This window comes from Macaca mulatta, chromosome 2, assembly GCF_049350105.2.
Source record: "Macaca mulatta isolate MMU2019108-1 chromosome 2, T2T-MMU8v2.0, whole genome shotgun sequence".
NCBI lineage: Eukaryota > Metazoa > Chordata > Mammalia > Primates > Cercopithecidae > Macaca > Macaca mulatta.
This window is the reverse complement of record NC_133407.1, coordinates 24,444,069-24,732,426: the sequence shown is the minus strand read 5'-3', so window position 1 is coordinate 24,732,426 and position 288,358 is coordinate 24,444,069. Positions and strand designations below refer to the sequence as shown.

General features: G+C 42.4%; 4 protein-coding genes, 1 long non-coding RNA gene, 1 other non-coding gene and 1 pseudogene across 20 annotated transcripts; 4 read left to right on the top strand and 3 right to left on the bottom strand.

Annotated features, from left to right (window-relative positions):
- The first annotated feature begins 52,538 nt into the window (after positions 1-52,538).
- UBE2E1 (ubiquitin conjugating enzyme E2 E1) lies at positions 52,539-138,547 on the top strand. Of its 3 annotated transcripts, XM_028843645.2 has the most exons (6): positions 52,539-52,670; positions 53,829-54,013; positions 58,030-58,080; positions 134,407-134,539; positions 136,326-136,473; positions 137,754-138,547. In XM_028843645.2, exons 2-6 carry the CDS (start codon positions 53,862-53,864, stop codon positions 137,849-137,851), a joined length of 582 nt encoding a protein of 193 aa, XP_028699478.1. In that variant the 5' UTR covers positions 52,539-52,670; positions 53,829-53,861; the 3' UTR covers positions 137,852-138,547. The 3 variants fall into 3 exon arrangements, with proteins under 3 accessions (XP_028699478.1, XP_014987764.1, XP_014987765.1); XM_015132279.3 differs by lacking the exons at positions 52,539-52,670; positions 53,829-54,013 and adding an exon at positions 56,969-57,096; XM_015132278.3 differs by lacking the exons at positions 52,539-52,670; positions 53,829-54,013; positions 137,754-138,547 and adding an exon at positions 56,964-57,096 and having other exon boundaries at positions 136,326-137,120.
- On the bottom strand, positions 68,066-73,577 carry LOC144339009 (uncharacterized). Its single transcript, XR_013413539.1, has 2 exons — positions 70,535-73,577; positions 68,066-70,207 (listed from the first exon to the last, which is right to left on the bottom strand). It is a non-coding gene; the product is annotated as an uncharacterized LOC144339009 (long non-coding RNA).
- On the bottom strand, positions 124,900-127,695 carry LOC100428298 (ADP-ribosylation factor-like protein 4A; annotated as a pseudogene). The gene is made up of 2 exons (XR_013413439.1): positions 127,577-127,695; positions 124,900-127,435 (listed from the first exon to the last, which is right to left on the bottom strand). The product of XR_013413439.1 is annotated as an ADP-ribosylation factor-like protein 4A (transcript).
- A 751-nt stretch (positions 138,548-139,298) lies between the features above and the next one.
- Positions 139,299-170,412, bottom strand: NKIRAS1 (NFKB inhibitor interacting Ras like 1). 4 transcript variants are annotated; one of them, XM_077990277.1, is made up of 4 exons: positions 170,255-170,412; positions 161,120-161,230; positions 148,701-148,946; positions 139,991-140,531 (listed from the first exon to the last, which is right to left on the bottom strand). In XM_077990277.1, exons 2-4 carry the CDS (start codon positions 161,211-161,213, stop codon positions 140,293-140,295), a joined length of 579 nt encoding a protein of 192 aa, XP_077846403.1. In that variant the 5' UTR covers positions 161,214-161,230; positions 170,255-170,412; the 3' UTR covers positions 139,991-140,292.
- Positions 150,084-150,216, top strand: LOC114676603 (small nucleolar RNA SNORA76). Its single transcript, XR_003727655.1, has one exon. It is a non-coding gene; the product is annotated as a small nucleolar RNA SNORA76 (small nucleolar RNA).
- Positions 170,413-170,585: 173 nt separating the features above from the next.
- Positions 170,586-174,239, top strand: RPL15 (ribosomal protein L15). 6 transcript variants are annotated; one of them, XM_077990336.1, is made up of 5 exons: positions 170,586-170,706; positions 170,987-171,098; positions 171,283-171,464; positions 171,864-172,000; positions 172,611-174,239. In XM_077990336.1, exons 3-5 carry the CDS (start codon positions 171,293-171,295, stop codon positions 172,914-172,916), a joined length of 615 nt encoding a protein of 204 aa, XP_077846462.1. In that variant the 5' UTR covers positions 170,586-170,706; positions 170,987-171,098; positions 171,283-171,292; the 3' UTR covers positions 172,917-174,239.
- A 29,270-nt stretch (positions 174,240-203,509) lies between these two features.
- NR1D2 (nuclear receptor subfamily 1 group D member 2) lies at positions 203,510-255,289 on the top strand. Of its 4 annotated transcripts, XM_077991370.1 has the most exons (9): positions 203,510-203,815; positions 210,509-210,751; positions 213,318-213,584; positions 214,786-214,874; positions 218,423-218,567; positions 221,600-222,228; positions 224,583-224,768; positions 227,400-227,610; positions 236,772-240,174. In XM_077991370.1, the coding sequence occupies exons 3-9, from the start codon at positions 213,527-213,529 to the stop codon at positions 236,966-236,968; spliced, it is 1,515 nt and encodes a 504-aa protein (XP_077847496.1). In that variant the 5' UTR covers positions 203,510-203,815; positions 210,509-210,751; positions 213,318-213,526; the 3' UTR covers positions 236,969-240,174. The 4 variants fall into 4 exon arrangements, with proteins under 4 accessions (XP_077847496.1, XP_077847493.1, XP_077847494.1 ...); XM_077991367.1 differs by lacking the exons at positions 210,509-210,751; positions 236,772-240,174 and adding an exon at positions 254,529-255,289; XM_077991368.1 differs by lacking the exon at positions 210,509-210,751 and having other exon boundaries at positions 203,510-203,805.
- Positions 255,290-288,358: the final 33,069 nt, after the last annotated feature.

Below are 288,358 nucleotides of genomic sequence, written 5' to 3'. Positions count from 1 at the left end.
TTACAGGCATGAGCCACTGCACCCGGCTAGAACATTGTTTCGTAAGCACTATATACTCATTAGTTATTTTCATTCAACAAATATTTATTGAAAACCTACTACACACCAGTTACTGCTAGGACTGGAGATATAGCAATGAACATCGGAGAGTTGATCCCTGTCTTAATGGGCTAACCAAAGAAAAACTGCAGGCTAAAATCCAATATAAGGACCCTTTAGTAACTGACCAGGTGAGCTATTGGGCTGGAGGTAATTTTCTTTTTTTCTTTCTTTCTTTTTTTTTTTTTTTTTCGAGATGGAGTCTCTGTCACCTAGGCTAGAGTGCAGTGGCGCAATCTTGGCTCACTGCAACCTCTGCCTCCCAGGTTCAAGCAATTCTCCTGCCTCAGCCTCCTGAGTAGCTGGGATTACAGGCATGCACCACCACGCCCAGCTAATTTTTGTATTTTCAGTAGAGACGGGGTTTCACCATCTTTGTCATGCTGGTCTCAAACTCCTGACCTCATGATCCACCCACCTCGGCCTCCCAAAGTGCTGGGATTACAGGCATGAGCCACTGTGCCCGGCCTGGCTGGAGGTAATTTTCTAGCGAGTAGGCCAGTCCTAGAGAACCAGAAAAGAATTCTGGCTTAAAAGTGTTTTGCTGTGATTGTGTCTGTTGCGACAGGGCTTTTCCTGGCAGCTTCTCTGAAAGTAGAATAAGGAGGCAAGAGTTCTCAAAGGGCTTAGAGTCCAATTCTATTTCATTCAAGCAGTTACTATAGCTTTAATGCAAAGCAGCTGCTGGGCTTGTTTAAAAAGAACTAAAGGCACCTACGCCAGCTTTCTAGCATCTTGCACCTCAAGGTGCGGTCCTTGGCACAAAATGAACGTCAGTGAGCTCACCTGGGAGTTCCATAGAAATGCAGACTCTCAGGCCTCACCTCTGAATTACTGAATCAGAATCTGCAGTGAAAATAAATAAATAAATAAATAATTGATTAATTAAATTGTGGTAAAATAAAACATAAAATTTACCACCTTAACTATTTTTAAGTGTACGGTGACGTTAAGTATTTTCACATTGTGGTGCAACCATCTTCACCGTCCATCCATAAAACTCTTTTCATGTTGGCAGAGCATGGTGGCTCATGCCTCTAATCCCAGCACTTTGGGATTACCTAGGCTGAGACAGGCAGATCGCCTGAGGCCAGGAGTTCAAGATCAGCCTGGTCAACATGGTGAAACCTCATCTCTGCTAAAAGTATAAAAATTAGCCAGATGTGGTGGGGCGTGCCTGTAGTCCCTGTTACTTGGGAGGCTGAGGCAGGAGAATCGCTTGAGCCTGGGAGGCAGAGGTTGCAGCGAACTGAGATCTGCTGCTGCCACTCCGGCCTGGGCGATAGAGTAAGACCTTGTCTCAAAAAAAAAAAAAACAAAAAAACAACAAAAAAAAACCTCTTTCTATCTTGTGAAACTGAAACCCCATACCCATTAAACAATCACTCTCGTTCTCTTTTCCCTTCAGCCCCTGGCAACCACTATTTTCCTTTCTGTCTCTATGAATTTGACCATTCTAGGTACCTCATATAAGCAGAATCATACAGCATTTGTCCTTTTGTGACTGGCTTATTTCACATGATAATGTCCTCAAGTTTCATTCGTATTGTAGCAGAAGCTTCTTTTTTTTTTCTCCTGAGATGGGGTCTCATTTGTCACTCAAGCTGCAGTGCAGTGCAGTGGCACCATCTTGGCTCACTGTAGCCTTGACCTTCTGGGTTCGAGTGATTCTCCCACCTCAGCTCCCCAGCCCCCTACTCCCCTCACCCCCACTAGCTGGGACTACAGGTGCAAACCACCATACCTGGCTAATTTTTTTGTATTTTTTTGTAGAGGGTTTTCACCATGTGGCCCAGGCTAGTCTCAAACCCCTGACCTCAAGCAATCCGCCCACCTCAGCCTTCCAAAGTGCTGGGATTACAGGCATGAGCCATGACACCCAGCTAGAATCTGCATTTTAACAACACCTTCAGATTGTGTGTATGCCCACTACCGTTTGAGAAGCACAGCTCTACTAGATTACTGGGACCAATATGGGGAGATAAGAAAGTCTAATAAAACAGTCCTGGAAGAAACTCAGGTTTCCTTACTCCTAGGGACACCACTTGGGGACGATTTCCATGGTCATATTTGTGGAGCAATTTTGGTTTCCTGAGATCAACCATGTGGGCTCCAATCTGTCAAAAAATGAATGGCTAAACTGGCCTCTGAGCATCAAAAGTTTGAGGCCTACAGGGGACCTGCTTGCCAAAGTATAACTTGTAAATCACTCAATACCACTGGCAAATAGGTATCTGTAGCTGGACTATATAGAGTTAGTACCTCATTTAGGTTTCCGCTAACTTAATAATACATACACTTACATAGTGCCAGTCATGACTCCAAGTAGTTATGGAATATTAACACCTTTAACCCTCATAACAATTCCAGGAGTAGGAACATTTTTAATCCCTGGTTTACAGATGTGGAAACTAAGGCACAGGCAGGTTAAGTAACTTGCACAAGGTGATGTGGCTGGTGAATGGTGGAGCTGGGATTTGAACCCAGGAGCTACACTGTGCCTCCTCTTTGGCAATTGCTTGACCAAGTCTTCTTGTTGAAATTGAACTATAAGGAGTTATGCAGATTGTGGGTGTGTTATGGGAGGGACCTACATTTAACCATAGACATTAGTTTATATGTAAGGAAAAACAACAGAAGCTAGAATGTCAGAAAGTAAGTGGGAAACCCTTGTGACATGCTGGATTTTTTTCTCAGTAGGGCAGAAGAAAATATGGGGTCCGTGCCCACATTATTAAATACTTGGACTCAAATACTCGGACTGGTTTTCCTCCTCCCTTCCTAAACACACCTCCTCTTCCTCTTTCACAGGCTCTTTCCCCTTAGCCTTCTCCAAAGGCTTTCTTTCCTCCCTTTCTAATCTCACTTGTTTTCTTGGCTTCCAAACAGAAAAATCCCAAATCCATGTTGCTTGCTGTGATCTTTCTTCCTGGTTCAAAATCATAATTCATTGCTTCCTGATGTCTCAGCAAAAATGTCACAACAAGATCTCAAATTCTACGTCTGGGAAGATGAACCACATTGGCTGATACCCTAGAGATGAGGAGCCCAATGTCACAGTCAGACTTTTCTTATATTCAGCACACCCCAAACAGGACCCGCCACCTGCCCCTCCCAAGATCACTGCCACAGGCCCCATCTCATTCCTGACCCCTGTCATCCTCTCTATGAGGCTTGAAACCTTCATTATCTTTTCCTCCTCTCTTTCTCCATATCCGAAGGAGTCTCCCTCCTCAACTGGTCTCAAATCTGTCTTCTGCTTTACATGTTGTCATTGTCTAAGCTCCAGCCCTCCCCACCTGCCTCCAGTCTCCCTGACCCTCATCTGCCTTCCCTCCTACACCCACCCCTACACACAGCTGAAAGGCATTCTCTCAAACAGATTGGCCCACATCACTCCTTGGCACTGCCTCTCAATTCCGTCTCTGGACCTTGGGTGAATCTGCCAACTGCTCAGTGAAAATGACCTCCTTCTTTGCTCTTAAAAAAAAAAAAACCAAAAAAACTGAAACTTACAGGAAAGTTGCAAGTACAGTACAAACAATGGTTTTGTTCCCAAACCATTTGAGAGTAAGTTGCAGACCTGACCTGGTGCCCTGAAAATTCTACTATACATTTCCTACGAACAAGGACATCCTTCTATATACACAATACAACCATTTTTAAAGTTAGGAAATTAACACTGATACATTACTACAAATCCTTGGGCCCCATTCAAGTTTTGCCGGCAATCCCCATAATGTCATTTTTATAGCAAGTGGATTCAGTTCAGAATCCCATGTTGCACCCAGCTGCCATGGCTTTTTTTGAGATTGAGTCTTACTCTGTCGCTCAGGCTGGAGTGCAGTGGCACGATCTCGGCTCACTGCAACCTCCCGCTCCCGGGTTCAAGTGATTCTGCCACCTCAGCTTCCCGAGTAGCTGGAATTACAGGCGTGTGCCACCACACCCAGCTGTTTTTTTGTAATTTTTCTAAGACAGAATCTTGCTCTGTCACCCAGGCTGGAGTGCAATGGCATGATCTCAGCTCACTGCAACCTCTGCCTCCCGGGTTCAAGCCATCCTCCTGCCTCAGCCTCCTAAAGTGGCTGGGATTACAGGCACCCGCCGCCAGGCCTGGCTAATTTTTTTTTGTATTTTTAGTAGAGATGGGGTTTCGCCCTATTGGCCAGGCTGGTCTCAAACTCCTGGCCTCAAGTGATCTACCCACCTCCGCCTCCCAAAGTGCTGGGATTATAGGCATGAGCCACCACACCCAGCCTGTCTTTGACATTTTTAAAGACTATAGGCCAAACATGTAGAATGCCCTCAATTTTGGTTTCCTTTTGTTTAGATTTAGATAGGAATATTGCAGAATATGCTGGATTCTTCTTATTGTGTGGTGTACAGTTTCCATTCATCCTATTCCGGGGGATGCTCACTTAGACCCCTTGATAAAGTGGTGTCTGCCAAACTCATTGCTACAAAGTGACTCTTTTCCTTTTCTTTTCTTTTTTTTTTTTTTTTATTTTTTTTTTGAGACGGAGTCTCGCTCTTGTTGCCCAGGCTGGAGTGCAATGGCATGATCTCGGCTCACCGAAACCTCCACCTCCCGCGTTCAAGCGATTCTCCTGCCTCAGCCTCCCTAGTAGCTGGGATTACAGGCATGTGCCACCACGCCCAGCGAATTTTGTATTTTTAGTAGAGATGGAGTTTCTCCATATTGGTCAGACTGGTCTCAAACTCCCGACCTCAGGTAATCCGCCCGCCTCAGCCTCCCAAAGTGCTGGGATTATAGGCGTGAGCCACCGTGCCCAGCCCAACTCTTTTCCCTTTAATAAGTATTTTGTGGAAATACTTGAAACTATGTAAATATTTCATTCCCCATCAAACATTTAATTTTTATTTATATCAGAACGAGCTGGTGGTTTCCTTTTTTTTCTTTTCTTTTCTTTTTCTTTCTTTTTATTTTTGGGGGGGGGGACACAGTGTCACTCTGTTTCCCAGGCTGGAGTGCAGTGGCACCATCTCGGCTCACTGTAACTTCTGCCTCCCTAGTTCAAGCAATTCTCCTGCCTCAGCCTCCAGAGTAGCTGGGACTAACTACAGGTGCACACCACCACACCCGGCTAATTTTTGTATTTTTAGTAGAGACAGGGTTTCACCATGTTGGCCAGGCTGGTCTCAAACTCCTGACCTCACATGATCCTCCCACCTCAGCCTCCCAAAGTGCTGGGGTTACAGGCTTGAGCCACCACGCCTGGCCTATGGTTCCTTATTTTATTAATTGTGTTATATATAATGTGTTACTATCATTACTTTTTTGTTCTCTGGTATCTCAGCCATCCCACTGATGGAAAAGGTTTTTAACCACATTTCTATCCACAGAAATCTGTGTTTATTTAAAAAAAAAAAAAAAAGTGCTGCGTTCCTATACAGGGGATGGTTGTTATCTGAGTATTTGTTACCCAAGTGCCTACAGTTATGACTTGCTTATGAAGCAAAACTTATTATAACATGAAACTATTTGCTAAGGGACCATAACACAGGCTATACACAAAGTATCATCCTATTCCACAGCCATTCTCACCCATCTCATCGACACCTCTGTGGTTTGTAGCAACCTCCAAAATTACCATTCAAATTCAATGCAAATTGGCTCACAAAGCGAACTTGCAGATCTTGCAAAGTCTCAGGGTTTCATGGAATTCATGAAAGTAACATAGCAGGACTGCTCAAAGCCTTGAGTGAGACCAGATAACAGCTACCCAGGAGAAAACAGATCAGGGGGAGAAGACAATGTAAATGACAAGGGTTCAGAAAACTCCTTTAAAAATTGATAAGGCCGTCAAATACTTTTGTGGGGAATAAAAATTACCTCCTTTATAAATGTGATATAAAAATCAAAAATGAAGTGAAGGATACCATTCAATTTTATCAGAAAAAGAAAGTTTAGATTCTTTGTTCTAATAATTAGCACATAGCCTAAACCATAATCTAAATGTTGTTAAAAGGTGAAGTCATTTTCAAAATTTTTTGTGTCCTTTTTTTATAAAAAATTAACTTATTTATTTTGAGACAGAGTCTCACTCTGTCACCCAGGCTGGAGTGCAGTGGTGCCATCTTGACTCACAGCAACCTCCGCCTCCAGGGTTCAAGCGATTCTCCTGCCTCAGACTCCCTAGTAGCTGGGATTACAGGTGCCCGTCACCACGCCCGGCCAATTTTTTTGTATTTTTGGTTGAGACAGGGTTTCACCATGTTGGCTAGGCTGGTCTTGAACTCCTGACCTCAAGTGATCCACCCACCTCGACCTCCCAAAGTGCTGGGAATACAGTTGTGAGCCACTGCGCCTGGCCAAGGTGTCCTTTTTTTTCAAGGCAAAATGCTAATCTATTTTTTTCCCCTCTATTTACTGTAAAGTTTCAGTCCCTTCAGTAAGTAGGTTCAATGTAAATGATTTTATCTTGCTGTCAGTATCCCGCAGGTCAGGACCCCTCCCTTGCATACAGTAGGAAACTTAAAGCCACTGTGGCAAGAGGGTGGGCCTGTCCCCTTAGATGCTGCTCCTTGCTCCAGTTAGCCGTCTCCCAATCCTATGAGCCCCTCTCTCTCCGCCTCGCCTCCTCTGGCCCCATGCTCGCTTTTTACTTTCAGATCTCACTTTCCTCACTTATCAAAAGAGGAAAATATCCCGGTCCAACCAACTTCACAACAAGTCATTCTTATAGTCAAATGAGTTCATAGATAATAACAGTAGTCATGGCCAGGTGCGGTGGCTCACACCTGTAATCCCAGCACTTTGGGAGGCTGAGGTAGGTGGATCGCCCGAGGTCAGGAGTTCAAGACCAGCCTGGCCAACATGGCAAAACCCTGTCTCTACTAAAAATACAAAAATTAGCTGGGCTTGGTTGTGGGTGCCTGTAATCCCAGCTACCAGGGAGGCTGAGGTAGGAAAATCGCTTGAACCCGGGAGGCGGAGGTTTTGGTGAGCTGAGATCTTGCCACTGCACTCCAACCTGGGCACCAAGAGCAAAACTTTGCCTCAAAAAAAAAAAGTAGTCACTACCATGTATTGAAACCATCATTCTATGTCTGACCATGTGTTGAGAGCTTAACATAGACCACTGCAATTAACTCTCCCCAAACTTGTAAAGGTAGAGGCTGTTATTATCTTGCATTTTATAGAGAAGCAAACAGAGGTTCCAGAATGTTAAGTATGAAGTTTCTTAGTCTTTGGAGGAGTCAAGGTTTGAATCCAGTAGTAGTTCAAGCATTTAACTACTAAATTATCCAGGCTATAAAAGAGCATATGAGGACAGAATGTTGTTCTATAAATATAGGCATCAGTATTATTATATTTCCCTGTGTATGCTCTGAACTCCCAAAGACACTGAATGATAAAGAAGAAATTATTAACAGATCTTTTTTATGTGTATGACTGGTTGTTTGGACCCCAAAATATTCCACTAGTGGCACCCAGTGGCACCCATAGGCATTGATTAACCCCACTCAGAATCTCTAGGCCTTGGAAGACCATTTGACTGTGAGTGGTAAAATAGAAGCAGACTAATTCACCCCAAGGAACATTTTACATGGTCCCCAAGCCCTCTCCCAGCAGCTCTGGCAGAGATGAACCTAGGTCACTCTGCCCTCACTTTTGCAGGCCAAAGTGGCAGGGGCCAGGCACAAGGACCTAAAAGGAAATTTGGTTCTGATAGATTAACAGAGGAGATAGGATATTTGTGGGGTTCTGTGCTTGGCGCTAGAATTTGTGGTTGGCAAATGCAAAGAGGTTAAGTGCATATAAGATGATGAAGAATGCTTCTGCCCTGTAAGCCTATTCTCAGCACTCCCAGGGGCTCCCTTCAGCAGGAGAAGTTGGGTTTACAGGGCCAGGGTCCCTTCCTCTGCTGCAGACACCCCTGTTTAATGGTCCTCCCTCTGCTCAGGCTGAGAGGGCCTGACCCTCATGGGACAGAAGTCCGCCACTGCTGTGCTTTGCATTTTCAGGTCTTTCAGATGCATTGTGTTTGTTCCCAGGCAGCTTCTGCAGGAGCCCAGGTTGGTGAGTGGGTGCTAATTTGCCTAACAGGCAAAAGCGGGTTTGTGTGTCACCAATGTCTTTTGGGAGGGAAATTACAACCTGCTGAAGCGGGAGCTGGAGGTGATCAAATGTGACTAAATGCGGTAAAACCACCAACTTCACACATCTGAGGAGACCAGCTGGGGGCAGGGGGCCGGAGGTAGAATTATACTTGTTGGCACAAACAGTAGGAAACTGGGAGAAAAGAAAGACCCCCAAACCACAGGCCTCCTTCTAATCTGGACCTTGACTAGGAAGGAAGGGTTTTGGGAAGAGTCCCTTTATCCTACAAATGAGGAAGCTGATATCTAAAGAAGCCTCAGGACTATAGGAAGAATGCCCTCATAGTAAAACACAGAGCTGCAATCAGCCCCAGGTCTGGACTTTTCCATCTCAGTGCTCCCTCTATGGGTTAACATCACACACCCAGTTTGAGCAAACCGTTTAGTTGTAAAACGGCTAATGTACACATTCTAATGAAGAAGCCGCAGTTTAAGCATGTCAGGCAAGAAACCTGGGGGTAAGGCATCTATTTTAGAATGGTTGGGGGTGAATGTGAAGGACATATGTTGGTTTTCCTGCCCACCAGTGCCACCACTTACAGTGTTCAGATGTCTGTCACACAGCACAATGTTGTCCTGCCAAGGAGTCAAGTGGGTCAATAGCCACCTTTAGTTTTGCTCACTCAACTATCTGTCCTAGGTGTGGGTTTGCTTCTTCCCAGAGGAAGGCAGGCCAAAGGTGCCGTCTACTCCCTAAGACGTGGGGGCATAGGTCTGCATCAGCCTGGAGGGGTGCCTGTTTCCAGCTCACAAGGGTCCCACACAGGCTAGCTATGGCATCTTGCATCCATCCCTTCTTCTTTTGAAGCTGAAACACAATTTTCTTTCATGGAGTCAACCCCTACCCAACGTCAGTCCTGTGGTTTGATGGAGCAGACCCCACTGTCATCTTCAGGAATGGACCAGTGACCCAAGCCTGTAGCCAGTTTAAGGATGGGCACCTGACTTAGTGAGAATAACTATAGAATTATTGCCGGAACTGTTGATACCGAGCCAACCCTTTTCTTGGAGTTGCTAATCTTGGGAGAGGTGGAGGAAGCAGAAAAGAAGATAGCATTTCAAAAAGCCTCGGAACCAGTTGAGTCTGATAAGATTCATCCTCTTACGTTTAGTTATATGAACCAATTCTCTGTTTTACTCAGGCTGGGTTAGGTTGACTCTGTCCCTGGCAACCAAAAGAATTTTGGCCAATACAATGAGAAAGCCAAAGTTTCACTTTAAATGAAAGCTCCTCTAGCATCCTCTAGCAGATTTGTCAAGAGATCTTTCCAAATCTGAAACAATTCTAATAAGGCATCCCTATCCCCGGGCTTGTTGGAAAGATTGGGTTGTGAAGGGCCTGTCCCACAGGCATGTAAATTATGTTGAGGTTTATTTGCACACACTTGCAATATCTATTCTTTCTCTTCTCGTGGTTCTAGAAGATGCTGGAGCACTTATCCCTCAGGTCACTAACAGCACTGTCAAGCAAAAACCCACATTTAAAATTCCATTTAGTCTCTTTCTGCAGAGCTGGGTAACCAAATGAGACAGCCATGGAAAATATATGACTTTCATTATTATGACATGAAAGCAGAGCTGTCTAATTGCTTTTGTCCACTGGTGTATAAAGATTGGGACCAGATGTGTTTAAAAAAAAAAAAAAAAAAAACGGAAAAGAAAGAAAAAAAAAGGGCTTGCGTTGGCCGTTGCTTTGAACAAAGCAGTCTGATTTCCTCTCTCTTTCTCTCTCTCTCTCTGGGAAAGACGACATGAAAGTGTTTTAACTGCTTGTAATTTTTCATAGCCTCGTTGATTTTGCTTTTCACAGAAGATAAAATTGTGAAATTGGCCTTGAAAACTTTATTTTCACTTTCCTCAATTCAAAGGGACAATTGTGGAAGGAAAGAACTGAGCTGCTTGCCAGAGCCAGCACACTCCTTTTTCTCTGGACAGCTGCTGCTTTGCAGAGGGTCGTGGGAGGAGGTGAGCCCTCACGCAGATCAGACCCTCCTTCCCTCAGCCAGCCGCTGGGGAGTGGAGTCTTCGCGTGTAAATCCACAGGAAAGGATAGATGATGATCGGCTTTAAATAGAACCACCCAGCGCCCAGCTTCTGTGTTTCATTTTCCAGAAGAGCCCCTAAATCTGCTTCAACATTTTTTTAACCTCTCCAGTTATTTTTAGCACACCCAGCCAACAGAGCTCAGCAGGCCCAAGGAAGCGCTAACATGTCCCCCAGTTCATCTCCTGCTGCAAAGGTGCATTTGAAGCATGAAAAAAAAAAAAAAAACGTGCGGACCCAAAGATGTGATGATTTAGAAGCCAGGTTACATGGCCCTGCTGCTCTGTATCAAGCGAGTGCTGCCCATTGGAAATACAATTCTTTTAAAGATTACATCATTACTTTCAAAATTAATGTTTGCCTGAAAATTAAGAGTATGCATGGTGGATTGGGAAAAGAGCAGGCTCCCACAGCAGCCGTTTCCTGAGGGTCCCAGTAAGCACGGATCACGGTGTGGAGCCAAACCTGGGAAATGGGAAGCAACGGAAGCAGGATTCCTCCAGAAAACCTCAGAGGGGCTTCTGCAGCCCCGCTCCCAGTGGCCAGCAGAGTCACCTTCTCATTTACTGGAGAAGTTGGTGATTTACTGCTCCCTGTGCAGGGGTTTCCCTCCCATTCCAGGGTCTGAAGCTATGTAGTTGCATCTCAGAATATTTACAGGGATCTCATCGTTCCACAGGGGTCTTTTCTATTCTCTGCTAGACACCCCCACCCCCCGCCACAGTTCATCTCTAACTGGGGCAAAATAAATACTTTTAATTAATTTCCCGCACATGTTTATAGCCAAAAAACCCTCAGTGATACCAGAGAGAAGAAAATATTGTGCAAAAGAATATAAGATGCTAAATGCTTCTGCTGGAGTGGGTAACTTTCCCCAGCACTTGTTCCACACATCCATTTCCCTGTACTTATGTGTATTATCATTGCAAATCAGGGCTCCACAAAATCCAGGCCTCTGTTTTCTCCCAGTGGCCTTGGCTTTCAATAAATTCTGACATGATTTCCATAGGGAGTGACTAATGTGTGGCATTAATGGGAACAGCCAATACAGAGCAATTGCAGTGGAGAAGACTGGACTCATTGCTGCTGTACATAGCAACCAGGTGACCTTAGGCAAGTAATTTAGCCTCTATTAGCCCCGACTTCCTCCTCCATGGAATGGACTCCTTTGCAGCTTTGTTATAAAGATTAAAGGAGGGCCGGGCGCGGTGGCTCAACCCTGTAATCCCAGCACTTTGGGAGGCCGAGGCGGGTGGATCACGAGGTCAGGAGATCGAGACCATCCTGGCTAACATGGTGAAACCCCGTCTCTACTAAAAATACAAAAAACTAGCCGGGCGTGGTGGCGGGCGCCTGTAGTCCCAGCTACTCGGAGGCTGAGGCAGGAGAATGGCGTAAACCCGGGAGGCGGAGCTTGCAGTGAGCCGAGATCGTGCCACTGCACTCCAGCCTGGGTGACACAGCGAGACTCCATCTCAAAAAAAAAAAAAAAAAAAAAAAAAGATTAAAGGAGAAGGCCGGGTGCAGTGGCTCATGCTGGTAATGCCAGCACTTTGGGAGGCCAAAGTGGGCAGATCACCTGAGGTCAGGAGTTCCAGACCAGCATAGCCAACATGGCAAAGCCCCATCTCTACTTTAAAAAAATGCAAAACAATTAGCCAGACATGGTGGTGCAAGCCTGTAATCCCAGCTACTTGGGAGACCGAGGCAGGAGAAATGTTTGAACTCAGGAGGTGGAGGTTGCAGTGAGCTGAGATTGTGCCACTGCACTCCAGCCTGGGCGACAGAGCAAGACTCCATCTAGAAAAAAAAAAAAAAATTAAAGGAGAAAATGAAAGTGGTGCTCAATGAATAGGACTGCTACCATGATTAAATCATTGCCAGAGCCTCCTTAGAATGTGACCCCAGGATTCATGCTGTATGTCCCCTTAAAAGTGTGACTGCCTTACAGGGAGTTTGGCCACTTTGATAAGTGGAACACAGGCTTGGATACAATGTGAAACCCAGGATTCCACTGCATTCTCCTCCAAGGACCTGGGCAAGAGAGGTCTGTTCAAATATCCCCCTTCTCCACCAGCTCACTAGAGACACTGAAGGAACAGGGCTGGGAGGACAGGTTTCGAATTATGTGGCGCTACCCACCCTTCCCACCTTTCCAAGACACCAACGTATCAGATCAGGGAGAGATGCCTAATCTAATACCAGCACTTTCTCAGGCGGGCCAGCAACCTTTGAATACTTGGGAATTTGAATTGGGAAACCTGGAAAGACCTCCCCATAACAGTGGGGTCCAAAGCTGAGGGTCATGCAGTTGGGAGTAAAGAGAAATCCTGGGAAGCAAGAACGGCTAGAGGAAGAATGACAGAGCAGGCCTGTTCTCTAGTTCTCCCTTCTGTCCACCTGTCTTCTTAGCACAAATCGCCTTTCTCCTGGGGCAGAGGAAATAAGGAGCCCTTCATGCCTCACAGAGTGGCCCCAAAAAGACATGTCCACATCTTAACCCCTGAAACCTGTGAATGTGACCTTATTTGGAAAATCCATTTTTACAAATGTAATTAATTAAGGCTCTTGAAGTGAGATCATCTTGGATTATCTGGGTGGCCCCTAAATCCAATCACAAGTGTTCTCAGAGACACAGAAAAGGAGAAAACATGGAGAGACCCAGGAAAGAAGGCAGATGAAAGATGAACACTGTGTTTGGCATAAAGCAGAGGATCAGTAAAGCTTTAGCTTTCTTTTTCCTCTTCTTTTTGAGACAGTCTCACTCTGTTGCTCAGGCTAGAGTGCAGTAGCACAATCACTTGCTCACTTTAGCTTCTGTCTCCAGGCTCAAGCAATCCTCCCACCTCAGCCTCCCAAAGTAGCTGGGACTACAGGTGTGCAGCCCCACTCCTGGCTAATTTTTTTTCCTTTTTTTTTTAGTAGAGATGGGGTCTCATCATGTTGCCTAGGCTGGTCTCGAACTCTTGGGCTGAAGCTATCCTCCTGCCTTGACCCTTTAAAGTGCTGAGATTATAGGCATCCCACAGGCCAAGACTTTGTCTGAGATGAGAGAAAGACTGACCCTGAGCCTGGCAGTCCCTCCAGAAACAGTGCATTTCAGAGATCCTTGAACTAACATCCAGTCATGCAAAACGATATCTTATAGTCTCTCATCTCTCTCTCCAGGAGGTAGACTTCCCCTTTGTCTTTCTTTCTTCCTTTCCTTCCTTTCCTTCCTTTCCTTCCCTTCCTTCCCTTCCTTCCCTTCCTTTCCTTCCTTTCCTTCCTTTCCTTCCTTTCCTTCCTTTCCTTCCTTCCTTCCTTCCTTCCTTCCTTTTCTTTTCTTTTCTTTTCTTTCTGAGATGGAGTCTTGCTCTCTTGCCCAGGCTGGAGTACAATGGCATGATCTAGGCTCACTGCAACCTCCGCCTCCTCGGTTCAAGCAATTCTTCTGTCTCAGCCTCTCCAGTAGCTGGGATTACAGGGATGCGCCCCCAGGCCCAGCTAATTTTTGTACTTTTTTTTTTTTTACTAGAGACCGGGTTTCACCACGGTGGCCTGGCTGGTCTCAAACTCCTGACCTCAGGTGATCTGCTGCCTTGGCCTCCCAAAGTGCTGGGATTACAGGTGTGAGCCACCGTGCCCGGCCTCCCCCTTTGTCTTTATTTTACTTTATTTATTTATTTTTTTTAAGAGATTTTCTTCATCTGTTGCTCAGACTGGAGTGCAGTGGTGCAATCATAGCTCACTGCGGCCCCAAACTCCTGAGTTCAAAGGATCCTCCTGCCTCAGCCTCCCAAATCACTGGGATTACAGGCATGTGCCACCACACCAGGCTCCCCTTTTCCTTTAAAGCTATGCATTTGAAGTATTGCTTAACAAACTTTTCTGATCAGGAGACTCACCTGGAAAATTCACATTCCAGAGCCTCACCCTAGAGTCATTGAATTAATCTCCACTAAGGGAAGCGAGGGAACTGGAATTATTTAATAAGTAGTCCCAGCTGATTGTTATAGTTAGAAAAGTTTAGGTATCTCTGCATTAAAGCAGCATTACCCAAATTTTAATGGGCCTGCCAGTCGCCTGGGGATCTTGTTGAACTACAGATTCTGGTTCAGACTTCTAGGTTGGCCTGAGAGTCTGCATTTCTCACAAGCTCCCAGGGAGCACCAAGTGGCTGGCTGGGGGACCATATTCTCAGGAGGAAGAGGAACTAACCATGGTGTGAACTGAATGTAGAGGCCTTAGTTATAATCCTGATTCGTTGTCTATCAGTGCTTTATGACTTTGCAGAACTTTCACATTCATATCCTCTTTTAACCATCAAAACTGGCAATCAGGCAGACTTCTGTAAGGAAAATTGCAGTTTCCCATGGATGCCCATTTATAAAAGGGAGACCATGCTCACTCATGCATGTAGTCAACAAATGGATTGTGCACCCACAGAACTGCTAATGATGCCCCCAAAGGGGAAGAGAAAGGCTGGGCACATGGGTTCTCTCCACCTGCCTGGGGCTGGGTTTCTTGTTATGGAAGTGCTTTGATAGCACTTTTAAACTGTGTCATCCTTTACAAAAATTTTCACTCTGGAATCTTCCATTAAGCTGCCTATGCCAGTCATTCTAACCATCTGAGTTCACACGCAGGTCTGGCCTGTTGGATGAAGCTCACTCATCACTTCCTACTTTTGTGCACTTAGGTGTCCTTCTGCCTGAGTGTGCACACACTAGTTATTTTTTTTTTCCTACTTTGAAATAATTTCAGACTTTTAGGAGAGTCGTAAGAACAGTATAAACAGTAAAATGATGCAGCCACTTTAGAAAACAATTTGGTAGTTTCTTTAAAAGTTAAATATACCTTTACCATATGATACAGCAATTTCACTCCTAGCTACATACCCAAAGAATTAAAAACAGGTGCTCAAACAAATTCTTGTACGTGAATGTTCATAGTAGCACTGTTCATAGCAGCTAAAAAGTAGAAACAACCCAAGTGCCCATCAACAGATGAATGAAAAAACAAAATAGGTCTATTTGTACAATGAAATATTATTCAACTATAAAAAGGAATGAAGTACTGAAGCATGCTACAGTGAGGATGGAACTCAAAAACATGTTAAGTAAAAAAAGCCAGACACAAAAGGCCCCATATTGCATGATTCCATTTATATGAAATACTCAGAATAGGTACATCCATAGAGATAGAAGATAGCTTGGCGGTTGCTAGGGACTCATGGGAAGGGGAAATGGGACATGATTTTTTCTTTTTCTTTTTCTTTTTTTTTTTTTTTGAGACGGAGTCTTGCTTCGTCTCCCAGGCTGGAGTGCGGTGGCACGATCTCGGCTCACTGCAAGCTCCGCCTCCCGGGTTCACGCCATTCTCCTGCCTCAGCCTCCCAAGTAGCTGGGACTACAGGCACCTGCCACTATGCCCTGCTAGTTATTTTGTATTTTTAGTAGAGACGGGGTTTCACCGTGTTAGCCAGGATAGTCTCGATCTCCTGACCTCATGATCCGCCCGTCTCGGCCTCCCAAAGTGCTGGGATTACAGGCGTGAGCCACCGCGCCCGGCCGAGAATGTATTAAAGGTCACTGAATTGTACACTTTAAAATGGTTCATCTGACCAGGCATGGTGGCTCAAGCCTATATCCCTGTACTCTGGGAGGCTCAGGTGGGAGGGTTGTTTGGGGCCAGGAGTTTGAGTTCAACCTAGGCAACACAGCAATACTCCCTCTCTACATAAAATAAAAATATAAAAATTTGCCAGGTGTGGTGGCACGCACCTGTAGTCCCAGTTACTTAGGAGACTGAGGTAGCAGGATCACTTGAGCCCAGGAGTTTGAGGTTCACATTCATATTGTCTTTCAACCATCAAAACTATTGTATGAAATAGATCTTATCCTCTTTTTACATACAAGGGTCCCAGTCAACCATGATCATGCCACTGTACTCTAGCCTGGGCCGCAGAGCAAGACTTTGTCTCTAAAAAATAAAATAATTAATTTTTATCTTATGTGAATTTCACCTCAATTTCTTAAAACTGCACATAGGGCCAGGTATGGTGGCTCATGCCTGTAATCCCCACACTTTGGGAGGCTGAAGCGGGTGAATCACGAGGTCAGGAGTTCAAGACCAGTCCGGTCAACATAGTGAAACCTGTCTCTACCAAAAATACAAAAATTAGCCAGGCATGGTGGCGGGCACCTGTAATCCCAGCTACTTGGGAGGCTGAGACAGGAGAATCACCTGAACCCAGGAAGTGGAGATTGCAGTGAGCCAAGATCACTGCACTCTAGCTTGGGCGACAGAGCAAGACTCTATTTCAAAAAGTAAAACTGCACTTAGACTTGTGGTATTCTATGTTTGTTTGAACCATTTATGCCAACCAAATATTTCAGCATGTATACCCTAAAAACAAATACATTATCCTATATGATTCTGGGAAAATGATCAAATTCAGAAAATTTAACATTCATGCAATGCTATGATTTAAGCTACAGTCCACATTCAAATTTTGCCAGTTTCTCAATGATGTTATTTACAGCAATTTTCTGGCCAATTTAGAATCCAAGATCATAAAATACATTTAGGTGCCAAGTCTCTTTACTATTCTTTAATCTGGAAGCACCCCTCAGTGTTTAAACATTTTTTATTGATTTATCTTTTGTTCTTTCCTGACATTGCCATTTTGAAGGGTACAGGCCTGTTGCTTTGCAGACTGTCTCTTGTTTGGGGTCTGTCTACTGTTTCCTCATGAGTAGAGTCAGGTTATGCATCTTTCGTAGGAACACCCCCGAAGTGACACTGTCCTTCTTCATGCATCACATCCGTTTGTCCCACTACTGATTATGTCCACTTTAATCACTTGGATTAGGTGGTGTCTGCCAGGTTTCTCCACTGCAAAGCTATTTTTCTCTTTGTACTTAACAATACTGTATGCTATTTCTAAGGCCTAACAAAACTAATTCATAAAATCATTTTTTTGGTGCCAGCTGCTATTTTTATCATTCAGCCACTCATTCAATCTCTACTTAGTCCCGGGTGGACATAAAGCTATAGTGCATAGAATAGTCCTTGCCTTCAAAGGACTCATTGCTCTGTCAGGGAGACAGGTTCTAAAGCCCCCAAACTCTGGAGTATCAAGTCTGTTCTTTATATTAGCTATGTTTTTAAGTCAATTCTGGCCAGGCAAGGTGGCTCACACCTGTAATCCTGGCACTTTGGGAGGCCGAGGCAGAAGGATTACCCGGGGTCAGGAACTCAAGATCAGCCTGACCAACATGGAGGATCACCCGAGGTCAAGAACTCAAGATCAGCCTGGCTAACATGGCAAAACCCCCTCTCTGCCAAAAATACAAGAATTAGCCAGGTGTGGTGGTGGGTGGCTGTAATTCCAGCTACTCGGGAGGCTGAGACAGGGGAGTTTCTTGAACCCGGGAGGCAGAGGCTGCAGTGAGCCAAGATCGTGCCACTGCACTCCAGCCTGGGTGACAGAGTGAGACTCCTTCTTTAAATAAATAAATAAATAAATAAATAAATAAATTCTGTAAGCTGAATGTAAAAGACAGCTGTATGAGAACCAAGGTCACAGCATAATCATGTTGGCCATGAAAACCAAGCAGTTGTTAAACTCTTATAAACACTAGAGCTAATGAGTGTAGAATATTCCCCTGAATTGAGCAAAGGGCTGAAATAATAACACATAGGCTCATGCACCTACTTTTGTTGTAAAACCTGTTTCAATATTTTGCGCCTTTGGCATAATAATTACTGTTTCTTTTAGTTTAATATTTTTAATACACTGATTGTTTGAACTGTTGGAATAAAACTTGAATTAAAAGGGATACTGAGAGAGTAATGATAAATGATAAGTGCCCAACCTGGAGGCACAGTTAAGCTGCTGTTACGTGACTGCCAATGTACTTGTTTTCACTTATCATTTTCCCTTGTGTGATTAATCTTTATTGTTCCCAGTGTGAATTGTCAAAAGGAGGCGGGGAAGCATACCGACAAAAATATATTTCTTGTGCGACTCCTAAGTATTTATCATACTGTGTTGCTTTATTAATTTTGAGTGGTGGGAAAATGGTAAAACTACAGTGTAGAATTAAAGAATAACATACACATGTGTAAAATCTCAGATATTTGAAAAGATTATAGGCTCAGTTTCTAACAATGTTGCAGCAGTTTCTAATAAATGCACTGCACCATCATCGTTTCAGTGCCTTATCTAGAAGAGATCTGCATCCTCACCACCACGTACCTGACGAAGACACAAGAGCAGGCAGCTCAGAGGAGAGTGGTCAGTGGATATTTTAAGTCATTGCTTTTTTTTTTTTTTTTTTTGAGATGGAGTCTTGCTCTGTCATCCAGGCTGGAGTGCAGTGGCATAATCTTGGCTCATTGGAACCTCTGTCTCCCGGGTTCAAGGGATTCTCCTACCTCAGCCTCCTGAGTAGCTGGGACTATAGGCACACACCACCAAGCACGGCTAATTTTTTGTATTTTTAGGAGAGACGGGGTTTCACCAGGTTGGCCAGGCTTCTCTCGAACTCCTGGCCTCAAGTGAGCTGCCTGCCTCGGCCTCCCAAAGTGCTAAGATGACAGGTGTGAGTCACTGCGACCAGCCAAGTCGTTGCTTTTTTTTTCTTTTTTAAACACAGTTTCACTCTTATTGCCCAGGCCGGAGTGCAGTGGTGTGATCTCGGCTCACTGCAACCTCCACCTTCCAGTTTCAAGCGATTCTCCTGCCTCAGCCTCCTGAGTAGCTGGGATTACAGGTACCCACCCCAACGCCCAGCTGATTTTTGTATTTTTAGTAGAGACAGGGTTTCACTGTGTTGGCCAGGCTGGTCTTGAACTCCCGACCTCGTGATCCACCCACCTCAGCCTCCCAAAGTGCCGGGATTACAGGCGTGAGCCACCAAGCCCAGCTGTCATTGCTTTTTAAACTAAAAAAAAAAAAAAAGCTTCTTCTTTGTCTCAACCTGCCTTCTCTCAGGCCTGGTTACCTTTTTTTTTTTTTTTAGATAAAACAAAAATTTTAACACTTCATTTAAAAAAATAAGCCTTTTGCACTCCCAAGGCCTGGTTACATTTCTAGATCTGTTAGTTGTGATATTGTTTTTTTTTAAATAGTAATTATTGAGCTAGGCATGGTGGCTTGTGCCTATAATCCCAGCTACTCAGGAGGCTGAGGTGAGGGGATGGCTGGAGGCTAGGAGTTTGGGGCTGCAGTGAGCTATGATTGTGCCACTGTATTCCAGTTTGGGTGACAGAGCAAGATCTTGTCTGTCTCCAAAAAAAAAGCCATCATTTTGTTTTGCTTAAGTAATCCATGTTTATCATAGAAAATGTAGACTGCAGCACATTAAAAGAAAAAAATTACTCATAAATCCCATCCAGAAACAATTATATGTAAATAACTCTATATACAAAACGTTAAGACATGATGAGGTCCCTTTCATATGATAAAATATATGCAGATGGTCCCTGACTTACAATTGTTCCCCCTTCTTTTTTTTTTGAGAAAGGGTCTCACTCTGTCACCCAGGCTGGAGTACAATGACATGATCATGGTTCACTGTAGCCTTGACTGCCTGGGCTTAAGCAATCCTCCAACCTTAGCATCCTGTGTAGCTGGGACTACAGGCGCATATCACCATGCCTGCCTATTTTTATTTTTTGTAGAGACAGGATCTCACTATGTTGCCCAGACCAGTCTGGGCTCAAGTATTCCTTCTGCCTCAGTCTCCCGAAGTGCTGAGATTATAGGCTTGAGCCACCGGGCACGGCCCACTCACTGGATTTTTGACTTCAGGATGGTGTGAAAACAATGTGCATTCAGTAGAAACCATACTTCAAGTACCCATACAAAACCAAAAACCATTCTGTTTTTCACTTTCAGTGCACTATGCAATAAATTACATGGGGGCTGGGCACGGTGGCTCACGCCTGTAATCCCAGCACTTTGGGAGGCCGAGGTGGGCGGATTACCTGAGGTCAGGAGTTTGAGACCAGCCTGGCCAACATCATGAAACCCCATCTCTACTAAAAGTACAAAAATTAGCTGGGTGTGGTAGCATGCATCTGTAAATCCCAGCTACTCGAGAGGCTAAGGTAGGAGAATTGCTTGAACTCGGGAGGCAGATGTGGCAGTGAGCCAAGATCATACAACTGCACTCCAGCCTGGGAGACAGAGCAAGATCCCATCTCAAAATTAAAAAAAAAAAAAAATTACGTGAAATATTCAACACTACTATAAAATAGGTTTTGACCAGGCATAGTGGCTTATGCCTGTAATCCCAGCATTTGGGGAGGCTGAAGAGGGAAGATTGCTTGAGCCAAGGAGTTCAAGACTAGGCTGGGTAACACAGGGAGACCCTATCTCTACAAAAAGTAGCCAGGCATGGTAGCACATGTTTGTAGTTCTAGCTACTTTGACAGGCTAAGGCAGAAGGATCACCTGAGCACAGAAATCTGAGGCTGCAGTGAACTATGATTATAGCACTTCACTTGCCTGGGTGACAGAGCAAGACTCTGTTTCTAAAAATAAATAAATAAGTAAATAATAAAATAAAATAGGCTTTGTGTGAGATGATTTTGCCTAACAGTAGGCTAATGTAAGTGTTCTGAGCACATTTAAGGCAGGGTAGGCTAAGCTATGATGTTCAGTAAGTTTGGTGTATTAAATGCTTTTTGACTTGGGCCGGGCGCGGTGGCTCAAGCCTGTAATCCCAGCACTTTGGGGGGCCGAGACGGGCGGATCATGAGGTCAGGAGATCGAGAGCATCCTGGCTAACACGGTGAAACCCCATTTAAAAATACAAAAAAAAAAAATTAGCCAGGCACGGTGGCAGGTGCCTGTAGTCCCAGCTACTCGGGAGGCTGAGGCAGGAGAATGGCGTGAACCTGGGAGGCGGAGCTTGCAGTGAGTGGAGATGGCGCCACTGCACTCCAGCCTGGGCGACAGAGCGAGACTCCGTCTCAAAAAAAAAAAAAAAATGCATTTTGACTTGCATTTTTGGCTTACATTTTTAATTTACCATGGATTTGTCAGAACGTAACTCCATCATAAGTCAAGGAGAATCTGTATACAGTATAATACACACGTGTGTATGCACACACACATGACATTTAAGCCAAGTATTTGTAAACTCTACTGTGAAGAAACTGCGAATCCCCACGGCAAATGTAAAGTCACCTCCATCCCTCCCCTGGTCAAACCTCTTTGCAGGTTATTTGAGACACAACTACTGGTGCGCTCTCTTGTTTGCAAGCAAAAACAGCTTTTCCTACTCTTTGATTTCCCGGTGTATAAATGAGGGACTGGTCCCACTGGCCCCTAAGCAGCACCCTCTCACAACTCAACTCCTGGGCAGGTGGAAGGGTGCCAAGGCAGAAGACACATCTTGCCGGTTGCTACCCTGCATCTTTGACTTGCTGCATCTCAACTTAAAAGGTGACAGTGATATCTCAACATCCTCTGGACAAATGAAAACAAGCCACAAGCCTCTTTCTTTGGACCTATATATTTGTGCTGTAGTGCAAAAAGTCAGGAACTCCCAAGAAAATAAAAGAAATGGCAAAACTGCAAACAAAATCCTAGGGCAAAAACTGCTGAGTGGTTCCAGTAATAATAACCAACATTTAACAAGTGCTGCTACAAGCTGCTCCTTATGCTGAGGACTTAGCAGGCCATATATATATACTTTATATATATATATACACACACACACTTTATATATATATACACTTTACATATATATACTTTTTATATATATACACTTTATATATATACATATATATATATATACACCTCCCTACGAGATAAAAATTATGATGACTCTCACTTTTCAAAACAGTACATGAAGCTTCAAGAGTGTAGCAGATGCTGCCATTGTTCTGCCCACATCCCTTTACCATTTTGGTGCACCCCAGCCTGGCTCCCAATGGCCATCCCCTGCATCTCTGTGAGAGCTGCCTTTGGGCTTTGTCCATGAACATGACAGGCTAGAAGTGTCTGGGTCTTCACTGCCCTTTCAGGAAGCCCTTAACATGTGCCTGCCAGGTGTGGGAGTATATATATCCCAGTTCCCTCACCACTTGGCTGGAATGATTGTGAGCTGTGTGTTCTACTCTGTTTCCTAGAGTTTTCCTGCAGGTTTAAGCTTCAGCTGCCCATTGTGGTAGCTGAATTTAAAATGCACCCTTAATTAGCTTCCTTCCCCCCACCTTCCCTAATCCATTCCATCACCTCCCAAATAATCAACTGCACTGAATCCTCATCTTAGGGTAGGAATCTGTCAGAGGTTCAACTAAAAGAAATGTTGAGCAACTTGCAATTTGACCACACAGGCAGTAAATAGCTACGCCTAAGTTGGAACTGTGAAATCTCTTTCCAAAGCCAATTCTCATAACTTCTAAGAGGAATAACCTTCCCTGATTTGGGAGCTCCCATGGGGATCCTGAACTTTGGGCTGGCAGGGATTCAAAGAAGTCGGGGAGAAGGAAGTCACTTTCTCAGGTTCCGTTACAAAGGTTCCTCTGCTGAGCCCATAAAACTCACCACCATTTTCATGGCTACTCCAGCAAAGGAGACATTCCTCCTCAGCCCCCATGTCACACACGTGTCAGACCACACACTGTCCTTCCATCTGTCAAACTAAGTTGGCTATCCTGGCTTTTCAAACCTCACTCTGCTGTATATAAATGCCCAGGCTCGGGCATGGGGTGGTTGGAGGCTTGTACCTAGGCAGCTCACCCACAGCTTGGGACACTAGCAATGGCTGTCTTTGTTCCTGAGCGGCGTTTCTATTGCTGTAGCCTGGCAGAAGCACCTTGCCCTCCATGTGGCAGATGGGCAGAAAGTTTGGGCAGACTGTATGCCTGGCTCAAAGCCCCAGAAGGACACACAAATGTCTTTGTGGTGGACGCCAGGACTGAACTGTGCCACACAGAGCCTTGTGATATCTTTTTAAAAGGACGAGGCATCTTTCCTTTCAAAGGAAACCCATGTTTCGGAACCACGAGGGAGTAAGTAGCCAGACAACATGAAATCATTATCCTTTGTCCCTCTGGGACTGAGTGTGAGGTCGCAAATTTCCCAAGGAAAGCATGTGATTTCTTTCTGTAAGGAATGATTCATTTCAGAAAAGTCTACTTTGTTCTGCTAGTGTCAGGGAATTAGAATGAGCAGCTTGAACATATAAACCAGAGCAATGTCCCCTACTATCACACTGGAAAAAAAAAAAAAAAAAAGAGCCCATATCTTTAACAACTTTGTGAAATAGGAGGGAGTAATGATGTTCAGAGTTTCCCGATGCAGACTCTTTTAAATATTTTAATGTTGCTTAACATAATGTCAACTTGATGCTTAAAAGTCAGATTTATATTCATTCTAAAATGGCAATACATTGTTGCTGAGTTTTAACATTATTAGCTCAGATTTGGAAAGAGCCATTATTCCATTTTATATTACAGTCTCACGTTAGCCCTCATCCTGAATCCATAGGTCCTTACTTAAAATCTGTTGTGCCGAACGTGAGCCTGGTGTGAGCAGAAGGTAGCTTCATTTATTTTTCACAGTGGCTCATCTGGATTCGCAGGAAGGAGCCAGGTCAGCATAGGGCAGTTAGCTGCCCTCTACCCAAAGGCCAGGATGCCACCTGGGAAGTTCTGAGACAACAGGTCTTTAGGATAAACTTTAACCGAAGGGTACCTAGGCCCTCCTCTTGGGAAGAGGCCATGTCTTCATTACCTCGCCCCAAGTCCCACAAAGTTAGGCCACTTTCCTTTCCTCTCTCCCCCAGCACAATCCTCCCCAGCTCTTTTTTTTTTTTTTTTTTTTTTTGCAACCTGGTTTGAACACACTATCTCCAACTCTCTCTCCTCCTCTCAAGCCTAGTGCTACCTTCCCCAGCTTACCTTTCTTTATTGTCCTTGTACAAAAGCCTATGAGCCCTTTCTATGTAATATTTTTACCACTGACTGCAGACTGACTAGGAGAAAGAAAATTAACAAATATGGGAAAAAAGATTTTTAAAAATCTTAAAATTGCAGAATGATGACGATAAGAATGAAATGAGGTCATATAGAAAAAGTTTCCAACCCAAGGAAATAAAATAATTGGTAGAGCCAGGCATGGTGGCTCATGCCGGTAATCCCAGCACTTTGGGTGGCTGAGGTGGGTGGATCGCTTGAACTCATGAGTTCAAGACCAGCCTGGGCAACATGGTGAAACCCTGTCTCTACAAAAAATACAAAAACAAAAACAAAAAAAAAACTAGCCAGGTGTGGTAGTGCATGCCTGTGGTCCCAGCTACTCGGGAGGCTAAGATGGGAGGACTGCTTGAGCCCAGGAGGCAGAGGTGGCAGTGAGCCAAAATCTTGCCACTGCACTCCAGCCTGGGCAATAGAGCCAGACCTTGTCTCAAAAAAAAAAAAAAAGGGTAGAATTGCAAAAGGAAGTCCTAGTGTGGGACATACTAAGCTGAGCTGTCTCAGTAATAATGGCCACCTTACAGTGTTCACACTCCAAGTGTCTAACTCACCACTGTGCAATAGAAATACAATTCCAACCACATATGTAATAAAACTTTCGAGCAGCCACGTTTTTAAAAAGTAAAAAGACACAGGTAAAATTTATTTTAACAACATGTCTTATTTAACCAGAAATGATCATTTCAATATGTAATCAATATAAAAAGTTAATAAGATAGTTTATGCTATGGTTCGAATGTCCCCTCCAAAACTCATGTTAAAATTTAATTGCCAATGTAATGGCATTGGAAGGTGGGGATTTTAAGAGGTGACTGGGTTTCGAGGCTCTGCCCTAGGATCAATGCAGTTATTGTGGAAGTGGTTTAGTTATTTTGGAAGTGGGCTCCTGATAAAAGGATGAAGTTCAGCCCCCATTTCTCTCCCATGTGCTTGCTTTCCTTTCTGCCATGATATGATTCAGCAAGAAGAATTTCACCAGATGTGATCCCTCAATCTTGGCCTTCTCAGCCTCCAGAACTGTGAGCCAAATAAACTTCTATTGTTCATAAATTACACAAATTACCCATTCGGTGGTATTCTATTATAGCAGCAGAAAACAGACTTGCAATTTTTTTTTTTAAGAGAAGGTCTTGCTCTGTCACTCAGGCTGGCGTACAGTGGCACAATCAGAGCTTATTGCAGCCTTGAACTCCTGGGCTCAAGCAATCCTCCCGCCTGAGCCTCCCGCGTAGTTGGGACTATACTATAGGCTCAGGCCACTATGCCCAGCTGCAATCTTTTTTTCATACTAAGTCTATGAACTCTTTTTTTTTTCTTTATCTTTTTTCTTTTTATTTGTGTTTTGCTTGTTCTAGTCTATGAATACTTTTTTTTTTTTTTTTTTTTTGAGATGGAGTTTTGCTCTGTCGTCCAGGCTGGAGTGCAATGGCACTGTCTTGACTCACTGCAACCTCTGCCTCCTGTGTTCAAGCAATTCTCCTGCCTTTGCCTCCCGAGTAGCTGGGATTACAGGTGCCCACCACCATGCCCAGCTAATTTTTGCATTTTTAGTAGGGACGGGGTTTCACCATATTGGCCAGGCTGGTCTCGAACTCCTTCCTGACCTCAGGTGATCTGCCTGCCGTGGCTTCCCAAAATGCTGGGATTATAGGCGTGAGCCACCACTCCTGGCCTTATGAACTTGTAGAGCATGTCTCAATTTGGACCAGCCACACTTCAAGTGCTCTACAGCTACATATGGATAGTAGGTGTCATACCAGACAGCACAGGCCTAACATTTAATCCTCCCCACAAGATGAGAACTATTACTATTGCCATTTTATAAACAGGGAAACTGAGGCTAGGATCAGGTAAGTTACTTGTCAAAAGTGATCAGTAATGAACAGTGGTTTTATTAAACAGAGTCCTATTTGAATCCTGGTTTTACCACTTACTACTTTCTTTTTCTTTTTTTGAGATGGAGTCTCGCTCTGTCGCCCAGACTGGAGTGCAGTGACGTAATTTTGGCTCACTGCAACCTCCACCTCCCAAGTTCAAGCGATTCTCCTGCCTCATCCTCCTGAGTAACTGGGATTATAGCTGCCTGCCACCACAGCTGGCTAATTTTATATTTTTAGTAGAGATGGATTCACCATGTTGACCGGGCTGGTCTCGAACTCCTGACCTCAAGTGATCTGCCCTCCTCGGCCTCCCAAAGCGCTAGGATTACAGACATTAGCCACCGTGCCCAGCCCACTTCCTACTTTCATAACCTTAAGGAGGTTGTTTCAAGTCCCTTAACCTCAATGTCCCCCTAACTGGAGTAAATGAGATAAAATAATACCTACTGTTAGAGTGGTTGCAAGGATGAGAGATCTTGTATGTGGAGGCCTATCAAGTGGTTGGCACATAAAAAAGGCTTAATAAATGCTGGTTGTTCTCATAGAAAGGACTGGGCATCATGTCTCTGCTCAAGGTAAGTGAATAACTGCTTCCTGGGTCTATGAGCCTGAAATGGGCACTTCCTCCTCTTGTCAACAATCTTTCCTCATGCCCAGCACCCTCATGCACCCTCTTGGCTGCCCCAGACCCAAACTGTCCAGTCACCAGTTCCTGCCTCCCAGAACAGCCCCACACTCCTCCTCAGACCCAGTAATCTCCTCTACCCCTGTTCTTTTCTCTGAGAGACCTGCTTTCTACCGTTAAGCTAATGGAATGTGTCTATTCCAGTTATCTATTACTACATAAACATAACCCCCAAATTTAGTGACTTAAAACAACAACACTTACTTTGTTCACAAATCTGCAACTTGGGCATAAATTCAATGGCCAAATGTGAGAGGCAGTTTGTGTACCTATTCAGTGCCAGACACTATGCAGGTTCTGTGGACATAGAAATGAAGCAGATTTAGAATCCCAGCCTTGAGGGAAACAAGAATCTGGTAGGAATCTTCTCATGGAGTTGCCAGCTTTGCCCCCCATGTCAGCCATTCTGCTCCTCGGGAAGGTCACGCCTCAAGGATTGCTTGTGAATCCAGGTAGCATCAGTGACTATACTTCCACAGACTTGAGAACCCATGGCGAGGCCGGAAGACTGTCATGTAGACAAGGGTTTGGGTGGCACAACTGTTTGGAAAATGCCAAAAGGGATTCCTATTAAGTAATTCCATCTTATTCCTGAAGCTGGATTTTTTTTTTAACTTAAAAATTTAGCTATGGTTATACTTCCCCATAGTAGTACTTTCAAATATCCCCTATTCTACTTTAGGTAAAAACGGTTAATTAAAAAATGTCAACATTTTCTAGGGGCTTTTGGTTCCAGATGGCTGCCTAAACATGTGTGTATATCTCTTCCTTCCTTAATCTTTCTGAAATGGCAGAAGAAATATAACAATAACACTAACCAACAGTAGTGCTGGGAGCTGGGTGGAATGCCACCAAGAGGTGAGAGAACAGTGAGGAACAGAGGTGGAATGAGCAGCAAAATCTTATGAAACTGAAGGACTCAGCCTTATATAACACAGAGAAAGTGCTTCCCACAACAGTAAAATTTCCCAGCAGAACCAAGGAAAAACCCTAAGAAAGAGGAGGTAGAGCCAGGGGAAGGAGTGAGCAATGGGTAGTCGAGTAGATCATTAATGAAAGCGCAGCAAAACTAGGCCCTCCCCCTCAGAGGCTAACTCTGGAATACACCCCTTGGGAAATGCTGTGAGGACCTAGTTATAAAAAGAAAATTCCCCTCAGGAAACTCCCTGAGTGGCATTGGGTGTACTACTCCCTGTATAGTGCCTTAGGTAACCTTTACTGCCACCAGGACCCGGTAGCTCCATATTTAGGAGACACTGGAGAGGAGAGACCACTTGGTTGCATATGCTGCTTCCTGTCCCTTCACCTCTTTCTGGAGCAAAGGCTCACCTCGTAAGAACATGCATCGGCTGTCAGGGGAACAAGGAGTGTACCATTCCATCTAGACCATCATCTACAAATAGAAACAGACACCCAAACATTATCGGATACTTGAGGAAAGCCAATAGCATGGAAGAGAGTCATCTAAATTAATACAAGAAAGAAGAAAGCCTTAAATTACGTATCGTGAGTCTCCTCAGAGAAAGTCAAAGTTAAAAGACCCATAATAGACCTGGAGAACACATTCACAAGTTATATAAAGAAAGGACTATTATCCATAATGTACAAAGAGAGGCTACAAGTCAATAAATGAAAAACAAACATCCTGATAGAAAACTGAGCAAAACTGAGCAAAACTGAGTTTTCTATCAGTTTCCTGATAGATACCTGGGCAACATAGCAAGACCCCATCGCCACTAAAAACAGCAACAAAAAAAGCCAGGTATGGTGGCATGTGCTTGTAGTCCTAATTACTTGGGAGGCTGAGGTGGGAGGATTCCCTGATCCCAGAAGATTGACAGTACAGTGAGCTATAATCATGTCACTGCACTCCAGCCTGGGCAACAGAGTGAGACCCTGTCTCTCAAAAGACAAAACAAAACAAAAATAACAACAAAAACCAAGCAAAGAGTAAGAATAGGGAATTAATAGGAAAAAGAAATGCAAGCAACCTATGAAAGGAAACACTTAGTTTCACTGGCAATTAGGGAGGTACAAATTAAATGAGATAATTTTGCTCATCAAATTGGTAAGTTTAAAAGGTTGATAAAATACATTGGTAAAGATGTAGGTAAGGAGGAACTTTCATATGCTCTTGATGATATAAGGTAGCAAACTGTTTTGGGAAGCCAATTTGGCAATGCCTATCAAAATGTTAAATGTTCACATTCTCTGACCTAGCAATTCTATTTCAAGTAATCTAATTTACAGAAATAATTACACTCATGCACAAAGATACATGTAGGAGGAAATTTATTGCCTTAGTTTTTTTCAACAGTAAAAAACAAAATGTAAACAACCCAAACGTTCAATAATTCAGACATAATTAACTACATGTGGTAATACACGTGCAGTGTCTGCAACAATGCAGTCGCTTTTTAAAAGTGACAGATCTACATATTCTGACATAGAAAGACCTCTAACTGTATTTAGAGGAAAACAAAAAAGTCACATCTAGTGTGATACCACTTCTTTCATTCATTCAACAAATGTATTGACTTATGGCTATGTGGTGGACCCTGGGGTAGAGGCTGGGGACTCGGCAGTGAAGGTAATGTTCCAGTGGGAGTGCTAGACAACAAACAAATCAATGAATACATCACAAGACAACCACGGCTTGTGATCAGCTTTATGAGACAATAAAGTGGGCAAAGAAAGGGAGTGATTGGGGAAACTACTCTAGGGCTGGCTGGGAAGGCTGCTCTAAAAGGTGACATTTTTAGGAGACGTTAAAGGATTAGAATAATCCAGCTGAGTGCGGAGCTATACAGAGACCCTCTTGGGCAGAGGGAAAATAAGCACCAAGGCCTGGAAGAGGGAAAGAGCTTGGCGTGTTCAAGCAAGAGAAAGGAGCAACAGAGTGACGGCAGACATGGTGTGAGGAGGCTGCAGAGGAGAGGGGACAGCCTGACAGTAGAATGTGTGGTGAAATGGCTGGTGCAACCAAGTCAAAGTTGCAAGCACCGGAGCAGGCACTGGGGTGGGGACAAGACACTGATAGGCTGAGTACTGAAGATCCCTGATGTGGGTGTCAACATTACCAACAATGAGGACAGGACTCAAATGTAAGGAAAACAGTAAGCCGGGAGATTAAATACTCCATGAAGCAAGTGCAATGAGAAGGCAGCTGGTAGGAGGGCTGTGTGGGGCGATGCCAGCGGGTAGAGTGAGCTATCAAGCCCTTTCAAAGTTGTTTAGGTATTTGCAAGAGGAAGGAGGTGGCATGGTTTAGCAATAGCTCTGGGGATCAAAGTGGACATCAACTCTCTTCCTGTTCCTAATGCCACCCCACACCTTTTTTAATGCATAGAAAATGGCCTGAAATGATATGCACCAGTCTAGTAACCATGGATACTCTGGGTGTGGAGCTAGAAGTGGAAAGGGATTGAAGGGGGTTTTCTCTTTTGACTCTATGTTTCTGTTTGGTTGTTTTTTTTAAAAACAATGAATGGATATGCATGACTTGCGCCTTTTTAAAACAATAAAAATGGAGGATAGGATTAATGGTGGGGGAAGCCAACGTAACATTACACCACCCCTGTGAAGACTATTAACAGAATAATTTTCACAGAGAATAATGAGTTTTGGAGTATATGAGTTCTCATTACTGGGTTCCTCCAATCCTATAAAATCACCAACTAGACTCCTTTGATGGAGGAGCTACCTTCATGTTCCTGGTCCTTGTTCTAATGCCAAAAATAAACACTGGGGGCCTATTTAATAACTGATTGGGTATCAAGACATTCTCAAGTTTTTTATTTTTATTTTTATTTTTTTTGAGAAAGGTCTCACTCTGTCTCCCAGGCTGGTCTGCAGTGATCATAGCTCACTGCCTCAACCTCCCAGGCTCAAGTGATCCTTTCACCTCAGCCTCCCAAGTAGCTGGGATTACAGGTGTGCACAACTACACCCAGCTAAGTCTTCCTTGTTTTTAGAGATGGTGTACTATGTTGCCCAGGCTGGTCTGGAACTCGCGGTGTTAAGTGATCTGCCTGACTCAGCCTCCCAAAGTGTTGGGATTACAGGTGTGAGCCGCCATGACCATTCTCAAGTTTTAAAAGAAAAGTGTCACTATGAATCTATCATCCTAAAACTTAACTTGATAAAGTGAAAAAGAATTATCTTTTGAAGCTATAATCAAAAAAGGAGAATTGAAAGAATTATCTTTTCAAAGCTATAATCAAAAAAGGAGAATTGTGAGATGTTGGATGCTTCTGAATCTGTCTCTCTTAAAGTACAATATCATTGGGTGTCTCTGCAATCCTCTGTCTTCCTTTCTGGGGAGACACCTTTATTGGGCCCCAGCAGAACAGTCCAAGAGAAAGAACTGTCTTAATGATGAACATCTTTCAGAAGCCATCTCCCTGTGTAGAGCTGTCTCACCAGCAGCATTTGTGGTTTAGGTTGAGTATGGTTCCTGTCTGCAGGTGGTTTACAATCTATCAGGCTTCTCAGGAGGAGGCTGTGCCAGACACCGCCAGAATGCTAGCATTTCAATGTTGCTCTCTAGCCCCTCCCCAAAATGTTCTGAATCCAGATCACTATGCGTGGGGCTCGGGAATCTACACTTTTAACAAGATTCCCTAGGTGACTCTTCTGCACAGTGAAGTTTGAGAAATGTTGATGTAGGGGCTGGACTAAGGTTGTGAAGGGTCATTTCAGGGGCATAATTGTCAGCATTTGTGCAGTTCATAAAGTCTGCTTTCCTCCTTCCTGGGCGTGTAGTTTGACAAGTGCCATTTATTAAGTTATATACTTAAACATAAAGAAGTAAAGAAAATTTATCGGGACAAAGTTGTTGCATTGTTTTGAAGTTAGACCAAAAAAAATTAATGTAAGCTAAATTGAAACAGGATGTATCTGTTGAGTTTTATTTCAAATATTTTCTAAAAGTTAAGAAAAGTCATCTCTCAAATTCCTGAGTGCTCTGAACTCTGGTGTTTAACCTTTAGATCCTCGTACTCTGTCCCCAAATCCAGAGGCTAAACCTGAAATGACAATGCCAGATGTTCTCCCATACACACACACACACACACACACACGCACACACATGATATTTTGCTTTTCTTAAAATAAACCAGGAAATTTAGGCACACGAGGCAGAATCGGATCCCAGCTATTACATAGCCTTGTTTGTGGAGCAAATGAAAAAATCATTACATGTTTTATTACCCTTCAGAATCTATTTACAACCACATAGTCATTCTGAGTTTGGATTTTCCTTTGAAATAAAAAGCCCTGTGACAAAAAATAAAAGAGAGGGATACTGTGTTGGAAGACTGATAATGAAATGATAAGAAAATCAAAATAAATTATACCATTGTTATTGTTTAAGATTCATTCAGGCCGGGCGCGGTGGCTCACGCCTGTAATCCCAGCACTTTGGGAGGCCGAGGCGGGCGGATCACAAGGTCAGGAGATCGAGACCACGGTGAAACCCCGTCTCTACTAAAAATACAAAAAAATTAGCCGGGCGCGGTTGTGGGCGCCTGTAGTCCCAGCTACTCGGGAGGCTGAGGCAGGAGAATGGCGTGAACCCGGGAGGCGGAGCTTGCAGTGAGCCGAGATCGCGCCACTGCACTCCAGCCTGGGCAACAGAGCGAGACTCCGTCTCAAAAAAAAAAAAAAAAAAAAAAAAGATTCATTCAATATTCACTTAAGAAAATAGGATCCAGGCAACATTCTACACACTCAACAACAGCAGTGAATAAAACTAAACAACCATCCTTGTTCTTGTGGAAGTCTTACTCTAGTTGGAAAGGAGATAAATACACAAATATATATAATATCATGTGTTGAGAGATGCTGTGAAGAAAGATAAGGCAGGGTTAGGGAGAATTGAACAAGGTAGAGGGGACACTTGAACAGAAAGGTGGTTCAGTAAACCTGGGCTCGCTCTAAGCTATGCCCTTATGGAGAAATCTTTTCTAAGTCAGCTATTTTGGTGACAACCAAGAGGAAGCAAGTTCTGCTCTTTACCAGTCTTCTAAGAGAAAGTCTCCAAGTTGTAGGGTTACACTCTTCCCCATGCCAGATTATTGCATCTTTGCCAGGAGGAACAATGTCACTCATAAAGAATTTTTATTGGAAAGAGTCCATTGACTGACCTCTCTGCTCTCCATTCCCTGAGCTTTTAATGGCAAAGTCTGCTTGCTCCTGCGGAAAACACCCTTGATGGGCACACAATTGCTTTATAAATATTTAAAAGGACAGAGAACTTGGCTTAGGAAGCTGGTTTACCTAGAACAGTATTGACTATGCCAAACTGTAGGAAATCCTCTTCCTAAAATCCCAGCATCGATGTATTCGCAAAGGCTGTTTAACTGAAACAGGTAACCCCCCGAGGGATGCTTGCTTTCGGTGCCAAAAAAAAAACTGTAAAAAAGACTGCCTGGAAAAAATAATCTCATGGTGGAACTTGAGGCATGGAAAGGAGCTGTTTGAGGCCAAAGTGGGATTGGAAGAAGATGTCTAATTCACGTCAATAGGCTTCTCCACTTCATTCATTCATCCATTCACTCACTAATTCATTTATTGATTCATTCATCCATCAACTTTTTTTTTTTTGAAATGCTCTTGTTGCCCAGGCTGGAGTGCAGTGGCACAATCCCAGCTTGCCGCAACCTCCACCTCCCAGGCTCAAGTGATTCTCCTACCTCAGCCTCCCGAGTAGCTGGGATTACAGGCATGAGTCACCGCACTCGACCTTCATCCATCAACTTTATTGATACCTACTATGTGCCAGGCCAAGTTCTGAGCACTGGGGCATAGAGATGTAACAACAGCAAAAACAAACAAACAAAAAATTCCTGTTTTGAAGGAGCTTGCAGAGTTGGAATGTCACTTCTCATTCTGTGTCCCTAAGGTCAAAGCTACTGTTAAGAAAGGAGTTGCAATACCCAGAACAAACATGGGTCCTCTGCAGAGCCTTAGAACTGCTGAACCCCAAAGTCTCCTGGGTCAGCCTTCAGTCCAACCCCCATGCAGTTCTTTCTCTAAGCACGGGGTCCACCACTGAAATACTCAAACACAGGGAAGTTCCCATCTGAATTATTGTTGTCGTTGTTGTTGTTTTACTGTTGTTTCTATTTATGTATTTATTTTTTAAATTATTTTATTGAGACAGGGTCTAGCTCTGTAGCCCAGGTTGGAGTGCAGTGGTGCAATCACAGTTCACAGCAACCTGGACCTCCCAGGTTCAATGAATCCATTGCCTCAGCCTCTTGAGTATCTGAGACTACAGACATGAGCCACCATGCCCAGCTGTATTTTTTGTAGAGATGGGGTCTTGCCATGCTGCCAAAGCTGGTCTCGAACTCCTGAGCTCAAGTGATCCACCCTCCTTGGCCTTCCAAAATTCTGAGATTACAGTCATGATCCACCGTATCCGGCCCCCATCTGAATTCTAAAACTGTAGATGAAGGAATAAAAACTAGATGGAAAGAACTTTTTGATCCAGAGTCTGAGCCTTAAAAAGCAGCTTGTGTATTCATCAGTTTAACTATTTCAAAAATGCTCATCCTGAAAATATGAAGAGAAAAAATTTCAGGATGTAAATGTATACATACAAAATGATCCCCATATATATATATACACACACACACACACACACTCACACACATAGGCACATATGTGTAGAGAAAATATTGGAAGGAAACACAACTAAATGCTTCCGAGGTTATCTCAGGATGGTTTTCTCGTTTTGTTTTTTTTTAGATGGAGTCTCGCTCTGTCACCCAGGCTGGCGTGCAGTGGTGTGATCTCTGCTCACTGCAAGCTCCACCTCCCGGGTTCAAGTGATTCTCCTGCCTCAGCCTCCTGAGCAGCTGGGACTAGAGGTGTGTGCCACCACGCCCAGCTAATGTTTGTATTTTTAGTAAAGAGAGGGTTTCGTCATATTGGCCAGACTGGTCTCGAACTCCTGACCTCGTGATCCACGCGCCTTGGCCTCCCAAAGTGCTGGGATTACAGGCATGAGTCAACATCACCACACCCTGCCTTTTTTTTTTTTTTTTTTTTGAGACAGAGCCTTGCTCTGTCGCACAGGCTGGAGTGCAATGGCGCGATGTCGACTCACTGCAACCTCTGCCCCCCGGGTTCAAATGATTCTCCTGCCTCAGCCTCCTGAGTAACTGGGATTACAGGCATGCACCACCACACCCAGCTATTTTTTTGTATTTGTAGTAGAGACAGGGTTTCACCATGTTATCCAGGCTAGTCTCAAACTCCTAACCTCAACTAACCCACCTGCCTCTAGCCTCCCAAAGTGCTGGGATTACAGGCTTGAGCCACCGCATCCGGCCTTCAGGATAGTGTTTTTATAAGGGAACTTTTATGTTTTCTTCATTTTCCAAGTTTCCTGTATTAAGTGTGTATTATTTCTATTACTCTTGAAAAGGAATTTTTTTAAAGAGATGGGGTCTCACTGTTGCCCACACTGGAGTGCAGTAGCACAATCATAGCTCATTGTAACCTCGAACTCCTGGGCTCAAGCAATCCACCTGCTTCAGCTTCCCAAGCAGCTGGGACTACTGACATGTGCCACCATTCCTGACTAATTAAAAAAAAAAAAAAAATTGTAGGGTCGGGCATGGTGGCTCACACCTGTAATCCCAGCACTTTGGAAGGCTGAGTTAGGGGAATCACTTGAGCTCAGGATTCAAGACCAGCCTGGGCAACATAGGGAGGCACCGTCTTTACTAAAAATTTAAAAAATTAGCACAGCATGGTAGCACATGCCTGTAGTCCCAGCTACTAGGGAGGCTGAGGTGGGAAGATTGCTTGAGTCTGGAAGGTCGAGGCTGCAGTGAGCTGTGATTGCACCACTGCACTCCAGCCTGGGCAACAGAATGAGACTCTGTTCTTTAAAAAAAAAAAAAAAAAAATTGTTTTACATATTGCTACCGTTTACATAGGAGCCATTTACTCAAAATTTTCACCTCAGCTATGTGAAAAACAGGGCCCCAGGAGCATCAGAATAAAAACCTATGCTCAGGGCAGCCAATATACTTAGCAATCAAGAACAGCACTAGAATGTGTACACTGATTGTCTAGGGGCTTGTTAAGGTGCAGACTCTGACTCAAAAGGTCTAGGACAGGTCTTGAGATTTTGCATTTCTAACAAGCTCCAGATGCTGCTAGTGCCTGGACACACAGGAGCGGCAGGGCAGGGAGTCAGAGGGCTTGCGTTAGAATCTCAACTCTAAAACTGATCAGCTGTGATTTCAGATTCCTCACCTCTCTGCATCCCAGTTTCCTCATCTGTAAATCAGGAATGTTAGTTTCTACCTTGTGGGGTGGTTATGAAGATAAAACAAGAAGATGGTATCTGTAGAACATTTCACACAATGCCAGGTTCACATGAATATTCTATAAATGTTAGACATTTTTCACAAATCCAGTGCCTGTCCCCCAAGTTACACCATCCTTACTCTTCTTCAATACCCACAAACCTTACTGGAATATATCAATGCCTCTCTTATTCCAACTGCCCCAAGCACAGTCCCAACTCACCCACATGTAGATGTAAATATTGTCTAAGAGGCCTCTGTTTGCACGAAGGACCGGGAAAATACTAAGTCTTTCTTTACTGGAGAAATTTACTTTGCACTTTTATTTTTTTTAAGAAGGTAAGGAATCCCTGGTTGAAATGTTAGCTTGGGGGCTGAGAACTAAAAAGTACGTTCCTGAACCCACCAAAACAATCTGCTGTGAAAATGTGTTTTAAAAACTAGTGCAAAGAAACTTGGAGGAAGAAACGAAGAAACTTTTTGTTTGTTTCACAGATAATGTCAGAGAGTTTCCTCTTCCACAGAGCAGGTGGTGACTGGGAGAAAGTGGAGAGGACAAAGAAAGGGGGAAGTAAGGAAGACCCTACAGAGAGGGAGCATCCATTTACAAACTTTCTGGCTCATGATGTCTTTTCTCCAAGATCTGACTGGGGAATAGAGCTTCCTGAGCAGATGTTAATTGTCTCATTTGCTCAGGTAAATCTTAACAAGGAGGAAGAAGCAAATTAGAATGAATCAAATAAAAGTTCACCTGAGTTTTGGTCCCCATGCCCCCTGCCTTTCTCCCCACCCGCCATCAGTGGAGGAGGATGGATGGAGAGGGGAAGGTGGGCTCTGCCTTCTGATGACACGAACATGCTCACCTAGGCAGGTGCTGTGGCTCAAGCCCAGCATTTTCCTCCAGGATGACTGTCTCAAGGGCAATTGCATGGCTTAATTACACAATCAAGTTGTCAGCTGTCGGTCAGAGCCTTGACTGAAGGGTGGTTATGGCTGAGATGGAGACAAGGAAGAGCAAGATGATTTCAAAAATTTTCTGGGGCTTTTCTCAGATTTTCTTAAGGTGCAGCGCAGCTGCTGGTCTTCCTCGCTCTGTGGGCCACCTGCCGCAGCCTGGTTTCATGAAAGTCCTTCTCAGGCTATAGTTTGTTTTGTTTCGTTCCTGTGAGTGGCATCAGGGACCCCCGAATTTTTTCCACAATACTCTCCAATTTTTTTTTTTTTTTTTTTTTGAGATGGACTTTCACTCTTGTTTTCCAGGCTGGAGTGCAATGGCGCGATCTCGGCTCATCGCAAACTCCGCCTCCCAGGTTCAAGCGATTCTCCTGCCTCAGCCTCCTGAGTAGCTGGGATTACAGGCATGTGCCGCCACACCTGGCTAATTTTTTTTTTTTTTGTATTTTTAGCGGAGATGAGGTTTCTCCGTGTTGGTCAGGCTGGTCTCAAACTCCCGACGTCAGGTGATCCACCCGCCTTGGCCTCCCAAAGTGCTGGGATTACAGGCGTGAGCCACCAAGCCTGGCCTGATACTCTCCTTCAACAATGCATTTAGGCCTGCCCAACTAGATGTACAAAGACTACAAATATCAGGTGCCAATAAATGCATGATGATGACCGCATCCAAAGGCACTGTATAGTTTACAGAGAACACCTCCCACCCCCAACATGACCTGATTTGATCCTTAGTGCAGCCCGTGAGGTATAGCTTCATAGCATCATTTTATAACCAAGGAAACAAGGACCAGGGAGATGAAGTTACTCAACCCAATCACACAGAAAGTGAAGAGTTGAATACTATTGAGGAAACCAAGTTTGAAACATGAAAAAGATAACACAATATCTTGTATAGAATAAATGTTCCCCAACTTAAGATGAAGTCTGGTGGAATTTACATTCTGGTCAGGCTATTTTAGGCAACCAGCTGACTATTCATGTACCTCTGCTGACTTTTTCATCTGTGGCTAGTTTGACAGCTGTTTATTCATTCACTCATTCATTCATTTATTCATTCAACAAATATTTATTGATTTACTTCTGGGTGAAACTCAAGGGGACGGGAAAGAAGACACAATGCCTGCCAGAGCCTTGAGCGGGGAGGCGGGAAGGGCAATGGGGGTGCAGAGCAGCTGCAGACACCAGGGCAGCTGTGAGCATCTTCGTGAATAATGCCCACAGACTACCCAGGGGAGTGAGAAGGAGAGAAAACGTCTGGGAGTGGCAAGAATTATCTTCCACTGCTGATGCAGGAAATGGGAGTTTGAGTTCCAGCTTCTAAAACTGCATTTTATAACTCAATTCCTCGTGTTGTGTAGTTCTAGGTTCAGCAAAAGGCATTCTATTAGGTTTTGAGTCTGCATATTTTTTGAGTTTGAAATTCAGTTGATGAAAATTGTTTTCATTATTTATTGTCATCTCTGCACAGCTGGGAGGTTGGGCCCTGGAGTCAGGTAGTCTTGACTCTGCTGCCTAACCTCCATGTGACTCAGTTTAGCTACTTAACCTCTCTAAGCCTCGGTCTTCTCATTTGTAAATAAGGGATAATAAATGCAGCTACCTTACAGGGCTGATTAAGTGAAACCATGCAGGTGAAGTGCTCAGAACTAGTAAGAAAATAATATATATCAGCTAGTATTAACACTGTACAAACCCACACCCAAAGATAAGGTTTAGAAGCTTTTGAGTAGAGGCCGGGCGTGGTGGCTCACACCTGTAATCCCAGCCCTCAGGGGGCAGAGGCGGGAGGATAGCTTGAGCCCAGGAGTTCGAGACCTACCTGGGCAATATAGTGAGACCCCATTCTCCACAAAAAGGAAGAAAATAAAAAAGCTTTTGAGTAGAAATAAGCTATGTGAAATTTCACAAAACCATGTTTTTTCTTTTATAGTCATTTAGGCATGATAAAAGACAATTCTGATTTTTAAATTTTGTCATATCATTAATACATTTTTAAACTGACTTCAAAGGTCTTAATGTCTTTCACATAAAGTCATAATAAATATTTCCAGGATTAGGACTATTACAGCTACCAAATTAAATATTTTATATTTCTAATAGTTGAAGCAGAAGGGGAAGGCAGGAGAAAAAAACCTCCTAGTGACTTCAGTGGCAAAGAGCTTCTGGGGAATGCACACAGTGTTCACAGCTATCTTTACCGTGTGTGGGCATAAAACGTGATGGCTTTGGCTTAGGTTTCTAGGGGCTCAGATACTGTTTGCCAAGTATGATTTCACACCTTGGAGAAGACAGATGCTCATCTAAGAGGTTAGCACAGAGGATGCACTGGGCAGTGTCTCTTTAAATATCGTAAATATAACCTTTAAAAAAGAAAGTGCGGCCGGGTGTGGGGGCTCACGCCTGTAATCCCAGCACTTTGGGAGGCCAAGGTGGGTGGATCACCTGAGGTTAGGAGTTTGAAACCAGCCTGGCCAACATGGTGAAACCCTGTCTCTACTAAAAATACAAAAATTAGTGGGGCATGGTAGTGTGCCCCTGTAGTCCCAGCTACTAGGGAGGCTGAGGCAGGAGAATGGCTTGAACCTGGGAGGCGTAGGTTGCAGTGAGCTGAGATTGCACCACTGCACTCCAGCCTGGGAGACACAGCGAGACTGTGTCTCAAAAAATAATTATAAAACATTAAATAAATAAATAATAAAATAAAAATAAAAAAGAAATTGCATGGTCACCTTGTTTGGGTATAATTGACCAACCAACTATCTTGATTCAAAAATCCTTTTTTAAAAAAAAGGGGCTTTTTTTTTTTTTTTTAAACAGGAACAGCAGAATGGAGCCTTCCAGAACCACATGGTCTCTTAATGTTGTTTTAGGACCAACTAAAGCTATTATGGAAACATTTTTATGAAGTGAGCCATATGTCAAATAAAACAGGACAAAAGGAGTAAAATTGTAAAGAAGAAAATATAGAATAACTGTTTATGGTGTTAGTTCCTATGTCTATTTGCCTCTAGGCAAAGTTTTTTTTATTATTGTTGATGTGATTCCTTTTATTCTGTTGTCAGTACCACTAGAGCAGGTACTTAATAAATGATTCTGATTGTTACTTTATATTCATATTGCATGTCTCACTTTAAGTACCTATTTGTTTTATGGTTATTAAAGTAATAGAGTAGCAGCAATGGAAGTCTGAAAAATAGAGAAAAAAACAAAAGAAAAATGTCTTCTCCATCCCCTAACACAACAACTGGTATTTCTGTGTCATTGCTTTACTTTTGTATGATACGTATGATTTCCTACAGAGGCTCTGCAGCCAGGCTGGCTGGCTTTCCATCCCACCTCCCCCTCTTACCAGCTGTTTGACCTTGGCCAAGTTGCTTAAACTCTCTGTGACTCAGTTTCCTTACCTATACAATGGAGGTGATAATAGTACCCATCTCTCATGGTTATTGTGGGGATTAGCTGAAATCATGAGTGGCAAGCTCTTGCACAGGGCTTGACATACTGATTGCTCAAAAAATGATAGGTATTGCTGGTGGTGGTGTTATTATGTTGCTGTCATCGTCTCCGGTGGTTTTCATCATACCTTGTGAAGTTAGAGAGACTAGTATTAGTTTTTTGTCTCTCACAGAAAACTGATAAAAGAGGCTAAATGATGTTCACAGTTCTGGCTTCAGGTCCAGTGGTGTTAAGACAAATAAGAAATGGTAGATACTGCTCCTTCTCAAGAGCCACTTTTTAAGGGGCAAGCAGTCATCACTTCCTGATGTGATACAATGGGACGTACACAGTGTCACCTATGCTATGACTTGACTATCTTGCCAAAAATGTGTAAGTGGCATTGAATCATGCCTTACTGTGAAACCTCAAATTATAAAACATAGAAGACATAGAGTTCCTCAAAAGAGAAGATCACAGAAAAAAACAAGAAAAAAAAAACAAGAAAAAAGAAAGGGGGGGGGGTCATGTTAAATGGTACCGTGTGGAAAACAATCAAGGTAATCCAGAATGTGGGACATTCTGCAATGCAAACTGGCCATACATCTTTTCAACAAGTCAATGCTACAAATAAAAGAAAGACAGAAGAGGTGGAATAATTAGGGGATTGTTCGAGATTAAAAGAAACATAACAGGCCCAGTGTAGTGGCTCATGCCTGCAATTCCAGCACTTTGGGAGGCGGAGGTAGGTGGATTGCTTGAAGCCAGGAGTTTGAGACCAGCCTGGGCAACATGGCAAGAACCCATCTCTATAAAAAAATACAAATAATTAGCTGGGCATGGTGTAGCTGGGCTCACATGTGTAGTCCCAGCTATTTGGGAGGCTGAGGTGGAAGGATCCCTTGAGCCTGGAAGATAGAGTCTGCAATGACCATGTTTGTGCCGCTGCATTCCAGCCTGGGCAACAGAGTGAGAGAGAGACAAAACAAACAAAAGCAATGTTCATGATCTTTAATAGAATAGCGATTTGAATCTAAAAGAAAATTAGAGAATTAAATATGGACGGAATATTTATACAATACCAGGGACCTATTGCTAGTTTTGTCAAATGTGATAATAGTATGTGTCTAGCTTTTGAAAAATCATGTTGAAGAATTTAAGGGTAAATTATTATTATTATTATCATTATTATTATTATTATTATTTTGAGACAGAGTCTTGCTCTGTTGCCCGACTGGAGTGCAGTGGCACAATCTCGGCTCACCGCAACCTCCACCTCCCAGGTTCAAGCAATTCTCCTGCCTCATCCTCCTGAGTAGCTGGGATTACAGGCTCATGCCACCGTGCCTGGCTCATTTTTGTGTACGTAGTAGAGACTGGGTTTCACCATGTTGGTCAGGCTGGTCTCAAACTCCTGACCTCAGGTGATCCGCCCACCTCGGCCTCCCAAAGTGCTGGGATTACGGGCATGAGCCACTGCGCCTGGCTGGGTAAATTATCTTGATATCTATAATTCACATTAAAATGATTTAGCAAAAAAATGACTTGAAATTTTTTGATAATAAAAAGTAAACAAATTTTAAAAGTACCATTTCAGAAAGCAGAAGCTTTGTGTCAAAATTGTTCAGGACATGACCAAGCACAGTACCATATCCAAATGTCCATTCAGTGATGGTGACACACGGCACAGCTCTGCCTTCCACATCTTACACAATTAGGAGTTCATGTACATTTCATGAGGAGAGGACGCAAAAATCCTACATTTAAGGGGGAAAAATCACCCCACCTGATACTCCTAAGGAAAACTTCTTTAGCCATTCCTACAAAGGGTCAAACCTAAATTCTCCGGTTTGGGGGCCTGTGTAGCACTTAGAACTTAGATGTGCAATAAATAAATGATAGGATAAAATTAATAATATGGGTTTATAATATAAACACACTGGAACTGTAAGTACTTTTTAAAAAATAAGTCAGAGCATGGTTAATAGTTTGGGCAAAGATTGATTCACAAGCAGAGACAAAGCTAAGAAAAATCTATAGCATTTGAATTCCCAACTCTGGGATCTGCACTAAGCCACTCATTTACAAGTGAGAAAGTTTGGGGAGAGTAAATGTATCCACCTTCCCAGTTCATAAAATCTTTATTTTACTTTCAAGCCAAGTTCGAGAAAAATCACAAGTTTTCATTTTATTCTCTAGCAGTTTCCCAAAATAACATCTTAAATATATACCTCATAGACCAACCCACCACCCCAAAGATTTATTTTAAGCTAAGACGCAACTGGAAGCAAGTAAACTCTCAGCATTGGAACATAAATCTCAGTGTTAGAAAGAATTCTCATCTATCTTCCTATACTAGCCACAGATACACTGGTACCAAGGAGTGATTGAGAAATTGTGGGTAGCTGGGTTTTTTTATTATTTGAGGGTTTCTGAATAGAAATCTTAACTTTTTATAATTTTGAGAAAAAATGTTTTCAAAAAAAGTCGTGGGTCTCAAGCCCTCAATATAGTAAAAATTAAGAGCCTAAGAAGAGAGCAAATGTTTCCTCAAATTATCCAGTCTTAAGTCTCTCTTCTAGATTTAGACATAAGAACCTGAATAACTCACAGATGTTTCTGAGAATGGCCTTTTCAAACAAAAAGCGCTGATTATGACAGGTGTATTGCTTCCAAGAATAAAAGAGCAAATCTTACAGGGGGGAATTAGCCTGTTTAGAAACCTACATATTTTCACCAACATTTTCCATACTTGCCCACCTCATGATTGACAAACTTCCCAGGGAAGTTTTTTTGTGTTTTAAACTTTGAAAATCCTAACTCGCTCGCAGCCAGCTGTTTTTTTAGATCTCTCAATTTAACATTTCTAAGAGGCTGGACTGCCTTTCCATCTAAAGAGAAAGAGAATTAATTCCAGTAATGGACACAAATCATTTGAAAACATCCTTCTCTTGATAGTTTTCCAGAACAATTTAAGCAGAAGCATCACATCCGTGGGCCATTCTGATTCATTCATTTAGAGAGGAACATTTCTGGGCAAACCCCAGATGTTTTCTGACCTACCTGTTTGTTCATGCTCTTTCAGGGCTCTTGTCAGTGTAATAATCAATCAACAGGTGGTTACTCAGCTCCTGGAATGAGCTTGGCACTGGGGTGGAGCTGGAATACAGCAGGGGTCCTGGTCTCCCTTTGCTTGCGGCTTCTTGACCTGCAGGAAACAACACAAAATAGTATATAAGTGAGGTTCGGTTGCATGCATTCTTCTAGTAACTAAAGCTTTCATTCTTAGCAACTCTGGATCAGCCAAAGAAAGGTCACTAAATTGAGCATTGAAACAATACGTTAGGCCAGGAGACATGTTAGACTCGACTGATAACAGCTACTGTTTATTGGGTACTCAGGCCATGCCAAGAATAGGACTAAGCATTTTACAGATGTTTCTCATTTAACCTTCAAAAAAACCTTATGAAGTGAGTTTTATTTTCCCAATTTTACATATGCAGCAACAAAGTTTCAGGCAGATTTTACAACTTTCCAATGATGTGTAGCCAATAAGCGGCAAGGTAGGTGTGAAAACTCAGGTCTGTTCCTTCTCATAACTACCCTGAGCTGGACTCTTCACTGGGATGGAGGAGTGGAGAAAAAGGAAGCAATGGGGAAAAGGAGTAAGGATACTCCCCAGCTTTCAGCCCCTGACAATCTGTGGGGAACCCAGTGGTGATGTGTGTAGTTTCAGCCACAAAACCAAGGTGATTATGCTCACCATTTTCCTGTTTCCTACTACTTCACCAAGATCTGAAGAGACTTTTCAAGATAACTAAAGTCAGAGATGAAAAGGGGATGTAGGAATCTTTGCTTCTATCCTGTCAATCACGTTGGGAACGTATCTGTCTGGGCCTCTTTTTTTTTTTTTTTTTTTTTTTTTTGAGGCGAAATCTTGTTCTGTTGCCCAGGCTGGAGTGCAGCGGTGTGATCTCGGCTTACTGCAACCTCTGCTTCGCGGGTTCAAACCATTCTCCTGCCTCAGCCTCCCGAGTAGCTGGGACTATAGGCACGCACAACCATGCCCAGCTAATTTTTGTATTTTTAGTAGAGATGAGGTTTCACCATATTGGCCAGGCTGGTCTCGAACTCCTGAACTTGTGATCTGCTTGCCTCAACCTCCCAAAGTGCTGGGATTACAGGCGTGAGCCACCGTGCCCATCCTTAGGTTAGCTTCCAATTAAGTAATTCAGGAAACAAGGGGTGTTTTTGTGTGTGTGTGTGTGTGTGTGTGTGTGTGTGTGTGTCCAGCCCCATGCTCACTGCTGGGTGGATATCAAAGACTATGAGACAGCCCAGATCCTGAAAAGCAGTAGTAGCTGGGTAGATAGAATGAGAACATGCCTGCCTCCATGGAGGTTTCCTCTTGCTTCTGTAGTCCCTGCCCGCTGCTCCATGCTTGAGGTACAGAGATGTGGATTCCACAAATCCCCATAGTCAACTTTGATTCCGTCAAGGGAAAAGTTTCAGTTCTGCTGCTACCTACTTGCCTGACCTCAGAAAACTCATCCTTTCTCCCTGCACCTTAGTGTCTTCATCTGTCAATAGAACGGGGAACACTTGCTGGTCTCTAGAGCTCTTCCGGTTTGGAATTCTGTGACTCTGATGTCAAGGCTTGAATTCCTCACAATGCTCGGGGGGCTGGAGGGTGGCGGTCACTTTAGGCCTCCCCTTGGGGTCACTCACCCTCTTTCAGTGAACAACACCCACCCACGCATTCCTTGTCAACTGCCAACTGCTTGATGGTGTAATCATGTATGCATGAATCATGGAACATCAGAAGAGATGGGGAAAAGGGAAAGAAAGGAATAGTACTAAAAGCAAGGATGGCTTTCATTCCCTACCTTGGTTAACTTTTTCTTGCATGCCTACTAAGGGCCAAGCAGTGTTTTAAAAAACAGTTCTAAGCAGACAAATGCTCTAACATGGCACTTAGATTCCCAGAGCTTCAACATTAAACAGTGATTAATTAAAATAAGCACAGAGAATTAGGAATTAGGAGCTGCTTCCCTAAGCCTAGTCTTTCTCAATGGCGTCTTCCTTGGTTTCCTTGACTCCTTTCTGGCTTTTCTATCAAACTAATCTTCTTAAAATACCCAGAGGCTAAAATGCCTGTAATGTTTTTCCCTTGTACTTTTTATCCTGTAATGAAATCCAGGCTTCTTAGCTCACTGTTGAGCCCCTCCACAAGCTCTTAGTACCTACTTTTCATCCTTCTTCCTCTCCATTCACTTAGTTTTCTGAATCTCTCAACCAAATTAGTCTATTAATGGTCTTTCCGATTGCTTTCTGCATTTTCCTACTTCCATAGATATTTTTTGTTCTTTAAAGACTCAGTGGTTGGATCACATTTATTTTAAGAAATGATACAGAAATATGTAATGAATTAGCAATCTCTCCTTCATTCCACTCCATTTCATTTCCTCTGAGGTAACTACATATATATAGTTTTTAAGTTTCAAATTTATGGAAAAGTCACAAAAATAATACAGAAAACATCCATATACCATTTACCCAGATTTATCAATTAGTAACATTTTTCCTTAACTATTTGAAATAGTTTGCAGACATCACGTGCCTTTACACCTTCATAGCTCAGTGTCTATTTCCTAAAAGCAAAAATATTCTTCATATAGTTATCAACTTCAGGATATTTAGCACTGATACAATACTTTAATCTAACTTCCATACTCTAATTTTTTCAATTGACCCATTGTTCTTTGTAATTTTTTTGCCGTTCAGTACAGGGGCTGATCAGGATCACATATTATATTTAGTTCTTGTGCTTCTTTAGTCTCCTTTAATCTAGAGTCTCAATTTTTCCTTGTCTTTCATGCCAGTGATGCTTTTAAAGAATAAAGACCAGTTTCTTTTTGTTTCTAATAAAATATTATTTTGATAATATAATATTTTACAGTTTATAATTTATATATATGTAATTTTATATTTTAATAATAGTCTATTTCAGGTCTGATGTTTTTCCACATCATTTTCAACGTCATTTCAATACCTGAGAATGTCTCTTCATCTTCCCAAGCCCTACTTGTCCTTCTAGGCTCAGCTCTAATCCCTTTTCCTCTAGTCTTTACTGGAGGCCAGAGGGTACTTCTTGGAACTCTTTACATCTTGGGTCCAGTGTGGTAGCTCATGCCTGTAATCCCAGTGACTCCCCTGGGGAAGCCAAAGCAAGAAGATTTCTTGATCCCAGGAATTTGAGGTTACAGCGAGCTATGATTGAGCCACTTCCCTTCAGCCTGGGTGACAGAGCAAGACCCTGTCTCTAAAAAGAAAAAAAAAAAAAAAACTTTTTACATCTGCCATAGCACTTAGCACTGTACTTAGCCTACGCAGACTAATTAATAAATATTTGTTGATTAATTTATTTGAGGCACAGCCATGAGTACAATCGGTGGCAAAGACAGAACGTGTCCTGTAGGCAAGTCGAGATTGGTATCTTTGCTGCCAATTGCTTCTGGGGTTTATAATTATTGAGGTAAATTTTCGATTCAAATTGGATCCCTGACTATAGATTTGCCACACCATGGGACTGTGGAGAAGTTGATATTTTTTAAAAGTTTCACGATAGATAATTGAGAGCATGAAATAAAAATATTTATTCCCTACTATTTTATTCCTCCAAATCTCAGTAAACTGGAAGACTGTTCGATTCAGGCAAAGGTTTCAGAGACTAATGAACCAAACTGCTCAAATTATAATCCTACATATTCTAATATAATCTATTCTTGTGTGATCAATGTATAGAAAGTTGAAGAAGGCTAGTTTGTTTAAAAAATAGGTACTTTCATGTGAAAGAGTACTTCCATAATAATCACTATCCTTTTGTGGACATCAAATCAACCATTTTGCCCTTGCCTGAGACATTAGACTCTTACTAAGTCTTGATAAATTTTGAAAATCACATGGTTGTTCAATGCCTCCATGTGGTAGAAAAAATAATTTAGCTCTGTCCTACCTTCCTGTGATAGCAATATTCAGGCCAATAAAGTATAATAGTACTTAGGGTCCTTCAATGGGATCAGTGCTATTTCTTTTTTAAAGGCCTATGGAAAAATGACCCAAATTGAAGGTAAATGCCCCAGATCACATTCATCTTTATGGAATCGACCCTTCTTTTTGAACTTTCCTTATCTTTCTTACAAGGAATAGATTTTTCAGCCAAAGGAGAATTACAAAATGAAAGAAGCCGAGTGAAATCCAGTGAGTCCATTTTTCCCAGAAAGGCTTTACATAAATTCTTTATAAGTTACAAACACAAGAATTTTTTTCTTTGGACGGAAAAAGGAAATCTTTTCTTTTCTTTTTTTTTTTTTTTTGATGGAGTCTTACTCTGTCACCAAGGCTGGAGTGCAATGGCATGATCTCGGCTCACTGCAACCTCTGTCGCCTGGGTTCAAGAGATTCTCCTGCCTCAGCCTCCTGAGTAACTGGGATTACAGGCACGTACCACCATACCCAGCTAATTTTTATATTTTTAGTAGAGACAGGGTTTCACCATGTTGGCCAGGGTGGTCTCAAACTCCTGACCTCAGGTGATCCGCCCACCTCAGCCTCCCAAAGTGCTGGGATTATCAGCGTGAGCCACCAAGCCTGCCAAAGAAAATCCTTTCTATTCAGCCGTAAGGTAAGTTAAAAAACTATATTAACAAACGTTAACTTGCTTGACAATTCTTTGGACATGAAACTGGCCAAAGAGAATCTTTATGGAATACTTGAATTTCAGCGTAAGCAACAAGTCAAAAAGTTAAACCAAGTCTCCTTCTTTCAACTATAATATTTCACCTCCTAGGGATCAACTAGCACCTTGATCTTCAAGTGCTTCTACTTAAATGTACTTGATACTCTAAAGATGACTTGAAGGAGAGTTGGGTCATTCTGAAAACCAGGAATAGGTACTAATAAAAACTGGAGCCCACTTTCTCAAAGTCCACAAAACGTCACAGTGTAACTACTTGGGCTTCTGTGACTGGATGTGCTTTTTAAAACTGAGTAAATTGAGTAAAATTGATAGTAAATTGAGCATTACTATCAAAGCATTCAATGCATATGTATGCATTTGCTTACACATGCATAGACTACAACAGAAAACTGCTTTCTCCAAAGGAAATGAGGGGTGGGGGAAGGGGCAGAAAGATATTTTCATGGCATATTCTCTGGTTTCTTTAGAATAATATAGCACGAAAATGTATTATCTATTTAAAAGATAACCACACAGGCAAAATAAATAAATAATGGGACGATTCTTAGGATGAGGGTGGGGGTGGGGAACTTCAATAGCAGTCATTAGTTCAAGCAAATGTTACAAATTCAGTGATTCCCTTAGCTTGCTTCCATGTTCCCACTTTCCCAACTGTCTTGATTGTTAACATATTCTCGAAAATATTATCAGAGAATATTATATTTAATTTATTTACTTATTTTGAGACAGGGTCTCACTCCCACCACCCAGGTTGGAGTGCAGTGGCACAATCACAGCTCACTGCAGCCTCAACCTCTGGGGCTCAGGTGATTCTCCCACCTCAACCTCCCAAGTATCTGGGACCACAGGCATGAGCCACCAAGCCTGGCTAATTTTTGCATTTTTTGTGGAGACAGGTCTTCCATGTTGCCCAGGCTGGTCTCGAATTCCTGGGCTCAAGCAATCTGCCTGCCTTGGCCTCCCAAAGTGCTGGAATTACAGGCGTGAGCCACTGTACCCAGCCCTTTTATATTTAATATATTTTTCTGCAATGTAATTGAGGTTCTTCTCCCACTCCAATATTGCCAGAACTGACAAGATCATCTCTGGATAGCATGGGTCATAACAACAATTTTGCCACCAATTTACTGCATGACCTTGGATAAGACATACCAGCTTTCTGGCTTTTTTTTTTTTTGAGACGGAGTCTCACTCTGTAGTCAGGCTGGAGCGCAGTGGCGCGATCTTGGCTCACTGCAACCTCCGATCAAGACTCACTGGTTCAAGAGATTCTCTTGCTTGAGCTTCCCGAGTAGCTGGGATTCCAGGCATGCGCCATCAAGCCCAGATAATTTTTGTATTTTTAATAGAGACGGGGTTTCGCCATCTTGGCCAGGATGGTCTCGATTTCCTGACCTCGTGATCCACCTGCTTCGGCCTCTCAAAGTGCTGGGATTACAGGCATGAGCCACCGCGCCCGGCCGACATACTGGCTTTCTTTGCCTTGATTTCTTTATCTGTAACGTGAAGAGTATGAACTAGAAGATATCTTAGACCCCTTCTAGGCATAAAATCCTGTGATTCCTGTGACCCCTTCTAGGCATAAAATCCTGTGATTGACTGTATGTTTCTTCTGGAAGGTTTCTTATATTTTCACCAATTTTAGGTTATAAAAATCCCATGTCTTCTTTTCTACCCTGGTGACAAAAAAAAACAAACAAACATAAAAGCAACAACAACAACAAAAAAACCCCAAATCCATGTCCTAAGAAAATTCCACTCGAGTGGAATTATTAATAATTTACTTTGCATAACAGCTAATAAATCACCTTATTTACAGATACACATTTGACCCTGCCAGTCAGTAGAGCACAGGTATTCCTGCCTTTTATGGATGAGGGAACTGTGGCTCAGGGAGGTCAATTTAGCTTTCTAGGCCTTGTAGTTAATAACAAGGAGAGATAGAAAGTTGTGTATGAATTTTTTTCCTCTAAGACAGCTGTATACAGGTCTTAAAAATAATTTGACATAAAGATTAGTCTTCTGAGAGGACTGGATTCTTTTCTAAACATTTTAAAGTTTTTATTCCCTCTCATCAGGTCATGCCAAAACCATAAAGCACTAAACTAAGCTAGCTGGTATTGGAGATTAGAGGGAATGGTACACAAAAGAGGGCCAGAAACCTTCCATACAGGTGGTTGGGAAACCACTTTTCCATATAGGAGGAGCCGTTAGATTTCATGATTTCTTTCACAAGGAATCAGTCCAACCCAAGCATCAGTAACGCAACACAAAATATCAATATCATGTTCTGTTTCAAAAGAATTATTATTATAGCTGGTATTCAATTTATGCAAACCAATATTAAAGAAAAAATTCAGCTACTGTCTTGATCACTTCAGCAAATCAAGCCTTTTATTTTCCTGTGATCTCTGCTAGTTCTTGTCTTTATAACACATGACTTTACTGGTTGTATTCATCATGTGGATATATATTTTTAAGTATCAGAAATCCAAATTTTCATAGGAGGAAATTTCAATTTTAATAACTATTTTTAGATTATTTTCTTCATCCTGAGTTTATTTCATCTGCTTATTGTTTTCTCCTGAATTTACACCTTTTCATCAGAACAAAAATACAATCGGTTTTTCAGAAGTTTAAAAAATGTTTCAAATACACAGCAGAGACGTCATCATTTTTATATACTCTACCACGACTCCTGCAACCAAACACTTAAGAAAGGTTATGTCTGGAGACTTTTTCAAAATCTATATGCATTTCAGTGGTGGAGAAATAGTTCTGTCTGGAAGCAGGAGGCTGAAATTATGACCCTGAAGATATCGCCCAGCTTTTGAACTTCTTATTCTGTGACAACTCCTGGCAGATACAGGTTTCCTGGTAGGGATTGAGCAAGAAGCATGCACAATTACTTTATGAGTCTTGATAAAGCTGGAGTTTCAGGTTGATGGTAAGAAGCAGTTCGGCTGGGTCGTGAGAATGCTTGTTTTCCTGGTTACTGGATATGCCATGGGCATATATCTTGTGTTGTCCTGTAGTAACTGAAGCCACTGTTGCGCGGAAAATGATGGCAGTTTGAATGAGATAATTTAGAGCGAGCTATGGAAATCTGAGGCTGTCTCCTTAATGTACAAGACCTTGTATGTGTGGCACTGGTGTATCTGAATGGCACACATCTCTTCAGTTCCCTTCAACTGAAATGACAAATATGTGAGAAACTAAATCGTAATTTGACAGATTAATATTAAAAAAACAAATTTGGCAAAAATGCTACATAAGGAACAATTCAGAAGAACTGCTGATCATTTCAAAAATATTATTTGAATAGCATTTATATGTAGCTAACGAAAGCACTGCGATCCCCAGAACTTTCCATCCAATTTCCAAAAACCAAACCTTGTATCTAATGTAAAATGACACCAAAAATTCTAAATCCAGTCTAATTCAGTAGTATATAGCTTATACCCAGTGATTTCTCACATTCGCAAGCCCCGTTACACGTTGGTTTTACCTGTCACCAAAACCTTTGTATCACTCTTATAAAACCACATCACTTTCTATAAAAAGTGACTGGAAGAATCTAACATTGTAAAACTGCACGTGCCTCGCGTGACCTGAGCAGAAAATTCCTGGTTTGGGATTTTCTCACAGGCGTGCCTAAACTGACCTCTGCTCCTAGCAGGTAAATTGCTAGAAGGAGAAGCAAGTGTCAGTCCAAAGAAAACCCCTGTTGTGTGATTTTTTTATTCTCTTTAATCGCTTTTTAGGTGGAGTTCCCGCTGCATTCTCTAAAGTCTTTGCCACCACCAGATTACCATCTTTTCCACCAATTTGCCACCTCCCTACCCCTCTCCTTTCCAAAAGCCCTCACTGGAAAGAACTTTCTCTCGTGACCCCCCTATTCCATCCAGTTCCAATCACTCCCAGCGACCCCATCTCCATTGGCTTCCCCTCTCCCGCCCAGAATCCAGGTTCCCAAACCACTTAAGAGAAAATTCACACCCCTCGCCCCCTTCCCGGGCGTCCGGAGGAGGCGCTGGGGTGGGGGTGTGGGGGGGGCACGGTTTCCTGGGGTCTCCTGGGTCTTCCTCGCGCACCCCCAGGAGGTGTTGCAGGGGGAGGGGAGCGAGGGTGGGTGGGACCGGGCCGGGTGGGGGAGGGGTGAGGGCGAGGAGGAGGAGGAGGAGGAGGAGGCGGCGGCGGCGGAGGAGTGGTGTGTGTGCGAGCGTGTGTGGCTGGGGGAAGCCATTGCCTGTTTAATAGTTGCTGTTGCTGCACTTCCGCTTCTCTCCCAGCGAGAGAGACACGAGTGGCCAGGCCCAGCCGCAGCCGCAGCAGCAGCCGCCGCGGCGGCACGGAGGAGCCAGACACAAAGAGAGGTACGGGGATCCCCCCAGCGGCCCGCCGCCCCCCGGCCGCGCCGCCGGGCCTCGGGGACACCCCTCGCCGCCTCCCCCGACTCGCGCCGCCGGGGCCGCCGGGCCGCCGGGCACGGGGCTGGAGGGGGGAGCGGAGAGGGGCTGGGGAGCCCCAGGGGTCCGGGGCCCGCCCGCGGGGGATGGGCAGGGACCCCGGGCCGCTTGGGGTGCGGGGGCCGCCCGCATCGGGGGCGGGGGTCATTGTGGCTCGAACTGTCAGCGCTGCCCCAAGAGCCCCCCACTGGCCACCGAGGGGGCCGGGAGCGGGGGTGGGGGGGAGTTGGGGGAGCCCCGTTTTCCCCAGGGGCGGGGGCTCACGGGGATTAACCCCTCCGGGGCGGAAGGGCTCATTGTTATTTCTTCGCTGCGGAGGCCGACCCCCCCCCCCCACTCCCCGCCGCAGCCCCTATCCCCCTCCAGGAGTGGCGATCGGGCGTGTGCTCCGGACCCCCTCCCGGCCGCGCAGCCGTGAGCGGGGCGGCCCAGAGGCAGGCAGGCCGGGAGGGGCGTCGGGGCGCGGCGCGGGGGGGCCTCGGGCCTTGTCGCCCGTGCCCCCCGCCGGCCTCTCCCTTCCCCCACCCGGGCACCCGCTCCCCGCCTCCGTCCCCCTGTTTCGGCTTCCTCTCTTACTCCTTCCCGCCCCTCCTCTCTTCCCGACCTCGCCAAACTCCTCTCGTGGCCCCACAGTCTCTCACCCGGGCCACCGGCCCCCCACCCCACGACCCCCGGAAAGCGGACAAAAACAGCCCCGAGGCCGGCCGGCTGCCGGGACCTTCCCTCCCTGCCCCGCCGTGGCGCCCCGCGCCCCCGCCCTGCCCTCCTTCGCCTCCCGGGCTACTCCCTCCCTGCCCAGCGGAGAGCCCCGGGGGGGGCGAGGGAGGGGCCGCTCTCCTAGCTCCAGACCGTTTTCCCACAGCGTTCCCCACTTGGGGCCAAAAATAAACAAGCCGCGTCCGATTTGCAAAAGCCTTAATGGGCCTGCAGACTTTGAAAAGCGAGTGGAGGGCGGTGGGCGGCCGCGTGCGCCCCTGGTCAATGCCCTCCTGACAGCACCCGAGTTCCTTATTTACACTGGCTGCATGGTTTGTGTGTTTCTGTTTTGTTTCCCTCCCCCTGCAGGGGCTGTTTGCGGGGTGGGGTGGGGGGTTCGCTATGTCGGATGACGATTCGAGGGCCAGCACCAGCTCCTCCTCATCTTCGTCTTCCAACCAGCAAACCGAGAAAGAAACAAACACCCCCAAGAAGAAGGAGAGTAAAGTCAGCATGAGCAAAAACTCGAAACTCCTCTCCACCAGCGCCAAGAGGTACCGTACTCTTTTTTTTTTTCCATAGGCTTCCTATTTTCCGAACTGCCTCTTGCTGCATTTGGTCTGCCTCCCAATGAGGATAGCTTAAACGCTCCTCATGGTTTATGTGTTCTTAAAAATGAAAGAAGGGCCTTGGAAGCCCTAATTATTTTCTCTATTGCTGCTTCTGTTTTTTTTTTAATCATTGCTCACATGCAGCTATTGTGGCTTGCCTCTCGCATTTCTTGCTGAAGTTTGTAAGAATCTTCATTACTTTTATTAGTGACCCCCAAATCTGATTTCAGATTTCTTGTCCTACTAATGGTCGATCTGTGACCTTCCCCAAGGCCATCATCCCATTTCTTAATTACTAATACCAGCCCAGACAACTGCATCAAAATGAATTCTGTGACCATTTTACCTTCTCCTCACCTGTTGCATGGATGATCTTTTCTAAATAGAGCTTTCTTCACAAATTGCATAAGGAATAAAACTCGTATTAGCAGGTACAAAATTGAGTAGGTGAAGACGTGTTTTATGGTGGAATTTAAAGAGATTTTTCTGAGAGTTGAGGCAAATGAATGAATCAGTAAGTGATTATAAAATAGTTATTCTAGGTTATTTTTGTGGTTCTCTTTTGTTCTCTTTAAAAACTTCAGTTTACCAAATTTCAGGGAAACTTGTCTTTTTTTCATGCTATTTGCTGTCCTCATGCTGTGAAAATGTTACGTTGCTTTATTTTTTCAATTTAAGCAGTCTCTCTTTTTCTTTATTCTTTTCCTCTTAAGGCTCTGGAGGTAGCTACTTGTTACTCCTGCCATCCTTCAGTAATATCCTCTGATCGCCATGACCCTTAAAATAATCTTTAGTGGATTCCTAGGAGCCCTGAGACACCCTTTCATAAATCCTTCTGCTATCAGAGTTAGGCAGTTGTTAAAAAGGTGGCAAACCAGGAAGATAGTAAGAAGTCCAAATGATGGGTTAGATAGGGATACCCGTCTTAAAAATTTTTAAAATAAAGTGGAACATGAGACTTTAGATCTCTCCACTGAGTAGTGAGCCTGAAAGTCAGGGTTTGAGAGTTTGTTCTGTCATTTTGCCTGACTTGTAATTTGAAAACTTGGCAGTGTTTTGGTGACCTAACCATGAGCTGATGAATGAGTGACTTTTTAAAAATAGTGTGGAGGTCTTAAGTGGCAAGGTGCCTCTGCAAGATTGTTCTCATTTTTATAGGTTTGGTTTGATTGTACAGCTTCTCAGGAGGCCTAACTGACCCTCACTGATTAGCCCTGTGCGGTTTTCCTGGAACCTGGCATCTACTCTGCCCACTTGGGACAGGCCCTTCCTTAACACTGCCCCCCACCTCAATCCTCTAGGCTCTTTGATCCTCATTCACTTTTTGGCCTCACGTGCTCAAGCCGGGATACTTGCTTTTGGTAATTTGCATTTTTATATTTTGCTGGATATCCCTGGTGTACATGAATATATTTGGGGGTAAAGACCCAGTTATCAACTAGAAAATACTCTGCTTTTATTGTGAGTGAATTACAGAGAGGGGGATTTTTTTCACTAGACATACTTTGTCCTTTTATTTTAAACAAGTTAAAAATTTATCTGGAAGTTCTGGAAAAGAGATGGTAGGTGTAGAAAAATGAAAGGTGGGAAGCTACAAATAGTAATTTTACCTATAAATTAACATCAGTGCTTTTGTTTTGTTTTTGCAATGAATTTAGCTCCTTGATAATCTTGCTGAAAGAGTAGCTATTAGTGTTAAAGCAGACCTAAGGTTAATAGCAAAAGGTAAAAAAAAAAAAAAAAAAAAAAAAAAGGAGAGGGACAGTGTATCCAGGAAAGAGAATGGGGAAAATTGATGTTAGTGGGACCCTATAGAGGCTGTTCTGTGAAGTATATTGATTTGAAAGGTAGGTGTTGCCCATAGAATTGGAAGGGGCACATTCACCAGGAGAAGGAGTGAAAAAGAAGCCTGAATTGGCAGACTAACAGGCTGCTAACTGCATGTTGGAAAGTGGTTTCTAAATCGTGGGTAGAGGAAAGCCCCCCATTGCAAGTGGTCTGAACAAGAATGACTCTCTGGAAATAGGTATGAGTTAGTCCTGCAAATCTCTTGCCAGTTTTTTGGAATTGCAAATGCTGTCTGTCAAGATGAAGTTGATAAAGCTTTTTGGTATTAACACTTCTTAGGTATTAAAGAAACAACTACCTTTTTCGTGACTATTTTATAGTGGGAGTTGGGTTGGCAAGAAAGACAAGTCAATATGTATTTTTATATGCGTTGTGCTCCGGGGAGGAAATTCTTGCCTACGTGTGAAGGTCTTAAAATACAGTTATTCGAAAAGATGCAGGTAAAGAATCAGGAAACCAATGTTCCAAACTTTGAGTCTAATGTACAGTCATGAGTCAAACAGCAGGAGTATGAATGTCTCAGAAATGAAGCGCTTTTTGGTAGCAGTAGAATTTAGCAGGACACAAATACGTGTCAATTGAGATTGTAAACAAACCCCTTTCTAAAGCTGACAGATTTGTAGGGACAGGAAATGTCCTCCAGTAGGAAGGTTTATAGAACCTCCCCCAGTCGTCGTCCTTAAAACCTATTCCTCATTACATATAGCTAGCCCGTCCTCCTACCCGCAGAAAACCTTTGGAAAGGGAAACGCATCCTTTGTGAATTCGATTGCTCTGTGTATGTGTGTGTGTTTAAATTTTTTTTAACTACAGTGCTGCCTCGGTGAGATTTTTAAGTTGTAACATAGCCCCACTGAGCTTTATATGATAGGAGGAGGAAAGGTTATAAAATTAGGCACCGTTTAGAAGGTGAAGAAGCTTAGAGTCCCCAAACTTTGTCGTATTAATTGATGCTCTAAGTGCCTAGGTAAGCAAAAGACAAAGGCCAGGGCTTGGTGTGAACTGCCTGGTGGCTTCGGCCTACGAGTGGGGGATGGGGCCCTTTGTAAAGTCGAGGGTTGCTGCGGAGGGAGAAAACTGCAGGTCCCCGGTCTGTGCCCAGTGTGAGCTAGAGAGCGGACCATGGAAAAGGAAGTGGGCAGACCCCGGGAAGTTAGAGGACGCCCTGGGAAAAGCAGGTCCGGGGAGGTGGGCCGAGAGTCCGGGCGAGCGTGCGGGGCGGAGGCAGGGTCCGGTGCACCTGTGCGGCCGCGGGCCGGCCACTGGGGGTCGGTGGTGCCCGAGGGGCAGGCGGGGGTGTTTGCGCCCTGCTTTCGCGCGCGGCCTCGGGCCGAGGTTCTGGGCGCTGGGAGAGGTGAGCTGGGGCGGCATGGAACAGCCCCCGTGCGGGCACCCTGTTCCCCTCCCCCGCCCGCAACTTCACCGGCGAGGCGCGAGCCGTCGGGGGCGCGCGCGGGGTGGGGGCGGGGTGGCCGGGCGGTGGCAGCCCACCGCTAGGGAGCGACCTGCAGTCTGGGCCTCCCGGGCACCCCGCGACGGCTGGCAGGTCACTCGGGCCCGAGGGGCCTCGTGGGGAGCGGCCATGTTGGCGTCGTCACTGAGGACTCCGGGCGGGTCTGGTGTCGGGCGAGGCTTCGGACCTTTGACCTGTGGGGGGCGCCCTGCCGGGGTGGGCATGGGGGCATCTGAGGGGTGAAAGGGCCCCAAGGGGCAAGGAAGGCTGGAGGCTGGCGTCCTTCCCACGGACCGATGGCTGTGATCTCTCCGGCCTGGGGAGAGGAGGTGCAGGGGAGGGACTGAGGAAACCGGTCCGCAAGTGAGAAACTTTAAAATTAGGTCCTAAATAGAAAACACCGAGGAATAGAACTGCCCTGGTTTGCGAGGCAAGGTTGGAAGTCAAACTTCGTAGATGAGTCCAGGCCGCCTCACTGCCTCCGTGAAAAGTTTTTTCCTAAACTAGGGACCTGAAGCTCTTGATGTGTAGTTTCCTCTTTGCCCAGTAGAATCCAGTGATCGCGCTTAGGTTTCTCTGCAGACCTGCACGTTACAGGTGGGAGGCTTCCACGCCTTAATGTTTCTTGTGTTTGTCTTTCTCATTTCCCCCACTCCAGAATTCAGAAGGAGCTGGCGGACATCACTTTAGATCCTCCACCTAACTGCAGGTGAGTTGCTTTTCAGATTTTTTTCATTTTTAAATTCTTATAACCATTGTCTTGGGTTTTTCTTTTTATTATATACTTTTTCTTTTATTCTTTGGCTAATGCTTGTTATGGCACTCACATCACGTAACAGCTGAAATTTATTAATCTGAGTATAATGTTTTGATGAGCCTCTGACAAGCTCAGTACTGTTGAGGAGAAGTAATGGATTTATTTGGAATGGAGTTTTACATATATGAAACAAAACTAAAGTAAATTTAAAGGTGTATCCTTGCCTAATCATGGGTCTTTGGTATGCCATTAAGGATGATGCAAAACCTTTTAGATGTGAAGGACATTTTGGTTTGGAAAACTGCTTTGCTATAGTAATCTCTTACTCAATCTGTGCTAAGCTAAGAGAACGTAGAGTTAAACACTGGATCTTCAAACACTCCGTAGCATATAGATTTTTTATTAGACTTTTGACAGAGCAATTCAGGAAACAATTTCTAGCTTTGATAAAGGTTTTCTTTTATATTGTGAGTTTAAACTCTTTCATGGGGGTGTTTTTTTCACTTGCTTTATTCAGACTATGTACATACGTGTGTTTCAGTTTCAAAACAAATTGAAACCAGCTTTCTAAGGGTTTGTTGATTGCAACTTTATTTAGAGAAGCCATTTTGCTACTGTTGAGTCAAGCTGGAAGACTTGATGACTTTACTAGATCAACAGTGAAGTGAGGGGTGACTTACAACTATGTATTAGAGTAGAGCCATTCATTTAATGGAGGTCCTATAACTCCCATACTTTAAAAATTAAGTATAACATTTAACCTAGTTCTCAGGATCGGCGTTGGAAAGGAATGTGAGATTTCAGAAATACTCTAAACTTATTGGTAGGAGTAGAAGTTACTGACAACAAAGTATTCAGTGGCTGTACACAATTTTTAAGATGAGTGTGTGGGAATAGGTTGAAAAGCTAAATGAAATATTTTGTTTATTAACAGTGAACTTTGTAAAAAAATTAGTGGGTTAAATATAAAACTATTGCCATTTTGGTTACATTCGTTCTTAATGGTGATTAGGTGTGGGATGCTTTTCGGTGAAACTTTGTCCTGTTTTGTAAGGAAAGTCGTTTTGAGTTTGATATGGTCTTAAACTATAGTTTATAATTGAAGCACTTAATCATTCTGGGGAATTCTTTCATGGCCAATAATCTCTCAAGATGGTTGAGAAGTGGAGAAACAATAAGACTTAGGCCTAACTCGTTGTTTTGATGGTGGTGGTTCAAATGGAAGCCTGTAGCTTCCCTTGGTTGTTTGTGTGGAATCCGTGTACATTCCCCAAGGTAGATCTGTGCAGTCTAGTTATTGCTCCCGCGGTATTGTGGTCTCTTATATGTGTGTTATTGATAACATTGATTAAAACATATAATGGCTTTCTTCTGAATAAGCACAATCAAATCTAAAATTATAAACCATTTGAAGATTTTCATGGGATTAATCATTTTAAAAAACAGCATAAGTACACTTAAGTTTCACATCATTTTAACTGAGTTTATGTGTGAGAGATTTATGCTCCTGAGGCACGTGGAACTTTTTTATCTTTGGGAAACCCTCCCAATTACCTCTTTAAGTGAAATGTTTGGGCATTACCTGTGGTCAGGGGATGCTCCAAACTGGGTGCCCGTTGGGTGATTGGTGTTAGGGAGACAAAGCTCAAAATACTAAATTTTTAGAAAAATCTCTGATTTCAGAGAAAATACGAGGCATCTTCATTTTGCAAGAGAATGTCTATGACATTGTCTTTTAACAATAAAGATGACTTTATTTTCCATTGGGGCCGTTTGAGTAATGTGAATTAAAATTTTTACTTTTGGTTGGCTTACTAATGGTGCTGTCTTAATGTTATATAGTAGTCCCAGTATTTAGCTCTCTTAAATGAGTTTGGTTTTACGTTTTGTGCTGTTACCTTTTGGGATTTAATTATTTAATATTTTAATGTACTTTATTGGAGATAAAGATAGATTATTTATTTATTTTATTTTTTTTTTTCTTTTTGAGACGGAGTCTCACTCTGTAGCCCAGGCTGGAGTGCAGTGGCGTGATCTCAGCTCACTGCAACCTCCACCTCCCGGGTCCCGGTTCAAGCAATTCTCCTGCCTCAGCCTCCTGAGTAGCTAGGATTACAGGCATGTGCCACCATGCCCAGCTAGTTTTTGTATTTTGGGTAGAGACGGGGGTTTCACCATATTGGCCAGGCTGGTCTTGAACTCCCGACCTTGTCATCCACCTGCCTCTGCCTCCCAGAGTGCTGGGATTACAGGCGTGAGCCACCACGCCGGGCCTTGGTGATACTTTTTGAAGTCAGCATCCAATGAAAATCTATGAATTAAGCAATATATTAAGTGCATACATGTTTAAAATTACCCTCAGCATGAAAGCATGAGATTTGAATGGGTTACATAATTGGTTTTCATTAGTCTGTCTTATATTTCTACCCTTTGCTATACTTCCTTTCTTCAGTCAGCATTCAGTATGTAGTTTTAAACATGTTATTAAAATATGGCACTTGGCACATAGTAACTTCTCAGTAAACAGTTGATTATTGCAAATCAGAAGAACTGCACCTCTTGAAGGAAGGTGCACTGATTGTGTTCACTAATTTTAGCACTTGGCAAAAATATTTGAAGTTACTGAGCATCAAAACTTATGTGAAATGCAGTTGCTCAATATATTATAATGTGTGAAAACATAAAATTAAATTCTTAATGTTGTATATTATGTTGGGTGGATATTTTTTAGAACACAGTACAGATTGTGTTCAATGACCCGGTCGAAAGTAATTTTAAGTAAGTATTTTCAAACTGCTTTATGTTGCCGTAGAAATCAAATTCTTAATTTTAGTATCTCTGAACTTAATTTAGTATCTCTGAACTATTTGTGTGTGTGTGTGTGCGCGCACACAAAATAGTTTCCCAACTCTTCATTTTAATTAGGCTTTTATTCCCGTATCATTTGGCTCTATTCTTTTAGGGGAAAAAATATGTTAACTTTGTAATGATTCCCTAAAGTGTGCCAGATCTTAGATTGTAAAATTATGCCTTTTAGATAGCTGATGAAGTCTGGGCCACTAGAGTCAGTTTTGCAGCCGTTATTTATAACCCAGGGCTCAAACTTTGCTAAATTCACTGGTTATAACTAGCCTGTAGACATGAATGTCTGTAGACAGTATGTGTGTACAACTAAATGGCATAGTTTGCCTAAGTCCTTTAAACTTCAGATTTTATTTAATGAATACATTTGTATCATGAGTAAATGTCTCAGTGGTGACTTAACCTAAAAATTCAGATAGGGTGCTATTTTAGGATAAAATGCCTGAAAAGTCATTAAACACTTCAAGCACGGGCTCAAGCTATCCTCCTGCCTCAGGCCCCCAAGTAGCAGAAACTACAGGCGCTCGACACTACGCTTGGTTAATTCATTGTATTTTTTGTAGAGACCGGGTTTCACCTGTTGGCCAGGCTGATCTTAAACTCCTGGCCTCAAGTGGTCCACCCACTTTGCCCTTCCAAAGTGCTGGGATTACAGGCATGAGCCGTGGTGACTGGCCCTGATACTAGTTTTTCTGTATGTGACAGAATTTCCATTTAGCCTTCTTTTGATAGCTTTTTTTTTTTTTTCTAACACTGCCTATATTTTAAATAGTTTTAAGCCATTGTATTATGCAAGAATACATGTTTTTGAAAAATTCAAATACAGAGGTTTGCGGAGTAAAAAGCAAAAGATAGTCCTGATGACTTCTTCTGATCCTGCTCATTGCACCCAGATGCTCCAAGTTAGCACTTTGTATACTTCCACCTAGTTTCTGTGAATTTATATTGTATTTTTGTGACATTCCACTACCTCCTTGAATTGGTGGTAATGGTAATGAGATGTCAGTTCAGAAGTCCCAGGCTGCTCATCATGGTTCAGAATGAAAAAGAGATCCTTTTCTTGCAACGGTGGAGTGTTACATACCTTGTCCAGGTTCATCATGTTTTAAATGGTTGTTTGGGTATAAGAAATAGGTTCAGCAGAAGTCATCCTTGACAAAACCCTGTATCTTATGTGCTGAAAAGTATTCTTCCTTTTAGTATCTTTCCTTTATCTGATGTTACTAAATGCGTTAAGGATAGAAGTGTGACTTAGACATCTGAATGATGTTTAGTTTCATCATTGCACTGTGTATACCTTTATGCATGTAGAGGCAGTGTTGAAAAATTGTGACAACCAGGAGACTGGGGTTTCAGCACAATCAAAATAGCACCCATACTAGGGTCAGGCTGTTGGGAATTAGATCAACACTAGGGTCCTTTCCTATTAGAGAGGAAAGAAACCTATCTGGAAATGAATTGCCTTTCAGATGAGTAGGAAGTCTTGTGGTGGTTGTGTTTACCAAAAGACTGTATCTGGATTGTAAAACTATACTATTGTTATTCCTCAGAAAGCTAAACAGAATTACCGTATGACCCAGTAATTTTACGCCTAGCTACGTACCCTGAATAATTAAAAACAGAGGCTCAAACTTGTATGTCAGTATTCATAGCATTATTCATAGTAGGCAAAAAGTGGAAAAAACCCAAGTGTCTGTCAATAGATGAGTGGGTAAACAAAATGTGGTTAATACATAAAATGGAATATTCGTTTATAAAAAGGAATGAAGTTCTGATGCATGGATACAACATGGATGAACCTTAAAAATGTTATACTAAGTGGGCCGGGTGTGGTGGCTTGCGCCTGTAAGCCACCTCAGGTGGCCTGCCTGAGGCGGGCAGATCACAAGGTCAGGAGATCCAGACCATCCTGGCGAACACGGTGAAAGCCCGTCTCTTAAAAGAAACTCTGTATTCGTTAAGAAATAACTCCCCTGGCCGGGCGCGGTGGCTCACGCCTGTAATCCCAGCACCTTGGGAGGCTGAGGTGGGCGGATCACGAGGTCAGGAAATCGAGACCACGGTGAAACCCCGTCTCTACTAAAAATACAAAAAATTAGCCGGGCGCGGTGGCGGGCGCCTGTAGTCCCAGCTACTCGGCAAGCTGAGGCAGGAGAATGGCGTGATCCCGGGAGGCGGAGCTTGCAGTGAGCCGAGATGGCGCCACTGCACTCCAGGCAGGGGGACAGAGCAAGACTCCGTCTCAAAAAAAAAAAAAAAAAGAAATAACTCCCCATTCTCCCCTCCCCCTCAGTCCCTGAAAACCTCTAATCTACTGTCTGTCCTTACGAGTTTGCCTATTCTAGGTATTTCATATAATTGGAATCATACACGATTTGTCTTTTTGGGTCTAGTTTATTTCACTTAGTATAACCCTTTTTTTTTAAGACGGGGTCTCACTCTGTCGCCCAGGCTGGAGTGCAGTGGCACGACCTCTGCTCACTGCAAACTCCGTCTCCCAAGTTCACGCCATTCTCCCGCCTCAGCCTCCTGAGTAGCTGGGACTACAGGCGCCTGCCACCGCGCCCGGCTAATTTTTTGTATTTTTAGTAGAGACGGAGTTTCACCGTGGTCTTGATTTCCTGACCTTGTGATCCGCCCGCCTCAGCCTCCCGAAGTGCTGGGATTACAGGCGTGAGCCACCGCGCCCGGCCAGGGGAGTTATTTCTTAATGAATACAGAGTTTCTTTCTGAGGTGGTAAAAATTTTGGAAATAATGGTGATGGTTGCACAATATTGTGAATGTAATTAATGACACTAAATTGTACACTTGAAATGGTTAAATGGCAAATTTCATGTTATATATATTTTATCACAATAAACAGCTATACCACTGTTAAAATATTAATCAGTATTTTGAGAAAAATGCTTATAGCTTAGAAGGCAGCACTCACAGTTTTTGGGCATTCTTGTTAAGAACACTGATGTTAAATTTCTGTCACAAACTTTGAGGGCCTGTTACAAATGAAAAGGCACAAGCTGGGCATGGTGGCTCACGCCTGTAATCCCAGCACTTTGGGAGGCCGAGGTGGGTGGATCACCTGAGGTCAGGAGTTTGAGACCAGCCTGGCCAACGTGGTGAAACCTCGTCTCTCCCAAAAATACAAAAATTAGCCGGGCGTGGTGATGCGCGCCCGTAATCCCAGCTACTCTCGAGGCTGAGGAGGGAGAATCACTTGAGCCCTGGAGGCAGAGGTTGCAGTGAGCCGAGATCACACCACTGCACTCCGGCCTGGGTGACAGAGTGAGACCCTGTCTCAAAAAATAAAAGAAAAAAGAAAAGGCACTACCTTCAAGGAGTTCATAATCTAGTCAGGATGATAAGACATGCACACTCAGATTTTGAATGGTACTTGGAAATATAAATATTATTTGGCAAATAATAAAATGCAGATATCATGTTATAAAGTTTCAGAGGAGTGAGAGATTACTTTGACTTGAGTTTGAGGGATTGTGGCTGGAGAACTTAGTGATCTGGGAAGGCTTCATGGAGGAGGTGAGAAATGGGGTGGGGAAGAATAAGAGAGATTCCTGATGGAGGAAACAGTGTAAGCCAGGACAGCAGAGGGAAGACAGAAAAAGGACACTATTGGGCAGAAGTGAGTAAAAGCTGTGTCTGGAGAGTAAGAAACATTAATGGGAGAATAAGTAGTAATAGATAAAGCTTGTGTTCTTCAGTGTCAGGCTAAGGCTTTAAATTTTATTTTGTAAATGCTGGAGAATCATTAAAACCCTTTTGAGTAGGGGCTGTCATTCAGATAGAGTTGGCTATCTGGGTAGAGACAGAGCAAGGATTGAGTGGAGCTCAGTAGGAACCAAGAGACTTGGAGATTGCTGCAGTAGTTCAGGTGGAAGGTCAAGATGGTCTGGGGTATAAGTGGTGGCCATCAAAGTGGAGAGGAAGGAGAGGTAGAAGACAGTAGAATCCATAGGACTTAGCCACTGATTTCGATATGGAGGACTTGAAAAGGAGTCAGGTTCTTCTGGGTGTTGGGAAAGTTGGTGGTGCATTAACAGAAATAAATAAGGCAGGAGGATGAACTGGCTTGAGGGAGGCAGAGATGTATAGACCCTGTCCACAGGGTTAAGAAAAGGTTTTGTTATTTGCTTTGTTGATCACATACAATGCTTAGCATGTTGCTGCCACTTAGTAGGTCTTCAGTAAATATTTGCAGTTTGATTATATATTTGAGTTTTTTATTAAATCAGTTATTGAACTCCCAGATCTACATGGCTAACTTTTAGATTAGATTAGATTAGACAAATTAAATAGATTATAAACTTCCTAAAAGGCAAGGACAATGATTTCTGTCTTTGATTCTGACCCTACATGTTTTTCCCAGCTGCTTTAGTTTGACCATTTTCACAGCTACAGGAAAAGTTAAAAGAATGGTACACCAAACTTTCACCCTTCACCCTGATTCCTCAGCAAAATTTCACCATGTTTGCTCTGTCTCTCTCTTATCTCTATATGTTAATTTTGTGGAGCCATTTGAAAGTGAGCTGTAGGCATTATGAGTCTTCCGTGTGTTTAGCTTTGCGCACATTGAATCTGAGGTGGCCTGACAGTGGAACTGAGGCTGGAACTGGTTTTAGTAGTCCACATTAGATTTGAAAGTTTGAGTGATGGTAAAGTGCACAAGATTGCCGAGATTGGAGGAGGAAAGAATTGTGCTCTGAGGGATGTCTATGGATGGAGGATGGGAAATGAAGAGGACTTGGAGAAAGGAATAGGAGGAAAGCCACAAGGTTGCAAAAGTCCCTAGAGGGAGATCAAGGAGATTTTCTCTTGGGGCTCTAAGTATAAGAACTTCGGTGTATGTTTTGTAGGCTGAGAGGAAGAAGCAAATATAGAGACGAAAAGAGTAAAAATTGCTAGAGGCCGGGCACCGTGGCTCACGCCTGTAATCCCAGCACTTGGGGAGGAAGAGGCGGGGGGGATCACGAGGTTGGGAGACTGAGACCATCCTGGCTAACATGGTGAAACCCCATCTTTATTAAAAATACAAAAAATCAGCCAGGCGCGGTGGCACGTGCCTGTAGTCCCAGCTACTCAGGAGGCTGAGGCAGAAGAATTGCTTGAACCCGGGAGGCAGGGGTTGCTGTTAAGCCAAGATCGCGCCACTGTGCTCCAGCCTGGGCGACTGAGCGAGACTCAGTCTCAAAAAAATTAATTAATTAATTAATTAATTAAATTGCTAGAGAGGCAGATGTAATGTTTTATAACTAATTATAGAGAAAGTGATGGCCCTAGAGAATTTAGGCCATAAGTGGGAGAATGTATAGTTAGAAAGGCTGGTAGCCTGGAATTTTCTAGAGGACTGGAAGCATTTTTGGTGCTTGAATAGCACTCTAGGTACTTGTATAGAACTGAAAAGCAGCAGCATCTTTCTGGTGTTACTTGGTTTGTGTTCTTTCCCAGCAGACTTGAAGTTCCTTGAGAGCAGGGATTATTATGTCTTTATATCCCTACAGTGTCCAAGAAAGGGCAGATAAACAATACATATTTGTTAAAACACAAAACACAAAAATCTAATTTGGTCTGATGGTTTAATAGAACATCTTCATTACCCTCTTCAGAAAATAATGGAAATTGCTGGGGAAATTGCTGTCACATTTTACAGCTGTCCATTGCTGGCAGTCTTTCTGAGTTGGCTCCCAAGCAGTTTTAGCAATTTTGACCTTCCTGCAATCACAGATAAGCTCTGGACGTCAGTGTGGCAAAAAAAAGACGTGATCTCTACTGCAGGCTCGATTGAGAAAAGATGTATTGGAGAAAATATAACACCTTTGAATTGCTTGTTTTGACTTTATGTAAGGTTTATCATCTGTGTAATGTGGCGTGGACTCTTAGCCTACAGAGGTACAAATGGTAACCTTATTATAAAGTTACCATATGCTCTGCACTCCAGCCTGGGCAACAGAGCGAGACTCCGTCTCAAAAAAAATTAAAAAAAAAAAAAAAGTTACCATTTGCTAACAAGTGAGCAAGAGTCTAGGGCTGCTAAATACATTGAGTTCCTAGAGATGGTCCCCCAAGTCCTACAGTTATTCCAGATAGTTGGTTATGTTAGAGATGTTGGCACCCGCCTGAGACATCTGACACATTCCCTGTCACCAGTGAAGTGAAACTGAGTTTCATAATAAGCCCATTCTTATTCAGCCTCTTTTATGCAGCCATGCTCTAAAGTGAAACAAAAGACCTGGTAACTGGTGTCAGAATATGCTTCTAATCCTCTGGGAAACCTCCTCCTTTATAGGCTAAAAGCTCATCAAAGCCTCTGCTTGAGAACCGTAATCCAGGAACTCTGCTGTATGCTAATGGCTCTTTTCTTGAAATATATATGCACTGATTATGGATTGCTTTGTAGAGTCCATGCCACATTACATAGATGATCAACCTTTGGAAGGCCAAGTTGATGTCCCATCCCACTCAGGAAATCTTACAAAGCCAAAGGTTTTCACATACAGAACATACTTAAGTTGTCACTGGGTTTTTGCTACAGTGACAGACAGCAAACCATTGGGGCAGTGTATTGTTCACTAATACTTTTAACAGAGTAGTTAAAAACTGAATTCTGTCTGCTTTCCAAAGTACATGCTCACCCGAATATGACAAAGTGAATGCATAGCCCTCTTATATAGCATTCAAAGGCAGATTTGCCACAGGTGCCATGTCTGACTTGTCTGTAGTGATTTGAGTCATTATTAAATTTTAAATAGTAATACGACGGGGAAGTCTTAGTAGGGTCTATTAGCATTGAAATGATGATCATTATCCGTACTGCCAGTACATTGGCCATTTGTATTTATTTAAATTGATTGATGGAAAATTGATGTGGGATGGGCCTCTAGTAAATTCTACAGAAAAAGGCACTGAGGCACATTTTCAAACAGATGAGAGTAAGTAGAGTAACTTGGGATGATCTTACTTGGAGAAAAGTTTCAGATGTGATGCAGCTCAAAAAGTCAGCATTATTATGAAGCACTGTTATACATGTGACAGCAGCATGAGTAGATCAGATTGTAATCATTTAAAACATTAGCGTGTCTGCTGTGTGCTAGGCATTGTTCTGTAGGTGACTAAAACAGACCTGGCCTCTGGCTTGTGAAACCTGAATTTTAGTAGACAATACAAACAGCAACTAAGCAAAAGGATTAGTACAATTTGTAATGACTAGTAGGAAAGAAATTGACAGAGTGCAGTGATGGAGAATAATTGGGGAAGGTATGAGGGTTACCTAGAGAAGGCTTACGAAGACATGTAGTCAAAGACCTAAAAGATAGGAAAGGAAATGGCCTTGTGAAAAGTACAAGACATCTGGGAGAGAGGGAAGGTAAAAACAGGCCCTGAGGCAGGGACAAGTCAGGTGGTGCTGATTATGTAAACCGTGGTAAGTAGAGAGTTTGGATTTTTCTCAGTAATGCTTTAAAAGGCTTTTCCCACCCTCCCTGCTGCATGGAAAATAGCTGGAAGGAAGACACTAGCGGAGGAGGGGAAACCAGAAAAGAGGGTATTGCTCTGTTTCAAGCTAGCTGGTGCAGGTGGCTAGGATTAAGGTGGTGGCAGTGGAGATACGGTAGAACACAAGGACCTGTTGATGGATTGCATGTGACAGATGAGGGACAGGAACAAGAATGACTCCAAGCTTCTGTGTTTTTTTGCAGTTGGCTAGATGATGGTGATGTTTTGCTGAGAGGTAGACTCCTAGGCCTAGAGTAGGGCTGTAGGGTGTGCGTGTGGTGGGTGGCGGGGGAGATGAGGGCAGGGTGGAAATGACTCCTTTTTGGACTTGATAGGTTTGAAATTATTCCCATGAGGCATCCAAATGCAGGTGTCAAAAATAAGTGAGACATAGGTAATTGGAGCTCTGAGGAATATTGTGAACTTGAGATACATACACATTTGCAAAGGAGACCTTACTAAATAGAGGCTCTTAGGTGTCTTGGGAATGCCTTTATCTCTCTTAGAAAGGAAAGGCATCATGAGAAGAGTGCCCAGGGTGGAGACTCAGGCATCTGGCATTTATAAGTGTACAGTAGGAAAAGCCAGCAAAGGAGACAGAAGGAAAATAAGAGAGCGTGGTATTAGAAAGCAGTGAGCAGAAAGTTTTGAGGTAGAGTGATCAAGTGGGAAATGGTGCTGTGCAGTAGAAAAAGATGAAGACCAGCACGTGACCACTGGATTTTACCTCAGGTTTGTTGGTGACCTTCACATGTCAAACCTTGTTTAGAGGAGAGACAATGGAAAAGGAGGAATGATATTCAAGAATGAAAATCTGTTTGTATTACTCTTCCTAGTTAAAATATTTCATTGTATTTATCCAGAAAAGTGATGTGGTATTATCTACTTTCTACGCTTTCGGGCAGAATTTCTTAACACGGTATATATAATTTTGGGGGGAGGATGGGGAAAGGGCCTACTGCCATTTTCAGTGAATTCTCAAAGGATTTTTTTTTCTGATCTCCCCTCTTTCCTCACCAAAAAAAGTTAATTTCTACTTTACGAGATTCAAGTCCTTTGTAATCTTTAGGTTAACGTTGTACCATGGATGTTACAAGTAAATAGTGTCAGGTTCATGTAGTACATCTTGATGAATCTCTTTTAGAAGACTTGGTTTGAAACTACTGGATAAATTGGAAAATCAGTAAATTGCTGCTGCCATCCTTAAAAATGTTTTACATGCTTTGATTTGCGTTGACCTTTTGTATTCTGTTCAAGCTGGAGAATGCACTAGAATGAGTTGGGTATATGTATATACTTTTAACACAGCATAAGTTATTCATCATATTTAATGTTTTTCATCCCGCCGCCACCCCACCCCCGCCGTCACTGCCTCCCTTCCACAGACGAAGCCTTGCTCTGTCGCCCAGGCTGGAGTGCAGTAGTGCCTTGGCTCACTGTAACCTCTGCCTCCTGGGTTCTAGCGATTCTCCCGTCTCAGCCTCCTGAGTAGCTGGGGTTACAGGCATGTGCCACCATGCCCGCTTAATTTTTGTATTTTTAGTGGAGATGAGGTTTCACCATGTTGGCCAGGCTGGTCTCAAACTCCTGACCTTGTGATCCACCTGCCTTGGCCTCCCAAAGTGCTGGGATTACAGGCATGAGCCTCTGCGCCCAGCCTGTTTCTCGTCCTTTTAATATGGGCTGTTATGTTAATGCTTTACATTGAATAACCTAGAACTCTTTTTTTTTTTTTTTTTTTTTTTTTTGAGACGGAGTCTCTCGCTTTGTCACCCGGGCTGGAGTGCAGTGGCCGGATCTCAGCTCACTGCAAGCTCCGCCTCCCGGGTTTACGCCATTCTCCTGCCTCAGCCTCCCGAGTAGCTGGGACTACAGGCGCCCGCCACCTCGCCCGGCTAGTTTTTTGTATTTTTTAGTAGAGACGGGGTTTCACCAGGTTAGCCAGGATGGTCTCGATCTCCTGACCTCGTGATCCACCCGTCTCGGCCTCCCAAAGTGCTGGGATTACAGGCTTGAGCCACCGCGCCCGGCCTGAATAACCTAGAACTCTTAAAGCATCATATAAGCATTATCTTTTTAATTGTCCACTGACTGTGTCTTAATAATTTGTTTCAGATTATGCCAAATACTCTTGGTCCTGCTTAACTTGATAATTGAGGGTAGAATTAAGAAAGTTTTAGGATTATGAATCATTCTTCTAATTCAGAGAGTAATTAGTTGGAATCACAAAAGCGTTAGGTTACTGCCAGAGAAAAGCAACAAATAATATGTGGAACCACAGATGTTTTGGCTACATAGGAATTTTGCTGCACAAGTAATTTAAATTGTTCCTACTACCACTTACAGCCTTTCCTCCTCTGTGGGAGTACATCTCAATTTTTAAGGTAATTTATTAGAATTGGTGTTATAAAAATTTATTTCTTAGCAGACTTTGCTACAACACATTTATCCTAAATAAAAGGAGATTGTTGACTTAGCAGAGAAAAAGACCCTAAAAGAAAACATTTGTTTTATTACAAGCACCCAGGAGGATTTTTTGTAAACATGAAAGATACCTTTCCTCTAACCTAAGTAAATATTTCAGAACAAATGTATGTTAAGTGATTATAGTAATGTGTGTGCAGAGACTGGCAGTAAAGTTAGCAGCATCATATACTACTTGCTAGTATATGACCCTGCTTTGGCCTTTTTCTGAGTAACCCTCTCTCTGAAAGTCCTCAGAATGCCTAACTTCATCCTTCAGGGAGATTGGTAACCCCCGAAAAGACATTTATTTTTTGTAGCTTGGTATTCTGAGATGTTCTCACATCCAAAGTAAACATTGTCAAGTGATTTGGACCATTGCTAAAGTAAATCATATATTGAGGACACAGTTCTTGTTAAAACTGAAATTTGAAGTTGTTGCCATTCTCTGCATCCACACTACTGGATTCTATGTAGATGTGAGGATTTCTCCTTCTACATTTTACTGTAACTGTTTACATGTACCTGTATTGGGAAGAAATTATATGTTGTAGCAAGTTAAGACACATGATTTTGGTAAAAAAGTAAAAACTTGTTAAGATCTTGAAGCCCAAACTTATTTGTTATGATTTGGACCTAGGAAGGACTGGATGCTCCCTTCTCTGTCCCTGGGTCCTGTTTCTTCTGAGGTGTATATTGATAACGAATTTGTGAAGAAAGGCATTCTTTGATGACTTAGCAGAGAAAAAAGTGATAGTAATTTTATGCATCCTGTCTCCAGATGACTGGTACTATGTTTTACTTTCTCCTCTTTTCATTTCTCCAGAGCCACTCTTAAAATCTTTCTAGTTAATGGTTTGTTATAGTCCAATTTTTATTGCTTTCCAAGATTTGAACTTTCTATCTGAATGTAAGCCCCCCTCCAAAAGCAGTCATCTTTCAGTTCTGAAGCTCCTCTCATACCCTTCAAGCCCCTCAAGGAGCACTAGGTTTGAGGATGATAGCATTTACTCATTGTCCTTTGACCTGAATATGCCTAGAAAGAAATGCTATGTTGGATCTCAGTATACCTAATAACAATCCTGCAGGCTGAATTTGCATTTTCCTTTCTGGTTGAAATCTTGTCAGTTTACTTGTGCATTTCTGACTTCGTCCCGTTCTGGTGTGCTTCCTCCCCTTCCTGCTCCCTTAAGAAAAAGAAAAAAACGGTTAGTCAGTTCGGGGAAGTTTTCTCAGAAATTTCTGTGGACAGTGCTAACTTAAGCCAGAAAACAGTTTGTGACACTTGACTTTTCAAGGAGGAGATAAGATTTTGTGTACCCAGACTGTATGTATCAGTTATTATGGGACTGAACTTTGAAAGTATGACTAATTCCCCAACAAGTCATATGCTGAACCTCGTAGGATTAGTACTTACATTTCTTGAATTAATTTTAAAAATGTGTAACATACTACACACACATCATTTGCATCATGAGGATTGTCCATACTAATGAGATTTTTGTTTGTTCCAGTTAAATCTTACTCCTAGTTTTGCAAGTGTATTCAGACCTGGCATGGTTGTCAGTGACTCAGCTGGGGTGGGCAGGGCAGCCTCCAACCTGCCCCACCTGTGTTTCTCTGCCTGTTTACTTGTGACCTAGGCTGAGCAGTACAAATCATTGACAACACTGGCAGTGCTTTGGTCTGTGCCTGCCCTGGCTTACTCCACTTTTTGGCCCTTTGATTTAAGATGCAGTTACAACCAGTGGCTCCTCACTATGTTCAGTCATTCGTTCTAATATTTATTGGACGTTTACTGTTGTGCCAGGTACTAAAGATACAGCAGCAGAAAAGAGACTGTCTCTGCACTCATGGAAGTTTTGTTCATGTAGAGGGAGGTACAGTAAAAGAAACAAATGTACAAAAGTAATTTCAGAAAACAGTACCAAGAAATTAAAATAGAGTAAAATGGTTTAGTGAGTGACTGGGCAGGTTGGGACATTGGTTGGTGCTACATTGGGGAAATAACCCTGAATGATGACAAGGACCCAACCATGAGAAGGGCATTTTAGGCTGAAGGACAGCAGATAGAAAGGTGCTGAGTAGGGTAGGCCAGTGTGGCTGGACATAGTGAATGAGGATGAGAGTGGTAGGCAATGAGGTAGGCAGGGGTCAGATTTTATTCAAATTTCAGTAGAAAGCCATGGGAGAGCTTTAAATGGAGGAGTGAAATACTAGGTATTTGGAGAATACCTCACATGAAATTTCCTACTCATGAAAAGAGAGAAGGCGGGTGCAGTCGGGCATGCCTATATTCCCAGCTGTTAGGAGACTGAGGCTGGAGGATCACTCAAGGCTGGGAGTTTGAAGCTGTGGTGTGTACTGTGATTGCACCTGTGAGTAGCCACTGCACTCCAACCTGGGCAACATAGTGAGAGCCTCATTTAAAAAAAAAATTAGGATTCTGTTCAGTGTTTTGAAAAAATCATACTAAAAAATAGAGGTTGGCCGGGCGCGGTGGCTCATGCCTGTAATCCCAGCACTTTGGGAGGCCGAGGCGGGTGGATCACGAGGTCAGGAGATTGAGACCATCCTGGCTAACACGGTGAAACCCCGTCTCTACTAAAAATACAAAAAATTAGCTGGGCGTGGTGGCGGGCGCCTGTAGTCCCAGCTACTTGGGAGGCTGAGGCAGGAGAATGGCCTGGGAGGCGGAGCTTGCAGTGAGCCGAGATCGCGCCACTGCACTCCAGCCTGGGCGACAGAGTGAGACCCCGCCTCAAAAAAAAAAAAAAATAGAGGTTATGCAGATACTATGTAAAACTTTTTTTGGCATTATATGCAGTTTTACTGACCGTTATGTAACAGTTCTATTATATCTAGATATCTGTGTTTTTAACAAATCTAGACATTTTGCAAAAGCTGAAGACATGTTACCAAAAATTGGTGTCTCAACCAGTGAAAGGAAGTACAGCATTACTCAGCTGGTCTTGCCATAAAGGTTGGATGAAGTGTGAATGTTTGTAATGCGTACGTAGTATTTAAAGCTAACAGAAACAACTTAGTTGTCTTTGTAGCATACTTGCTTTGGTTCCTGGCTGTTCACCTGAAGTGAAGACAGCCTGAGTCTGGCAATAGGGAAGCATCGAGAGTTTGGCTTCCTCCTTCTTCAGACCAACAGCAGCAAATGACACAGCAGGGAAGCTAGGAGAGTTGGGCACCTTGGAAACAGGGAACCTCAGCAGTCTGGGAGGCAGCTGGCCAGAACTCCTCCCAGCCCTCACTTGGTTATCTGTGATATTGAAAAGATTTATCTCTACGGTGTGAAGCCCCAAACCTGTGATATGACTATGGAGGGAGAATGCTTTCCAATTGTCTTGATTTGGTAGATACTTTTGTGGAGTTGTAATTTTTTCGTAGTTTTTTGTTATGATAGCTGAAATATTTGTTCTGAAGGGGAGGTTTAAACACAGATAATAAAGCTAATGAAGAGATTGGAGTAGCAGTGTAATCATTCTTGGACATGTATTTTAAACGTTAGGTACTAAATCCCTTTTTGATATATATGCTATAAAAATGACTTATAAAATGAAATGTAATTCTAGCATATCTTAAACTGTTGCCAGGAGGTTTTTGGGTTGCACTGATAAGAAATTACATGATTTCTTGCAGAAGGGTCATTTGTCTTGCTAAAGGACCAGTTTCTCATGACTCCCCCCTCCCCGCTAATAAACAGCTAAGAAAAGGGCCCCTAGGAATTTTTTTTTCACTTATCCATTATAAAAAGTTATTCACAATTCTTAAAGGGACAAAATTTCAGTGCAGACAAAACATGGCTATTTGCCCAAAGGGAAAAACCACCAAATAATAAAAAACAAAACACAATACACACACACAAATCCTGTATTTTGTATTTGGCTTTGGGGTGAATTTTGGTAATTCTAAAATGATATGAATGCATGAATATATCCAGTATTCTGGGTGTTCTTTCACTTTATACAAAATAATGAAGGAACAGTAGAAAGCCTGATTTATGATATTCTGGACAGCTCTTCAGATTTACTATACAAATTTTAGCTTAGTTTCTTTTTGCTTCACACTGTGCTGTGGAGATTTTAAAAATAGGATAAAAGCTTTAATAATAACAGCTAACTTTATTAAGTATGTCAATATGATTGTTATTCTCATTTTATAAATGAGGAAAGAGAGCCTTAAAATACTTAAGTACCTTGCCCAAGGTCACTAGGCTCTCAAGTGGAGAAGCTGGTATTTAGGCCCTAGCCTTCAAAGCCTAACTATTATGCTCTACTGCCTCTTATAGTGGCTTTATGAATTACGGACCTTCCTTTGAGTAGTTGATGTTAAATTTTACTCATATGCAGAGCTGTATTTAAATTTAAAAAGAGGCTTATTTTATAACATTGCCGCTGATATTTTTCATTGGAATTGCCGTCTACCTCTACTTGTTCTCCAGTGTAGATTTAATTATTATATTCTTTTGTTTAAAAATCTAAGGTCCCAACTGCCCTTAGACTTAAGTGCCCAAAATCTTTATGTAGTATTCAGATCCCTTACAACCTGATCCCAGCTTTTATATTCTCATCTTATTTCCTCTCTCTGTAATTTGCTGTTTTCAGTATGCCCCCTAGGAAGTTCTCTCTCCCAACTTCTTTCCTTTTCATTTTTTAAAGCTCAGATAAAAATGACTCACTCCACACAGCTCCCATCTGTGTCCCAGGGCACTGTAAATACATACCTCTTTAAAACATGTATCACATTCAGTTACGGTCATTTGTGTTTGTCACTCTGTCAAGACTGAGTTTTTTAAAAATATGATTATTTTTGTTTCTTGTACTTAACACCAGCAGATGCCTAAAAAGTATGAATGCTTACTGAAATAAAGTACAGCATTTAGTAGTAGTTGTATAAATGTTACCAGTTAATTCATTTAGATGTTACCATCAATCACAGAAATATGTAGGCTGAAGCAATGAAATAATGAATACAGTGTGTTTTAATCTTTCATTGTGTAAAAAGATGAATTTCTATATTGTATGTAAATGTCATATTGATAACATTTTAAATATAGGCTTAATTTCTGAGAAGATACACAGTATACACAGTGATTAAAAAGTAAGATATTTAAATCTATGGGAAAATGGGATCATTGTTTGAATATTTACCAGTGCTAGTTGAAGCAATTGCTGGTAAAGGCATTGGAGTTGATGCCTATAGATAGAAGTTACTTTTGCAGTAAAACCTTAGAGTCACCATCAAAATAGAAGACTTGAAACATTTTATTTGACTCAGGCTGGGCGTGGTGGCTCGTACCTGTAATCCCAGCACTTTGGGAGGCCAAGACAGGTGGATCACAAGGTCAAGAGATCGAGACCATCCTGACCAACATGGTGAAACCCCGTCTCTACTATAAACACAAAAATTAGCTGGGCATGGTGGCTTCGTGCCTGTAATCTCAGCTACTCAGGAGGCTGAGGCAGGAGAATCGCTTGAACCCGGGAGGCGGAGGTTGCAGTAAGCCAGGATTACACCACTGCACTTCAGCCTGGCAACAGAGTGAGACTTTGTTTTGAGTCAAATAAAATTTTTCAAGTCTTCTATTCTGATGGTGACTCTAATATTTTATTGCAAAAGTAACTTCTATCTATATGTATCAACTCCAGTGCCTTTACCAGCAACTGCTTCAACTAGCACTGGTAAATATTCCAAAAATAAAGGAAAAATTTTATTTGACTCAAATTACAAGCCGAGCATTTATGTGTGTCTGTGTGTGCATAACACTGAATTAGATCATCTGGAGATACAAAAGTGTGATAGATGCTGTCAACATAAAATAAACATTACATAGCTACTGAACAAGACATTATATGAAAGTTCGTTAATGACCTAAGATGTAAATTTGTTTATAATTTTTATCATAATTCCATTTCATCTAAACCTTATGTGATTTCAGTGTTTTCCTTATATTTGTCAAACATTCTGGTGTGGTGATTTCCAGGCTTGTCCCTGTCCCAGCACACCTAAGGAAGAGGGAAAATGCCCATCAATAAGTAACAGGGGTTTACTTTCAGTAGACAGGGTGGATGGAAGGAGAGATTAGCAAATTTGGGGTGAAAAATAAAAGCCCTCCAGTGGTTCCGACAAGCTGTAGCTGGAGGGTGGTAGTTGCAGAAGGGGCAGTTTCTCCGTTTTGTATTTCTAATTTTTTTCTTTGATTCTTGAAAATAAGTTCTTATTTTTGATAAGATGGAGGATTTTTTTTTTTTTTTTTTTTTTTAGACAGGGCCTCAAAAAAAAAAAAGACAGGGCCTCGCTTTGTTGCCTAGACTGGAGTGCAGTGGCGTGATCATAGCTCACTGCAGCCTTGAACTCCTGGGGTCAAGCAGTCCTCCCACCTCAGCCTCCTAAGTAGCTGGGACAACAGGTATACTCCACAAAGTCCAGCTTTTTAAATTTCTTTAGAGACAGGATCTCACTATGTTGCCCAGGCTGGTCGGGAACTTGTAAACTCAAATGATCCTCCTGCCTCAGCCTTCCAAAGTGCTGGGATTACAGGTGTGAATCACCACACTCAGCCCCAGCTGTTTTCTAAATTTTTTGGAGAGGTGGGATCTTGCTGTGTTGCCTGGGCTGGTCTCAAACTCCTGGTCTCAAGCAGTCCTTCTCCCAAAGCACTGGGTTTACCAGTAGCCTGAGTCCCCATACCTGTCCCTCTCCCAGAAAAGTGCTGAAGTGGGAAAGTTTACAGATTTAGGGAGTCCAAGGAAAAGGCTGAGGTCGAGCTAATAAGAGAAGGAGAAGGGAAAGAGGAACTGAGAAAGGAAAGGGGTCTAGAAGAGAGGTTAGACACGGGGACTTTGGTTTTCCCCTCAGGCTTAGCTCGCTGTTTTCTATAAATAAGAGATGTCTGAAAGAGAAGCAGATAAAAGAAAAGGAGAAAGCCTTCAGCACATTTGTGAGCTGATGAGCATGGATTGATTGACTCTGTTTGGCTTGAGTTTGCTGCTATTTCAGAATTTCTGTAGAGAAGCCCTGGCATTGTCAGGATATGGGTATGCCACATATTTCCCTTCCTCCCCCTTCCCTCCACTCCTTCTTATTACCTAGCTAACTACACCTGGAATTTTGGCTCTAGAATAATTTAAAATATACTTTGTCAAGAAAATATCTTTGGAAAAATCATGCATATATTATTTTTCCTTTTTATTTTAAACTACTTCCTGATTCTTTAGGATCCTCTAATTCTTACGTGCATGTGCTTGATCTCTGGGCCATGCTTGCTTCTAGTTAAGTAGCCTTTCAGGATGGTGTTTAATTTATTCTGGCCCTTTATAATATCCCCCGACAAGACCATGGGGTAGGTAGAGGGAGTCTCAGACATTATGTATTATAAATAGATTCAGGGTTCACAAAGGTGAGCAGCCTTCATCTTTTGCCCTACCCCCATCACACACAAAAATAAAAATTACAAATAATAAAGGATTTGAAGAGTTATACCAGTCAGGAGTGGGTTGTTTTTTGTTTTTGTTTTTGTTTTTGTTTTGAGAAGCTGAAGTCATCTGTTGGACCTAAAAATGCATTAAAATCCTTAGGCTTATAAACCAACAGCATCAAAAGAAGAGCAGTGTGACTCAATATTGGGGTGGGGGCAGGTTTGGGGTTTTGGTTGTGTAGAAGCTCCTTACGAGAGAACAGTGTGATGCTTGGAGCTGTGGAGAATCCAGCACTACTTTTTGTCTCTCTCCCTTATTACTCTTCTTGATTCACCTGGATGTGGAACCTGTCCCTGTTTAAGAGTGGCCTTGTCGATGCTCTCTATGCAGTAGGGAATGTGTCAAGCCAGATGAGTGGTCTCATTGAAACATCAGCAAATCAGTATATGGTAGAATATAGATCCCCCTTGGAGGTGGTGGTGATAGCTAACTTCTGTTGCGCTCTTAACTATGGGTCAGGCTTTGTTCTGAGGACTTTGAACGTTAGAGACTCATTTAAAACTTAAACCATTCCTGTTGGTGGTCACGTATTCCCATTTCACAGATTATGAAATCAACGTTAAGGTTATATGCAGCTTAGTAATTGGAGAAGCCAGAAGCACCCACGTGGTCTGGTTTCAGGGCCTGTACTCAACCACTGTACTTTGGAAAGAATTAGTCATTCTGGTACCACTGTTTGTTATTAGCTAAGACTCTTTATGTTGCAAGTAATAGCAGTCTAATTAATTCATTTAAATAAAAAGATAATATTGTAGGGATATTTGAGTGTGTGTCTGATAATCCAAGAACTGAAATGTTCTGGATATCGGAAACAACAGAAACCAGGAATTCTTTCCAACTCACATCTCTGCTTCTCTCTGCAAGTGTGCTTTATTTTTTCTCACATTGCAGATTGCTGCTGGCTGCCCACAGCCTGCCTGAAGAACATGACCACAGGCACCCAGAGAGAAACTTACTTTTGGCCAGTTGTAGAACTCTTGGGTGAGGGACCGGTTAGTCAGACTTGATTGAGTTCTGGATCAGTCAGCTATTTTGTTAATCAAAGTGAAAGATTCCAGATGACACTAATTGGGAGCGAGTTTAACAAAATATTTAACAAAATGAATACTTCTTTTTTCTTTTCTTTTCTTTTTTTTTTTTTTTTTTTGAGACAGGGTCTCACTTTGTTGCCCAGGCTGGAGTGCAGTTATGATATGATCATGGCTCACTGCAGCCTTGATGTCCCAGACTCAGGTGATCCCCTCCCACCTTAGTCTCCTAAGTGGATAGGACTACAGGCACGTGCTACCACACCCAGCTAGGTTTTGTATTTCTTTTTTTTCTTTTCTTTTTTTTTTTTTTTTCGTGAGACAGAGTCTCACTCTGTTGCCCAGGCTGGAATGCAGTGGTGCGATCTCAGCTCACTGCAACCTCTGCCTGCCAGGTTGAAGCCATTCTCTTGCCTCAGCCTCCCAAATGCTGAAATTACAGGCGCCCGCCACTATGCCTGGATAATTTTTGTATTTTTTTTGTAGAGACAGGGTTTCACTATGTTGGCCAGACTGGTCTCGAATGCCTGAGCTCAGGTGATCCGCCTGCCTCAGCCTCCCAAAGTGCTGAGGTTACAGGCATGAGCCACCATGCCCAGCCAAATACTTTTTTCTAAAGGAAGAAAACTTAGTCATTTATTTACCTTTAATAATTGGTTTTTTGTGTTTGTTCAATACTCTAAGCTCTGTGAGCATACGGATCGTGTCAGCCATCTATCACAGGGCTTAGAAAACAGTAACTGCGCAAATGTTTTTTGCTGTGAATGAATGAAGGAGCAAATGAATAATTTTCCCAAAAGAGAACTAAAAATAGAATTCAGCTTCTGATCATTGTTCAGGGAATGGCTTGGATACAAATAGTTGACCTGTTGGAAGAGAATATACTTTTTTTTTTTTTTGAGACGGAATCTCGCTATGTCACCCAGGTTGGAGTGCAGTGGCGCGATCTCAGCTCACTGCAAGCTCCACCTCCTGGGTTCACGCCATTCTCTTGCCTCAGCCTCCTGAGTAGCTGGGACTACAGGCGCCCGCCACCATGCCTGGCTAATTTTTTGTTTTTTCTTTTTAGTAGAGACAGGGTTTCACCATGTTAGCCAGGATGGTCTTGATCTCCTGAGCTCGTGATCCGCCCACCTCGACCTCCCAAAGTGGTGTGATTACAGGCATGAGCCACCACGCCCAGCCGATAATATGCATTTTTAATAAAGGAGAAGGGACTGTGTTTTTCCCAGAGGGAAGAGACCTGTAAAGAAAAATATAGAGGTGTTGGGGGCTGGGCACAGTGGCTCATGCCTGTAATCCCAGCACTTTGGGAGGCCGAGGTGGACAGATCACCTGAGCTCAGGAGTTCGAGACCAGCCTGGTCACCATGGCAAAACCCCATCTTTACTAAAAGTACAAAAATTAGCCAAGCGTGGTGGTGGGCACCTGTAATCCTAGCTACTCAGGAGGCTGAGGCAGGAGAATCGCTTGAACCCGGGAGGCAGAGGTTGCAGTTGGCCGAGAGAGTCAAACTCAGCGGGTGGAGGTTGTAGTAAGGCGAGAGAGAATCACTTGAACCCAGGAGACTAAGGTTGCAGTGAGCCAAGATCTTGCCACTGTGCTCCAGGCTGGATAACAGAGTGAGACTTCGTCTCAAAAAAAGAAAATACAGGGATGTGGTGACTCACACCTGTAATCTTAGCACTTTGGTAGGCTAAGGCGGGTGGATTGCTTGAGTCCAGGAGTTCGAGACCAACCTGAGCAACATGGTGAAACCCCATCTTTACGAAACAAATTTTAAAAAATAATCCAGGTGTGGTGGTGTGCCTATAATCCCACGTACTTGGGAGGCTGAGGCAGGAAGATTGCTTGAGCCCAGGAGACTGAGGCTGCAGTGAGCTGTGTTTGTGCCATTGTACTCCAGCCTGGGCGACAGAGTGAGACCCTGTCTCAAAAAGAGGGAGAAAAAGAAAAACATAAAGTATTCAAGTTAATTTTAACTATATAACACCACACCTTTTGGTCAAATTTTCAATTTTTGTCCCTTTTCTCCCATTTTTCCTCAGTCTCTATATAGTTGTCTCTTAGCACTTCCTTTTATTTTCCATTAACTTACCTCTCAATAGAGTATAAAATGGAGATATTTTTTATTTTGCATTTTAAAAATATGAGTTTGCGTTGCTTGTTCCTAACCTTAGAAAATGATTGGTATGTGGTATGTGCCTTTCTTGACAGTGAACTATTTGGTAGTCATATATTTGAAAGTAAGAATTTAATAGACTTTCCCACTAGGGAAGCAATTGTTTCCTAGGCACCTTTGGAAGCCGCTACATTAATGAATTTGATTTGTTTTATTATTTTAGATAAATTGTTTTCCCCCATTTTTAGAATATTAATAGAGTCAGGTTGGAAGATACAAATAAACACTGATTTAGAAAGCCACATGAGGGTCTGAAAGCCATGTCATAGCAGTAGTTAAACAGAGTATTAAATGCAGATGAACAGGATGTTGGAAAGCAGTGGTAATGTTAGCAAAGCTAGAGAGAAGATAATTTCTTGTATTTTACAGCAAATTTTCTTGTCTATGTAAAGAAAATTATACGCACGACTGTGAAGAAATGAGATTTATTTAAAATGCCAAAAGTGGCTGGACGTGATGGCTTATGCCTGTAATCCCAGCGCTTTGGGAGCCCAAGGCAGGAGGATTTCTTGGGGCTAGAAGTTCAGGACAAACTTGAGCTCATCTCTGCAGAAAATTTAGGAAATTAGCTGCGCATGGTGGCATGTGCCTGTAGTCCCAGCTACTCAAGAGGCTGAGGTGGGAGGATCACTTGAGCCCGACAAGTTGACACTGCAGTGAGCCGCGTTTGTACCACTGCACTCCAGCCCTGTCTCAAAAATACAAATAAAAAGATGCCAGAAGTTTTGTATCAGAAAATTTCAACAATGCAAAAAAGCCTTGTGGTAAAAAATAAATAAAAATAAATAAAATAAAACTTCAACAGGTTAACTCTTGGTCCATTATTTAAAACATTTTTTGAAGTGTCTTTGGACAAGGCCTTTTACAGCTCATTTTTGATAGTCATACAGTTTTCTTTGCTGTAATAAAAGCTTGGTTTTTAGTCTCACCAGTGTGAGTTCAAATCTTAACTCTGCCTCTTGATGGCACTATAATCTTGGGCAGATCACTTAACCTCTAGCAGCTTTATTTTCTCATCCATAAATCAGAGCTAATAACCCCCATCAGATTCTCCTTCAGAGGACAAATGTTTGTCACCATTTAGGATGATTTTTCTAAAATATGTCTAATTGTTCTACTTGCCCACTTAAAACTCCCCCATCTTCCTCACATACCTCTGTAGCATGTCTCATTACTCTGTAGCTTTTCTATGTTTGCCTCTAACCTCCCTTCCTCCTGTGCTTTTTCCAAGTTCTATTCCCTGAACAGCACCGCTAGATGCTCCTGGCAGCTTTTTATTTAAAAAATGAAAAAAAGGCCAGGTGCCATGGTTCAAGCCTGTAATCTTAGTGCTTTGGGGAGCTGAGATGGGAGCATTGCTTGACCCCAGGGGTTTGAGGCTGCAGTGAGCTATGATTGCATCACTGCACTCCATCCTGGATGACAGAGTGAGACCCCATCTCTAAAAATAAAAAAGGAAAAAAAAAAACCTTATACTGCTCTCTTTAATAAATAGGAAAGCTCTTTGAGATGAGAAATTAGCTAATGGTTTTTCTTACAGTTTTGTTCTATGATTTTTTAAACTTAAAATATTAATGTAATGAGAGAAACTACTTTGGAGGAAGTTTAAAACTAAAATGAATTCATTCTAAATTTTGTTTTAAGACTTGTGGTATTCCCTGCAATGCATAAAAAGCAATGTGAGGAACCACTGCTCAAATTGATAATGTTTAAAATAGAGAATAAGAGCATAGAACAAAAATACAGGACTAATTGTATAATATTTTAACATTTTAAGGTTTTACATATTGAGTTAAGCTAAGCAGCTACTTGAGGCAATCTAGCATTAACTCTTAAATGTTTAATGAAGTAGTTCTCAACCTTGGCTGCTCTCTCAGTTACATGTAATATTTTTAAAAATGCAGGCCAGGTTGGGTAGGTCATGTTTGTAATCCCAGCACTTTGGGAAGTTGAGGCAGGAGGAATGCTTGAGCCCAGGAGCTTAAGGGCAGCCTGGGCAATATAGCAAGGTCCTGTCTACAAAAAATTGGAAAATTAGCTAGATGTGCTGGTGCACACCTGTGGTCCTAGCTACTCAGGAGGCTGAGGTGGGAAGATCACTTGAGCCCAGGAGGTCGAGGCTGAGTGAGCTAGGATCATGCCAGTACACTCCAGCCTGAGCCACAGAGCAAAACCTGCCTCAAAATAAAATCCAAAACAAAAAACAGTCACACCAGGGCCCCATCCCGTTGGAATCATCTCTAGGGCAGGTTCCCACACCTGCATTAAAACGAAACTCAAGTCAGAGGTAAGAACCAAGGAAGTAATGTATACTTTTAAATGTATACTTTTAAAGTAATGTATACATTTTAAAATTTACATACAGTGTACCTCTGGTAATAATTTCTAAGCTTTTATGACATAAAATCAATTATTCAAAATAAAAAGTGGATCAATTTTAGAAACTCCCCTCCTCCGCCTTTTTTTAGACATTAGAAGTTAAACCTCAGGGGTTTGCCTGTATCAATTTGTACATTATTGTTGGAAAAACTCTGGTGAATTGAGACTGCATTAGATTTCTCTGGATCTTCTTAATAAATAATCCTCAAAATGTTCATTTCAGCGTGTAGTAGCTTTATATTTAAAGGCATTAGGAAAGGGGGAGGCAGGGAGGGAAAGTTAGTGTCTGTTTCCTGTGAGTTTTAAGCTATTTCTAATAACTTCTTCTCAGCTGCTGCTTTTATGATCTCGTTTATGGCACAGATAAGATACATGTTTCAGAAAAAATTTCTTGAGCTTTCACTGTTGATGTCAAGATTACGATTTTTCTGTTAAATAGGACATTTGGAACAAGAACTGTTTAGGCTATAGATGAAATACATTGAAACAGCAAGAAGTTAAAGCATTTTAAAAAGCCTTGTGAATAAATCTTTATAAGATAGTTTTTATAACTAAAGTTAATAGGAATATCTAAAATGAACATTCCGCTAGTAAAATTAGCTGTCCATTCATGAGTTTAGGAAATAACTGCTTTAGAATGCTGTATAAAAAGAGTTTCTCTTTTCACGTAGTGCTCACAAGTTTTCACCTATAATGTATTTACTCATTAAATGTCAGCTGTCTTCCACATGCCATGTGCTGTATTGGGGAAGACATAAACAGGAGACACTAGGTTCAGACTCTGTTGGAGCCCTTAGTCTCCCTTAGAGGAAGGGATTTTAAGTAAGCAGTAGAAGAGGTGTGCCTGTTCCTCTGAAAACTGCAAGGTATTTCAGTGAGGCAGCTGTTCTGTTCTTTTTCCAGAAGAGTGACATTGGCTTTCTTGGAAATTTTAGAGCTGAAAGAGAACTTAGATCTAGTTCAGTTCCTCATTTTACAAATGAACACACTCAGATGTAGGGAAGTGAGGTGACTTTCCTAAAATGGCTCAGCCGAGGACTGGTATGGTTGGTATAGAACATCGCTCTTCTGATTCTTAACCATTGTACACTCTCTACCCTGTCCCTTAGGGGCATGTGAAAGTAAACGACATATGACAGACAGAATCATGCCCAGGAATCTATTCATTCAGCAGACTATGATTGATGTTTATGCTCTCTTTGCGCTAGATGGTGGGATCACTCATGATGAAGATAAAGCTCTTGTTAAGTAGTTTATGGTCTATCATGAAAAGATGGGCAATTTGGGAAATCTGTGGCTTGTTACTTGTTTGGCCTGTTGAGTAAGATGGCAGCTTCTGGAACCAGACTGAGTTAAAATCATAGCTCTCACATAATAGCTATGTGATTTGGGAGAAGGAACATAAATCTCTACTCTGTTTCCTTATCTGTAAGATAAGGATAATAATGCCTACCTCATAGAGTTTTTAGGATTTAAAAAATGTATATAAAGCACTTGGAACAGTGCCTGGCTCACAGTAAGCACTAATACTAACAAAAAAGTTATACTGTTATTGTTCCCTCAGTTATATAGGTGAGGAAGTTGAAACATAAAGAAGTTAAGTAACTTGCCTGTGATCGTACAGCTAGAAAGTTTGGGAGCCAGAATTAAAACACAGTAGTGCTCTGTTTCGATTTAGGACCTAAGCCAGGGAGTGTGTTCCAAACCCACCACTAATACTTGAGAAGCTCTCAAAATTCTAAGTATCCCCAGGATACTGGTGTCTCACAAAGATAGTAATGTGTTAACTGTAAGCTATTTAGTGATATATTTGCTTTCTTCTGCAGAGAGGAGGGACTGAATTTTGGAACTGTTGCCCGCACCATCCCAGTCCAACTTGCTGTGTGTTTTTATTTTTAGCCATTGGCTGATTCCAATTTGAAATTCAGAGGATTTGTGATGTATTATGTGATATGTTTTAAAAATTACTAGCTTCTTGCTGCATTTTATGAAGTGTTGGAGATAGGTTTTCTTTGGTTGGCTGATTGGTTTTGGTGTTTTGTTTTTTAGAGGACCAGCCTACATCTGGTTTGAGTAAGAAAGTTTTGTTTGAGAAGCAGCATTTTTACCACCTTCAATCTTTTGAGGAACTTTTGGCATGTGGAAAATTAAATACTACAAACTTTTAATAGAAGGTAGACAGGTAATATGGAGAATTGAGAATAAGAAATCTTTACCATGCTGTTGGGAATTTCCCTTTCTTTCTGCTTGTCCACTAATCTGCATTGCTTATTAAAACAAGTTGATACTTTTAAGGCTCTGCAAAGAAGTTCTTTTCATTGGTTAGTATCTAATAAGTGATAGCTGGTACAGGACTTTAAAAATATATAATAGGGGTTTCTTTTCTTCATTTTTATTATTTTTTCAAGACAAGCTCTTGTTCTGTTGCCCAGGCTAGAGTGCAGTGGCACAATTACAGCTCACTGCAGCCTCAACCTCCTGGGCTCAAGTAATCCTCCTACCTCAGCCTCCTAAGTAGCTGGGACTGTAAATGTGAGCCACCACACCTGGTTAATTTTTGAACTGTTTGTAGAGAATGTTTCGCCATGTTGCCCAAGTTAGTCTTGAACTCCTGGGCTCAAGTGATCCTCCCTCCTTGGCCTTCCAAAGTGCTGGGATTACAGGCGTGAACCACCATGCCTGGACTGGCGGTTTCTTTTAAACAGCATATGATTGGGACTTGCTTGTTTTTCCAATCTGACAATCTTTGCTTTTAAATTGGAATGGTTAGACCATTTACATTTAATGTTGTTGATGACTGGATTTATTTATTTGTTTTTATTTTTTGAGATGGAGTCTTGCCCTGTCACCCAGGCTGGAGTGCAGTGGCCTGATCTCAGCTCACTGCAACCTCCGCCCTCCAGAGTTCAGGAGATTCTCCTGCCTCAGCCTCCCAAGTAGCTGGGATTACAGGCATGCACCAGCACTCCTGGCTAAATTTTGTATTTTTAGTAGAGATGGATTTTCGCCATGTTGGCCAGGCTGTTCTTAAACTCCTGAGCTCAAGGGATCTGCCCACCTCGGCCTCCCAGCGTGCTGGAATTACAAGTGTGAGCCATCACCAGGCCAGGCCTGATATAATTAGATTTAAATTAATTTTCAATTTGTCCTATTTGTATTTCCTTTTTTCATGCTTGCTTTTGGGTTGAGTTTTTTTTTAATGATCTTATATTAATTAATTTCTCTGTTGGATTACTAGCTATAACTCTGTTTTTTTTTTTTTTTTTTTTTTTTTAGTGGTTGCTTTAGTATACATCTTTATAGAATACATCTTTAGCTTATCACAGACTGCCTTCACATGATAATTATACCCCTTCACCCACAGTGACCCCTCAACAATCCTTCTCCCAGCATTAGTGCTGTTACTGTCATATGTTTTATTCTGCATGTTATAAACCCCAAAATATATTGTTACTATTTTTGCTTTAAACATTATCTTTTAAAGAGATATAAAAAATAATGTAGTCGGGCGCAGTGGCTCATGCCTGTAATCCCGCCACTTTGGGAAGCCGAGGTGGGTGGATCACGAGGTCAGGAAATCGAGACCGTCCTGGCTAACACAGTGAAACCCCGTGTCTACTAAAAATACAAAAAAATTAGGCATGGTGGCACGCACCTGTAGTCTCAGCTACTTGGGAGACTGAGACAGGAGAATCACTTGAACCCAGGAGGCAGAGGTTACAGTGAGCCAAGATCATGCCACTGTACTCCAGCCTTGGTGACAGAGCGAGAGTCTGTCTCAAAAAATAATAATAATAATAATAATTTAAAATTGTGTATTTCCCACACATTTATTACCATTTGTGGTGTTATTTTTTTCTTTGTATGGTTTCAGGTATTCACTCACTGTCATCTCCTTCTGCCTGAGACTTCCTTTAAAATTTCTTGCAGTCAGGTCTGTTAGCGACAAATCCTTTGTTTTATTATGTCTGAAAAAAATCTTTGTCTTTTTTTTTTGGAAATGTTCTTGTTGGATACAGGATTTTAGGCTGACAGTTTTGTTTTTTACTTAAAGATGCTGTGTAACTGTCTTCTGACTTGCATTGTTTCCAGTGAGAACTCTGTAATCCTTAGTTTGTTTCTCCATATAATGTGTCGTCTTTTTGTCTGGCTACTTTTTTTTTTTTTTTTTTTTTTGATGGAGTCTCGCTCTGTCGCCCAGGCTGGAGTGCAGTGGCGTGATCTCGGCTCACTGCAACCTTTGCCTCCCGGGTTCAAGCAATTCTCCAGCCTCAGCCTCCTGAGTAGCTGGGATTACAGGCGCTCACCACTGCGCCCAGCTAATTTTTGTATTTTTAGTAGAGTCAGGGTTTCAGCATGTTGGTCAGGCTGGTCTCGAACCCCTGACCTCGTGATCCACCCACCTCGGCCTCCCAAAGTGCTGGGATTATAGGCGTGAACCACCGCGCCCAGCCCTTGTCTGGCTACTTTTAAGAATTACTCTTTATCAGTGGTTTTACATGGTTAGATTATGATACACCTTTTGATGTAGTTTTTTTATTTTTCATATTTCTTGTGCTTGGTGTTCGTTCAGCTTCTTGGATCTATGAGCTTATAGTTTCATCATACTTGGAAAGAAAGTTTGTTTTCTGTGTTTCATTTTGAGTAATTTTTATGGACGACTTCAATTTTATTATTTTTCCTTTGCATAGTCTAATACGCTGTTAATTTCAGTGTGTGTTTAATCTCAGATGTTGTGTTTCTTCATATCTAGAAGTTTGATTTGGATCTTTTTATAATTGCCGTGAGTCCACTTACCATGGTCAGGTATTTATCATTTTTAATTTATGGATATGGTTATAACAAGGGTTTACTGTTGTCCACTAATTTCATTATCTGGGTCATTTCTGGATCAATTTCTATTGATTGGTTTTTCACCTTATATTTTCAAGCTCGTGTACATGCCTGATAATTTTTTGTTGGATACCAGACATGGTGAATTTTGCCTTTTTGAGTGCTGGATATTTTTGTATTCTTAAAAATATTCTTGAGCTTTGTCCTAAGGTGCAGTTAAGTGGGAACTTAGTCTGATCCTTTTGAGGCCTGCTTTTAAGCTTTTAAGGCCTCCTTTTGAAGCCTGCTTTTGAGAATGACCAGAACGGCTATTAAGGCTATTTTTTACCATCCACTGAGGCAGCACCATTCTGGAGTATTCTCCTGGATGCCCCATAAGTTACCAGGTTTTTTTCTTTCTGACTAGTTGGCAGTGCAGACCATTCTCAGCCCTGTGTGGGCTCTGGGAAGTGTTCTCCCTGTTCCTCTGGGTTATTCTTTCCCTGGCATTGCGTAGTGGCCTCTCATGCATGTGCTCATTCGTACTTAGATGAATGCTTGACGGGGACCCTCTGCAGATCTCCGGAGTTCTCTCTCTGTGCAGCTCTGGTACTTGTGCACTCTGACCGCTTAGGTTATTCCTTCCTGCACCACAGGCAATTGTAGGTCTCAGTGTGTTTATTTTTCCTTTCTCAGAGATCACTGCCTTGCACTACCTGATGTCCAGTGTATGGAAACTGTTGTTTTACGTATTTTGTCAGTTTTTTTGTTGTTTAAGTGGTAGGGCAAATTTAGTACCTGTTACACCATCTTGGTTAGGAGCCGAAGTGACTTTACGGCCCATGATACTTTTTGTAAATAAAGATTAGTCGTTAGAAAACAATACTTTCATGCTGTTTCAGCTTTTATACATCTCTAATGATACTAGTTACTTTTAGAGATGCGGGTGAACTATTTGAAAAGATTGAAAAGATATAAAGAGTTATTGGATTCTTTCCATAATGAGTGAGGAAAAAAAATTAAGCTCATCTTAAATGGCTGTGTTTCAATTTTATCTGCTATAAATGGGTAAGAGTTAGATTTTATTTAAAATTCATCTTGGCATTTAGAGACTGATACTGTTTCTGGCCATATCAGCTGAACTGTGTTATTAGAATTTTTAATTGTTTTAGACTTTTTTTTTTTTTAAAGAATAGATGATTGATTTTTTTTTTCTCTCTATTCTTATTCACTTAGGATTAGATGTGCTTTGAGCACATATTAATTCTAATACGATTACAGGTCAAGCCATACCACAAGAATATTTATATGTGTTGATTAGAGTTGGACTAAAATGACCACATTGTTAGAGATTACATTTCAACTTTCCATGAATTCTGTTGGATTTGCAGATAAAATGTCTTCCATCTAATAGGGAGAAAATGTAAATATCATACATTCCTCTCTCACACTTTTCCATGTATCATGCCATTCACAGTTCTAGGATTCTGGAGCCACATTTGTTGCCACCATTAACCAAAACAAAAACAATCCCACATGACTATTACCTTTGAATTCAGTATTGTTCTGTATTATTCTGATGCAGAAATTTGAAATCCTATGGGTTGCTGAGTGAAAAAGTCACTGCAGCTGAGAGTCAGTTTTTATGTGACTGTCCTAGATCTTTTTGTTTTGTGGACGTATGTTTGGGGGTAGATGGTTTAGAGTTCTATTAGGAGAGAGATGAAGGTATTCTAGGTGGGTGTTGAGTGACTAACTGCTGTTAGAGGACAAAACGGAATAATCTTTTACAAAAAACTTGAGGTATATGATTTAGTACTTTGATTATTCTAGTGATTGTTAGACTGGATCAGAAAATGCATTTACCTTAAAACCTTTCTTGTAACTAGGTGAAAGTAAATGTGGTGTGATTTTTGGTTTGACTGTAATGGGCAGTGGAATCTCAGATGTTAGGATTAGATAAGAAGAAAGATTGAACTATTTCATGACCCACTAAGTGAGGGTATGTGTGTGTGTGTGGTGGTGGTGGTGTGGTTGGCTGCAGGGTCTCAGTTCGTCGCCTAGGCTGGGATGCAGTGGTGCAGTCAAAATATCAGTGGTGCAGATATTTTCCATATCTCTGTAATCTAACTGTAACCTCTGAGGGCAAGGGCTTATTTTATTTAAATAAAGAACCCTATAGTAGCATGATTATGGTAGTTATGGTATAACTTTATACCATAAAATATCCCACATACTATTATATAGTAGCATATATAATATATAGTATACATACTATATATATTCTATTATATATAGCATATACACTAAATAGTATATATGCATTAGCATATATATGCATTAGCATGTATACTATATAGTATATATGCTATATATAGTATATACATGCTATATAATATAATAGCATATATGCTATATATGTTAAAGGTACATATAAAATATATATTATAGTAGTAGATAGTATGATTATTTGGTTTAAAGCTGTTTTTTTAGCAGGAGCTTAGTTCAAGGACAATTTTTTTCAGATTAAAATGGACTTTCTTTGGGAAGCCATCTGTCCTCCCAGACTAAGTTTTGTTAAGAGTAGTGAGAGGGACAGAGGCAAGGCCATTAGGTTACCATAATACCTGGACTTAGTTTGTATAATCATGAGGTTAATGCCAGTCTTGTTGACTGCAGGACATACAGTTCCTAACATATTGCTTAGCATATAATATGTGTTAAATATTTGTTGACATCATGCACAATGTTTTATGAGTCAGGACCATTGAGTTGCACAACTGTGGCACACCATTCACATAATGATAATATAGATTTTCTCAATTCTGAGTTTGCTGCATAAATGTCGTAAGTCTTTGGTGCCTGCTGCTATTAGAGTAGAATGGTATTTGAACACAAAATTATGTATTTAGCTTATATTACACATCATCAACTTTCAATAAATGAGATCTATAATAATTTACCTACTCCACTCTCACCTTCCACAGTCATTTCTCCCCTGCTTCCTATTGGTTATTTTGTTTTGAACCAGCAACCTTCCAACTCCCCCAGAGCATCCCACATCATTAGCTTCACGAGCATCTTCCATACCGGCGTCATCTTTAATAACTGTGTGGCAATTTGGACAATTGACAATCCAAATGACCCTCAGATGTATTCCAGCTATTCTTGACTGCCTTCTGGAGTCAGCATTTTCAGCCAGACAGTGGAACTTAACAACAAACTGTGTCCAAAACTTAAAACTTAATTCTTCTTTCGCCCAAATGCTGTTCCTGTGTTTTTATATTTTTATCTCTTTAATGTATTTTTTTCTGGTTGCCCAAGTTATAGATATTGCCATCTTTATCCTGCAATTGTACTGACTTAAGGTATTTCTTGATATTTCTTTCACCATATGTAATTTTTTATGCTCTTAGGGCTCCTTTAATGAAGGCAACTTATATGTAAAATTGGAGTATGTAAAAATGATTTGTGGCAGAGCCATGTAGGTGGGGTTTGTGAGTAGTCTCTAAGGCACAGGCTACAGCTAGCTAGCCTGGTGTTAGTGAGCCCTCCCCTTTCCCCCAGTAAAGGTTGATTCCTTTTTCTCCTCTTTCCTACTTGTTTATTTTATTCCATTTTATCCTTATTTTCAACTTCTGCCCCAAAAGCACCCATTCTGATGCCTTTCACTATATTGTTTGTGTTCTTGTAAAATGTATTTAGTATGTTTGTATTTTTAACTTACATAAATGATGCCTAATTCTCTTTCTTATGTTTTTCTAAGCACAATGTTTTAAGCTTTCTCCCTGTTGCTATGCAAGCATCTAATGCATTGCTTTGAACAGCCACATAGTATTCCAAGGGGTATACTTGTTTTATCTTGCAGAAGCCCAGATTGCTTCCAGCTCTCCATCCCCACTAACAGTGAGCATTCTGGTCTATAATCTTTTTTGGACCTCTGTAAGAATTAAGCAGAACTGCAAGGGGATCATAAAGCTTACTTAAATTTGATTTGACTTAAGTTGTGCCAGATTGTTTCCCAGAATGGCTGTACTCATCTCCATGCCCACCAGTAGCAGAGCATGAGGATTCCTGTGTCCTCTTAGGTGCGTTCTGATTTTCTAATCTTTGCCAATTATACTCTACACTTATATATGGAGAATATATTCATGAACATTTAGGTCAGTTTTAGGTGTGATGTGTGGGTTGTTGCTCTACCAGATATGAAGACGTGCTCCAATAATACTACACTGTATTTATTACCGTAGCCTTGTGGTAAGATAAACAGACCAATGAAGCTGACTTGGAGCACCCAGAGATGAACATGTGTATATGTAGGATTTTAATATATAATATATAATTTATGGTGACACCAAACACTGAGGACACGATGGGATTGTTCATAGATGGTATAGGGAAATTGACTCACCACAAGGAGGCAAATACGACTGGATTCCTACTTAATACCATATATAAAGGTAGACTAGGTGGATTAAAGGCTTACATGTGAAATTTTAAAACTATGCAATGAAAAAAGAAAATGTGACCCACAGGCCAGGAAGGATTTCCTAAGTGTAGCTTCAAAATTACAAATCTTGACAATAAACTAAAGCAAAATTTATATGAAATTAAAATTTTCTTCTTAATGGACGGGATATTTTCTTCTTTTTACCTCAAGATCTGAGTGTCTGGCGAAATGCATTGCCCACTCTTCAGGAGTGATGAGGCTGAATTGGCTATGCACATATATACTGTCTTGATAGAAGAAAGCAAGCCTCTGTTTACCAAGTTGCCCTCATTTTATTTAGCAATGAAGTTTGTAAGCCACATGACAATTCTCTTTTTCTAAGCGTATAGAGGAGTAGAGTGCAGATCCGTGTTTTCTGAATATATTGTCTATATCAGAATTACTTGAGGCAGTTGTTAAAAATGGAAATTCCTCTTTTTTCCGTCTCCCCACTGTTTTGGTTCTTTCTGTCTCTCTCTCTCTGTCTCTCTCTCTCTCTGTCTCTCTCTCTCTGTGTGTGTGTGTGTGTGTGTGTGTGTAATTTTTTTTTAAACAAAACCTCTCTAGAATGGAGGTTGGCAAAGTTATTTAGCGGAAGTCCAAGTGGTAAGTATTCTAGGCGTCATAGGCCATTTGATCTCTGTTAGAACCGTTCAACTCTACCCATAGTACAGAAGCAGCCATATACAATTCATAAATGAAAAAAATGTGGTTGTGTTCCAATACAACTTTATTATGGACACTGATTTCAACTTGATAATTCGATATAAAATGTATTCTTAATAGTTTTCACATGTCATAAAATACTAGTTTTCTTTAGATTTTTAAAATCACTTAAAAATGTAAAAACCATTCTTAGCTAGTAGACCAAACAGAAACAGGTTGAGGGCCTGATTTGGCCCGAGTGAGTCATAGTTTGCCAACTCTTCCTCCTTAGGCAACTAAGGTTTTCAAACCAGTACCCTAGTTTATCTGATAGTTAACTGTCATTCTCTGTATTATTTGGGGAAAATTCTTATGTCAGTAACATGAATTTTCAGTACCTGTGAGAGAAAGAAACCATAGTTCTTAATGGTCAGGAAGGGATAATTAAATGTCTAAGGTAAATCTAATGTTGAAACATTTGGTTTTTTAAATTGCTTTTAAGCCTATTCAAGAGTGGGTAATGGAGCTGGGTGCAGTGGCCCATTCCTGTAGTCCTAGCTACTTGGGAGGCTTGAGGTGAGAGGATCGCTTGAGGCTAGGAGTTTGAGGTCAGCCTGGGCAACATAGCAAGGCCCCAGTCTCTTAAAAAAAAAAAAAAAAGAATGGGGCCTGGTGCGGTGGCTTGCACCTGTAATCCCAGCACTTTGGGAGGCCGAGGCGGGCAGATCACCTGAGGTCAGGGGTTTGAAACCAGCTGGTCAACATGGTGAAACCCCATCTCTACTAAAAATATAAAATTTATCTGGGCATGGTGGCGCATGCCTATGGTCCCAGCTACTCGGGAGGCTGAGGCCCGACAATCACTTGAACCCAGGGGGCAGAGGCTGCATTGAGCTGAGATCATGCCACTGCACTCCAGCCTGAGCGACAGAGTGAGACTCCATCTCATCCAAAAAAAAATGGGTAATAGAGATGGAAAATGGAATGTTTAAGCTGTATTTAATAAGTCTTGGAGTATACCATTTGAGATGGAATTGTTAAAGATGGGACCTAGAGAAACAGTCTTTTTTTTAACTGCCTGTAGTAACCATAGCTAGGTGTTTAGCTACTTTTTTTTTCCTTTTTAAATCGATTTATCAAGATGAATAGCTGCTATCTTGAAATATTCTAAGAGCAGGGGCCAGGTAGGCCGTGCAAGGTCAATATGTTAATCATGTTATTACACGTTTTAAGAAGATAATAAGCTAATTCTTGAAACTCACAAAAGAGGAATTCATTATACAAAAGAATATACTTTATCCCTAAATTTGATGGAATGGTCTTTGATGTTATAAGAATAGACTTCTTTTCCCTTTGGTTCATCAGTAGGACAATTATGTAATTACTAATATAATTAGTATAATATCATTACATCAGGGCACTAGGCATAAACCAAGATTGTCTTGGGCAAACCAGGACTTGTAGTGGTCTTATATACCAGTCACATATAGTACTTTTAATATAAAGGGTGGATCAGTCTTTTAACTTCCTAGATGAAAAGAAGACATCCATTAATGTCATGACATCAGTAGAACGTAGTGAAATGAGCATTTTCAAAGAAAAAAGGTGAAACATTAGTATGAAAACTATGACTGAAATGAAGCTTATTTTTACACCCTTAAAGGTAGAAATACCCTGTGGTATTAATATTTTTAAAAATATATTTCATATCTGTGTGTGTACGTGTACTTTTTAAATTTTTTTTATTTTTATTTTTTTTGAGATGGAGTCTCAGTCTGTCACCCAGGCTGGAGTGCAGTGGTGAGATATCGGCTCATTGCAAGCTCCGCCTCCCGGGTTCACATCGTTCTCCTGCCTCAACCTCCCGAGTAGCTGGGACTTCAGGCGCCTGCCACCATACCTGGCTAATTTTTTCTATTTTTTAGTAGAGACAGGGTTTCACCGTGTTAGCCAGGATGGTCTGGATCTCCTGACCTCATGGTCCACCCGCCTCGGCCTCCCAAAGTGCTGGGATTACAGGTGTGAGCCACCGCGCCCGGCCTTAAAATTGTTGTTTGGAAATAATGCACATGATAGACAACTCAAACAGTAGAAAAGGGTATATAGAAAAAGTAAGCTTTCCCATTTCCAGCTCCAAAGGCAATAGCTGTTACCAGTTTCTTGTGCATCCTGTGTGAGTTACTTTAGGTATACTTTATCTATAATAGTACACGCATGCATCCCTGCGCATGTGTGCCCACACACACCCCTTTCCCCTACCTCCTTTTTTAAATAAACACAAGTGGTAACTTGCTATAAACACTGTTCTGTACCTTGGTTTTTTAACTCTAGGTATCTTGGACTTTCCCCGCTGTTTTCACAATAAACCTGTGCAGTAATTTCCTTATTTACAAGTGAAGAAAGTCAGACTCAGAGTTTAAAGTAACTTGCTTTAAGGAAAAACATATATTAAATATCTAGGCTGGGGGTGATAGCTGATGCCTGTAATCTCAGCACTTTGGGAGGCCAAGGTGGATGGATCACTTGAGGTCAGGAGTATGAGACCAGCCTGGTCAACATGATGAAACCTTGTCTCTACTAAAAATACAAAAATTAGCCCGGTGTGGTGGCCACGTGCCTATAATCCCACCTTCTTGGGAGGCTGAGGCAAGAGAATCACCTGAATTCAGAAGATGGAGGTTGCAGTGAGCTGAGATCGTGCCCCTGCACTCCAGCCTGGGTAGCAGAGTGAGACTCTGTCTCAAAAAAACAAACAAACAAACAAACAAAAAAACAAAACCTTTAAGCAGGAAGCAGGTACTTAGTAAATGTTAGTTTCCATAACGTTCTCTTGCCCAAATACACCTTATGCTTAATCAGCTTGGAGGAAGATAATCAAAACTTTAGAAAAAAATGAGACAATATATTTAAATGCCCACATAATGTGATACAATCAGTAAGTACCTTGACAGTTCAGATATGGGAGAAATCAAGTGGTTTGGTTGGGGAAAACTTCATAGAAGAATATGAGAGATTAGGAAAGAATTTAAACAGGAGGCCAAAAAGGAGGACATCTAAGAAAGGAAGAGGGGATAGCATTAGCAAGAAAGTCCTAACTGGAACCAAAGAGGGAGAGGTGTTGGTAAGCCAAGGGGGCCTAATAAGCAGTGAAGACCATGAGTTCATGTGGTCTTTGGTGAGTGGCTTCTTTCACTTAGTACAGTGTTCTCAAGGTTCATCTATGTTGTGTACTTAATATTGGTACTTAATTTCTTTTTATGGTTGAATAATACATATTTACTTGTAGGGATATACCACATTTTGTTTATCCAAATGGTGGACATTCGGTTGTTTCCACCTTCGGCTGTTAAAATAATGTTGTCATGAATATGCATGTGCAAGTTTTTTCATGGCTATATTTTATTTTATTTTTTTAGGAACCTGAAAGTGGTTTTGCTGGGTCAAATGATGATGATTGTGTTTAACATTTTGAGGAGCTGCAAACCTGTTTTCCTAAGTGCATTATTTTGCATTCCCATCTAGCCAGTTCCTATCTTGCTATTATCCATGTTTCTTATTGTAGTTAGCCTAGTGAGTGTGAAGTGTTGTTTCATTGTGTCTTTGATTTTCTTTCTTTTTAAAAATTTTATTTTTAAAAAATTTTTACTTTAAGTTCTGGGATACATGTGCAGAACGTGCAGGTTTGTTGCATAGGTATACATGTGCCATGGTGGTTTGCTGGCACCTGAGTTGACAGGTTCATACCTGTCAACTAGGTTTTAAGCCCCACATACATTAGGTATTTGTCCTAATGCTCTCCCTCCCCTTACCCCTCATCCCCTGACAGGCCCTGGTGTGTGATGTTCCCCTCCCTCTGTCCGTGTGTTCTCATTGCTCATCTCCCACTTATTAGTGAGAATATGTGGTGTTTGGTTTTCTGTTCCTGTGTTAGTTTGCAGAGGATGATGGTTTCCAGCTTCATACATGTTCCTGCAAAGAACATGAACTGATTCTTTTTATGGCTGCATAGTATTCCATGGAGTATATGTGCTATGTTTTCCTTATCCAGTCTATCATTGATGGGATTTTGGGTTGGTTCCAAGCCTTTGGTATTGTAAATAGTGCTGCAGTAAACATATGTGTGCAGTGTCTTTATAGCAGAATTATTTATAATCCTTTGGGTATATACCTAGTAATGGGATTGCTGGGTCAAATGGTATTTCTGGCTCTAGATCCTTGAGGAATTGTCACACTGTCTTCCACAATGGTGTGTCTTTGATTTTCATTTTTTAAAAATGACATTTGTATTTTTCTGATAGCAAATGATGTTGAGCATCTTTTTCATGTGATTATTGGGTATCTTCATTGGATCAAAATTGGCATATTCTCATTGGAAAAATGTCTATTTTAGATCCTCTGCCTGTTTTATTAATAACACTCAGGCTGTCTTTTGATGGCTGAACTTTAAAAGTTCTTATTTATCTATCTAATCTATCAATCTCTTAAGACAAGATTTCACTATATTGCCCAGGCTGGTATTGAACTCCTGGCCTCAAGTGATTCACCTGCCTCAGCCTCCCAGAGTGCTGGGATTACACATGTGAGCCACTGTGCCTGGCCATTAAAAATTATTTTTATTCCAGATAAAAGTCCTTTATTAGATACATGATTTACAAGTGTTTTCTACCCAGTCTGTGGGTTGTCTTTTTATTTTCTTGATGGTATTGCTTGCAGTATAAAAGTTTGTGGTTTCAGTGAAGTCTAGTTTACCTATTTTTTCTTCTGTTGCATGTGCTTTTGGAATTGTATTTAAGAAACCATTATCTACTCTTCTTTTTTTTGAGCCAGGGTCTTGTTCAGTCACCGGAGCAGTGGTAACATCCTAGCTCACTGCAGCCTTGACCAAGTAGCTGGGACTACAGGCATGCCCCACTGCATCCGGCACACCTGATTGTTTTTTGCTTTGGGTTTTTTTTTTTTTTTTTTGGAGATAGGGTCTCTTTCTGTCACCCAGGCGGGAGCTGTGGCATGATCATGGCTCACTGCAGCCTCAGGCTCAAGCAATCCTCCCACCTCAACCTTTCCAGTAGCGGGGACTACAGATGTGTGCCACCACACCCAGTGAATTTTTTTTTTTTTTTTTTTTTTTTTTTTGGAGACGGGATTTTGCCATGTTGCCCAGATTGGTCTTGAATTCCTGGACCCAAGCAGTTTATCTGCCTCAGCCTGCCAAAGTGCTGGGATTATAGGCATGAGCCACCATGCCCAGCCTATTCCTATATTTTCTTCTAAGAGTTTTATACTTTTAGTTTTTCCATTTGGATCAGTAATCCATTTTGGGTTAATTTTTGTATGTGGTGTGAAGAAGGGTTCAGTTTCATTTTTTTGCTTGTGGCTATTCTTTTGTTCCCAACACCATTTGGTAAAAAGACTATTCTGTCTCCATTGAGCTGATTGGCACTCTTATCAAAAATCAATTGACCTGGAAATGTAAGAGTTTATTTCTGGGCTCTTAATTAGTTTCCATTGATCCTTGTATCTATCCTTTAGCTGGTACTACAGTGTCTTAATCTCTGTGGCTTCATAGTAAGTTTTGAAATTGAGAAGGAAGTCCTCTAGCTTCATTCTTTGTAAAGATTGTTTGACTATTCTATGTTTCTTGCATTTCTGTGTGAATTTTAGAATCTACTTGTCAATTTCTTTCTTTCTTTTTTTTTTTTCTTTTTAAACAAACTGTCCAGCTGGGGTTTTTACAGGGTTTATGTTGAACCTGTATACCAGTTTGAGAAATATTCCCGTATTAATTTTAGGCTGGGTACAGTGGCTCATGCCTATTTTATTCCCAGCACTTTGAGAGGCCAAGGTGGAAAGATCAGTTGAGGCCAGGAGTTTGAGACGAGCTTGATTAACAAAATGAGACCCTCTTCTCTATAAAAAATAAAATAAGCCAGCCATGGTGGTACACATCTGTACTGCCAGCCAGTCAAGAGGCTGAGATGGGAAAATGAGTTGATCCCAGGAGTTCGAGGCTGCAGTGATTGCACCACTGCACTTCAGCCTGGGTGACAGAGACCCTGTCTCTAAAAAATAAAAATAATTAAAATTCAGATCTGTACAGTTTGGATGTTGGTCCCCTCCAAATCCTGTGTTGAAATGTGATCCCCCAGCTTTTGGAGGTGCGGCCTGGGAGGAGGTGTTTGGGTCAAAGGGACAGAGCCTTCATATGTGGCTTGGTGCTGCTCTAACAGTAATGAGTGAGTTTTTACTTGCTTTGTTCATGCAAGATCTCATTGTTTTAAACAATGTCTGGGACCTCCCTGCTTTCTCATGCTCCTTCTCCTGTCATGTCACATGCTTGCTCTCCCTTCATTTTCTGCCATGAGTGGAAGCTTCCTGAAGCCTCACCAAAAGCAGATGCTGGCACTATGCTTCTTGTACAACCTGGAGAACCATGAGCTAAATAAACCTTTTTTCTTTACAAATTACCTAGCCTCAGATACTCCTTTATAGCAACACAAAATGGACTAACATATGATTCATGAACATTAAATGTCTTTTCAGTTATTTATATTTCCCATAATTTATTTCGATGGTTTTTAGTTTGCAGTGTACATATTTTACACTTCTTTTGTTACATTTATTCCTATGTATTTTACTCAGATACTATTACAAACTGAATTTTGAAAAATTACATTTTCTGATTACTCACTGGTAGTATATAGAGATGGTTGGTTTTGTATATTAATTTTGTATCCTACAGCTTTGTTCAGCTTGTTTATTGGTCCTAAGGGCTTTTTTAGTGGATTTGAGCTTTCTCTCTACAAGATTATGTCATCTGCAATTACAGATCATGCTACTTCTTTTCCAATCTGAATACTTTTTATTTCTCTTTTTTCTTTCTTTGAGACAGGGTCTCACTTTGTCATCCAGGCTGGAGTGCAGTGGTGCAGTCTCGGCTCAGTGCAGCCATGACCTTCTGGGCTCAAGCAGTCCTCCCACTTCAGCCTCCCCAGTAGCTGGGACTTACAGGCACATGCCACTGCATCCAGCACACCCAGCTGGTTTTTTGTATTTTTGTAGAGCAGGGGTCTCACCATGTTGCCCAGGCTGGTCAGGAACTCCTGGGTTCAAGTGATCCTCCCACCTTGGCCTCCCAGAGTGCTAGGATTATTAGGCATGAGCCACCATGCCCACCCTTATTTCATTTTTTGTTTTGTTTTGTTTTTTTTTATGGAGTTTCGCTCTTGTTACCAGTGCAGTGGCATGATCTCGGCTCACCACAACCTCCGCCTCCTGGGTTCAAGTGATTCTCCTGCCTCAGCCTCCCGAGTAGCTGGGATTACAGGCATGTGGAACCACCCCGGCTAATTTTGTTTTTTTGTTTGTTTTTTTTAGTAGAAATGGGGTTTCTCCATGTTGGTCAGGCTGGGCTCGAACTCCCAACCTCAGGTGATCCGCCCACCTTGGCCTCCCAAAGTGCTGGGATTACAGGTGTGAGCCACCATGCCCGGCTGCCTTATTTCTTTTTCTTGCTGTAATTCACCTGGCTACAACTTCCAGCAAAATATTGAATAGAAGTAGTAAGGGTATCAAGTTCTTTTGCTCTGAAAAAAAAAATAAAAATAAAATAAGTAGTAGTGAGGGTGGACATGTTTGTCTTGTTCCTCATCTTAGTCATTGGAAAGCAATTTGTCATCACCATTAAGTATGATGTTGGCTGTGGGTTTATCATTAGTGTCTAAGAGCCAAGCATTTTAATTTTGATGAAGCCCAATTATCAGTTTTTTCTTGTGTGATTCATGCTTTCGTCTCCTCAGAAATCTCCCTACCCAAAGATTACAAAGATTTTTCTTCTGTGGTTTTTTAAATTTTTTTTAAGAAGTTTTATGGTTTTAGCTGTTAAATTTAGGTCTCTTCATTTCTGTTCACAATTCAGTCTTTAAATGCATATAGGAGAGTTGGAGCGGAGAGGAGGCACTTGTCCCTCTTAACCTGTTTCTTGGTAGTGAGTGAATTGGTGAAAATAACTCCATGTACACCTATAGTCTTGCTTTATGCAGGTTTTGCATTTGGTAGTCTGCCAGTACTCAAAAATTCCTGGTGGTGGTTTTTCAGGGATACCACCCCCAGTGACCATCTGTGGTGGTCATATGTTATTTGTTCACCTAACATCCCCCTGGGGTACCAACACTCCTCATTTTATAATAATTCATTTCATCCACGTGGTTCAAGTGGGTCTTCTTCTACCCTCCAGTGGTGATACATGACCCAAGCCCAGCCCATCAGAATGCTTTATCTTGGCCAGGCATGGTGATTCATGCCTGTAATCCCAGCACTTTAGGAGGCCAAGGTGGGTGGATCACCTGAGGTCATGAGTTTGAGACCATTCTGGCCAACATGGCGAAACCCCGTGTCTACTAAAAATAGAAAAATTAGCCTGGTGTGGTAGCGCATGCCTGTAAGTCCTAGCTACGCGGGAGGCGGAGGGAGGAGAATCACTTGAACCGGAGAGGCAGAGGTTGCAGTGAGCCAAAATCACACCTGGGCAACAGAGAGAGACTCAATCTCAAAAAAAAAAAAAAAAAAAAAAAAGCTTGTCCTTCTACCCACAGTGATTGGTTCAGAGAGGGTATTTGAGCTAATCTGAACTGATGAGAGATATACCACAGTATTCAGGAGGGATGTTTTTAAAGCTTACCTCTTTTCCTGAGGTATATTATCTTTTCCAAGCTATCCTATGTGGATAGCCAGTCTCAAAATGAAGTCAACCCAAAACTGAGGGGTTAGTGAGAAATTGTTAATGACGCTGTCTATCCCTTTGGGTCCATCCTTGGCCTGAAGCTCTCTCATGGCCTTTTTGATTATGTGGGCCAATCAGTTTATCTTTTGGCCCAGGCTCTTTTGAGTTAGGTATCTACACTTGTAACAGAAAAAGCCCTAACTAGTAAGCTATTAGTCTTCTTGAATAAATTTTTAATATGTAGGAGTTACAAATACATTAGGCTCTGTCTTATTAATAGACAGTAAGAGGACAGTAACTTTTGTTTGTGCTATTGTAAGTAGCAGCTCCTTGTGGCTTTTACAAAAGCTACAAAATTCTGTTAAGTACCTAGGATTATGATACTGCTTTGTGGAAGACTGAATTTAAGTCCTACGGTTACATGAGAATTCACTGAGAAGCATATCTTTAAATGTCTACTTTTAATGAATATATGGATTAATTATTCACTTGACCAACTTGTTGGTATTTTGTGGGAGAATTCAGTGCATATAGAGGCTTCAAAAGTTAGATTGTGAACGCAGATTGTCCACTGATAGGTTAGGATTCTCAAGTGTAATTTTTTATTACTTTAGAACTGTAATTATTTTGTGAGAGACAGTATCTTTGAATTAAAATGGGAAATAATTTTCAACTTACAGATTCAACTCGTTTTAGGGATGTGTTTAATCCAAAAATGTAGAGTTCATTATGTAGTGGTGAAATTAAAACATATTAAAAGCCATCTTTGGGTTTAAATAGGTAGATCTCAAAAGTGTCTTCTTCCTTCTTATTTGGTTAACTAAGGGACACAAATATGCAACCTTCTCTAGTAAACACTTCCACTATTCTTACTAATTTATGTTTTAATTTTTCAATTTTATTAAATTAGTACATCTTGCTATGTTAATTTTCATATTGTTTCATTTCATTATAATACCTTCATTAGTTATATGGGATTTTACTATGTTAGTTTTAATCTTTAAAGTGAAAAGACTGTTGATTATTGGAAAGCAAAAATATAGCTTTATTTTTTTTTTTATTTTTTTATTTTTTTATTTTATTTTATTTTTTTTGAGATGGAGTCTTGCTCTGTCGCCCAGGCTGGAGTGCAGTGGCCGGATCTCGGCTCACTGCAAGCTCCGCCTCCCGGGTTCACGCCATTCTCCTGCCTCAGCCTCCCAAGTAGCTGGGACTACAGACGCCCGCCACCTCGCCCGGCTAGTTTTTTGTATTTTTTAGTAGAGACGGGGTTTCACCGTGTTAGCCAGGATGGTCTCGATCTCCTGACCTCGTGATCCGCCCGTCTCGGCCTCCCAAAGTGCTGGGATTACAGGCTTGAGCCACCGCGCCCGGCTAAAAATATAGCTTTAGATTTTTGTGACAGCCGTTATTAATATGTAGTTAAGCAGTCATTATTTCTTTGGAAGAGTTAGTACTTGTTCCTTAAAAATAATTGTATGCATAGAAATAGTGCTTTAGACCGGGTGCGCTGGCTTACGCCTGTAATCCCAGCACTTTGGGAGGCTGAGGCAGGCAGATCACGAGGTCAGGAGATCGAGACCATCCTGGCTAACGTGGTGAAACCCCGTCTCTACTAAAAATACAAAAAAATTAGCTGGGCATGGTGGTTGGGTGCCTGTAGTCCCAGCTACTCTGGAGGCTGAGGCAGGAGAATGGCGTGAACCTGGGAGGCAGAGCTTGCAGTGAGCCGAGATGGCGCCACTGCACTCCAGCCTGGGGTGACAGAGCAAGACTCAGTCTCAAAAAAATAAAAATAAAAAATAAAAATAAAGAAATAGTGCTTTAGGGCTTAAAGGCACTTACATAGCTTATTTCCTTCAAGGTTCAGTTCAGTGAGGTGTGGTATGTAGGATAGCATTAGCCATATTTTCCAGATGAGGAAACTGAGGACTGAACTGGAATTTGCATGCTGTTCAGATTTTTTAAGTTCCCTTTGTGGTTTTTCTTTTCTTTTTTTTGAGACAGAGTCTCACTCTGTAGCCCAGGCTGGAGTGCAGTGGCGCGATCTCGGCTCACTGCAACCTCCACCTCCTGGGTTCAAGCAATTCTCCTGCCTCAGCCTCCCAAGTAGCTGGGATTACAGGCGGGTACCCCCAGGCCTTGCTAATTTTTTTTGTATTTTTAGTAGAGACGGAGTTTCACCATATTGGCCAGACTGGTCTCAAACTCCTGACCTTGTGATCCACCCACCTCGGCCTCCCAGAGTGCTGGGATTACAGGCGTGAGCCCAGCCGTGGTTTCTTATATCATAATGTTAAGTGTACTTTTAAAGCTTTAAAAAGCAGTGTTAACCCTTTCTCAAAACAGATTTCAGGGAAGACAGACATTTAAAACATTATGCTTCTCTCCCCATCTAGAGTATGGTTTGGAAGTCATTGCTTTGCAGTAAGGCATTATTTTCCTAGTACATTGCCAAGGACCAACAACTGTTAAATCAACAAGCTAAGATTTTCTTCTAAATTCGCATCGGATTGTGACTTTGCTTTCTCCCTTTCGTCACCCATTGATGAAATAGTCCTTAGTAAAGCCATTCTGGACCTCACATATCTAAACCCTTCCCTGAAATGCATCTCTCTTTTCATACCACTCCAATGGGAACTCCTGTTGGATTTGTTTCTGGGCCCTGACAGATTAGCAGGAAAAGAAAGGGCTTTAGAAAAGTGAGAGGGGAGTTCAGAGGTTAGAGGGGAATCAGAAAATTAATGTCGCGATTATCAAGAATGTTTCCAGAAGGCTGGGCTCATCAGTCCTTGACAAAAAGGCTGATGAAAAAAATGGAGTTGAGTGCAGCCGCTCACCTCTATAATCCTAGCACTTTGGCAGGCTGAGGCAGGAGGATCAGTTAAGTCCTGGATTTTGAGGTTGCAGTGCGCTATGATCACAACACTGCACTCCGGCCTGGGTGACAGAGCTAGACTCTCTCTTAAAAAAAAAAAAAAAGAGAGAGAGAATGAGAAATGCCATTTATTTGAGCCTGGCAGGTCTTTATTTGAGCCTGGCAGGTCTTTGGCGACCTTTGAGACTAGTTTACTGTGGAATGTTGAGGTAAAGTAGGACTGAATCGCGTGTAGAGGGGTTTGTGTGTATTTGGAAGCATCAGGAAATTGGCACTGAAGGGCAGGGGAAAGCTGGCCCAGCAGCCTGGAGGGGTAGAGGTGTTTAGGAGTATGTTTTAGAGTCTGGTGGGGTTTTTTTTTTTTTCTTTCTTTCTGCTTGGGAAAGTTTGAACTTTTTGTAGCCAAGTGTTCTATTCACTGATAAAGTAAAAGAGGAATTAGGTAAAGACCACATGTTAATCTTAGAAAGAAGCACACATTTTTGTGAAATGAAAGGAGAAGAGAGGAGTGAAAATAGAAATTTTCATGTGGGGAGAACAGAAGTTGAGGGAGCAAGGAATATCAAGACAACTGAGAAGTCCTTATAAAGAACACATTCAGTACTTTAAGATGTTATTTTCCAAAACGTACACTTTTGGATTGCCCTTCAGACTGGAGATGTATGCCTGTCAAGTCACGTTACACTGAATTTATTTAGGAAATAGTTTGACACACAGAAGTTTCACTTCTCCTGCCACTTGTGAAGGATTTGTTTCATTGGTGTGGTGTCAGCCTGGTGAGATAGGACTCGCTTGTGGTTTGGTAGCTGTCTGTGGGCAGCTCCAAGAGCTGTTGTGCTCTGCCTCTTTGTGAACCGTTTGTGCTTATGGAAATGGTTCCCAGCGTGTGCTCCTCAGGAATGAGTCTGAGTGACAGAGGTGCCAGTAGGCTATAAAATGGTAGCAATGACCTTAGCTAGTCTTTTTGTTTTGTTTTGTTTTTGTTTTGAGACAGAGTCTCGCTGTTGCCCAGGCTGGAGTGCAGTGGTGCGATCTCAGCTCACTGCAAGCTCTGCCTCCCGGGTTCACACCATTCTCCTGCCTCAGCCTCCCGAGTAGCTGGGACTACAGGCGCCTGCCACCATGCCTGGCTAATTTTTGTATTTTTATTAGAGACGGGGTTTCACCATATTGGCCTGGCTGACCTTAGCTAGTCTTTCTTAAGAGGCTGGGAGCCTGAGGACAGTTGAGAGGTACTGGGCTAGTTAAACCTCAGGCCCTTTCCCTGCGAAGGCTCTGTGGCAGATACCACTTGGGGCTATAGAAGCTGTTACCTACAGTGTAAATTCTGGATTTCAATGCAGAGGGCAGACATAGGGCTACTAATTTTTTTTGCAAAGACATTGAAAAAAAGTCATTGTTTACTGTCAACATTTTATAAAAGGGAGGATACTTTTTAATCACAAAATATGAAGAAGTTTATTTTTATTATTATTATTTTTTGAGATGGAATCTCGCTCTGTCATCCAGGCTGGAGTGCAATGGCACGATCTCGGCCCACTGCAACCTCTGCCTCCTGAGTTCAAGCAGTTCTCCTGCCTCAGTCTCCCGAGTAGCTGGGATTACAGGCGTGCACCACCACGCCCAGCTAATTTTTGTATTTTTTATAGAGGTGGGATTTCGCCATGTTGGTCAGTCTGGTCTTGAACTCCTGACCTCAGATGATCCGCCCACCTCGGCCTCCTAAAGTGCTAGGATTACAGGAATGACCCACTGCGCCCAGCCAGGAATTTTATGAGAATGAAAGACAAACCTTTATATTGAATAAATTACAATTTATGAAAAAAATGTAATGCTTTCCCCTTATTCTTACCACTCGTGTGTAAGAACAACTGACCTGCAGCACTGAAGCTGTTCGTTTTTGAGAAACTTGCCTTAATACTTGTCCTCCCTCCTCCCCACTTTCTCACAAGTAAAAGGGAGCTTGAAAGCTGGTGTGCTATCTGCGTACATGTGAGGGAGAGGGGGGTTGCCCATAGGAAATTTTTATATTGGGCCCATTTCTAAGCCACCCTCACTTAATTTCATCTGTAACAGTTTACCTCATATTAAATACCTCGTATTTTAATCATTTATTGTTGGATACTCCCCTACCCCCAATTTGGCTGGTAGTTTTGTGAGAGAAGGCATTAATTTTTTTTTTAATTATCATTTTTGTGTATCTTAGTAGAATTTTGCCATATTCATTAAATGGAACTGATTGCTAGTCTAAACTTACTACCAGTTACCTCACTCAACACTCCTGGTCAAACAATACCTGGTGCCGGCTCTAGTTCAGCCTGCCTTTGCCTGAGGCCAGATCCTTCTGCTCTGCCCATGGAAGCTGGTTGAGAGGAAGTGATGTTTAATCCTTGACCTACTTTTCATCTTCCCAGAGAGTAATGTGCCTGCAGCTGTTCTTTCACTCTCGTTAAATTCTTGCTTTCTTTTACTCCTTAAGGGAGCTATGAGGCATGGAAATTTTCCTCCATCTCCAATGCTACTACTCCTCACTCTCCACCTGAGCACATGCCTCGTGACTGTCCATATTATCTGCTCCCACCCTTGTGACTTTGATATCCACGTGGATGACCCATATCTATCTCTTACCAGTGTCCACTTACCAGGCTCTTCATCCAGAAACATTAGCCCAAATGCAGCTTCACGCACCCGAACAACATTTGGCCATGCCATAGCAAATGGAATGGCCTTTGTAATACAGAGATTTGAGTCCAGTCTTTGCCAGTTAGTAGCTGAATGACCTCAGGTTAAGGTTAATTACTTAAAGTCTCTGGGCCTTGGTTTCCTCTAATGCAAAACGGGGATATTCTCTCCAAAATGGTATTGAAGAACCTGCTGTGACTTTGCCTTACCCAGTTCATTAAGGGTAAACTGTCTTCCCTGGTTTTTAAAGCCCTTAATGATTTGGCCTCAACCTGCCCATCCAGCAGGCAAAATTCTTTGGTACCTAGCATAATGTTGAGCAAATACTAAGTCTGAATAGGTATTTTTATTGGTTTATTATATTATTATGAAGCACATTAGGATTTATTTCATACTCTCATTATTTCATGCCTAACAGTCCCAACTGCTGGGGCCACTGAAATTTTCATTTACTTCGCTTTGAAGAAGCAGTTCAGAACCAGGGCCTGTGGGCAGGTTTTGCACACAGCAGATGTGTAAGGATGTCTTGAAGTAAGGGATGGTTCTTCTGACATTGCTGAAGGAGAAAATCATTTTGCTCTACCAGACTGAAATTCAGAGCTCGGCCCTTTGCTGCCAGCTTGCTCTCACAGCTGTCTGCCTTTGGCGTCTGGATGCTTTCACCTTGGCTAGATGAAGATGGACGTTCTGACCCACTCAGGCTTCTGTAGGGTTGAGACCCTGCTGCCACTACTGCTCCTTTGATGCTGGTGACTGCACCTCACTCAGTTAGCTGTTTGGCTAGACAAATCTGTAGCGCTCTGGTTTTACCTTTCAGCAATGTTTTTGCTGGTGTGCTTCCTTGTGGCTTTGTGTGGGACTCATTGTTAATGGAAGCACACATTAACAAAACACTGAAATGGCCAAACATTAACCATGACTTTAGTTAACAAAATTCTGGGAGAGGTACAATTAGTAGCCAGAAATGGACTGTATTCAAGTGGCTCTCCTGTAAGTTTATCTTGATACTCATCTTACCTCATGCTTATGTGGTGTTGAATGTGCCTTGTGTCTAAAGCTGTGGGTCCTGGCTCTTACAAGAAGCACAACCCACGCAAGCTATCAAGTGAATTAAAAGTGTTCATTTTGCTTAAATGTGTTTCTTTCCCATATACTTACCCCTTTATTTGCTATAAGCCATAAACATTGAAATGGTGTTGTTAAAGAATGTGAAGCCTTATTTTTTAACTTCTTGAAATAAAACTAGGTAGTATCTAAAATAGCATGTACACTATATTTAAACTATTGCATATAATAGTAAATGAATCCATTAAGCATGTAATTAATGGTGAACATTCTTTAAACTAAAACGAAGGTACATGATTTGATTGTTTTTTGAAATGTTAATATATAAACAGACAGGGATATATAGAGAGATATATGTAAAGTCACATTTTATTTATTTAGTAAATGATGACTTCACTAAATGCTGCACAGCCATGCTTGGAATGATGCTTGGGATGTCTGTTTAACAATACCGTGGGGAGTCTGCACAGGCCAGAAAGAGACAGTTTACATTCCCTTCTGCTCCTTAGAGTGCAGACAGCTTATTTGTGTATGTGTTGATGCCTTCAGAGGATCTGTGGTTTATTGATAACTCTTCAGGATTGTTACTGTGAAAGTAGTTATGATTTCCCCAGAGACAATTTTGTTTCCATTGCCAGTGCTCTTGTCCAGGTTGTTAGACCTCTATAGCCTCTTTAATTAGGCTCTCTGCTTCACTTATTGAAGGCTCTAAGTAGCTTCCTGTTTCTGAATAGTTTGATGTTTTCAGTGTTTGGGGTTACCTATTTCTGAAGACAGTGACTGGTTTTCTGTTACCTCACTCCTGATATGGAAGGGAGACAGGGAAGTGCTGGGAGGAGAAGGGCGGGTCCCTGGCGAGGGCTCCATCCCCGGGCCTGTGCCCACAGACCTAGGTGAAGACAGGAACTCCTGCCTTTCATGCCCAAATGTTGCATTTCCCAAGACCACCCTGGCCCGCTGTGCCCCCATTCTGTGCCTATAAAAACCCCAAGACCCTAGCAGACAGACACACAAGCTGGACGCCAAGAGAAACACATGGGCGAAGGAACACACAAGTGGCTGGACGTCAAGAGGAATGCACTGGGTGGGAGCACCCTGGGAGACGCCAGCAGGCCAGCGACCGGCAGAATGACGCACAGTTTGGCTGGGGCAGTTGGAGAAGAGTTGGGCCACCAAGCGGCCAGACTCCAGGGGAACACCATTTCCCTTCTGGCTGCCCCATCTGCTGAGAGCTGCTTCCACTCAACAAAACCTTGCACTCATTCTCCACGCCCACATGTGATCCTATTCTTCCGGTATGCCAAGGTGAGAACCCCAGGATACAGAAAGCCCTCTGTCCTTGCCATAAGGCAGGGTCTAATTGAGCTGGTCAACAGAAGCCGCCGATGGACGGCTAAACTAAAAGAACATCCTGTAACACATGCCCATTGGGCTTCAGCTGTAAACATTCGCCCCTAGACACTGCCGTGGGGTCGGAGCCTCACAGCCTGCCTGTCTGTATGCTCCCCTAGAGGTTTGAGCAGCAGGACACTGAAGAAGTGAGCCACACCCCCATTGCACACCCTGCGAGGGGGACAAGGGAACCTTTCCCATTTCACTCCTATAGACAGTGCAAAGCTATTAAAATCTGAATCGCTTAGTAGGCATGTAAGGTCCTGTCTGATCTGGTCTCCTTTAGTCTTTCAGGTTCCATGTTCACCTTCATTTCTGCAGGAGAAACACATCCCTGTACCAAAAGTTCTTCGGTTTGGTCACCCTTTCCCCTGAAGAATACCTGTTAAGCTCTGTAAGCATAACTCAGATACCATTACACTATGAAACCTTCTCAGTTTTCCATAGAATACATTTCTGTGTTCTGTCTGTTCCTTTGAAAAACATTTTTTAGTTTGTATTGTACTATATATGGTACAGTGTGCAGTGAACTATATGTCCCTGGCATATAGTTATCCCTGAACTATATGTGGTGAACCTATAATATTAAGCTAATATGTTATGCTTGATTTCTGGAAACCAAGTAGATGATCATTTGGAAAAATATACCACCATTGTGCATGACAGAGGAACTTGAATTGGTAAAGAGTTGTGTCACATGGTTATAGGTTGTAAGATACTATCTTTTTCCTTTCCTTCCATCTTATCTTTCTTATTTACTTATCATTTATTTTTTGAGACAAAGTCTTGCTATGTCACCTAGGCTGGCATGCAGTGGTGCCATCACAGCTTACTGCAGCCTCAAACTCCTGGGCTCAGGCATTTCTCCCACCTCAGCCTTCCAAGTAGCTGGGGCTACAGGCATGCACCATCACACTCAGCTAATTTTTTAATTTTTTGTAGAGACAGCATCTCCCTATGTTGCCTAGGATGGTCTTGAACTTGTGACCTCAAACAATCCTCCCACCTTGGCCTCCCAATAGTTTTCATTTTTATTGAAATTATACACGAACATAGTTTAAAGACTTTAATATTTCTTTGTTAAAAAAAAACTATTCCAGCATTTTGCTCTCTAGTGGCAACTACTTGTACCTCGTTGAGCCGATTACTTTGTTTATATCCTGTTTTTAGATATATACTCATTACTTTATATTTCAATTTTTACCAGTAACTATTGATTCATGACAATGGATGATGACAACTTAGTTCTTTCCTCCCCAGTCACACTCTTCCTTTATCCTGGTTTGCTTGGATCAATGTTGATAAAATGTTCACTGTTTATATTATGTAAGCATTATTCACATGTAGCAGACTGGTTATTTTTCCTTCCCTGCTTGACTACTCCCCTCCCCAAGTTAATTATTCTCTCACCTTTTCTCCTCTCCCTTTCTCAACCTTCTGCCCCCTTCCCTACCCACTTCATATATATACTTGTCACAAATTCAACCCCAAATGCCTTCACAATTATCTAAATGTCCTCAAAAGACATTCAGATGCATTGAGTTTTATATAAATTTTATCTTTTTTTTTTTTTTTTGAGAAGGAATTTCGCTCTCGTTGCCCAGGCTGGAGTGCAGTGGCACGATCTCAACTCACCGCAACCTCCACCTCCTGGGTTCAAGAGATTCTCCTGCCTCAGCCTCCCGAGTAGCTGAGATTACAGGCATGCGCCACCACGCCTGGCTAATTTTGTATTTTTATTTATTTTTTTATTTTTATTTTTTATTTTTTTTGAGACGGAGTCTCGCGCTGTGTCACCCAGGCTGGAGTGCAGTGGCGCGATCTCGGCTCACTGCAAGCTCCGCCTCCCAGGTTCACGCCATTCTCCTGCCTCAGCCTCCGAGTAGCTGGGACTACAGGCGCCCACCACCACGCCCGGCTAGTTTTTTGTATTTTTAGTAGAGACGGGGTTTCACCATGTTAGCCAGGATGGTCTCGATCTCCTGACCTCGTGATCCACCCGCCTCGGCCTCCCAAAGTGCTGGGATTACAGGCTTGAGCCACCGCGCCCGGCCTAATTTTGTATTTTTAGTAGAGATGGGGTTTCTCCATGTTGGCTAGGCTGGTCTCAAACTCCCAACCTCAGATCATCCACTCACCTAGCCTCCCAAAGTGCTGGGATTACAGGCGTGAACCCCTGCACCCAGCCTGAATTTTATCTTTTTTGAAGAAATCTCTCCCCAGAGCCATCTGACCTGTTCTGGTTTTAACAGGCTACCTGCTAATTCTGTTTTTAGCTGTCATACCGGATTCTCTTGTTACTGTCTTTTGGGGAATTCTCTTTACTATTTTACATAGAAGTTTTTTTTTCCTTTATCTTTCTTTTTCTTGTTTATGCCCTTGTTTTGCAGAGTACATCCCTCAGTAACTTCCTGAAAAAGGTTTCTTGGGAGATAATTTTTTAGAGACCTCAAGTATCTGAAAAGATCCCTATTCTTCCCTAGCACTTGACTGAGAGTTTGTCTGGTGTGGAATTTGTATTGGAAATCATTTTGAAGACATTGTTTCAGTGCCAGCTTACTCCCACTATTGCTTTTGAAATCTGAAGCCAGCTGATTTGGGGTTTCTTACACATTACTTCTTTATTTCTCCCTGGAACCTGGATGTGCCATCTTGTATAGGTCAGTTTTCCTCCAATGTACTGTGCTTTTTCAATGTGGAAACTCATGGCCTGGTGAGTTTTAAGATATTTTGGACCTCCTCTCTGTTTACCTTTTCTGGATCACTCTCACTATTCAAATCTTTGGCCTTCCTATGATCCTCTAATTGTTGTATCTTTTCTCTCCTGTTTGCAGCCTGTCTTTCTTCTACTGTCTTGGGAGATTTCAACTTTTATCTTTTATTGAGTTTTTGAAATCTTTTGTTTGCTTGCTTGCTTTTGTTTTTAATTTCCAAAAGCTACTTTTTCTCCTCGGAATGTTATTTTGTTTTGGCTTTATTCTTTTTTCATAAGTGCAATGCATTCGGTCTCCCTGGATGTTAATAAGTTTATTTTGAAATTCTCCCATAATTTCTGTTTTCTATAGTTGGCTATCTTCTAGTTTGTTTTGATTTTTGATTTTTGTGTTAGATAAGAACCGTGTTCCTCAGTTATCTGTTCCTTAGTTAGGAAAGTCTTTCCTCTGAGTTGCTCATATTCCCCAGAAGAGATTGCCTGGAAGGTGAAGGCCGGCCTGTGTTTTGGGAGCTGAGTGGAGAAAGAAAACTGGGGTCTTACTGTCCTGCATGCGTAAGCTCGTTTTCAGTACAGCACCTCTGCCCTCATCCGTGTTAATGACCCCTGGTGCAGAGACCCTCTGTTGTAACTTCTTCTGAAAATAAACTTCAGACTGTCAGGATTTCTCTTTCTTTGTAACAAATGACTGCAAATTTAGCAGCCCAAAACAATACACACATTTAGTATCTCACAGTTACTGTGGGTCAGGAATCCAGGCATACCTTAGCTGAGCCCTCTGCTCAGGGTCTCCCTTGTCTACAGTCAAGGAGTCAGCTGGCCTGTGTCCTCATCTGTAGCTCTTACAAGGTCACACGGTTGTTTATAAAATTCAGTTCCTTGCAGCTGTAGGACTGAGGCCCAGGCAACTTCTAGAGGCCACTCATAGTTCTCTAGCCCTCTTCTTAGGTAGTTTATATCAGAGGAGCTTGCTTCTTCAAGGCTAGCAGGAGACTCTTCAGTCAGTTAAGACTTAGTCCTTTTTTTGAGATGGGGTCTCACTCTTGTCACTCACCCAGGCTGGAGTGCAGTGGTGCAGTCTTGGCTCACTGCAGCCTCAACTTCCCCAGGCTCAGGTGATCCTCCCACCTTAGCCTCCCAAGTAACTGGTATGACAGGTGCGTGCCACCATGCCCGGCTGTGTTTTGTATTTTTTTAGAGATGAGGTTTCACAGTGTTGCCTATGCTGGTCCCTAACTCCTGGGCTCAAGCAGTCTGCCTGCCTTGGACTTCCAAAGTGCTAGGATTACAGGTGTGAGCCACTGCACTTGGCTGGAATGGGACATGTTTGTTAGTCAGCACCCTTCTCTGTTTGGGGATAATGCTTTGCACTCCTTGGTATTAAATGACTATTTGAATCATTTTAGAAAGCAACTGATACCAACATAAGGTAGCATATGACTCTGCCATCTGTTAACTTACAAGCCAGTTTCGTGCCTGACTAGTGGCCACCAGTATTTGCTTACCAGTCATTCTAGGCTCGTTACATTTAGATGGCTGTGAAATGTCCCTCATCAGCCCTCCATCTGTGGGCCTCTTTAGCTGCTGCTGCAGCATGTAGCTTTTTGAAAGCTATTGTCTACTGCTCAGCTAGAAGGGGGTGTGTAGATAGCAGGACCAAGGATTCGCTTGGGTGAAAGAGTTGGCAGTGAGAAAGCAACCAGACCCTCCCCTCCAAGCCCAGCCCTGTATTTGACATGCAGGGCATAACCTCACTCATTCAGTCTCTTAGCCCTATGCAAATATAAACAGCCTTCCTCTTGTCTCTCCAGGCCAGCTGGGGCCAAGAAAGAAGCCAGTGATTCCCCCAAGTGCAGTAAATAGCTCTCCTCACCTCCTGACCCTGTTATTTCCTGGTAGTTCTGAGTTGTGGATCCTGCAGTGGAGAGGGAGGGAACAAAGAAGTTGCAGAGGCCTCAGCTTCACAGAGCATTGAGCAGTGGGTGATATTGTATCCTCAGGCAGGGGTTGACCTCACATTTCAGTGCAGGTCATTCTAATGACTGCTGGACCTCCCAGTGCCACTGTGAACTAGAATGGAATAGAGTGAAGTGGATCTGAATTCCTGGACTATGCCTGGGACCAACCTAACTTCTGAGCTGGAGAAAGTAGGTCTCATGTTCTATACCTGCTTTTTTTAGCTCTAGGGGGAAAGAAAGAATTGTGAATCTTTCTTGTTCTCTTTGCAGCTTAGGGGCATAACATTTGGACTGTAATTGAACTGATGTTTGTTTCCCCAAAATGTCTTTGGTTTTCATTAAGGTGGGGGATTCTCTGCATTTTTGGAGTTGTCACATTATTATCGAAATCCCTGTCCTCCACACTAAGTACTCAGTGTGGTATGTGTTTATTTTCACCTAATTCATTTCTGCAAATAAAGTGATTTAATTTTTGGTATTAAGAAATTTTAATAACACTTTTTGGCAGATCACAAGATTTTCTTGTTCTTATTTAATCCCAGCTTCCATCCAAATGTGAAAGAGAAATGAAATAATAAGGTAGGAAAAGCAGACCAGTAAATGTGATTAAACAACTTTTGTGTTGAGTCCAAAGACACGTAACTTTATTTTAAGCTTCATGGGTGTAGTAAAAAAAATATCACCATTAGCCAGGACTGACTTCCAGGCTTTCTGACTTTGTACAAACACATCACTTAATCCTGAATCCTTCTCCTCATCTTTTTTTTTTTTAATATATTTATTTTGTATTATTTTCTTATTGTCTTTTTAATATTTTATTTATTTTATTTTCCTCATCTTTAAAATGGATAAATGTTACCTTTCCTGTTCAAAGATTCTGGGCAAAGATCAAAAGAAGTCAAAGTTTACGAAGGAACTTTGAAAATTATATATTTATCTGCAAGTGTTAGGGTGCTTTTCTGTCTTTGATTTGTGTTGGTTCTTGGAGTGATATTTTAGATGTATAAATAGGAGGTCAGAACAAACCTGTATGTAATAAATTGTGGAGAATTGAGTTCAAACTTTATTTTGCTTATATTTGGATAAATTATCATCAACTTTGTTGAGATGTAATTTACACACAATTAAATTCACCCATTTCAAGTCTTCCATGGGTTTTGACTGTTTAGATAAATTGACAAATAGTTATCTTAGCTAACAGTTGGTATTTCTACATTAAAGAAGGGAGAAAGAGCACCCTCTTTTGGTAGAAGTTTCTCCTGTGTGGGCTCTCTGGTCCCCCTGTCTCATTTGGAAAGCCGATTTGCATCCTGCTGGTGGAGTAAACTTGAGCCCTTTCACTTATACTGGTGCAGGTTTTACTGTAGTCTCTTGGAGACTCAGTATCTCAGTCCCATGTCTGAGAGCATAGGAGAAGGAAGAGGGTAGGAAAGAGCACCTGAATTGAATAGAGGAGGGAGCAGAGAAGGGACAACAGTGAGATAGTGTCCAGTTAGTCTGAGTATTTCCAAATTTTCCAATAAAATGTCAGTGGAAGCTTTTATCATAGGGCCAAAAATCTGTCCTTCAGTGTGACCACAGAGCCACAGGAGACCCGAACCCCTTGTAGTCCCTGATGATTTTCACTGGGCTATGGATGGGAATGGCAGCAGTCATAAATATTTCCTATGAATGAGTGTTCTAGGTATTTTTTACCCAAAGATGTGGCATATCAGTGGGTCACTATTGAAAACATGTTTGGAATGAAGCAGAAATGAGTCAAAAGATCTCCCCTCAGTTCCTAAGCAACTTTGTTGTAAAAATAACTGTGAAAACTGGGCTTCAATGAAACACAGGTTCCAATGGCTGGAGTAAGAATAGTGATAGCCCAGACTCGGTATCCCCCCCACCTCTCCAAGTCCGTAAAGCATTGGCCTTCTAGTCAGAAACGCTACTTACCCTAGGGTGACCATAGTTACTTTTATTTTTTATTTTTATTTATTTAGTTTTTTGAGATGGAGTCTCCCTCTGTCTCCCAGGCTGGAGTGCAGTGACACAATCTCACTCACTACAACCCCCGCCTCCCGGGTTCAAGCTATTCTCCTGCCTCAGCCTCCTGAGTACTGGGACTACAGGTGCCTGCTACCACACCCGGCTAATTTTTGTATTTTTATTAGAGACGGGGTTTCACCATATTGGCCAGGCTGGACACAATCTCCTGACCTTGTGATCCTCCTGCCTCAGCCTCCCAAAGTGCTGGGATTACAGCTGTGAGTCACCGCGCCCGGCCACTTTTACTTTCTCTTATTACTTTCTATATTAATAGGCAGATTAGATTCCATCTCTTCTGCCTTTATTTTGTCCTTCAGAATAGAAACTGGGAAGTAAACACAGTGGTTTTTTTTTGTTTTTTGTTTTTTATCTCAATAATTGGAATCTGTTTGAAGGAGAAAATCGCCTGCATCTCATCCTGCAGGTACAACCACTGTTAAGTTTGGGTATATTTATATCTTACAAAAATGTTTGCTTTGCATACTGTTGTGGAACTTGTTTCTTTCAATCCTTCTGGATTTCTTTCCTTGTTCAGTATGTATACCTCATCTTATTTAAGAGCTGCACAGTATACCATCATATGGTTGTACTCCAGTGAACCTATCTCCTGTCAGTAAGTTAGCTCATTCCAAATTTTTTTCATCATATATAAGTAAGAGTCTCCAAAATATCCTTATACTCTAGTCACATGCACATGTCCAGTTATTTCCTTAGGGTAAGTTCCAAGATGCAGAATTTCTATATCCAAGTGTTTACTGGAAATTTTTGCCATTCTGATAGGTAAAAGTATCAGAGTGTTTAACTTGTATTTCTTTGAGTCTAAGTAAGATTGTGAATCTGTTTATTTGCCATATGTTTATTTTCCACTTTTGAGAACTGCCTGTGTACTTTATCCATTGTTATTATTTAAATTAGTTAAGATATTAACCCTTAGTCATGACCTAAAAATGCCCCCCCACCTTTTTATAAACTTTATGGTATCTTTTTTTTTTTTTTTTGAAAGGATTTTCGGCCGGGCGCGGTGGCTCAAGCCTGTAATCCCAGCACTTTGGGAGGCCGAGACGGGTGGATCATGAGGTCAGGAGATCGAGACTATCCTGGCTAACATGGTGAAACCCCGTCTCTACTAAAAAATACAAAAAACTAGCCGGGCGATGTGGCGGACGCCTGTAGTCCCAGCTACTCAGGAGGCTGAGGCAGGAGAATGGCGTGAACCCGGGAGGTGGAGCTTGCAGTGAGCTGAGATCCGGCCACTGCACTCTAGCCTGGGCGACAGAGCGAGACTCCGTCTCAAAAAAAAAAAAAAAAAAAAAAAGGATTTTCAATTTTTATGTAGTCAGATCTGTCGGTCTTTTCCTTTGTGTGTGTGTGTGTTTTAACTTCAGTGATGTCTCGGTTTTGGTCATTCCCACACTCCCGCCTGCCCCCTCACCCCTGTGTGACTGTTGAGATGAGAGTTCAAATACAAGTAGTTTATTTCCAGGTACAAAGAACAAAGGGAAGCTAAGGAAGAAAAGATAGTCAATAAAAGATGTCTCATCTGGGCTCAGTGGCTCATGCCTATAATCCCAGCACTTTGGGAGGCTGAGGCAGGCAGGGATCACTTGAGCTCAGGAGTTCGAGACCTGCCCAGGCAATATAGTGAGACCCTGTCTCAAAAAAAAAAAAAAAAAAAAAAAGATGTCTTATTAAGCCAGCCCCCACAGGGAAAATTGCCTCTGCAGAAACTGGGAAATTGGGTAGAACACTTGCCTGAAAATGATCCCACCCAAATTATCAGTTATTCGTTGAAGTCTGCTCTTGGGGGGCGTGTTCCAGTTATTTATTGCTACATAACGAAATAATCTAAACAACAACCACCGTTTATTATTATTATAATCTTTCATAGATACAGAGTTTGGGGCTGGTTCCTACTGAAGCTTCCTTTTTTTTTTTTTTTTTGAGACGGAGTCTTGCTCTGTCGCCCAGGCTGGAGTGCAGTGGCACGATCTCGGCTCACTGCAAGCTCCGCCTCCTGGGTTTATGCCATTCTCCTGCCTCAGCCTCCCGAGTAGCTGGGACTACAGGCGCCCGCCACCTTGCCCAGCTAGTTTTTTGTATTTTTAGTAGAGACGGGGTTTCACCGTGTTAGCCAGGATGGTCTCGATCTCCTGACCTTGTGATCCGTCCACCTCGGCCTCCCAAAGTGCTGGGATTACAGGCTTGAGCCACCGCGCCCGGCCGCTACTGAAGCTTTCTAATGCAGTTACAGGGGCTAGGACTGGAGTCATCTGAAGGCTTTCTCCCTCACATGTCTAGTCTTCCACCTGGGCTGGGAAGGCTCACATAGCTGAGGGCTGGAACACCTCGGCTTCTTGGCTAATTCTCATTCTTGATGTGGTCTCTCCACATGGTCTCTGCAGTACTAGGCTTCTTATGTGATGTTTAGAGTTTCCAAGGCACATAGAAAGGGAGACAGACAGCTGCAGGATGAGTTGGGGGGCAGAAGGGACCATAGCTCTTTTTTTTTAAAAAAGGAGCCAGTTGTGAAGTCACACTTACATCACTTTAGACTGAAATATCACCAGCCCATATTCAGAGGGAGGGGAATTAGACTCTACCTCTTTGAGCAGTTTCAAACACTTTGTGGACAGTGTTTTAAAACTGCCACAGGGAGTTCATTTACCTGTCCTCCTGCCTACTGCTATGGGCAGAGCAGCCTTAAGCACAGCGGCGCAGATAGATGGGGGAGCTAGAACTCGACCATAGCATACCAGAACCCTAAGGGGCGTGGTGGTGAGGCGCTGACCGCTTCTGCTGGAGTTTTTGTCAGTGAGCTCAGGAGTTCAAGTGGCTTCTCTCATTTCCAAAACTATAAAACTGTTCACTATTTAAAATTCTTAGTTCTTATTTAAAATTATTAGTTTAACTTTTGTTTTTTAATGTCTGGGAGTAAGAATCAAGCACTTATTTTTATGGTTAGCCAGTTGCACCAAAATAATTTAAAAATAATCTGCCCAGTGGTTCTCAAACTCTTTGGTTTCAGGACCCCATTACACTCTTAAAATTTATTTCAGACCCCAGCAGCTTTTGATTATATGGTTAACAGTTAAGGATTTTTACCATATTCAAAATTAAAACAGAATTATTTAAAACATCTATGATTGATTTTAAAATAACAAAAAATATTAATATAAATAACATTTTAAATGAAAACTGTTTTTCAAAATTAAACAGCCTAGTCTGGGCGCAGTGGCTCATGCCTGTAATCCCACCACTTTGGGAGGCCAAGGCAGGCGATCACCAGGTCAGGAGATCGAGACCATCCTGGCTAACACGGTGACACCCGGTCTCTACTAAAAATGCAAAAATTAGCCAGGTGTGGTGGCGCATGCCTATAGTCCCAGCTACTCAGGAGGCTGAGGCAGGAGAATCACTTGAACCCAGGAGGCGGAGGTTGCAGTGAACCGAGATCACACCACTGCACTCCAGCCTGGGCAACAGAGCGAGACTCTATCTCAAAAAACAAACAAACAAACAAAAATTAACTAGAAGAGTGGTACTAGTTCACATATTTGCAAATAACTTTAATGTCTGACTTATTAGCAGACAGGTAGATTTTCATATCTGCTTCTGCATTCAGTCTGTGGCCCTCTCACACCTGGTGTAGATTCAGGAAAATCTCACAGTACAAATGTGAGAAAATGGGAGTACAAACGGTAAGTCATGTTTTAGATTTATGAAAATAGTTTTGACTTCATGGGGCTTCCTTGAAAGGGTCTTGGGAGAACTGCTTAATTTTTCCCTGATGGTGTAAATGCTACCTTCAGCTGAAGGCATTTTTATCCTCCAAATTCACATGAGCTCTGTACTGAGGGAAGGTACAGGGAGCTGGACCTAGGATGAGAAACCCATAGTCCTGGGAGGGTGCAGGTGGAGGCTGAAGCAGCAGCAAAATTGTCAGAATTAGGCAGTCGTGCGGTGGCTCATGCCTGTAATCCCAACACTTTGGGGAGGGCTGAGGTGGGCAGATCATGAGGTCAGGAGTTCGAGACCAGCCTGACCAACATGGTGACACCCCATCTCTACTAAAAATACAAAAATTAGCCAGGCATGGTGGCGTGCGCCTGTAATCCCAGCTTCTCGGGAGGCTGAGGCAGGAGAATCACTTGAACCTGGGAGGCGGAGGTTTGCAGTGAGCTGACATGGCGCCACTGCACTCCAGCCTGGGCAACAGAGCGAGACTCTGTCTCAAAAAAAAAAAAGAGGCAGGAGAGTTTCAGGCTGATTGACCAGTGCAGGGAGGTGTTCTGATTCCTTCCTAAATAGGGTAACCATATAATATGCAAGTTAGAACACTTTTGAAAGCAAAAGTGGGCAATAAAAAACTGAAAATGATTATTACCAGATGAAGACTTTGCCAAACAATAAAATAATCATAGATTCACATCACACAGTGACCAGAAAATCACTGTGCAAGACAGTTCACACAACTCTGCTTTGTAGCAAGTTATTGAAGTCTGTTTCTTGAACGTTATACCTGTGTCACTTCCCATGCTTCCCACTGACCTGGCAGCCCCCTGACTGCCCTACCTGGAGTTTGATATTGGCAGCAGTTGCAGTGTGGAAGCTGCAGAGGAGCTGAGTGTGAGTGGAATGGGAAACCTTTAGCTAAAATTAATTTCATTATCCAAGATGTGTGCCAGAATCTTTTCTTAGAATTGAGTAAAACCTGATAAGCTCCTCTAAGAGAATCTTGGTATCCTTTTAAAAAAAACTTTCTTTGTGACACTGTTGCTTTTGGGGATCAGCACTAAATGTGTGGAGGGTAGAGGTTTAGTTAACAATACGTTCTCCCCTCAAAAAGTCTGAACAAGATGCTCTGCTTTTCCCCCAGCTGACTCTCACTTACCCACAACATAGTTAATCATCCCAATAGAAGAGTCGGTCGTGCCCTGTGAACCAAAGAACCAGGAGTAACAACCCGTTGGTATTGACTCATTTAAATGGCAGTTTTCTATATGGTAGCATAAGCATTGCAACTGAAGAATCTGGACTCGACCATCAGGCAGATACCAGATACCAAGCTCTGGATTCTTTAGTGGGAGTAGAGGAGTAGTCACCACACCGCCCTGGATTCTGTCCTGACTCATTTTTTCTAACTTCTTGGGGGAAAGGGCAGATGAGCATTGTTCCAAGTCAGGTTTGTGTAATTCCTGCAGAAAAGACCTATTGTCGGATCCACCTTTATCCTGACTTACCTACATGTTTAATCTTACAGAGGAAAATGTCTTTCATGACACAAGGGATACTGATCTTACTTTAATTATAATCACTGCTGTACCCCCAGCCCCTGCTTCTTTCAGGTGCTTGGCATTGAACTAGTTTTGTCATTTTACTTGCTTGCTACCTACCCCCACTACTATCCTGACAGGCCAGAAGGGAAAGTGCAGTTCCTTAGCTCACTGTACTAATAACTCCTCATCCAGCCCATCCCTAGTTAAGACTGACCCCCCAATGTCCACATTTTTTTAGGTCTGCTCTTCTTTTGTCATCCCTACCGGAGTATCTTAACCCTTTACTTACAGGTTACTTGGAAGTAGTTTTCTTTTAAAACTAGTGTCCTTACTCTATGTGCATCTAATTTTTTTTCAATATTGGAATGTAAATTTCCAGATGTGCTAGACTGTCACTAGAGCAGCAACATGTACAGTAAAACCTATGACTGAATGACTGACTGGGCAAGATTGAGCTTTTGTGATGTTTTACTTATTTTACCTCATTTGGAAACACTGTTGTGTGATCCCAAACAGTAGTACATATTTGATCATCTAATTAAATATTGGTAACTGTCAGTGTGCCAAGCCCTGTAGTGTGTAGGAAATTACTACTCTCTAGAGACTTAAATTCTGATGTACAAAAGATTGTATCCAAATGACTGTAGCATTCTGTGTAAATACCCAGACAAATCTGTTCTCTTCCTGGTTTGGAACAGATTTTAAAAATGAACTCTATAGCTTCCATAGGCCACAAATCATCCTTGTGCGCCACAAAAAGTTACGTCAAAACTTCCTTTGAAAGTTTACCTACTTTATGCTGGAGGAAGACAGTAGGCACCTTTTCCTCAGTGTTGGTGTCATAAGATTTTTGGAGGGCTTTGTTAGAACTAGGCCATTAAATGGCCACACTGTTTCAGATCTTAAGTGCCTGGGATAGTCTCCTTCTCATAGTTAGGAAGATACACCCCCTATTTAGCCCCACCGTGCCCCAGTATAACTTCCTAGATATAGTGGATACCACTAATGTGAATTCTTTTTTTTTTAAATTTTTTTTTTTTTGAGATGGAGTCTCACTCTGTCGCCCAGGCCGGAGTGCAGTGGTATGATCTCATCTCACTGCAACCTCCGCCTCCTGGGTTCGAGCGATTCTCCTGCCTCAGCCTTCCGAGTAGCTGGGATTACAGGTGCCCGCCACCACGCCCGGCTAATTTTTGTATTTTTAGTAGAGATGGGGTTTCACTATGTTGGCCAGGATGGTCTCGATCTCTTGACCTCGTGATCTGCCCGCCTTGGCCTCCCAAAGTGCTGGGATTACAGGCGTGAGCCACTGTGCCCAGCCAAATTTGTGTATTCTTGTGTGTGGGTACTAGTTTTTTTCTGGGGAGCCCTTTAGGTTGGCTCTAGGTCTGCAAGTTCTTTCTAAGGGCTAGTTACCTGAATGGTACACTCCTCACAGTACCAGAGCCTCTTCCTTTCCTCTTCCCTTCACCTTATGTGAGGAGGCCTTCTAACTTTGTTGTTGGGACTATGGCAGTGGTTGTCCTGCTTTTTAATAGCACTTACAAAATCGTGTCACTACCCTGTTACCCTTAGTAAGGTTTTCTCATTTTTCAAGTTCCTTCTGCCACTCACTTCTAGGTTACAAATGGTTAGTTTTATGAAGGGATGCTGAGGGTAAGATTGTACCAAGTAGATCTCATGGAGAAGGCAGCTTTTACCCGGTATCTCTGGTAGATTGCTACCTTCATAGCTTATCTTCTTCTGTATGAATTTCTTAGCAATAGAAGATTAAATTGGGAATGGATTTTTAGTAGTGTGTTTGTCATAGGGAATATAGACGTAATTGGATGTTTTTTCATATAAGCATTTTGTAAATTCAGTTTTGGGTTTTTGGTTTTGTTTTTTGTCTTAATAGAGCTAGGCATTACCAGGGTTGATGCATATTTGTTACTGCAAAGAGTTGTAGACAAGGGAGGAGGGAGCTAAATAATATCAGTGGTCGTTTAAATCTAGAAAATCAGAACTGTGGCTCACTACTGTAATGTCAGTGCTTTCAGAGGCCAAGCAGAAGCATTGCTTGAGCCCAGGAGTGCAAGACCAGTGTGGGTAACCTAGCAAGACCCTGTCTCTACAAAAAATTTAAAAATTAGCCAGGTGTGGTGATGCACGCCTGTAGTCCCAGCAACTCAGGAGGCTGAGATGGAAGGATTACTTGAGCCAGCTGTGATTGAGCCACTGCACTCCAGCTTGGGCAACAGCTGAAAAAAAAAAAAAGAAACAGTTGGTATTCGTTGCTCTTAATAATCCTCTATATCTGGCTTCTCAAACTTTAATGTGCATAAGAATCATGTGTGCACATGCACATCGATTGGGTCTGAGGTAGAGTCTGATGTCTACATTTCTAACAAACTCCCAGGGCATATCGGATGCCGATGTTGCTTGTCCAGAGGCAGCACTCTGAGTATCAGTCTATAGAACATTCAGGGTATATGCAAATCTAACTTTTAGTAATAATAACAACCATATATATTGATCTTTTTTTGGCGTACCAGGCACAGGAAAAATAAAATAAGTCTGGGTATTGGAGTCTAACAACTGGGATTCAGATTGATCTCTTCCCTTTACTAGCTTAACCTTGAACAAATTTTCTCTAAGGCAGGGTTTCTCAACCTTGGCACTATTGACATTTTAGGCTGAGATCATTCTTTGTGGGGGCTGTCTGGTGCATTGTAGGATGTTTAGCAGCATCCCTAGTCTCTACCCACCAGATGCCATTAGCACCCTCCCTCCCATTTGTGACATTCAGAATGACTGCAAGCATTGCCAAATGTCAGGGGGTAGGGTAGGAGGCAAAATCACTTCCAGTCAAGAACCACTGCTCTAAGGCTACTGTTGAAATATGGGTGTTTGGAGGGGTTTGTGATATGAATGATGTACTTTATATAAGTGACATAGAAGCTTATCATGAAGCTTCCACAGACAAAAGGAGAATAGGCGTGCAGTAGCTAATAAGCAGTCTGTGCCACGTCTGGCTTTCTGAGGAGGATGATAAAGCTTACTCCAAGTGCCAGTTCTTTATTTTTACGAAACATTAGTCATTGTACTATGAGATAATATCAGGAATTACTTGAGATTTTTAAATAGGTAGAACTGAGTTTCTAATTCAGTTGATCCCAAGCCTCTGCCCTTTTTTGAAATATGCTGGCGCTGTTGCTACCCTGCCCCTGCCCCTTTCTTCATTCTTACTTCCTGCTGCTGTCCGCATGTCTCTTTTTTCCCCCCTACTCTTTAAAGTTTTATCTCACCAACTTCAGGTCAAATGTCACAACTGTGTTCTGGTCAATTTCCTGTCCTTGCTTGGCTTCTCCAAATGCTAGTACCAAAAGATTTGTGGGATAGGGAGAAGAGACCACTTTAAGAAGCACTGCATTTACTCATCTTCCACAAGGCAACAGAGTTGGGCATCTGATTATTCAACAAAACAAGGCTTCAGTAGCACCCAGGAGGGCAGACAGGCAAACCAGGCTGTAGACACTCTGCATTTGTCAAAATCAGACCAAAGAAAATCTACCCCCCACAGATTAAAAGGTAGCGATAGTCACCATTTCTTTACTGTTGCCACAACATTTTTCTTCTTTTAATTATTATTATGTAGTTGTCTCAAGTCCTTCCTTTAGTCCAGGGTTCCCCAGCGTCTGGGCCACAGATACCGTACTGGTCCCTGGCCCATTAGGAACCATGCGCATAACAGATGAGCAGTGGGTGGGCAGGCCAGCCAGCTGATCAAAGCTCCCTCTGTATTTACAGCCACTGCCCATTGCTTACATTACAGCCTGAGCTCCGCCTCCTGTCAGATCGGATCAGCAGCGGCATTAGATTCTCATAGGAGCACAAACCCTATTGTGAACTGCTCATGTGAGGGATCTAGGCTGCGTGCTCCTTATGAGAATCTAATGCCTGATGATCTGTCACTGTCTCCCATCACCCCCACATGGGACTGTCTAGTTGCAGGAAAACAAGCTCAGGGGCTCCCCACTGATTCTACATTATGTTGTGGTGAGTTGTATAATTATTTCATTCTATATCACAATGTAATAGCAACAGAAATAGAGTGCACAATAAATGCAATGCACTTGAATCATCCCAAACCGTCCCAGCCCCCACCCCCCATCTGTGGAAAAATTGTCTTCCACAAAAGCAGCCCCTGGTGCCAGAAAAGTTGTGGACTGCTGCTTTAGTCCATCTCCTATGATTGCACAGGTAGGCTGCAAATGCCAAGGACTTGATGAGCTCAGTTCACTCCTTGCCAACAATGAATCAATTCCTGAGAGAATGAGTTCCTGAAGTCTTGGTGTTAGCAACTGTAAGTACAGGGACTGCTTGATTTTCTACATCTTAGTGATTTTATGAAGTTTTAGTTTCTTCCATCCTTCCACATCTGCAGAGTCCACAACAAATACAGTGCCATCTGTGCATCTGGCATATAACTCCCACAGTGGCCTTAGTTTCTCCTGAACACCTACATCCCAGAAGTGAAAAGGGACTGTTTTAGAATTTCCCAAGGTTACCTTAATTTTCTCAGTGTGAAATCTTTTGGTAGGTACAGTATTTACAAATTCATCAGCTGCCGCCTGTATGAGACAGTTGTCTTTCTAGCACAGTACCAACCCAGAATAACAGTGTGGAAGGACTGAAATGAAGGCCGACTGGACAGGATAGAAGTCTGGTCTGATAGTCCTTTTCCCAATTTCCCACTGCAAGTAAGTGTCCCAAATTGAAATGCTTTCTTCTTGCTTTAGAACTTCTCTTCATAGGTGATCCAGCTATAAGACTAATCATCCTTCCCTTCTCTTCACTCAGCGTCTCTCCTAGCATCTGGGGAGGTGCGCTGATACCTGTCTGTGGGCACCAGGGAGGCCTGGGCAGCGGCGGAGGACAGGGCACCAGGTGGGCGCTGTGTGCCTGGCTGCTCTAACAGTGCTCGCCCAGCAGCCCGCAATTCTGTTTCTAGCATGCTTATCTTCCCGTCTTCCCAGCCTCTCATCCTCTCACTTGTTTCTAGGGTATGACTGCAGATAACTAAGTCTTCTGAAATTATGCCTAGAATAATATCCGAATTATGGTTTATGTGTTTGTAGGCAAGGGTCCTCTCTCCCAATAAAAAATGTCAAAATTCATTTGATAGAAAGATACCTTTAAAAAATGGATTCTGGCCAGGCACTGTGGCTCACACCTGTGAATCTCAGCACTTTGGGAGGCCCAGGTGGGAGGATCACTTGAGCCCAAGAATTTGAGAACAGCCTGTGCAACCTGGTGAGAGCCTGTCTCTACAAAAAATTTAAAAATTAGGCTGGGTGCGGTGGCTCACACCTGTAATCCCAGCACTTTGGGACGCTGAGGTGGGCAGATCACCTGAAGTCAGGATTTCGAGACCAGCCTGGCCAACATGGTGAAACCCCATCTCTACTAAAAATACAAAAATTAGCCTGGTGTGGTGGCGGATGCTTGTAATCCCAGCTACTCAGGAGGCTGAGGCAGGAGAATTGCTTGAACCTGGGAGGCAGAGGTTGCAGTGAGCCAAGATGGCACCACTGCACTCCAGCCTGGGTGACACGAGTGAAACTCCATCTTAAAAATAATAATAAATTTTTTAAAAAATTAGCTGGGCATGGTGGCATGTGCCTTTAGTCCCAGCTACCAGGGAGGCTGAGGTGGGAGGATCACTTGAGCCCAGGAAGTCAAGGCTACTGTGAGCCTAGATCACACACAGTGCTCCAGCCTGGGTGACACAGTGAGACTGTGACTCAAAAAATATTCTAAATTTCACTTTGCTTCAGGTTATTCTTTAAAAGAAATCAGTAATGTCATTTGAAAATTGAAATGCAGATTTGGTTTCTGACCATTGAAATGGAAGAACAGCAGAGTAATCTGTAGTAAGTCTGTACTGAGAATGGGAATGGGGAAAGACTCACAAAAACATGATTTTAAAACAAAAAGGAAACATGAATGTTACTTCATGGAGTTATCCTGGAAGGTTTTAAGTCAATCCAGGGAACACAACAGATTCTAATAAGACTGTGCTAATGACAGGCTTTGACAGTTGGTTAATACCTCCAGTGATTTGTAGTACATTTTATACTGTGCAAATACTGTTTAAGACTGTATATGTGTAAAGCAAAAGTTACTACCAGTTGATAGTTTTTTACTTTGTGTACTTATCAATATAATATTGAGGCATAAGATACATAGCCACGCTGTCCAGTGGTCATTAGAGAGAAAATGTCTCCAGGATTGTAGGAAAAGCTGTCAGAAGTGAGTCCTTGTTAATTGTGTTTATTCAATGGAGAGTTTCCTATCAGTTAACAGACACAGCTTCCTGTATGACGGAAGTGTTGTGGCTCGTGGCCATCCCTGCTCCTAATGTTTACATACCTGTATGAAGTCAGAGGCCTTTATAGAAAGAAGAAAATATGGTGTTAAAGTAGAAATGACTCCTTTTTCTTAAAATCCGTATCAGAGTAATATTTATTTTGGTTACAAGAAAAAACTATGTTATCTTTTTTCTTTTTGCCTTGTATGTATTCCACTTACATTTTGAAAAGTGTTTTTAGTTACAAATAAACTTTAAACCTCTGTGTAGGAACATGTGAAAAGTATAGGCATAGTCTCTTCACTTTCTCAGTTACATCCTCTCATGCAAAGGTTCTGATCACAGTTAAATTTCAATGTCTTCAAACAGGGATAAGTGGGTTTTTTAAAGGAGGCAAAGTCTTATAGTTATTTCTATAACCCCACTGATAGTTTGGTTGGCTGGTTTTAAAAAATCTTATTACACAAAACTGAGATGACCCAGTTTCGAGAATCTCAATTAAAATAAGTGCCCAGGTGAAGACAGACGGGTAGACTTCATGCAAAATTAGGAAATGTACTTTTCCGCTCCTATCTATCTTTAATACCTTAATTTCAACCCCTCTTTTCCCAATTCAGGATTTTCCCTACTCTCTAATCATTTGGATTAATAATTTAAATTACATACCATTCTAAGGTACACTTGAACCAGTGTTTAAAATTAAACTTGTGGCCGGGCACGGTGGCTCAAGCCTGTAATCCCAGCACTTTGGGAGGCCGAGACGGGCAGATCATGAGGTCAGGAGATCGAGACCATCCTGGCTAACACGGTGAAACCCCGTCTCTACTAAAAATACAAGAAAATTAGCCGGGCGAGGTGGCGGCGCCTGTAGTCCCAGCTACTCCGGAGGCTGAGGCAGGAGAATGGTGTGAACCCGGGAGGCGGAGCTTGCAGTGAGCCGAGATCGCGCCACTGCACTCCAGCCTGGACTCCGTGTCAAAAAAATAAAATAAAATTAAATTAAATTAAATTAAACTTGTATTTCTTGTTGTGGAACCAAAAGCATCTTCTGGAGGAGACAGGAGATTAGTAAAGGGTGTACTTAGGTGACCTGAGGGCAAACCTGCTCAGTCATTTTATTGAGAAATAGGTGGGATGCTTGAACAGCCTCAAGTAAAGCTTCTCTTATTCCCTGTTCTCCTGACACTGGCCTTCTGAGAGTTGTTAACATTGTCCTCTACCCCTGGGGATGGGACTGCCTGCCCACTTTGTAGGCCAGCAGATCCTAACTTTCCCAATGAGAACTTAGTAAAAAAATAAAATTGTAGGCCTTCATATCAGAATTTTTCTGTTTTATTCTCTGATAAAGTACACATGACAAAAAGCTACCTGAATTCATCCAATAGCAGCTTTAAGTGACTATCTAAAGCTTGATATTCAGGGCCGAGCATGGTGGCTCACACCTGTAATCCCAGCACTTGTGGGAGGCTGAGGCGGGTGGGATCACAAGGTCAGGAGTTTGAGACCAGTCTAGCCAATATGGTGAAACTCCAGCTCTACTAAAATTACAGAAATTAACTGGGCATGGTGGCACACGCCTGTAGTCCCAGCTTGGGAGACTGAGGCAGGAGAATCGCTTGAACCCGCGAGGCGGAGGTTGCAGTGAGCCAAGATCACACCACTATACTCCAACCTGGGTGACACAGCCAGACTCCATCTCAAAAAAAAAAAAAAGTTTGATATTCAGTAACAATGCTTGGTCTTTTCCAGTGGATTCTCAGACCATTCACAGTAATTCCTGAGGGCCCACAGGTTAGGGATCCCTCACTATTGAGTTTTCTTCAGGGTCAACTACATTTGATATTATTTCACTTAGCATTTAATTATTTTTCATATTGCACCTTTATTCTCCAGTTTTGAAGTTTAACACAAGTGTAATACGTTTTTTGTCGTTATGTAATTGTTGTGTACTTGACTCCTTAACTTTTCTGTTTTCTCTACTTTTTTCTGAACTTTCAGAAAAAAATTAACACCTAAACTGCAAGCAGATTAGAGAGACATAACAATCTTAATTGGATTTCTGGTCATATCACAGGTGATAAGCCATCACAGGTGACAGACTGTGAAATGTTACAGCTTATGCTCCTGACTGGTTGTCCACTCGTAACCTGTAGCAGCGGCTCCCAAATGCAGACTCCCTGCTTCAAGGCCGTGGTTGTGGGTGGGGCACTGAAATATATAGATTCTTCGGTCCCCCTCTAGATATTCTAGACTCACTGGGCCTGGGGTGGGGTCTAGAAACCTTGAAAGTTCCATCGGTTATTTTGATGCACAGTGAAATTTGGGAACCACCAAGTTTTTGTACGACCCATATGTCTGCATGTGGTGACATACTGGTAAACCTTTATCTTTTTTGTGCACTGAAGGACCAGCAGCATTGGGCCTATGCCAGCATGTCACCTCTAGGGTTAGACTGCCCTCACGTTCGTTTTTTCTAGGTTAGTTTCTTAGCACTACCAACTTGAACATGAACGGTGTGACTCCTGAGCTCTAGTGTCTTTTTAGGAGGCAGCTTGGAATATTGTCAGTACTGGATTTTAGAGAGCCTGGCTTCTCTGAGTGAACTCTTGGCCTTGGTTCCTCATCTGTAAAAAGATTTTAGAGTAGCCTTTTGCCTTTAAGTGTTTACCATAAACTAGATAAAAAAGCATTCCTCTTTATTTGCAACCCCTATATTAGTGTTATTTCCATACATAGTCCACTTTTCATTAACTGCACTCCAGGTGTCATAGCTGTATCAGCCAGCGCCTCTAGAATTTCTTCCTTCAGTTTGCTGTAACAAAGTACCATAAATTGGATGGCTTATAAACAACAGAAGTTTATGGCTCACAGTTCTGGAGGCTAGAAATATGAGATCAAGGTACTGGCAGCTTCAGGTCTGGTGAGGATGCATTTCTTGGTTTCCAGACAACTGTCTTCTTGCTGTATCCTCATATGGTAGAGAAAAGAGCTTTTGAGGTTCTCTTTAAGGACACTAATCCTTTTCATGAGGATTTCTACCCCCAACCCAATACCTTCAAAGACTCCACCTCCTAATACCATCACATTGAGGGTTAGGATTTCAACATAAACGTTTTGAGGGGATGCAAACATGTAGGCAGATAGGCAAACGTATGATGACCAAGAACCAGTTCTAACCTCAGGAAATGAAGCAGTAACAGTAGTATCATTTCACTGGAGAAGTTACTGCCTGTTTCTAGAGGGAGAGCGCTGATTACGAGCTCTCCCTACATTCCACCTTGGGAAAATTGCCATCAGATATCATGTAAAAGTATGAAGTCATCTTTTTTAAACACAGAGTATGACTTCATGGTGTAGACAATGTTAAAAATTCTCTGGCCGGGTGCAGTGGCTCATGCCTGTAATCCCAGTACTTTGGGAGGCCGAGGCCGGTGGATCACCTGAGATAGGGAGTTCAAGACCAGCCTGACAAACATGGTGAAACCCTGTGTCTACCAAAACACAAAATTAGCCAGGCATAATGGCGCATGCCTGTAATCCCAGTTACTCAGGAGGCTGAGGCAGGAGACTCGCTTGAACCCGGGAGGCGGAGGTTGCAGTGAGCCGAGATCGTGCCATTGCACTCTAGCCTGGGCAACAAGAGCAAAACTCCGCCTTTAAAAAAAAAAAAAAAAGAAAGAAAATCTCTCTCTGTATCTAATCTAAAACAAATTTTTTGGTGGCTTACACTTACAATCCCAGCACTCTGGGAGGCTGAGGTAGGAGGATTGCTTGAGCCTAGGAGTTCAAGACCAGCCTGGGCAACATAGTGAGACCTCAGTCTATACAAATGAAACAGAAAACATTAGCCAGGTGTGGTGCTGTATGCCTGTAGTCCCAGCTACTCAGGTGGCTAAGGTGGGAGGATCACTGGAGCCTAGAAGTCAAGGCTACAGTGACCCGAGATCGTGCCACTCACTGCATTCCAGGCTGGGTAGTGGATCAAGACCATTTCAAAAATAAAAAGTAAAGCAAGTTTTTAATAGTTTTTGGTAAATAATAATATCACAAAGAGATATTAAAGGATTAATAATGGTGATCTCACTGCTGTTTAATGAGAGAATACTCGTGGGTGTGTGTTGCTCTATAGTTTCCTTCTTTCTCTCACTTAATTCTGAAAACATTCCTGTGAGGTAGACAGTGTCCGAGCTCTTTCTGCCTCTTGGCCAGTCTGGGCCCTGTTCTTCCCATTACCCGCTATTCGGTTGCCCATACTTTCTCCCACCTTTTTTGCCATGTCATGTTTTCTTCCTCAGCTTGTATTCTCCTCTGCTTTTCCTTTGTAATAGCTCATTCCCCTAACCTGTTGCATCTCTCACACCAAATTTCAGACCAAGAGAAAAACGGGATGGGTTTGGGGCAAGTACAGGCCCATGGGTAGGCTTTTTATTCCCTCCCTCTTCATCTCTTCTTTCTCTTAAATGGAGGCATCAGACTTTGTAACCAGTTAGCAGAGGGCATCTTGAAGGAGTTGGTCTTGTTCAGTATCAAAACTCCTGACATTTAACCCTCTGCCTAGTACATGGGCATTCAGTAAATGAGTGAATAAATCCAATTCACATCGTATATTTAGTTAAAAGAGTAGTTTTGCTGGGCGCAGTGGCACTCCAGAAGCCAACACAATGCTTTAGAATGGTGGCCAAATTATGGTGTACCCATGTAACAGTGATTTATAGTAACAGCTAACGGGGTTGGAGGAATGTCTTTAAGTATTAAATTTAGAGAACCCAATTACGGAATACATATTGAAATGAAAATTGAATAACCTGTAACTGGATACTTACCATTCTTCTCCCTCTCCCACCTAACATTGTTTATAATGTAAAAAGTATGGCCATCTATTAGATTCTTTTTAAGGTGAGATTATAGAGATACAAGAGCAAGGAAGAACCAGTTAGTGGGTCAGAAAATGAAACTTCTGTGCTTAAGATGGTCATACATGATGTAGCTCTGAGCAGAAACTGCTGTCATTTGTCACTAATTTAGCTTCTCGGTGCTGAGATGTGTTTCTCATTTAAATATTGTTTACACTTTCCTACGTGTCAAGGAGAGGTTTGAGAATTGAGGCAAGTTTCCTGCTTCTTCGTAGCTAGGTAGGCTTAGAATGGTTTTAACATTCTTTTATCATCCACTTTACTTACTTGACCAATGGCTATGGGTTTGTGGCAGTTCTGCATCCATTTCTGTACTTGTTTTGTAAAGAGAATCCACACAGTAAACAAGAGAGGAGAGAGGTAATCTTTCCATCCTTTTTAGTACACTGTAAAAATTGGGATAGTGCCACCATCTGCTTATTTTTTGATGTATTATTCGCAGTGCTGGTCCCAAAGGTGATAACATCTATGAATGGAGATCAACCATTCTAGGGCCTCCAGGATCCGTGTATGAGGGTGGTGTATTCTTTCTTGATATCACTTTTACACCAGAATATCCCTTCAAGCCTCCAAAGGTAAGAAATCTCCCTGTATGCTCAAATTTACTAATTCCCACAAGAGAGCAACTGTTGAGGTTTTTCTAAATTTAATTTTTAATCACAAAACCTAGATTTATCTTATGTCCTAATAGATCTGAGTATTTTAACATATACAAAACACTTCTTTAGGTTGATTTTGCCTTATCTGGCAGAGACCATTCTAGGTGTAAGTGCTTTGTTTTGATGGTGCTTAAAATTGCGCTATTTATAGTAATATTGTCATAAACCTAGAATTAATCCCCCGTTTTCCAGCCCATAGAGAAGGGTTTTAAACAGTTAAAAATGGTGTCAAGCCAGGTGCAGTGGTGTGCACCTGTAGTCCGGCTACTTGCGAGGACTGTTTGAGCTCAAGAGTTTGAGTCCAGTCTGGGCAACAAAGCGAGACCCCAAAAAAAGGAGGCAGGACAGGTCAGGGGGTCAAACAACTAGAGAATCAGAATCTCTTACCAAAGTTTTGGATTCTGTTCTGCTCCCTGTCATGTTTTGGTCTTGCTCAATTCCTTACCTCCAGGCCTCAGTTTTCTTTCTAGGAGAGGTGGGGATTGCCCAAGTCACCCATCTCTTGTACTCAATCTGTGATTCTCATTCAGTCAGAAATAAAACGCAGTCTTTGGGGATTAGGTAGACTGCCAGATAAAAGTACAGTTGCAGCAACAAGAAGTAATTGAGGCCGGGCGCGGTGGCTCAAGCCTGTAATCCCAGCACTTTGGGAGGCCGAGACGGGTGGATCACAAGGTCAGGAGATCGAGACCATCCTGGCTAACACGGTGAAACCCCGTCTCTACTAAAAAAATACAAAAAACTAGCCGGGCGAGGTGGCGGGCGCCTGTAGTCCCAGCTACTCGGGAGTCTGAGGCAGGAGAATGGTGTGAACCCGGGAGGCGGAGATTGCAGTGAGCTGAGATCTGGCCACTACACTCCAGCCTGGGCGACAGAGCGAGACTCTGTCTCAAAAAAAAAAAAAAAAAAAAAGTAATTGAAAGTCACTTTTTTAAAAAACTGGTAAAATTACAGGTAATTTTTACTTTGTGTTTTGGTATATTTCACAAATAAAAATTAAGAGACCCAAATAACACCTGCTCATGTGGCTTGTGTTCTGCTGTGGTCCTTGCCCATTACTGGCTCTGCATCCATGGACAGTCGATTACATAGATAGTAAATTCTGTGATTTAGGTAGACAGGATGTCTGTGGGACCTGATGTAAAGGTCAGAAAAAAGCAGAAGTAGACTTCAAATTTTGTTCAGCTTTTTGGGTGTAGTCATTGTTTGCTAAGTATGTTGTTTAATTATCTTTAGGTACCTATTATGTTGCACTTCAGTTTTTAAGAGAGACTTACGATTTTAAATATTTTAAAGCTTTTAAGTATTTTAAAGCTTACTTTGAGGCAGTGTAGTACTACCAGCTAGCACAAGAGGTCAGCAAACAATTACCTATTCAGACTTGGAAATGTTAATATTTAAAAGATTTAAAATTGCTAAAGATAAAATTAGGAAGTACTGAACTTACCATCAGGGGACATAACATTTTAAATGAAATTGACACAGTCCCTGAGATGGTCAGTGAACACTTTCTAATCAAATTTATTAAACAAGTCTATCTTCTTGACAGCTTTAATTAAAACTGCTTTTATTCACCTTTTTAAAAACTACCTATCTGGGAGTTTTTTTTTCTTTCTTTCTAATTAGGGTCATTCAGTTGAGTATTTAGTAAAAAGTTTGTTTGCTTTTTAACTATTGTTTGACACTTCCTTGTTTTCCTTAGGTTACATTTCGGACAAGAATCTATCATTGTAATATTAACAGTCAAGGTGTTATTTGCTTGGACATATTGAAAGATAATTGGAGTCCAGCACTAACCATTTCTAAAGTCCTCCTTTCTATCTGCTCACTTCTTACAGACTGTAATCCTGGTAAGGTTAATAATTCTTTACCTTGTTTTATTCTTCCTCACCTGAAAAGTACTTGTTTCCAAAAGCTTTCAAAGGACAAAACTAATTTTTCTGCAAAACTTTATGAATATAAAAACTAATCTGCTTTTCAAAGAAAGTTTTAATCGAGAAGTTCAGTCTACTAGTTGAGACATACAACTTCATTAATCAGTATATTCTAGCAACAAGGTATTTTAAACTGAAGACGAAGTTTGCCTTGGGCTTTTACAGTTTCAGTTATTCTTCCCTCTATTTTTTTTTCCTGTTGCTTAATTTCCCATATAGTTCTTATAAAACAAATCATACACTTCTAAATGCCAAGTCATCTGCCTGGCAAGCCTCACCTTGCCTGTGGGGTTCAGTGGGCATGTGCCCATAGCTGGTCACTGAGATGGCACTCAGTTTTGAAAATGGTATTTGTTAAATACTTAGTGACTATTGAATTGTGACTTTTTTGGGACTTCATTTCATTTAAAAAATATTTTTCTGTAGTCCCAGCTACTAGGGTGGCTGAGGTGGCAGGATTGTTTGAACCCAGAAGGTCAAGGCTGCAGTGAGCCATGAGCATGCCGCTGCACAGAACTCCAGCCTGGGTGGCAAAGTGAGACCCTGTCTCAAAAAAAAAAAAAAAAAAATGTGTGTATATATATATAAATATATATATGTGTGTCTATACACACATATATTATTTATTTTATTTTCTAGGTAAACCAAATATAAATTTAGTTATTAAAGATCCTAAGATTCAGAGAAATACTATACTTAATTGGAGGTCCAGGTTTTGCCTGGCAACCTGGCTCTTTAACCAGTGTAAAGGTAAATAGTGTTGCATTGCAACAGCCCCGAAGACTTCACAGTATTCACAATGCCATAACTGGTGACACTGAGCTAAGGGTCACATCAACACAGTTGGATGTTCATTGTAGTCTGGAGCCTTGACCGTTCCAGTCTCCACTGAACTCAGCCTAACACATAAGAGTAAAGAAACTCCAATCGGGTGTTGTTTATTGGGAGAAAAATGGAATGAACTAAGATACAGACAGACCAGTAAACTAAAGCCTGAGCATTCCCTCTTCCTCCCATGTTACGATTTTTAAATTTTTGATGGAAAAATATCCGGCATAGTGGAGTGGTGTTTCGAAGATGGGTTTGATCACACATACTTGGTTGTACATGTCTGCCCAAGCTGTCACTAATGTATTTGCTAAAGTTTAAAATGTTCTTTTCCTTTCTCCAAAGTAATCTACATTCTTTTCTTCCAGCCGACCCCTTGGTGGGAAGTATTGCCACTCAGTATATGACCAACAGAGCAGAACATGACAGAATGGCCAGACAGTGGACCAAGAGATACGCTACATAAACTGGGTTTTCACAATTCTTACATTATTTGTCACAGAAGAGAGCTGCTTATGATTCTGAAGGGGTCAGGGAGGGTGGGAGTTGGTAAAGAGTAGGGTATTTCTATAACAGATATTATTCAGTCTTATTTCCTAAGATTTTGTTGTAACTTAAGGTATCTTGCTACAGTAGACAGAATTGGTAATAGCAACTTTTAAAATTGTCATTAGTTCTGCAATATTAGCTGAAATGTAGTACAGAAAAGAATGTACATTTAGACATTTGGGTTCAGTTGCTTGTAGTCTGTAAATTTAAAACAGCTTAATTTTGTACAGGTTACACATATGGCCATTTATGTAAAGTCCCTCTAAGACTACATACTTTTTGTTTAAAACAAAATTGGAATTTGTTTTCCCTTCTTGGAAGGGAACATTGATATTTAACAGAGTTTTTAGAGACTGTCATCTCATATATATAAAATGGACACGTGGCTGTAAGACACCATATAGGAGATGAGTAATGTGTTTTATTTTATATGCCAATCTACTTTGTTTAAAAAAGGTTTAAATCAGGACTTGTGAAAACCTGTAGTGAAATACCTTAAGCTGTTAACTGTAAGGCGTGGAATAGGAGTTGCTCAGTGGATTGGTTATATGTTGTGGACTACTTAAGTCTGCATTTGTTACTGTGCTAATAAACAATATTAAAAACCGCCTAATACTGCTGTGTTCATTTACTTTTATTTTGCCTTTTGGTTGCTGTTTGCAGATTCTTCTGAAATCGATAGGTATCTGCTTCTAAAACAAGCTAAAAATAATGCATATTTAGTAGGTATTATTTACCCATATTAGGATCTGTACTTTACACAGCTGTAGATGTTGAGGTATCCTAGACAAGGTTAAATAATCTACCCCATTTAGGCTTCAAAGACGAACCCTACTGCATTTTTTTTTAAAGCGTTTTCTGACTTGCAGATGCTGTAGTAGCAAGTACATGGGAAATGGGTTCTGTCAGGGATAAACTGGTACACTGCCGTAGGGGGCATTTTGGCAGTACCTAAGTATACACATGGCATGACCCAGCAGTGCTGTTTCTGTGTGTCTTTCATTACAGAATTTAAAAAGAATTGGTAACTCTGTCTGTACTAATATAGACTAAGTTGCATTAGCAGGAAACAAACTGGAAGGTACTTATTTAAAAATCATTATGAAAGCATTTGTCCATCTATGTAACATGTATGGAGGGAAAAGCTAGATTAATATTCAGTAACTGGGGGAAAAGGTAAGGGGTGAGTTAGTGTCTGAGTGGTAATTTTTTGACCAAAAAATGAATTTATGATGAGAAATTTTGAAGAATTCTACTGTAGCAGCAATAGCTGATTTATAAGTATTGTCTTTTATATGTAGTAGTTCTTCACTTGAGCTCATGAAAAAAAGTATTCCATTTAAGATGTTACAAATTACTTGATGTTTTAATATGTTCTTTGCTGAATAGCTTATTTTACATTTCAATCAAAATAGTTATTTCACAGATGAAACCACTAGCTTGCTTACTTCCTTTTAAATTAATAAAGTTACAATCAGCCACATTGCTCAAGTCTTGCCAAAATCTTTAGAGAAACAACACAAATTCATACATCTAAGACCATCTAGAGCCCAGTATTTTTGATACTTTCATTGTATATGACTAGTTTTCTAGAAAACTATTCCAGAAGATACAGTCTTCCTTCCAGAAAATACAGCTTTACTGTCCTTAAGTGCCTAATCATTTTCAAGAGGAGGAGCAAACAGTTTGCCCTCAAGTATCTGGTCTACCAACAGGGATCTGGCTGAAGAAAAAACGGCCTTAGAGTGTGATGAACCTACTTTACACTACCTGGCACCTCAAATCATGCGAAACATTCTAATTTGACCCTAAATCATGGGTCTTAGTCTGTTTAGCAAAATCTCCACAAGATGAAATTTAGCTTACTACCCCAAACTGTTCAATGTTTTGGGTCCAATTTAGACATAAAAAGTGTTCTATAATCCTAGACGTTAGATAAATGAACTTTTTAAAAACAAAGTCATGTCTGAGCTTAGAAGTTTGCATAATGTAACAGAATGATTTATGGTATCTTCTGAAACAGCTTGGGGATAGGGGGAAGTTACACATAGGTGCATTTGCATAACTGTCCAAGCTTTATTTTACTGTTTTCACAAGTATAACATAAATAACAAAGGTGCTAATTTCAAAGACAGGTTTCAAACAATGAGAATAAGAATATATTATTTCATAACAGGCAATAATAACCTTAGCCCAAATACTTTTAACATCTAAAGTGCATTAAATGACTTCCTTGGGAATTTTCCTAAGGACCAAAGGTAGATACAAACAGCCTATTTTAAATAGTGATATTACTCCATGTTCACAGACACTTAAAGGCAGTCGCTATTCAACATACAATTGTGAAATTACTGATTTTTAGTTCTCAGAACTAGAGTTACCTTTGTTTTTCCTCCCAGGCAAAGGAAAGCTTGATTTGCTCTGGGGTTGAGAAAGTTTACTGGCTAATAAAGTGAATGGTTCAATCAGAGTTTTCCGATCTGTAACAGTCACCTCCCACAGTCTCACTTTCTCACTTTTTGCCCACTGCTGTGCCACTTCAGCGTCCACTTGTCTCTGCTCAGAAAGGTCGATTTTGTTTCCTAATACAACAATTGCTACCTGAAAGAAAACGGATTGAAAAGATCATACTAGTACTTTGCCAACATCAGTTCCTGGGCAAAATGGAGACATAGGGAAAACTGTTCCATTTAACAAACCTGCTTCATTAAACTCATTCTCAAGTGTGACTGGATATTAGGGTATCACCTTACTCCTTAATGCGTTTTTGTTAAAAATGCAGATGCTCGGCTGGGTGCAGTGACTCATGCCTGTATTCCCAGCATTTTGGGAGGCCGAGGCTCATGGATCTCTTGAGGTCAGGAGTTCGAGACCACCCTGGCCAACAGGGTGAAACCCCATCTCTACTGAAAATAAGAAAATTAGCCGGGCATGGTGGCATACGCCTGTAGTCCCCTCTACTTGGGAGGCTGACGCAGGAGAATCACTTGAACCTGGGAGGCAGAGGTTGCAGTAAGCCGAGATGGCACCACTGCACTCCAGCCTGGGTGACTGCGCAAAACTCCATCTCAAAAAAAAAAAAAAAAAAAAAAAAAAGGCAGATGCTCTAGTTTGCTAACTATTAAAAAAAAAAAAAATTAGCTTAGGTATGAATGGAAGATAGACTTGGGAAATAGGCATCTAAGATACAGACTGGTTTCAATGAGTCTGCATTTCAGTTTGGCTATACTTGATGTATGACAGATTTGCAACATAGTACTTCAAAATAAGACAACTGAAGCTGTGGGAGTTCTGTATCCATGAGAACAGGGATTGTTATGTTCACATTATTCCCAATACTAGACTGCTAAGGATCTGTTAAATGTATGGGCCAAAAAAACAAGTATGTACCAACAGGAACATTTTACACGAATGCTTACTATACACCAGGCACTAAAAGTGACCAGAATACAGCAGTCAAAGCTTGGGGGAAGGAGAAGAGACCCCAAACCAGATTTTCAGATAGTGCCCATAAAGATTACATGGGATGCTGTGACAGTAGAGGAGGGGCAGCAAGAACTGTCATAAGAAGGTCCCTCTGAGGAGCAGCAGTGAACTCATCAGACCTTGGAACCACTACCGTCTTCCTTCCTGTCTGTACGTTGAGCCTGAGCTCCCTGTGCTCCAGGTAAGGCCATGCCTTGCTGGCAGGATGAAAGTGGGCCCGGAGCTCCGGTTTTCTAGGGGGATCACATACTCTATCTCACCCTTCAAGCCCTCCTGTCATTCTTCATCACCCAAATTTTCATCTTCGTGTACATCCCCTACTGTGACTTCCATCTCCCTCTCCTCCCAACTGCAGAAACTCGTTCACTTTACCCCTTGGAATTCAGCAAGACTCACCCCCACTGCGTCCTCCACCTCAGCTTTGAATGTTCCCTTCACCTTTCCTAGTGGCCTTGCAGTCCTGCTTCCCCTATCATTCCCCTCCTACCACTACCACGAGGTTCAGGTAAGATGTCCTCCTTGCCCCTCAATGCTACCTCCAATGGTGTCCTCTAAAACCCCTGCAGAAGGCTGATGCTATCAGTCTGTTGTACCTACTAACCCTGGGCTGGCCACCCAACTGCTCATCACAGAGCTGGCTCATGGTCAACCCGTCCTCGCCATTACTCTGGTCATAATTCTTAGTGATTTCACTAGCCATGCGGATGCTGCTTCCAAGTAACCTGGTCTCTCATTCTTTGACTTCTCCAGTGGTCTCATCATCCTTACCTCAGCCATCCACCAGTCTCTCTCTCTGTCTCTGTCTCTGTCTGTCTGTCTGTCTGTCTCTCTCTCTCTCTCTCTCTTTGCAGCCTTGGGTTTCTGGGCTCAAGCGATCCTGATCCTCCTCCTCAGCCTACCAAGCAGCTGTGACCACAGGCATGCGCCATCATGCCCAGCTATTTTTTTAATTTTTAGAGATGGGGTCTTACTTTGTTGCTGGAGCTGGTCTCAAACTCCTTGCTTCAAGCAATCCTCCTGCCTCAGCTCCACAAAGTGCTGGGATTACAGGCATGAACCACCACACCCAGCCTAGACCTTGACATTGTAACTGCTCTCTCTGATCTCAGCTCCAGGCATCCCACTCTGACTCCTGCCTTCCCAGTCGTGCCTAATGCCCCCAGTGCAAGAATTCCAACCACCACAAGGACATACAACCTACTGGCTCTACTACCTTTATCACTGTCCTTCCACCCTACTCATGTCCTTAATTCCTCCCTACCCAGCTTAGATTATTTTTATTCACTCCCTCGCCCCCATTATCCCACCATATTCACCTGGCAAAACCCCTCCCTTGTTAAATTTAACTGTTAACCAGACTCTGCCTACACCATTTAGCTGAATATGGCCGGAGAAAAACATACAACCCTGCTGGCCCAGATCACACCACAGACCTCAAATGAACTGGCGTTCTCCGGCAAATGTATTACATTTTCTCCATTTACTCTGTAATGAGACATTGCATACCTTGGTGCCCTTCTACAAGTTCCAGTATCTACTCTTCCCCACTTCCCTTTCACCGGATGACCATATTGTTTCAGTAAGATATGCAATTAGAAGAGAATTTCAGCCGGGCGCAGTGGCTCACGCCTGTAATCCCAGGACTTTGGGAGGCAGAGGCGGATGGATCACGAGGTCAGGAGATCGAGACCATCCTGGCTAACATGGTGAAACCCCATCTCTACTAAAAATACAAAAAAATTAGCCGGGCGTGGTGGCGGGCGCCTGTAGTTCCAGCTACCCAGGAGGCTGAGGCAGGAGAACGGCGTGAACCCGGGAGACGGAGCTTGCAGTGAGCTGAGATCGCGCCACTGCACTCCAGCCTGGGCCACAGAGCGAGACCCCATCTCAAAAAAAAAAAAAAAAAAAAAAAAAGAGTGTTTCCACATCCTTCCGCCACCACATCTAACAACCTACCATCTTCCAAGCCCATTCGCTCTGCCCTAAAACCCATCCTCCTTTACCTGGACAAGGATGTCACTCCTGCACTTAGTCCCCTCATCATCAGTTTTCTCCCATTAGCATACAAACACAGTGTTATCTAAATAAAACAAACGGCCAGGCATGGTGGCTCATACCTGTAATCCCAGCACTTTGGGAGGCTGAGGTGGGTGGATCACCTGAGGTCAGTAGTTCAAGACCAGCCTGTCCTGTCCAACATGGTGAAACCCCATCTCTACTAAAAATACAAAAATTAGCCAGCCGTGGTGGTGAAAATGCCTGTAATCCCAGCTACTTGGGAGGCTGAGGCAGGAAAATCACTTGAACCTGGGAGGCGGAGGTTGCGGTGGGCCGAGTTCATGCCACCGCACTCTAGCCTGGGCAACAGCGAGATTCCATCTCAAAAAAACAAAAAAACAAGGATGATACAACTATAGCCACAGGATGAATATTATTCATCAGTTACCAAGAAAAAAAGGCAAGGGGCGGGTAGGTGTGGTAGCTCACACCTGTAATCCCAACAGTGTGAGAGGCTGAAGAAGGAGGACTGTTTGAGACCAGGAGTTTGAGACTAGCCTGAACAACATAACAAGACCTGCCTCTACAATTAAAAAAAAAAAAAAAAAAAAACAGAAAAAAGTCTGGGTACTGATATGCAAAGAACTCCAAGATATGCTACATGAAAAATAGAAGGTACAAGATAGTATGTACCTGGTGTAAGAAAGGGGAAAAAAGGCTAGGCACATGGTGGCTCACACTCGTAATCCCAGCACTTTGGGAGGCCAAGGCAGGAGGATCACTTGAAGCCAGGAGTTGGAGACCAGCCTGGACCACATAGCAAGACCTTGTCTTTACAAAAAAAAAATAAAATAAAAATAAAAATTAGGCAAGCATGGTGATGCACGCCTGTAGTCCCAGCTACTTTAGGAGACTGAGGCAGAAGGTCACTGGAGCCCAGAAGTTTTAGGCTGCAATGGGCTATGATCATGCCATAGCTCCCCGCCACAGAGTAAGACCCTGTCTGAAATAAGGGGAAAAAAAAAAAGAGGAGGAAAAATACTTTTTAATGTAGACTCCTATTTGCTTGTATTTATATAAAGAAACTTTGGACAACTGCCTCAAAACTGGTGAAAATGTTTTAAAAAGCATGCTTAATGTATAGGGTCTTGGTGGTTGAGGACAGATGTGGGAACCAGACTCAACACAGTCCCCATTTCTGAACCATGTGCAAACGTTACTCACTCAATTTTTAAAACCAAACATGAAAATAAATACATGCAACTTAAACCATGTCATTCCTTTGCCCCAAACCAGTGCCTTCTGATCTCACTAAAAGTGAAAAGCAAAGTGCCCTCATCACCTACAACATACCTGCTAGCCCACTCTGGCTTCACTGCTGATTCCTGAACGTGGCAAGCAAATTCCGACCTCAGATCCTTGGCACTAGCTATTCCCTCCACCTGGAGCACTCTTCCTTCCAGACATCAGCTTTGCTCCCTCCATCCTTACTTCCTTCAAATATCTGCTACAGTCACACAAAATAGCACCCTCATTCCCCATTCTGCTTTTCTACATAGCATCACTCTTTGTAATGTATTAAATATATTTATTTACTGTCTCTCTCACTCCAAAAATAGAAGATTTACTGAGATATGGGCTGTTTTGTTCTCTAACACATTCCCTGTACCTAGAACAATGCTTGGCACATAGTAGTTGCTCAATAAGCATTCACTGAATTAATATGATTATGGGGATTGAAGAAGCATATGAGGAAGGTACTATTATTCTCCTTTTACAGATAAGGAAACTGAAGCAGAAAAGCTGAGAACCAAAGCCAAGATTTAAGTATCTAGTACATGAGTGTTCATTGACCTTTCAACTTCTGTGGGGCAGAGAGCGGTCTCTGGAGGACACCCAACAAATAATTACAGCATTTGCCTGTTTCGGTGGGAAAGACGGAAAAAACGGGGGAGAGGAGTTTTCATGCCTTCTTACATCTTTTCAAAACCTTGTGAATATGTTATCTATTTACAAAGTAAATTAGTATTCTAAATAAAATATCAATAACCCAGATGTCTTACGACAGATAATGGTTAAAAAGAGTTTGGTACATACCACGGCAAGTTTGGTACATACTCACCAAGAAAAAGAAATGAACTGCTGATACATGCAGTGACTTGGATGAATCTCCAGAGAATATGTGAGTGAAAAAAGCCAATCCCAAAAGATCACATATTGTATGATTTCTTTTATTTATTTATTTATTTTTTTGAGATGGAGTCTTGCTCTGTCACCCAGGCTGGTGTGATCTCAGCTCACTGCTGCAACCTCTGCCTCCCAGATTTCAAGCGATTCTCCTGCCTCAGCCTCCTGAGTAGCTGGGGTTACAGGTGCGCACCACCACACCAGGCTACTTTTTGTATTTTTTTAGTAGAAACAAAGTTTCACCATGTTGGTTAGGCTGGACTCAAACTCCTGACCTCATGATCCACCCACCTCGGCCTCCCAAAGTACTGGGATTACAGGTGTGAGCCACTGTGCCTGGCCTGTATGATATCTTTTATGTCAGGGGTCCCCAACCCCTAGGTCATGCACGGTACCAGTGCAGGGCCTATTAGGAACCGGGCCACACAACAGGAGGTGAGCAGGAAGCGAGTAAGCATGACCACCTGAGCTCTGCCTCCTGTCAGATCAGTGCTGGCACGAGATTCTCACAGGAGCTCGAGAATCGAATTGTGAACTGCACACGTGAGGGATCTAGGCTGCACGCTCTTTCTGAGAATCCAATGGCTGATGATCTGAGGGGGAACGGCTTCATCCCAAACCACCCCAACTCCATCTGTGGAAAAACGGTCATCCACAAAACTGGTCCCTGATGCCAAAAAGACTGGGGACCACTGATTTATGTAACAATCTTCAAATGACACAATTATAGAAATGGAGACCAGATTAGTGGTTACCAAGGGTTAAGGTGGGGGTGAAGATGGGAAGGAAGTGGGCAGCTATAAAAGAGTAACATGAGGGATCTTTGTGGTGGTGGAAATGTTCTGTGTCTTGACAATCAACATAAATACAGTGGTTATGATGTACTACAGTTTTGAAGATGGTACCACTGGGACAAACGGGTAAGGGACCTCTCTGTGTTACTTCTTAAAACTGCATGTGACTCAACAACTGTCTCAAAATAAAAGCTTAACAAAAAAGCATATGAAAATATAAGTTAAGGCTGGGCGCGGTGGCTCAAACCTGTAATCCCAGCACTTTGGGAGGCCGAGACGGGCAGATCACGAGGTCAGGAGATCGAGACCATCCTGGCTAACATGGTGAAACCCCGTCTCTACTAAAAAGTACAAAAAAAACTAGCCGGGCGAGGTGGTGGGCGCCTGTAGTCCCAGCTACTTGGGAGGCTGAGGCAGGAGAACGGCTTAAACCCGGGTGGCGGAGCCTACAGTGAGCTGAGATCCGGCCACTGCACTCCAGCCTGGGCGACAGAGCTAGACTCTGTCTCAAAAAAAAAAAAAAAAAAAAAAGAAAATATAAGTTAAGAACATCTAGCCAGTACTTTTTGTTGTTGCTATTTGTTTTGGTTTTTGGTTTTCTTCTACCATCTAGCCAGTACTGTTAATCAGTATATTATCTGGTTCCCTAGACAATGAAGAGTCTGCCACGTGAAGATCTGGAGAAAGATTTGAGATAAGACAGTTTCAGGCAGGGAAACAAGCCATTGAGAAAGTTTAATAGGAGAACAAAACTATCATGTTGAAAAAACAAAGTAGACCAGTGTCACCGGAGTATAGTGAGAGACAAGCAGATGATAAAGATGAGATGAAAAGGATAGGCATGGCCGGGCGCGGTGGCTCAAGCCTGTAATCCCAGCACTTTGGGAGGCCGAGACGGGCGGATCACGAGGTCAGGAGATCGAGACCATCCTGGCTAACACAGTGAAACCCCGTCTCTACTAAAAATACAAAAAAGTAGCCGGGCGTGGTGGCGGGTGCCTGTAGTCCCAGCTACTCGGGAGGCTGAGGCCGGAGAATGGCGTAAACCCGGGAGGCGGAGCTTGCAGTGAGCTGAGATCCGGCCACTGCACTCCAGCCTGGGCGGCAGAGCGAGACTCCGTCTCAAAAAAAAAAAAAAAAAAAAAAAAAGAAAAGGATAGGCGTGGGCCAGGTAATCTGAATCTTTACAGACCACTGTAAGGCATATGAATCTTATGTTTAAGTGGTATATGGGTAGAATCCAATAATTATTAGCTCTTTTTTTTTTTTTTTTTCTCAGTAAGCCTGAAGACAAGAATCCTATGTACCCAAGGAGATAATAAAAAGCCCAAGGAGGCTGGGCACAGTGGCTCACGTCTGTAATCTCAGCACTTTGGGAGGCTGAGGCAGGTGGATCACAAGGTCAGGAGATTGAGACCATCCTGGCTAACACGGTGAAACCCTGTTTCTACTAAAAATACAAAAAATTAGTGGGCATGGTAGCACATGCCGGTAGTCCCAGCTACTCGGGAGGCTGAGGCAGGAGAATCGTTTGAACCTGGGAGGCAGGGGTTGCAGTGAGCCAAGATCGTGCCATTGCACTCCAGCCTGGGTGAAAGAGAGAGACTCTGTCTCAAAAACAAACAAACAAATTTTAAAAACCCATGGAAACAGCAATACCAAAGAACATAAAATGAATTATATAGTACTTGAGATAAGAAGTCATTAAAATTCAACTTGTACATAGTAACAAGCAAAAGGCAGAAAGTCAAATTCTGGTCCTGACTAAATTCAGTCAGTCCTGTATTTCTTGGGTTAAGAAAAAAATTCTAGGCCGGGCATGGTGGCTCACACCTGTAATCCCAGCACTTTGGAAGGCCAAGGCCAGCAGAGCATTTGAGGTTAGGAGTTCAAGACCAGCCTGGTCAACACGGTGATACCCTGTCTCCACTAAAAATATAAAAATTAACCGGGTGTAGTGGCACACACCTGTAATCCCAGCTACTGGGGAGGCTGAAGCAGTAGCTGGTTCTCCTCTGGGGAGGAGAATCGCTTGTACCTGGGAGGCGGAGGTTGCAGAGAGCCAAGATCGTACCATTGCACTTTGCACTCCTGCCTGGGAGACAGAGCGAGACTCCGTTTCAAAAAACAAAACAAAAACAAAAACAAAAAAACAAAAAAGAAAAGAAAAGAAAAAAACTGTAAAGGGTTAAGGTTTTACAGATACTAAGAATACATTGTAATGATCTGAAAATAAACTACCCAAAAGTCTGTGCTATAATTTAAATGGTATTATAATTCACATTTGGCATTTTTATCCACTTGCCTCTTTTTTGTCTTTGAACTTATCAATTTCTTTCTTCAGAAGCTCCACTCTTTGAAAGGATTCAAGGTTATTCACACTGTACACAAGAACAAAGCCATCAGCAAATGAAAAATAATGCTTTGGCAGCTCCACGCCTTCCTGTAGACCTCTGGTGTCATAAAGATGTAACTGTTCTTTTACTCCTCGGTCTGTTTCCACTGAAGCCATGTACACATCTTCCATTGTTTCGCAATCTTCCATTCCTGGGATTAAGAAAAGAAATTACTCTTTTTGGCTAAGCCAGTGAACTGCTCAGTATTTTCTTGTCCCTTAGAAACTGGCTTTCTAGGTTTCCTATTTACCACATATAATAATCACATTTCTATTTTACTTTTTTTTGAAACAGGGTCCTGTTCTGTTGCCCAGGCTAAAGTGCAGTGGCTCAATCTCAGCTCACTGCAACCTCTGCTTCCTGGGCTCAAGGGATCCTCCCACTTTAGCCTCCCAAGTAGTCCCTCCCAGCTGGGACTACAGGTGCCATCATGCCCAGCTACTTTTTGTAGAGACGGGCTTTCACCATGTGGCCCAGGCTGGTCTCGAACTCCTGGGCTCAAGCAATCTACCCACTTTGGCCTCTAAAAGTGCTGGGATTACAGGTGTGAGGCACTGCACCTGGCATAAACAAAATTCTTTTAAAAAATACTTCTTCTGCATAAAAATAAAAATCCCCTTCTTGTTTATGATATTTTAAAAATGCATTTTACCACTTTGTTTCATTTTGCAAGTTTTATCTCTTCAACTAGTCTCTAAGTTTACTGAGTGAAAGGAACCATTCTGTATACACAGCAAATATTCAATAAGCCCTTGTTGATAAAGGAATTAAAGGGAGAAGATTAGCACTCTGAATTTTAATAATAGTGGAAAGACATGTGATAAGACAGGTAAGGTATAGTCCCAGTAATCACCTCCATATTTAAATATGAGGCCAGGTGCGGTGGCTCACGCCTATAATCCCAGCACTTTGGGAGGCCAAGGTGGGCAGATCACCTGAGGTCAGGAGTTCAAGACCAGTCTGGCCAACATGGTCAAACCCCGTCCCTACTAAAAATACAAAAATTCACTGGGTGTGGTGGCGGGCGCCTGTAACCCCAGCTACTCAGGAGGTTGAGGCAGGGAGAATTGCTTGAACCCGGGAGGCAGAGGTTGCAGTGAGCCGAGATCATGCCATTGCACTCCAGCCTGGGCGAGAGCGCGAGACTCCATCTTAAAAAATAATTAAAAAAAATAAAAATAAATAAATGTGAGATACATCCAGAGGTAAAATCACATGGGTAACATCCTTTATCCCCCCAAGTCATACTATGTTATAGTTGGTTTTTTTTTTTTTTAACTCTAGTTACGCGCTGTCTTTGAGCCCCCGCCGAGCCTCCTCGTGGCGCCGGGGGTCAATCTGCAGCGCTAGAGCATGTGCTTGCGCATAACTGGGGCCGCTTGGCCCCCCGCGGGCGGCCCTTTTAACCGCGAGCGACAATTAGTAACCTGACTGTCCGGCTGCTAGGCTGGGCAATTTTCCAGGGATTTTGCCACGACAGGCCTCAACCCGTAATACCAAGGCTGGAATGGCGTATGAGGGGGACGGTGTCTGACGGGGATACGCGGACTGCTGCGTAGTGAGTGCCCCTCTGTGCTCCCATGCGTTCCCCAGCCCTCCCCGAGTGCATCGCGCGCGTTGTGCCTTTGCCATGAGTTCGACATAAGTCCCAAGCTGTCGTGTCTGCCATCAGACGCGCAGATTTAGTTGAAGGCAGCTTGGAATGGCGTCTGCAGGGCTGCTGTGTACTTGACATAAACGGATTCAGTGTGGAACTGCATGAGTTAACTCCTGACTAAAAGGGTAATCGACCTGTTTACAAACAACCACCATGCAGGAGTATGTGTGACAAGCATGGGACTAAAGCTTCGGGTTAGGTTAATCTGTCACTCCTAAACAGTTAAAAATTATAGGGCGGTTGTGAAGATGAATTAGGTTTTATATATAGTTGGGGACAACATAGACACCTAGTTACAGTCCAGATTCTATGGTTGGTAAAAGATCTTACACAAGGGCTCCAGTGAAATGTGCATCAGTTCTGAGTACGAGGCAGCAGTGGTGGGCAAGGATGCACGTATGCGCTCACTACATGGGCATTCGATGAATGAACGTGTCCCGAATGAAGATAACTAGACGATGAAGGGTATAAACTGCAGCCCAGAAGCACCACTGCCCTACCCCCTCAGTTATGAACTTTCACTGGATTCTTTAAATGTGGGCTGAAGATAATGGCACACAATTTGAAGGGATGTGGTGAGGATGGCTTTGCAGCCTTAGGACTGGGCAGTGATCCAAACCAGTTAAGTGAAAGCTGCCATTGCCAGGTGAGGGCCCCGGTGCTTGGTACTCACTTGTGCCCCTATCTGAACAGGATTCAGTAGAAATGACTTAGATGCTTATCTAGTATTTGACATGAGATATTTATTTTGTGAAACAATGCAAGCGATTTTAAATCCCCACATACTATTTGATTAAGTGCAACATGGTACAGTCATGTGTAATCTCTTTACACGATAGTGCATCTAGTCCTTAGCCTTTAGTTATTGCACAACAATTATAAAGACCAGTGACCAGGACACGCAGACTGTGACAGGCAGATTGGCCTACACAATGAAAAATCAACAGTACACCAACTGGAATGGTCAAACAATTTAAGTCAAATGTTTTAATGGTGCAATTAAAATAATCAAGGATTCAAAAAAAAAAAAACAAAACAAAACAAAACAAAACAAAAAAACTCTAGTTACAGTTTTCCTAAACAACCTATATACTGTAGAATGATTTGTTCCAGATGCCTTACATGAAATGTCCGTAAGTATTAGATTACATAAAATCTCCATAAGTATTAGATTAAAAGGAATAATCACATGGTAATATATAGATTGCATCATGAGAAACCAAAAATTTACTTTCATCAACATAACTCATAAAGAATGTATTCAGTGTTTAGAAAGGTAAAATTATTCATAAATTTGATTATGTATATACATGTCTGTGTCATCCTGTCATAAATTAAGCCCTAAGGAAATTAAAGGTTATCTATTAAGACACAAACATACTGGGCTTTGATTACAAATTAATTTAAAAGCAAAAACTACCAAGTGTTTTGTCACGTGACGTTTTATCCACCAAAAGCCAGTCCTGTTAGCCCACCCCTACCTGCCTCTCTAAAAGGGGGTCTAAAGCTTAGACCTTTTGATATTTTGGTACTCTAAAGATCAAATGAAGTCAAGAGTCTTCCACTAGTTCTCCAGATCTCCTCTCCCACTCCATGCTGCTGGGCAACAACCTATCTCACATGCCAGGGGACGGCTTAAGGGTGCAATCTCTGGGGAGCGTAAAACAGAGGCTGTCTGGCCTGTGGGATAAAGGCAATGAGTTCCACCATGAAAACGGGGCAATTAAGTGACATGCCTGCACACACACATACTGAATGTTGAAGTCCTCCAGCTCTCCCTTTCTGCTCCCAAAACACTGGCAGCCAGGACTTTATCCCCATCCAGAGGAATCTGGAGAATCTGGCCAATGGAAAAGGAGAAACTCCTAAATATACTGACATCTAGGCTTCCCCAACAAATGCCCCTGCCAGATCACTTTAGTGAAGCTCAAAGTCATGAACCGTATCCATATGCCTAGAGCTTCCAATTGGTTTTTTTTGGTTTTTTTTGAGATGGAGTCTCGCTCTGTCACCCAGGCTGGAGTGCAGTGGCTGGATCTCGGCTCACTGCAAGCTCCACCTCCCAGGTTTATGCCATTCTCCTGCCTCAGCCTCCGGAGTAGCTGGGATTACAGGCGCCCGCCACCTCGCCCAGCTAGTTTTTTTGTATTTTTTAGTAAAGACGGGGTTTCACCGTGTTAGCCAGGATGGTGTCGATCTCCTGACCTCGTGATCTGCCCGTCTCGGCCTCCCAAAGTGCTGGGATTACAGGCTTGAGCCACCGCGCCCCGCCCCAGTTGGCTTTTTAAGTCTTATTTATTTATTTATTTTTGAGACAGGGTCTCACTTTGTCATCTAGACTGGAGTTCATTGGGACAATCTCAGCTCATTGCAGCCTCAATCTCCTGGGCTCAAGCAATCCTCCCACCTCAGTCCTTCAAGTGGCTGGGACAACAGGTGCACACCACCAAGCCCCACTAATTCTTGTATTTTTTTGTACAGATGGGGTTTTACCATGTTGCCCAGGCTGGTCTCGAACTCCTGAGCTCAAGCTATCTGCCTGCCTCTGCCTCCCAAAGTGCTACGATTACAGGTGTGAGCCAATGCACTGGGCCTAGGTGTCCATTTTTAATTATGAACAGATAACCAAGGTTTAGTAGACACCTGAAGAAAACAGAGACTAACAAGAAGAGACCACTACAGAGGACACCAACTATACAAAGAAAAGAAAAACAAAACAAACAAAAAACTACCTAATCTATCAAAAAAATAAGATAGCACATCCATGAAATAGGAACAGGATACTGAAAAACAAAAACTCAATAGAAGGGCTGGAAAATAAAGATGAGGATATCTCCCAAAAAGCGGTACAAAAATATTGAGAGATGAGAAACAGGAAAGGAGAAATAAGAAACTTCAAAGACTAGTCCAGAAGGTCCAGCATCCAAAAAGATAGTTCCAGAAAAAAAGAACAGAGAACACAGAGGAAAGAAAGCAACAACAAAATAATTCAAAACTGAAGAACATGCATTTCCATCTAGAAGGGACCCTCTAACTGTCCACTACAGTAAATGAAAACAGACTGGCCAGGCACGGGGGCTCACACTTATAATCCCAGCACTTTGGGAGGCCGAGGCGGGCAGATCACCTGAGGTCAGGAGTTTGAGACCAGCCTGGCTAACATGGTGAAACCCTGTCTCTACTATAAATACAAAAATTAGCCAGGCATGGTGGCGCGTGCCTGTAATCGCAGCCACTCGGGAGGCTGAGCAGGGAGAATTGCTTGAACTCAGGAGGTGGAGGCTGCAGTGAGCTGAGATCGTGCCACTGCACTCCAACCTGGGCAACAGAGCGAGATTCCATTAAAAAAAAAGAAAGAAAAAGAAAAGATCAATTCTATGACGCATCACTGAAATTTCAGAACACTGGTGTCTTAGTCCATTTGTGCTTCTATAACAAAATACCACAGACTGGGTAATTCAAAAACAGAAAATTTATCTCTCACAGTTCTGGAGGCTGGGAAGTCCAAGATCAAGGTGCCAATAGGTTTGGTAAGTCTTGTTACAGCCCAGTCTCCACTGCAAGATGGAGCCTTATTGCTGCATCCTTGGGAGCGGTCAAATGTTGTGTCCTCACATGGTGGGAGAGACAGAAGGGCAAGAGAGCACTCCCTTCAACCTCAACCCTTTTATAAGGATGCTAATCTTTCATGATGGATTAGTCCTCATGAAGGTGAAGGGTGGAGCCCTCATGACTTAATCATCTCTTACAGGCCACACTGCTTAATACTGTTGCATTGGAGATTAAGTTTCAACATCAATTGTGGAGGAGGTCCTATCCTTCAAACTACAGCGACCGGGAACAAAGAAGAAAGCCTAGAAAAGCTTCCACAGACAAAGCATCAAGAATCATAATGGTTCCCAGATTCTCAAAAGTAGCACTAGAAGCAAGAAGACAATAGAAACTGGTAAAGTTAAAGAGACACACCTTCTATGAATCAGCAATTTCATTCCTAGATATGTATACCAGAATTTATCATGTAACAGCCAGGATACATGTACAATAATATTCCAGAGTAGCATTATTTCCAATAGCTCCGAACTGGAAATAACCCAAATGTTCATCAAGACAGAAGACAGGTAGTTTCATGCAATAAAATGTTACATCAATGAAAAGTAAAGAACCACAGCTATGGCAAAAAAGGATGAATCCTTTATTTATTTTTTTCTAAATAGAGATGGGGTCTCCTGATGTTGCCCAGGCTGATATCAAACTCTTGGTATCAAGTGATCTTCCCACCTCGGCCTCCCAAAGTGTTGGGATTCCAGTGGTGAGCCACCGTGCCTGGCCTGATGTGTCTTACAAATACAATGTTGAATAAAAGAAGCCAAACATGGATTAATTCATATAAAATCCATAGGGCAAAAATAAACTATACCATTTAGTGATACACACATATGTGGCAATTAAAAATAAAAAGAATGATTAACTAAAAGTCAAGGGAAGGAATGAGTTGCAACTGGACAGAGGAACACAAGAGAGCCACTGGCCTGTCCTCAATGTTGTACTTTTTGATCCATGTGGAGAGTTTGTGAAGGTTTGTCTTATAATTATTATTTTTTAATTTTTTATTATTATTATACTTTAAGTTCTAGGGTACATGTGCATAACGTGCAGGTTTGTTACATATGTATACTTGTGCCATGTTGCTGTGTTGCACCCATCAACTTGTCAGCACCCATCAACTCGTCATTTACATCAGGTATAACTCCCAATGCAATCCCTCCCCTCTCCCCCCTCCCCCCTCCCCATGATAGGCCCCGGTGTGTGATGTTCCCCTTCCCGAGTCCAAGTGATCTCACTGATCAGTTCCCACCTATAAGTGAGAACATGCGGTGTTTGGTTTTCTGTTCTTGTGATAGTTTGCTAAGAATGATGGTTTCCAGCTGCATCCATGTCCCTACAAAGGACACGAACTCATCCTTTTTTATGGCTGCATAGTATTCCATGGTGTATATGTGCCACATTTTCTTAATCCAGTCTATCACTGATGGACATTTGGGTTGATTCCAAGTCTTTGCTATTGTGAATAATGCCGCAATAAACATACGTGTGCATGTGTCTTTATAGCAGCATGATTTACAATCCTTTGGGTATATACCCAGTAATGGGATGGCTGGGTCATATGGTACATCTAGTTCTAGATCCTTGAAGAATCGCCATACTGTTTTCCATAATGGTTGAACTAGTTTACAATCCCACCAACAGTGTAAAAGTGTTCCTATTTCTCCACATCCTCTCCAGCACCTTGATTAAATCATATATGCAATGCTTTCAAAATTCTGAAAGGATATTATTTTTGACCTAGAGTTCTATACCCATCAAAATTACAATTCAAATATTAGTGCAAAATAAAGACAGTTTCAAACATACAAAGCCTCAAAAAATGTATCACGTATATTTTCTCAGAAAACTATTTGAGAAGACCCTCCATAACAGTTAACATGTAATCAGAGAAACAGAAAGAAACAGAACCTAACACAGATATGAAGCAAAGGAAATCACAAGCACAATTAGTAAATATCTCAATTTGGAAGCCCCAGCTTCACAACTAGGTGCCAGGCAGAGGGCAGGTTGAAGGCCGCCATCACTGAACGTTCTGTTCTACTGTACAACCTTTTCAACCCCAGAAAAGTACTGGAAAATGTGTTTCAAAAAAAAAAAAAAAAGGTATAAGCCAAAAGAAGATGACAAGAGATCTAGGAAACAGGAAGTCAAAACCAGGGAGAGGCCAGCTGCAGTGGCTCACGCCTGTAGTATTTTGGGAGGCCGAGGTGGGCAGATTGCTTGAGGCCAGGAGTTCGACACCAGCCTGGGCAACATGGTGAAACCCTGTCTCTACTAAAAATAAAAAAATTAGCCAGGCGTGGTGGTGCATGCCTGTAATCCCAGCTACTTGGGAGGCTGAGGCAGGAGAATCACTTGAAACTAGGAGGCGGAGGTTGCAGTGAGCCGAGATCGTGCCACTGCACTCCAGCCTGGGTGACAGAGCGAGACTCCGTCTCAAAAAAAAAAAAAAAAAAATCACAGGGAGAAACAAAGGGGAAGTTCCATGATCATGGTGGCACAGTAGATAAAAGAACACAGAGCTCCTGGAAGGACACAGCCAAGAACAAAACAGATTATCTGTTGGAGCTGACCTCATGGAGAACTGAGAAACATCTGGACTACGTGGAAAGAACTAGCAAAAGGTATAAACAAAACTAAAGAAATGACAAATAAAGTATTCGTTTCCATGAAAACAACAACAAAAAAAGAATCACAGTATACTAAACTGCTTAACTGAGAATACAGCTGAGCCTTACACAACACAGGTTTGAACTTCACATGTCTCACATGTGGATTTTCTTTCTCCTCTGCCACTTGACAGCAAGACCAAACCCTCCTCCTTCTCCTCAGTCTACTCCACATAAAAACAATGAGGATGAAGACCTTTACGATGCACCACTTCCAGTTACAAAATAGTAAATATATGTTCTCTTCCTTATGATTTTTTTTTTTTTTTTTGAGATGGAGAATCGCTTGAATCCAGGCGGTGGAGGTTGCAGTGAGCCAAGATCGCACCACTATACTCCAGCCTGGGAGACACTGATTTTATTTTATAGGCATTATCATCAAAGAGAGGGTCTTACATCCTTTGCAGTGGCTATTTTTCACTTACATTCTTCTTTTCAAATTTAAATAATGGTAATCTCTTATACATTTCAAAACAACCTTTATTTTTTAAATCAGGTTTTTTGTTTTTTGTTTTTATTGAGAGTCTCGCTCTGTTGCCCAGGCTAGAGTGCAGTGGCGTGATCTCGGCTCACGACAAACTCTGCCTCCCGGGTTCAAGAGATTCTCATGACTCAGCCTCCCAGGTAGCTGAGATTACAAGCACATGCCACCATGCCTGCCTAATTTTTATATTTTTAGTAGAGATGGGGTTTTGCCATGTTGGCCATGCTGGTCTTGATCTCCTGACTTCAAGTGATCTGCCTGCCTCAGCCTCCCAAAGTGCTGGGATTACAGGCGTGAGCCACCATGCCCAGCTTCTTCCTTATGATTTTAATAACATTTTCTTAACTCTAGCTTACTTTATTGTTAAGAGTACAGTATATAACACAACATATAAAACATGGCAATCAACTGTTTATGTTATCAGGTTTAAGGCTTCTGGTCAACAGTAAGCTATTAGTAGTTAAGTTTCTGGGGAGTCAAAAATTATATGCAGGTTTTCAACTGACTGGGGGGGCGGTGTTGGCACCCGTAACCCCCGCACTGTTGAAGGGTCAATTATACTGTATTTATATATGCCAGCAGCTCCCCAACTGTGGTCTGCAGATCTCATGAGGTCTCCTTTCAGGGGATCCACATGGGCAAAACTATATTCATAATAATACTAAGACATTTGCATTTTCCACTGTGTTGACATCTGTACTGATGTAGAAAAGCAATGGTGGGTAAAACTGCCGGTACCTTAGTGCAAATCAAGTCAGTGGCATTAAATGTATAGTCGCCATTAGATCCTCTCTTCATCTTGTGCTTGCGGTTAAAACATTAAAAAGCCAGTTTTACTTAAGAATGTCCTTAATGAAGCAATAAAAATCACTAATTTTATTAAATCTCAAGCATTGAGTATGTATCTTTTCAATATTCTATGGGATTAAATGGGAACTATGCATAAAGCATTTCAGCATACAATTACAGTAACTGTCTCGAGGAAAATCTCTTGTGTGTTTTGAATTGCAAGCTGAACTAGCTGTCACTTTTAAAAATAACAAATGACAGAAAAACTATGTATTTATGATACGTGACAAACATTTTCTCAAAAATTAATAAAGGAAGCCTAGCATTTCAAGGAAAGTAACTATAACAGTATTTGTTGTCAATAAAATTTGAGCTTTCCGGCAAAAATCAGAATTGTATCCATCATCATGAACTTGATAGATTCCCAATACTGATGAAATTGGTAGTGATATTAACAAAAGTGATATGGAAGATTTGCTTATCTGGGTGAACCAAAATTTCCCAAATGACCAATTCATGATGCTAAAAAACTCTGCTTGGGTGAAAGATCCATTTAAAATGCAGGACCAATCAATGAGATTTCAATTTAGTAGAGTAAAAAGCTTCACAAATATGATTTCAGATTCTACACTGCAATAACCTTTAAGTAACCATCACTCGTTGAGTTTTAGTGAAATACCAAAGAAAAATATCCATAATTACCTGAAAAGGCTATTAAAGTATTCCTCCTACCTTTTCCAACTCCACATCTGTGTGCGGCTGGATTTTCTTCATATATTTCAACTAAAACACCTCAACACAACAGATTAATTACAAAGGCAAGTATTAATAGATATGATAATTGCCTTCTATTAAGTTGGACATCAGAAAAGATTTTCTAAAAAGTAAATCAATGCCAGCTTTCTATTTTGAAAATAAAATTTTTCATAAAGTTATTCTAGAATATAATGAGTTTATTAGTGTCATTTAGAAAAATTAAGTAGTTTACAAATGTCTTCATTTTCCTTTTTTTTCCTTTTTTGAGACAGGGTCTCCTAAACTGGAATGCAGTGGTGTGTTCAAGGCTCACTGCAGCCTCCACCTCCCATGTGATTCTCCCACCCCAGCATCTCAAGTAACTGGGACCACAGGCGCATGCCACCATGACCACCTGGCTAATTCCTTTCTTTTTTTTCTTTTTTCTTTCTTTCTGTTTTGTTTTTAGTGGAGATGAGGTCTCAGGCTAGTCTCAAACTCCTGAGACCAAGAGATCTTCCCACCTTGGCCTCTCAAAGTCCTGAGATTACCAAACTGAGCCATCACGCCTGGCCAGTTTTAATTTCTAATACAGTAAATGTTGGAAGATATAGCCCACATAAACAAAAGCTGTTTGGGCTCCTCAGCAAGTTTTCGCAGGACAAACGGAGTCTAAAACCAAAAAATTTGAGAACTACTGATATAGGTATTATAATAAACACTACATAATGAATTTAACCACAATTGTTAAACATTATTTTAGAAAAATAGAAGAGAAGCAGAGCACATCGAAATGGTTAATGAAAAATGGAAATGTGGGCCAGGTGTGGTGGGCCAGGTGCAGTGGCTCACGCCTGTAATCCCAGCACTTTGGGAGGCCGAGGTGGGCGGATCACTTGAGGTCAGGAGTTCGAAACCAGCCTGGCCAACATGGTGAAACCCCGTCTCCACTAAAAAAAAAAAAGAATACAAAAATTAGCCAGACGTGGTGGCATGCACCTGTAGTCCAGCTACTCGGGAGGCTGAGACAGGAGAATTGGTTGAACCTGGGAGGCAGAAGTTGCAGTGAGCCAAGATTGTACCACTGCACTCAAGTCTGGGAGACAGAGTGAGACTCCATCTCAGAAAAAGGGAAATGTGCTTAAGTTACTTGCCAGAAATAAATGCTTTGATGATCTCTATTTACTTATCTAACACAAACATCACTTCACTTTAACCTGTAATATCTATCTTCCTTACTAAGCATGACCTCCAGAGATGGTATCTTCACCTCTGTAACCCAAGGCCTGATTACATGTATCATACAGCAAATACTAATAAAGAATTATTTGACTCAATAAATGAATAAATGAATGAGGTAGTCCAATTAACAAAATGAAGTCATACTCACCAAACGGCTGTTTCTTCCATTTTTAAAAATCTATATACAGCAGCTCTGGGAAGTCGTGTGTTGCTTTTTTTTTTTCTTTGAGATGGAGTCTTGCTCTGTCACCAGGCTGGAGTGCAGTGGTGCAATCTCGGCTCACCGCAACCTCTGCCTCTCGTGTTCAAGTGATTCTCCTATCTCAGCCTCCTAAGTAACTGGGACTACAGGCGTGCACCACTACACTCAGCTAATTTTTGTATTTTTAGTAGAGACAGGGTTTCACCATGTTGGCCAGGATGGTCTTGATCTCTTGACCTCATGATCCGCCTGCCTCAGCCTCCCAAAGTGCTTGGATTACAGGTGTAAGCCATCGAGCTTGGCCTTTTTTTTTTTTTTTTTTTTTTTTGAGACAGTCTCGCTCTGTAGCCCAGGCTGGAGTGCAGTAACACCATCTTGGCTCACTGCAACCTTGTCCTCCCAGGTTCAAGAGATTCTCCTGCCTCAGCCCCACAAGTAGCAGGATTACAGGCATCTGCTACTATGTCTGGCTAATGTTGTATTTTTACTAGAGATGAGTGTCACCATGTTGGCCACGCTGATCTTGAACTCCTGACCTCAGGTGATCCACCTGCCTCAGCCTCCCAAAGTGCTGGGATTACAGGCCTGCGCCACCACGCCCAGTGGAAAGTCATGTTTTCTTAAATCAGTGTTTCTATGAGTTGTAGACCACCATTCATTATGTAAATACACAGGAAATCACATATATACAAAATATATCCATATTGATCTGTCTATATTGGCCATTTCTTTCCTTACCTGTGATAACTTACAACAGGCACTCTTGAATTTCAACAACATCAAGACTTTTTTCCCTCTTCTTTTCCTCCCTCTTAATCTCTTTTGGTCCCTCTGGATTATATCTCCCCTTTATGTACTATCAACCATCTTTAGCATGACCAACAAAAGACCCCTGACAGCTCCCAGAACCTAGAGACAAACTAGAGAAAAACAATCTTACCAATAGTATGATTTCCATAAAGGAGCTGCTCCAAAATTGCAGTTTTCCCCACAGATAGCAATCCACAAACCACAACCTTGCAGCCCTTTCCCATCTTCTCTCAGGATATCACTGTGGAGAGAACAGAAGGTCTTTTAAATTGTATACTGCTGAAACTAACCATTTCTTTTTATTTCAGTATTTCAATTTAATATGTAACACATGCACAGGGGAAATTTTCAAATACAGTAAAGGAGATACAGAATAAGGTATAGCCTTCCAAACCCCATTCCCCAGTCTCCCATTTGCTCCCTTAGAGCAATAAGCATTATCAGTTTCTTATATATCTGACAGAGACAATATAGATAAATATAAGATTTCAGGCTGGGCACAGTGGCTCATGCCTGTAATCCTACCACTTTGGGAGGCTGAGGCGGGTGGATCACCTGAGGTCAAGAATTCGGGACCAGCCTGGCCAACATGGTGAAACCCCGTCTCTACTAAAAATACAAAAATTAGCCAGGCATGATGGCACATGCCTGTAGTCCCAGCTACTCAGTAGGCTGAGGCAGGAGAATCGCTTGAACCCGGGGGGCGGCGGTTGCACTGAGCCGAGATTGCACCACTTCACTCCAGCCTGGGTGAAAGAGCCAGACTCTGTCTCAACAACAATAAATAAATAAATAAATAAAATACATGGATAGATATGAATACATCTTTGTTTTCAAAAAGAATAAATATATTTTATATGAAGAATATTTCAATACTGATTAAGTCTATAGGAATCCAACAGACTCTTAAATCCTTGAAAGAGACTGCCTACTCATTAATATTTACCTGGAAAAATAAACATTTAAGTAAAAATTTAAGGAGGCATGAGGATAAAATTTTTAGAAAATGGACATGATTTTTCAAAGAAACATGAATGTTTATGTCAGTCTTTTCTCAGGAAGAGAAGAAACTGGATTTTGATAGTCACGTGGTTTTTTTTTTTTTTTTTTTGAGATGGAGGGTAGTTCTGTCACTCAGGCTGGAGTGCAGTGGAGAGATCTCAGTACACTGCAACCTCTGCTTCCTGAGGGCAAGCGATTCTCCTGCCTCAATCTCTCGAGTAGCTGGGATTACAGGCACCTGCCACCATGCCCGGTGAAATTTTTGTATTTTTAGTAGAGACGGGGTTTCACTATGTTGGCCAGGATGGTCTCAAACTCCTGATCTCAAATGATCCGCCTGCCTCGGCCTCCCAAAGTGCTGTGATTACAGGCATAAGCTACTGTGCCTGTCATGTGGGCCTTCTTAGTCATACTTCTTTTTGAGGAAGAATAGACAAAACTAGCAAAATTGCCCATGCACAGGACTTCATGACTAAAACACCAAAAGCAATGGCAATAAAAGCCAAAATAGACAAATGGGATCTAATTAAACTAAAGAGCTTCTGCGCAGCAAAAGAAACTACCATCAGAGTGAACAGGCAACATACAGAATGGGAGAAAATTTTTGCAATCCACTCATCTGACAAAGGGCTAATATCCAGAACCTACAAAGAACTCAAACAAATTTACAAGAAAAAAACCAAACCCATCAAAAAGTGGGCGAAGGATATGAACAGACACTTCTCAAAAGAAGACATTTATGCAGCCAACAGACACATGAAAAAATGCTCATCATCACTGGCCATCAGAGAAATGTAAATCAAAACCACAATGAGATACCATCTCACACCAGTTAGAATGGCAATCATTAAAAAGTCAGGAAACAACAGGTGTTGGAGAGGACGTGGAGAAATAGGAATGCTTTTACACTGTTGGTGGGACTGTAAACTAGTTCAGCCATTGTGGAAGACAGTGTGGCGATTCCTCAAGGATCTAGTACTAGAAATACCATTTGACCCAGCCATCCCATTACTGGGTATATACCCAAAGGATTATAAATCATGCTGCTATAAAGACACATGCACACGTATGTTTATTTACAGCAGTATTCACAAGAGGAAAGACTCGGAACCAACCCAAATGTCCATCAATGACAGACTAGATTAAGAAAATGTGGCACACATACACCATGGAATTCTATGCAGCCATAACAATGAGTTCATGTCCTTTGTAGGGACATGGATGAAGCTGGAAACCATCATTCTGAGCTAACTATCGCAAAGAGAGAAAACCAAACACCGCATGTTCTCACTCATAGGTGAGAACTGAATAATGAGATCACTTGGACACAGGGTGGGGAACATCACACACCGAGGCCTGTTGTGGGGTCAGGGGAGCGGGGAGGGATAGCATTAGGAGATACACCTAATGTAAATGATGAGTTAATGGGTGCAGCACACCAACATGGCACATGTATACATATGTAACAAACCTGCACGTTGTGCACGTGTACCCTAGAACTTAAAGTATAATTTTAAAATTTAAAAAAAAAAAGAAAAACTGCCCATGCACTTAAAACTGGAAAGAAAAGGAAAATTAACCTCTCCTAGCTTCTCAACTTATATCTAAGTAAGAACAAGGTAAGGTGACATTTCCTTCAATTTTCCTCAAGGCTTTTCTTTCCAGAAGGCAAGGTACCAGAAGTCAAGGCAGAAAGTTAAAAGGGGTCATTAAATACAACAGACAAAGAATTCAAATTTCTACATTGCTGTTTGTCATCTCCCACTACCTCCTTCTTTCCCCTAATTCTCTGCTCACCTACAAGTGACCATGCTATAAACCTGGCTAAAAGGGACACTATAACTCCTTGCAGTCAAAAACAACTGTAACGCCAGTCATGGTGGCTCACGCCTGTAATCCCAGCACTTTGGGAGGCCGAGTTGGGTGGATCACCTGAGGTCAGGAGTTGGAGACCATCCTGGCCAACATGATGAAACCCCACCTCTATTAAAAATACAAAAAATAGCCGAATGTGGTGGTGGGAGCCTGTAATCCCAGCTACTGGAGAGGCTGAGGCAGGAGAATCACTTGAACTCGGGAGGCAGAGATTTCAGTGAGCCGAAATCACGCCACTACACTCCAACTTGGGCAGCAAGAGTGAAACTCTGTCTCAAAAAAAAAAAAAAAATAAAAACAAACAAAAAGAGCTCTAACAATAAACTTCACGGCCAGGTGCAGTGGCTCACGCCTATAATCCCAGCACTTTGGGAGGCCACGTTGGGTAGATCATTTGAGGTGAGGAGTTCAAGACCAGCCTGGACAACATGGTGAAAATCTGTCTCTACTAAAAATACAAAAAATTAGCCAGTGTGGTGGTGGGCACCTGTAATCCCAGCTACTTGGGAGGTTGAGGCAGGAGAATTGCTTGAACCTGGGAGGCGGAGGTTGCAGTGAGCCGGGATGGCACCACTGCGCTCCAGCCTGGGTGACAGAGACTCCGTCTCAAAAAAACAAAAAAAGAAAAGAAAGTTCAAATAAGCATTCTGACAAAAGGGATGCTAGGTATCTATCTGCACTCACGTGCTCACTGGATTGTGACAATAAAAACCCAACACGGAACGCACATGGTTTTTAGAGACCAGATCTTGCTACGCGGCCCAGGCTGGAGTGCAGTGGCTATTCACAGGTATAATCACAGTACACTACCACCTAGAACACCTGGATTGAAGGGATCCTCCTCTGTTCACCACATCAACTACAGAATATATCTGTGTGTGTGTGTGTGTGTGTGTGTGTGTGTATGTCACCTAGGCTGAAGTGTAGTGGCACAGTCTCGGCTCACTGCAACCTCCGCCTCCTGAGTTCAAGCGATTCTCTTGCCTCAACCTCCCAAGTAGCTGGGATTACAGGCACATGCCACCACAGCTGGCTAATTTTTGTATTTTTAGTAGAGATGGGATTTCACCACATTGGCCAAGCTGGTCTTGAACTCCTGACCTCAAGTGATCCGCTGGCCTCAGCCTCCCAAAGTGCAGAATATATCTTAATGGTGGCAGTATAGTAGTTGTACTTGCACACATGTGTGTTGCACAGCAACACTGTCTTCTACTAACACTGGAAACATTACGCCACAAATAAATTTCAAGTCTTCTCTACTGTATCTTCTCAATCTGTAATTTTTTTATGACCCAAATCACCCACAACACTAATCTCATATAAAAAATTTTAATGCTGCCATTTTTGTAGCATAGTAATAACACAGTATTTATTTTCAGAGTAGTACACTGCACTTTACCAATAGACAACTAGCCATCACTTACATAATACAACCATTATTTCCTTGGTGGCATGCTTCAGATTCTAAATCTTCTGAGAATATTAACCACTGGCTTCCATGAGAACCACTTTTTTTAGGGGACTTTCTTTTCTTTATATATTTTCAACCTAACTTTAATAGAAAAATTCTTAGCCTTTATTTATAAGGGCAGAGCATTATGTAACACTGATCATCTACGGTATGTATGGTATTTCCTTCATCTGCAACAACAGCCTATTTTAAAAGGTTTTCTACAGATACCTCTGAATTTATGATAAATTTAATGTCACTTCATTGATCAAAGGACTCTCCTCTCTGCCTATTGTGATTTCTTTACAAGTTATGATACCACTGTATCTTTGTTTAGGAAGATTTTTTTTAATAATAGCTAAATTTTAAAAGAAACTGCCATGTAGGCACATGAGAAGAGTTTGAAAAAGAAATAAACTCCTAGAGGATGGGACAAATGATGACAGCACAGCATAATTCTGTCAGAAAAGGCTACTGTTGGAATTTAAATCCAAATTTCTCTATTGTTATTTCTATTTCTCTGAAAATCTCTTACCCTCAGTGGAATTTCTAAGTATCAATTTTTACTACTCTCCCTTTCCTGTTCAACTGAAAAAATACGCCTTTATCCACACATTATGCCAATCTTCAAAAACACTCAAAAGAGGCCAGGTGCAGTGGCTCACGTCTGTAATCTCTACGCTTTGGAAGGCCAAGGTGGGTGGACTGCTTGAGCCAGGAGTTCGAGACTGGCCTGGGCCCCACATCGGGACCCTGTCTCTTTGAGTTTATATACGCATAAACTCAAAAGGGCAGGCATATACTGTAGCTGAGTGAAGCGGGCAGCTATAAGGAAAAAAACGCCCAATGATTAACAGCAACAGGCCCTCTGTAAAAAAGAGGCAAATATGAGTGCTGGGGACTACAGCAAACTGGAAAAATCTGACACCAACAGAAACCTGAGACATTCAGATATCAAGCTTTCCAAGTACCTTTGGAAGTAATGTTACTATATCTGCTTTAAAAGTAGCACACTGCAGGCCGCGGGCGGTGGCTCACGCCTGTTATCCCAGCACTTTGGGAGGCTGAGGCAGGTGGATCACGAGGTCAGGAGATCGAGACCATCCTGGCTAACATGGTGAAACCCTGTCTCTACCAAAAATACAAAAAATTAGGCGGGGCTTGCAGTGAGCCGAGATCACGCCACTGCAGTCCAGCCTGGGAGACAGAGCAAGACTCCGTCTCAAAAAAAAAAAAGAAAGTAGTACACTACAAATGTACTTTGATCACTCATTGATGATTATCAGGATAATATAATTATCGGGATAACAGAATTAACAGACAACGTTTGCTAAAAATTATACATTGTTTTGTATTGTGTGTGTATATTAATAAATTGGGGAGTTCACTTTGATATCACCAAAGAAGTCATCATGGGCAAACAGTAAAAGTAACTGAATAAAGGTAGCTCAAAACACTAGCTAAGGATTTTAAGCATTTTTTGGAAGGAAACAAAGATGAAAAGATAAGTGTGATTAATCAAAGCATGGCTGAATACTGTAGGTTCCTGGTTGCCTTCCAAATAGGAAACAATACTACTACATAAAGCAAATGAGTGCCTTGCTACCATCAATTACAAAGCTAAGAATTCTTTAAAAAATAATTAACATTTTGAATAAATAGCACATAAACAAAAATATTTTCTATATATGATCACTATGGCAGGAACTCACATTACAAATAACTGGTTCTCATGCTTAGATATTTTCAGATTTACAAATAAAAACTACTAAAAGTTTGGTTCTTAAAGCACTTATAATAATTCCTAAACACAATAAATGCACACCACTTCCTGTGAAATATACAAAGGTGGTCATCTGCAGTACGCTGAATGGGCACTGAATCCCATGAACCGATCCTGGGGTAACCAAGCCTCTTACTTAAATCTAGGTTTCAAGAATTTGAAAGGCTCTGTAGTACATGGATCACCTTTAGGTTCCTTTCAACACTGTGATGCTATGATATTAGAAGTTGCTTATCCAGAGAACACACCAACACTGAGGTGAACACAAAAAACAGTAGTTACAGCTACTTGTCACATCCCTACCCTAAGAAACTGGGCAATAAAATTCAATCTGTGACCTATTATACCTCATCTGATGTAAATTACTAAGAGAACGTGCTTAATAGGCAAGATCCAGGGCAGTCTTAAATACTTATTGCTTTATTTTCCAGGCTAATCAATAACGTTGCTAGAGAATAAATACAACTTCCTCTCTCCAACTTGAGGCTAAAAAAAAAAAAAAAAAACCAGAATAAATATGTGACCTGGTCCATTCCTGTGAAATGCTTTGTCAACATTCTCTTTGAAAAGCCATCAGAAACAGCTCCCCAAAACTGCTGGTGCTTCTGTTCGTCTATGTAAGTGGGTCATTCTACTGTTACAAGTAAAACACAACTTTCTGACGCAACCAGAAAAACAATACCAAAACACTGTTAACATCACTGGAGAGATGTCATAAATCTCTAAAAATACTGTCATGTGGGGAAACCACCTACACTGTGTATTTACTTATGTCAACATTATGCATAGTGTGGAATACTTTCACTTATCTATATATGAATATATTTGCATACATAAAAATATATTCAACAGGTTTTGCACACAATATTGCACAAAATAAAATGTAATAAGCAGATTCTAGCTTACCATTCTTTTATTCATTTACCAAACATTTAGTGAGGGCCTACCATCACGCCAGCTATCAGGGACAAACTAGGAGGCAAAACCAGAAATCATCCCTTGTCCTCAGGAATCTCAAAATCAACTGGAAACACAAATCCAAATCTTGTAAAACTGTTAACTGAGAAACTACAAATTGAGAAACAAAACTGCAAATCTGATTGATAAATTAGCAGTGATTATTCACACTACTAGAATTTTTTTTCCAAATGATTCATCCAACTTTTTAAATTTTATTTTTACTGCTCCTTACCGAGCTGGACTACGCCCCTAGGCAGTGCACCTAGAGTAGCGCATTCAACTTTTTAGTCAGTCATCCTCACTGTTGAAATACATACAGGGCTGCACTGCTTACCATTTTCATCACTACTGAAGTGGTCTGGGTGAGGCACCGCGTTCTCTCACCTGGTCTCTCAGACATTGTAATCCCCCAAACCTGTGAATATGTTACTTTACATACTCATACAAGAATTTTGCGGGTGTAATTAAGAACTTCCATATGAAGATATTGTCCTGAATTATCTAGGTGGGCCCAATGCAATCACAAGTGTCTTTATAAGAAAGACACAGGAGTGCTGGAGAGGGCAGAGGGTGTGACTGGAAGATGCTGTTTCGCTGGCTGTGAAGATGAAGGAAGAAGTCAAGAGCCAAGGAATTCAGGCAGGCTTCATAAGGTGGAAAAGCCAAGGAATAAACGTATGTTCCCCTAGTACCTCCAGAAAGAACACAACCCTACTGACACTTTGGTTTTAGCCTAGTGAGATTTACAGATTTACAGACCTAGTCTGATCTACAGACTAAAAGACAGTAAATTTGCATTGTTAGCAACCAAGAAAGTTGCTGAAATTTGTTACAGGAGCAATGGAAGACTAATACAATTTCCTAAGTAGTCTCTCTGCTTCCATTTTTGCTCTCCCTTTAGCCTCAAAAGGAGCAATCCAAATTATCTTTTTAAAATGTACGCCATACGAAGTCATCCTTCTGTTCAAAATCTTACAATGAAATCCAAAGTCCATGTAAGACCCTTCACCTCTCTGACATCATTTCCCACTCTCTCCTACTGTGAAGTTCAGCCACACTGCTTCCCTGCCGCTCCTCTATTCTCCTTGCATGCTCCAGTCTTGGCACTCTTCCCTCTGCCTGAATCAGACCCCTACTCTTACTCCCAGACTCCTATCCTTGAGGTCCTTTCTTAAATGTTACCTTCTCTAAAAGACAACCTGGACATTCCATCCCAAATTGCAAGCCCCACCCCCTAACACTCCCTCATCACTTCCCTCCCCTTACCGTTTTTCCTTAGCATTTACCACCAAACCCAATACACAGCTTACTTCTGCTTACTGCCCGTTTCCAAGAAGGCCAAAATTTCTGCGTTGTTTGCTGCTGCATCCCTAGCAACTATGCCTGGCACATATTAGACACTTAATAAATATTTGTTGACTCAATCAATGTACCAGATGGAGACACTTAAAAACGTAAAGCTGTGATTTAAAAAGAAAGAAAAATATGACGCAGGAAAAAAGATAATCAAAACCGCTACGATTAAGAGATAACGATTCTTTTAAGCTTTTGCCACATTCGAACGCAGAATCTGGAAGGAAATTAAAACCACATGACTATATCAAAAATGAAAATATTCTGGAGAAGCAAAATAAGCCAGTAACCTATTTCTTAATTTAAAAAAACAAAAAACCGCAACGCAAAATGCCAGCATTTTCTCGGCATTTCTTCCCTAAAACATTCACACCTGCCAAACAGGTCTTGGCAAATAAACATTTGCTTTTCTGAAAAACTGTGGTTCTGATGTTAGCAATTTTGGGACGAAATCCGTATGCAGAAAAAGCGCCAAGCCGCCCGCAATCCACCCAGTCCATGACCCTTTTTTAGGACAAAACCGCTGGGAGCTGGGGCCTGCGGGAGCTTCACGCAGTCTGGAGCTGAAGGGACACAGCGAGCGCCCCCACCCGCGACGCCCCTACTCCGTGAAGGCCTCCCTGGGGGGCTGGCGAAGCGTCCGGGGGTCTCTCAGCGCAGCGCTGGGGCCCAGATTTCTGCGCCGGTCGTGCGGGGGCCAGAGAGGGACAGCGCAGCGCTGGGGCCCAGATTTCTGAGCCCGTCGTGCGGGGGCCAGAGAGCGACAGCGCAGCGCGGAGACGCAGAGACTACGCGGGAAGAGAGCCGGCGGTGCGTGAAATAAACCTGTTCTCTCCTCTAACCTCAAAGACAGCGGCTCACCGCGGTACGCGGTCACCGGCTTTGGAACCTGGACCCCAACTTGCCTCTTCTCGCGGCGGGACAGTCACCGACGCTCGCTTACCGAGGCCTCGCCGCCCACTCTCGCACCCCGGCCGCTCAGGCTGGAATCCTGCGGGGCAGGGGGCGGGACAATAGGGGCGGCTGCGCCCCACTCGGCAGAACTCCGCCCACCAGGCGCGATGCTGGAACTACATGTCCCATGAGGCTCTGGGAGGCCGCAGTTTTCCACCGGAAAGAGGTTGGCTGAGGTGGGGGAGGAGCCCAAAAGGGATTGTGGGAGTACAGCTCTTTCCTTTCCGTCTGGCGGCAGCCATCAGGTAGGCTGCGTTGGAGATCTTTGCTCTTCCATCCGCCGTTGATCGTCTTCCTCTTCAACCATCCAGGCCCGGGGACCCTGCGTCCTCCGAGATAGGTCTCTCTCCTGTGCGGCCAGAGTTTAGTCAGGATGCGGGACAGCGAGGGGGTGGAGAGGCGGCCCCCGGGGCGGGTTGAGCGAAGATGTGATGGCGGCGCGAATTTGAGCTGGGCCCGGATCCTGGAGGAGGCGTGGGGCTGACGAATGGGGCGCCCGGGACAAGGCAGCCTAAAGAGAGACTGCTGGTTGGGTGGGCTAGATGCATTTTCCTCGAGAGTTAATCCTCGGCGGCCGCAGCAGTACGTTGCCCTGTTGTGTCAGCGGCATCTCCTTGCAGGTTCCCCTTGGGGACGCCGCCTGCCGCAGCCACCCGCCCCCTTGGTGCTCACCTCTGGCTCTGTTCATTCGCCCCACCAAAACGTGCCGAGCACCGCGCCGGGGTTGCGGAGGTGACTGAACGCGGCTCCGTGGGCGCATTGGTGGGGGTTGGGCTAGCTGTCCCCGGCAGTTGGTGCAGAGCCATTTTCATTCCCGGCGGTTTCCTTGTGCTTGTTGGGGAACTAAGATGGACGAGTAGGGTCGTCTTATTGTACTTCAAGCGGATGATATTTAATACCCAGTTTGATTTCACAGGTAAGCCAAGATGGGTGCATACAAGTACATTCAGGAGCTATGGAGAAAGAAGCAGTCTGATGTCATGCGCTTTCTTCTGAGGGTCCGCTGCTGGCAGTACCGCCAGCTCTCTGCTCTCCACAGGGCTCCCCGCCCCACCCGGCCTGATAAAGCGCGCCGACTGGGCTACAAGGCCAAGCAAGGTACGTGATCGACTGCCTGGATGCTAGGATAAAGTTATATTCCAGGAAAGTTGGAAACCAGCTGGTAGGAAAACACTGCTGCCCCAGTGTCTTCTCATAGGGCTTTGGCAGAATAGAGCTAGCAACACTGGTCAGTTACTTTATGCGCTTGTTGTCTAAAGTGGCAAGTGCGTCAAAGGTTGCAAATCTGGATGAGTTCAGACTAAAGCAAACAGTGTGTCTCCCTGTGTGAGTAACCTAAAGTACATTGACAGACTGGGATGTGTTTTATTTTTTTCCATTAGATAGCATTAACTTAGTGTTGAAGTATTTTTGGTGGAGTGTTAATGACAAGCCATTGAGTCTTAAGCCTGATGGGCTTCCTATAAAATCACTAATTTTGTGTGTGTTTGTGTGTAGGTTACGTTATATATAGGATTCGTGTTCGCCGTGGTGGCCGAAAACGCCCAGTTCCTAAGGGTGCAACTTATGGCAAGCCTGTCCATCATGGTGTTAACCAGCTAAAGTTTGCTCGGAGCCTTCAGTCCGTTGCAGAGGTAAATGGTTTTGAGTAGCAGTTATATTGAATACTGCCTGGGGACGGTGGGAGAGACATTTAAGCAACTCTTCTGATTGTACTTAACGTGAACTGTCTCGTGTATAAAATAGGGTTTGTGATTTTTACTAATCTTGGTAAAGAGTAATTGCTTGAAAGACTTGTAAGTCGTTATTACAAATGCGTGTGTATATACTGGAAGTACTTGTGGAACCTAAGCTTTAAAGGCAAGAATATGCAGAAGAGACCAAATGTGGCCTGCACAGCCTAAAATATATACTAGATATTTTTAAAGCTAAACGTTGCTGAGCTCTCAGTTGTATTGGAAAAAGATAAGGTCCTCAAATCCTAAATTTTGTTACCCAGGTATTAGTAAGGACTGGAGTATTAAGAGGGAATGGTGTGTTTCAGTCTATATTTATGTGTGTTGTTTTAGCAAGTTTACTTTATCTCGTTATACTTGTGATAGTCTAGGGAGAAATGCTTCGTAAATACTTGAGTAGTAAAAGACTCCTGTCTGGTGGTGAACTAGAGTTGAGAATTAAAATTCTTTCTGACTCGCTGCTATGGGCAATGTGGGAGACTGACCTTGGCCTTTTTTCCTATTCTAGGAGCGAGCTGGACGCCACTGTGGGGCTCTGAGAGTCCTGAATTCTTACTGGGTTGGAGAAGATTCCACATACAAATTTTTTGAGGTTATCCTCATTGATCCATTCCATAAAGCTATCAGAAGAAATCCTGACACCCAGTGGATCACCAAACCAGTCCACAAGCACAGGGAGATGCGTGGGCTGACATCTGCAGGCCGAAAGAGCCGTGGCCTTGGAAAGGGCCATAAGTTCCACCACACTATTGGTGGTTCTCGCCGGGCAGCTTGGAGAAGGCGCAATACTCTCCAGCTCCACCGTTACCGCTAATATAAGTAAAGTTTGTAAAATTCATACCTAATAAACAATTTAGGACAGTCATGTCTGCTTACAGGTGTTATTTGTCTGTTAAAACTAGTCTGCAGATTGTTTCTTGAATGCTTTGTCAAATTAAGAAAGTTAAAGTGCAATAATGTTTGAAGACAATAAGTGGTGGTGTATCTTGTTTCTAATAAGATAAACTTTTTTGTCTTTATCTTATTAGGGAGTTGTATGTCAGTGTATAAAACATAACTGTGGTATAATAGGTTTAAAATAAATTCTTTAAGAGAACTGAAACTAGCCCTGTAGATTTGTCTGGTGCATGTGATGAAACCTGCAGCTTTGTTGGTGATGGCAATGCTGTGCTGGTTTACTTTCAAGTGGCTGGGTTTTTTTAGTTTGACAGGTACAGACTTTTTTAACTGGGCTTTAGAAAATCTGGGTTAGCCTGAAGAAAATTGCTTCTGCCTTCATAGTACCATTTTAAATTCACATAAAAAAGGTGAAAGCTCCCTAGTTCAGTGCTGTGGCTTCATGTAATTCAATGATTCGTGGTAGTGGTATTAATACTGGTGTGTTTTGAAATTGAATGTGAGATAAAATTAGCCTTAAGATTGGTAAGCTAGCAATGAATGCTAGGGTGGGAAGCTGGTAAGCCAGTGGCCGTTAGATAAATACCTTTCAAGTGTGAGAAGTCAATCCTAAAATATTTAACCGTAATGCTAATTGTGATCATTATGAATCCTTTCAGTCACATTAGAGGGGAAAGTAGTTGGCTATAAGTACCTCATTCTTAGTCCAGTCAGTCTTAAAAACATCTTGGGTTACCCATTCTGTGCACTCCCATAGGCTACAGAAAAGGTCATAAGCGCATGGTTTGCAACCGTATGTGTTTTGTGCAGTTACTTCTCTTGTTCTTGGCCAAACTACCCTAAAAATCCTTACCATTCCACAAAGTTGGGCCATCACTTGTGCTCCCAGTTTGAGTACACCACCACATTGCATTTCTGTTTCTATCATGTCTTCCAGGAAACTAGACTGTTTCCCAGGGTGGATTTGAGTATAAAGAAAAGGTAGACAAGGAATTGCCCAATTCTAAATTCTGACTTTACTGACTTAAATCTAAATGCTCGTTTCTCTGAACCAATTTTCTCTGATCTTCTCTAGGGGTTTCAAAAGGCTCAGTTAATTGAATTCCAGGAAGTACTCAGCAAGTTCATAGAAGTTCTTGAGACCTAAATTTCTTCACACACACAAAAAAAGATCTTAAGTCATACATTTTTATTGTGTAGAAGTTGTTCAACTAAAGGAATAAATGTCTATTAAAAGAAATGGACTTTCTGTTATTTTTTGTCATCTTCTAGTGCTAATGTACTTTAAAGCAAACCAAATACCCTAGCCAGCAAAAAGGCATCAAAATGTGATTGTAGAAATAACATAATTTGAGGTAGCATAAAATGTACTTACTATCTCAGTTCTTTGATCATTGCATGAATTAAGTTTTTATCTAAAACTGTTCAGCTGGGTGCGGTGGCTCAGGCCTGTAATCCCAGCACTTTGGGAGACAGGCTGGAGGATTTGTTGAGGCCAGCCTGGGCAGCATAGTGAGACCTCTATTTAAAAACAAAGAACAACTTACACATGGCTAATTTGGGAAAGAGAAAGGGTTCGGGCCAAAGGTCAGCATTGTCTACAAGAAAACCTTGTTCCTGTCCTTGCTACCCTACAGTTTAATCTCCACACAGTAGCCCAAGGGATTCTATTAAATTGATCACGGCACTCCTGTGCAAAAAAATCAAAAGTCCTCACAATAGCTTTTATGATCTTTCCACTTTCTATGTGTGACCTTATGTCCTATTGCTGTCCTCACCCCAGGCTCCTTGCTGTTCTTCAAATACACCAAACACTTCTAATACCTTTATGATGGGAAAACTTTATTCCAATATTAAGGATCACTTTATTAGCTATGCCCTGACCACCTCACAAGCTGTTCCCATTTGCTTTACTATTTCTGTAATGGCATGTAATTCACACAGCAACATTGATTATTCAGTTTTTTGTTTTTTTTTTTTTTCAGATGGAGTCTCTCACCCAGGTGTGAGTACAGTGGGGCAATCACGGCTCACTGCAACCTCTGTCTCCTGGGTTTGAGCGATTCTCCTGCCTCAGCTTCCCAAATAGCCAGGACTACAGGCACACACCGCCACGCCCAGCTAACTTTTGTATTTTTAGTAGAGACGGGGCGTTCACCATGTTGGCCAAACTGGTCTTGAACTCCTGACCTCAAGTGATCCACCTGCCTTGGCCTCCCAAAGTGCTGGAATTACAGGCATGAGCCACCACACCGGGCCCAAATTTTCTTTAGTAATAACAACAATTGGCTGGGCGTGATGGCTCACACCTGTAATCCCAACACTTTTGGAAACCAAGGTGGGCTTCAGCTCATGAGTTAGAGACCAGCCTGAGCAACGTGGTGAGAGCCCATCTCACATAAAATAAATAAATTAGCCGGGCATGGTGTTGCACACCTGTAGCCTCCAAAATTACACCACTGCACTCCATCCTGGGTGACAGAGCCAGAACTTGTCTCAAAAAAATAATGGTTTCTTATAATCCCAAAAGGTACAGTTACTAGTATTAATCCTTTTTTGCCAATGAGGAAACACAAAGATGAAGCAACTTGCTTAAAGTCATACAGTGACAGACTGAATTCAAATCCTATACACTTAAAGTTTATTTTCTTTTTCTTTTTTTTTTTTTTTTTTTTTTTTTTGAGATGGAGTCTCACTCTCGCAAGGCTGGAGTACAGTGGCACGATCTCAGCTCACTGCAACCTCCGCCTCCCGGATTCAAGTGATTCTCCCGCCTCAGTCTCCTGAGTAGCTGGGACTACAGGTGCACACCACCACACCCAGCTAATTTTTGTATTTTTAGTAGAGACGGGGTTTCACCATGTAGGCCATGTTGGCCAGGATGGTCTCAAACTCCTGACCTCAGGTGATCCTCCCGCCTCGGCCTCCCAAAGTGCCAGGATTACAGTTGGCCACTGTGCCCAGCCAACTTAAAGTTTTTGTTAGATAATACATTAATGTTAAAAATTCAAAAGTATAGGCGCTACAATACAAACTCTTCTGCCTCCTAGTTCCCGTCCTTGGAGGCAATGTGATCAGTTTAACAATATTTTTTTATTTTGAGACAGGGTCTCACTGTTGCCCAGGCTGGAGTGTAGTGGCGCGTTCACAGCTTACTGTAGCCTCAACCTCCTAGGCTCAAGCGATCCTCCCACCTCAGCCTCTCGAGTAGCTGGGACCACAGGTGCACACCACGATGCCAGGCTAATTTTTGTATTTTTTGTAGAAACAGGGTTTCACCATGTTGCTCAGGCTGATCTCAAAGTCCTGGGCTCAAGCAATCTTCGCATCTCTGCTTCCCAAAGTGCTGGGATTACAGGTGTGAGCCACTGTGCCTGGCCTACATATGTATTTTTTCCTTTTTTCCCCCAAGTTGTAGGATATGATACACATTGTTGATTTTTTTGTTTGTTTAGTTATGTATCTCAGAGCTTATTCTTTATCAGCTCATGAAAAACTTTTTTTTTTTTTTTTTTAGACGTAGTTTTGTTTTTGTAGCCCAGGCGATCGTGGCTCACAGCAACCTCTGCTTCCCAGGTTCAAGCAATTCTCCCGCCTCAGCCTCCTGAGTATCTGGGATTACAGGTGCCTGCCACTACATCCAGCTATTTTTGCATTTTCAGTGGAGATAGGGTTTCACCATTTTGGCCAGGCTGGTCTCGAACTCCTGACCTCAGGTGATCTGCCCATCTCAGCCTCCCAAAGTACTGGGATTACAGGTGTGAGCAACCACGCCCGGCTGGAACTTCATTCTTTTGGTATAACTGCACGGTATCCCATCAGGTGGATGTACCATGATTCATTGGATATGGACCCTACTGATGGATATTTAAATTTCTTCCAATCTGGTGCTATTACAAAAAAGAAAAATGTGTGCATACATCTTTATTCATCTGTAGAATAAATTCTAAGAAGTAGAATGGCAGAGTTAAAAATCATATGTATGTAATTTTTTATAGATATTGACAAATTATCTTCCATAAAAGTTGAACCAATTTACACTACCACCAGCAAAGTAGGAGAGGACTTGCTTATCCACACCCTATTTAATGCATGAAATCCAATTTTGGGATACTGCCAGTCTGTTAGGGGGGAAATGATATTGTTCTCCACTTTTATTTTGCATTCTGAGTATGGCAGAGGCAAAGCTACGTGCATACCATAGCTTTTTCTCCCACCTGAAAACACAACTAAACTACGTTGTTTTCCTGGCCTCTCATTCATTTGCGTTGGGGTCATATTACTTCCCTCCAAGACAAACAACAGTTGGTATGCCTCCTCCACACTTCCCACAACTGTGGAAGCCAGTGATCCAGATAGCATAGCTATTAATGCAAGATGGAAGAAAGCTGCTCAACCCCATCAGACAGCATGAGTGGTAAGATTTTATTGTGTCAAACGACTGCATTAGTTGTGTTTTGTTATTATGGCAGCATAGCCTACCTTGGCCCTAACTAATTCAATAAATAAAGTTGAGCATCATTTGTACATTTAAGAGCGTTGATGTTTGCTTTACAGTGACTTTCCACTTTTCTATCAGAGAATCCCCCCTCCCTTATGTACCATGCTATATTAATAAATTGGAAGGTAGTTGCTAGCTCATTTCTGCTATGCTTCATTATTTTTCTGCTTATTAGATTCTCATTTTTTGAGACGAGTCTCTGTCGCCCAGGCTGGAGTGCAGTAGCGCGATCTCAGCTCACTGCAACCTCCACCTCCCAGGTCCAAGTGATTTTCATGCCTCAGCCTCCCGAGTAGCTGGGATTACAGGTACGCGCCACTACTAATTTCTTTGTGTTTTAAGTAGAGGCAGGGTTTCACCATGTTTGCCAGGTTGGTCTATTACCCCTGACCTCAAGTGATCTGCGCCCATCTTGGCCTCCCAAAGTGCTGGAATTACAGGAATAAGCCACCAAACCTGGCCCTGCTCATGAGATTCTTGAAGGTAACTTTATGTAGAATAAATTCTTCAAATTTCAACTGTTCATTTTCGCCTTTCAATTCTGAGTTCTGAGTTCATCTTTAAGTTCTGAAATTTCTAAACCAAATTAGTGGGTCTATTGTATCAGGCAGACTAAATGAGGCAACAGTAACAACCTCCAAATTTTAGTGGCTTAAAATAATAAAAGATTTGTTTCTTGATCATACTTCATGTTTTTTAGAGATCGTTCTCACTCTAGAATCCAGACTGTTAGAACAGACACTATCTGGAACACTGCGAGGTGTCCATGACAGAGGACAAAGAGCATGGCATAGAACACCCTAACTTGTAGAGCTTCTGCTCAGGTTGTCCGAAGCAAGTCCCATGGCTATGCCTGGGTACAAATGGTGGGGAAATCTTCCAGTGCTTGGCAAGAGAGAGAGAATCAAATATTTGTGAACAACTCTAATGTCTACCACACACACTAATCCACTTGGTTTCTCTTTAGTCTTTAGTCTTTAGTCTTTGTACACATTTGAAGTATTATGGAGAACAGCTGGTATACCAAGGTGGAAGTAGGAACCAGCGCAGTTCACACTGGTAGAGAGAATATTTTGTCACTGACGTTGCTAGTATTGCCAGAGTATGATGATGATAAAAAAGAATATACTGAGAGTGGGCTTGGTGGCTCACACCTGTAATCCTAGCACTTTGGAAGGCCAAGGCAGGTGGATCGCTTGAGCTCAAGAGTTTGAGACCAGCCTGGGCAAGATGGTGAAACCCATCTCTACTAAAAATACAAAAAATTAGCTGGGCACAGTGGCATGTGCCTGTGGTTCCAGCTACTTGGGAGGCTAAGGTGGGAGAATCACCTGAGCTTGGGAAGCTGAAGCTGCAGTGAGCCAAGATTACGCCACTGCACTCCAGCCTGGGTGACAGAGTAAGACCCTGTCTCAAAAAAGAAAAAAAAAATAAACAAACAAATATATATATATACTTTTACCCAATTTTTGTTGTTTTACAATTCTCCTACAGACAATGCATTCCCTTATTGAGTTGATTGATTTTGTAAAATATGGTTATCTGCACACAACTGCAACCAATTCATTTGACACTTTATTATGTAATAGCATCCTTGCTGTATACCCACAAATGGTCACTGAAGAATACTTTAGCTGTATGCTGTTCAATATGATAGCCACTAGCCATCTGTGACTTTTAAAATTTAAATAGGATTTAAAAGTCAGTTCTCCAGTCATATTAGCTACACTTCAAATGCTCAATGGGCACATTGGCCACCATAATGGACAGCACAGAAAACATTTCGACGGTCACAGAAATTTCTGTTGTATAGCGCCGATTTATGTATTTTTTATTTATTATTATTATTATTATTTTTTGAGATGGCGTCTTGCTCTGTCGCCCAGGCTGGAGGGCAGTGGCGCAATCTTGGCTCACTGTAACCTCTGTCTCCCGGGTTCAAGCAATTCTCCCTGCCTCAGCCTCCTGAGTAGCTGGGACTACAGGCACCTGCCACCACGCCTGACTAATTTTTGTGTTTTTAGTAGAGACAGGGTTTCACCATGTTGGCCAGGCTGGTCTCAAACTCCTGACCTTAGGTGATCACCTGCCTTGGACTCCCAAAGTTCTGGGATTATAGGTATGAGCTGTGGCGCTCGGCCAGAGTACCGACTTAGACCTTTGAAATTTTTCTTTATTTCTTCTTCTTTCTTCTTCCTCCTGCTCCTTCCTCCTCCTCCTTCTCTTGCTCCTCCTTCTCCTGCTCCTCCTCCTCCTCTTCCTCTTCTTCTTTTTTCTCTTCTTCCTCTTCCTCTCCTTCTCCTCTTTCCTCTTCCTCTTTTTCCTCCTCTTCTTTTTTTGTCATTCTCTAGTAGATGAAGATGAGGCATATGAAATCTAGTTTTACCATAAAAAGTTTTATGTATAGATTTCATATAAGAATAATATTTGTTGCTATAGATATTTTAATTGTATAATTACCACTTCCTTTGTCAGGGCGATTTTAGGTTTTTAGAAGTTTTTGATAAGAATTTGATCCCAATGGTACAAACTGTAAAAGAATGAACTACTACAACACCTTTTCTAAGAGAAAAGGTTTTGGTCTAAAAAGACCTTTAGTTTTCCATTGGCTGCAATTTGGCTGCATCTTTTGCCAAACTGTTAGATCTTTGAAATCAGTTTTATAAATATTCATCATTCAGAGAAGAAACAATTCTTTGGATTTGTCCTAAAAGGATCAAGCTGGCCTGAAATACCAATAGGGGGTGACATGTACCAACAAGCTACACTTTGACCATCAGCTGCCCCAAACAGGATGAAGTCCATGTTGCAGTTTTTAACCCAGCAACACTCTCCACAGCCCCAACATCATTTCAGTTCAGCCTTGGGAAGGTTGGCTAGACATTTAGCTTGTCCATTGATTTTATTCTTACTGATGTAGTGAACATCTTCACTATACATATAGTTTTCAACCTATTTTTGTTTGTTTGTTTGTTTGTTTTTTGAGACGGGGTCTTGCTCTGTCACCCAGGCTGGAGTGCAGTGGCGGGATCTCAGCTCACTGCAAGCTCCGCCTCCCGGGTTCACGCCATTCTCCTGCCTCAGCCTCCCGAGTAGCTGGGACTACAGGCGCCCGCCACCTCGCCCAGCTAGTTTTTTGTATTTTTTAGTAGAGACGGGGTTTCACCGGGTTCGCCAGGATGGTCTCGATCTCCTGACCTTGTGATCCGCCCGTCTTGGCCTCCCAAAGTGCTGGGATTACAGGCTTGAGCCACCGCGCCCGGCCCAACCTATTTTTATATAGGAAAAATAACCTGAAAATAAAGCCTTTTAGTATAAAATGCCACTCAAATTTTCTTTAGAAAAAGTAAAATCTGCTGCAAGGCAGGGTGCAGTGGCTCATGACTGTAATCCCAGCACTTTGGGAGGCCAAGGTGGGAGGATCACTTGAGGCCAGGAGTTCGAGACCAGTCCAGTCAACATAGTGAGGCCTCCATCTCTATATTTTTTAATTGAGGAAAGAAAAAAATCTACTGCAAAGGGGCTATAGTTGGCCTGTGCCATTAAACCTCATAATCACAGCATTCAAACTTAACGAAATGCTGTAGCTGGAACACACACTTCAGCTCACTCTGAAATCCTGGCAAAGGGCAACTCACTCCTCCAAAATTGACGAAATCATTTGATTTAATTGGCATGCTGTGAACATCTGAACTCATTTGTTGGCATTTCTCATTGTCATTTAGAGAGAAGTTCATTATTTGGCAGTCCTAGTTAGAGACATTAACCGATGGATGATGTAATTATCAGTCATCAAATCACGAAACTTCTTTCTATGAGAGTGTAAACATACTACTTAGCTTCCAGAGTTTGATTATTAACTAAGCTAGGATGTTTTGCTTATCAAAAAGAAAGATTCAAAAAATGATCATCCAAGGCTGAGCATGGTGACTCGCACCTGTAATCCTAGAAATCTGGGAGGCCGAATTGGGAGGACTGCTTGAGCACAGGAGTTCCAGACCAGCCTGGGCAACATGGTGAGACCCTGTCTCTACAAAAGATTTAAAAATTAGCCTGGTCTGGTGGTGCATGCTAGTAGTACCAGATATGCGGGAGGCTGAGGTGGGAGAATTGCTTGAGCCTGGGAGGTGGAAGCTACAGTGAGCCATGTTGGTGCCACTGCACTCCAGCCTAGGCAACAAAGCAAGACACACTCTCTCCTCTTTCTCGCTCTACACACACACACACACACACACACACAAACACACACACAGATCATCTGAGCCAGGAATCGTAGCCCGCACCTGTAGTCTCAGTTACTCAAGAGGCTGAGGCAGGAGAATTGCTTGAACCTGGGAGGCAGAGGTTGCAGTGAGGCAAGATTGCACCACTGCACTCCAGCCTGGGCAACAGAGCAAGACTCTGTCTCAAAAATAAATAAATAGGCCGGGCGCGGTGGCTCAAGCCTGTAATCCCAGCACTTTGGGAGGCCGAGACGGGCAAATCACGAGGTCAGGAGATCGAGACCATCCTGGCTAACACGGTGAAACCCCGTCTCTACTAAAAAATACAAAAACTAGCCGGGCGAGGTGGCGGGCGCCTGTAGTCCCAGCTACTCGGGAGGCTGAGGCAGGAGAATGGCGTAAACCCAGGAGGCGGAGCTTGCAGTGAGCTGAGATCCAGCCACTGCACTCCAGCCTGGACGACAGAGCCAGACTCCATCTCAAAAAAAAATAATAATAATAAAATAAATAAATAAATAAATAAATGTTATCATTTGAATACCATTAGTGCTCAGTAACCCTCCAATCCCCCATAACTCCTTGATGAACTGACATTAAGTTTCTAAATATATAAAAAATAATTTACATTCTTAATTACATGAAGAATGTGTGTCAGGTTTAACTTGTACAGAAAAATAAAGATTCTGTTGCATCTTGAATATGATCTAGAAAAAAATGTTTATACTAATTTTTTTCCTAGAAACACTGTAATTTGAGATAATGCCATATGTGGAAGCCGACTCCAAGTTAAGATTTGTGTGCTAGTTTTTTATTACTGAAGTGCTTTTAGGGGAAACTGACAAGGGTGTGAGAAAGTCAGACCAAAAAAACAGAAGCCTCAAAGTATGATTTAGGCTTAAAAAAAAAAAAAAAGAGAGAGAGAGAGACAGAGAGAAGCCAAATCAGATTGTGATTTCAGTCAAAGTCCTACATGGAGTTGTTTCTTCCTGACCCCACAGTAGAACTCTGGAGTGAAGTTATGCCTCAGAGTTTGTACCAACTCATGGCAAGAATACTGTTTTTTGCGGATCACTTGAGGTCAGTAGTTCGAGACCAGCCCAGCCAACATGGTAAAACCTTATCTCTACTAAAAACACACAAAAAATTAGCAGGATGTGGTGGCAGGCACCTGTAATCCCAGCTACTCGGGAGCCTGAGGCAGGAGAATGACTTGAACCCAGAAGGCAGAGGTTGCAGTGAGCTGAGATCGGGCCACTGCACTCCAGCCTGGGTGACAGAGCGAGACGCCGTCTCAAAACACACACACACACACACACACACACACACCCCAAACAGACAAAAAGAATACTGTTTTTTATATTCTTGCACCTGTCGGTCATGGCCGAGGGGCTACCCGAGGAGAATGTAAACTCCCAGGCACTTTGCTCCAGTAGTGGCTTCAATAGCTCAAGGGCAAGCCTCCCAGGAGAGTTGCAAGTAAAGCCAGTAGGAACAGAAGCACAGAAGCTGAGGGGGCAACATAGAAACAGTAGACAGATCCAAAGGGATCTGTGTGAGCATTAACACTGTTTGTCTCATAAAATCACGGTGATTTCCTTATCCTCACCTTAGTTGGGATTTTTTTCTGAAAGCATTTTTATTATCAATAAACCGCCATTTCAAGTATGACAAAACCAGTGAACAATTCTGCATTATTTATCTCACTGGATGTTTTAGAACTGTCATTAAAACTTAACCAGTTTTAGGTAAATATTTAAATTTGGTATTTCAAAACACATTTGTGCCTGTACCAGAGGCATAATTATTTAATCACATATAGTCTGTCTTACATACAATGATTTTCTAATAAGCAAATAAATATTATAAATTCTAGGCCAAGGATGTTCCAAAAAATCTTCTCACATATCTTGAAATACATGAGAATGTTTTTAACAAAGCTTGCCCTAAATCAGTTTTAATTTTGAAAAAGTAGTAAACATATGTTTGGCTCACTTCCTAATGAAGTATGAAGAGTATTCCAAGGAATAGTAAGTTGCTTTAAATTTTTCATAACATTATTATTATTGTTATTGTTATTATTATTATTGAGACACAGTCTTGCTCTGTCACCCAGGCTGGAGTGCAACGGCACAATCTCGGCTCACTGCAACCTCCGCCTCCTGGGTTCAAGCAATTCTCCTGCCTCAGTCTCCCAAGTAGCTGAGATTACAGGCACCTGCCACCATGCCCAGCTAATTTCTTGTATTTTTAGTAGAGACGGTGTTTTGCCATGTTGGCCAGGCTGGTCTCAAACTTCTGACCAGGTGATCCACCCGCCTTGGCCTCCCAAATTGCTGGCATTACAGGTGGAAGCCACGGTGCCCAGCCTACAACATTATTTAAGATAATATTCAGGCTGGGTGGAGTGGCTCATTCCTATAATTCCAATACTTTGGGAGGCTGAGGGAGGAGGATGACTTGAGCCCAGGAGTTCAAGACCAGCCTGGGCAACACGGCACGATGCTGTCTCTTGAAAAAACTTTAAAAAATGAGCTGGGCTTGGTAGTGTGCGCCTGTAGTCCCAGCTACTCAGGGGGCTGAAGTGCAAGGATCGCTTGAGCCCAGGAGGTTGAGGATGCAACAAGCTGTGATAGTACTACTGCATTCCAGCCTGGGCAACAGAGTGGAGTCTGTCTCAAAAAAAAAAAAAAAAAGACGAAAGGAAAGAAAGAAAGGAAAGAAAGAAAGAAAAGAAAGAAAGAAAGAGAAAGAAAGAGAGAGAGAGAAAGAGAGACAGAAAGAGAGAGAGAAAGAGAGAGAGAAAGAGAGAGAGAAAGAAAGAAAGAAAGAAAGAAAGAAAGAAAGAAAGAAAGAAAGAAAGAAAGAAAGAAAGAAAGAAAGAAAGAAAGAAAGAAGGAAGAAAGAAAGAAAGCAAGCCAGGCATGGTGGCTCACACCTGCAATCCCAGCACTTTGGGAGGCCTAGGTGGGCAGATTACAAGATCAGGAGATTGAGACCATCCTAGTTAACACAGTGAAACCGTCTCTACTAAAAATACAAAAAATTAGCCGGGTGTGGCGGCACGTGCCTGTAGTTTCAGCTACTCAGGAGGCTGAGGCAGGAGAATCACTTGAACCCCAGAGGCAGAGGTTGCGGTGAGTGGAGGTTGCAGTGAGCGGAGGTTGCAGTGAGCGGAGATCGCGCTACCGCCACTGCACTCCAGCCTGGGGGACAGAGCAAGACTCTGTCTCAAAAAAAAAAAAAAAAAAAAAAAAAAGGCCAGGCGCCGTGGCTCACACCTGTAATCCTAGCACTTTGGGAGGCCGAGAAGGGTGGATTGCCTGGGCTCAGGAGTACAAGACCAGCCTGGGCAACACGGTGAAGCCCCATTTCTAATGAAATACAAAAAATTAGCCAGGCCTGGTGGTGTGTGCTGAGCCTGTAGTCCCAGCCACTTGGGAGGCTGAGGCAGGAGAATTGCTAGAACCCAGGAGGCAGAGGTTGCAGTGAGCCGATATCGTGCCACTGCACTCCAGCCTGGGTGACAGAGCAAGACTCCATCTCTAAAAAATAAAAATAAATAAATAAATAAATAAATAAATAAATAAATAAAAAAAGAAAATATATTTAAAACAAAAATTAAAATTAACTGTAAAAACCATGTTTTGTTCCGGGCGTGGTGGCTCATGCCTGTAATCCCAGCACTTTGGAAGGCTGAGATGGGCAGACCACTTGAGGTCAGGAGTTCGAGACCAGCCCGGCCAACATGGTGAAACCTCGTCTCTACTAAAAATACAAAAAAATTAGCAGGGCGTGGTGGCAGGCGCCTGTAATCTCAGCTACTCGGGAGGCCAAGGTAGAAGAATGGCTTGAACCCAGGAGGCAGGGGTTGCAGTGAGCCGAGATCACGCCATTGCGTTCCAGCTTTGGGCCACAGAGCAGGATTCCATCTCAAAAAAATAAATAAGTAAAATAAAAATAAAAACCATGTTTTGGACTACCTGAAAAAATTTATTTGCTTATTTATTCATTTATTTATTTATTTATTTATTTATTTTTGAGAGAGAGTCTCGCTTTGTCACCCAGGCTGGAGAGCAGTGGCATGATCTTAGTTCACTGCAACCTCTGCCTCTCGGGCTCAAGCAATCCTCCCACCTCAGCCTCCTGAGTAGCAGGGACTAGAGATGTGTGCCACCAGACCAGGCTAACTTTTTTTTTTTTTTTTTTTTTTTTTTTTTTTTTTTTTAGAGAAAGGGTCTTCCCATGTTGCCTAGGCTGCTATCAAACTCCTGGGCTCAAGTGATCCTCCTACCTCAGCCTCTCAAAGTGCTGGGATTACAGACATGAACCTCTGCACCCAACCTCTATGTTTCAATGTACTTAAAATTTGTGGAATGCTCAGACTTCTTAAACATACTAGCACATAAGAGATCTTTTAGTTTTGAATTACAGGAAATTTGGAAAATCTAGACAAAAAGAATTACCTGAATCCCATTACTCAGAGAGAACCATATTATCATTTTGGTTTATTTTCTTCCAGTCTTTCTTTTTTTTAATTGGAAAAAACTGATAAGATTTCTAGTTTTCATAATGATGGAATAAGTCATTGTGGAATGGATAATCTGAACAAACACTCCAAGCACAACTAGAAAGGCAGGTCGAATTATAAGTATATAGAATATGTCATATATATTGAGTCTACTTAAAGGCATTGGAGAGCTAATAAGCAATGAAGAATTACAGAACCCAGAGCTGGAAGAACATGGGAAATCCAGAGAGAGTGTCACATTCAGAGCTGCTTCATCCTGGAGGGTATTTGCTGATTCTAGAAGGGGTAGCTGAGTATGTGAGAGGCTGAGCAACACCCTGACAGCCTTGGTGGGCTAAAGGGATAAAAATGTAGTGGAATAAGCAGTGCAGGGGGAAGGTCCTGCTAAGCCCTCTACACTTTGGGTTGGATTCCCTGCAATTTGTTCTCCCAAAGGCAGCAAGGGTGATGTTTCTGAAGCTAGTTAGATCATGGCAGTCTTTTGCTTGAAACCCTCCATTGATTTTGAACCTCAGAATAAAAGATAAATAAGACCCCCAAAAAAGGCCAAAAAGTCTACACTATACAAATAGTTTTCAATCTTATTTGGGGTTGAAATGACCCAACATTCCCTTTTCATAATAGAAATTTACAATGACCTCTTTACTGTTATGAAATTAAATTTATAGACAATAACTAATCTATAAATATAATTTCATAATTATAATGATCATAAAAGTCAATAAGATGCCCAAATTGTAATGTGAAGAAAAAAATAAAAGTAATCTCTTTAATGTTTTTATTTTTTGAGACAGGGTCTTACTCTGTCACCCAGGCACAATTGTGCAGTGACACAATCATGGCTCATTGCAACCTCCACCTCCTGGGCTTAGGTGATCCTCCCACCTTTGCCTCCTGAGTAGCTGGGACTATAGGCGCATGCCACCATGTCCAGCTATTTTTTTTTTTTTTTTTGTAGAGACAGAATTTTGACATGTTGCCCAGCTGATCCTCCTGCCTTGGCGTTCCAAAGTGCTGGGATTGTAGGCGTGAGCCACCACACCCAGCCAAAATAAAGGTAACCTGTGATAAAACAGTATGTATTTAAATATCTGGATACAATTCGATCACAACATATAATAAAGTTGTAAGATGGTGTTTATACCTGTATTCAGAATCTTTGCGTATGCAGCCTGATACAGTTGTTTACAGTTGTGTATGCTATCAGTGGCTCTAATACCATAAACAGTGTTTCCATCATTGACCTGGTTTCTGAAGTGGTTTGAAACTCTTGGTAAAGTTTCAAACAAAACAACCAATCTTCCCTTCAATCATAAGATTATGTCTCTGATTTCATTTCCTACTGCATTTCTTTTTTTTTTTTTTTTTGAGACAGAGTCTTGCTCTGTCGTCCAGGCTGGAGTGCAGTGGCACGATCTCGGCTCACTGCAGCCTCCACCTCCCGGGTCCATGCCATTCTCCTGCCTCAGCCTCCCAAGTAGCTGGGACTACAGGCGCACGCCACCACGCCCTGCTAATTTTTTGTATTTTTAGTAGAGACGGGGTTTCACCGTGTTCGCCAGGATGGTCTCAATCTCCTGACCTTGTGATCCGCCCGCCTCGGCCTCCCAAAGTGCTGGGATTACAGGCGTGAGCCACCGCGCCCGGCCTCCTACTACATTTCTCTTTACTTTTGCCTCTGTAGCCATCCTGGCCTCCTCTCTCTCAAGTTTGATTAAGTATGTTCAGCTTTAGGCTCTTTCAATGCCTGTTCTACCTGGAACATTGTTCTCCCAAATATAGTCGTGGCTCACTCCCTCACTTAGTTTGGGTCTTTCCTCAAACATCCATTTCTCAGTAAAATATTCCTGGATTCTTTAAATTTTAAAATTCCTCGTCCTCGCTCTTGGCACTTCCTTGTCTCTCTTCCCTGCTTTATTTGTCACCTTAGCATCACCATCTGACATGCTCTTGTGTTTTCTTACTGTTTATCTAGCCACCTTCCCACCCCCAGAGGTTTTAAGTTTAATGCATCCCTTTTCTTGTTTGTTTTGTCCACCAATACGCTCAATAGGTATTAGTGGAAGGGAGGAAAAAGAAATGGAAAGGAAGGAGAGAGAGAGAGAGAGAGAGAGAGAGAGAGAGAGAGAGAGAGAGAGAGAGAAAAGAAAGATGGAGAAGAAGGGCAGGTTTCAGGAAGTAGCAAAGGGTCATGAGACCCAAATTTGGTTTCTTGCCTTCAACCACCCAGTGACTTCAGAAACTTGGCATTGGTTGTCGGCTCCTTGCCCCAAGGGCTGTCCCCTTTCTATGGGCACTGGGCAGAGACAGGGTGTTCTATCGAGTCTCTGTCTGGAGCAATGATGCTTATTATTAGTCAGCAGGGCCTGCTGCTGGTTTTTAAAATGGAGAGGTTAATTTTGAGGGGAGAGATGGGGAAGAACTGTAAGCTATACTACCCCAAAGCCAACTGACTACCGGTGATTAGAAAGGAGTGTGACTTGAAGTGTTTGATTCTCTTTCCAATGAGATGTATATAATTATGGAACTGAAAACTCACAACTAAATGGAAGTCAGAAGTGATTATAGATGTGACAGAGTTTGCCAGGGGTGTTTAGAGTTAGTCCCAGGAAGCAACCTTTAAACGTCTGTTATTGCGAGATTGCCTAGAAAACAGGGCTCAATCAAAGGAGACTCAACAAAGAAAGAAATCACATAATGAAATTCTAGTGATTTGCATAAATTGCTATACTAAATGATATGCAGAGGTCCCTTACTTAACCTGTGGTGTAATGACCTGAAGTGTACCTCTGTAACAAATTAATCTTGCATAACGACTATTTACTATTGTTTGCTACAAAATAACTTCTAGGCTGGGCTCTGTGGCTCAGGCCTGTAATCCCAGCACTTTGGGAGGCTGACACAGGCAGGTCACCTGAGGTCAGGAGTTCAAGACCAGCCTGACCAACATGGAGAAACCCCGTCTCTAATAAAAATACAAAATTAGCCGGGTGTGGTGGTGCATGCCTGTAATCCCAGCTACTAGAGAGGCTGAGGCAGGAGAATCACTTGAACCCAGGAGGCGGAGGTTGCGGTGAGCTGAGATGGCACCATTGCACTCCAGCCTGGGCAACAAGAGCGAAATTCCGTCTCAAAACAAAAACAAAAACAAAAAATTAACTTCTATAGTTTCAGAAAGAAAACTGGCAGAGATCGCTGGTGCCTCTCATAGGAAAGAGCAGAAACTAGCAGTGTGTTCCACTTTTACTTCTTCCTCTTCCTCCAAAATCTGGGTGAGTTCTCTATGCTGGGAGTCAACAATGTTAACATTAATAGAATCACTCCATATGTATTTGTGGGATGCAGAATAATGGCCCTTCCGATGATGTCCACTCCTAATACTGGAAATCTGTCAATATGTTACATTATAAAACAAAGAAGAATTAAGGTTGCAAATCAGCTGACTTTGAGATGGGGAGACTTCAGGCCTAATGTAATCACAAGGCTCCTTGAGTATGGAAGAGGGAGGCAGAAGAACATGAGAGCCAGAGAGAGATGACTTTACTGACATTACTTTCAAGATGAGAGGCAAATACAAGCCAAGAAATGTGGGCAGCCTCTAGATGCTCCAAAGAGTATGAAAACAGCTTCTCCCCTAGAGCCTCAAGGAAGAAATGTAGCCCTGCTCGTACCTTGATTTTAGTTTGTTAGACTCTGACCTACAGGAACTGTTAAGATCATACTCTGTATTGTGTTAAGTGCCAAGTTTGTGGTAATTTGTTAGAGCAGTAATAGAAAACAAATACAATATTGTTTTGCTGTCTGCATTTGTTATTTAATCTCACACACAGAAGTTATTTTCTCTTCTGCCTCCTGCCTCCAGAATTCTTCCTCACTGTTGCTGGTTTCCTGTAAATTACTCTATCCTATCCCAGTGGTTCTCAATGGTGTAGGGGAACAATTTTGTCCCCTAGGGACATTTGATAATGTCCAGAGACATTTTTGGTTGTCACAACTGGGAGGTAGGTGGTATTGCTACTGGCATCCAGTGGATAGAGGCCAGGATGCTGCTAAACATCCTACAATGCACAGGACAGCAAAGAATTGTCCAGCCCCAAATGTCAATAGCACCACTGTTGAGAAAACCCTGTTGTACGCATATATCAGCTTATATAACACATGGAGTTTGGGGATAAGTGTCTACATGAAAAGAATTTCTGTGCCTATCTCCCCAACTCCCACTCCTCCGCCTTTTTTTTTTTTTTTTTTGGTCCTGCTTTTTTATACATGCATTCTCAAGGGGGTAACATCACCCCTCAGGGGGTAAAAATTGGTTTTTGAGGGATGTCTTCGTCACTTTGTGCTGCAATAACAAATTACTGTAGACCAGGTGGCTTAAAGAACATTTATTTAGGCCGGGCGCGGAGGCTCACGGCTGTAATCCCAGCACTTTGGGAGGCTGAGGCGGGCGGATCACGAGGTCAGGAGATCGAGACCACCCTGGCTAACACGGTGAAACCCCGTCTCTACTGAAAATACAAAAAATTAGCCGGGCGTGGTGGCAGGCACCTGTTGTCCCAGCTACTCGGCAGGCCGAGGCAGGAAAGTGGTGTGAACCTGGGAGGTGGAGCTTGCACTGAGCCGAGATCACACCAATGCACTCCAGCCTGGGTGACAGAGTGAGACTCCGCCTCTAAATAAATAAATAAATAAAATTTAAAAAATAACATTTATTTATCACACTTTTGGAGCTGGACAGTTCAAGACACCAGCAAGTTGGGTGTCTGGTGAGGGGCCCGGTCTCTGCTTCCAATATGGCGCCTTGATCACTGCATTCTCACGTGGCAGAAGAGCAAAAAGCGCCTGGACACTTCAACATCTTTTACAAATATATCATTCATGACTTAATCAACTCCTAACGACCCACCTCTTAATACTATCACATAGTGATTAACTTTCAACATATTAATTTGGAGGAACACATTCAAACCATAGCAAGAGGTTTCTAAATTTAGCTCAAAGAATGGCAAAGTAATGAACTGAACTTTACATTAGTTCAAAAGAAATAGGGGAAGGTTTCTCTGTATGTGTTTATCATTCATCCCTCCCTTCCTTTGTTCCTTCACATGTATGTGGAAACTTTTTTTTCCATAAAGAAAAACTAAGGCCGGGCGCGGTGGCTCAAGCCTGTAATCCCAGCACTTTGGGAGGCCGAGGCGGGCGGATCACAAGGTCAGAAGATCGAGACCACAGTGAAACCCCGTCTCTACTAAAAAATACAAAAAATTAGCCGGGCGCGGTGGCGGGCGTCTGTAGTCCCAGCTACTCAGGAGGCTGAGGCAGGAGAATGGCGGGAACCCGGGAGGCGGAGCTTGCAGTGAGCCGAGATCGCGCCACTGCACTCCAGCCTGGGCAACAGCGTGAGACTCCGTCTCAAAAAAAAAAAAAAAAAAAAAAAAAAAAAAAAAAAAAAGAAAAACTAAACGTCATCTCACCTTTCCTCACCCCCAGACAAACCACTCCAATAAACCAAAACCAAAAGCCAAAAATAATTGTATCCTTATGCTTTGCCATGGGTATAAAGTAAGAAAGCACACATTTTAGGCAGCTGTGGGCCATGCTGTCATAATGATATGTCTCTTGTGATATTGGGAATTTGAATGATTAAACTGATTATTCAGTTATTTGAATGATGTCATTCTGTTGCAGTTCCTCTGGCTATTTTGCTTTCATACTGCAAATGTGTTAAAAATTTAAGTCCCAGCTTGAACTTTTCTTTATGCTGAGATCAGCCTTGTGGATTGTCTCATTATACAGTGCCTGCCGGGGTGGCACTTCTGGGCGTGCTGGCAGCACTCTCGGGTCAGCAGGAACTATTTCAATTCAATTAATAAAGCAAAAGAAAGGGATCTGGTTGACCTACAAGGTCCAACTCTGCAAGAATTAACTCTAACTACAATGGTGATTATTCACAACTTGCCCATCTTCTGAGAAAGTAGTCTTTTTCAGAGGTATTTTTCCCTCCTTTAAATGAAAGCATCCATTCTTGCTCTCTTGAAAAAAAAAACTTTCAGAGAATATCAGAAGATTTATTATCTCTGAGTTTTTTTTTTAATCTATAGAAGATTGCCTAAGAGATCCATGCAATAAATGATTTCTAAATCCCGAAAGAATGGCAAAATAAGGCTGTGACGTTTGCTCAGCAGGACCTGCTCCAATCCAATCCACCCTCTCTTTCCCTTTGTACCTTGAAGGTGATCTTAATGCTTTTTCAGTTTTTATTTTTATTTTTGAGACAGGACCTTGCTATGCTGCCTAGGCTGGTCTCAAACTCCCGGGCTCAATGGATCCTCCCGCTTCATGAATTGGATAAAAAAGCAGCAGAAACCATCAGGCTTTAAAAGAATATCAAATTCATAATGAATATTATTGTTAAAAAACCCCTGACAATGGCTAAAACTAAACATGGTAAGATTTATTGCCAACTCAAAAATAATAAATTAAATCTTAGCACAAGGGAAAATCTACAAAATTTGATAAGGCAGATGGAAGAAATTAGTTCATGAAAGAAAGGTGTTAATGGCTGAGGCTCTGATTGGCAAAAAAAAAAAAAAAAAGAAATCAATGAATCAACTCTTTTTTCTTTTTCTTTTTTTGTTGAGATGGGGTCTTGTTCTGTCTCCCAGGCCAGAGTGCAGTGGTGTGATCAGGGCTCACTGGAGCCTCTACCACTAACACCTAGGCTCAAGTAATCCTCCAACCTCAGCCTCCCAAGTACCTGGCACTATAGGGACGTGTCACCATGTCCAGCTAATTTTTTAAACATTATTTGCAGAGATGAGGTCTCGCTAATGTTACCCAGACTGGTCTGGAACTTCTGGGCTGCAGTGATCCTCTCCCACCTTGGCTTCCCAAAGTGCTGGGATTACAGGTGTGAGCCATCACACCTAGGAAGTAAATTTGTTTTCTAGAATGTAGATAAATACATCTATAGATAGATAATTAGTAAAGGCTCACGGTCAGGCACAATGGCTCACGCCTGTAATCCCAGCACTTTGGGAGGCCAAGGCAAGAGGATCGCTTGAGCTCGGGAGTTCAAGACGAGCCCAGGCAACACAGTGAAACCTCCTCTTTACAAATAATTTTTAAAAAATTAGCCTGGTATGGTGGTGTACACCTGTAGTTCTAGCTTTTGGAGAGGTTCAAGTGGGAGAATTGCTTGAGCCCAGGAATTTGAGGCCGCAGTGAGCTATAATCACACCACTGCACTCTAGCCTGGGCGACAGAGAGACCCTGTATAAAAAAAAAAAAAAAAAAAAAAAAAAAAAAAACAAAAAACTGTGGGGTTGGGGAGCGTAATAGGAGTATTTATTATGAGACTAGCAGGTTTGTCCTAGAGTCTATAGGCAGTAATCCATCCAGGCCTGGAAGAAGATCTGAAATCACAAACCCAAGCAATGTGCTCTTTGCATTCAAAATTCTATCCTGTCATATTACGGGACAGAAATACCGGTTGCTTGAATGTGTGGCGCAGAAATTCTGAAGGGAGGCAGCCACTAATCTTATATACTTAGTCACATTGGCCTGTAAGCCCTGGAATACAGGGCTGATCAATTTTCTGGCTACTGGCTTTCTAAGCTGGTGCTCTCCCAAGCTTGAGCGTGCCTCAGAATCACCTGGAGGGCTTGTTAAATACCAGTTGCTGGCCTCGCCCTTAGAGTTTCTGATGCATTAAATCTGAGGTAGAGCTCGAAAAATTGCTTTTTTTTTTTTCTTGAGACGGAGTATCACTCTGTCGCCCAGGCTGGAGTGCAGTGGCACGATATTGGCTCACTGCAACCTCTGCCTCCCGGGTTCAAGCGATTCTCCTGCCTCAGCCTCCTGAGTAGCTGGGACCACAGGTACGTACCACCACACCCAGCTAATTTTCTGTATTTTTAGTAGAGACGGGGTTTCACCGTGTTAGCCAGGATGGTCTGGATCTCCTGACCTTGTGATCCGCCCCCCTTGGCCTCCCAAAGTGCTGGGATTACAGGCATGAGCCACTGCACCTGGCTGAAAAATTGCATTTCTAACAAGTTTTCAGGTGATGCTAATGGTGCTGATCCAGTGACCACGCTTAGAGAATTTTTGGTCTAGGTGACTTTCCCAGTGAGGGAAGAATGCACTGCACTTGGAGAATTCACCAGTGGAGGAGAGTTGCTGATAAACTGAAGCTGAGTGAAGAGCTGATGGTTGAAAAGGGAACCACCTGGGTCTCTAAGTCTCCTCTGAGTATGGGTGACAAGGTAGGATAGAAAATTTAGGAGACGCCTGGGGCGGTGTAATCCCAGCACTTTGGGAGGCTGAGGTGGACAGATCACTTGAGGCTAGAGTTTGAGACCAGCCTGGCCAACGTGGCGAAAACCTGTCTCTACAAAAAATACAAAAATTTGCCAGGCGTGTGCCTGTAGTCCCAGCTACTCAGGAGACTGAGGCACGACAGTCGCCTGAACTCGGGAGTAGGAGGTTGCAGTGAATGGAGGGCCATAGACTCTGTCTGGAAAAAAAAGAAAAAGAAAAAAAGAAAAGAAAAATAAATAAAAGAAAACTTAGGAGAATGGTCAGTTAATGAACTCATACTAGGAGAGATTGCACAGCTGGGAGGAATTCTCATTGAAGTGGGTTTTCAACAGAATAAACAGGAAGATTGAATGGGAAAATCTGTGAGTCAGCAATATATATTGTTCCTTTAGATAGCATGCCCTGTTGTTAGGGAAGGTTTTGTGTTTGATGGTTTTTTTTTTTTCCCTCACCCCAGTGAAAAAGTAGGATTTCTTTTTTAACTGTGACCAATAGAGTACTGAAAATAATCAGGCATTTCATATAGCATTTTTTATTTATTGAACTGTCATGCAACTTTTCTTTATTTTCTTTCTTTTTAAAAAAATATCTGTTTAGTATGTTATTAAATCAATGCAGCACTTAAAAAAATTCAACTGGGGTTTCCAGATGGCATTATTTTTTCCACTCTATTCAATGAAGCATCTTGGCCAGATGGTTTCTGTTGTTGATTGTTTTGGATTTTTATATATACATTATTGTGTAGACTGTACTCATTACATTTAGACATAACCCTTTTTCCTACTAGATTCTTCTCCAAACGAATGAAAAGATACTAGATAGTATTAAGATTAGACAATAAGAGACTCAGAATAGGCAAGAGATTGGGTCTATATCTGAAATATAAGTTTGCTGACCTTCAGCTCCACAGAGAATAAGCTCCTAAAAAATAGAGTGGAACCATTATGTGGAGTGAGGCCTTTTCTGTACCTACTTCTTATCTCACTTTCATTCCTTTCTCTGGAGCATCCATTCTCCTTATCCTAACACTTAGAAAAATACTTCCAGGTACCTCTCATTGAGAAGTACAGTATTTTTTTTTTTTTTTTTTTTTTTGAGACAGGGTCTCATATTGTTGCCCAGGATGGAGTACAGCAGTACAATCACCAATCACTGTAGCCTCTAACTCCCAGGCTCAAAGGATCCTCCCATCTCAGTTGCCTGGGTAGCTGGTACCTCAGGCGAGAGCCACCACACTCAACAATTTTTTTAAGTTTTTATAGAGACGGAGGTCTCACTATGTTCCCCAGCCTGGTCTTGAACTCTTGGGCTTAAGCCATTCTCCAGCCTCAGCCTCCCAAAGTGCTATGATTACAGGTGTCAGCCACCGTGCCCAGCCATCTTAAAATTTTAACAAAGTAATGTGGTCCTCAAGTCAGGGTGCACTGTATATGTGTGTGATTCTTTAAAACTGTTCCCTTTTGAAAATGATAGTTGCAAGAATATATTCCATCTCTCATGCTATTCAAGATATGACCTTGATGCTCCTGTTATAAAGAGATGAGGTCGGCCGGGCTCGGTGGCTCAAGCCTGTAATCCCAGCACTTTGGGAGGCCGAGGCGGGTGGATCACGAGGTCAGGAGATCGAGACTATCCTGGCTAACATGGTGAAACCCCGTCTCTACTAAAAATACAAAAAACTAGCCGGGCGTGGTGGCGGGCGCCTGTAGTCTCAGCTACTTGGGAGGCTGAGGCGGGAGAATGGCGTGAACCCGGGAGGCGGAGCTTGCAGTGAGCCGAGATCACGCCACTGCACTCCAGCCTGGGAGACACAGCGAGACTCCGTCTCAAAAAAAAAAAAAAGAGATGAGGTCCATGTCCCCTACCCTTGGATCTGGGTGTGCTTGTGACTACCTTTTAACCAATAATGCAGCAAAATTCATGCCACATGACTTCTGAGGCATGATCAGAAAACGTGATGCAACTTCTCCTTTATCCCATGAAACACTTGCATTGGAGCCCTAAGCAGCTCTGTAAGCAGTCTGACTGCCCTGAGGCTGCCATGTTGTGAGGAAGTCCAAAGTAGCCCACATGTAGAGAGCCTGTGGCCAAGCCCTGTAACTACCTAAAGAGGGAAATGCCCAGCTAGCCCCTAGCAGCTCCATCCCCCTGCTGTTCCAGCTCCACCCACTGTCTGATGGCCAAGAGACCCTGAGCCAGAAATGCCCAGCCAAGAGCTTCCTAGCTTCCTGACCAACAGATGTCATCAGAGATAACAAAATAATGCTGTTATCATATGCCACTAAGTTATGAGGTGATTTGTTATACTGCAGTAGTTGACTGGAATGTTCCCTAAACCGGGTGAGAATGATTCAAAACAATTATTATCAGTGAGGTTTCCTTAGTTACACACAGAAGAAACTGACTCTGTCTAATTGAACAAATGTATACGATAAATGTCCAAATCAAGAAATGAGAAAAATAAGATAAAAATAAAATGGAAGGGCCGGGCGCGGTGGCTCAAGCCTGTAATCCCAGCACTTTGGGAGGCCGAGACGGGTGGATCACGAGGTCAGGAGATCGAGACCATCCTGGCTAACACGGTGAAACCCCGTCTCTACTAAAAAGTACAAAAAACTAGCCGGGCGAGGTGGCGAGCGCCTGTAGTCCCAGCTACTCGGGAGGCTGAGCCAGGAGAATGGCGTAAACCCGGGAGGCGGAGCTTGCAGTGAGCAGAGATCCGGCCACCGCACTCCAGCCTGGGTGACAGAGCGAGACTCCGTCTCAGAAAAAAAAAAAAAAAAAAAAAAAGGAAGGATAGAGATCAAGATAAAGAGCAGAAATCAATGAAACAAAACAAATTTAGTCAATCAATAGAGCAAAACATTGGGCCACTGAAAAAGTTAATAAAGTAGATAAAAGTTTAGTAGGACTGATCAAGAAAGAAAAAGCACAAATAAATAAAACTAAGAATGGGAAACTAGACCGGGCACAGTGGCTCATGACTTGTAATCCCAGCACTTTGGGAGGCCAAGGTGGGTAGATCATGAGGCCAGGAGTTCAAGACCAGCCTGACCAACATGGTAGAACCCTGTCTCTATTAAAATACAAAAATTAGCTGGGCATGGTGGCTTGTGCCTGTAATCCCAGCTACTCAGGAGCCTGAGGCAGGAGAATGGCTTGAACCGGAGGGAGGTGGAGGTTGCAGTGAGCCGAGATCGTGCCACTGCACTCCAGCCTGGGCGACAGAGCGAGTCTCCGTCTCAAAAAAAAAAAAAAAAAAAAAGGAAACTACAGAGTTGATATCAATCAAAGACATAAGAGGATATATACAACTTTATTCCATTAAATGTGAAAGTTCATACAACATGGACAAAATCCTAGAATAATAATTTAGCAAACTGATTCAGGAAGACAAAGAAAGCCTCTAAAATCTTTAATGACGAATTTGGTTGCCACTAGTCACATGTGGCTATTGACACTTGAAATGTGACTACAGCAACTAAGGAATTAAATTTTGAATTTGATTTCATTTTAACTAATTTAAATTTATATTTAAAAACCGACAGGGTGCGTAGGCTCACACCTGTAATCCTGGCACTTTGGGAGGCTGAGGTGGGAGGACTGCTTGAGGCCATGAATTCAAGACTAGCCTGGGCAACATAGGGAGACTCCCATCTCTACAAAAAAAAAAAAAATTGCTGGGGTGTGGTGGCAAACACCTGTGGTCCTAGCTAATTGAGAGGCTGAGGTGGGAGCATCTCTTGAGCCCATGAGTTTGAAGCTGTAATGAGTTATATGATTACGCCACTGTACTGCAACAGCTTGGGCGACAAAGCCAGACCTGTTTCTAAAAAAAAAAAAAAAAAAAACTGCAACAGCGTGCAATTGTTTTTTTCATTAAACACCACTTGACAGTTTTGGTTGGGCTGTATTGAACTTTAAGCACTGCATCTCATAACCTATTATTACTGCATTGTAGTGTGTGTGCTGGAGTTGTGCACTGTTTTCACTATTACCTATAAACACATCACTGGTCTTGTTGGTGTCAATGGATTGATTCAGTTTGAATGAGTTTTTTCTATGCACAGATGAAATAGTGGAGTATGTTTATTTGAATATTTTATGAAGACATCAAATAAAACATAATTTACATAGTGATACATAAATCATAAATAGAAATTTGTATTATTTCGTTATAACAAAATCACTTTTCTAGTTAAAAATTAAGTATAGACAAAGTTTTAAATTTAAAATAAGACATATTACGCAGCATTGTGGAGCAATATAGAAACTAATACCATGAATGGAAAGGTAAAGAAAAAAATAGCCTGGAAGAAGGTATGCACAAATGTCATGATGAATGGCAACTGCAATTTGCTGTGGCAGAGCAAACTGCCAGAGCTATTTGTTGCTATGTGATGACGTCACTGCTCTGACACAAACATGCTTGGAAATTTTTGTGTTTTAAATGTCTCTGTTTTCATTTCTAATAAGTAGATCTTGATATAGTCCACAAAAAAAGCACTTTGTGGTCTTCAATAATTTTAAGAGTGGAGAGGAGTTCTGAGATCAAAAGTTCGAGAACTGCTGCTCTAGGGCACAGAAAAGGCAGTTTAAGCGGCATGATGTTTCGGTATTAGCAACTAGCAGGACTCACTGGAACACTTTAAAATGAGGAATGACCTTAAATGTTTTTAATTGGCCTTATCTTTAATAGACTCCGTCTTTCTCTCTTTTTCCTAATGCCCCTCCTTCATCTAGGTCCTCATACTCCAGTGCGCCACTTGGCCTATCTTAATTGAGTTTGGGATAAGAAGACTCTAATATTTAGGCTCTTCTTCCTTTTGTTCACATCTAGATGGACCTATCTTGTGTTGTTTTGCAGGCTCTGTTAATCGTATGTAAGGGCTAATGAGGTAGCTTTCCCAGGAAGTAATTTGCATTTTTAACAGATAATTTTTGAAGACACAGTCACTTCATTCAACGTTATTTTGGTCAGAATGAGGAAGGTGGAGTAGGCAGAAATCTACTATGAATATTCTGAGAATCCCAACAGACTGAGCCATAGACACCACAGGATTAATAAATGAGGCTCCTTGGAATGACAGCAACACAATGCAATTTCCACTGCAGCTACAGCACGCTGGGTACAGCCCAACCAGAGGATGCTGCTGAGCATCCTCCTCTGGCACTAGGGGGCCCAGCGAATTTCCAGTGGCCAGTGGTGTGGCTGGTGACTGACTTGGGTTATAGCTCTATAGCCTCTGCTAGTTACTTGCAAAGTCTCATAGGAAGAAGACAGCCTCTAAAAAACGCTCATAGACACTGATATTATTTTACAGGCATTATCATCGAAGAGAGGGTCTTGTATCCTTTGCAATGGCTGTTTTTCACTTACATTCTTCTTTTCAAATTTAAATAGTGGTAACCTCTTACACATTTTTAAATAGTCTTATTTATTTATTTACTTATTTTTGAGACAGAGTCTCACTCTGTTGCCTAGGCTGGAGTGCAGTGGCATGATCTCAGCTTACAATAAACTCTGCCTCCTGCGTTCAAGGGATTTTTGTGACTCAGCCTCCCTAGTGGCTGGGATTACAGGTGTGCGCTACCACGTCCGGCTAATTTTTGTATTTTTAGTAGAGACGGGGTTTTGCCATGTTGGCCGGGCTGGTCTTGAACTCCTGGCCTCAAGAGATCCGTCTGCCTTGACCTCTCAAAGTGCTGGGATTACAAGCGTGAGCCACCGCGCCGGGCCTAGAGCAGTTCATGGCAAAACTGTGAACTTCAGAGTTCTCAAGCACCTCCTACCTCCACAAACGCACAGCTTCTCCCACTATCAAACATCCTGCACCACAGTGGTACATTTGTCATCACTAATGAACCTACACTGATATATCATTCAAAGCCATGGTTTATTATTTTATTTTACTTTTTTGAGACGGAGTTTCGCTCTTGTTGCCCAGGCTGGAGTGCAATGGCGCGATCTCGGCTCACCGCAACCTCGGCCTCCCAGGTTCAAGCGATTCTCCTGCCTCATCCTCCCTGGTAGGTGGGATTACAGGCATGTGCCACCACACCCGGCTAATTTAGTATTTTTAGTAGAGACAGAGTTTTTTCGATGTTGGTCAGGCTGGTCTCGAACTCCTGACCTTAGGTGATCCGCCCTCCTCGGCCTCCCAAAGTGCTGGAATTACAGGCGTGAGCCACCGCGCCCGGCCTCAAAGCCATAGCTTACATTTTTTTTTTTTTTTTTTTTTTTTTTTTAGACGGGGTCTCCTCGCTCTGTCACCCAGGTTGGAATGCACTGGGGAGAGCATGACTCACTGCAGCCTCAACCTCCCATCTCAAGAGATCCTCCTGCATCAGCCTCTTGGGTAGCTGGGACTACAGGTGCACACCACCAAACCCAGCTAATTTTTGTATTTTTTGTAGAGACGGAGTTTTGCCATATTGCCTAGGCTAGTCTCCAATACCTGGGCTCAATGATCCTCCCACATCAGTCTCCCAAAGTGCTGGGATTACAGGTGTGAGCCACTGTGCCCAGCTAGGGCTCACTCTTGACACTGTAGGTTCTACAGGTTTGGAGAAATGTATAAAAACACGTATTCAGCATTATAGTATCATACAGAATACTTTCCCCGCCCTAAAAATCCTCTGTGCTCTATTCATCCCTCCTTCCCCTCTAGCCTTTAGTAACCACTGATCTTTTTACTGTCTCCAGTTTTGCCCTTTCTTCTTTTCCTTCTTCTTTTTCTTCGAGACGGAGTTTCACCCTTTTTGCCCAGCCTGGAATGCAATGGCGCGATCTCGGCTCATCATAACCTCCGCCTTCCAGGTTCAAGCGATTCTCCTGCCTCAGCCACCGGAGTAGCTGAGATCACAGGCATGCGCCACCACCCCGGCTAATTTTGTATTTTCAGTAGAGACGGGGTTTCCCCATGTTGGTCAGGCTGGTCTTGAAGTCCCGACCTCAGGTGATCCACCCGCCTCGACCTCCCCAAGTGCCGGGATTACAGGCCTGAGCCACCGCGCCCGGCCCAGTTGCCTTTTCTAGAATGTCGTATAGTTACAATCACACACTATATAGCCTTTTTAGAGTGGTATCCTCTTTTATGATTTCTTTTCTGCCTTCTAGACTGTTCATATTAACCTCATTTTACCTGTGTAGAAGTAGATGATGGTTGATACATGAAAATGAAAATGCAAGCAAGCTACGAAGTGTGGCCTTGGGGAACTCCTTCATCAGCATCACATGAGGGTGATAAATTCCAGAGGCAGGGAAGAATAGAGGGCTACGTGGTTAGGGAACTGTGTTTAGAAGGGTTTGGGTATCAAGAAAGCCTTGGAAAGAGAAGCAGGACCCACATCTGTGCAGGGCGAAGCAGGTCAGGGTAAGAGGCTGAATTTTTTCAAAGTGTAACACGAAGCCATTGGAGGCTTTTGAGCAGAGTAATCAGATCTTATTTACATTTTAAAAATAACACGCTGACTGTAGGAGGACCCAAGGAGCACTCTCCTAGTTAGGGAACCAGAGCAGTAGCTGAGGGAAGAGACAATGGTTTGCTCTCGCAATCCCAACGGTGAGAAACACGGATTGAACATATTTTGAAGGTAGAAGAGCTCAGACTTGCTAATGGATTGAACGGAGAATAAAAGGCAGTGAGAGAGAATGTTAGGAGAGAAACATAATTTTGCTGTCTTCAGGAACTTGCAGATTTACCAACATAGTAAATATTGATACGGTGAAGAAACCTGGGGGTGGCGAAATAGGGTGTTGCACATGTAATTACGTCTTCCACGTGACATTTCCCCCACATTCTATACTGAAAAATTTCAGAGAAAACGAAAGAATTTTACAAGGAACATCCATATCCCCATTGCCTAAGTTTAACATCTTACTATATCATCTACTCAAGCTTCTATTAGCCCATCTTACTTTAGTAATGCGTTTAAATTGCGGGCATCAATGCACTTTCCTCAGAATTCACCTCAGCACGCATACAATTTGTTTCTAGCTTTTTTCTTTTGATCTGAAATTTACATTCAAGGTGAAATGCCCAGATCTTGACTGCACATTAGCTGAGTTCGGACACACGCGTACACCCGTCTAAAATCTGAGATGCAAAAAAGGGGCATCATCAAACGGGCTGCTGGATGTAAGAATCTGGAGATTAGGAGAGGTCTCGCCTTGAAATATAAATCTGGGAATCACCAGAACATAGGTCTACTTAAGCTATGAGATTGGATAAAATCACGTACAGGGTGGAGAGAGAAAGGGAAGGGTCTGTGCCCTCAAAGACCACCGTTTGGAGGTCGGTCGGGTGGGAGTGGGGCCGGGGGGCGCAGGGGTTGAGCAAGCCCGAGTCAGCCGGGTTCCTGGGAAGCACGGATAAAATCACGTACAGGGTGGAGAGAGAAAGGGAAGGGTCTGTGCCCTCAAAGACCACCGTTTGGAGGTCGGTCGGGTGGGAGTGGGGCCGGGGGGCGCAGGGGTTGAGCAAGCCCGAGTCAGCCGGGTTCCTGGGAAGCACCTCTGCTCGGCGCCAAGCCACCGCTCTGACCTGGGAGCCACCAGGTTGGGGGGCAGGGCTGGGGAGCAGGTCGTGGAGGGGGCCGCGGCCAGAGGCGGGAAGAGCAGCCGGGAGTAGGGGGGGAGATGAGGAGGAGGAGGGGAGGAATATGCGGCTGAGGGAAACGGATAAGAGGTTTACGGCACGGAGGGGGAAAACGAAGGAAGAGGAGGGGCTAAGCAAGTAAAAGGGGAGAAAGGGGAAGCGGGAGAGAGGGAGAGAGGGAGAGCGGGAGGGAAAGAGGGAGAGAGGGAGGGAGAGAGGGAGGGAGAGAGGAAGGGAGGGGAGCGGCGGGGCGGAGTCGCCGCAGCGGCCGGCCGAGGGCGGGCGGAGGGAGGGGGTGTGTGCGCGGGTCACATGGTCGCTGCTGCCCTCCCCGTCAGCCGCCCTCGCCGCCGCGGTGCGCTGGCTGCAGGAAGCCGCCGCGCCGCCGCTTTTGTTGTCAGGGACCCCGGGAGGAGCGCCGCTCGCCGGCCGCCGCCACCCCCTCTGGCTGCAGCCTGCTGTGCGCTGCGCGACCTGGGGCCCGGGAGCCCCACCCGCTCTGCCCATGAAGGGGCCCCGCGACCACCGTTGCTTCCAGCCCGGGGCGGCGCGGCGCTGAGGCGGCGGCGGCGGCGCTGCCCCCTCTGCGGGAAGCGGGAGGCCCCGGCCCCCTCCGCGAGGACACCATGGAGGTGAATGCGGGTAAGAGCCGGACTGCGGCGGGTGGGGGATGGCCGGAGGGAGCGCTCGGAGCCCGCGGGGCACTTCTGGGGGCGGCGGCAGGGGGTGTCCCCAGGGTCGGTGGGGCGGCGTGGGCTGCTGCGCGCCGCGTGTCCGCCTCTGGCTCAGTTTCTATCGCCCCTTTGGCCGCCCCGCGCCCGCCCTCCTGTCTCCCTGCAAAGCCGCAGCGCGGCCCGGCGGCGCCCGACCCGGCCCCCCCCTCACATGGCCCGGCCTCGCGAGCCACGTGCGCGCTGTGTTTACGTTCGGCGGCGCCCGGGCGCCGGTTGGCTGGGCGGGCGCGTGACGCGGCATTACATAATGGGCGCTGAGGCGGCGGCGGCGGGCGGGGACACGTGAGGCCGGTCGGCTCCCTGACCCACATTCCCCGGGGCCGCAGGGACACGTGGGGGCGGGCGCGCGCGCGCGCGCGCGCTGCCTGGGAGCGCCGCAGCCTCCCGGGAGGCTCCGCCCCTTTGGAAGCCTCGGGGTAGTGACGTCGCCGCGATTCCCTCCTCCCCCGCGGGGTTGCACACTGCGGAGGAGGCCGCGCGTGCGCACCCGCTGAGCCCCGCGGCGAGGGGGCCCCGACGCGGGCGCTGACACCGCAGTGCGCCGGGCGCTGCAAGCTTTTTTCGCGAGGTGACCCCCAAGGCGCGGACCCCGCGCGAAACAAACGAACCGGCGCCTGACGAGCTGGTAGCTGTACACTTTGCAGATTCTGAGGAGGAAGTGCGGGGCGAGGGCGTGCTGCAGGCCGGAGGAGGCGCCTCGGGGAAGGCTTGGGGTTTTCCCGAAGGGATACGCTCGAAGGAGCTCCGAGGTGCTTCGATCCCAAGCGATGCCCCGCAGACTGGGTAGCACCGCCCTTGTTAGGATGCCGCCTCACTGTTTACCAAAAAAACCCGTTTCCTCTAGGCCTGTCTCACACACCCACAGTCTTAAAAACTGCTTCCAGATCCCCTTGGGCTGAAATTTTCCTGTAAACGGGTCATACCCGGAGCTGAGCGTGCAGCTCACGTATGGTCAGGATGACTCAGGTGATCGTAGGTGACTCCAACACTATATGTAAAACTGGCCAGTCTTCATTTAAGAAAAACAAAACAAAACAACCTGTGGGTCGCTGAATTTTCCTGAATCTGATCAAGAGAATTTGGCTTTATAAATGCTTTTCTTGTCACATTTTGTTACATTGCAACAGAACAATAGGGTGCCCTTCCTTCCTTTTGTGTGCCCCAAATGATGGAGCAGAGCTGAAGTAAGTGAGGTTATGGAAACAGCCAGCTTTTGTTTTATTTTTTGAGTTATAATGCGCCTCTAAGAATCTTGCCTCGATAACAAGTGTATTGTGAACTTTTCACCAAGAGTAAAAATAGTCATTTTCAAATTGTTTAATTATTTTTAAAATTTACTTTTTTTTTTACCTGCCTCACAAAAATCTGGATCTAATTGTGTTTTAATTACCTAACGGACCTACTTAGTCTTTGAGGGCATTTTTAAAAATTTTACGAGTTTATCATAGAACTAAACTTATACGTGTTAGAATTTAGAGGTGATCAGGGTGAACCTCTTCTACCCTTTAGCATGAATTCTAGTAGCTTTAGTAGCCTCATGAGGGCTGGCTCAATTAGGAAGTTTTTCTCTGGTTTGAGCCCTTTTCCAGTACTTCGCTGTTCAAAATCTTGCCTTGTGGAGCTACACATTATAAAAATTCCTCCGAATGGGTGTTGACCATCCCCTTCCCCCTTCAGTTCTTGGATTTGCAGTTCTCATCTCTTGGTCCTTGCCCAGCGTTGTTTTTTCAGATCACTCATCATCCTTGTTGCCCTTTGGGATGGAGCACCCAGAAGTGAACAGGCTCTTGTGGAAGTGGCTGGATAATTATCAAGTTCCAAGTTGCCCTCTTTGTCTTGGATCCTGCTGCAAATGAATTCCCTGGCAGGCTTAGTTTTTTTGGCCTATTGCTTTGCTGACTCACAGTAACCTTGCAATCAACTAGGACCTTTCATGTGAACTGTTATGAAGTTAGATTTCATTCATTGTGCAGATAATTGCATGACCTGAAGTGTAGGAATTTACAGTGATCGTTCTTAAAATTACTCTTGTTCATTTGGTCTTAAGTTCAAAGCTGTTACAAGCTGCTACCCACCATATTTACAGTTTCTACCATCTGTCTGTAAGTGGGAGGTCTAATAAGAATTCACTTTAACTGGCCGGGCGCAGTGGCTCACGCCTGTAAGCCCAGCACTTTGGGAGGCTGAGCCAGGCGGATCTCCTGAGGTAAGGAGTTCGAGACCAGCGTGACCAACATTTGTCCTTCTCTACTAAACGGACAAAAATTAGCCGGGCATGGTGGTGGGCTCCTGTAATCCCAGCTACTCAATGAGACTGAGGCAGGAGAATAGCTTGAACCTGGGAGGTGGAGGTTGCAGTTGAGTCGAGATCGCACTCCAGCACTCCAGCCTGGGCAAGAGTGAGACTCCGTCTCAAAAAAAAAAAAAAGCCTTTTAACTTTTGAATTTTTGTAAACATTGACCAAGGTGGGGCCAGATTCAGTGCTGTGTGGCACACCTCTACCCTTCCGTCTAGTTTGGTGTCATTTGACAAACATTCAACCAGTGATCATGTAATCTTACTGTCCTTCATGACATCTCTATGTCTGCTCGCCCCATGAGTAATGTGTGAAAACAATGGAGCGAAAAACTTGGAAAACAATTGTAGAGGTGGGGCAAAGAAATCTTTCCTTGGAGTGAGGAAAAGCCAGAATTGAAGTAAGAAGTTGCTTGACTGGTCAGTACGGTTAAGAGATTCAAGAAGGAGTGTGGAAATAACCAAAAAGAAACCACTGGATCCTTAAGACACATTAAAAAATGAGGTGAAGAATGTGTAGGGAGGGTTAGTTTGGTTTGAACCATTTTGATGGACCTCTTCTAGTATAATGATGACAAAAAAATAATCATCAGCTTCTTCTTATGTGCCAGGCCCTTTACATGTGTTCCTCACGGTAATTCCATGAAGGAAGATGCTGTTCCCACCATCTTAATGATGAGGAGCTAAGTAAATTGAAGCTAAATAACTTACCTAGGCAAGTAGTAGAGCCAGAATTTGAATCCACGAAGTTTACTTGGGAACACAAACTGTTAACTACTGTGCTATAATATATTTTAGCCTGCATAATATTTGAAGATTTATGTACAACTTAGTGTCCTGTCTTCTTGAGGGTGAAGGAGATACTGCATGTGTATGGATCCCCACTCAATTTGCAGTGATATATGTAGGTTATAGCTGGTGGAAAAGGATAGTCATCTGCAGGGCCTTCATCAGTCCTTTCTTTAGTCATGCTGGCTTATTTCCAGACATCAGATTACACCTTGACCTCCTTCTCCAGTAATTTACATGGAGATTAAAATAACTCTGTTTTATAAAATAAGACCCATTTGGCTGGGCGCGGTGGCTCACACCTGTAATCCCAGCACTGTGGGAGGCTGAGGTGGGCGGATCACTTGAGGTCAGGAGTTCGAGACCAGCCTGGTCAACATGTGAAACCCTGTCTCTACTAAAATACAAAAATTAGCCGGGTGTGGTGGGTACCCATAATCCCAGCTACTTGGGAGACCGAGGCAGGAGAATCGCTTGAACCCAGGAGGCGGAGGTTGCGGTGAGCTGAGACCATACCATTGCACTCCAGCCTAGGCAACAGAGTGAAACTCTGTCTCAAAAAATAAAAAACAAAAAACACCCACACCATTTATTTTTGTGTCACCCCATTTAAAAAAATGTCTCTTATGTGATAACATCATTTGGTAATTTACACACCCTTCAATTCCCCACTTAGATATTGCCACCTTGGATGTGTTTACCCCTGTTGATCTCTGCCCTCTTTAGTATGATCTTCAGCAGTTCACAATCGTTTGTATAAATTGTTTGTATGAAACATTGCTCCTGATAACATGGGTGTTTCCCCAGTTGGTTTATAAGGCATTTTAGGGAAAGGACCGTGCTGTTCTCTGGAGCCCTGACACCCAGGACACAATTGGAATTTTATTTTATTTTTTTTTATTTTTTATTTTTTTTTTTTTTTGTTTTTGTTTTTTTTTTGAGACGGAGTCTCGCTCTGTCCCCCAGGCTGGAGTGCAGTGGCGCGATCTCGGCTCACTGCAAGCTCCGCCTCCCGGGTTCACGCCATTCTCCTGCCTCAGCCTCCCGAGTAGCTGGGACTACAGGCACCCACAACCGCGCCCGGCTAATTTTTTGTATTTTTAGTAGAGACGGGGTTTCACCGTGGTCTCGATCTCCTGACCTTGTGATCCGCCCGCCTCAGCCTCCCAAAGTGCTGGGATTACAGGCATGAGCCACCGCGCCCGGCACAATTGGAATTTTAATGCCTCAATTAGATCTACTCTACCACCCTTTGAGTAGGAATTATTTGTAACACTTTTAAAGTGAGGAAACTAAAGCTTCTTGGTGATAAAATGTTTTGTTCTAAGCCACAGGGCAAAAAAAGTACAGTCATGACTTGAAGTCAAACATACTCTCCAGGTTGGTGGACAGTGGGAGTGGGAGGGTTTAGATGATGGACAAGTCTAGAAAATGAGTAAGAAGACTCGAATATTTGCTGGAATATCAGTGCTTCCTAGAAGTACAAAATTGGATATTGACTTTTGGCTTGTCTGAAGTTGACCACTGGGTAAGCCCTAGCCTGGGAACCTGGCCCAGGTCCAGGGTCCCTTTCAACTGAAAATAGAGAAGACTGCCTCAGCTAATTTTAGCTCAAGGTTTCAAAGAGGTACATACATTCTGCCTGTTTCTTGGAGGTGTTGGGACTTGCTAGTTCAGGGATTTTTACTATTCTTACTTTATCATCAAAAACAGTATATGAAAAAAGCACTTTAATAATCCTTATGAACACCATTTCATTTCAGTCTTGTAGTAAGTGGCAGATGTTCCAATTTTATAGAAGATGACTCAGGTTTAGAAACATTGAAAGTGACTTGCTTGCTCAGTTCTTCTGACCAAATAAGTTTGTACTCTGGAATTGGACAACCTTGACTTTAAACTCTGGCCTGCCACTTAGTGGCTGACTTATCCTCTCTGAGCTCCTTGTTTACAAAAATGAGTTAATGACAGTTAATTCACAGAGTTCTTGTGAGGATGAAATTGTGTCGTTTATTCCTGACATCCAGCAGGTACTTGGTAACTTATAGTTTCACTTTCCTTTCTTCATTAGGTTGAGGAACTACTAGATGTACTCCTTATCTTCTAAGAAATTAAAATTTAACCCATTTGGTTTGCTATCAGTCAGGTTCATAGATGGGTGTCTAGTAGCAAGAATAGATGCTAAGACAACTAAATCAATATTGAAGGTCTTGTGAGGAGAATGCAGCTGTTTCTAGATGGATCCTCTTTGATTTTCTGGTGCCTGGCACAAATGCTTGTTTTCTTAAGACAGGAATTGGATCTTAACTGGATTGATAATAGCCCAGTAATTTCTTTTAGGTTGGATATTGAAGCTTTTGCAAAGGAAATTGTTTTTTAGTTAATTAATTACCATCAATGCTTGCAACCAATTTTTGAGCCATCTGCATAGCTCTAATTTCTTTTCTTTTCCTTTTTTTTTTTTTTTTTTTTTTGAAGAGTTTTGCTCTTGTTGCTCAGGCTGGAGTGCAGTGGTGCCATCTTGGCTCACCGCAACCTCCACTTCCCAGGTTCAAGCGATTCTCCTGCCTCAGCCTCCTCAGTAGCTGGGATGACAGGCATGTGCCACCATGCCTTGCTGTTTTTGTATTTTTAGTAGAGATGGGGTTTCTCCATGTTGGTCAGGCTGGTCTCTAACTTCTGACCTCAGACGATCCGCCTGCCTCGGCCTCCCAAAGTGCTGGGGTTAAAGGCGTGAGCTGCTGTGCCCTGCCAGGTCTAATTTCTAAAAGTGAATTTCTTAGCTAAGGTAGTCAGCAGATCTTGTGAACATAAATGACTGAAAATGCGGGCCCAGGAAAGTCTTACTTCCAAGCAAAAACATCACTTTCTTATCTTTTATTTTCCTGAGATGTTAGGTGTGAATTTAGTACCTAAGACATTATTTTAGAGAAGACAAATAGCTGTGAGATCTTTTGGAATTTCATTGAGGACTAAGAATATTTGTAAAGTGTCCTATTGTGAGTGGAGACAACTGTGAAAAAAGTAGCCGTGTGCTAATACCTGGAATTGTTAATGTGGACTTAAGATCTCTAAAGTTTTATAAAGACAGCACAATGGTTTTCCCCAATAACATGACACTGGCTAGGTTTCCAGGTTAAATTGGTTTCTCTTTGGATTCACAGGGTATTAATGATACTCTGGCGGTTGTGTCAATGAAAATATCAGTCTTTAAAACTGGGCTAATTTGGTTTGAATTCACTGATTGTAGCCATTTTTAAACTTCAGTGTGCAAATAATTGCTTGGAGAGCTTGTTAAAAATGCGCATTCCTGAGGATGTGTTCTCCAGTCTGCGTAGGGCCTTGGAAACATGTATTCTGAAAAAGCACCAGCTAGTTTTGAGGATATGTATTTTACATAATTTCTCTGGGTGATGAAAATAAGTTGGGAATCTTTCTTCTTGTGTTGGTAGTTTTGGAGTTTTTAGATTTTAAAATGAACAGTAGGTGAAAACTGCCCTTGGTCACTTTGTCTTCCAGGGAGCACAGATGAAGTTGTTGGCTTGTGGCAGTGTTCTTCAAACTTGGATGTGCATCAGAATCACCAAGAGGGCTTATTAAAGTTTCTTATGCAGTAGATCTGGAGCTGAGCTTGATAATTTGCATTTCCAGCAGATTCTGGGTGATACCAATGCCCCTGGTCCAGGGCCCACACTTTGAGATCGTTGGTTTCTAGTTAGGGACCACGCTGCAGGAAAAATATTAATTGCAGGATTAATTAAGGTGAGATGCACATAGCAAGAGAGCATATGGACAGCAAGTCTAACTGTGGGAAGAGCGGATTTGCACCTCTCACCTCATGATTGATTCCAGGCATAGGCTTCATGAATAAAACAATGGATGGAATTGTCTACATTAGTGATATTTTTGTCTTTACAAATCAAGTGCATATCGTTGAATTTATGCATGTTAAATTTGTGTCTAGGCTGGGCATGGTGGCTCACACCTGTAATCTCAGCACTTTGGGAGGTGGAGGCGGGCGGATCACCTGAGGTCAGAAGTTCGTGACCAGCCTGGGCAACATGGTGAAACCGTGTCTCTACTTAAAAAAAAAAAGAAAAAAAATTAACCAAGCGAGGTGGTGGGTGCCTGTAGTCCCAGCTACTCAGGAGGCTGAGGGAGGAGAGTTGTGTGAACCAGGAGGTGGAGGTTGCAATGAGCTGAAGTTGCACCACTGCACTCCCATCCTGGGTGACAGAGTGAAACTCCGTCTCAAAAAAAAAAAAAAAAAAAATTGTGTCTGATGAAAAACATGGTATGTTTTTTGGCATAGTAGGCAACTGTTTCATCTTCCCTTCTGGGTTGCATTCAAACCCCTTGAGAGCTGTGATTGTGTTTTCCTTTAGCCTCAGTATATATAATTTGTGCTTAAATACATATGTGATATCTAATACATAACAAACTGAAAATGATTTTAAATTTTTTTTTTTAATTGCCTGAAAATGGAAATGTCTTATCTTTTTGGGATTGTTTTGGCCTCAACATTTTGCTATGTGGATTTTTTGTTTAAAAATGATTGATAGGCCGGACATGGTGGCTGACGCCTGTAATCCCAGCACTGGGGAGGCCAAGGTGGGTGGATCACCTGAGGTCAGGAGTTCGAGACCAGTCTGACCAACATGGTGAAACCCTGTCTCTACTAAAAAAAAAAAAAAAACAAAAATTGACTGAGAGTGGTGGCATGTGACTATAGTCCCAGCTACTCAGGAGGCTGAGATAGGAAAATTGCTTGCACCCAGGAGGTGGAGGTTGCTGTAAGCCGAGATTGTGACACTGCACTCCAGCCTGGGTGACAGAGTGAGACTTGGTCTCAAAAAAAAAAAAAAAGGAAGGTCAAGGCCAGTTTTCAGAGGGGTTGTAGAGGTTATATAAAATTGCAAATCACATTTTGAGAATAAGTCTGTGTAGAGGGAATTAGCTTCAGCCTTACTGTTATTCTGGTATAGCATACATTCTTCCAGCATCTTTATTAACACCTTTATAAAGAGCGAGTCAGAAGAACAAGGAGTGAGTCTGGATTTCTTAAGAGCTGCTTAGAGATGAATGGCAGAATGGGGTAGAGAAGGGAGAGTATTTAACTGGGGATTGGTTAGTGTAGAGCCACTTATGTCTTCTGGGAACACCGAAACAGAAAGGTGTGGGAGCAAGGGCTATGAAAGGATCCCTTATCTACCATTCTAAATGTTACATCTGTTCTGGATTAACCTGTGCTTTTAGCCAAGTGTTGGGGGAGGCAAATGATAAATTCATTGTTTCTAGGATTGTGTCAGATCAGAGGATGCAAAGAAGAGACCAGAACCAGATTTCTTTGTGACCAGTTTGTTTAAGCAATGAAGTTGCTTAGGAGCGTGTTTTAGTCCTTTTAGGAAAAGATTGGAAAATGAAAAGCTTTAGGTGTGAGGGGTCTGCATGTGCTCAGAATATCCAAGCCAGTGAAATCCTTCTCACTTTTAATTTTTTCTTTCTTTTTTTTTTTTTTTTTTTTGAGACGGAGTCTCGCTCTGTCTCCCAGGCTGGAGTGCAGTGGCGCCATCTCGGCTCACTGCAAGCTCCGCCTCTCGGGTTCACGCCATTCTCCTGCCTCAGCCTCCCGAGTAGCTGGGACTACAGGCGCCCACCACCTTGCCTGGCTAAGTTTTTGTATTTTTAGTAGAGACGGGGTTTCACCGTGGTCTCGATCTCCTGACCTTGTGATCCGCCTGCCTCGGCCTCCCAAAGTGCTGGGATTACAGGCGTGAGCCACCGCGCCCAGCAATTTTTTCTTTCTTTGAGACAGGGTCTTGCCCTGTCTCCAGGCTAGAGTGCAGTGGCATGATCATGGCTCACTGCAGCCTCGAACTCCTGGGCTCAAGTGATCCTCTTGCCTTAGCCTTCTGAATAACTGGGACTACTAGAGGTGCTGGGTGCAAACCACACGCAGCAAGTTTTTAAATTTTTTTGTAGAAACAGCATTACCTTATGTTGCCCAGGCTGGTCTCAAATTCCTGGGCTCAAGCGACAATCCTCCCGCCTCAGCCCCCAAAGTGGTATGATTACGGGCATGAGCAAGTGTGCTGGGCCCATCTCCCTTTTTAAATCAGTGGGAGTCACACGTGCTTTGAACTTTGTGGAAGCAGGACGAATAATGGGAAATAAGGAAATACTTTACTTTTTGCTTTTGGTGTAAGCAAACATTTCATATCATCAGTATCCTATTTCTAAAGTTAATGGCTTTGCTGTTGAGATTTGCAAAAATAAAAAATACATATTATCTTGTATCTAATTATGTGATTTTCCTCCTATTTTCTAGGAGGTGTGATTGCCTATATCAGTTCTTCCAGCTCAGCCTCAAGCCCTGCCTCTTGTCACAGTGAGGGTTCTGAGAATAGTTTCCAGTCCTCCTCCTCTTCTGTTCCATCTTCTCCAAATAGCTCTAATTCTGATACCAATGGTAATCCCAAGAATGGTGATCTCTCCAATATTGAAGGCATCCTGAAGAATGATCGAATAGATTGTTCTATGAAAACAAGCAAATCGAGTGCACCTGGCATGACAAAAAGTCATAGTGGTGTGACAAGTAAGTTACTTTAGTTTTCTAAAGCTCGCTGCCATAAGTTGCAAATGGGGCTTATTTTATCTGCTTTTCATATAGGGGGCCATTATATTTCTGGGTACAGTTTTCGCTCCCTGCTGGGTGATCATACATCTGTAGTTAGGGAAGAAATCAGCGATGATTTTAGAAGTTATAACCTAGGGGCTGTCAAATTCTTGCCTCAGAGCAAGATATGTGGTTATGTACTCTGCCTGGCCCTGCTCCCTCTAGGGTACCCTCTTTTACTACATTTCACAGTTACTTTTCTTCTGGACTACTAGAACTAAGTCTTGTTTCTAGAACAGAGTACTTGCTCATTGTGGGAAGGGGTTACATTAGTGAAACTGGAGTTGGGAACATTTGGGATTAGGAAATGTTGGATTGGGATAACCAAATGAGTAGTGGGATTTGGACCTATCTGGCCCCTGTAGGTGAAGTAAACTGACACGGCTGCCTGTGGAGAGACATCCCTTTCCACCTTTTATTGATTGACTTCTCTGCCTGAATTCTTAATTGTTATCCAGAGAATTGGTTTCTTAGTTCTGGTTGCATGTCTGATGTAAAGTAACTCTAAATTTACAAAATTTCTTATATCATGCTGACAGGTCTGGAAAAAAAATAAATTTACAAAATTTCAGTGTAATTCTAAAATCAGGAAAGGAAAAATCCAGGTCTGTGAGGTGTTTTTGTCAGTGCCATAAGCTGTGTTTAAAAGAAAATTATGGCCGGGTGTGGTGGCTCACACCTGTAATCCCAGCATTTTTGGAGGCTGAGTGGGGCAGAGCCCAGGAATTCAAGACCAGCCTGGGCAACATGGCAGAACCCCATCTCTACTAAAAATACAAAAAAAGCTTGGTATGGTGGTGTGTGCCTGTAGTCCCAGCTACTTGGGGGGCGAGGCATGAGAATTGCTTGAACCTGGGAAGTGTGGAGGTTGCAGTGAGCCGAGATCACGCCACTACACTCCAGCTTGGGCGACAGCGGGAGACTCTATCTTAAAAAAAAAAAAAAAGAAAAGAAAATTATGATTACTTTTGATTTGAAAATATTTTTCTTTTACATTATGAAAGTAGATACATATCTTTTAAAAGCTCTTACAAGTTGAATGAAATAAAATATCTAATTGGAAAGAAAACAGACTCAGTGTTTCTTCTTGCTTTTTACTTCATGTCCTTTTGTGTCCTAGAATTTAGTGGCATGGTTCTACTGTGTAAAGTCTGTGGGGATGTGGCGTCAGGATTCCACTATGGAGTTCATGCTTGCGAAGGCTGTAAGGTAAAGCATGCTTTTATTTCTTTAAGCAACTGATTCTGGGATAAGAAGTTGGGTTTAGATTTACCAATTTCCACAATTGATAATCTGAGAGAGAGTGAGAAGTCAGCTGCTCTTTTTAAGTTCTAAGCATTTTATGTAGTGTATAAGCATAACTTGTTTTGAAAAATATTTGTGTGTGTGTGTGTGTGTGTGTGTGTGTTTTGAGATGGAGTCTCTGTAGCCCAGTGAGGTGGCACGGTCTCGGCTCTCTGTAGCCTCCACCTCCCAGGTTCAAGTGATTCTCCTGCCTCAGCCTCCTGAGTAGCTGGGACTACAGGCACCTGCCACCATGCCCGGCTAATTTTTTGTGTTTTTAGTAGAGACGGGGTTTCACCGTGTTAGCCAGGATGGTCTCGATCTCCTGACCTTGTGATCCGCCTGCCTCGGCCTCCCAAAGTGCTGGGATTGTACAGGTGTGAGCCACCGCACCTGGCCTAAAAAATAGTCTTAATTCAGTGAAAGTATTTCTTTTTTCTTTAAGATTTTGAACAAAGTAAATTTGCTGTCTCAATTAAACATACTTACTGTGTTAAACCAAGTGCACCAAATGCTCATTCATTAATGTGTCAAGCACAGTTCTAGGTGGTAGTGAAATAACAAGGAACAAAACAGACCAGGCACTACTCCTGCCTTGTTGGAACTTAGTTTAAACCAAACTTTGAATTAGGTTTCATCACATACTTTGACTTAATGACACATCAGGTACTGGGAGCTGGGAATAATTCCTAGATACTTGAAAAAAATGTGATATCTTAAGAAATAATGCCAAGTGAGTAAAATAATCCTGAATATAAGTTGAGCCCTTGGGAAAGCTAGTTTATTTGTAAGTTTAGTTGACTCTTTTCTAGTTATTGCTATTAGAGTATTGGTCAAATAATTCCAAGTGAGATGGTCTCTACCTCCCTACCTGTATACAGGGAGTCTTTCTCTCTTTTTAAAAAACTTGGCACAATCTTTTCTCCTGAGTATCAAAAATTAACGTGAAAAAGACACATGTTCTTGCTGTTCTCTGACTTGAGGCCACAAGCAGGAATCTAGTTTGGCAAGACATGATGAGTAAACAAGATAATGAATATACATGATGGGAGAGGAAATATTTTCAAGTGTGGCTCTGAATGAATTGTGAGTTTGCCAGTTTTTCTTTTTTTTGAAAGGGAGTTTAGCTCTTATTGCCCAGGCTGGAGTGCAGTGGCACCATCTCGGTTCACTACAACCTCTGCCTCCTGGGTTCAAACGATTCTCCTGTCTCAGTCTCCCGAGTAGCTGGGATTGCAGGCACATGCCACCACTCAAGGCTAATTTTTGTATTTTTAGTAGAGTTGGGGTTTCATCATATTAGGCTGGTCTCGGACTCCTGACCTCAGGTGATATGCCTGACTCGGCTTCCCAAAGTATTGGGATTACAGGCGTGAGCCACGCGCCCTGCCAAGTTTGCTAACTTTTAATGGCTGGGTAACTTTGTAAGACGAGTCAGTATTTTTTATAGATGTAGCATTTTTTTTCATTGTTTAAAAAAAATTCTCTCTTTCTCTCTCTCTCTCTCTCTCTCTCTCTATATATATATATATATTTTTTTTTTTTTAACAAAAATGTGAAGTAATATTGGGGCAGGCATTATTATTCTTATTTTATAGCTAGAAAATAAAAGCACAAACTGAATGAGCTGATTGTGTATTCTTGATAAATACACATCTGTGCAGTACTCTTAAATGTGTCTAGTTCAGCTCTTGTATCTAAATCAAGTGTATAGTACACAATAATAAAATATAAAAATGTTGTGTCCCATGATTACGTAGCATAGATTCAGGAAATGTGTTTAGTTGTCATATAACAGGAAAATGCAGTTTAAAATAATTTTGGTAATTGCATTCTTGAGTTTTCTGTCCTCCCTGGTACCATGAAACTGGAGATCTTTGAAGACCTATCACAGAATATGTACTTGAATTGTTTGTGGAGTAAAGGCAGCTGTTTGTAGCCATCTAGTTGGGAACTGTCTTTCCTTGGATAGTTAGCTACTCTGTTGGTGTGTGGTATAACACTTACCTGTTGCTGACATGTAGTCAGTGACTTCTGACATGTATAACAGGCCTTGCCAGTGTCAGCAGGTAATGATTGAGGAAGACCAACTTCTATGAATGTAATCCACAATTCTAGTGAGGGGATTGTAGTTATCAAACATATTTCTCAGTCAACTTTTAAGCAGTCATTCAGGCTGAGTGCAGCGGCTCAGGCCTGTAATTCTACCTCTTTGGGAGGCCGAAGCTGGAGGATTGCTTGAGGTGGAGTGTGAGACCCACCTGGGCAACGTAGGGAGACCCCATCTCTACAAAAAGTGAAAAAGCTGGATGTGGTAGCACATGTCTGTAGTCCCAGCTCTTGGGAGGCTGAGGCAGGAGGATTGCTTGAGCCCGGGAGTTCGAAGTTGCAGTGAACTATTATTGCATCATTGTACTCCAGTCTGGGTGACAGAGTGAGACCCTGTCTCTTTAAAAAAAAAAAAAAAATGACTGGGCGCGGTGGCTCATACCTGTAATCCTAGCACTTTGAGAGGCCAAGGTGGGTGGATCAGTTGAGGTCAGGGGTTCAAGACCAGCCTGGCCAACATGACGAAATCCTGTCTCTACTAAAAATACAAAAAATTAGCCAGACATGGTGGCAGGTGCCTGTAATCCCAGCTACTGGGGAGGCCGAGGCAGGAGAATCCCTTGAACCTGGGAGATGGAGGTTTCAGTGAGCTGAGATTGTGCCACTGCACTCCAGCCTGGGCTACAGAGCAAGAGTCTGTCTCAAGAAAGCAAACAAACCAACAAAAAATCAGATTGGGAGTGGTGGTGGCTTATGCCCTGTAATTCTAACACTTTGGGAGGCCAAGGCCGGCAGATCACTTGAGCCCTGGAGTTCAAGACCGGCCTCGGCAACATGGCAAAGCCCCATTTCTACAAAAAATACAAAAATTAGCTGGGTGTGGTGGCGCATGCCTGTAGTCCCAGCTGTTTGGCAGGCTGTGGTTGGAGAATTGATTGAGCCAGGGAGGTCAGGGTTGCAGGGAGCTGTGATCATGCCACTGCACTCTAGCCTGGGCAACAGAACGAGATCTTATCTCAAAAAAAAAAAAAAAAAAAAAGTCATTCATACTTCAAGAGTTTTGGAATTTGTAGTGAATAAAAGTATGAGATGGAAAATGTGCAGACTGCAGACAGGGTCTGTTAACAGGGTAGTGTGGTTGTTGCAAGGGGTGCTTTGGGTAAGGCAAAGAATCTCTAAAGGGAAGAAGAATTTTGTTTGGTTGGTAGGTGTTAGGTTACTCATGCCAATCAGAATGGAATTGAATTCTGTGTGTCAACATTGTATTTCCCTCTATCCTAAGACATAGTGTTTCCCAGATAGCGAGTCATACACTGGTATGGACTGTAGTTCGTCATGTATATTAGATAGATATGGGAACAGTGTTTATAAGAAGTTCATTTGGGTGTTTTTAAATGGGTAAGTAAATCTTCCTTTGTTCTTAGGGTTTCTTTCGGAGAAGTATTCAACAAAACATCCAGTACAAGAAGTGCCTGAAGAATGAAAACTGTTCTATAATGAGAATGAATAGGAACAGATGTCAGCAGTGTCGCTTTAAAAAGTGTCTGTCTGTTGGAATGTCAAGAGATGGTATGTACCTAGTTTAAAGAGTGTTCCTAAAGTGTGTGGAGCTTGGCTTTTATTCCTCAGCATGAACCAGAGCTATAAGCCGGTTACCAAGAACCCTCTTTTAAGGTGAAGCAGAAAACACATTTTCATGCTTTACAAGACACCAAATTGATTAAAGTCATATTTTAGCATTATCATCCCAGAAACAGGTTTTGGCTAAACTTTGGTGGTTGTTACTACCTCTAAAAAGAGCCATTTTTTTTTTCTATGCAATTTGATTACTTTTTATTTTTTTCCTAGAAACAATGGAGTTTAAAAACATTTTTTGTATGGCCGGGCGTGGTGGCTCATGCCTGTAATCCCAACACTTCGGGAAGCTGAGGCGTGTGGGTCACTTTAGGTCAGGAGTTCCAGACCAGCCCTGGTGAAACCCCATACCTACTAAAAATACAAAAAAAAATTAGCTGAGCATGATGGCATATACCTGTAATCCCAGTTACTCGGGAGGCTAAGGCAGGAGAATAGCTTGAGCCCAGGAGGTGGAGGTTGCACTGAGGTGAGATCATGCCACTGCACTCTAACCTGGGTGACACAGTGAGACTCTGTCTCACTGCAGCCTCCATCTCCCGGGTTCAAGTGATTCTCCTGCCCCAGCCTTCTGAGTAACTGAGATTACAGGTGCCCGCCACCACACCTGGCTAATTTTTTTGAATTTTTAGGAGAGACGGGATTTCACCATGTTGGTTAGGCTGGTCTCAAACTCCTGACCTCGTGATCGGCCCGCCTTGGCCTCTGAAAGTGCTGGGATTACAGGCATGAGCCACTCACTGCGCTGGGCCAAAAAGAAATTGTTTTTTAACTTGTATTTTGTTTTTAACCAGAAGCCCAAACCTCACCATAGCTTTTCTCGATATAGCAATCCTTTCCTCTTTGTTTTTGATTTCTTAACATTACTGAGGATCTCATTTCTTCTTACATGAATTCTCTCTCTTTCTTAGCTCTGAGATGGTAAGGTGCTTTTGGGGCACAGATTCTGAACACATGGAAAAGAGATGCAAAATTGAAAGAAGCATTAGGGTCTGGAGTGGAGGTAGTTGCTCACTTCTGGCATGATCTATTCTCATGCAAAATAAAATTTGGAGTAATTTGTGGGACTATAAGTATTATCTGTGGATGACATTATTGTAAGATTGGACTCTTCTATTATGCTTATTCATTTTTTGGATAATTTTTTTTTGTGTGTGTGTGTGTGGTTTTAAGTAACAACAGGTATGAGGTTTTCAGAGGGACCAGTAGGGTTATTTAAGAATTGTTAAAAATGAACTTCGTATTTATCTAGGGAAGGCCCACTTAAGCAATTCCTTAGGTTACTCTAGTATCTTACTGATACAGACATAGAATATTGCAATAAGGAGTTTCGTGTTTTTTTTTGAGATGGAGTATTGCTCTGTTGCCCAGGCTGGAGTGCAGTGGTGCCTACTCAGCTCACTGCTACCTCCTCTGCCTACCTGGTTCAAGCGATTCTCCTGCCTCAGCCTCCCGAATAGCTGGGACTACAGGCATGCACCACCACACCCGGCTAATTTTTGTGTTTTTAGTAGAGACGGGGTTTCACTATGTTGTCCAGGCTGGTCTTGAACTCCTAACCTCAAGTGATCCACCTGCCTCGGCTTCCCAAAGTGCTGGGATTACAGGTGTGAGCCATCACTCCTGGCCAAGGGTTTCTTGAGTAACAAGTTTCAGCAATTGATGTTTTTTCAATTGCCTGAAAATTTTTTTTTAATGCTAAAAGTACTAGTGCTATAAAAATAGTCGATGGATATTGTGATTGTCCTAAAAGAATAAAACTGACAATCATTTGCGAAGGGAGGAGTAGAGGTAAAGTATCAAACATGATTAAGTTGTTTGTTTTTGAAAGCAGTAATGTCAGAGGCTACGATTAGATTAACAAGGCTTTCTGGGCAAGTATACTGAATTTTTATTGTCTCTGTATAAATACTAGACTAGAAGGAAGCTTTTGTTTCTCCTAGTCTCCAATAGGATTATTGGAGACAAGACACCTAAGACTAGCTTCTAAAAGAGTAGAGGATGACTTATCTCATTTTTAGTTATTTCACTGGTTTTAATTAAAATCTACCAAGTTTATTTTTCAGTAAGTACATTTCTACTGGTTGCGGAATTTTTTTTAAGGATTTTTTTTTAAAGAGGCTGGAAAAGAAGACAGCAGATAATTTAATAGTTAAATCTTGAGAGTAAAGTTACAAAAAATGAATTGACAAGGGCCAGGTGTTCAGGGAATGTTTGTACCTACCAGATTCCATTAATGGTAATGGATGTATGTAGCTGAATCACATGCCTTCCTGGGAACAGTCCTCAGCTTTGTTAGTAAGGAGCTGTGTAGTAATACTGGTCTGCTTCAAACTGGTTTTCATTAGCTAATTTCCTATTTCTTTTTTCTTTTTCTTTCTTTCTTTTTTTTTTTTTTGAGGTGGAGATGGAGTATTGCTCTGTCGCCTAGGCTGGAGTGGTTTGGCACCATCTCAGCTCACTGCAACCTCTGCCTCCTGGGTTCAAGCAGTTCTCCTGCCTCAGCCTCCAGAGTAGCCGGGACTATAGGCGACCGCCATCACACCTGGCTACTTTTTGTATTTTTAGTAGAGACGGGGTTTCACCATGTTGGCTAGACTGGTCTCAAATTCCTGACCTCAGGCAGTCCACCCAGCTCAGCCTCCCAAAGTACTGAGATTACAGGCATGAGCTACTGTGCCCGTCCAAATTTCCTATTTCTTTTCTTAGACTTTGCTTATAAAATACGTAGGAGATACATTTCCTTAACTTTGTTTTGGGGGAAACTGGAAAATTTTCTCTCCCTCTCCTACTTCCTTTGGTGTATCAAGACCAGCAAGTTTAGAAAAATGTGAACCAGAAATGTGTAGACTCATTCTTTGTATGTATGACTAGAGGCCATAGCTATTGGATAATTTTGTGTTATTCTTTTATACAAAACAGGTCTTATTTAGAATATAGATGTTAAATATCTTTTTCTTCAATAGCTGTTCGGTTTGGTCGTATTCCTAAGCGTGAAAAACAGAGGATGCTAATTGAAATGCAAAGTGCGATGAAGACCATGATGAACAGCCAATTCAGTGGTCACTTGCAAAATGACACATTAGTAGAACATCATGAACAGACAGCCTTACCAGCTCAGGATCAGCTGCGACCCAAGCCCCAACTGGAACAAGAAAACATCAAAAGCTCTTCTCCTCCCTCTTCTGATTTCGCAAAGGAAGAAGTGATTGGCATGGTGACCAGAGCTCACAAGGATACCTTTATGTATAATCAAGAGCAGCGAGAAAACTCAGCTGAGAGCATGCAGCCCCAGAGAGGAGAACGGATTCCCAAGAACATGGAGCAATATAATTTAAATCATGATCATTGTGGCAATGGGCTTAGCAGCCATTTTCCCTGTAGTGAGAGCCAGCAGCATCTCAATGGACAGTTTAAAGGGAGGAACATAATGCATTACCCAAATGGGCATGCCATTTGTATTGCAAATGGACATTGTATGAACTTCTCCAATGCTTATACTCAAAGAGTATGTGATAGAGTTCCGATAGATGGATTTTCTCAGAATGAGAACAAGAATAGTTACCTGTGCAACACTGGAGGGAGAATGCATCTGGTATAGTGAAATCAATTTTTTGCTTACATTGTATCAGGGAAAGCTTTGAAAATTTTATTTGGGAGATATGCTAACCTGGGGGGATGGTGTCAGAAAACCTAAGGAATTTACAGACTTAATTTTGTACAGTATTTTAGGTCAAATAATTTTAATAAACATCATTTGATGAATGACCTAATTTCACACCCAGCTAGGTACAAAGCATGTGATTTGATTGATCTGGGATTGGGATTAGGATTTTATGTAAAATATTATTCATGCACAATTGGTCCTTTAATTCTTGGAAATCCCTTTGAAAATTTAAGCATTCTGATTAATTAGTACCTTACTAGCTTTGGAATTTTCTCAAAGGGCTGAACTTTTCGCTTGCCATAGTTAAAAATTCTTTGATTTCTATAGAAAGAGGTTTTTTTTTTTTTTTTTAAACCATTTTTATGCCAAAAGATCTTTGGGTATAGAACATAGATGTTTTATTGTTTGATAAATTTAGGAGTATTTTAATTTCATAGGCTAGTTTCTAAGGATTTTCTCAGACTTCATCTTATGAGATGACTTAATGTTGGTCATATCATTCAAGCTTTTCTATTTTTCCATCAAATACGACATTCTACATGAAAGTACAGTGTTCATATTCAGCCAGAATTTCATCAAAAACAACAGTACCACACCATTTCCAGTTTAAACCATGAGGTCCTTTGATAGTACTTGGTATTTTCTACTGACAGGTAATTAAAGTCGTCTTTTTCATTTTCAAAATAGTTGACTCTACCTCAATCTTCATTAAATTTTTTGTTGTCACTTGCAGTTATTTGATTCTGTGGACCTTTTGTTAGGCTAAGTAGTTGCTTTTTTATTTTTTGTTTTGTTTTGTTTTGTTTTTTTAGACAGTCTTGCTCTGTTGCCCAGGCTGGAGTGCAGTGGTGCGACCTCAGCTCATTGCAAGCTCTACCTCTTGGGTTCAAGCACTTCTCATGCCCGGAGTAGTTGGGATTGCAGGCGTGTGTCACCATGCCTGGCTAATTCTTGTATTTTCAGTAGAGACAGGTTTCACCATGTTGGCCAGGCTGGTCTTGAATTCCTGGCCTCAAGTGATTCGCCCATCTCAGCCTCCAGAAGTGCTGGGATTACAGGCTTGAGCCACCATGCCTAGCCAAGTGGCTGCCTTAATGAAGGAAAAATCTGTAGACATTTGGGTTCTGATTTCATGATATTCTCCATGGTTTTGTAATCATCCCATTCCTAGATTTTGTGTGGATTTAGTGAAAATTTAAAGGCTGATTTTACTAATAGAATATACAGAATGTGTTTCATCATCTTTTTGGTGTTTTTGAAATAACTTCTTGGCTTCCTGTTTTCCCTCACCTAATCCTCATTTAGAAGGCACACCTGTATGTGCAGTCTTTGTTTCCTAATTGAACAAGTAGAAGTCAGTGATCACACCATTGTTTTTGAAACAAATGGGCAGTGACTTTTTTTTTTTTGAGTCTCATTCTGTCACCTAGGCTGGAGTGCAGTGGTATGAACTTGGCTCACTGCAACCTCCGTCTCCTGGTTCAAGCGATTTTTCTGCCTCAGTCTCCCGAGTAGCTGGGACTACAGGTGCACGCCACCATGTCTGGCTAATTTTTTTAATTGTTGGTAGAGACAGGGTTTCACCATGTTGGCCAGACTGGTCTTGAACTCCTGACTTTGTGATCCGCCTGCCTCGGCCTCCCAAAGTGCTGGGATTACAGGCGTGAGCCACTTTGCCCGGCCAGGCAGTGAGTGACCTTTTTAACAAAACGAGACACCTTGCTGTTTTTTCCTGTTGGAAATTACAACATTGTAATTCTGCCTATTTAGAAATAAGGGATTTTTGAAATGTTAACTAAATGTGAATTTGGGCCTAGACCTGTGACTTCTAGCTGTGTTGGACAAATCACTAAACCTCTCGGAGTCTCATTTCTCCACCTAAGAAATGGAAATTACAGTCTGCCATAAAAGATTGAGAATCAAACAAGTGAATTTGTTTGCGAAATTATAAAACACCATATACTAGCATAAGGTGGCAGCAGTGTTACAAAATAAACTCTTAAACCTGTGCAACAGGTGTTTGAAATAGCTTGATATAGATGGTATTTTTGCTTAGGCTATGTTTTTTTAATGATAAGTTAATTGCTATTTATATTAGGTTGCCAAGAGGCTTTCTACAGTGTGGTGGGCAGCAAATGGATAAAGTGCTAATATTTCAGTAGATTTTACTTGTGTTTTGGGGGTTAAATTCATGTTGGGGTTTCTGATAATTGAGATGCTGCTTTTGACATTTCTTTACCACCTCTTAGTATTTAAGAGTTTTTCCGCTTTGTGTATACCAGGTTTGTCCAATGAGTAAGTCTCCTTATGTGGATCCTCATAAATCGGGACATGAAATCTGGGAAGAATTTTCGATGAGCTTCACTCCAGCGGTGAAAGAAGTGGTGGAATTTGCAAAGCGTATTCCTGGGTTCAGAGATCTCTCTCAGCATGACCAGGTCAACCTTTTAAAGGCTGGGACTTTTGAGGTAGGTTTTATTTATCCTGAATATTGATGCAGGCAGGGCATGTAGTATTTTATTTTCATGGATGTTTTAATTCTTTTTTTTTTTTTTTTTGAGAGAGAATCTTGCTCTGTCACCCAGGCTGGAGTGCAGTAGCGCGATCACAGCTCACTGCAACCTCTGCTTCCTGGGTTCAAGCATTCTCCAGCTTCAGCCTCCTGAGTAGCTGGGACTACAGGTGTGAACCACCACGCCTGGCTAATTTTTTTTTGTATTTTTTTTTTTGTAGAAACAGGGTTTTGCCATGTTGCCCAGGCTGGTCTCAAATTCCTGAGCTCAAAGCGATCTGTGCACTTTGGCCTCCTAAAGTGCTGGGATTCCGGGTGTGAGCCACTGTGCCCGGCAGATGTTTTCATTCTTTTCTAAGTCAGTATTTATAGTCCAGAGTCTGAAGCTATCAACAAAATAATCATCATCTCAGGGTTTTGGGAAGAGACTTGGTAAATCCAGAATTGTTTAGGATTTTGTGTTTATTTTTTACTTATTTAGGATTTGAAATATAGGTATTCTGTATCTCCAGCATATGAACTCCTAAGTTCTAGTATTCCTTTCAGATGTGGACTTAACAAGTTTCTGCAGTGTTAGACACCTCCTGAAAGCCTAGCCTAGCCTAGCATTTATTGTATTCGATACAGAATAAGAAGGGCAAATAGAATGTGGTTTTTGTTTTTTGAGAGACTGTAGAATATTTTGGGGGATATGTCAGACTTTTCTTGTGTGCCACCGTAGCTCCTCCTGGCTTCACCTTGCTTCAGGATCCTTGGCTACTTTTCTGTCCTGCTTCTCTTGCAACACTGTATCCTGCCTGATCTTGGGGTAGTCTCTACTGTTTAACTTACAGAAGTGCCTCTCCTGGTTCTTAATTTGTGTCTTTCACTTTCTGTCTGCCCCAGGGCATCCCTTTTGCTGCCAAGGTGTGAGATGCCTTGGGACCTAATTAAGGATAACTCTGAGATTGGGTTGGTGAGAGGAAGTTGATGTTCGGTGGGCCAAATCTTTGAACCTTTGATGGATGGGAGAAGTGAGCCAGGGCTGTATTTTCACTTCTTCTCCCTGCATCTAGTATAACGGAGGGAGTGAGATAACTAAGTAATATAATTGTTAGCTGATTTAACTTGGATGTCAATTATAACATGGCGCTTAGAACACTTACTGTGATAGCTTTCTTTGTGGATAGTCTCTTTGGGTTATGGTTTCTTGAAGCAGTTCAGTTAGACTTCGTCTGCTTCCTTTGCCTTGGCTGCATTTGATGTGTTGATGTTTCGAAGTGTTGCTGCATTGGAATTTTGCTCTTTTTACTTAAGGCATAGAGGCCATGTGGTATACTTGGCAGCCTAAAGAGTTTCTTTAATGCCTTTGGCCAGGGCCCAGTTTTAAATTTACTGGCACTATTTCTTGCTCTAATTTTATATTGCATTTCAGAATCTTTGTTAATAGAGTGGCAGAGTATCTTTGCCATCAGTGGCTATAATTTCTTTTGATGTTCTTCTTGGAGTATTTATTGCTTTGGTAGAGAATTTGTCTTAAGAAAGTGGATTTGGGACCGGGTGCGGTGGCTCATCCTTGTAATCCCAGCACTTTGGGAGGCCAAGGCAGGCCAATCACATGAGTCCAGGAGTTTGAGACCAGCCTGGGCAACATGGTGAAACCCTATCTCTCCAAAAAATACAAAAATTAGCTGGGTGTGGTGGTGTTTATCTGTATTCAGCTATTCAGGAGGCTGAGGTGGGAAGGATCACTTGAGCCTGGGAGGTTGAGGTTGCAGTGAGCTGTGTTGGCACCTCCAACCTGGTAAACAGAGCAAGACCCTGTCTCAATAAATAAATAAATAAATAAATAAATAAATAGGCCGGGCGTGGTGGCACATGCCTGTAATTCCAGCACTTTGGGAGGCTGAGGCAGGCGGATCACCTAAGGTCACGAGTTTGAGACCAGCCTGGTCAACATGATGAAACCCCATCTCTATTAAAAACATAAATTAGCTGGAGTGGTGGTGCGTGCCTGTAATCCCAGCTAGTTGGGAGACTGAGGCAGGAGAATCCTTGAACCCAGGAGGCAGAGGTTGCAGTGAGCCGAGATTGCACCACTGCACTCCAGCCTGGGCGACAAGAAGAAAACTCCGTCTCAAAAAATAAAATCACTGGGCGTGGTGGCTCACGCCTGTAATCCCAGCACTTTGGGAGGCCGAGGCCGGTGGATCACCTGAGGTCAGGAGTTTGAGACCAGCCTTGCTGACATGGTGATACCCTGTTTCTACTAAAAATACCAAAAATTAGCTGGATGTGGTGGCACGCACCTGTAATCCCAGCTACTTGGGAGGCTGAGGCAGGAGAATTGCATGAACCTGGGAGGTGGAGGTTGCAGTGACCCGAGATCACGCCATTGCACTCCTGCTCGGTCCACAAGAGTGAAACTCTGTCTAAAAATAAAATAAAATAAAACAAAAAAATAAAATGGCTTTGAGTAAAAGTAAACCCTGTTTTTCTTTGATAACTTTCTTTTATATGTGTGGGATGATTCATAACTGACTTGAATACTAAGTTATTTATTATTGCTGTTAGACTTCTCCAAATACATTTCTTTTTCCTTTTACAGGTTTTAATGGTACGGTTTGCATCATTATTTGATGCAAAGGAACGTACTGTCACCTTTTTAAGTGGAAAGAAATATAGTGTGGATGATTTACACTCAATGGGAGCAGGGGATCTGCTAAACTCTATGTTTGAATTTAGTGAGAAGCTAAATGCCCTCCAACTTAGTGATGAAGAGATGAGTTTGTTTACAGCTGTTGTCCTGGTGTCTGCAGGTAAGCAAGCTGGTTCAAAATTGTGCCACACCTAGCATATAGTGACCAACTCAGGAGAAGGTGGCATTTAACAGGTTCCAGAAAGTTATATGGAGGGAATAAGGCCTTAAGGAAGATGCTAAGTTGTATGACCCTGTTATTTTTATGTAACTAATTTTTTCATTATAACAATACATGTCAAAGTGCTATAGGAATAAAGTAGTACTTATATCTAGACCTTGTATTTACCACTGTTAGTCTTTAGCTTTTTGTTCATAATTTTTTTTTATGAGTCTAAATCTTTATTTCATGGATTTGTTAGAACAGTATGTATCTCCAGGTAGGTGGTTCTAATATGAATTCCAGTTTTTATTCAAATACAATGTGGGATACTTGAAAACATTAAAAGTATCAAGAGGTATTAGTATGGTTTGTTGCAGAGAAATGTGAATTAGTTTTAGGCTTTAGTCCAGCTCTGCCATTGAATTTTGTGGGTAACTTGGGTAAGTAACTTTACTCTTTTGGGTCTTGGATTCCTTCCTCATCCTGTCAAAGGAACGGGTTGTACCATGTGAGCCTAGTATGGTGTCTGGCATAGAAGAGCTACTCAGTCACTATTTGAATGAGTGAGCAAGATTTTTGAGTTTTTAATGTTTATTTATATGAGTCATTTATGATGTTTCCCAATGTCCCTGCCATCTTGCATTAACATTACAGTTATTTCTGACCTAAAGTGTTTTGATTCAGACAGTACCCATTAAGGCAGAGATTGTTACTCCCAATAACAAATTGGAAATTGAGACACTTTCCTGGGTATATCTAAGTAAGTGCCAGCTATTTTTAGGTATCGTTTTATTTCCAACATTTGTTGGAAATTTTTTAGTATTTGATTATGACTTTGTTTCCCATTTGCTTCCTACTGTGTAAAGGGCACGGTGCTAGGCATTGTGAGAGTTATAAGTTATGGCCTCTGATTATGTGACAAAACCATAAATTAGTAGCTCTTTAAAGAGAACAAGTTCGTGGCTGAGCGTGGGTGCTCACGCCTGTAATCCCAGCACTTTGGGAGGCTGAGGCGGGTAGATCACCTGAGGTCAAGAATTTGAGACCAGCCTGGCCTACATGGTGAAACCCCATCTCTACTAAAAATACAAAAATTAGCTGGGCATGGTGGAACATGCCTGTAATCCCAGCTACTCAGGAGGAGAATCGCTTGAACCCGGCAGGCGGAGGTTGCAGTGAGCTGAGATCACGCCTCTGCACTCCAGCTTGGGCGACAGAACGAGACTCCGTCTTAAAAAAAAAAAAAAAAAAGAGAGAACAAGTTATTTGTGTAATTTTAAGGACCTTACCTCAGCAGAATAAAGACATGCCATTTGGTAACATAATTTGGCTACCTTTTCTGACCAGCTCTACCTGGATAACTGAAAATGTGTGTATAACATGGGAGTAGTATGAAAGAATATGTCAATAAGGGATATCTGTTTTATTGCTAACTTAAAATGCTTCTTGCATTTTACCTATCATTTGCAGAATCTCTTGATAAGTCATTAGTATTGGTTTGAGTTGACATCAGATTAATAAATCGATTATTTTGAAACCAAAGATAATCAATACTTGTTAAATTATCTGATGAATATGCCTTACCTACTAGGTGCTCAGGGAGAGACAAAAAGCTTTAAGGCACAAGCTTGCTAAGTGTTTTCATTCTATTTGGAGAGATGGAACTACACAAAGAGCTTTATGCTACTAAACTGTGTAGTTCTGACTGAGGTAAGTTGGAGTTGTAGAAAGGAAGATGAAATCATCTTGAAAGGCTCTGTGGGGAAAGATAGAAGTGCAGCTGGAATTTGAAGGTTGAATTATTAGGCTTTCCCAATGAAGAAGAGATGGAAATGCATGGGAGAGTACGAGATAGGGCCAGGGAAAGGTTAGGTGGCCAAAGCCTGGAGTGTACATCAAGGAGGAAGGGGGACAAAAGCCTTCAGAGTTAGGGGAGCACCAGTTTATGGACTAACAGCTATGAGAACTAAGCAGAGAGGTTTTAAGCAAAATATGGGGCAGAAGAAAGTCTGTGTACCTTCTTAAGTAGGAGAGTGATCCGGTTGAACAAAGTGACGTTTAGCATTAATTCTGCATTATTATTGTGGTGGGTGGATTAGATAGGTAAGTTATTAGTGCTAGAGAGTTAGGTTGAGAAGCTTTTGAAAAGACACCAGGTATGAGGCAGTGGGGTGAGCTCTTCTCAAATAAATTAAGGCAGGTGAGATGAAGTAGCAGGGCCAACATCCCAGAGGTAGTTCAGAGAAAGAAATGACAGCAGAGGGGTAGAGGGAAACTCTCTATGCCAGGAACCTTGTTATTTCATTTATATTTTCTCTAGGAGCATGATATTTAGTTTGATTTAATCTGTTTTTGAAAAAGCCTTTTTTTTCTGATTATAAATTTAATATGGGTTCTTTGAAAGTGTAGAAAATATTAAAATGGAAAAAAAAAGGTTATAATATCACTACCAGAAAAGATCACTATTAATATTGGGCATCTTTATCCATTTACCTATCCATCTATCCATTCACCTATTTGTTTATGTAGGATATATTTAAAAAATGGAAATATTAAGTGCAAAAGAGTGATTGTAAAAGAATACAGTGCATTCTCTTTTTTGTTAGGTCACTATATGAACATATACAAGTACACATTTTTGAAGTTTCATGTAAAATTTTAATCCTTACCACTTAAAAATTACTAGCTTTTTTTGTTGTTGTTTGTTTGTTTGTTTGTTTTGGAGATGGAGTTTCACTCTTGTAACCCAGACTGGAGTGCAATGGCTTGATCTCTGCTCACCACAACCTCCCACTCCCAGGTTCAAGCAGTTCCCATGCCTCAGCCTCCAGAGTAGCTGGGATTACAGGCATGTGCCACCACGCCTGGCTAATTTTGTATTTTTAGTAGACACGGGGTTTCTCCATGTTGGTCAGGCTGGTCTCGAACTCCCAACCTCAGGTGATCTGCCCGCCTCGGCCTCCCAAAGTGCTGGGGTTACAGGCATGAGCCACTGTGCCCAGCCAAACAGCAGCATAAATTACTAGCTGTTTTTAAGCAGTATCTAGGCAGGAAAATAAAATTCAAAAGCTACAGAAGAGTTTAAAATGAAAAGTCTCTGCTTCTTTCCTCTACTGCCAGCCTGATTCCTCAGAAAACTGGATTTCTTAACATCCTTCTTTTTAATTTCTGGTTGTTGACCACCCAACTCTGAATACAATGCTTATATCTGTATATCTTTCTTTTTTTGTTTTTGAGACGGAGTCTTACTCTTGTCGCCCAGGCTGGAGTGCAATGATCTCAGCTCACTGCAACCTCCGCGTCCCAGGTAGCTGGGATTACAGGTGCCCACCACCATGCTCAGCTAATTTTTGCATTTTTAGTAGAAACGGGGGTTTGCCATGTTGGCCAAGCTGGTCTTGAACTCCTGACCTCAGGTGATCCACCCTCCTTGTCCTTCCAAAGTATTGGATTACAGGTGTGAGCCACCATGCCCAGCCAATATGCCAATACCTCTTTTTATTTAGTAAGTATAACTTATAAATAAAAGTATCCTTTTCCCTCTCAATTTTCTTATGTTTTATTTTGTAATTTACTTTAATGATTTTATTTGTAATTTTAATATACTCACAATTTTTGACCTTATATATAATCTTTTGGATAGTTTAGATAGAATCTCTTCATTGTTCAAAGACACTGTTTTTTCTCTGTACTCTGACTTTGCTGTAACATTCCTTTTATGTAGTCAATTAAAACATTTATATCTTGTTCTATAACTGTTTGTCGTGGTTTGATCAGTTGATTCCCAAAGTTGAAAAGTCAGAAGTCAGCATTTATAGTATTATGATTGTGTAAATACTACTTACAGTGTTCACACAGTGAGGTTGAAATGGTAAAGAATAATGGAAACCTCTTCTCCAAACCTCTGCACCTTGAAGGGTGATGTTCCTTGTATCAGGGAATGAATGGATAGTTTATTTCAGTTCTCTATTAATTGTTTAGAATTAAGTAACATAGTTTGCTTTAATCTTTAAAATAGCTTTTTCTTTTTGGGAATGTATAGTTGTCTTCTGTTGTTTTGGGGTTGTCAGACGAAATGCTAATTTCTATGTATCATTATATAATTTTATCCTCACAGTAGATCCCTGTGAGCTGGGACATGTTATTCACAGTTATACAGATAAGGGATTTGAGGAAGAGAGGGATTAAGTAATTTACCCAACGTCCATTTTTAATTACTGGCTAAGCAAGTATTTGAACTCCCATTAGTCTGGCTTCAAAGCCTTTCCATTATACTACTTGTTAACAGAATAGCTCTAGCTGCCAAGGGGGAGAAAAATCTCAAACATGATGTTTGCCTGTAAGATTGGAAGAATCCCGATATCATGGAAGGGGGATTATACCTGGAAGGTAAGTTTCTTTTCAGGTTGTTTAAAGTAACAGCAGTTACTTCCAGTTGAAGGTTAAGGACTGGCATGTAGGTGTGAGGTCAAGGCTCATTTACATACAGATTTTAGTTGTCTTCATAGAGATTTTTGTTGAAGGTTTGACTTTCATCGTGTAGGAAGTGAAAATAAATAGAATATTTGGTGAGGAGTACAAGCTTGGGAGTGTGATGAAGAACCAGCAAAGGAGAGAGAAGATAGATATGTAATAAGTTAAACTCTACAGTACTAGTGTAGCATTTAGTGCACCATTTAGAAGATGAATTTCCACTTCAACATGTGTACTCTTAACATTATAGTCTCCAGAAGATTATTTACCATCCAACCACGTTTGTACCTTAGGTTCTTTGGCCTGGAAATCTTAAAAACCATGGTTTTAGAAATTGAGACTTTAGAAAAATTTAATACAGTCTATGGTTTTAGATGTAGGCATCGATTTCCCTGAAGTTGTGAGTTGTATAACAAAGCATAGGTCATGTAAACACAAAATAGCCACTGAAAGACCAACGACTTAAAAACATTTTTAAATTTTTTGTGTGACTTCCTACACCTGTCCAACTAACTACTAATAATACTAGTTCCCACTCAGGTATCTTCGCCACTTATCAGTTGTTTCTTTCTTTGCCCATCTAGATTATTTTGTTTGTGAGAATTACTGTCATTCTTTCTCAGTTTTCGGTATTATAAATTACTAATCATATGAGTGAAACCAGAGTTACGTGTCACTTAATGACGTAAATATGTTCTGAGAAACGCATTGTTAGGCAATTTTGTCATGGTGTGAACATCATAGAGTGTACTTATATAAACCTAGATGGTATTTCCTACTACACACCTAGGTTTTATGGTATAGCCTATTGTTACTAGGCTGCAAACCTGTACACCATGTTACTGTGCTGAGTACTGTAGGCAGTTTGTAACATAATAAGTATGTGTGTGTCTAAACATATCTAAACAAAGAAAAGGTACAGTAACAATAGATATGAAAGATAAAAGCTGGTATACTTGTGTAGGGCATTTACCATGAATGCAGCTTACAGGACTGAAAGTTGCTCTGGATGAATGAGTGAGTGAATGATGAGGGCATGTGAGGGCCTAGGATATTACCATACATGACTATAGACCTAATAAACACTGAACACTTAGGGTACACTACATTTATTGAAAGTTTTTTTCTTCAGTAATAAATTAACCCTAGCTTACTCCATTTTAGTTTATAAACTTAAATTTTTAAAAGCTTTTTGAGTCTTGTAATAACACTTGGCTTAAAAACAATACGTAGTAGAGCTATACAAAAATATTTTCTTTATATCCTTATTCTATGTGCTTTTTTCTATTTATAATTTATTTTTTTACTTCTTAAACTTTATTGTTAAAAACTGTGACAGACACACACATTAGCTTAGCCCTACACAGGCTCAGCATCATCAATATCACTGTCTTCCACCTCTATGTGTTGTTCTACTGGAAGGTCTTCAGGAGCAGTAATATGCATGGAGCTGTCACCATCTATCACCTTCTATATTTCTATGATAACAGTGCATTCTTCAGGAATATCTCCTGAAGGACCTGCCTGAGGCTGCTCTACAGTTACCTTTTTTTTTTTTTTGAGTAGAAGGGATGGGCGAGGTGGCTCATGTCTGTAATCCCAGCACTTGGGGAGGCCCAGGCTGGTGGATCATTTGAGGTCAGGAGTTCTCAAAAAAAAACAAAAAATAAAGTAGAAGGACTATACTGTAAAATAATGATAAAAAGTATAGTATAGTAAATACTTAAATCAGTAATATAGTTGTTTACTATTATTAAGTGTAATAGGTTTGCTTACGCCAGCATCACTATAAACGTGTTAGTTATGTGTTGTGCTATGATGTTATGACAAAAGCTGCAATGTCACTAGGCGATAGGAATTTTTCAGCAACGTTATAATTTCATGGGACCACCCTTTTATATGTGGTCTGCCATTAACTGAAACGTTGTTATGTGGCACATGACTATTTTGTTCTGTCAGAATGTAAGCTCCTTAAAGGATTTCTGGTTTTGTTCACTGCTGATTTTCAAGCACCTTAGAACAGTAACCAGTACATATATTTAATAAATGTTTGGCAAACGATTTCATCAAGTGAAAGGAGGTTATTTAAAAAAAACAAATACTTGACTATCAAAGGCAAGAGAGACTCTTCAAAGCATTACTGAAGGCTTTATTTTTATAAAGATAACTTATGATTGGCGAAAGTTAAATGTCAAGAGAAAGAGATCTCTGCCAGTAGTTTTGTCTGAAACATTGTGACCCTCCCCCTCCCCCCACAAACCAATATCCAACTTTTTTTTTTTTTTTTTTGAGACAAGATCTTACTCCGTCACCCAGGCTGGAGTGCAGTGGCATGATCTTGACTCACTGCAACCTCTATCCCCTGGGTTCAAGCGATTCTCGTGCCTCAGCCTTCCAAGTAGCTGGGATTACAGATGCCAATCACCATGCCTGGCTAAATTTTGTATTTTTAGTAGAGACGAGGTTTCACCATGTTGGCCATGCTGGTCTCGAACTCCTGACTTCAGGTGATCTACCTGCCTTGGCCTCCCAAAGTGCTAGGATTACAGGAATGAGCCACCACGTCCTGCCCCAACATTCTTTTTGTTTTTTGAGTCACCCAGACTGGAGTGCAGTGGAATGATCATGGATCACTGCAACCTTGACCTGGGTTTAAGTGATCCTCCCACCTCAGCCACCCCAGTAGCTGGGACTATAGGCATGTGTCATCATGCACATTCAATTAACTTTTTTTTTAGTAGAGACTAAAGTCTCACTATGTTGCTCAGGCTGATCTCAAACTCCTAAGCTCAAGCCATTCTCCTGCCTCGGCCTTCCAAAGTGCTGGAGTTCCAGGTGTAAGCCACCATGCCTGGCCTTTTTTTCCAAGAAAGAATTAGCACATAGTTATAATCAAATTTTGTTAAATATAAGATAAACTGGCCAGGTGCAGTGGCTCATGCCTGTAATTCCAGCACTTTGGGAGGCCAGGGCGGGTGGATCATGAGGTCAGGAGTTGAAGGCCAGCCTAGCCAAGATGGTGAAACTAAAAATATAAAAATGAGCCGGGTGTGGTGGTGGGCGTCTGTAATCCCAGCTACTCAGGAGGCTGAGGCAGAGAATTGCTTGAACTTGGGAGGTGGAGGTTGTGGTGAGCCGAGATCACGCCACTGCACTCTAGCCTGGGTAACAGAGCAAGACTCCATCTCAAAAAAAAAAAAAAAAAAAGATAAACTTATTTTTTATCATTTTTCTGCATTTAATCAAACCTTTCTTTTTTTGCCCTTTACTGTTAAATTTTAGTCCTTGTTTTAAGTGCTTGCATTGCAAATGACCTTTTTCAGCTACCACTTATAATGGAAGACCTCCTCAATATCCTTGTTAAAAAACGAAAGGGAATGAATGGCCAGAAGTTTTGCTTCCTTGTAGAAGTTAGAAGTCTTTTTCTTGTTAATTACAACCTCCCATCTGGGGGACCACTGAATATTTTTGTGTACTCCTGCCTCCTGTTACAAAGGGAAAGAAATACTTTTGCTGATGAAAAAGTCTATGGGTGACTTACATAGGTTTGCCTAATTTTAAGATACTTTATTGCAGGCTTATGCCAAATGACTGGTTTATTAACATACTTTATGAGAAATTTAATAAACACAATATGCTAAATGAAAGTGAATGTAGGGTAACATAGCAATAAAGTTGCATAGTGTATTAGTTACCTATAACTGCATCACAAATTGTCCCAAAATTCGGGGGCTTGCAAATGCAAACATTTAATCTCAGTTTTTGAGAGTTAAGATATGATATGAGAGATAGGATATGATATGTGCCTCTGACTCAGGGTTTCTTAGGAGGTTAAGTTGAGGACAGGGCTGTGGTGTCATATGAAGGCTTGAGTAGGGAAGGATCTACTTTCACTTGTATGTAGTTATCGGCAAGATTCAGTTCCTTGCAAGCTGTTGGACTGAGCACCTCAGTTCCTTGCTGACTGTTGGCTAGAGCCCACTCTTAGTTCCTTGCCATGTGGGTGGGCTTCTCCACAGGGTGGCTCACAGCATGGCAGCGGTTTTTCTCAGAGTAAGTGAGCGAGAGTGTACCTAAGATGGAGGCCACAGTTTCTCATAAGCTAATCTCAGAACTGACATCCTATCACTCTTGCCATACTTTTTTTCATTAGAATTTAGTAAGTCTCGGTCCACTTAATAGGAGATTGCACAAGGGTGTGAATACCAGGATGAGGGGATCATTGGAGGCCATTTTAGGGACTACCTACCACACGTGGTGACATACAAATGGGAGTATATTCCATATGTATTGAAAATATGTTTATATACTACATTATTTTATTTTGCTAATTAGAAGCAGTTGAAATCAGATGACATCTAATTTTAAAAAGTCAGAACCTCTGTTTTTGTGAATAAAAATTCTTAAGCAGTAAAGAATTTTGATTTATCAATGTTTTTTGTGATATATATGCTTTATAATATATAGTAACTAGCTAACGACTTGTTACTGAGATTTTGAGAAATTTGTCAACTTTTGCCTTTATTCAAATGTATAAAACCTTGTTTTCTATTCATTAGTGACACTGATGAGCAAGAATTTTATTTATATTTAATGTTAATAATTTATCCTGTCTTTCATATTTCCCTATTCCTGATCTCTCTTAGATCGATCTGGAATAGAAAACGTCAACTCTGTGGAGGCTTTGCAGGAAACTCTCATTCGTGCACTAAGGACCTTAATAATGAAAAACCATCCAAATGAGGCCTCTATTTTTACAAAACTGCTTCTAAAGTTGCCAGATCTTCGATCTTTAAACAACATGCACTCTGAGGAGCTCTTGGCCTTTAAAGTTCACCCTTAAGGCCTTTGTTTATTTAAACATGAACTGATGGTAACTGTACATTTTGTGCTAAAATGCTTATTTATATGTGTATACCATATGTGGAGATAGAAAAGACCTTTAAGACAATAAAAGATTGTAGGCTATCTCTGTAATCATGCAATAGCTGTTTGGATTGAGAACTCTTCAGCCATGATTAGACGTTGACCGCATCTCCCTGACAGACCAATCAGCTGTGTCGCACTTAAACTGGAGAAGTTACACTGAAGTATAATCACACTGAATGTTAGACTTTTTCATCTGCCAAAACCAAAAACCATTTTGATCTCCCTGTGGTATAAATATGACGCACAATCACAAGTGTATGAGGACTTAGGAATTAATCCTTTGTGGTAGGAGTTCTGTTGAATGATGGAAATCTTATTACTACCACAAGACTATTTGATCTGGTAATTGGAGACTTTGGGATTTAGGAGATCTCCATGTCTGTATTTTACTCTACCACTGTTAAAGTGTGTGGTCCTGAGTAGTTTACTTGCTTGTGGAAAATGAGAATTGATAGTGTCCCCAATGCCCCACCTCACAGAGTTACTAAAAAATGTCTGTAAAGCATATTTACCTCTTGGGAGATAGGCACTATGTAAATAAGGTAAAATTTTTTGTTATTATAATTATTCATAACAACATTCTTTTCTTCTTTCTAAGCCTTTCTGGGAAATCATTTCACAGTCCACACCAACCATATTATTCAGGGTTCCTGCATATGTGTGGGGTATCCTACTGATACACACATACTCGAAGTTTATGGGTATAACAAAGACATAGTACATGTACATAATATGTATGTGAATATAGTTAAACATAAATATGTTTCTTCACAATATTTTAAACTGTGAAGAACTTTATCATACAGTAAACTTAAAACAAGAGGTGTCAAAAGACCCAAATTAGGTGCATTTTACCTGTTGATGATGGCATAACCATTGCTTTAAAATGTTTAGACAGTAGAACATTGAATTTATGCTCTATTTTTGTTTATTTAAGCAACACTTAATGTAAAAGTGCAACAGGCAATTGAGTCCAAATTTCCACGACAAAAAAAACCCATGTATTTTATTAGAGTTCATCTTTGGCAAAATCTTTGGTTCAGGGTACTAGTTGTTTAAAAGTTGATTCATATTCTTATCTTGTGCTGAAAAAGGTTGCATTGCTGCCCCTTATACACATGCTGCAGCTTGATGTTAAAGAATTTTTATTCTTTCAGAAGAACTATTTAATGTTTAAAGAAACTGTTTAATATGATGGCGTGTGTGTGTGCGCGCGTATGTATGTTCTGAGTCCACTTCTTTTTTCCTAAATAACACTACAGGGATTTTGTCATATTAGATTTAACTTATAATTTGAAAAATCATCTAGTGTGTGACCTACAGGCTTAGAAATGGTATAGTCAAAAACATTTTATCCACATTTCTAATAGTGGACTTGATTAAATAGATAAGATCAGCATCTGTTTATGGTAGTAGGAGAAATAGCCAAAGTTGAGGATTTTATGTATGTTTTTCTGTTTCCCTGGAAAACAGCAATTAATTGGATTTTTTAGTAAAGAATGCCTTCTATATAATGTTTGGATTATATAAAATTGTAAAAACGATAAGAGCCTGCTTTACTGTACTAAGCCTGTTACTTTCCTGACGTGTGAGCAGAATGCCTTATTTTGTAATCTTGTTTAACTTGTTGCTACTGGGACTTGATTTACTGTGGCACTAGTTAAGTAAGTTAAAAAAAAGTTAAACCCTCTCATTATTAAAGAGGAAAGGCAATGGTGATGTCTGTAATACAATATAAACCATAATTGTGATTTACCTTAAGTAGGTATAACTCTTATGGGATATACAGTATAGTTTTTGTGAATCTTTACATGATAGCATTATCTTTTTATAATTTTTTTTTCCTAAGATAAACAAATGCATAGTTTTCTTCTATGGGGGATAGAAACAGCTTTTTGAAGTAATATTGAAAACCTCAAAGATCATGTTGATTCTTAATTTTTGCCTTTTGCATAAGCCTCTTTATAACATGTATCTTTAAAACAATTAAGTCTTTAGGAATGTGTAACCAGAACTATGTTAGTATTGCTTATAAAACTTTAGTTAGGTTCAATATATACATATATACATCTCTATATAGGTATATAGATTTGCATTTTGTCTTGTAAAATTTTATTTGAATAAATTCCTCCTGTAGGTAATGGGAAACAAAATTAATAGTTCATATGTCACTCATAGCTTTTCTATATTTGAAAGTAGCCCAATATGAAACTTCTGATTCTAAAATTAAACCAGCAACCTATTACAAGCACATTCTTTGATTGAGTCATTGGTTATAAACGTACTAAATGCAGAGAAGACAGCCAATTTAGGAAACTTCCGAGTTGGTGGGACACTGTTGATTAATAATGTACTGTATGAATTAAGTGATGCTTTAACTTTGATTTTACATTTTAAAGTTAAAATGTGGGCATTATGTCAGCAAACTTAAGGGCATTATGTCAGCAAGCTAAAACATTTTTTTTCTTGTGCTTTTAATGTATCTCTTTACATGATCTGAGAGAGGATTCAAGTTGATAGAAATAGCTGAGGGGAAAAGGGGAAACATCTTGGGATGAAGCTTGTTCTTATGGTGATGGTTTAATTACAGATTTAAAAATTAGAAGGAAATTTCAGTGGATTAAGTGTATAGCTTTCATATCTACATTTCAAAAAATTACCATTGTAAACTTGATAAGAGATGATTTATTTTATGTAAACATCTTTGCAAAGCAAGGTGTAGCAGCTCAGCTAGATTTATTACTGTGCACGAAAGTAAATACCTATCTCAATTACTCTTTTTCTTTTCCAATATAAAGTTTGCTGAATGTACAAGAAGAGTTTATCACTTAGGATATAGAATTTTTTTAGGGGTTGGGGGGAGGGGATCTGTCAGGAAACTATTACCTATAAAAAAAGATTGACTTGATTCGATCCAAAAGATAAAACTTGAAGCTATTCTGGAACTAACATGGAAAAATGAAATGGCTATTTAAAAAATGATAGAAATACATTGTTGATGGGATATGAGTTAAGTTTATTTTCTACAAACTGTAATTGATGAGGACATGGATAATATCTTCATGTTTCTGAGAAGTAATCTGTATGTGGGGGGAGGGGATAATAAATATTTCTAACCAACTGTGGTGTTTGGTGTCTAATCTACCTTGCCATTTTTGTAAAACTATAATTTAACTCACTACAATTATCTTTCCCCTGAGCATGTCAGGATCTTTTATGTAAATCTCTGATTCAGCTTGGGGAAATGTGTGTGTGTATATATATGTGTATACACATATACATATATGTATATATATGTATGTGTATATACACGCACAAAGGGCTTAAAAAAAGATTTTAGGGTTTAGAGATTCCGGCAAGGACTGTTGCTATTTTCTATAATGCCAACTGAGTAACAGTTCGTTGTGTGTAATAAGGTAGTCTTTCTAGGAAGGAGATGTGAGAGAGGAATGGGGTACTTGATAGAACCAGAAATCACCCTTGGCCATGAATGGGGTAGGGTGCCTCAGCAAGACTACTAACCTCTTTTTCCTTTCCTGTCTGTTCCCATGTTGGCAAAATTAAGATACTATTTAAATCTGCATTGTCTGCAGTAATATTGTTAGGCAATCTTGGGAGTGTTGCTTTTCTGGCTGGAAACCTGTGGCTGGTGGCACCTTTGCCTGAGATTTGCTCGGGCCCACTGGGCTTGTTTCACCCACTTGGCCTGGCAGGCTGTACTCAGCTAACGCTACTGGCCCGGATCCCACGCCTCCAAGGGAGACTGAGTCAGGCATGGAGCATCAAGGCGTGTGTGAGCCAGTGTGGCGTCCAGCTACTGTGCAGACAAGTCAGCTGCTGCCACGCGGTGGACATCTCCAGGTGCCAGCTCTCTGCGAGGCTGCAGCTGGACCAGGCACACCATAAGCAGCTTTCCCAGCTGGCACCGGGGAATGCAGTGGTGGCCGGAAGGCTGAAGATGCCAGGAACCACAGGGCCCCAAAGAGGGAATCACAGCCTTGGCTTGGGGAGCTCCCAGGTGTGAGATCCCTGAAGGGCTGGCTGCAGCTTTTCTGTCCTTGGCCCACAGCGTGGTGAGCAAGGGGCATGTTTCAACCCTGTTTGTGTTACATCTTTTAGCTTTGCCATTCAGTGGGTCCCAAGTTCTTGTCTTGCAACCAGGAAGGATGAGGGTACACAGACAAGTGGAGGGTAAGATGAAGAGGAGCTTTGTTGAGTGATAGAATAACTCGGGACCTGCAGTGGGCAGCTCCTTTCTGTAGCCAGGGTATCCCAATGAGTGTTTAGGCCTAGCAGAGAGGAGACCCTGGAGTGGGAAGCACCTTGCTGTGGGCAGGTGGTTGTCCCACTCTGGAGCTGTCAGCAGAGGGAAGGTCCTAGAGTGGGTGGCTCCTCTCTGCTGGCAGGTCGTCCTGTCGTCTCTGCAGCTCTCAGCAGAGAAGGTAGTTCTTCTCTACAGCTGGCCATCCCTTGGTCTTCCCATCCTCTCAGCAGAGAGGAGGCCCTGGAGTGGGTAGATCCTCTCTGCAGCTGGTCATCCCTACCTCTTCCCCAGCTCTGACAGCCTAGGGATTTTATGGGCCTCAGAGAGGAGGAAGTGCACGCTGATTGGTCCATGGGCAGCCATGGGCGGACCTGGAAAAGGCACCACAAGTTTCCACTCGGGTCCACAGGGCTGGCGGCTCAGTCCTCAGCCTTCAGGCCCTGAAGGTGGGGCCTCACTGGGGACCCGCCTCCTTCCGCCCAGGAACCCGTCTGCCTCTTGCTGCTGTTCATGACCCCAGGGTTTGGCCCCAACTTTGCTCCAAAGTCAGAGTGGGTGCCAATAGCAGGGGGAAGCCAGGCAGTGGGAACAGGGACTTGTGAGCCTGTGAGGGCAGGGGCAGTGGGGGGCCTTCTTCATGCCCCCAAGAGTGCAGGGTGCTTGAACCCCAGAGGAGGACGCTTCAGTGAGCCGAGATTGCACCACCACACTCCGGCTTGTGCAACTGAGGGAGACTCCGTCTCAAAAAACAACAGCAAAAACAATGCAGGGATGTTTGGGCGGCTGCAAATGCACCCAGATGGGTGGGCCTCCCACCGGCTTTATGGAGCATGCAGCTCTGGAGGCACCTCCTTGCTGCAGCTGGTGTGATGCAGCCATGGGCTGTCTGGAGCAGCTTCTGCCATAAATATCCACTATGTTGGCCAGGCGCGGTGGCTAGCGCCTGTAATCCCAGCACTTTGGGAGGCCGAGGCTGGTGGATCATGAGGTCAGGAGTCTGAGACCAGCCTGGCCAAGATGGTGAAACCCTGTCTCTACTAAAAATACGACAATTAGCCAGGCGTGGTGGCGCACGCCTGTAATCCCAACTACTTGGGAGGCCGAGGCAGGAGAATCGCTTGAACCCGGGAGGCGGAGGTTGGGGTGAGCCGAGATCGTGCCGTTGAACTCCAGCCTGGGCGACAAGAGCGAAACTCCGTCTTAAAAAAAAAAAAAAAAATCCGCTGTTTCTGTGGATATTAATTGATGTTAGGTGGGAAAAATGGGCTACTTGATCAAGTAAGTTTGGAAATGCTGGGTTAAACAAGATTACTGCGGTGTCTCTATGTCAGTCCTGTTCTGCAGTGAGGCAGTGAGCATTGTGAAGGAAGGGTTTAATGGGATGCCATTTTCATCCAACTTTCTTCCTTAAATAACCCCTTTGCCATTTTTTTTTCTGTGCTGAGCACTTGTTGGGACTCTTAGGAAAGAGCTTTTAGGAGAAAAAACCTTGCTAACCTTATACCCACTTTAGGTGTTGGTCAGGATGTTTATCGAATTCAGTGGATTATTGCACAAATTTGGATTTTATTTTGTCCTCTTCTTTGTGCAGTTTAATAAGCAAGCTCCAAGTAAATGTGTGGTTGATGGAAAACAAAATGGATTAAATTCCTTCTGAAATTGAGGAATGCTGTCTGTGAATGCAGGAATAAAGATAATCACTTCACAGATCTGGTTTTAGTTTTACACTAGATTGGGCCTGTGTTAAAATTTGTTATGTTTGATTTTTTTATTCTCTGTCTATGTAAAAGCTTAGAAACAGCTGTGGCATGTGTTTTAGTAGCCACATCAGTGTTGCTCTTCACTGTGTAAGAGTTGGATGCTGTGGGGTGATTTTTGACACCAGAGTACAAAATCCACTTACAACAACACTGAATGCAGTGCGTAGAGGAGCCCTAAAGAGAGGTCTTGGAGGAAGCCCAGAATTTCTCCATTTGCTTTAATATGGGGCACATTCTCCAGAATGTAAACATGCTCTCAATGCTCAAAGTTAGCATTTCCCATACTTTTTTTTTTTTTGAGACGGAGTCTTGCTCTGTCGCCGAGACTGGAGTGCAGTGGCCGGATCTCGGCTCACTGCAAGCTCCGCCTCCCGGGTTTACGCCATTCTCCTGCCTCAGCCTCCCGAGTAGCTGGGACTACAGGCACCCGCCACCTCGCCCGGCTATTTTTTTGTATTTTTTACTAGAGACGGGGTTTCACCGGGTTAGCCAGGATGGTCTCGATCTCCTGACCTCGTGATCCGCCCGTCTCGGCCTCCCAAAGTGCTGGGATTACAGGCTTGAGCCACCGCGCCCGGCAGCATTTCCCATACTTTTTAATGCAAGTTGCTGACGGGTCGGATCAGTGTTTTTAAAATGACTCAAAAACAAAATCCACAGGTGAGTATAGTGTTCCTAAAATTTTTCCCCCTATTTTTTCTACTGGAGCCTACAGAGTCAAATACGATCTTCTAAAAGTCTCTGAAGTCAGTTCTGTATTTTTTTATTTTCTATTGTCTCATATTGCTCTCAACACCTTAACTTCAGCAGTTTTCCCCCTATTATTTTGTTGCTTTGCTTATAAATACTTATCTGTTTTCTCCCCCTGCAATAGCTGTTTAATTTCCTGTTCAAGTTCTGCAGTTAAATGCAGTTAGGGTCGTTTCCAAAGTGGAGAGCACCTACCTACTTTCATTCTCTTGATCAACTTTTTGTTCCCTACTATGGCTGCTGTTTTCCTAAGCTGTTTTATCTGATCAGATTTTCAGTGCATGGACTAATGGTTTAGTCACTTATTATTACTATTGTTATTTTTTGAGACAGAGTCTTGCTGTGTCGCTCAGGCTAGAGTACAGTGGCTCAATCTCAGCTCACTGAAACCTCTACCTCCCGAGTTCAAGTGATTCTCCTGCCTCAGCCTCCTGAGTAGTTGGGATTACAGGCACACACCACTGCACCCAGCTAATTTTTGTATTTTTAGTAGAGACAGGGTTTCACCATGTTGGCCAGGCTGGTCTTGAACTTCCGACGTCAAGTGGGAGGCCTACCTCAGCCTCCCAAAGTGCTGGGATTACAGGCATGAGCCACTACGCCTGGCCTAGTCACTTATTAATTGCACACATTTATTGAATATCTATGTGTCAGGATTAAAAAAAAATTCCAATGCAAAATGAGGTTCCATGAAAAGCTGGCCAACTAATTCAGATAGTGTTAGGGGAGTTCTATGCATGTGGAGCACAATGGCTCCCAATCCCAGCATTTTGAAGGATAATTGCCAGGCACTGCTGTTGTAGACCTTATATGCTGGAGCTGGTTGTGAAGGCTCCTGAGGTCTGATTCTTGTTTCCAGGAATTCAGGGAGCCAGTTATAGGTTCAACCATTATTACCAATTAAATGAAGCTTTCTATGAAATGAATTGTATTTTTAAAAGACAATGCTCAAAATTTACTTCCAAAGTATTTGACTGTTATTTACAGTTTTGAGGTTAAATACCTTAGTTGTTTATCTGCATGGTGGAAATACTTTATAATGTTACGCTCCTGGACATCTCTTTCTTGCTAGTGAGGGCAACTTGGTAGCTCGGAATTGGCTAGGGTGGGATTATTTATACCACGGAAATCTGCAAATACCATGAAAATCAGGGTTTGTGTTATTACTTTGTTGATTATCTAGACTTGAGAAACTGATGGGGAAAATGTTAATAATACAAATTAAACTTAAAAGTGTGTCATGTCTCTAGCGGTTAACATTGTGGATAGCACAGAAAATTGAAGAAATATTCTAGTGTTTGAAAATTCAGCAAAGAAGTCACACACATTAAGTCAAATTCTGACATCGTTTTTATTGTGTTTTTGTTTCATTAGTTAATATACATTCAAATATCAGTCTACATTCATGCCAGAACTGTGCCTGTTGGTCAGATGCAATTTAGGCAGAAATCAAGTACATTGCTTTCTGTGAGAATTAATTAGTTATATGGAATTTACAATAAAGAGTATTGTACATTTTATAAATTGTGCTCTGTATGCCTTTTCAGTAAAGTTAAATAAATACACACATTTTTCCTCCCCAGAGAGCTGGTTGTTAAACATTTACCACTGTAGCACTATTTTCATACATTAATTCATTTGATCTTAACCCCAAGAGGCAATTCTGTTTTCTAGATACAGAAACTAAGGCTCAGAGAGTTTTAAGAACTTACTCAAGGTTACACAGTTACTAAATAAGGGCTGGGCTGCAAACTCAGGCATTTGAGCTCCAGAGCCTGCTCTTAACTGTATTCATAACTGGGCTTGGAGTCTCCTCCTTGGCAGAGTGGGTTTTGGTAAGTTTGCTTTGATCTGTACATATGTGGAGCTAATACTCATTTATGGGATTGTTTGGGAGTAAGAAAAGGGGAAGCTTTGGATCCTAGTCAAAGATTCAATACATAAGAGGAATTTAATGTTATCTTCCACCAGCCCCAATACATTTTCTCTCATGTAAAAAGGATAAAATACTTACAGTGGATGTAAGACTGAGGGAAATGTATTCAAAGACCCTCTGCGGTGAAGCCTGATACATATACTAAGTAATTGCTTTTTCATCATAGATTAGAATAGCCTGCCCTAAAACTTTGTATAAAGGAATCATTGTGGAATGTACTTGCTATGGCTTGACTTTCTCCAGTAAAATTCACGTAGAAATTTAATTGCCATTGTAATAGTACTAAGAGCTGGGGCCTTTAAGAGGTGATTAGTGCCAGGTGTATGAACTCACGGCCATAATCCCGGCACTTTGGGAGGCTGAGGTGGGTGGATCACCTGAGGTCAGAAGTTCAAGACCAGCCTGACCAACATGGAGAAACCCCATCTCTACTAAAAATGCAAAATTAGCCAGGTGCGGTGGCACATGCCTGTAATCCCAGCTACTCGGGAGGCTGAGGCAGGAGAATCGCTTGAGCCCAGGAGGCGGAGGTTTCGGTGAGCAGAGAGGCAGCAAGAGCGAAACTCCATCTCACACACACACACAAAAAAGAAGAGGTGATTAGGCCTGGCGTGGTGGCTCATGCCTATAATCCCAGCACTTTGGGAGGCCGAGGTGGGCGGATCACCTGAGGTCAGGAGTTTGAGACCACCCTGGCCAACATGGTGAAACACTGTCTCTACTAAAAATACAAAAATTAGTGAGGCGTGGTGGTGCGTGCCTGTAATCCCGGCTACTGGGGAGGCTGAGGCAGGAGAATCACTTGAACTCAGGAAGCAGAGGTTGCAGTGAGCTGAGATCATGCCGCTGCACTTCAGCCTGGGCGATAGAGTGAGACTCCGTCTCAAAAAAAATAAAACTAAATAAAATTTAAAAAATGGGTGATTAGGCCATGAAGGCTCTGCCTCTTTGAATGGATTATAGCGGGATTGGGTTCCTGTGAAGGGTGAGTTTGGCCTGATTTCCTCTCTCTGTTTCACGTGCTTGCTCACCCTTCTGTTATGATGCAGCAAGAAGGCCCTTACCAGATATGGCCCCTTAATCTAGGACTTTCTAGTCTCCAGAACATAAGCTCAGTAAACTTCTTTATAAATTACCCAGTTTGCACTATTTTGTTATAGCAGCAGGAGCTGGACTAACAGTTCTCTTCTGTGTCAGGCTTCTTCACCCAGCATAATGTTTTTGAGGTTCATTCATGTCATTCATGTATTGGCAGTTTGTTCCTTGTCATTGCAAGTCATGTTCCATTGTACAGATGTATCATGGTTTATCCATACTCCTATTGAATGGACATCTGGATTGTTTCCAGTTTCGTTATTATGTATAAAGCTGTTATGAACACTCCTTTGTATTTGCAATTGCACTGTTTTGTGAAACCCTGGTATAGAATCTGTGCTAAGTTCTAAGAGTTCAGGAAGCAGTATATAATGGAAAGCATGAGAAACAAAAATAAATCATGAAGAGAATGAATACTTTCTGTCTTCAGTCTTACTGAAGGAGCAGTATATCAATTAGAAGGTGCTTTAGCTTTGTCTAAAAGGGAGTTCAGGCAGAGCATGGTGTCTCATCCCTGTAATCCCAGCTGTTTGGGAGGCCAAGGTGGGAGGATTGCTTGAGGCCAGGAGTTCAAGACCAGCCTGTGCAACATAGTGAGCCCTTGTCTCTATTAAAAGATTTCAGAATTAGCTGGGTTTGGTGGTTTGAGGCTGTACAATGAGCTGTGCACTCACTGTAACCGCTGCACTCCGGCCTGGGCCACACAGCAAGACCCTATCTTTAAAAAAATAAAAATTAAAAAACATGGAGTTCCTTCATAAGGATGCTTATTAATTTTTTTCCTGCACAAGACTTCTAGAAGCAGGACAATTTCAGGCTGGTTCAGTGGCTTCACAAATGCCATAAAAAACACAGGCACCTTCCTTACACCCATTAGGATGCCTACTATCAGGAAGAAACAAAACACACACACACACATGCACACAACAGAAAATAAGTGCTGGTGAGGATGTGGAGAAGTTGGAAGCACTGTGCACTGTTGGGGATGTAAGTCAGTGCAGCCACTATGGAGAACAGTACGGCAGTTCCTCAAAAAATTAAAAATAGAACCACCATATGATTCAGCAATTCCACTTCTGGGTATATACCCAAACGAATTGAAAGCAGGGTCTCGAAGAGATATTTGTGCTCACGTTTATAGCAGCATTATTCATAATAGCCGAAATGTGGGAAAAACCCAGATTTCCATAGAAGGATGAATGAATAAACAAAATGTGATGTTATTGAGCCTCAAAAAGGAAGGAAATTCTGACACATCCTACAACATGGATGCACCTTGAAGACATTATGCTTAATGAAATAAGCCAGTCACAAATACTGTAAGATTCTACTTATGTGAAGTACTTTGAGTAGTCAAATTCATAGAAACAGAAAGTAGAAGAATAGGGTTTGGGAGGAGGGGGAAAGGGGAATTATTTCAGAATTTCAGTTCTGCAAGATGAAAAGAATTCTAAACTAAGAGTGGAACTGGAATGTCCCTGAAACAAAAAAATGATAAATGCTTGAGGTGATGGTAACCCAATTACCCTGATTTGATCATTTACATTTACATTATATGCCTGCATCAAAATATCACATGTACCCCATAAATACATATAACTATTATGCACCCATAATAATTTTTAAGAATTCTTGAAATGGGTTGTACAACAAAGTGATTGTATTTAACACTATTGAAGTGTACACTTAAAAATGGTTAGGATGGGCCGGGTGCAGTGGCTCACGCCTGTAATCCCAGCACTTTGGGAGACCGAGGCAGGCAGATCACGAGGTCAGGAGATCGAGACCATCCGAGCTAACATGGTGAAACACCATCTCTACTAAAAAATACAAAAAATTAGCTGAGCGTAGTGGCGGGCACCTGTAGTCCCAGCTACTTGGGAGGCTGAGGCAGGAGCATGGCATGAACCCGAGAGGTGGAGCTTGCAGTGAGCCGAGATTGTGCCCTGCACTCCAGCCTGGGCGACAGAGCGAGACTCAGTCTCAAAAAAAAAAAAAAAAAGGTTAAGATGGTAAATGTTATGTTACGTACATTTTACCACAATTAATTAAAAGAAAAAAAGGAACCTAGGAGTTCTGATCCTTCTTTGTCATCCTGTGCCTGTTTCTAATGTTTTCTCTCATGGTTGCAAGATGGCTGCCACAGTTCAGGCATCACAGCAGAGGTACCATGTCCAGATAAGAAGGACAAAGACCTTCCTCTTGTCTATTAGGGGGGAATCTTTTCCAGAAGGCCCTCGCAGGCTTCACTCGTCAGTTCCTGTTGGCCAGACTGGGTCTGCTTCAAGGGAGCCTGGGAAAGCAAGTATCTAACATTTTTCAGCCTCTGTAGAGAGCAGCGGGCTCTTCCAGAAGGAAGCGGTTGGGGAAAGGCTATCGCGTAGGCCTCTTATATGGTTTGGCTCTTGTGTCCCCAGACAGATCTTGTGTCGAATTGTAATTCCCAATGTTGGGGTAGGGACCTGATGGGAGGCGACTGGATTATGGGGGTGGATTTTCCCCTGGCTGTTCTTGTGAGAGTGAGTTCTCATAAGATCTGGTTGTTTAGAATTGCCTCTGCCTTCACTCTCTCTGTCCTGGTCCTCCATGGTGAGATGTGCTTGCTTCTCCTTTGTCTTCTGCCATGATTGTGTAAGTTTCCTGAGGCCTTCCAGCCATATTTCCTGTATAGATAGCCTGCAGAATTGTGAGTCAATTAAACCTCCTTTCACCATAAATTGTCTCGTCTCAAGTAGTTCTTTTTTTGTGACCGAGCTTCACTCTGTCGCCCAGTCTGGAGTGCAGTGGTGTGGTCTCGGCTCACTGCAACCTCTGCCCCCTTGGTTCAAGCAATTCTCCTGCCTCAGCCTCCCAAGTAGCTGGGATTACAGGCGCCTGCCACCATGCCTGGCTAATTTTTGTATTTTTAGTAGAGATGGGGTTTTACCATGTTGGTCAGGCTGGTCTCAAACACCTGACCTCAGGTGATCGGCCCGCCTTGGCCTCCCAAAGTGCTGGGATTACAGGTATGAGCCACCACACCTGGGCAGGTCTTTTTGTTTTTAATTTGTTTTTTCTTCTTTCTTCCTTTCTTTCTTAATCTTTCTTCCTTTCTTTCTTAACCTCCCTCCCTCCCTCCTTCCCTTCCTCCCTCCTTCCCTCCTTCCCTCCTTTCCTCCTTCCCTCCTTCCTTCCTTTCTTCCTTCCTATCTTCCTTTGAGACATGGCCTCACTTTCTCACACATGCTGGAGTGCAGTGACTTGATCTTGGCTTACTGCAGCCTCGACCTCCTGGGTTGAAGCGATTCTCCTACCTCAGTAGCCCAAGTAGCTGGGACTACAGACACACACCATCATGCTCGGCTAATTTTTTTGTAATTTTTGTAGAGATGGGGTTTCACCATGTTGCCCAGGTTGGTCTCGAATTCCTGAGCTCAAGTGATCCACCCACCTTGGTCTCCCAAAATGCTAGGATTACAGGCATGAGCCACTGTGCTTGGCCTCAGGTAGTTCTTTTTTTTTTTTTTTTTTTTTGAGACAGGGTCTCGCTCTGTCACCCGGGCTAGAGCGCAATGGTGCTATCTCCACTCACTGCAGCCTTTGCGTCCCGGGTTCAAGCGATTCTCATGCCCAAGCCTCCCGAGTAGCTGGGACTACGAGTGTGCACTACCATGCCCAGCTAACTTTTATATTTTTAGTAGAGACGGGGTTTCTCCATGTTGCCTAGACTGGTCTCGAATTTCTGAGCTCAAGTGATCCGCCCGCCTTGGCCTCCCAAAGTGCTAGAATTACAGGCGTGAGCCACCACACCCAGCCTCAGGTAGTTCTTTATAGCAGTGTGACCGCGGACAAATACGGACACCAAGAGTCATTCATATCTTCTACATCCAATAGTAAGGAAGAAAGGGTCCTTCTTTGTGAGCTCTGTACTGACGACCACCCTCAGCGGTGACCAGAACGACATCCTGGTTGATAGAAATGCAGGGCCAGATACATGAAGGGTCAGAGCAAAAATGTAGATGAAGGTCCTCACTCTGCCTTTGTCCTTTTTCCACTCCTGCCATTGTCCCCTAGCAGGAAGGACCTCTCCAGTGGTGTGCTGGGGCCAGTTCTTACCAGCTCATGAAAGCCAGTGTTTCAGGAATTTTGTGAGCCAGTTGATTTCACATTAGTAGCTTGAGATTGGCCATGGTGGGAGTAGTTATTGATTTTGTGAAAATCAGTAAATGCTACAGATAGGGCTCCTTCCACCCCAAGTACCCGCCTGCAGCTAAGCCTCTCACATATAACGGTGGACATCCCAGCTCCTAGGTCCAAGCTGTCTACCTTATCTTTCACACAGTCACCTCTTGAGCCACCGCTTTGGGCCTAGGTCTGCGCACATGGGCAGTGAGGTCTGCCTGCAGGAGGACCAAGGAAATAGTCTCAGGCAGGCCCTGGAAGGCCCAGGTCCCCTCTGGGCAGGGAATTGAGTTAACTGGAGCTTGGTATAGAAGGGGTTCTGGGCTCTGGACAGGTGTGTCTTCTTGGCTTAGGGCAGGGGCACAGTCCGAGGAGGGCCAGAGTTGGGCCTTCTGTGGCCCCAGTAGCCTGAGGTGCAGGGAGGAGAAAAGAGGGAGATTACTTATGTCCCCTCTCCCCAACCCTGTGCCTCTGCCTGGATAGGAGAAAAAACCTCCACCCTCATCCACCTGCCTCATTTCCCCATGAAAGGAGAATTGCTGGTCTAATATTTCAGAACCCAGGACACTTATTCATGGGCCATGTTTTAGTAGTGGACAAGCTTACTGTGCCTTAAAGCTTAGGGTCTCTGTCAGATACAGCTTTGGTGATTGCGTTCTCCTGCGGGGCAAGCACACCTGGGCAGCGTACCTCCTGTGACTGTACCTGGGTGTGAAACTCAGGTTGGAATCGTGTCCACTTTAGATTCAGGGAGGAGAGAGCATGACGCCTTGACTTGAGTTGGCTAGGATTAGATACAGCTTATATCTTGAATACCTCCTAGTACAGTGGTTCTCAAAGGCTAGTCCTCCAACCATCATCATCACTACCTAGAATGCAGATTCTGGGGTCACGCTACAGACCACCTGGATCAGAGGCTGGGGGGTAGGGCCCAGCAGTCTGTGTTTTAACAAGTTTTCCAGGTGATTCTGTTCCAGCTAAAAGATTGAGAACCACTGCTCTGGAAGAATATAGCTTGGTGCCGGGCACAGTAGCTCATGCCTATAATCCCAGCACTTTGGGAGGCTGAGGTGGGAGGATCACTTGGGGCCAGGAGTTCGAGACCAGTCTGGCCAACATAGCAAAACCCCATCTATACTACAAATACAAAAAATTAGCCAGGCATGGTGGTGCATGCCTGTAATCCCAGTTACTTGGGAGACTGAGGCACAAGAATTACTTGAACTTGGGAGGCGGAGGTTCCAGTGAGCCGAGATCACACCACTGTACTCCAGCCTGGGTGACTCAGAGAGACTCTGTCTGAAAAAAAAAAAGAAGAAGAATCGGCCAGGCACGGTGGCGCATGCCTGTAATCCCAACACTTTGGGAGGCCAAGGTGGGGGGATCACCTGAGGTCAGGAGTTCGAGACCAGCCTGGCCAAAATGGTAAAACCCCATCTCTACTAAAAATACACACAAAAAAATTAGCTGGGTGTGATGACGGGTGCCTGTAATCACAGCTACTCGGGAGGCTGAGGCAGGAGAACTGCTTGAACCTGGGAGGTGGAGGTTACAGTGAGCCGAGATTGTGCCACTGCACTCCAGCCTGGGCAACAAGAGTGAAATTCTGTCTCAAAAAAAAAAAAAAAAATATATATATATATATATGTGTGTGTGTGTGTGTGTGTGTGTGTATATATATATATACATATATATATATATATATATATATAGAGAGAGAGAGAGAGAGAGAGAGAGAGAGCTTGGTTTATTCATGTGCTGGGGCTGCTGTAACAAAGGACCATGGACTCGGTGGCTTAAACAACAGAAGTTAATTTCTTGACAGTTCTGGAGGCTGGAAGTCTGAGATCAATGTGTGGGCCCGGCTGGTTCCATCTGAGGGCTGTGAGGGAAGGAGCTGCTCCAGGCCTCTCTCCTTGGCTTGTGGAGGGGCATCTTCTCCCTGTGTCTTCACATTTTCTTCCCTCTAGGGACACCAGTGGGATTGTATTGGGCCCACCTTAATTCCCTCATTTTAATGACCTCTTTAAAGACTCTATCTCCAAATAAGTTTATGTTCTGAGGTACTGGGTGTTAGAATTTCAACATATGGATTTTGGGGAGGCACAATTCAGCTCGTAACACTTGGGAAACCTGGTCATATAAAGATTTCTGTTTTTCTCTCCATTCCCCATTTGTGAGCTTCTAGAGGACTTTCTTGTTTTTCTAGTGTCTCACAAATTGCCTAACAGTCTTTCCATAAATGTTATTTAAATTGACTGACTATGGATGGATGCTGATCGATGTTTAATAAGGTTATAATCTTAAAATGTTTTTGTGTGTGCAAAGTACACTGCTCTAAACTTCATATGGTCCCAGGCCTTTTACAAGCAAGTCTGATGGCCACTGATTGGATGAGGTCCTGTGGTAGGAATCTACCTCACGTTGCTATCGATTTCTGAGTTGCCGAATCCTCCTCACCGCTTTTGTGCAGTGTGCATGTAGAGTGGGAGAATTCTTCTGGGGCCACCAAAGAGGCTTGACATCTCAACACCCTCAGAAACTTGTTTCTTCTTTTGTGTCTAAGAGCTTTTCAAAAGCAAAAGAATAAAAGAAATAGCCCTGCTTCTTTCAAACAGAGTAAAAGATTCTAGGTGTTTGTATTTTTTTTTTTTTTTTTTTTTTTTTGAGACGGAGTCTCGCTCTGCCGCCCAGGCTGGAGTGCAGTGGCCGGATCTCAGCTCACTGCAAACTCCGCCTCCCGGGTTCATGCCATTCTCCTGCCTCAGCCTCTCGAGTAGCTGGGACTACAGGCGCCCGCCACCGCGCCCGGCTAGTTTTTTGTATTTTTTAGTAGAGACGGGGTTTCACCATGTTAGCCAGGATGGTCTCGATCTCCTGACCTCGTGATCCGCCCGTCTCGGCCTCCCAAAGTGCTGGGATTACAGGCTTGAGCCACCGCGCCCGGCCACTGTTTGTATTTTTAAGCACTCAAAGCGAGACTGTAATAAGCAGATAATTGTCATTGAGAGGTATCACACTTTATTTGCTAGGGATTTTCTATTGTTGCTTTTCCACTTAATAGACAGTGGAATTACAAGTTGCTATGGAAACCTATCCGTTGCCAATGCTGCCTGGGCCTTAAAGACACAGAAGCCACATTTTGTTTTATTCCATAGAGCTGACATTGTTATAAAACAGAGCAGAGCAAAGTGAATGGTGAATTAGACCAGACATCCTGCTTTCCCCTGTTTCCTCTTCCCTCCCCTCTGTAGTTTCTGTGTTTACCAGGCCCCTGAATTAGCCCAGTGTTAGAAATTGTATAACTTGGTTTCTGGAGTTCTTTCAAGAAAACAACTGCGTATCTATCTCCTGTGCGGTTTTGTGACTTTTGTTGCTGACACGCTGTGGGAGTTAAGAAACTTTGGGGATGCTTGGCACATACACAGTTAATCAATTCCCGCTCAAATCCGAGGTTTGACAAATAATACACTTCTCTCGTTTCTGTGACCACACTTCTTTCATTCAGGTGGGACATCAAAAGAAGACCTCAAAGTAACAGAAGACTGAATCTCGAGACATTTCCAATGGAGGGGAAGCCAGAAGGGCCTGGCAGATCTGGGATCCATCCTAGGCTATGCCAAGAAAATGAATTAGCAGCTCAGCTTGAGAAAACACCGGAAATTCTGGCAACTGCCCTAAATGGATTTTCTCACTCCTTTGAGCTTTGCCCACAGCCACTGAACGCATTATGTTACAAAGCTAATTATATAAGATTTAAGAGCCAAGGGAAGGCTGATTCATTTGATAAGCTAATTTCAGAGCATAACTTGAGCCTGGATGCATGCGTTGCTTAACAACAGGAATACTTGCTGAAAATGTGTCATTAGGCGATTTCATCCTGTAAACATCATAGAGTGTATTTACCCAAACCCAGATGGGATAACCTACTACACACCTATGCTGTATGGTATAGTCTATTGCCTCTAGGCTGCAAACCTGCATAACATGTTACTGTACCAAATACAGTAGGCAGTTCTGACACAGTGGTAAGTATTTGTGTGTCTAAACATAACTAAATATAGAAAAGGTACAGTAAAAATATGGCATAATCTAATGGGACCACTGTCATATATGTGGCTTTTCAGTGATTGAAACATCATTATGTGGTGCATGACTGTACTTCTTGGAGGCATGAGAAGTTAAAGAATAAAACAAAATGTACCCTTAGCTATAGACATTGCAATTACCCTAAGTTTGCTGTCTATGAAAGTTTAGGTTTTACTGGGATATTTCTATTTGCAGTCTCACTTAATTTTTCAGACTTTAGACCATTGTTTAGTGCTGATTTTTATGGCTACTTTATGGGAGCAAGGACTTTCTTTTTTGGAGTAAGAAATGCTTTATTTTATTCAGAAGGTGGGATCAACTAATGAAACCTTGTTATCCACTCTGGCTTTGGGGTGATTTTGGCTTTACCCTGTGACTTCTTTGAGAACTCAGGACAATTCTAGAACTTCTTGGGTAACCGTGTTTATAAAATGGATGGTAACATGGCTGGGCACAGTGGTTCACACTTGTAATTTCAGCACTTAGGGAGGCCGAGGCAGGAGGATCACTAGGAGATCAAGACCAGCCTGGGCAATATAGCAAGAGCGCCCCACCCCCCCACCCCTGCCACAATCTCTACAAAAAATTAAACAAACTAGTTGGGCATGGTGGTGTGCACCTGCAGTCCTAGCTACTCTGGAGGCTGAGATGGGGGGATTGTTTGAATCCAGGAGTTCGAGGCTGCAGTGACCTATGATCACATAACAGCACTCCAGCCTAGGGCAACAGAGGAAAACCCTATCTAAAAAAAAAAAAAAAAAAAAAGGCACGAAAGGATGAAATGATGATAACAATAACAGGAATTCAGACTAGGTAGGGACCATAGAGGTCATTTATACTCAGACCCAGACACATATAATGGGTGTTTACTTTGAGTCCTCCCAAAGCCAATTCAGAGACAAGCAGTTGACTGCTGGGAATTGATGCCAGGAAGCAGAAATGAAGGAGGGAGAAATCCAGAGGGGGAGAGGAGAGCCTGTGTTGGGCCTAATGAGCTGGGTATCGCATCTGAGCTCAGTCATGTCGTGGACCACCTGAATGTGCTTCAGAATTGTCCCACTAAGGGATGAGGGAGTCGGGGTATTTATCCACTGACTCTGTCTCTTATTGGCTGAAGCTTACCTCTGTATGCTGAGCCAGTCCCCACTTACCAGAGAAAATCCTCAGGCTGAGAAACAGAGAGACTTGGTGTTCTGTGTGGCTGAACTGGAGCCTGGAATCAGCCCAAAAGTGGCAGCAGGGGAATTCCTGCAGGCAACTGCCCCAAACCATCCTGAGATGGGGCTGGCTGGGATTCCAAAGAAAGAAGCACTAAATGCCAGGGTGATCAGTGCAAATACTTATTAGGGGAACTTATGTATGGAGGGGGCTACAGCGCGTCCTCTTGATAGACAGTGAAACAAGATCTGTCTAGGTATGTCCACAGCATGCAGACCCAGGTATGGAGTTTACATGCGGGTCTAAGGAATTCCGTTTAGGGCTGGGGGCTACTTTCTACATGTTTAGCAACATGTTTGTTCTTTTCATGGTTCAGGCAACAACTTAAACCAGTTTATCAGTGTCTGGGAATATTCAAGGCCTGGCTTCAGTTCAAGTCTGCTGGGAAAAATACGCAGCTGGCTGGTCACACAGCAGTTACGGCACTGTTTCTTGGCCAGGACAAAGGAAAAACGAGAAGGACCTGGGGAATTCTACACTTGGGGACCTGAGGTAGGAAGCCGTCAGTAGTCACAGGAACTGTCCACCGTAGTTGCATTGAACTCAGACATGGACCAGGGGGATATAGGACAGGGCAGCAACAGTGTCTGCCTCTGTGGTTAACTTCCAATGACATAACGCACTTCTGTGATAGTATTTGTAGTTACAGTGATGGTTTTAAAGTCTTATCTGTAAATTCTCGACACACTTCCCCTTAAGATGAGCTTTTGGCTTCTTCCCTTGAATCAAGGCAGGTTTGTGACCGTTTTGGCCAATAGAATATGACAGAAGTGATCTATGTGACTTCCAAGGTCAAGTCATACAAAGTTATGCAACATTTTTGGTTGCTGGGACACTTGGATTTAGAGCTTTGATCTGCTATGTCAGAAATCCACTACCCTGAGACTGCCATGCTGGTGCAGTCATAAGTAGGCTCCCTGGTCAGCCCCAGCAGAGCTCCCAGTCGATGACTAGCAGCCACTGATAGCCGTGTGCAGGAACTTTCTTGGATGTCGGAACCTTCAATTATCTGCAGCCTCAGCTAACATCTCACTGCAACCTCTTGAGTGACTCCAAGTGAGAACTGCCCAATCAAGCTTTGCCTGAATTCCTGACCCATGGAATTTGTGAGCAAAATAAAGTGATTGTTGTTTTAGAGTTCTACATTTGAAGTATTTTGTTATGCAGTAACAGTAACTGGAACACTTAACATACAATTTCCAGGACCCTGGTGGTAATAGTATCTTTCCTCTCTAATCTAGGAAATGCTGGTAAGAGTGGTATTTTTATAGGGATAACTTCTAATCTACTTTAATTCATATTTGAAAAATAAGTTATTGAAAAGCCTTTATGCTTGCATATTAGCAACATCTAATGTGATACTTTACACAAGTGATGGACAATGCAATCTACCCATACCTAAAGTTTTAAATTTATTTTTACTTAATGCACAAAATCTTTTTTTTTTTTTTAATTCTTAAATGTAAGCACTTCCCTTTCTGCACAGCCAGTTCTCTGAGTCACTGTCAGTCTTCAAAAATGCTCCTTTCTAGTGTCACCAGCTCATCTGCCCAAGCGTGGAGCTTCAGCCGCCAGCACTGTGCTGGACGTGCAGGAGAAACACTCACATAACATCTTTTGGGGTAAGGGTAGCCTGCCACTTTCCAGAGGAAGCTCAAGAAGCTCGGGAGAAGTGCATCCTAATGCCCTCTCCTGAGCTTGCATTAACACGCTTTTCCAGTTGTACCATTAACAATTCTCCACCTGCCCCTTGGGGATGCTGCAATAATAGGAGATAATATTTTGCAAAGGGCTTTGGGAAAAGTCTGGTAGCACCTTGTATTCATACTGTGCCCTTGATTTCTTTACTGTGGAATTCTCCACTGTCATCCCATTCCACTCAGTTGCTGTTGCAAGATAGTATTGATTGTTTCTTCATAAAGACACCATCTCGCTCTATTTATCCAGAGCAGTTGGTCAAGGACAAAAGAGAGGGGAAGAACTTGTTTCACTAATCTTTCCATCATATGAATATTAAAACTTTTAAGAAGCTGATATTCCAGGTGAGGAGTCAAGAGTATGGCTTGCACATTTTGGGACTCTTTCAGGGGCTGGGGAAGAAAATTCCCTAAAATTTTAGCTTCAGAATCATTTAGACCTTGAAATAACTCCTACAAAAGAGAATGTCAGTGTCGTACGTTGTAATGCACTGAACTGAATGGAGTGTAAATACATTCAATAGCACATGGATTCCATTTTCCTTGATCATACGCTTGGGTTTAGAAATGAAGGAGAAAAGCCTTAAGAAAATATGTTTTGGGTTTTAAAACTGTATAATAGTAGTTAAAAAGAATTTCAAAACCCCAAACCATTCCAGATACCAGCTGAGCTCAAACTGCTGCCATATTTTTTCATCTCTACTTCAAACTCCTAAGGCTGATTTATTATCTGCATCTTGCATAAGTTGATAATAAATCCTTTCTTATGCCAATGAGAATAAAAATTTTGAGATGAAAAATGGTCAGTCTGATGATTTTCTCTGGCTCTGAGTGAATCATAGAGACTGTACGGCTGGCTCCAGAAATTGACTGATAAAATGATCCTAAAAACACATTTAACTGGGAAGTGATCAATCCAGAGGCTGCATATAGATAAATCTTCACAGATTCTCAAGTGCCTAGACTTCGACATTCTATGGGATCCACAAAATACAACTTCACATCTTCTGTTGACAGAACACTGTAAACCCTCTGGGCAGTGCTGGGACATGAATTCGATCATTTAAAAAATACTTTTGAGACTATTTTTGGCTAACTTAACGCATTAAAGTGAGAGTGTAAATTGGTGTGTGTGTGTGGCATGTATGTGTGTATTTATGTATACCTGCCTCACCTCAAAACATCAGTTAGCTTGTTCCTTTATCTTACATTTCTTGTGAACTGGAAATTAGATCTGAGTCTTGATTAGATTCACTTTAACCGTTTAAGGCTATGATAGGTGATGTTTCCGGTTTCTATAGCATCATAGCTATTTATTTAGCTAATGATTCTGAAGGTTGGTCTTTAATTTGGGCTGGGATAAGCTGGGAAGAAGAGCTTCTGGTCTAGGTTGAGCTTGGATGCACTTGCTCATGTGTCTCTCGTCAGCTGGTAGTTTGGCTGGGTTGACTGACGGTGGGTTCAGCTGGGATGATCAGTCTTTCTCCATCTGATCACTCACTCTTTCCCATGCTACCTCATTCTCATGGCAGCTCAGGGTTCCATGCGTGAGAGCAGAAGCATGCAAGGATTTTTGAGGTGTAGGCCCAAGAAAATTTCAAGGCCAGTCCAGATTCAATAAGGGGAGAAAAACACTTTATTTCTTGATGGAAGGAGTTATAGTGTCACATTACTAGGGTGTAGGTACAAGGAGGAAAAGAATTGGTGGCCATTTCTTTCATCTACTTCACCTGGGTTTGTAATTTTTGTCAGCGCATGATTTCTCACCTTGTGTAAGGACCACTAACAGGAAAATGTCTCAAGCTACTGTTGAAAATGTAAGCTTCTGGGCCGGGCACGCTGGCTCAGGTCTGTAATCCCAGCACTTTGGGAGGCCGAAGCAGGCAGATAACCTGAGGTCAGGAGTTCGAGACCAGCCTGGACAACATGGTGAAACCCTTCTCTACTAAAAATACAAAACAATTAACCAAGCATGGCGGCGGGCACCTGTAGTCCCAGCTACTCGGGAGGCTGAGGCAGGAGAATGGCTTGAACCCAGGAGGCGGAGCTTGCAGTGAGCCGAGATTGCGCCACTGCACTCCTGCCTGGGCAACAGAGTGAGACTCTGTCTCCAAAAAAAACAAAAAACAAAAAACAAAAAAAACCCCAACCAACCAATCAAACAACAACAACAACAACAACAACAAAAACCAAAAGACAAAAACAAAAACAAAAAAGAAAGAAAATAAAATGTAAGCTTCTGTAAAACCCGGTGCAAAGAATGTGTCAGAGTAACAGAGAAGCCCTGGAAATGAGGGTTTTGCGTTCAGCTGGGACGTCAAGTTAGCAGCTGATAAGGAGGTTTTTCCAAAAATTGTTGGGCAGGTTTTAAGGATTAGAGAAAATATTTGTTGAATAGCTAGAATAGTTCTTAGCACAAGGTACTAGAGATGATGACTATTAAATAAATATTTAGAATTATTTAATCAGTATTCTTCAAATGTATTTTGAATACCTATGGTGAAATATATAGTTTTTGTTGTTGTTTTGTTTTAAAGACTGAGTCTCGCTCTGTAGCCCAGGCTGGGGTGCAGTGGTGTAATCTTGGCTCACTGCAACATCCGCCTCCCAGGTTCAAGCAATTCTCCTTCAGCCTCCTAATTAGCTGGGATTACAGGCACCTGCAAGAACTCCCGGCTAATTTTTGTATATTTAGTAGAGATGGGGTTTCACCATGTTGGTCAGGCTGGTTTTGAACTCCTGACCTCAAGTGATCTGCCCACCTTGGCCTCCCAAAGTACTGGGATTACAGGTGTGAGCCACTGCACCTGGCCATATATAGGTTTTTAAAAAAAAATGTGGGTTTTTTTTCCCCCTCAAGGAGCTCTACAGTTATTTAGTGAGAAAGAGAAGTAGACAACTGAAATACAGTTTGATAAATGTTTTCACATAGTATTAATTAACTGCTAGCTACCAGTTTTTAATTGAGCACCTATTCTATGGAGGACATTTTGCTGAGTTTTTAGTAGATGGTGCTAAAATATGCAGTTTTAAAAATACTTTGGATTAGTTCTTATAGATAATGTACAATGACTTCAGCGGCATGGTTGGGGAAAGGAACAATATCAAGAATGTTACACCAGTCATTTCTGAAGAATCTGTTGATGATAAAATGGCCCATTATTTTTTCTGCTGCTAACCCAACGGAACTATGACCTGCTAATTCGCATTTACTCAGCAGGCGGCGCTCCAGCACCAGGGATTGCATTGAAAGTGACAATTTAGTGAAACAAGTAGGTTTTTGGTTAATGTTTGTTTTTCAGGCTAAAAAGGAAAGCCGTTAGGAAAAATAAACAGTTTATCAGGCATTGCGACAAAGACACTTGAGGGGAAAGACAAGCTGTCGCTTCAAGGACAGGAAGAAAAATCCCTGCATCTGTAGAATCATCAGATGCATGACTATCATGTTAAAAAAATGATGAAATGAGGAAGGAAGGAAAAGCATCGGAGATAAAAGAGAAGATTTAAAAAATGGAAAACAATTGAAATCATCTGCAAGCAAGGATGGAGGAGTACCGCCCTGGGAGAGGGATGTGGAGGAGTGTTGCAGCAATTGAAAAAAATGAAAACAACTGGAATATAATTGGGAATCATTCTAAGTATTCACATGTACCATTTTCTTTAGATGTCAAATCTGCATAATTGGCTTCAGCTGCCCAACCCACACCCAGTTCTGGTTTTGTAACTTTCAATAGTTTGAGGTCTTCAGCACGTAAACGTTTGCACCTAATGACAAGTGCCTGATTTCTAAATCAAAGTTGCCTTATAGTTTCCAAACATTTCAGGTCAGGAATACAGGACAGCTGAATCAGTAATTCAACTTTAGTTAAAGGGATTGGAATAGAAACAGCTAAATTAAAAGAAAAAGGTATTTATTGTGAAAATGGTTGGATGTTTGAAGGGTCGCTTGTGCTAACCTGTTATTGGGAGTAGGGATAATGCTTCCAATTTAGGCTTCACTCTCTCTACTTGGCCATTAAAATAGTTTTTCTCAAAAAGAACTTCTCTACATTTATCTTTCTGTATCACATAAATAGCTTAGCTAGTCTTTTTTGTAAGGTTTTTAATGTAACACCATTTTACTTGGTTTACTCTTTCCTGGAGAGAGATTTAATCAGAATAAGTTAAAGTAATCTGAAGGCACTCTATGAAACAAAGGAAAATGAGCAATTGTTAGATTGATTATTAAGACCTAGCCAGTCTATGTAATATATGAATTAAATTGATGCAATAAAAGAACTATCATACAAGTGGTTTGGAAACATTGGTGTGTATCAAAATCATGCCAAGATTTCTTAAAACATAGATTGCTGGGCCCCACTCTCAGAATTTCTGATTTAGTAGGTCTGGGGTGGGGGTCATAAAATGTACATTTTAAACAAATTCTGGGTGATGCTAATGCTTTTGGTCCAGGGACCTGATTTTGAGAAGCACTGACATACTTTTGCAGAAAAAATTTTCTATTTGATTTGGTTATGGCTTTGGTTTTAATCCTCCTGCAGTTATATATGGTCAGAACCAGATATTTAATGAATGGAGGAGGAGGAAGAGGAGGACTGAGTGGGCAGATATTTGCTGAACACCTGGTATATACTTGCTTCTACTCCATGCTCTTTACATTCTTAATCTTCTCACTTAATCTTCCCTGTGACCGTACAAAGTATGATTTGTTCTCCCACTCAACAGATTTAGAAACCGAGTCTTCAAGAGGTTGCGAACTTTTGAAAGGCAAACAGCTAGCAAGTGGCTAAGCCGAAAATTAAACCCAAGTATGTTGACTGCAAAGGTGGCACTACACAAGAGGACGTCAAAATGTTCACCACAGTTTGATTCATTGAATGTCACAGCTTTCAGTTCAGATTGACTCTACTTGACTGACACAAGCAAGTTCCTTAATTTCTGGTCCAGTTTCCATTTCTAAAGAGATATGTACCTGTCTTTCAGAACTGGTCTAAAGATTAACTGAAGTAATGAATTTGAGGGTGCTTAGGTATAGTTTCTGGCACATAGTGAGTGCTCATTAAAGCTGAACTCCCTTTCATTTCTTTAGAAACGCAAGTATTTAATTCAAGTTCATCTTAGAAATAAGTGAGAAATCTATGATTAGGACAGAGACACTCATTCTGGCTTGTCCCGGGGACTTTGAACTAAGGTGGGAGGAAGGCAGCCATTCTGTTTGTCAGTTAATGGGACCTACATTAGTTTTCCAGATTTCCCCAGAAGACCCTGCTTCTACCTTTGTCCCATGTCACCCAGCCCCTCTGATGGTAGCGGGTTCCTGTCCCGTACAACTTGTTCTCACCAGTGCAACCAAAAGAAACTGGACATACTCCAGAAGCCTTGTGTATTTCAATACTCTCTTGGCTTGCGATTCTATTGCCCTCCCACACACCTTCACTTGGTAATTCCATTATTTCTGTTATTTCTGATTCTGTTTCTATTGACTAACTTTTCTCCTGGTTTGAATCAGATTTTCCTACTTCTTTGCATGTGTAGTAATTTTAAAATTAGATGTTGACATTATGAATGATATTTTGTTGAGGGTTTGGATTTTGTTGTCTAAGTAGCGTTGAAGTTTGTTTCAGTGGGCAGTAAACTTACTTGCAGATTAGCTTGATTTTTTTCTAGGCTTGATTTTCAGCTCGTTAGGTCTGGTCTAGAGTAGTTTTTCCTCTACCACTAAGGCGTGGCACTCTGGGGTCACTCTGAATGCCTGTGTATTCAATGAGTCCTCTCATCCCTAACATGTCTCAACCCTAAATGGGCTCTGAGAATGTTCATCTCAGAGCTGCCTGAAAGTTGTCTTTTTTTTTTTTTTTTTTTGGCTACATGGAGCTTTACCCTAACTGTGTATGTATTAGTATTCAGTCAAACACTTGAGAACCTTGCGCAGATTTCTGGAAAGTTTTCTCTGCATAGCTCCCTCCTCTCTGGTACTCTGGCCCATACATTCCAGCTATCTTAGCCTCCCTGTGTTAGTCAGGGTTCACCAGAGAAACCAAACCAATAGGATATATGGAGATATGTAAAAGTATATTTATTATGGGAATTGGTTCACACAATTTTGGAGGTGAAGAAGTCCGTTGATATGCTGCCTGAAACCTGGAGAACCAGGAAAGCCAGCAGCATAATTCACTCTGAATCCAAAGGCCTGAGAATCAGAGAAGGCAAATGGGTAACTCCCAGTCCAAGTCTGGGAATGAGGGGGGCATTGGTGTCAGTCCCAGAGTCTGAAGGCTCAAGAACTAGGAGCTCTAACGTCCAAGGGCAGGAGAAGGAGAATGTTCTAGTGAGAGAGAGAGAAGGAGAAAGACAGAGAAAGAGAGACAGACACACACACACACACACACACACACACACACACACGGGGCGGGGGGGAGAGAGAGAGAGAGAGAGAGAGAGAGAGAGAGAGAGAGAGAGAGAGTTGCCCTTCTTCTTTCTTTCATCTTTTTGTCCTATCAGCGTTCTCAATGGATTGGATGATGCCCACCTACACTGGCTCTTCTTTACTCAGTCTACTGATTCAAATGCTTGTCTCTTCTGCAATCATCCTCACAGGAACAGCCAGAAATGTTTTCACCAGCTCCCTGGGTATTCCTTAACTTAGTAAAGTTGACACATAAACACTTAACCATCAAACTCCCCAAATGCCTATCTTTGTCTACTCAACTCAGTGAGTCTTCCAGGTTCTCTCTGGGTTCCCTTCCCTCTGCCAAGGTCCATGAATGGCCTCCAAGCAGAAACCTAGGGCAGTTGTAGAGAGGGTTCCCCTTGTTTGTCTCTCTTCTCTCAGGTATCACAGTCCTGCTCTGCCTGGGGCCAACTATGTCATATATTTTGCCCAGTTTTCTAGATGTTTATAATGGGAGGGTATGTCCCGTACCAGTTACTACTCCATGAGTGAATATAGCTATCTGTATACTTTCATTTGGTTAATTCCTACTTGCCTGACTTTTAAGGTGCAATTCAGCCACCATCTCCTTTGGGACACTTTCTGGGTTTCCACCAGTTTGACTTAAGGTCTCCTTCATCTGCTGAGTTATGCTTGCTCCTTTTTCCCCTGGCTCCACACAACTGTAAACTTCTTGAGGATATAGACTGTAGTATCTCAGTATCGTCAGCCTCTAGTGTGGCACTTAGAACATAGTAGGTACTCAATAAATGCTCATTGACTAAATGGATAAAGTACATGGAATTGTGCCAGATTCTAATTTTTGGACTTTAAGATCTATCAAGGGTGCTCCTCATTCATCCTCTACTTATAAGTCCTCTTTCCTGGTCTCCCAAACATAAGAAAAAGTTACTGCATACCCTCCCCACAACCCTGCCTATGGCTTGTACAGGAAATATGGAGGAAGCCTGCTTGCTCTAAGTCATGTTTAAAAAAATTTTATTTTAGATTCAGGGGCTACATGGGCAGGTACTTGTTACCTGCCTATATTGTGTGATGCTGAGGTTTGTGATATGAATTATCCTATCACCCAGGTGCTGAGCATAGTACCCAATAGTTAGTTTTTCAACCCTTCCTGCCTCCCTCCCCACTCTAGTAGCCTCTAGTTTCTATTTCTATATCCATGTTGCTGCAAAGGACATGATGTCATTCCTTTTTTATGGCTGCATAGTATTCCATGATGAATTTGTACCACATTTTCTCTAAGTTATTTGTGTCCCGCAGCAGACATGACTAACTATCCATCAAAATATGTGACCCCCTGCCATAGGTAGGATTGTCCCTGGGATAGGGTTGCCAGATTTAGCAAACAAACTTGAAAAACAAGATACCCAGTTAAATTTGAATTTCAGATACAATATGGGGGACATTCTTATATTAAAACACCATTCACTTTTTTTTTTTTTGGTGGAGTTTCGCTCTTGTTGCCCAGGCTGGAGTGCAATGGTGCGATCTCAGCTCACTGCAACCTCCACCTGTCGGGTTCAAGCAATTCTCCTGCCTCAGCCTCCCAAGTAGGTGGGATTACAGGCATGTGCCACCATGCCTGGCTAATTTTGTATTTTTAGTAGAGATGGGGTTTCTCCATGTTGGTCAGGCTGGTCTCGAACTCCTGACCTCAGGTGATCTGCCCACCTTGGCCTCCCAAAGTGCTAGGATTACAGACGTGAGCTACCACGCCCAGCCAAAGCATCATTCACTTTTGACTGAGACTGAAATTTAACTAGGCGTCCTGTATTTTGTCTGGCAATGCTACACTTGGGAGCAGCTGCTCAGCTAGGGACTCTCAGCTTCCTTGCATGTGAGTAGTTCTTACCAATGGCATATAGGGAGAAATGATGTGTAAGGTGTGCCACTTCCTGGCTGAGGCGGTTAAGGTGTGTGCTCTCCACTTTCTTTTTCCACTTCTACCTGTATGCAGGTAACCTGTGAGGCCCTAGGGGAGGAGCAGGTCACAAGGAGAGAGCCTGAGTCTCCACACTGCAAACCGACAAGAGCTGCTTTGGACTGTTCTGTGGGTGAAAAATCAACTTCAGTTAAATCTGCAAAACTGTGGGGTTTATTTGTTATGGCAGTTAGTAGAACTCTTTTTATGTTCCATTAAAAATTGAGACGTGAATATTTTCCCTAAGGTTCTATATTACCCGCTTTATAGCTATAGTTGAATATCTCAAAGATGTCTCAAACTCAGCATGTCCAAACCTGAATTTGTGATTTCACCAGCTCCAGTTGATCCTGTGCTCTCTATCTCAGTGGATTGCATAACCATCCATCCAGTCTTGAAACCTCCTTTGCTCTTACCGGTAGTATCCAATCCACTAATAACTTCTATACATTTGACCTTCTAAATACATTTTTTTCTTTTTCTAAATACATTTTATTTTTATTTTTTGAGATGGAGTCTCACTCTGTTGCCCAGGCTGGAGTGTAGTGGCACAATCTCAACTCACTACAACCTCCGCCTCCTGGGTTCAAACGCTTCTCCTGCCTCAGCCTCCCGAGTAGCTGGGATTACAGGTGTCCACCATCATGCTCAGCTAATTTTTGTATTTTTAGTAGAGATGGGGTTTCACCATGTTGGCCAGGCTGGTCTTGAACTTCTGACCTCAAGTGATCCGCCTGCCTCAGCCTCCCAAAGTGCTGGGGTTACAGGCATAAGCCACTATGCCCGGCCTGTAAACACATTTTAAATTGGCCCACCTCTTTCTATTTTCATTGCCACCACCTGTATCTTTTGTGTGGACTATGGCTATTGTCCACATTCTCTCACCCTCTTATTCAGTACAGCCTCTCAGCCAATCCAGTTTTCCCCCTTGCAGCCAGAGCTGACCTTTTCAAAACCAAGATCTCTTCTGGTCACTCCCCTGGCAAAGACTCTCAGTAGATTCCGATAGCTCTTACGATAGGCATTAGAACCTTTAATGTGGCCTTCAAGGCTCTGCATGATCTGGCCCCTGCCTGCCTTTGCCGGTTCATTTTGCAACATACTCCCTCTTTTCTTTTCTTTTCTTTTCTTTTCTTTTCTTTTCTTTTCTTTCTTTCTTTTTTTTTTTTTTTTTTTGAGACAGACTCTAGCTCTTGTTCAGGCTGGAGTGCAGTGGTGCTATCTCGGCTCACTGCAACCTCTGCCTCCTGGGTTCAAGCAATTCTTCTGCCTCAGCCTCCCCAGTAGCTGGGATTACAGGCACATGCTGCCATGCCCGGCTAATTTTTTTTTTTTTTTTTTTTTTTTGTATTTTAGTAGAGATGGGGTTTCACCACATTGCCCAGGCTGGTTTTGAACTCCTGAGCTCAGACAATCCGCCCGCCTCGGCCTCCCAAAGTGCTAGGATTACAGGCATGAGCCACCGCGCCTGGCTGCTCCCTCTTTTCTAAGTGCCAGTGGTACTAACCTTCTCTACTTCCTTGAATGCTGCCTGAATCCTTCCTTTCTCCCTGAGCTTTTGTACAAGCTGTGCAGTGGCATGATCTCAGCTCACTGCAACCTCTGCCTCCTGGGTTCAAGAGATTCTCCTGCCTCAGCCTCCCCAGTAGCTGGGATTATAGGTGTGCGCCACCATGCCCAGCTATTTTTTTTTGTATTTTTAGTAGAGACTTGGTATCGCCATGTTGTCCAGGCTGGTCTCAAACTCTTCACCGCAGGTGATCTGCCCACCTCAGCCTCCCAAACTGCTACAATTATAGGCAAGAGCCACCATGTGCGGCCCTTTTTTTTTTTTTTAAGACTCTCTCTGTCACCCAGGCTGGAGTGCAGTGGTACGATCTCGGCTCACTGCAACCTCCGCCTCCCGGGTTCAAGCGATTCTCCTGCCTCAGCCTCCTGTGTAGCTGGGATTACAGGCATGCGCCACCACACCCAGCTAATATTTGTATTTTTTGTGGAGACGAGGTTTCACCATGTTACTCAGGCTGGTCTGGAACTCCTGGTCTTAAGCGATCGGCTCGCCTCGGCCTGCCAATGTGCTAGGATTACAGGTGTGAGAGCCACCAGGCCTGATAGGCATTGTTTTTAATTGGCATTTCTCTGATTACTGCTGAGGTTGTATCCCAACATGTTTACTGGGCATTTGTGTTTTGTCTTTGAAATTCCTATTTGTGTTTGTTGCCCATTTTTCTTTGGGTACTTTAAAAACTTTGATTGATTCTTTTCTTTTCTTTTTTTTTTTTTTTTGAGACAGAGTCTTGCTCTGTCTCCCAGGCTGGAGTGCAGTGGTGTGATATCGGCTCACTGCAACCTCTGCCTCTCGGGTTCAAGGGATTCTCCTGCCTCAGCCTCTGCGGTAACTGGGACTACAGGTGCACACCACCATGCCTGGCTAATTTTTGTATTTTTAGCAGAGACAGGGTTTCACCATGTTGGCGAAGCTGGTCTCGAACTCCTGAGCTCAAGTGATCCACCTGCCTCGGCCTCCCAAAGTGCTGGGATTACTGGTGTGAGCCCCTGCGCCTGGCCTTTTATTGATTCCTAGATATTCTTTATATATTCTGGATATCAATCCGCTGTCAGTAATATTAAATATCTGCTTTGTGCGTTATCTTGTCATCCTTTTTTTCCATTAACATCTTAGTGTTTCGGATGGCAGTTTCCTGTTGCAGTAGTTTCGTTATAAATCTGATTCCTTCCTAACTTCCAGGAATTCTTTAAGATTTCTGTTAACGATGCTGTTGATTTTTGCCAAGATCGTTATAAATTTTATTATTTAAAAATACATTTTTTCTGTCACTTTAAAGGTATTTGGGGAACACAAATAGCATTTGTGTTCACTTCGCCATCTTTATCCAGTTTTTAATATCTTTATTTAAATTAACAAGTAAAAATTATATATATTTATCAGGCACAACATGTTTGGAATATGTATATATTGTGGAATGGCTAAACCAAGCTAATTAACATGTACATTACCTTACATATTTATCATTTTTTTGTGTGTGATGAGAACACTTCAAATCGATTCTTTTTGTGATAGTCAAGAATAGAATATATTGTTATTAACTATAGTCGCTATGTTGTACAAGGGATCTGTTGAATTTATTTCTCCTGTCTATCTAAAATTTTGTACCCTTGGACCAACATCCCCCCAACCCCCCACAAACCCCACTGTTCTCCTTTCTACTTCTATGAATTCACCTTTTTCAGATTCCACATGTGAGTGAGATCATATGGTGTTTGTCTTTCTGTGTCTGTCTTATTTCACTTAATTTAATGTCCTCCAGGTTCATCCATGTTTTAGCAAATGACAGGATTTTCTTCTTTTTGAAAGGCTGCATAGTATTCCATTGTGCATACTATTCACATTATCTTTCTTCATTTGTCTGCTAATGGATAGTTAGTTGATTTCCCATCTTGCCTATTGCGAATAGTGCTATAATGAACAGGGGAATGTGATATTCCTTAAATATACTGATTTCATTTCCTTTGGGTATATACTCAGAATTAAGATTGCTGGATCATGTGGTAATTATTTTTAAAAATAATTTTTTCTCTTCCTTCCATAGAACATTTCTGTATCTCTTTTTCCTCAGCATCCTTTTTCCAAGCATCCAGCTAATCATCTTTAACCTGAAGTATTTACTATTGTGGAAGTCCTATCTGATTTTGAGGTTACTGTCAGAGGTGAGGACTACATACTCCAGGAGGTTTTAAGCTGCCACGTGGGGAAACATCTGGTTGCTCCCTCAGGAATTTCCAATGTGCTTCACTTAAAAAAAATTACCATCAGACTTGCCTTCACACGTCAGTGAAGGGGTTTTGTAGTTAACTGAATTTCCTGGTATACTCCAGGTTCAACCCAAACTGTTTTCATGCCAAAGTTTGCTGTTGAAAAGTCTTGCTGATATCCATCAGTTCATTTTCTTACCTTAGTGGGGCAAACTCACGAAAATATTTAAATCATAAAAAATACCCAAGGAGGGCTGGGTGTGGTGGAATTACAGGTGTGAGCCACCGCACCCAGCATGACTGAGAGATTTCTCCATTGGCTCCTGGCCTTCATTAGTTGAAGCTTGCCTGGGGCTTGGTAACTCTCCCATGTGAGTGCTTGAAGAAGCTCCGGGGTCTGGAGTGTTGGAAGAGTCCCCCAGCACATACTTGAGGTGAGGTACTATCAGTGTCCCCAGAAAACTGGGACACTGAGTCTCCCTAGCTCTTAAGTTGTATAATTTCTGAAAGCTTAGCCTGGAGACAAAGATATGATGCAGGTAGTTTATTTTGGAGGTTCTGCCAAATTGCAAAGATGAGGAGTCAGGGAGAGCAAGGGGAGAAGGAAAAGGCTACATTAATGAGGTCAACATTGAGAGTAACTGGGGCTTAATCCTGCCTGGAACATTCCAGCCAGAATACCTCTCAGAATGGTCTATCAGAAGATGGACTGGGAGAAGTATTTATTCATCTGCTCCTGGCCCCCATTCGTTGAGGTTTCCCTGGGGGTTGGTAACTCTCCCTCTCAGCCCTTAATGAAACCTGTGGGCTCTAGAGTACTGGAGAAGTCCCAGCTGTGCTTGAGGGAAGCACTGTCAGTGGGGGGTGCATTGAAGTCCATGACGATTTGAGGTGAAATGGGGAGCTGAGAGATGTGAGTTGGGGTGTTAGAGGTGTCTACATGTGCTAGCCTTAGGATTTGTCCTGAGCCTGGCTGTTTGGAATTCCATCTCTACTATCTGCTCTTGTATGTGTATGTGTGTGTGATACACCCTGAGATTTCCTCTAAAAGCGGAGCACAGAAAGACAGTCAGCTGACGTGCTCATTGCAGCCTGTCGGCTTCCTATTAGTTGAAGGATGATTTAGACAGAGGAGGTCTTCACCTTGAGGCTTCTCCTGGGCAGATGAATTGCTTTCTCTCCTCTTGTTTGCAGGGTAGGAGTAAATTTCTATAAGTATATTGAGAGCCAAAGAATAAATCTTTGTCCAGAGAAGGCAAACTAAGTAATTGTGAAAGATGAAATACACGACATTCAAGTGCAATGCAGAGTGTCATTAATTAATTTGAGATTGAACCTGAAGGAATCATTTGAATACAACTGTGTGCCAACTCGGCTGTTAATTAATCTGAGGCTGGGCTTTCTTTAAAAGGGAAGGTGTTGATTTTTCAAGCCAGACTAGAAAAAGAACAGTTCATAATTGGATTGAATTGATGCTACTTGTAGGCTTTGTCAGATTGAATCAGGCCAGTGGTGCCTTTTTTTTTTTCTTAATAAAGAGCTCCCCCTTTATTCTATTTATTATTAAAAGTTATTTTATTACCAAAATTAAAAAAGTGAAATAGGACACAAAGGCTTAAAATTTAAAAACCTGGCTGGGCGTGGTGGTCCATGCCTGTAATCCAAGCACTTTGGGATGCCAAGGCAGGGGCATCTCTTGAGCCCAGAAGTTCGAGCCTGGGTAACACAGGGAGACCCCATCTACAAAAAAAAAAAAAAAAAAAAGAAAGTATAAAAAAAATTTAGCCAGGTGTGGTGGTCATGCCTATAATCTCAGCTACTTGGAATTAGCTGAGGCAGGAGGATTGCCTGAGCCCACGAATTGGAGGTTGCAGTGAGCCATGATCACACCACTGTACTCCAGCCTGGGTAACAGAGGGAGACCCTCTCTCAAAAAAAAAAAAAAATAAAATAAAATAAAATAAATAGTTTCCTACCCTACCCAAACCTTTAGTCTTGTTTCTGGGAGGGACCCACTTTCTATCCACGTAGCAGTTGCATCTGGAATTCCTTATGTGATTTGTTTATTTTAGACTGTTAAAAATTGATTTATTGACTTCCACTTGCAGTAGATGAGCATTTAGCTCTTTTACAGTGCTCCCACCCCACACTGTCATTCAGCTGCTTTGCTCTTCTTGGTGTCCTGATACAGTCTAGTCAGTGTTTCTGGTTAGAGTAATATTCAGTGTTTATGTGATTATGCCTATGTAAATATTGTTTCCATGTGCATATTGCTTACCACTAACCAAGTGCTGCAGTAAGATTACAATTCCTTTTTTTTTTTTTGGGACGGAGTCTCACTCTGTCGCCCAGGCTGGAGTGCAGTGGTGAGATCTTGGTTCACTGCAACCTCTGCCTCCCAGGTTCAAGTGATTCTCCTGCCTCAGCCTCCCAAGTAGCTAGGGTTACAACCACGCACCACCGTGCCCAGATAATTTTTGTATTTTTCAGTAGAGATGGGGTTTCACCATATTGGCCAGGCTGGTCTTGAATTCCTGACCTCAGGTGATCCACCTGCCTCAGCCTCCCAAAGTGTTGGAATTACAGGCGTGAGCCACTGTGCCTGGTCTCATATTATTTTTTCCCAAGTTGTTAATTGCATTAATATTTGCTTAGTTTTCTTTGTACCTATTGCTCATTTATCACATATAACTCACTAGTCTCACTCCCCTACTTCCCAGTCTCATTCCCCCACCTCCCAGAACTCCCTCCTGGAGTCTTCCATCTTTCTGCTCAGATATGGACTCTGTACTCTCTGGGCCTGCTGTCCTCCGCCTGCCACCACGCCCGGCTAATTTTTGTATTTTTAGTAGAGATGGGGGTTTCACCATCTTGGCCAGGCTGGTCTTGAACCCCTGACCTTGTGATCTGCCTGCCTTGGCCTCCCAAAGTGCTGGGATTACAGGCGTGAGCCACTGTGCCCAGCTGGCTTCTTTTCATCCTAGAAGATTTCCCTCTGACCTACTCTGTTGGGTCTCCCATTTCTTAAATCCTGTGCCTTCCCCTGCTTTGGCTATTTTTTTTCCATTTCTCTCTGAAGCTTTTATAATCTCTTTATTCCTGCTCTTCTGAAGTCCTGCAATGATTGTGGGGGTGTCTTTTGAAATTTACTGTGCTTGGTTCTAAATGGTCATTTTCTATCCAAAGATTCACTTGCTCCATTTCTGTAAGTGTTCTTATTTTTTATTTCTTCCTCCCAGTGTTTTTCAGTCTTCATTTCTAGAACTCCAATTATTTGGATAGTGAACCTTGTCAACTGAGCCTGTCATTCTTTCTCTTTTCTTTCCATTTCACTCATTTTATTTCCTTTCTATTTATAATTGGAGCAATCTCTTTCATTTCCTTTTCTAACCTTCCTAGTGATTTTTAATTGTGACTACCAGTTTTAGTTTCCAAGAGCTCTTGCTATTTCTCATTCTTCGGTGCGTTTTTAAAAAAACGGCAGCCTGCCTTTCATTCGTGGATGGGACAGTGTCTCTTGTGACTATGTCTATGATTTTAAGTTGTATTTTTTTAATAAGTTGCTTTTTTTGATGTCCTGCACAGCTCAGTTTCTTCCTATTCTTTTCTGTTTGTTTGCTTTGCTCTCTGTATTGTATGTTCAAGGCTGTCTTTATTATTTTATTTTATTATTATTTTTTTGAGACTGAGTTTCACCCTTGTCATTCAGACTGGAGTGCAATGGCGCGATCTTGGCTCACTGCAACTTCTGTCTCCAGGGTTCAAGCGATTCTCCCGCCTTGGCATCCTGAGTAGCTGGGATTATAGGCACCCGTCACCATGCCCCGCTAATTTTTGTATTATTAGTAGAGATGGGGTTTCATCATGTTGGCCAGGCTGGTCTCGAACTCCTGACCTCAGGTGATCTGCCCACTTTAGCCTCACAAAGTGATGGGATTACAGGCATGAACCACTGCGCCTGGACTATTTTATTTTTTTTGAGTCAGAGTCTGGCTCTGTCACCCAGGCTGGAGTGCAGTGGTGTGATCTCGGCTCACTGCAACCCCTGCCTCCTGGGCTCAAATGATTCTCCTGCTTCAGCCTCCTGAGTAGCTGGGACTACAGGCGTGCATCCACCACACCCAGCTAATTTTTTGATTTTTAGTAGAGACAGGGTTTCACCATATTGGTCAGGCTGGTCTTGAACTCCTGATGCCAAGTGATCCATCCCCCTTGGCCTCCCAAAGTGCTGGGATTACAGGCGCGAGCCACTGTGCCATGCCCAAGGCTGTCTTTAAATGTCAGGTAATCATGAGCCAGGGATCTGTCAGAGTGAAGACTCAGGCTCTGAGAAAATACTTGGGAACTCCGTGAGCGTTGGTGGGGCTTGCTCATTGGTGGCCATCATTTCAGAATGATCTGGTAGGAAACTGACTTTTTCACTGGGAGATTCCAAGATTTTAGTACCTGGCCATCTTTTCTCTGGGCTTGCCCAGTTTCTCTTGACAAGGATCTTTCTATTCCACTTGGAGGTTCTCCAGCTTGCCTGTGGGATTTCTGGGAGATTGGCTGGGAAATGAAGTTAGAAGGGATTCTTATCATTCAGGAGGCTGACTTTCTCTCAATCCACTGCTTTCAATCCAGGACCTCACACCCAACTCTCCACTATACCTGAATTTCCAGAGTCTGGAGCTTCCCTCGTATATTTTCCCAGAGGTTAGAACATTCTTTCCCTGCAGGGGTCACGGAGGGTATGAACCTGAGATCTAACTGTCCCTGATGTAGACTTTCAGTCAATACTCTCGTTTTTCAGTATGTGCTGTACACGGTGATGTGCCTCCCAAATTCCCCTTCAAGGAAGGACCTGCTGCTCCAGTTTCTGTTGGCAGACAGCCTTCAGCTGTCATTCCTTCATGGACTGTCTCAGATCAAGGTTGTGTCCTTTCCTGGTGGTCCACATCTAGTTACTGATGGAAGAAGGGATATAAAGGCCTGGCCATGTTCTCTTTACCTGGCATAATTCAGATGCACCATTTGGCTCCAGAGCTCACCATGGGTTTAACTGAGGCTGCTGGACCTACATCAGTGGCTTGGGTTCCCTTCTACCTGATCCCTTCCTCTCTCTCTTTCATAGGTGTGGATTCCAAGGGTGCTCTCTAAAGTACATCCTGTCCACTGAACTCCATCCAGACTCTGCTCCTCAGGGAGATAAACCCCGTGACAACAGTCCAGGCTTAGTTTTCTGTATAACTTCCTATTTCTGTAGCCAAGGCAATCCCCACAGGGTCTGACAGCTGGAATCACTTCCAGCAATTGGCCAAAAAGTCCTTCCTTGAAGGGGGATCTGGAAGACACATCACTGTGTCCATGTGGCTGGACATCTCTCCACCCAGATGAAATGCATTGGGCTGGGGCAACTTAACTAAGGGTACTCATTCTCAGGGTTGGAGGAGGAAGTAGACTATTATAGGAGAAGTGGGATAGGCTTTGGACTTAACTGGATTTGAGTAATCTTCAATGGGCCACTTGAAAACTGTGACTTTAGACAAGTTACTTCACCTTTCTGGATTTCATGTTCTTTTTTCTTTCTTTTTCTTTTTCTTTTTTTTTTTTTTGAGACAGAGTCTCGCTCTGTTGCCCAGGCTGGAGTGCAGTGGCCAGATCTCAGCTCACTGCAAGCTCCGCCTCCCGGGTTCACGCCATTCTCCGGCCTCAGCCTCCCGAGTAGCTGGGACTACAGGCGCCCGCCACCTCGCCCGGCTAGTTTTTTTTTGTATTTTTTTAGTAGAGACGGGGTTTCACCGTGTTAGCCAGGATGGTCTCGATCTCCTGACCTCGTGATCCACCCGTCTCGGCCTCCCAAAGTGCTGGGATTACAGGCTTGAGCCACCGCGCCCGGCCTCTTTTTCTTTTTTAAAGAGATGCAGTTTTGCTAAAGAGCTGTGGCTATTCACAGGCCCATTATAGTGTACCATAAGTGAGAACTCCTGGCCTCAGGCTCCTGGGTAGCTGGGGCAACAGGTGTGCACCACAATGCCTGCCTCTGGATTTCATTTCACTATTTACAAAATATAAAAAATAATGCCCATCTCTTAGAGCTGTTGTGAGGGTTATGTCAATAATTTATGAAAAGTTCCCAGAGTAGCAGCTGGTACATAATGGTGCTCACCCAGATACTCTGTCTTCCAGAATCTTCCTGAATAAAGCATAAGGAGTAAGAGGATGTTGACATGTCTGGTTCAAACTAGGTATCATCATATGAAAAATGTTCATGGGCCAAACTATAGGACTGTTTCTGGCAGTGTGTCACAGAGCTCTACCCTTGTTCCTAAAATATTTTTACTTATTTATTTTCTTAAAAAGGTTTTTTTTTAATTACACAAGCACTGCAAAACTATATTCTCATTGTAATGTATTCAAGTAGATAAATCTGAAGTTACTCTTGATCATCTCCCCAGAATCATTACTGTTACCAGTTTAGTGTGTCTCTTTTAAGGCTCTTTTAAAATACATTTGCGTAATATATGGACAGAGAGGAAGCTTCCGTTTTGTTTTTACAAATATGGTAGCACACTTTGTATATGTTCTGCAAATCGCTTTATTCTCTTAACTCAAATTTGTATATTTATTTATTTAACTCTTTCCCCTATGGGTTCCATTACAGGAGGCAATAGGGAAATTTCTAGTGTTTTCTCTATCACAAACAGTACTTTGATAATTACCTATTCTCCTGCTGTCACAGGATCCTTTGGGTGTTGCTTCACCAGCCGGAAACCTCTGTGGCTGGCGGTGCCTCTGCTTGAGTTTTGCTCGCGCCTGCTGGTCTTGTTCCACTCACTTGGCCCTGTAGGCTGCTTGGCGATACCATCCTGGATCCCACGCCTCCCAAGGGTGAGACAGGCGTGGAGCAGCGTGGGGTGTGTGAGCAAGTGAGCGCAGGGTCCTGCTACTGAGCACAGTTAGGCATGCCAGCTGCTGCGGTGGGGCAGGCAGCTCCAGGCGCTGGCACAGGCACTGGCTCTGTGCGAAGCTGTGGCTGAACCAGAGGTACCGCAAGCGGCTTTTGCTGCCAGCACCAGTGTCTGGACAAGTGGAACATTGTGGCGCCTGAAAGCTCAGAGATGCCAGGAATCACAGAGCCCCCAAAGAGGGTGTTATAGCATGTCACAGCCCTGGCACCGGGAGCCCTGAGGTCTGTCTGGGCTCCCAGAAGGGCTGCAGTTCTTCTCTCCTCGTTGCCCACAGCATGGTGAGCGGGGTTGGTTGGGGATGTTTGGTGGGGGCATGTTTCAGCCTGTTTGTGTTACAGCTTTTTCAGTCCCGCCGCTTCACTCTGGCTCCCGGGATGGCCCGGCCTCACCACTGCTTCCTGTTGCGTGGGGTGGTTGCCCGGTGCCAGCAGAGAGCCGGAGGGCGATAGTGTTACAGCACTGCATCGGGGAATCTCGAGGTCTGGGCCCTCGGAAGAGTTACCACTCTTCAGTCCTGCAGTCTGAGAGCTCAGAGAGCCAGCCAGGCACGTGCTACGGCTCCTTTCCCTCCTTCTGTTTGGCGGGTCCCGAGTTCTTGTTTTGCGTCCAGAAGAATGAGGTTATGCAGACAACTGGAGGGTGAGCAAGGCAGAGAAGTGCTTAATGGGTGACCAAACAGCTCTCAGCAGAGAGAGGAGACCGGAAGTGGGTAGCTCCTAACTGCAGGCAGGTGGTCCCAAGGAGTATCTGAGTCAGCCTGAGTCCAGGGATTTTATGGGTTCAGAATGGAGGAAGTGTGTGCTGATTGGTCCATGGGAGGGTTGTGAAAAGCACCACTTGATTGGCCAAAAGGCATCATGGAAGTTCTCATTCCAGGTGGCGGACTTCACTTGGAACTGGTCCCCAAACTTCAGGCTTTCCCTGGCTTGAAGGTGGGGTTTCACTGGGGACCCATCGCTTCCCACCTAGGAACCTGTCTGCCTTCTGTTGCCATCAACACACCATCCACAGCTCCCAGGCTGTCCCCATCAACGGGTACCAGCAGGCCTGGGCCAGCTGCCCTCAGCCTCCTGGCCTCCCTCCCGTGCTTGTAAGCACCCGAAGTTTCAGCCTCAGAAGCAGTTTCCATAGGGGGCTGAGGCAGTGGGGGGCTGGTGTGTCAGCATTGCCCCAAGCCCGTGCACACCTGGTTGGGTTGTGACAGCACCCAGGCTTGGCTATGGGGACATGTCCACAACTTTGCTCAGCTGTGGAGTGGGCGCTAGGAGCGGGGAGATGCCAGGGAGTGGGAGTAGCCACTTCTGAGCCTGTGGGGATAGGGGGCTTCCCGGCCCCAGAGAGCACAGGGATGCCAGGTCCAGAGCCACAGTTGGGCAGCTGCAACTGCTTCTGGGAGTGTGGGCTCTCACCCTGCCAACTTGGTAGGGCAGAGGGCTCCCACTGGGATCACCTGATCCTGGCCCCCACTGGCTCTGCAGCGCGCACAGGCCCAGCCGCGCCTCCCCTGCTGCAGCTGGTGTTCTCGCAGTGGCCACTCCAGATGGGCCGCTGCCACCATCACTGCCTTTTTGTGGATGTGTCAGTGCTTCTCTAGTAGAGATAATTAATGGAAATCCTGGATCAAAAGCTAAACACATCTCAAATTTCCATACATTTTGCAAATTGCCCTTCCCAAAAGTCTATAATCTCACTAGAGTGATGAGAGTTCTTGCCCATCCTTGCCAACATTTGATATCATAAAACTTTATACATTTTGCTAATCAAATGAGCCTCAACTGGTTTCTCATTGTTATTGAATTTCCATTTTACTGACCACTAGTGAAATTGAATGCATTTTCTTATGTTTATTGTTAATTCGTTTTTCTACTTCTTCGAATTTTTCATTTGTCATTTTGTATTGGAGACATTCTATTTATTTATTTATCTATTTATTTGGGATGGAGTCTCACTCTGCCACCAGGCTGGAGTGCAGTGGCGCCATTTTGGCTCACTGCAACCTCCAACTCCCTGGTTCAAGTGATTCTCCTGCCTCAACCTTCTGAGTAGCTGGGACTACACGTGCGCGCCACCACGCCCAACTAATTTTTGTATTTTTAGTAGAGACGGAGTTTCACCATGCTGGCCAGGGTGGTCTCGATCTCCTGACCTCATGATCCGCCGGCCTCGGCCTCCCAAAGTGCTGGGATTACAGGCATGAGCCACCGTGCCTGGCCGGATTCATTTTATTTATCTGTAGAAGTACTTAATATATTCTGGATATTAATCTTTTGTTATAAACATTACACACAGATTCTGTAATCTGTCTCTTTTTAAACTCAATTATGGTGTTTTTGTTATATAGAAATTTTAAATTCTGATGTTGTCAAATTTATTAATATTTTACTGTCCAGATTTTGTTTTATTATTTTTTTAGAGGCAGGGTCTTGTTATGTTGCCCAGTCTGGTCTCAAACTCCTGGGGCTCAAGCAAGCCTCCTGCCTCAGCTTCCCAAATGCTGGGGTTATAGGTGCAAGTCACCACATCCAGCCCAGATTTTATAATTTATCTAAAAAATCTCATTTTAAAGGGACTTAAAGTGGGATGGTGGCAATGGAATTGGAATCTACTAAGAAATGTGTAACAACTCACCTTCTGAAAAAAGAAAATAAAAAGGACTTAGGGCTTATAAACATATTCTAGATTTTCTTCTAACTTTTTCACGTTTTGTTTTAAACTTTCAATATTTAATGCACCTGGAATTTATTTTTGTGAATGGTAGGAAATCTAATTATTTTCTTTCAAATCGATAGTCAATTGTCAAAATCACTGATTTCATTCTTCATCTTTTTTCCAATGATTCAACATACCACATTAAAAAGTTTATATACTAAATCCTTATTACACATATGGGTATGCTTAGAATTTTTATCTTTTTGTATCATTTATGTATTTGTTTATTTCTGCTGTAATGCCACATTGTTTTAATTACTAAAAGCAAAATGTTCTATTCTTGGGCATTTTCATATTCAGATAAATGTTAGAATCAGTCTGTCCTATTCTATGAAAATCTTTGGGGATTTTAATTGGGATTTCTTTGAATTTGTAAATTGATTTAGGGTGATATGTTGAGGACTGCTTTTATGCAGTAAGCACACTAAATTTTTCCTAAGTTTCTTAATATAGGTATTATATATTTCTTGATGATTTATAATGATTAAGTAGTTATTGTTGTTATTGTAAATGAGGTACTTATTTTTTTCCCCAATTGGTTATTATTGGTTTATGGTAGAGCTGTGGGTTTATATATATTGATCTTATATTTAGTTACCTCATTGCAACTTTTTGTCAGTTGATTTTCTTGTTTTTCTTGTAACACAACTAACTATATAACCTATAAAGCTTCTCTCTTTTTTCTTTCTTATTGCATTGGCTACCATTGCTCCAATCATAAAAGTATATTCTTTTAATGGTTTTAATATTGGTATCATGCTAACCTCATAATATTATTAAAACACTTTTTACTTTTATCTGTGATCTGGGCTTGTTTATATAACATAGGAAGTATAACATCGAAGGCTTGGCAAAACTCACATGTAAAATCAAATGGACCTGATGCAATTTCAGGGGGAAGACTTTTGATTACTTTGGTATTTCTTTTGTGGTTAGCATTCTATTTAGGTTTAAAAGAGGGTTTCACGTCTTTATGTGAATAGATATGAAACCCTCTTTGAAACCTACCATTTTTTGTTGTTGTGTGAATTTTTAATTGTGCTACTCTATGACCTGTATGATTTTTTCTTTTTGGAGTTTTGAGGTCTTGGCAGCGTGATACATAGTTTCTGTAATTGTGCCATGTATGTGTGAACACAAACTGGCTGCAAAATTATCTGTTTATATCTTTAGTTCAGGTATGATGTTTATATTATTATGTTTTATCTACTTTATTTATAGATTTCTGAGTGAGGCATATAAAAGACTTTTGTTGAATTGATTATGGTTTCTTTGTCCCCTTTTTTGCTAATGTCTTGGTACTTCAGTTCTCCTGGTGGTTACCTTTACATGAAAAATAATTTATTTAATTTAAATTTTTTAGGAGATGTGGCCCAGATGGTCCAGAACTAACTTTAGAGCCAGGCTCCCTGACTCTATGTACTCTGAACGACTGCAATGGGACTAATTTAATTTCACAAACTTTTAGTGAACACCTGTTTTGTGCTAAGCACTGAGCCAGTCGCCGTTAATTTGGAAGATGAGTGAGATAGGTCTTACCCTCATGAGACTCATAGTCTAGTGGAGAGACTGCCAAGTAAACGAATCATAACACCACGGGATAAGTGGTAATAGAGGCACATACAGAGTGACGGGAGGGGACAGAGGGTAGTGTGTGTGGAGTCTGTCACATGACGGTCCTGATGAATCACACCTTCCAGTCTTGTGTATTTCCCTCCCTTTGAATCTGGACTAGGCCTGTCACTCATTTCTTGCCAACAGAATGTGGCAGAAATGACACTGTGACTTTTCTTCTGTATTGTTAATTCCTTCGCTCTTTTGCACTGAATTCTGAAAGAAGTTCTTGGGGATTTCTTGGCTTATTAATTGCTCCCCAGCTGTATCCACTGTGCTATTTATTTTATTTTCATTCTCCCTCCACGGTCTCTAATTGGTTTTTTCTTTCTTTTCTTTCTTTCTTTCTTTTTTTTTTTTTTTTTTTTGAGACTGGGTCTCACTCTGTTGCCCAGGCTGGAGTGCAGTGGTGCATTCATGGCTCACTGCAGCCTTGAACTCCCAGGCTCAAGCAATCCTCCCACCTCAGGCTCCCAAGTAGCTGGGACTACCGGCGTACACCATCATGCCTGGCTAATTTTTTGATGTTCTGTTGAGCTGGAATCTCACTATATGGCTCAGGCTTATCTCAAACTCCTGAGCTCAAGCTATCCTCCCACCTCAGCCTCCCAAAATGCTGGGATTACAACTGTGAGGCACCATGTCTGGCTGTTTCTTTTCTCTCTCTTTCTTCCTTCCTTCCTTTCTTCCTTCCTTCCTTCTTTCCTTCCTTCCTTCCTTCTTTTCTTTCTCTTCTTTCTCCCTTTCTCCCTTTCTCTCTCCCTTTCTTTCTCTCTTTCTTTCTTTCCTTCCTTCCTTCCTTCCTTCCTTTTCTTTCTTTCTTTCTTTCTTTCTTTCTTTCTTTCTTTCTTTCTCTTTCTTTCTTTCTTTCTTTCTTTCTTTCTTTCTTTCTTTCTTTCTTTCTTTCTTTCTGTCTTCTCTCTCTCTCTGTCTCTCTCTCTCTGTCTCTCTCTCTCTTTCTCTCTCTTTCTTTCTTTTCTTGAGACAGAGTCTCTCTCTGTTGCCCAGGCTGGAGTGTAGTGGTGTGATCTTGGCTCACTGCAATCTCTGCCTCCTGCGCTCAAGCAATTCTCTGCCTCAGCCTCCTGAATAGCTGGGATTACGGGTGCCCACCACCATGCCTGGCTAATTTTTGTATTTTTAGTAGAGATGGAGTTTCACCATCTTGGTGAGGCTGATCTTGAACTCTTGACCTCGTGATCCACCTGCCTCTGCCTCCCAAAGTACTGGGATTACAGATGTGAGCCACCACACCCAGCCTGGTTCTTTTCTCAGTGCTTCTTTTAATGTTTCTCTGTGTTTGTTCCATTAACTTTGTTTCCTTGGGTGTTTGTTCTGTTTGTTGAGTTTAGTATTTTTGTTTCCTGATGTTAGATTTCTGCAAATATTGGAATGTGACTGCTTCAGCACCGATCTGTATATCTGAAATTTCCTATTAGCCCATCTGTGAATGCTGCATTTGTTTATGTCATGATGTGTCTACTGGGGAGAGGTAAGCTGTGATGCATGGGATGCTAGTACCACCCAGTTATCTGATGGTGAGGTCCTATGCTACTTCTGGGTCTCTTCAGCTACCTCAGGTACTGTGTGGTCCATTTCACCCAAGCATCCACCCCTCTGCATCCCTCTATTTGGCTCAGGTGGTGTGGGGTGAACCACCTGTTTGCCCTTACCTGCTCTCCTCACAGGCATTTCATCCGTTGCTTCAGCCCCACCCCATTTCACTCTGCTTACTGGGTTTTGTTTTGTTTTTCTGCCACCTCTAAGCTTTGACCTCTCCTGGGGCCACTACCATCTTTACAGAAGCCCCTTTCCCATGCATAAATCGTTGGGTCTTCCTCCTTTGATCGGATTGCATTTGCTTTCTATCTTTGTTCCTGAGATGCTCACCTTTAGGAAAAATGACTTGGAATAAAAATATAACCTGGAATTGAAAGCTGGCGTGACAGGTAGGAAATAATTGTTCATTTCAGCCCAGAATTCAGACCTGTTAAGATCATTTTGAAATTTGAGTGCAATAGAAATAAACGTAGGGCCTGGAATTTAGTTTTAAAAGAACAATTATACCGGCATAAAATGGAGAAAACCCAGTTTGGTAGCAATTCATAAAAAAGATCTTGAGCATTTGGTTTATTACAGGCTTTAAAGAGTGTGATACTCTTTAAAGCCTGTTGATGATTACTAAAAAAGGCAATTCAATCTTATGTTCCATTGTTAAAGGTGAAACATCTTTTTTATATGTTTAATAACATCTATTTGTACGTCTTTTACTAAGACATGTTTGGTGATATCCTTTCCTTTTACTTTACTGGAATGTTGACGTTAATCTTTTTCATGTTGATTTGTAAGAGCTTTATATGTAGGGCCCCTTCGATGTCGCATATGTTGTATATGTTTTCCTGCTTGGTGATGTGAAATTTTGTTTACAGTAACTTTTGCCTTTTAGATGCTTAATGCTTTGACTTGTAGTCAAATCTGTAAATACATTGTGTCATATTTTAAAAAGATTTCTTCCCTCCAGGATTATAAAATAGGCTTCTGTATTTTCTTCTAGTATTTTTTATAGTTTTGTGTTTAAATATTTTATCCACCTGAAATATATTTTTACATATGTGTAAGATTCTCTCTTTATTGTTTTCTAGATGTATAACAAACTAGTGTTATTAGGATTTTTGTGCCTATGTATTATTATTATTATTATTTTTTAGAGATGGAGTCTTGCTATGTTGCCTAGGTTGGTCTCAAACTCCTGGCCTCAAGCTATCCTCCTGCCTTGGTCTCCCAAAGTGCTGGGATTACAGGCATGAGCCACTGTGCTGGCCTGTGCCTGTATTTATAATTGAGGTTCTTCTGTACCTTCCGTTTGTATGCTACCTTTGTCAGGTATAGAAAGTATTATGCTTGCCTTGAAAAATGAATGGGGAGGATTTTTATGGAAAAACAGAAAGGAAAATATGCTGACATGATGTAAACCTCTCATCCCTCTCTTCTGCTTAAAATCCATCTGTGATATCCCCCTGCCCTCAGGATAAGGCAGAATTTTCTGGCTGGGTTTCAAGGCCCTTTCTTATCTGGCCCCCTTTTCTCTGCAGCCTCATCTCTCTCTGTACCTTGCCTTGCCTCCTACCTTCCACTGGCGTAATAAGCATTGTGAGGGGCAGGATTTTTGTGGCGTCTTGTTCTCTGCTGTACCTCCAGCACCTAGAACCATAATGCACCTGGCACATTGTAGGTACTGGTAAATATTTGTTGTAGCAATAGCCTGCAATTCTTGGAAAAAAGCACCACTTTCTCCTCCAGACTTCCACATGAGCTCTTCTCTGTCTCTAGTACCTTCTCCCCGACTCTGTGCTTGGAAAAGCCTATTTGTCTTTTAGGATTCAATGTAGACATCGCTCACTCTGAGGAAACCCTCTCCAACCTTGGTTAGGTACCTGTAGAATATCACTATTGTGGTGCTAATCACATATTTTATTTATTTATTTTTTATTATCATACTTTAAGTTCTGAGATACATGTGCAGAATGTGCAGGTTTGTTACATAGGTATACATGTGCCATGGTGGTTTGCTGTACCTATCAACCCGTCATCTACATTAGGTATTTCTGCTAATGCTGTCCCTCCCCTGGCCTCCCACCTCCCGACAGGCCCTGGTGTGCAATGTTCCCCTCCCTGTGTCCATGTGTTCTCATTGCTCATCTGCCACTTATTAGTGAGAACGTGCGGCGTTTGGTTTTCTGTTCCTGTGTTAGTTTGCAGAGGATGATGGTTTCCAGCTTCATCCATGTCCCTGCAAAGGACATGAACTCATTGTTTTTTATGGCTGCATAGTATTCCATGGTGTATATGTGTTACATTTTCTTTATCCAGTCTATCATCAATGGGCATTTGGGTTGGTTCCAAGTCTTTGCTATTATAAATAGTACTGCAGTAAACATATGTGTGCATAATCATGTATTTTAATAGGTTGTTTACTTGTGTCACAGGAAGCTAAGAGGGTCTTTCTGTGTAAAACTATCAAGAGGACCCAATGTGGGTTGAAAGTAATGCTGAGTCTCTCACTGTCTCCTTACACTAGGAAGGCTGCTAACAATTGGGCCTAATAGCCACTCCAGGGCTTACTGAGGGATAGCTTGCTTGGAAATGCTACTACCAAGAACTGTTTCAAGTTTTAAATAAAGTCTGGGGAGGACCGAAGGGGTTTATTTTTAGAATCACAGGTTGTCTGCCTGGTGGGGAGGGCTGTGGCTTTTCTCATCCTTCCCCGTGGTTGCTCTCCTTTCTCTCCAAGCCAAGTGAAGCTACAACTCCATAGAATATAATTAAAGGATTTGAAGCATCTGCAAGAATGGGGGGCTGGATCCCACTTCTCAGATGAAATATTGTGAAGACAATGGATTAGGATTTGTTACTGAGCCCTGGGCTTACCAGAGCAGGGCAAACAACTGGCAAGAGATGACTGTGTGAGCTCAAAGCAGCTTGCGGATACCCAAGGAGACAGGATTGCTTTCCAGGCAAAGGGACTTCGGCAAGAAGCTGCTGTGGAGACCCTGCCAAGGCAAGAGCTAAGAGGGCATCTGAAAGAGGTTGAGCTGGGGCGGGATCTTCCACGTCAGCAACGCTGCAGTGTAGAAAGGCCCCCAGGGGCTCTTAGAAGATGTACTCACTGTGTTCCATGAGGGGTCAAGCATCAGTTATATGAGATACATTTCTTTCTTCATCCTCTCTGCCCCAGCACACAAAAGGGAGAGAAAGAAGGTGCTCCAGAAGCAGACCATACCACCCTCTACTCTGCCACTCCTGGGTCCAGCCTGACCTGGGAGAAGAGAGAACATTTATGTCTGAATTTAAAAATGGAATTTTAGACTGGGCGTGGTGGCTCACGCCTGTAATCCCAGCAGTTTGGGAGGCTGAGGTGGGTGGATCACCTGAGATTAGGAGTTCAAGACCAGCCTGACCAACATGGTGAAACCTCGTCTTTACTAATAATACAAAAATTAGCTGGGCGTGGTGGCGCATGCCTGTAATTCCAGCTGCTCCAGAGGATGAGGCAGGAGAATCACTTGAACCTGGGAGGCGGAGGTTGCAGTGAGCCGAGATCATGCCATTGCACTCCAGCCTGGGCAACAAGAGCGAAACTCCATCTCGAAAAAAAAAAAAAAAAAAAGGAATTTTAATAGCTGAAAATGACCAGAAAGCTACAGGATCTGCCCGAGATGTTGTTAGGAGAAGAAGCAATGTAAGATAGGGTCATCAGAGAGTGTTTGGATAAAAATGAAACCATTTCATCTTTGTATGCTATGTGGCTCACACTATTCAATAAACTGGTTATACTTGTTCTAACACTTATCTTTATCTTGCTTTGGATTGCACGCTCCTTGAGGGCAAGACTTTGTAACTCCAGCTAGTACATAGTAGGTGTTCAATAAACATTTGTTGAATGAATGCATAAATAAGTAAACAAATGCATGAATATAGCAACATGACCAAGAGAAGTGAGTTGTCCCATATAGTGAATTATTTTAGATAATGATATACTAAGACTTATTACATTATTGAGAGATGAATTGGTTTAGGTCTAATCAAGAGAGAGAAAGCATATGACAATTTGAAAAAGGAAAGTTTAATATAAAGGATTATTAAATATAACAGGGGATTATGTAACAAGTGACTGCTAATAAGAAGTAACTAGATCTCTAAGTTATATAAGAAGAGCAGATGTGGCTGGGGTTGGTGGCTCATGCCTGTAATCCCAGCACTTTGGGAGGCTGAGGTGGGTGGATTGTTTGAGCTCAGGTTCAAGACCAGCCTGGGCAACATGTTAAAACCCATCTCTACAAAAAATATAAAAATTAGCTGGGCGTGATAGTATATGCCTATAGTTCCAGCTACTTGGGAGCTGAGGTGAGAGGATGAGCCCAGGTTGCAGTGAGTTGAGATTGCCCCACTGCACTCCAGCCTTGGCAATAGAGCCAGACCTTATCTCAACCACCACCACCACCACCACCACCACCACAACAAAAACAAAACAAAACAAAGAAAAACCCAAAAAGCATGTATAAGGAGCAGAGCAGTCATCACCCTTAGGGCTGAGATCATGTGCCCAAATAAGAGCCTATTCCTCCCAGGGTTGAGCTCCAAACCTTGTTGGAAAGGGCGTGATCATGGCTTGCTGAATGGTAGAGAGGCTGCTGTGAGGCCTCACTGGTGGAACTTGCTGGAAATCACCCTCTAGTGTGCCAGGGAAAGCTGGTCATGGGAAGGTATGTCACCAGGGGTATGATGCTACAAGACCACCTAAGTTGGATGCTGGGTGTTGCAGGTTGTCATTCATTGTGGGAACTAGGTGCTGGGCAACTGTGTGTGCTGCAAGATTTAGATGTTGGAAAAGCTGCTCCTACTGCAAAAGCCAGATGCTAGATCCTTCCAAGAGAGCATAACAGAGCAAGGAAGCTGTCAAAGAACAAAGTATCAACAAATTGAGCTTAAAGATCAAATTGGCTTTTATTACTGATTCATGAACTGGGCAGTATCCCACCTACAAAATAGAAAGGGGCTCTGCTAGGCTGAGCAAAGTGGGAGGGATTTATGGGTAGAAAAAGCTGAAAAAAGCAGAGACAAGGAAGAAAAAGCCGACTGGTCATTTCAAAGTTATTTTCTTCACAGGGTTGAAACAAAGGAGACTTTCTTATGCCAGCTCACATTGACCGGGCCTCTTTAGATTGGATGCTGTGAATCTGTAAATTGTCTGCTTTTTTTAAAAAAACAAAAACAAAAACAAAAACAGATCTGCTTTGAAGTTTGATTTGATCATGTGGCACCTAGCACAGTGACTCCATTACGGTTTGGTCTGGTCTGTTGGGCCAGTGCAGGAGTTCCTAGTGTGGGAGCTCAGTCCAAAACAATGGTTTC

Coding starts and splice junctions, on each gene's coding strand:
- UBE2E1 (XM_028843645.2), top strand. CDS start 53,862: ATGTCGGATGACGATTCGAGGGCCAGCACCAGCTCCTCCTCATCTTCG. Junction 58,081..134,406: donor GATCCTCCACCTAACTGCAG/GTGAGTTGCTTT, acceptor TATTATTCGCAG/TGCTGGTCCCAAAGGTGATA. Junction 134,540..136,325: donor ATCCCTTCAAGCCTCCAAAG/GTAAGAAATCTC, acceptor TGTTTTCCTTAG/GTTACATTTCGGACAAGAAT.
- NKIRAS1 (XM_077990277.1), bottom strand. CDS start 161,213: ATGGGAAAGGGCTGCAAGGTTGTGGTTTGTGGATTGCTATCTGTGGGG. Junction 148,947..161,119: donor TTATGGAAATCATACTATTG/GTAAGATTGTTT, acceptor TCTTAATCCCAG/GAATGGAAGATTGCGAAACA. Junction 140,532..148,700: donor CAAAGACAAAAAAGAGGCAA/GTGGATAAAAAT, acceptor TCTTTCAGGTAG/CAATTGTTGTATTAGGAAAC.
- RPL15 (XM_015132260.3), top strand. CDS start 171,293: ATGGGTGCATACAAGTACATTCAGGAGCTATGGAGAAAGAAGCAGTCT. Junction 171,465..171,863: donor GGGCTACAAGGCCAAGCAAG/GTACGTGATCGA, acceptor GTTTGTGTGTAG/GTTACGTTATATATAGGATT. Junction 172,001..172,610: donor GCCTTCAGTCCGTTGCAGAG/GTAAATGGTTTT, acceptor TTCCTATTCTAG/GAGCGAGCTGGACGCCACTG.
- NR1D2 (XM_015132280.3), top strand. Junction 218,568..221,599: donor TGTTGGAATGTCAAGAGATG/GTATGTACCTAG, acceptor TTTCTTCAATAG/CTGTTCGGTTTGGTCGTATT. Junction 224,769..227,399: donor TAAAGGCTGGGACTTTTGAG/GTAGGTTTTATT, acceptor TTCCTTTTACAG/GTTTTAATGGTACGGTTTGC.